The 288,358-nt window shown below is 44.7% G+C and overlaps 3 protein-coding genes and 1 long non-coding RNA gene across 12 annotated transcripts; 3 read left to right on the forward strand and 1 right to left on the reverse strand.

Annotated features, from left to right (window-relative positions):
- Nucleotides 1–14,232: 14,232 nt before the first annotated feature.
- LOC141272993 (uncharacterized) lies at nucleotides 14,233–61,411 on the reverse strand. Of its 4 annotated transcripts, none has more exons than XM_073684259.1 (8): nucleotides 61,297–61,337; nucleotides 55,998–56,133; nucleotides 54,052–54,240; nucleotides 53,841–53,964; nucleotides 52,893–52,981; nucleotides 52,660–52,809; nucleotides 52,481–52,589; nucleotides 14,233–15,778 (listed from the first exon to the last, which is right to left on the reverse strand). In XM_073684259.1, exons 1-8 carry the CDS (start codon nucleotides 61,320–61,322, stop codon nucleotides 14,712–14,714), a joined length of 1,890 nt encoding a protein of 629 aa, XP_073540360.1. In that variant the 5' UTR covers nucleotides 61,323–61,337; the 3' UTR covers nucleotides 14,233–14,711. The 4 variants fall into 4 exon arrangements, with proteins under 4 accessions (XP_073540360.1, XP_073540362.1, XP_073540363.1 ...); XM_073684261.1 differs by having other exon boundaries at nucleotides 14,235–15,778; nucleotides 61,328–61,411; XM_073684262.1 differs by lacking the exon at nucleotides 61,297–61,337 and adding an exon at nucleotides 58,864–60,027 and having other exon boundaries at nucleotides 14,235–15,778.
- LOC141272985 (uncharacterized) lies at nucleotides 61,360–89,666 on the forward strand. Of its 6 annotated transcripts, none has more exons than XM_073684244.1 (9): nucleotides 61,360–61,489; nucleotides 64,003–64,103; nucleotides 64,457–64,553; nucleotides 64,849–64,945; nucleotides 65,116–65,192; nucleotides 66,749–66,860; nucleotides 67,574–67,671; nucleotides 68,183–68,270; nucleotides 84,942–89,666. In XM_073684244.1, exons 4-9 carry the CDS (start codon nucleotides 64,915–64,917, stop codon nucleotides 86,876–86,878), a joined length of 2,343 nt encoding a protein of 780 aa, XP_073540345.1. In that variant the 5' UTR covers nucleotides 61,360–61,489; nucleotides 64,003–64,103; nucleotides 64,457–64,553; nucleotides 64,849–64,914; the 3' UTR covers nucleotides 86,879–89,666. The 6 variants fall into 6 exon arrangements, with proteins under 6 accessions (XP_073540345.1, XP_073540349.1, XP_073540344.1 ...); XM_073684248.1 differs by having other exon boundaries at nucleotides 65,119–65,192; XM_073684246.1 differs by having other exon boundaries at nucleotides 61,388–61,498.
- A 3,950-nt stretch (nucleotides 89,667–93,616) lies between these two features.
- Nucleotides 93,617–234,264, forward strand: LOC141271540 (uncharacterized). The gene is made up of 14 exons (XM_073681594.1): nucleotides 93,617–93,668; nucleotides 113,912–114,053; nucleotides 116,907–117,054; nucleotides 117,806–117,982; nucleotides 134,284–134,407; nucleotides 134,497–134,588; nucleotides 134,815–134,917; nucleotides 145,603–147,113; nucleotides 192,752–192,804; nucleotides 192,892–193,024; nucleotides 193,139–193,330; nucleotides 195,067–195,184; nucleotides 200,592–201,656; nucleotides 233,011–234,264. Exons 3-14 carry the CDS (start codon nucleotides 116,977–116,979, stop codon nucleotides 233,574–233,576), a joined length of 4,212 nt encoding a protein of 1,403 aa, XP_073537695.1. The 5' UTR covers nucleotides 93,617–93,668; nucleotides 113,912–114,053; nucleotides 116,907–116,976; the 3' UTR covers nucleotides 233,577–234,264.
- On the forward strand, nucleotides 222,805–227,735 carry LOC141273007 (uncharacterized). The gene is made up of 3 exons (XR_012322053.1): nucleotides 222,805–222,822; nucleotides 223,866–223,972; nucleotides 227,710–227,735. It is a non-coding gene; the product is annotated as an uncharacterized lncRNA (long non-coding RNA).
- Nucleotides 234,265–288,358: the final 54,094 nt, after the last annotated feature.

The raw sequence follows: 288,358 nt of genomic DNA on the forward strand, positions 1-288,358 counted from the left end.
ATGATGCACTTTTAAGGGGGAGGGGTCTTCTGCTGACACTTGTATAGGGGTAATGTCTCCCAATTCTGACAATATCCCCCATCCTGGTATATATGCCCCCCCCCTTCCTTTTATATGTGGTCCCCATCCCCATCCTGGTATGCATGGAACCCCTCATCCTTATCCTGGTATGCATGGAACCCCTCATCCCTGTCCTGGTATGCATGGCACCCCTCATCCCTATCCTGATATGCATGGCACCCCTCATCCCTGTCCTGATATGCATGGCACCCCTCATCCCGATCCTGATATGCATGGCACCCCTCATCCCTGTCCTGATATGCATGGCACCCCTCATCCCTGTCCTGATATGCATGGCACCCCTCATCCCTGTCCTGGTATGCATGGCACCCCTCATCCCTATCCTGATATGCATGGCACCCCTCATCCCTGTCCTGATATGCATGGCACCCCTCATCCCGATCCTGATATGCATGGCACCCCTCATCCCTGTCCTGGTATGCATGGCACCCCTCATCACTGTCTTTGTATGCATGGCACCCCTAATCCCCATCCTGGTATGCATGGCACCCCTAATCTCTATTCTGGTATGCATGGTCCCCCTCACCCCAATCATGCTGCCCATAAAAAAAACAAAAAAAAAAACACTCCTACTCACCTTTCTTCTCTCCTCCAGCGCTGCGTCCTTTCTGCCTGCACTGATCTCTCCATGTGAGCCGTGCATGGCGTCACTGCCATGCGCGGCTCACAAGGAGAGATCAGCTGCCGGAAGTCACTGCTCCCCACGCCGGGTCTGTGTGCGCGGGGAGCAATGACTTCACTCTCCTTCATAGCCGGCACACAGCGGAGCCGCGCTGCGGCTCCTGCTGCTGCCGGCTATCTCGTGTGCACGCTTAATAAAGGGCATGAACATTCACCCCCTCCCCACGCCCATGAGCGTGGAGAGAGGTTGAATATTCATGCCCTTTAACAGCGGGCACAGGCGATTCCGGCAGCAGCAAGAGCCACAGAGCGGCTACACTGTGTGCTGCTATTAAGGAGCATGAATATTCAGTGCTCCCCACGCCCAATGGGCGTGGGGAGAGGTGAATATTCATTTTATTTAGCAGGAGGGACAGTGTAGGCTGCAGCGGGCGGCTGCTGCCTCCTGTGCCTCGCTCCTCCACCGCTACCGCTCCCCCCACATACAGTACAGACCAAAAGTTTGGACACACCTTCTCATTTAAAGATTTTTCTATATTTTCATGACTATGAAAATTGTACATTCACACTGAAGGCATCAAAACTATGAATTAACACATGTGGAATTGTATACTTAACAAAAAAGTGTGAAACAACTGAAAATATGTCTTATATTCTAGGTTCTTCAAAGTAGCCACCTTTTGCTTTGATGACTGCTTTGCACACTCTTGGCATTCTCTTGATGAGCTTCAAGAGGTAGTCACCGGAAATGGTCTTCCAACAATCTTGAAGGAGTTCCCAGAGATGCTTAGCACTTGTTGGCCCTTTTGCCTTCACTCTGCGGTCCAGCTCACCCCAAACCATCTCGATTGGGTTCAGGTCTGGTGACTATGGAGGCCAGGTCATCTGGTGTAGCACCCCATCACTCTCCTTCTTGGTCAAATAGCCCTTACACAGCCTGGAGGTGTGTTTTATGTCATTGTCCTGTTGAAAAATAAATGATGGTCCAACTAAAAGCAAACCGGATGGAATAGCATGCCGCTGCAAGATGCTGTGGTAGCCATGCTGGTTCAGTATGCCTTCAATTTTGAATAAATCCCCAACAGTGTCACCAGCAAAGCACCCCCACACCATCACACCTCCTCCTCCATGCTTCACGGTGGGAACCAGGCATGTAGAGTCCATCCGTTCACCTTTTCTGCGTCGCACAAAGACACGGTGGTTGGAACCAAAGATCTCAAATTTGGACTCATCAGACCAAAGCACAGATTTCCACTGGTCTAATGTCCATTCCTTGTGTTCTTTAGCCCAAACAAGACTCTTCTGCTTGTTGCCTGTCCTTAGCAGTGGTTTCCTAGCAGCTATTTTACCATGAAGGCCTGCTGCACAAAGTCTCCTCTTAACAGTTGTTGAATAGATGTGTCTGCTGCTAGAACTCTGTGTGGCATTGACCTGGTCTCTAATCTGAGCTGCTGTTAACCTGCGATTTCTGAGGCTGGTGACTCAGATGAACTTATCCTCAGAAGCAGAGGTGACTCTTGGTCTTCCTTTCCTGGGGCGGTCCTCATGTGAGCCAATTTCTTTGTAGCGCTTGATGATTTTTGCAACTGCACTTGGGGACACTTTCAAAGTTTTCCCAATTTTCCGCACTGACTGACCTTCATTTCTTAAAGTAATGATGGCCACTCGTTTTTCTTTACTTAGAATTTGTATTATGGCAAGAAAAAAGCAGCTAACAGTCTATTCAGTAGGACTATCAGCTGTGTTTCCACCAGACTTCTGCACAACACAACTGATGGTCCCAACCCCATTTATAAGGCAAGAAATCCCACTTATTAAACCTGACAGGGCACACCTGTGAAGTGAAAACCATTTCTGGTGACTACCACATGAAGCTCATCAAGAGAATGCCAAGAGTGTGCAAAGCAGTCATCAAAGCAAAAGGTGGCTACTTTGAAGAACCTAGAATATAAGACATATTTTCAGTTGTTTCACACTTTTTTGTTAAGTATATAATTCCACATGTGTTAATTCATAGTTTTGATGCCTTCAGTGTGAATGTACAATTTTCATAGTCATGAAAATACATAAAAATCTTTAAATGAGGTGTGTCCAAACTTTTGGTCTGTACTGTATATATACTACCCCTCGCAACTTTCGGACTATAAGGCGCACCCCCCATTTTCCTCCAAAATTTTGGAGGAAAAAAGTGCATCTTATAGTATGAAAAATACGGTAATTTATGTTTTAAGGGGCGGGGGGGTAATCACCTTTTCACACAGGGCCCTGTAGGTTTGGATTTCTTTTTCCCTTAATAATAAAGACCTACATTTAAAAAACTGCATTTTGTATTTACTTATCTTTGTTATCTTTGTCTAATATTTAAATTTGTTTTGTGATCTGAAACATTTAAGTGTAACAAACATGTAAAAGAATAAGAAATCAGGAAGGGGGCGAACACTTTTTCACACCACTATATATTTTCATCTTCTACATTTTAAAAATTACAAAAAGGAAACAGGGCAGATGCAAAAGTTTGGGTACCCTGCATGGTTAGTACCTACTAGAACCCCTTTTGGAACTATCACAGCTTGTAAACACTTGTTGTTTCCAGCTTTTTGTATCCAATCTTTCAATTCTTGTTTGAGGGATTTTCATCTATTCTTCCTTGGAAAATTCTTCCAGTTCTGTGAGATTCCTGGGTCCTGCACTTCCCATAGGCCTCCGTATAGTATAATGCACTCCCCATAGACCTCTATACAGTATAATGCCATCCCCATAAAATAAATAAATATACAGTATATATACATACATACAATACTCACCTCTCCTTCTTGTTCCCTCTCTGCTCCGGTTTCTGCAGCGAGCTCCCGCACATCTCAGCACAGCCTGATGAAGGCTCTTGGAACAGAAACGCGTTGTTAAATCCTTTTGATATACTGGTAACTCTAAATTTTAAACGGGAGCGCTTCCGGATATATTCCTGTCAGCTGAACGAGTAATTGATTACAGCCCACTGTAAACTATAGACAGTTGTTCTATCGTTCGGCTGACAGCTATCTCGCTTGGCTCTCCCATGTAAATGAGCACTTATTCTGCCGAGCGCATCGGTGTTCTCTGTCAGAGACGCTGCTAGACATCTCTAGCATCAGCTTATCACTTGGAGAACAAAAGGATCTATAGTCCGAACAATCACCAGTCAGAGGCCCCCATACACATTAGACTGTCAGCAGAACCTGTTGATATTGGCGGGTTTGGCCAAATGTAGTCTGAAAAGTATTTTTTAGTGTGCAGCAGTGGCAAACATATCATTGGTGCAACCTGTATGGCCACATAGGGGACCGAGAGGTAAAGGGGACCCATTTCTATCTCCAAAGCCGATGCAATTTTGCATTTTAGGAGCTCTTGGGCTACAAAGGGCCCATATATTGTTCTTGCACTGGGGCTCTTTTCTGTCTGGGTCCACCAGTGGTGTGCAGTAATACACCAAATACTGCATGTGCAGTAATAAAACAAATGCCCAGGTTGTTATGTGAAATTAGAGAAAATTACAGCCTGAAAATTGCATTACAGGGAGGGAGGAGGTATAAGGAGGCGGTATAAACAAAACTACAATTCCCAGCATGTACGGGCTATGTGAAAGTGATATTACAGGGAGAGTATATACTAACTAGAACTACAACCGTCTCCCAGTATTCCCCAGGTTCAAACAGAGAGCAGTAACCACACAAGGAGAGGGTCTGTTTCACTTTCTTTCCCAGTCTCTGCACACAAGCTCTGCCCCCTTATGTCATGTGTTGGGGAAATCATGCCAGGTCCTTCTCCACTCATCTCCACTTCACTGACCAATGTGACTATCTCCTGTGCCAGGATGGAGTTTACAAGCTGCATAGGTGCTCAGCCATGCAGCTAGAAAGGCAGCTCTGATCTGTGATTACTAGTAGCACACTAGGGATGTACTTACTTCTTAGATGCGATTCTAGCTAGAGTACAGTATGTGTGGTATAGCAGCCATATAGATTTGTGTGCAGTAATAAAAATTGCTTAAAAAAAAACTCTGGTGGACGGTGTATGGGGGTATTACACTGACGAGCAAAAGGGTAACAATGTTTTGATCTTTTGACTTTCAGCCTCCATATCTCACCATCCACTACTGCTTTGAATGTGACTACCATCATTTTATAGACAATCATCTTGGGTATCTCATACACAAATTTGACTTGCAACTATTTAGCACTTGATTAGTAATGCAGATTCTTGTCATGTCACTGCATTGTTACTGTTTTTTTTAAATCTAAATTTTAATTTTATTATATCCACCTTTGGCTTTCAACACTGCCTGAATCCTTCTGGACATGCTCTCGATCAGATTCAAACATGTCTTGGCCGAAATCTGATCCCAGATCTCTTCTACTTGCTCCCAAATTTGGTGCATACTGGTTGACTCACTTGAGTATGTATACATTTTCTTCAGCTTAACTCAGAAGTGTTTGATTGGCTTGAGGCCTGGGGACCAATTCAACACCTCTACTTCATTGTTATTGTACCATTTCTTCGCCAATCTCGACGTATGCTTCGAGTCTTTGTACTGCTGAAACACGATGTAGTCCTTTTCATACCCATAGTACTCGAGTATACGAAGTAACTTGTGTTGTAGGACGCTCACATATAGGTCAGCATTAAGACCACCAACGATCCTGGTCAAGCATCCAACTGCATCTGTGCATCTGTGAAACAACACCATATTATCAGACTTCCTCCACCAAACTTCACAGTTCCTTCAATTTCTTGATCCATTAGCCCCTTTTTCCATTGTTTCTTCCAGATCGACCATACAGAGCCTATCCTACTGACTTTCATTTCATTTCTCCAAATCTCTCATTTCCAGTATCTACTGTTCACTTTTAATACTCTTTTGCAAACTCGAGACAACGCTTCTTATGACGATATTGAGGTCGATGCTTCTTCCCTTTTTTTCGAGCCACCATTCCAGACTTGTGTAATGTGCGTCACACGGTGTTTGCATTGATGATGCATACAAGCCACCTCCACTGCTGTGTTTGTCGCAGCAGAACTGATAGACCTTGTGAGGAGCCCATTTGTTGACTGATATTTTGGCTGAACATCCACCTTAGCTTTTGAATGGATGGATGGACTTCATTTTGTATTCTTCTAACTGTCATGGCACTCACATGATGCAGTTTGGCAATTTTCTTGGCGATGTGACCGCTGAGATGAGATCGATGAGCTGGTTGATGCTGTTTCTCTTTTCTTGGGAAATCTTCATGGCAGCTCCTGATTCGAACCAGTGACCTTTCACTTGAGAATCAACCTAATAACACACTGAGCTATTAAGGAATGTGAAAACAGGTTGTATTTTGTAGTATACAGGAAGAAAATAATGTTTCCACCACCAGGAGCAAAACAGTAACAATGCAGTAACATGACAAAAATCTGCATAACTAATCATATGCTAAATAGAAAAAGGAATTAGAGCTTACCACGCTTTGTGAGTTGGAAATCCATGGGAGGAAAACCGGTGGGTGCCATGAGTTCAGCTGGTGTGGCTCAGCCACAATGGAAAAGTGAAAAGAGCGGCACTTCCACAGGTAAAATAAAAGCATTATTTTATTTCTTTATACCATAAAACCCGATATACAAGGATAAAAATGTTTTATCCTTGTATGTCGGGTTTTATGGCATAAAGAAATAAAATAGTACTTTTATTTTACTTGTGGAAGTGCCGCTCTTTTCAATATGCTAAAATAGTTGCAAGTCACATTTATGCATGAAATAACCAAGATGATAGTCTATAAAATGATGGTAGTCTCACGTTCAGAGCAGTAGTGGAAGGTGAGATATGGAGCCTGAAAGTCAAAACATTATTACCCTTTAATTCGTCAGTGTAACTACTATCTGAAGGGTATGGGCACTTTCAATGGAATATTAGTTTACTAAAATACAACATGAAGGATAAGAGTTTGCAAAGGTGAAAATTTTTTAATCAATTGTTAAAGTGCTGTATAATAATGGATATTTCCATGAAACTAGATGATAACATTTCCATTGTCCGGTCTTCCTGATTGAGAAAACAGAAGGATGTTCCCGGAGCCTCCTGTCGTCATAGACGCATTGCCCCTCAGCTCTATTTATAACGGACAAAGAGGCACATTCACAGGTATAGTGCTGGGGGCTTTTCATCGCAGCGGGATCACTGGAGTTTGTTCAGAGCCTGAGACGAGAGAATTAGAAAGCAGGGACCCACACCCAAGACAGATGAAGGAAGCCACACACAACGCATATGCTGGAAGCCACAGAAAACAAAGATACTGGAACTCACACATAATAATAATAATCTTTTTATTTATACATGCAAAAAATGCTGGAAGCCACACACATCGATGCTGGAAGCTACAGAAAACAAAAATACTGAAACCCACACAACACTGATCCTGGATCCCACACAAAGGAGCAGACGGCCGTATTTCTCCTGCATTGCAATCGCCGGACTAGCCCGGCACTTCTCCTGACCTGAGCCTGACAGCTACATAGAAATACATCAATCTGTCATGCTCAGAAAAGGAGAGGTGCAGGGCCAGTCCGTGCACTGCGATGCGATCCTTGCATAAGAAATACGGCTGGCTGTCTACACCCTAACACTGATCCTGAAAACCACACACAATACTGATAGTGGAACACACAGATGCAAAAGACACTGGAACCCACATATACAAGACATTGGGACACACACATACAACGGACACTGGAATCCACACATACAGTAGTGTTCAAAACAATAGCAGTCCAGTACGACTAACCAGATTAATCACTGTTTTGATAGAAATTATATTACCGCATGTCAAACAATTTACCAGTTGGTGCAGTAGATTCTAAGAAAACCAGCAGACTCAGCATTCATGATCTGCATGTTTTTGAGCCTGTGCATTTGAATAATTGAAAGGGGATGTGTTCAAAATAATAGCAGTGTGGAGTTCAATTAGTGAGGTCAATCATTCTGTGAAGAAACAGGTATGAATCTGGTGGCCCTTATTTAAGGGTGAAGATTGCACATGTTGTACATGCATTTCTCCTTGAAAGCCTGAGAAATATGGGTTGTTCGAGACATTGTTTAGAAGAACAACGTACTTTAATTAAAAAGTTGATTGCAGAGGGTAAAACTTATAAAGAAGTGCAGACGACGAAAGGCTGTTCAGCTAAAATGATCTCCAATGCGTTAAAATGGAAAGCAAAACCAGAGAGACGTGGTAGAAAACGGAAGACTACCATTCGAAAGGATCTAAGAATAGCCAGAATGGCAAAGGCTCAGTCAATGATCAGCTCCAGGATTATCAAAGACAGTCTTACAGTAAGTTGGGTTGTGAGTACTGTGAAAGTTAGACGCCTGTGTGAAGCTAATCTCTTAGCAAGAAGTCCCCGCAAAGTCCCACTGTTAAAAAAAGACATGTACTGAAGCGGATACAATTTGTCAAAGAACACATCAACTGGCCTAAAAGGAAATGGAGAAACATTTTGTGGACTGATGAAAGTAAAATTGTTCTTTTTGGGTCTAAAGGCTGCAGACAGTTCGTTAAATGACCCCCAAACTCTGCATTCAAGCCACAGTACACCATGAAGACAGTGAAGCATGGTGGTGCAAGCATCATGATATTGGCATGTTTTTCTTACTATGGTGCTGAGCCTATTTAGCGCATACCAGGGATCATGTACCAGTTTGCATATATTAAAATACTTGAAGAAGTCATGTTGCCTTACGCTGAAGTGGATATGCCCTTGAAATGGGTGTTTCAACAAGACAACGACCCTAAACACACCAGTAAATGAGAAAAATCTTGGTTCCAGTCCAACAAAATTGAGGTTATGGAGTGGCCAGCCCAATCCCCGGACCTTAATCCGATAGAACACTTGTGGGGTGACATCAAAAATGCAGTTTCTGAAGCAAAGCCTACAAATGCCAAAAAATTGTGGGATGTAGTCAAAGCATCCTGGGCTGGAATAACAGTTGACAGGTGGCAGAAGTTGATTGACTCTATGCAACATCGATGTGAAGCAGTTCTAAAAAAAACTGTGGGTATACAACTAAATATTAGGTTAGTGATTCACAGGAATGCTAAATCCTCAAAACAGAGAGTACATATTGTGAGTTTGTAAAGACAAATGCAGACACTGATTTTTTATATTTTTTTTAAAAACATCCCCATGTTCATTTTTTTTTTTTTAACTTCTGTAAAGTAGTTAAAAATTATTTACATTTCTCTTCATGTTTTAAATTAGAAAACAGAGTGCAATGTTCCCAATGCATGGAAATAAAAACTAGTATAAAGATTTTGTGCTTAACTCATGTTTTTGGAGGTAAAGAGGTATAAGGAGGAGGTATAAGGAAAACTACAATTCCCAGCATGTTCGGGCTATGTGAAAGTGATATTACAGGGAGGGTAAATACTAACTAGAACTACAACTGTCTCCCAGTATTCCCCAGGTTCAAACAGAGAGCAGTAACCACACAAGGAGAGGGTCTGTTTCACTTTCTTTCCCAGTCTCTGCACACAAGCTCCGCCCCCTCAGGTTAAGTGACGGGGAAATCATGCCAGGTCCTTCTCCACTCATCTCCACTTCACTGACCAATGTGATGTTTTTGAACACTACTGTACCACTGATACTAGAACCCACACAAACGACAGACACTGGAACCCACACCAAACACACATACTGGAAGTCACAGGAAACAAAGATACTGGGAACCGACAAATAACACTGATCCTGTATCCCACACATAAGGCCCCACTATCCGTATTTGGTCAGTATTTTTTCTCAGGAATGGGAGCCAAAACAAGGCGAGGAACAATCAGAGAAAAGGTATAATAGAAATAAGTCACCAATTCTGCAGTTATCACCCTTTCCTGGTTTTGGTTCCCACTGAGAAAAAATACTGACCGAATACTAACCAAATACCGTGGGCTTACACTGATCCTGGAAACCACACACAATATTGGAACCCACACATACAACAGACACTGGAACCCACACATACAGCCATGGCTGAAAGTATTGGCACTCATGAAATTGTTCCAGAAAATGAAGTATTTCTCCAGAAAATTATTGCAATTACACGTTTTGTTGTACACGTTTCTTTCCTTTGTGTGTATTGGAACAACACAAAAATAAAAAGAGAAAAAAAAGGCAAATTGGACATACACTGTGTGCCGAATTATTAGGCAAGTTGTATTTTAGAGGATTATTTTTATTATTGATCATTAACTATGTTCTCAATCAATCCAAGCTTAATATTTTTGGAAGTTGGAGTGGGGTTTGTTTAGATTTGGCTATCTTAGGAGGATATCTGTTTGTGCAGGTAACTATTACTGTGCAGAATTATTAGGCAACTTAATAAAAACCAAATATAATCCCATCTCACTTGTTTATTTTCACCAGGTAAATCAATATCAGTGCACAAAATTTAGAAATAAGCATTTCTGACATGCAAAAACAAAAAAAAATTAGTGATCAATATAGCCACCTTTCTTTATGATGACACTCAACAGCCTTCCATCCATAGATTCTGTCAGTTGCTTGATCTGTTTTAGATCAACATTGTGTGCAGCAGCCACCACAGCCTCCCAGACACTGTTCCGAGAGGTGTACTGTTTTCCCTCCCTGTAGATCTCACATTTTATGATGGACCACAGGTTCTCTATGGGGTTCAGATCAGGTGAACAAGGGGGCCATGTCATTAATTTTTCTTCTTTTAGACCTTTACTGGCCAGCCACGCTGTGGAGTAGTTGGATGCATGTGATGGAGCATTGTCCTGCATGAAAATCATGTTTTTCTTGAAAGATACTGACTTCTTCCTGTACCACTGCTTGAAGAAGTTGTCTTACAGAAACTGGCAGTAGGTCTGGGAGATGAGCTTCACTCCATCCTCAACCCGAAAAGGTCCCACAAGTTCATCTTTGATGATACCAGCCCATACCAGTACCCCATCTCCACCTTGCTGGCGTCTGAGTCGGAGTGGAGCTCTCTGCCCTTTATTGATCCAGCCTCTGGCTCATCCATCTGGCCCATCAAGAGTCACGCTCATTTCATCAGTCCATAAAACCTTTGAAAAATCAGTCTTAAGATATTTCTTGACCCATTCTTGACATTTTATCTTATGTTTCTTATTCAAAAGTGGTCGTTTTTCAGCCTTCCTTACCTTGGCCATGTCCCTGAGTATCGCACACCTTGTGCTTTTTGATACTCCAGTAACGTTGCAGCTCTGAAATATGGCAAAACTGGGGGCGAATGGCATCTTGGCAGCTTCACGCTTGATTTTCCTCAATTCATGGGCAGTTATTTTGCGCCTTTTTTGGCCAACACGATTCTTGCGACCCTGTTGGCTATTTGCCATGAAACGCTTGATTGTTTGGTGATCACGCTTCAAAAGTTTGCAAATTTCAAGACTGCTGCATCCCTCTGCAAGACATCTCACAATTTTGGACTTTTCAGAGCCCGTCAAATCTCTCTTCTGACCCATTTTGCCAAAGGAAAGGAAGTTGCATAATAATTAAGCACACCTTATATAGGGTGTTGATGTCATTAGTCAACACCCCTCCTCATCACAGAGATGCACATCACCAGATTTACTTAATTGCTACTTGGCTCTCAAGCCTATGCAGCTTGGAGTAGGACAAAATGTATAAAAAGTATCAAAGTGATCAATGCTCCAGGGTCTCTATTTGAAGGGTGCCTTCTCCCAACAGCAATTTTAAGATCTCTCTACAGGTGTTCAATGGGATTTAGATCCAGCCTTATTGCTGGCCACTTCAGAACTCTCCAGCACTTTGTTTCCATCCATTTCTGGGTGTTTCTTGTAGTATGTTTGGGGTCATTGTGTTGCTGGAAGACCCATGACCTAGGACGCAAACCCAACTTTCAGATACTGGGCACTACATTGAGCCCCAAAATCCTTTAGTAATTTTCAGATTTCATGATGCCTTGCACAGTCAAGGCACCCAGTGCCAGAAGCAGCAAAACAACCCCAAAACATCTTTGAACCTCCACCATATTTGACAGTAGGTACTGTGTTCTTTTCTTTGCAATCCTCATTCTGTTTTCAGTAAACCGTAGAATGATGTGATTTACCAAAAATCTTTATCTTGGTCCCATCTGTCCACAAGACGTATTCCCAGAAGGATTGTAGCTTACATACATTTTGGCAAATTGCAGTCTAGCTTTTTTTATGTCTGTGTCAGCAGTGGGGTCCTCCACGGTCTCCTGCCATAGCGTTTCATTTTATTCAAATCTTGATGGATAGTTCGCACTGACACTGATGCACCCTGAGCCTACAGCAGGACAGCTTGAATTTCTTTGGAACTCGATTGGAGCTGCTTATCCACCATCTGGACTATCCTGCATTGCAACCTTTCATCAATTTTTCTCTGCTGTTCACGTTCAGGGACATTAGCCTACAGTGCCATGGATTGTAAACTTCTTGATTATGTTGCGCACTGTGGACAAAGAAACATCAAGATCTGTGGAGATGGACTTGTAACCTTGAGATTGTTGATATTGTTCAACAATTTGGGTTCTCAAGTCCTCAGACAGTTCTCTTCTCTTCTTTCTATTCTCCATGCTTAGTATGGCACACAAAATGCAAAGATTGAACCAACTTCTCCCCTTTTTATCTGGTGTAAGGTGTGATTATCATATTACCCACACCTGTTGCTTGCCACAGGTGAGTTTGAAGGAGCATCACATGCTTGAAACACAGTTGTTTACTTACAAATTTGGAAAGGTGTCAACAACTTTGTCTGGCCCATTTTTAGAGTTTTGTGTGAAAATATGTCCAATTTGCCGTTTTTTTCCTCTGTTGTGTTTGTGTTGTTCCAATACACACAAAGGAAATACCGTATTTGTTGGACTATAAGATGCACATAGGTTGTAGAGGAGGAAAATGGAAAAAATAAATTAAGCAAAAAAATGCAGTCATGATGCATTGTTATGGGGGGGGGGGTGGTCTGCTGCTGACAGTTATAGGGATAAAGTCCCCCAATTTTGTACCAATTTCCCCCATCCTGGTATATATGGCCCCTATCCCCATTCTCTTATACATGGTCCCCCATCCTGGTATACCATCCCCACCCCCACCTTGGCATACATGTACCCCCCCCATCCCCACCCTAGTACACATGGCACCTCATCCCCATCCTGGCATACATGGCCCTCCATCCTGCTATATATGGCCACCCATCTATGTATACATGTTCCCCCCCATCCAAGTATATATGGCCCTCTCACACCTAAAAAAAAAAAAAAGGGATTCTACTCACCTTCCCTCTACTCCAATGGCGTCCTGTTCTCATGCCAGCAGCTGGCATCAGCGTGTAAGCAGCGCATGACGTCACTGACATGTGCCCTCACACCCTGAGGTCAGCTGCTGGAATATTCACTGCTGGGATGGACTATGGGAGTGGAGAGCAGTGAATATTCATGCTCCTTAATAGCGGGCACACGTGATCGCCGAGCAGCTGCAGGAGAGGCGGCTGCAACTAACACTGTGCCTGCTATTAAGGAAAATTAATATTCACTGCTCCCCATGCCTAGTCCATCCCACCTCTCGGTGCTGGCTTCAGTGCATAGAGGTGGGTATGACTATGGGCGTGGGGAGCAGTGAATATTCCCTTTTTTTTATAACAGCGGGCACGTTGTTAGCTGCAGTAGGCGGCTCCTGCCTCCTGTGACCCGCTCCTTCGCCGCGGCCGTTGACCCCTACCATTCACATCCGGACTATAAGACGCACCGCCCACTTTCCTCCAAAATTTGAGGAAAAAAGTGCGTCTTATAGTCCGAAAAATACGGTAAACATGTTTATCACAAAATGTGTAATTGCAATGATTCTCTGGGAGAAATACTTAATTTCCTGGAACAATTTCAAAGGTGACAAAACTGTGTGTGGTTATAAGACCATGTTCAGTATTTGATCAGTATTTTAAATCAGTATTTGTAAGCCAAAATCAGGAGTGGAACAATCAGAAGAAAAGTCTAATAGAAACAATGCATCACTTCTGCATTTTTCAACCACTCCTGGTTTTGACTTGCAAATACCAATGTAAAGTACTGACCAAATACTGAACATTTGATCATGGTCCAACTGACATAATTTGCAGATTTCCTCGCAGTACTTCCGCTTCCATCTCACAGTCAGCCAGTATTGCAATACAGCAGAGCTGTGACAGCTACAGATGCTAATGTGTTTGTTATGTGACAAAGTTCAGTTCTACTGTTCTGTGTTAGTTACATGTCTCAAACTGGTAATGCCTCCTTTTATTAAAAATAATCTCTGGAGGCAGATTCTTATGCAGATCTGTGTCCAGCCCATATCCTTAACAGCTCATTTACATATAAGAAAAACATTAATTTTTCTAGAATAAAATACAACAGATCGCAGATATCAAGGTATAATTTTAATCAGCTTTATTTGCCCTATGTCCCCATATAGACGGCTTAGGTGGTTTCATCCAACAGAGTCCCCTTGAGGTCCTTACAGACCTGGTCATTAAAGGGTTACAACAAAAGTAATAAAGCTGCTGGAACAATGTTACATAGAGTGTTCTCTCAAAAAATGGTGGACATGAGCAATTGCTGTTCTGTGGATGTAATACTCCTGATATTGTTTTGACTTCTCCTCTGGATAAAATCTCTCTGTAAGTGAAATCAACTCTCTTCTATACTTTTTGAACTCCAAACATTAAGATATGTTTTATGAGCGCTCGGGAAATCAAACAGCATATCCATAATATAGTGTGCTAACCAGGATTTCTGCTTTATTAATGCACAGGTCAAGTTTAAATAGTGTCACAGACAAAGGAAACGTCATACCGCAGCCAATGGGAATTGAGCGGCGTGAACAGAAATGTGAAACTTTTCTGCCCAGCAATGTTAACCATTTGATTGCCATAGAACAAGAAAATTAGACAAGATGGATACACAGAGACAATATGGAGTCTGTTCTCTCCCATCTCCCACATTTAAGTCACGTATATGGCTTCTCTACTGTATGAACTTTGTGATGTTCAGCTAAACCTGCTTTCTGGGTAAAACATTTTCCACATTTTAAACATGCAAATGGCTTCCACCCTGTGTGACTTCTTTGATGCATAAAAAGTCCTGATCTTTTGGCAAAGCATTTCCCACATTCTAAACAGAATAATGGCTTCTCTCCTGTGTGGATTCTCTGATGTTCAACAAGACTGGATTTCTGGGTAAAACATCTCCCACATTCTAAGCACGAAAATGGCTTCTCTCCTGTGTGGATTCTCTGATGTTCAACAAGAGCAGATTTACAAATAAAACGTTTTCGGCATTCTGAACATGAAAATGGTCGCTCTCCTGTGTGGATTTTCCAATGTTTAACAAGATCTGATTTAGTGATGAAACATTTCCCACATTCTGAACATGAAAAGGGCCTTTCCCCTGTGTGAAATCTCTGATGCTGAATAAGAGAAGATTTCTGAGTAAAGCATTTCCCACATTCTTCACATGAAAACGGCTTTTCTCCCGTGTGAATTCTTTGATGCTGAAAAAGATCTGATTTACGGCCAAAATACTTCCCACATTCTGGACATAAAAATGGCCTCTCTGAGTTGTGTATTCTCTGATGTTGGATCAGATTTGCGTTCCGGGAGAAGGTTTTCCCACACAGTGAACATGAAAATCCTTCATGAATCTTTATATGACTACAAGGAGTACTGTTCTGAGTAAGGCATGTACGACACTCAGAAGATGAAAGTTTACTGATGCCCATGTGCATCCTCGGAAAATTAACAATTGGTGCTTTCTGTAAAAAACTTTCTCCCAACTCAAGTCTAGGAAATAATTCACACCTTCTGCTATATGTTTGGTCTGTAATTATGTCTGATCTATGAGAAGGATGTTCTTGGTTAGAAGGATGGGACAACAGATCTATTCTGTTGTGTCCTGGATGAATCATTTGTGTAACAGTCTTTTTTCCAGGAAAATATTGTGTGAGGTTCTTTACTTCAAATTCATTATCGGGTATACTGGAGATATTTCTCTTCAAATCTTTGTTGCAGTCACCGGCTAGGATTAAAAAAAATGTTCATTATTTTCTGCTTCCATGGAAATTAAATAAAATAATATATATAAAATTTCTACAGGATCTACAAACTAAGTCAACGAAAGAAAAGGAAAAAAAATTGAGACATGGGTTTCTGAATGTAGGAAGGTAACGAATAAAAAAAAAAAATACTTGGGGGCTGATTCATTGAAGGGAATCTGCCACCAAGCAATCTATCCCATGTGTGAACAGAATAATTAAGGGCAGAGACTGATTCTAGCGATGTGTCACTTACTGGGCTGCTGGCTGTCAATTTGATAGACGTAGTTACTTACCGGTAACGGGATTTCTCAGAGCCCATGACGGCACCACGGAGAGAGAGGATCCGCCCTTCAAAGACAGGAAACCTACAGATAAAAGGACGGTACATCTCTCCCGCATCAGTTGTTTACAGAGCTTGAGAGGACCACCAGGTTAGTAACACAAAATTTTACAATTTAAGAACTCGTCAGAGACACCAAGTGGCTACAACAGGTAACTAATAAGTGTGCGCACCCACACGTGAAGGGAGGGAATGTACGGGTGCCGTCATGGGCTCTGAGAAATCCCGTTACCAGTAAGTAACTACGTCTTTCTCCTTCCCCCATGACGGCACCACGGAGAGAATTACAGAGAAGTGACTCATTAGGGGGGGACCACAGCTTCCAGAACCCTTCTCCCGAAAGTGAGGTCCGAAGAAGAGGTTAAGTCTAGCCGGTAGTGATTAAAGAAGGTAGAGGGGGAAGACCAGGTTGCCGCTCTACATATCTGCTCTATCGTAGCACCAGCCTTCTCCGCCCAGGAGGCTGCCACCGCTCTTGTTGAGTGGGCCTTCAGTTTCTCCGGGGCTGCTTCCCCACGTGAGGAGTACGACAGTGAGATGGCCTTCCTTATCCATCTGGCCAGCGTGCCCTTAGAAGCTTTCTTCCCCTTACGAGGACCCTGAAAGCAAACAAAGAGAACTATCCTGCCTACACTCTTGTGTAGCCTCTAGATATCGGATTAGGCACCTTCTGACGTCTAGTGTATACAAGACCTTCTCTTTTGTGTTCCTAGGGTTAAGGCAGAAAGAAGGAAGGGTGATTTCCTGGGACCTGTGAAATCTTGATGCCACTTTTGGTAGATAGGCAGGGTCGGTTTTCAGAGTAACACTATCCTCCAAGATTTGTGTGAAGGGGAGGCCTGCCGATAGGGCCTGAATATCCCCTACGTGCGGATGTGAGAGCTACCAAGAGTGCTGTTTTTAGGGACAGAATTTTTAGGGATGCTTCCGACAGGGGTTCAAAAGGGGCCTCCGTTAAAGCTGAAAGGACCAAGTTTAAATCCCAGGGTGTAGTATTTCGGGATGGGATGGGTCGGGATCAAGCTGATGCTTTAATAAACCTAGATACCCATCTATCCCTAGCTAGGTCAAAATTATAGAGCGCTCCCAGGGCCGCAACTTGAACTTTTAAGGTACTTGTGGCCAGGCCATGCTCCAAACCCCTCTATAAAAATTCCAGGATAGTTGTCAATGGAACCTCCCCACCCAACTTGGAACCTGAGACTGAAAGGAATTTCTTCCAGGTTTTCCCGTACAGTTTGGTGGTCACAGGTTTTCTACTTTGAAGTAGTGTGGTGATGAGATTTGGGGAGAAACCTTTGTCTTTCAGAAGAGCCCTTTCAAATTCCAGGCTGTCAAGTGTAAGCTTGAAGCCCGAGGATGGAGAACCGGACCCTGAGAAAGAAGGTCCGGAAGCTCCGGAAGAACCCATGAATCGGAGATTGATAACCTCCTCAGCCATGAAAACCATGCCATCTTTGGCCAAAAGGGGGCTATCAAGATTACCCTCACTTCCTCTTCCCTGATTTTCCTCAGAACAGCTGGAGTCAGAGCGGTCGGAGGAAAAGCGTAAGCTAGAGGGTTATTCCATGGGATCATGAAGGCATCCACGGCTACGGGGTTCCCGTTGGGATCTAGGGAGCAAAAAGAGCGTGTTTTCTTATTCCGATTGTTGGCGAATAGATCTATGGAGGGCCGGCCCCAAATTTGTACTATCTGCCGAAAAACTGACTGACTTAATTCCCACTCGCCCTGCTTCAGCTGCGTCCGACTCAGAAAGTCTGCGGTGCGATTTTCTATCCCTTTTATGTGTAGAGCGGATAGGAATTGTAAGTTCTCATCGGCTAAGCGAAAGATGACCTCTGTCGTCTGCATTAGGGAATGGGACCGTGTACCCCTCTGGTGGTTCAGGTACGTCACTACTACTCTGTTGTCTGAAAAGACCTTCACGTGATGTCCTTGTAGTGTATGCATGAATTCCCGTACTGCCCGCTCTACTGCTAGGAGCTCCTTCATGTTTGATGACATTAGCTTTAGGCGTTCTGACCAGACCCCCTGAACTACAAGGTTGTTGAGGTGAGCCCCCCAGCCCCCGCATCTGTGGTCAGAATTTGAGGTGTCGGGATAGTCCAAGGAATCCCCCGGCCTCGATTGTCCATGTTCCCCCACCACTCTAGGGAAAGTGTGGTTTCTGCAGATAGCGTTAGCTGCCCTTCTAAATGCCCTTTTAGGGATTTTTCTGCCTCTAGAATTTCCCACTGTAGGGTCCTGGTGAGTATTTGAGCCCATTGGACGGCCGGGAAACAAGCTGTCAGGGAACCTAGAAGGGACATGGCTTTCCGTAGGGACATAGATGGGTGGGACTTTGCCCGTGACATCTGGCCTATGATTTTGTGAACTTTCTCTGCGGGGAGACGACACTCCTGTCTTTTTGAATCCAGCACGATGCCAAGGAATTCCTGTATCTGGCATGGTACTATTTTGGATTTTCCCAGATTCAAAAGCCATCCTAAGCGAGTCAAAGAATCCATGACACTTCCCAGATGGGATTTGCAGTCTAGGAAGGAGCTGCCTATCACCAGGAAGTCGTCTAGGTATGGGACGACCAGGGTATTCGGTTCCCTTAGATGAGCCTTTACCTCTGCAACAATCTTGGTGAAAACCCTTGGGGCTATGGCGATGCCGAATGGGAGGGCAGTATATTGATAGTGTCTGACCACTCCACCCATAGGAACTGCTACTCTGAGGAACTTCCGGTAGTCTTTGTGTATCGGGACGTGATAATAAGAGTCTTTTAAATCCAGGACGGCCATAAAACAATCAGGAAACAGCATTTTTACTGATGATTTTATTGTTTCCATTTTGAAGGCTTCCACCTTCAAAAGTTTGTTTAGCTTTTTTAGATTTACAATCGTCCTGTACGTCCCATCTGGCTTTTTCCTCAGGAACAACGGAGAATAGAATCCCTTGCCTTCCTCCTCCCCCGGGACTTTCTGAAGGACTGCCTTCCCTACCAGTCCCTGGATTTCCTGCTCCAAGGCCAGCTGCTCCTCGCTTGAGGACCTTTTGGGGGTCACGACAAAGTTTCGTTGAGGGAATGTGAGAGACTGGAGTTTCAGGCCCGATTGTATTAGGCTCAGAATCCATGAGCTGTTGGATATTAACTCCCAGGCCGGGAGAAAGCCTGAAAGCCTCCCCCCCACCCGGGGCAAATCTTTATTGGGAGGGCTTTCTGCTATCTTTGGGGGGTTTGTTAAATAGGAACCCTTTGGTCTTCCTTCTCCTGTCTTCCCACATATCCTGCTCTTTAGGGGGTTTTCTAAGGATAAACCTCTTACTCCGAAAAGGTTTCCTGTAAGCAGTGTTAGACAGGATAGGGAAACGCTTCTTATTGTCCCCGGCTTTCTCTAAGATGTCATCAAGAGCAGACCCAAATAGAAACTCTCCTTCGCAGGGGATGGAGCACAATCTTGATTTAGTCTGTAGATCCCTGGGCCAACATTTGGCCGCGTTAACAAGCCCTGTCGCCCTAGCACCTAATCTGATGTAATCCGCCGAGGCATCAGCAAGGAAGGCCGCAGCCCCTTTCATCACCGTGATAGTCTCAAGAATTGTGTCTCTAGAAGTTTTCTGCCTTAGTTGCGTTTCCAGCTGATCCAGCCAGACCAATAATGACCTGGCTGTACATGTGGCTGCTACCGCAGGTTTTAACCCCCCCCAGCGGCTTCCCAGGAACCCTTTAGAAAGGAGTCTGCTTTTTTATCCATGGGGTCTTTTAAGACGCCCATGTCCTCAAAAGGAAGGGAGTATTTCTTTGCGGCTTTGGCGACGTCCAATTTTGGCGCTTTCTCCCAAAAGGAACATGCAGGGTCCTCGAACGGGTACTTTCGTTTAGGAGAAAGGAAGCCCTTCCTCTCCGGTTTACTCCACTCCTTCTTAATTAAAGAGAGAACATGCTCATTTAGTGGAAAGGACCTTCTCTTTTTTTGATCTAGGCCGCTGAACATTATATCTTGGAAAGATTTTTTGGGCCGGGGATCTGCTAACCCCATGGTAGACTTGACTGCTTTAATGACGCTATCTGTTTCCTCGACAGGAAAGCAGCTCCGTCCTCCTCTATCTGTAGACAAGGAAGAGGAAGATGAAGAGATGGATGTGTCCGAATCTTCGCCATTTTCAGAACTGCTAGATCGGGACTCGGGGGATATGTTTTTTTTTTTTTTTTTTTAACCTTTTACCCCTCGGAGGGATTTAATGGTATTTTCGACTTGTGACTTAATTAGGTCTCTAAGTTCAGAAGCAAATTTCGGGGTTCCCTCGCATATGGTTTGCTCAATGCTGGAGCTGCAGAGTCTCTTATCCCAAGTAGTGGGTAGGGCTTCTGTGCAAAGTGCACAGGTCCTATTCTTTAATTTCCCCGTACTCTTTCTTCCCTAATAAGAGACAAAAAGAGAGAGAGAGCGAGGGCCCCTAGTTACAAAGTGGACTTTCATGAAGATCACTTACCAACCAGACGGAAGAGCGGGTACCGGTTCAGGAGGTGGAGCCATCTTTGTCAACGGAGTCCTCCTGGAAGATGCTGAGGTGGAGTCGATCGGCCGGAGCGCCCGCTTCCACTGCTACGGCCCTGGTGCCCCGTTCCAATATAGCGAAAAGTTAATTATTTATTTATAATATATATATATATATATATATATATATATATATATATATATATATATATATATATATATATATATTACACATATACACACACTCACACACAGGGTGGAAGGGGGAGATTTATCAAACATGGTGTAAAGTGAAACTGGCTCGGTTGCCCTTAGCAACCAATCAGATTTCACTTTTCATTCCTCACAGACTCTTTGGAAAATGAAAGGTGGAATCTGATTGGTTGCTAAGGGCAACTGAGCCAGTTTCACAGATCTAGTTTTCACAGATCTCCCCCAAATCTGTTCTTTTCAGATAATTGAGATAACACATAATGGCAAATAATTTAAATGCAGATCAAAAAAATATGGATTTTAACAGAGTATTGGAAATCTCAAAATGCTGAAACCGTTAGAGCAAATTGTGTTGAAACATTTGGTACTCAAGCCCCAAAGAGACAAACCATTTACCGCATTCGTGACAAATTCAATGCCACTGGCTCAATCCTTAATGCTCCAAAAACTGGTCGACCCAAAACAGTCTGTACAGAAGATAATAATTTTTGTTCAGAGTCTAAAAAAGTCCACCTCAAGAGCCTCTTTGGAATTGGGAATTTCACGAGCTTCTATCATGCGAATCCTGAAATCTATTGGGTGGAAAGCTTATCGTCCACGTCTAATTCATGGTTTATTGGAGGATGATCCAGACCGGCGGCTGCAATTTAGATTCCACATTTCATTTTCCAAAGAGCCTGTGAGGAATGAAAAGTGGAATCTGATTGGTTGCTAAGGGCAACTGAGCCAGTCTCACTTTACACCATGTTTGATAAATCTCCCCCTTTATAACCTTATTACACTTTCTGTCCACCTACTTTTAGGCCACCCTGTATATTATATATATATATATATATATATATTATATATATATATATATATATATATATATATATATATATTTATATATTTATTATATATATATATATATATATAATGTTATTCCTATTCCTGACAGCGTGCCAGAGCTTTAAGAAGCATCTTCTCGCGTCCTCTGCTGTCTTTTAAGGCACTGGGAGACTCTCCCATAGTGCCTGTGATGACCCAGCGCCCCCTCCTCCCCTCGGGGAGAACGCCGGCGCAGACTGGCTACCCAGTCATGCATTGCGGTGCCGCGTCATTCGCATGCGCGGTAGACCCGGAAGTTCAAAAAGAAAGCCGCCGGGCCGCGCTCCCACCTGCCGCAACCAGGGGGGGGGCAGCATAGCACCTCGGCGGGCCTCGACAGGCCCTGTCCTCTTCGTCTGGACCCCCCCGCACACCCTAGAGGCCCACTAACCCCAGCGGTGGCGCATTAGGGCACCGCACCACCCGAGGCAGGGAACCCCTGCTGCCTGGTTCAGACTGGCCGGGCCTGGCATCCCGCTAAGTCCATCTTCTGGCACCCTGCAGGTATGCCTCCTCAGGAACTGTAGGATCCCGTCAAGGACAGGAAACCAACTGATGCGGGAGAGTGGTACCACCCTTTTATCTGTAAGTTTCCTGTCCTTGAAGGGCGGATCCCCTCTCTCCGTGGTGCCGTCATGGGGGAAGGAGAAAAAAATCATTGTTTTATCTTCTGCAGATCTAGCAGTTCTCGGAATGCTGAGCTCTGTATAACCCCCGTGCACATCACTGACTGGCAGTTTCTGGCCATGTACAGCGTGCACAGAAATCAGCCAGAGATGGGGGTGGACTCAAGAATATGCTTGCCAACAGGTTTAGTAGTCCTCTAATGAAGATGTCCTACTGATAAAACAGTGATTTTCTCAAAACCACACATTGCTGGAATCAGGGTCTCTGACCTGGCGACTGAATTCTGGTATAAAATACCTTAAGAACTCTTAATATTTTTGCACAATCGCCACTTTTAGCATTTTCAGTCTCAGCCAGTTCTGTCAATGGGAATAGCGTGGATGGGATGCAGCGACACCTGCCCGTCGAATTCAAGAAAAGTTACACCACTTCAGTGGCATAGCCTACTCCAGAAATGTACTGTGGCCCCAGACTGGAGTAGATTCCACGTCCTGTGAGGATTCTCTGGTGCTGGTGGCGAGTTTGAGCGGTAATTTGACCACAAGCATGCAATATCCATACACCAGGCCACATTCAGACTAGACGTGAGCGGCCTTGCTCAATTTGCTTATATTGAGCGAGGCTGCACACATCTAGTTGGAATGTAGCTGGAAGTATGCATATTTCATACATGTGGTCACATGCCTGCTCGGTCTCCTCGCTGACACCGGAGAATCCTCACAGTGCATGCTGTGTGATATGTAAGGATTCACAAGACTGAAGTCACACAGAGTGACTCCAAACTTTTGTTATAAGCCTTGACAACCCATTTAATGAATTGGCTTCTTGGTCCTAAAAGCACAAAATGCCTTCTTTATTTTTGTGGTATTGATGTTAAAGGGGCAATCCCATAAATTAATTTAACTTTACATCATGCAAAACATAATTTTACATAGAGGTGGGAGGGAAAGAAAATATTCTATTTTTATACTAAACGGTTTTATTTATGCTTAAAAGGGTGTTCTCACATTGTCCCTTGAGCATCTCAGAGCTCTGCAGTTTCCTTCCTGACTGCTTGCTGGAGGTGGGACCCCTCCTTGAATTATAGTTTTTATCCAAGAGCTTGGTCTTATTACTACATATTACCAGTCTGGAATTGTTTGTTCTTATTAGAAATAGTTTGGAGTGAACTTAGTAATACTAGTGGGCATGCAAGTGAAGAGATATATATATAAGGCTGTGTGCCCACGATGCGTATTTCATGCGTTTTTGGTTCGGAAATTTCCGCATGATAAACGCATGGTAAGCCTTCTGCCATGGTCCCCTATGCAATTCCGCACTTTCAATGCCCATGCTGCGGATTTTTCCGCAGCGTTTATGCTGTGCTCAAAAATCCGCAGCATGTCCATTAATTTTGCGGAAGCGCAGCGTTTTCGCCGCCACTGCCTTGCATTAGAACGCGCCAATAACGCAAGACTGCATCTGTACTTGCGTAATTGGCGCGTTCTAATGTGCGGATGGTACCCGAGGGTAGAGGAGAGGAGAGTCTCCTCCACACCCAGGTACCATTAAAAAATCTGTACAAAAAGAATAAAATAAAAAATAAGTGTATATTTACCTTCTGGTGGCCCACGGTGTGCTCCTCCTTGCTTCCCGGCACTTCACAGTGGATTGAAGGACCTGCGCTGACGTCAGAGTCATGTGACGGGTCACGCGACGCTGATGTCGGCAGGTCTTTCAATTCACCGCTGCCGGCAGCCGGGACCGAGCGAAACAAGCCAGAGCGGGCCATTGGAGGGTAAGTATATATTTATTTTGTTATTTTTAACCACTCTCTCAGTCACACTATATAAATCCATGCTGTTTGCATGGATTTATATAGTGTGACCTAGTTGTCACAAGCACTTTTCAAGTGATGCTAATTGCTTGGAAAGGGCTTGTCAATCCGCATGCGGAAATGTCAGTGAATAACGCTCCATTTCCGCATGTCCCTGGCAGGAAAACGCATGTACAATCCGCATGCGTTTTTTTCTGCCAGGGAGATGCAGAAACGCTCAGGAAAAAATCCTGAGCATTTCTGCATCGTGGGCACATAGCCTAACCCCTATTTGTAGAAGACAGAAAGAGCAAACATGTGCAGTGAATCCCTTATGTTATTTGCATATAGAGATAACATTTAAACAAGAACACAGCTCAGGAAAGTGGGAGCAGTGGCAGAAGTGCTCTGGAGCTGCCAATGGTGGGGGCTGATTTTAAAGGACTGACAACAGCTAAGGAGCTGAAAGGGAGAGAGGTGAACAGCTAACTGCTGTATATAAATCTATGAGCTAGAAAGAGCTGACTGGTATGTTAAGAGTTAACTCCTCTCCTGGAATGTAATTACTGCCAAACTCCTTGGAAATAGTTATACACTATGTAAGATATCAACTCTCAATGCATGAGAATGGCAGAAGATAAAAAAGCAAGTCAAGTCAATTGTAAACTTGCTCATTTTCATGCTAATTAAATTTAATAATATGAGAATAACCCTTTAGCTGTTTCTTCACAACACTTATTTATTACCTATGAAGCAAGTAAGAGAAGTTGGACTTCCAAATATATTGTTAAAGGGAGTCTGTTACCCCAAAAATGGATTTTAAGTGGGCTATACCGTGTTGTAAGGGACTTAAGGCCCCTATAACAACCATACTAGCACTGTTACTGGTACAGTGCCTAAGAAAATAATTCAAATGCAAATTAGCAGGCATCAGTGTACTCTTGGAGTGGCCAAGAGTTTGGTGTACCATTATGTCTCATTTACATATTTTTGCTCCTTACCCAGCTTCAGTGCTTGCTTCCCACATCAGTGGCTGTAACAACGCCCTCTGCACTGACTGACAGCCAGCTGCTCATCATTACGGACGGCTGTCAGTCAGTGTCGGGGGCGCGGTTACAGCCACCACTCTCTAAGCACAGAGTCGTGACTTAAACCGTGGTGGCACTACCTATATGACTATAAGAGTGAGCCTGTTTCCTCCCAGCAGCGGGGCTCTCAATGTGGCGGCTGAACGTTGTGAGAATACTATTAACTAGTGTTGAGCGAGTACGTATCATTAACTCTTTCGGCGAACAAATATTATGAGAAAAAAAACAAAACAACAAAAGTGCACATATTTGGTATCCCCTCATCAGGAATGACCTGACCTATAAAACTGTCCCACTAGTTAACCCCTTTAGTGAACACGGTAAAAAAACAAAAAAAACAAGACAAAATAAAAAACGCTTTATCATCATACCGACAAACATAAAACGGAATAAAACACGATAAAAATGACAAATGTAAATAGAAATGGTACCGCTGAAAACTTCATCTTGTCCCGCAAAAAACAAGCCGCCATACAGCTCCATCATCAGAAAACCAAAAAATGATATCTCTCAGAATAAAGTGATGCAAAAAATGTTTTTTTTCTAGAAAATAGTTTTTATTGTGTAAAAGCGCCAAAACATAAAAAAACTATATAAATGTAGTATCCCTGTAAACGTACTGACCCGAAGAATAAAGCTACCTTATCAATTTTACCACAAGCGGAACGAGATAAAAAAAAAAAAAACAATCCCTGAATTGTTGTTTTTTGTTTATTCTGCCTCCCAAAAATCGAAATAGAAAGTGATCAAAAAATGTAATTTGCCCAAATATGGTACCATTAAAAATATCAAACCTGTCTTGCAAAAAACAAGACCTTACATAACTGTTGGCCAAAATATGGAAAAATGATTGCAAAAACTAGTCTTTGCAAAAAAAAAAAAAAAAAAAAAAGGGTCATAAAAACCCGATATGAATCTGGTATTGATGTAATTGCACCGACCCGAAGAATAAAGTCGTTTAATCACTTATACCACACGAGGAGCGGCGTAAAAAAAAAAATTTAGGGTTACAGTTAGGGTTGTATTAGGATTTTTTCAAAAGTAAAGAAAAAAATAAATAAATAATGATGACAATTTCAAGAACACTTCAAGAGATCTACAAAATACACATGCAAATATTGAAATACATACAGTACAGACCAAAAGTTTGGACACACCTTCTCATTTAAAGATTTTTCTGTATTTTCTTGACTGTGAAAATTGTACATTCACACTGAAGGCATCAAAACTATGAATTAACACATGTGGAATTATATACTTAACAAAAAAGTGTGAAACAACTGAAAATATGTCGTATATTCTAGCTTCTTCAAAGTAACCACCTTTTGCTTTGATGACTGCTTTGCACACTCTTGGCACCGGAAATGGTCTTCCAACAATCTTGAAGGAGTTCCCAGAGATGCTTAGCACTTGTTGGTCCTTTTGCCTTCACTCTGCAGTCCAGCTCACCACAAACCATCTCGATTGGGTTCAGGTCAGGTGACTGTGGAGGCCAGGTCATCTGGTGTAGCACCCCATCACTCTCCCTCTTGGTCAAATAACCCTTACACAGCCTGGAGGTGTGTTTGCGGTCATTGTCCTGTTGAAAAATAAATGATGGTCCAACTAAACGCAAACCGGATGGAATAGAGGGATTTTTGGTACTCACCGTAAAATCTCTTTCTTGGAGCCTTCATTGGGGGGCACAGGACCATGGGTGTATGCTGCTGTCGCTAGGAGGTTGACACTAGGCAAAAAATGGAAAATAGCTCCTCTTCCGCAGTATACACCCGCCTACAGGCACCAAGTTCACCAGTTAGTGGCTAGAGCCGTAGGAGAAGCATAACATAACCACTATGCAATGCCCAACGGGGCACAACCATGAAAACTAAATGAGATGCCCAACAGGGCCAACTGAGATGCCCAACAGGGCCAACTGGACATATGACCAAAAAACAGGGAGGGTGCTGTGTTCCCCAATGAAGGAGCCAAGAAAGAGATTTTAAGGTGAGTACCAAAAATCCCTCTTTCTCTATCGCTTCATTGGGGGACACAGGACCATGGGACGTCCCAAAGCAGTCCCCTGGGTGGGAGAAAAGAAAGTCAGAGACTAGGTCAGACTGCGGCAACTGCCGCCTGCAGGACCTTCCGTCCAAGACTGGCATCAGCCGAAGAATAAGTGTGGACCTTGTAAAACCTTGAAAAGGTGTGAAGAGAAGACCATGTTGCAGCATTACAGATTTGAGAGGCCGAAGCCGGATGGCGGGCCGCCCAAGAGGCCCCCACCGCCCTGGTGGAGTGAGCCCCTACTGCGGGAGGGGGAGGATTGCCCAAGATGCGATGTGCCTCCAAAATGGTCGAACGTATCCAATGGGCGATGGTTGACTTGGAAGCAGGAAGACCCTTGCGACGCCCCTCAGGGATGACAAAAAGGGCATCCGAGCGCCGAAGGGAGGCCGTTCTAGAAAGGTACATATGTAGAGCTCTGACCAGGTCCAGTTTGTGCAGGGACTTCTCCCGTGGATGCACTGGAGCAGGGCAAAAGGAAGGCAAAACGATGTGCTCATTAATGTGAAAAGCGGAAACCACCTTTGGCAAAAAGGAAGGCACCGGCCTAAGCACTGCTTTGTCTTGATGGAATACCAGAAAAGGCGACCGACAAGAGAGGGCTGCAAGTTCTGCGAACCTTCTAATAGAGGTAACAGCCACCAGAAAAGCCACCTTCCAGGAAAGTAGAGAGGCTGGAATGTCCTGAAAGGGTTCAAACGGAGGCTGTTGTAGGACACTTAGGACCATATTAAGGTCCCATGGTTCCACTGGAGGGCGATAGGGGGGCGCTAGATGGGCCACCCCTTGTAGAAACGTCCTGACCTGAGGACGGCTAGCTAAGTTACGTTGGAATAGAATGGACAAGGCCGAAACTTGGCCCTTGAGAGTGCTGAGAGAGAGTCCCGCCTCTAGGCCAGACTGAAGAAAAACCAAAATGACTGGCAAAGAAAAGGACATAGGAGTAAGCGGATCCTGTTCGCAGTGACGAAAAAAGGCTCTCCAAGTTCTGTGGTATATGAATGAGGTAGCGGGTTTTCTGGCGTTAATTAGGGCCTGAATGACATTGTCAGAAAAGCCCGCCGTCTTCAACACCGCGGCCTCAACGGCCATACCATTAAATTCGGAGAACGAGAACTCTGATGAAGAATAGGACCCTGAGAGAGGAGGTCAGGGCGGTCTGGTAGTCTCCAGGGGGAGTCGACAAGCAGATTTACCAGATCTGCGTCCCAATCTGGGGCTACTAGAACTGGTACTCCTTCTGTCTTGACCTTTTTGATGACTCGAGGGATCAAAGGTAGAGGTGGAAAGAGATAGGGCAGTTGGAACTGTGACCATGATCGCGGGACCGAGCTACAAAAGGACGGAACCTTGTGGTTTAACCGGGACGCCATGAGGTCGACGTCCGGCGTGCCCCACCGTAAGCAGATTTGGTGAAACACCTCGGGATGGAGAGACCATTCTCCTGAGGCGAGGCCCTGCCGACTGAGGAAGTCGGCCGCCCAATTGTCGACCCCTGGAATGTGGACTGCTGAGATTGCCGGGACCGTCTTCTCGGCCCAAAGTAGCACTCTTGTCACCACTTTTAAAACGAGCTTGCTGCGCGTTCCTCCCTGATGGTTTATGTATGCCACGGCCGTGGCATTGTCCGATTGTACAAGGACTGGGAACCCTGCCAGGATCTTCTGCCAGTGACGCAACGCCAGGTAAATCGCCCTTATCTCCAGAATGTTGATGGGAAGGGAGACTTCGTGGGGACTCCACCGGCCCTGGACCGTGTGTTGTGAAGGCCGAAGGGGAGGGCAGTGAACTGGTAATGCGCGTTCCTGAAGGAAAAGCGAAGGAACTTCTGATGTGAAGTGCAGATTGGTATGTGAAGGTATGCATCCTGAATGTCCACTGAACAAAGATATTCCTCGGTTTCCATCGAGGCTATTACCGACCTGAGGGACTCCATTTTGAACTGTCGGATGCGTACATGTCGGTTTAGCTGTTTGAGGTCCAGAATCGGACGCAGTGAGCCGCCTTTTTTTGGGACGAAGAAAAGATTTGAGTAAAAACCGGAAAACCTTTCCTGAAAGGGAACCGGGACTATGACTCCTGAGTGCAGAAGGGAGGTGATGGCTTGAAGAAACCGGGAAGCAGAGATGGTTGAGGGGGGCGGGACCTGAGAAAACGTGATCGTGGGCTGGAATCGAACTCTATTTTGTAGCCGGAAGTCACAATTTCTTTGACCCAGGCATATTCTATTGCCAAGAGCCAAGAATCTGTGAACAGAAGGAGACAGCCGCCCACCCTGGGAGAAGTCCCAGGTGGGAGTGACCCGTCATGCTGAGGAAAACCTGTTGGATCGAGATCGTGATTCAGAGGACTCGGAGGAGCGACTCTTTGGGCGCCAGTTAGGCGTGGGCCTAAAGGAGGGCTTACGACTGTACCGCTGTGCTGGAGTACAGTCCTGTTGAGAGGAGGGGTTCGGTTCAGCGAACTGACGAAAGGACCGGAACTGAAGGGGAAGTCTCCTAGGAAAAGGGCGTTTGGGTCTGGGCTGGGGGAGAGAGGTACTCTTACCCCCAGTAGCATCAGAGATTATCTGGTCTAGCTTGGATCCAAACAGCCTAGAACCTTGAAAAGGAAGATTAGTTAGAGATCTTTTGGAAGCTGGGTTGGCGCTCCAGGCTTTAAGCCAAAGAATTCTACATAAGGCAACGAGATTACTGGAAACCCGGGCTGAGCATGCAGCGGAGTCGAGGGACACCGTAAGTAGATATTTTCCAAGCGTAGCCGATTTGATCAGCTAAGTCGGCCAGATCGTCTGGGGAAGCCCCTGCTAGGATGCCCTGTCTGAGCTGTTTGGCCCATGCGGACACCGCTTTTGATACCCAAGTTGAGGTGAAGGAAGGGCAAAGGGAGGTGCCCGCAGCCTCAAAGGCTGACTTAGTGAGGGCCTCAACATGTCTATCCGTGGTATCCTTAAGGGAGGAACCGTCCGGAAGAGACAGTACCGTCTTGGCGGAAAGGCGAGAGACGGGAGGGTCCACAGATGGGGACTCCGTCCATTTGCTGACAAGGTCATGGTTAAAGGGGTATAGGACGTTTAACTGTTTCTTTCCTGTAAAGCGCTTTTCTGGATGCTCCCACTGCTTCTGAAAGACACCGTCAAATTCTGCATGGTTAGAAAAAGTGCGTGCAGGACGCTTAATCTTTTTGAAGGAAACTGAGTAGTCCCGGGAAGGGCTCTCGTCTTCTGTAACAAGCAGAGTCTGATTGACGGCCGTTATAAGGCTGTCTATCATGTCCTGGATCTTGAAATACTGGTCTGTGTCAGAACCAGAGTTAGATCCCGGGGCGACCTCCGGGGAAGAGGTATGAGACGCAGGGAGCATCTTGGAGTTTGGAGAGCTGGAGGATGAGCTTGCGTGAGTCCATTTCTGAGAACGTGCCGTCAGTCTGCCCCTGAGAGGAGGGGGCAGGGGTGCCTGCGAATCGTCTGTGGGGACGTTCGCAGCGCTGGTGGCCGTGGATAACATAGGCAAACGTTCTGGCAAGCGTTCTAAGACCTGCACCAGAGATTGAGAAACCTTGGTGAGGTCAGAGACAGACTGTGACATAGCAACAGCCCACTCCGGAGGGGAGGGGGTTACCACGTCCTGAGCGGCGGGGGGGATCTTGGGGTGCCAGCATGGTGGGGGGTTTGCAGGTCGAGCAGAAGGCCGTAGTGAGACCCACGGGCCACTTAGTACCGCAAAGTACACAGGCGTAGTATGTGATAATGTGAGAGGGACGGACTGAGAGCTCCCTGGGTTTGGGCATATGTGCCTGACCACGGATACTGCAGAGGAGGGCGCTGTGGGCAGAAAAGGGTGTGGGTCGGTGTCGGGACAGAGCCCACCAGATCCTGCAGAGAAGCGGTGCCGTGTCCCCCTGAAAGGCTCCGAAGGTGAGGCTGGAGCGGGTCACAGTAGGTGCCGACGGAGTAGGGAGCTGTGTGTGGCAGAGTGATGGCGTTGGTGTAGGGGGAGGAGCAGAGGACGCCGCGTTGATGACGGAGCACGTCGAGGCTCCGATAGGCGGATGGGAAGGGAGGCGTGGCTTGAAAGGCCCCCTGGATAGGTCCGCAGAGGGCTCGAGGGCGTGACGGAAGCATCACTATGCTCCTCGGCCCTGGTTGGTTAAATAGGAGAGGGCGTATAGCCGTCGGAGCGGTACCGCCTACCGGACACGTCCCCCCAACGGAGAAAAGCGCGGCAGATTTGCCTCGCATACCTAATGAAGAAGAAGGAGGAAGTACCGCCCCCCGGACACGCCCCCCGACGGAAAAAGGGAGGAAGTGGCCCAGGGAAGCGCTGTAAGCGCCATGTTTGGTGAGAGGGGGAGGGGGGGCAGATAACGCCGGGGGACTGGGATCTACACTGAAAGACAGGGAAGTATCTGTCTTAGCGGAATCGTCTGTTCCTTTCTCCTGTTGAGGATGGTCTCAAGATGCCTTCCTGGATAAGGGGGGATCCTGGCTTTTCCTCCTTCCCGCACTGTCCGGTCCTAGACAGTGCAGGAGACGGTGTAAACCCCAGAAGACTGGGGGAAGGTCACCCGCAGGGACCACCGTCTCCCTCCCAGGCCGCTCCGAGGAGGGGGCTGGGGTGGGGAACAGGCTAGGACTGGCCACCGAAATCACCCTGAGACACCCTAAGGTGACAGGGGATAAGTCCTGCCCAGCGGGTCCGAGAGTGAGCGATGTGGGGGTAGCCACATTGCTCTCTCGGTCGCATGTGGGTTAACAGGGGACGCAGTGTTCCCTGTTAGCCTTAAGAGCTGTATCTGAAAGAGAAAAAACAAGGATTAATAAACACAACAGGTTGGATCTGTGACGATCCAGGTCTACCTCCTACAGACACTAAGCTTAAACTGGTGAGCTTGGTGCCTGTAGGCGGGTGTATACTGCGGAGGAGCTATTTTCCTTTTTTTGCCTAGTGTCAACCTCCTAGCGACAGCAGCATACACCCATGGTCCCGTGTCCCCCAATGAAGCGATAGAGAAAGCATGCCGCTGCAAGATGCTGTGGTAGCCATGCTGGTTCAGTATGCCTTCAATTTTGAATAAATCCCCAACAGTGTCACCAGCAAAGCACCCCCACACCATCACACCTCCTCCTCCATGCTTTACGGTGGGAACCAGGCATGTAGAGTCCATCCGTTCACCTTTTCTGCGTCGCACAAAGACACGGCGGTTGGAACCAAAGATCTCAAATTTGGATTCATCAGACCAAAGCACAGATTTCCACTGGTCTAATGTCCATTCCTTGTGTTCTTTAGCCCAAACAAGTCTCTTCTGCTTGTTGCCTGTCCTTAGCAGTGGTTTCCTAGCAGCTATTTTACCATGAAGGCCTGCTGCACAAAGTCTCCTCTTAACAGTTGTTGAATAGATGTGTCTGCTGCTAGAACTCTGTGTGGCATTGACCTGGTCTCTAATCTGAGCTGCTGTTAACCTGCGATTTCTGAGGCTGGTGACTCGGATAAACTTATCCTCAGAAGCAGAGATGACTCTTGGTCTTCCTTTCCTTGGGCGGTCCTCATGTGAGCCAGTTTCTTTGTAGCGCTTGATGGTTTTGCAACTGCACTTTCAAAGTTTTCCCAATTTTTCGGACTGACTGACCTTCATTTCTTAAAGTAATGATGGCCACTCGTTTTTCTTTACTTAGCTGCTTTTTTCTTGCCATAATACAAATTCTAACAGTCTATTCACTAGGACTATCAGCTTTGTATCCACCAGACTTCTGCACAACACAACTGATGGTCCCAACCCCATTTATAAGGCAAGAAATCCCACTTACTAAACCTGACAGGGCACAACTGTGAAGTGAAAACCATTTCCGGTGACTACCTCTTGAAGCTCATCAAGAGAATGCCAAGAGTGTGCAAAGCAGTCATCAAAGCAAAAGGTGGCTACTTTGAAGAACCTAGAATATAAGACATATTTTCAGTTGTTTCACACTTTTTTGTTAAGTATATAATTCCACATGTGTTAATTCATAGTTTTGATGCTTTCAGTGTGAATGTACAATTTTCATAGTCATGAAAATACAGAAAAATCTTTAAATGAGAAGGTGTCCAAACTTTTGGTCTGTACTGTACATACATACACAAATATGTATATATACAGTGAAGGAAACAAGTATTTAATCCCTTGTTGTTTTTGTAAGTTTGCCCACTGACAAAGACATGAATAGTCAATTTTAAGGGTACATTGATTTTAACATTGAGAGATAGAATATTCCAAAAAAAACAAACAAGAAAATCACATTGTATAAATTAGATAATTACTTTTGCATTTTGCAGTGAGAAGTTATTTGCAGTGAGAAAGTATTTGATCCCCTACAAACCATTGAGTTCTGGCTCCTACAGACCAGTTAGAAGCTCCTAATCAACTCATTACCTGCATTAAAGACAGCTGTCCTATATAGTCACCTGTATAAAAGACTCCTGTCCACAGACTCAATTAATCAGTCAGACTCTAACCTCTACAACATGGGCAAGACCAAAGAGCTTTCTAAGGATGTCAGTGACAAGATCATAGACCTGCACAAAGCTGGAATGGGCTACAAAACCATAAGTAAGACGCTGGGTGAGAAGGAGACAACTATTGGTGCAACAGTAAGAAAATGGAAGAAATACAAAATGACTGTCAATCGACATCGATCTGGGGCACCATGCAAAATCTCACCTCGTGGGGTATCCTTGATCATGAGGAAGGTGAGAGATCAGCCTAAAACTATACGGGGGGAACTTGTTAATGATCTCAAGGCAGCTGGGACCACAGTCACCAAGAAAACCATTGGTAACATTATGCCTTAAAGGTTTTAAAACCTGCAGTGCCCACAAGGTCCCCCTGCTCAAGATGGCACATGTGCAGGCTCATCTGAAGTTTGTCAATGAACACCTAGATGATTCTGTGAGTTTTTGGGAGAAGGTGCTGTGGTCAGAGGAGACAAAAATTGAGCTCTTTGCCATTAACTCAACTCGCCATGTTTGGAGGAAGAAGAAGGATGAGCACAACCCTAAGAAAATCGTCCCAAACGTGAAGCATGGTGGGGGAAATATTATACTGTGGGGGTGCTTTTTTGCAAAGGGGACATGACGACTTAACCGTACTGAAGGGGAGATGGATGGGGTCAAGTATCGCGAGATTTTGGCCAACAACCTTCCTTCCCTCAGTAAGAGCATTGAAGATGGGTCGTGTCTGGGTCTTCCAGAAAGACAATGACCCAAAACATACAGCCAAGGCAACAAAGGAGTGGCTCAAAAAAGAAGCACAGTAAGGTCATGGGGTGGACTAGCCAGTCTCCAGACCTTAATCCCATAGAAAACGTATGGAGGGAGTTGAAGCTCCGAGTCGCCAACCGACAGCCTCAAAATCTGAATGATTTAGAGATGATCTGCAAAGAAGAGTGGACCAAAATTCCTCCTGACATGTGCGCAACCCTAATCATCAACTACAAAAAAACGTCTGACTGCTGTGCTTGCCAACAAGCTTTTTGCCACCAAGTATTAAGCGCTGTTTGCAGAGGAATCAAATACTTATTTCTCACTGCAAAATGCAAATACATTTATCTAATTTATACAATGTGATTTTCTTGTTTTTTTTTTTGGATATTCTATCTCTCAATGTTAAAATTAACCTACCCTTAAAATTATAGACTGTTCATGTCTTTGTCAGTGGGCAAACTTACAAAAGCAGCAAGGGATCAAATAATTATTTCCTTAACTGTAATTTATATATATAGATAGATAGATAGATAGATAGATAGATAGATAGATAGATAGAGGAGAGAGAAACCACACATTATATAAATGCATGTGCGGACTATGTTATATAGTGACCCATCGGAAAAATTTCATGAAAAAACAGACTGAAGAAGAAAAAACGACAAGGAGGTCAAATAATAATGGTGAAAAATATATTAAATATTTTATTGATCAAGAATTTAGGTGTACAAGGATAGGAAGAACAACCAGAAGAAAAAGCAAATGCACAATCCAAGCGGAAAACACATAAATAAATATGATTGTATATCAATGCACATTCGGATTATAAAGTGCTGCAGTGCTTGGATGCCTATAATCAACAGCTAGTGATAAATAAGATAGTTTGCTGCTCATATAGACAACTATATAATATTCGCATGAAATGTACCTGTATGTGAGCCAGCAGGGATTGCCACGAGGATGTTCCCATCCCGACGCGTGTTTCGGCGTCTGCCTTCATCACCCAAGCACTGCAGCACTTTATAATCCGAATGTGCATTTATATACAATCATATTCATTTATTTGGCATTTTTGCACTGCTACACTTTATAAGCTCAATTAGAGTTTACATATAAACACATTTACTTACCTGTGGGCAAATACCTGGATATTGAGTCAGTGCACTTTTTCACTTCCTCACAATCTTCCTTTATATATGATTTTCCACTGCAGTTTAGGAGATTATTGTGTTACCCACATGTTTGTAGTCTTCCATTAGTTTGCATACCTAGACGCTACTTACTGATTGATTTATTTCTATATATTTACGATGACTGATTTGAATTTGTAATATGTTTGCCGCTTGGATTGTGCGCTTGCTTTTTCTTCTGGTTGTTCCTCTTACCCTTGTTCTCCTAAATTCTTGATCAATAAAATATTTAATGCAAAAGCATTGCAGAGTATTAGATCAGTGATCAGGGCAGGAAAAGTTGATGTCCCAAGGTAAAAATGTAAAAAAATAAAACAAATCACAAAAAGAAAAAAAATAAAGAAAAATATCAATCCAATAAATACATTTATGTAAAAACAAAAATAAATAAATAAAAGTACACATATTTGGTATTGCAGTGTCCGGAACAACACGACCTATATAATGGTCACACTAGTTAACCCCTTCAGTGAAAACGATAAAAACAAATAAAAAATGTGGCAAAAAAACCTATGCTTTATCATCATACCGCTGAACAAAAAGTGGAATAAAATGCGAGCTAAAACACTAATGTAAATAAAAATGGTATTGCTGAAAACTTCATTTTGTCCCGCAACAGCTCCATCAAGGCAAAAATAAAAAAGTTATAGTTCTCAGAATGCGATGCAAAAACAATTATTTTTTCTATAAAATAGTTTTTATTGTGTAAAAGCGCCAAAACATAAAAAAATTATATAAATGTAGTATCGCTGTAAACATACTGACCAGAAGAATAAAGCTGCCTTATCAATCTTACCACAAGGCGAACGGCATAAAAAATCCCCCCAAAACAATTCCTGAATTGCTGTTTTTTGCTCATTCTGCCTCCCAAAAATTCAAATAGAAACGATCAAAAAATGTTTTGTGTTCAAAAATGATACCAATAAAAACGTCAACTGGTCCCGCAAACAACAAGCCCTTATATAACGGTCGGCAAAAATATAGAAAAATTATAGCTCTCAAAATATGGCGATGTAAAAAGTTTGTTTTGCGAAAAAAAGCGTCTTTTAGTGTGTACCGACCCGAAGAATAAAGTCGTTTAATTACTTATACCGCACGAGGAAAGGCGTAAAAAATAAATAAAACCAATTCTTCACCTGCTGTTGATTTGTTCATTCTGGCTCCCAAAGATCGAAGTACAGCTCGTCGCGCATTTATCCTGCGCTCTGTGCCGAGCACTTACACTGGGGTTTCCATGTAAATCTCTGAAAATACGCGATTCAGACAGAACCCCTGGAGGAAGATTCCCACAGATTAAATGTGATCCCAAAGGTTATGTAAAATGTTCCCAACAAAAAGCTTCAACTCAATCCACAAAAAAAGTCCCCATTCAGGTCCGTCATATGTCAATGGAAATATAGGGGGCTTCCAAGTTACTGGTAACACAAAGGCTCTGGAAAAGTGCTAGGGCTCTTCACCCACCAAAAGAAATCCAGCGAATTCTGTGCTCCCCAATCCAAATGCCCCCCTCCCATCTGAGCCTCAGAGCGTGCGTAAACCGTAGTTAGCGTCCACATGTTTAGCATTTCTGTAGTGATGAGAGCAGGATGCAGCCAGGCCCTTTAGTGTTGGCAGGGTAAACTGGGGCGCGCTTATATAGTGCTGGACAAGCCCACCTGATCTACTACTATGGGTGTCATCAATATGCTGTAAGCCAGACACTGTGCAGCACACGTATCTGTGTGACTAGTGTGCTATGCAAGTCCCATCTGTGTGCATATTTAATACTACACAGCAGCCCAAAGCATGAATTGGTAGACTAGTGAGTGGTTGTTTGTATCAGTATTTTGCACATGTGCTGCCCCCGCCTTTATCATGGGGGTCTGCTGCATCCTGCTAGTGCATTGGTAATCTGACCTGGTGTTGGTAAGGCTTTATCTTTTTCTGTGATGTTTTTTGAAATTTTGTCCCATGTTAGTCATTTTTAATGATGAGAGCCCACCTAATTTATGGGTGCATGTCTCCAGAAGCATAAACTGAGCACAATAAGGTACTGGGCACTACAATAGCAGATTTGCAAATTTCAATCAGCAACATTCACTGCCGCTTGTTTCTGTCAAACACCCATGGAGTCAAAATTGTCACTATACCTGTAGAGAAATTCCCAGAGGGGTGTAATTTCCAAAATGGGGTCACTTGAAGGGAGATTTTGCTCTTCTGGCACTTAGGGTCTCTGTATATGGAGCCCGCAAACTATTCTACAATAATTTGTTCTCTCAGAGTCAAATAGCGTTCCTTGCCTCCTGAGTCTCGCCATATGGATAAGCAGTACAGTACAGCCAGATATGGATAATTGCCATGTTCAGTAGAAATTGTGTGACAAATTTTGGTGCCATTTTTACCCATTTCCCCATGTAACAATGTAAAATCTGGGGCTAAAACAAAATTTGTGTGGAAAAAACGTTCTGCTGTTCTGGCACCTCAGGGGCTCTACCCTTGTGATATGGCACCCTCAGATCATTCCAGCAAAATGTACACTACAATTTGGCATTCCTTCCCTTCAGAGCTTTGCACTGTGTTTCTAAAGTTGTTTTCGACCACATGTGAAGTATTGGCGCACTCAGGAGAAATTACGTAACATTTTGTGGTCCATTTTCTCCTATTATCCCTTTTGAAAATTGAAAACTTGAGGCCAAAGTAACATTTCAGTGGAAAAAACACCAAGGTTACTTACCGTAGCCGGTTTTTCCTGAACCCATGACAGCACACCTTGAGAGAGGGATCCGCCCCACCAAGGACAGGAAACCGTCTGAAATAAAAGGGCGGTACCTCTCCCTCGCTTCAGTTGGATTACAGAGCATTGAGAGGACCTCCAGAAAAGGTTAGACACATAACCAACACCTACAATATTATATATATATATATATATATATATATATATATATATATATATATATATATATATATATATATATATATATATATATATATATATATATATATATATAATCACCCAAAATGTAAAGTGCTTCACCAGGGCGTGATAAAGACGGGGGGGGAAAACTACGGGTGCTTTCATGGGTTCAGGAAAAACCGGCTACCGGTAAGCAACCTTGGTGTTTTCCCCTCACCCATGACAGCACACCTTGAGAGAATTTTGGAGAATATGAGCACCCTAGGGAGGGACCACCGCCTGAAGGACCCTTCTCCCAAAGGTAAGGTCAGAGGAGGATAGATCCAACAGATAGTGCTTGTAGAAGGTGGATGGTGCAGGCCAAGTAGCAGCTTTACATGTCTGGTCAATCAAGACGTCTGCTCTCTCTGCCCAGGAGTTTGCGACAGCTCTGGTGGAATGAGCTTTAATACCGTCCGGTGCCGGAACACCTGTAGATGTATAAGCTAGACAAATGGCCTCCCTAAGCCACCTAGCAATAGTTCCCTTTGATACCCCGTGACCTTTCCTACTCCCCTGAAAGGCCAGAAACAAGGACTTGTCCTTCCTCCACTGACTAGTCATGTCTATGTACTGTAGTAATGCCCTTCTGACATCTAGATTGTGGAACCTAACCTCCCCGGGGTTTTTAGGGTTACTGCAGAAAGAGGGAAGTACAATCTCCTGATTACAGTGGAATCTGGATACAACTTTTGGAAGGTACGCCGGATCTGTACGCAGGACGACCCGGTCCTCATGAATTTGGGTGTATGGGGGATCAACAGAAAGGGCCTGCAGGTCACTCACCCTACGGGCAGACGTTAGGGCCACTAAGAGGATGGTTTTGAGGGTGAGGATCTTTGGAGAGATAACCTGCAGGGGTTCAAATGGGTCGCCAGAGAGTGCATTTAAAACCAAATTCAGGTCCCAGGGAGGAACTCTGAGAGCCCGAACTGGCTTAGCTCTGGAACAGGATTTAATGAATCTAGAGACCCATCTGTTCACTGCCAGGTTACAATTATAGAGCACCTGAACTTTAAGTGTTCCCGTAGCCCACCCTAGGTCACGTCCCTTTTGTAAAAACTCTAGGACTTCTCTAACTGGAGGTTTATCCGACAATGGGGAGTCTATAAAATCCAGGAATTTTCCCCAGATTCTGGAATAAATTTTAGTTGTTATGGGCTTTCTACTACCCAACAGGGTAGAAACTAGGCCTGGTGAAAACCCCCTATTGCTCAGTAACAACCTCTCAAATTCCAAGCAGCCAGATGGAAACCTTTGGCTTGTGCATGGAATATTGGCCCCTGGATGAGAAGGTCCGGCCTGTCCGGCAGGACCCAGGGATCTGAGACAGACATTAGGCGAAGCAGGGAGAACCAGGGTCTTTTGGGCCAAAAGGGGGCTATTAGAATTATCCTCACCCCCTCCTCCTGAATTTTCCTCACATCACTATCGGTGGAAACGCGTAGGCCTTCCTGAACTTCCAGGGAATGTGGAGAGCGTCTACAGCATAGGGATTCTCTGTTGGATTTAGTGAACAGAATCTCTCCACCTTCCTGTTCGCCCTGGTGGCGAACAAATCTATGTCCGGTGACCCCCATAGCTGGATAATCTGTTGGAAGACTATCGGGTTTAGAGCCCACTCTCCTTGTCTTAAAGTGTGGCGACTGAGGAAATCTGCTCTTGAATTTTCTACCCCCCGGATGAAAAGAGCACTGAGGGATGGGAGATGTTGTTCTGCTAGATGCAGGATCCTGTTTGCCACTACCATAAGGGAGCGAGATCTTGTTCCTCCCTGGTGATTTATATACGCCACTGTCGTCCGATTGTCAGACCTGATCTGGACATGGCGACCCTGTATGTGGGGAAGGAAGCCTATCAGGGATTTCTCCACTGCCAAAAGCTCTTTTAGGTTTGATGACGCTTCTTTTTCGTGACGTAGCCAGAGCCCCTGAACTGAGAGCTCTGCAAGATGACCCCCCTAGCAGGAGCCACTTGCATCTGTTGTAATTGTGTGGTTGACTGGTTTGGACCATTGTAAGCCTGCGGTCAGATTCTCCCTGTTTGTCCACCAGGAGAGGGAGTTTACTGTCTCCAAAGAAAGGGATAGTTTTCTTCCTAAATGTCCGTTGAAGGATTTCTGAGCCGACAGGACCTCCCACTGAAGAAGCCTCGTATTGCTCTGGGCCCATTTGACTGCCAGGAGACAGGAAGTCATGGAGCCTAGTAGGGACATTGCTTCTCTCAAGGACATCACGGGAGACCTTATGGCCCTTGAGACCAGGCTGATTATTTTGCAAACCTTGTCTTCCGGGAGGAAACAGGATTGGCGTTGGGAATCTAGGGTCAAGCCCAGAAAGATCTGAGTCCTTGAGGGGGATAGCTTTGATTTTTGAATATTTATTAACCACCCCAGGTGATGTAAAGCTGTCCTGACCTCTAAAAGTTGAGAGGAACAGTGGTCCTCCGATTTTCCTATGATCAGAAAGTCGTCCAGATAGGGAACAATCACCACGTTCTTGATTCGGAGAAAAGCTGTCACCTCCGCTATAACCTTTGTAAATACTCTCGGTGCTATCGAGAGTCCAAAAGGTAGGGCAGTGAATTGGAAATATCTCAATTGCCCTTGGATGAACAGGGCTACCCTTAGGTACTTCCGGTAGTCTGGATGGATTGGGACGTGATAGTAGGCATCTTTTAGGTCAATGACTGCAATGAAACAATTGTGGTTTAAGAGTTTCACTGCAGAGTTCACTGATTCCATCTTGAAAGTCTGGTTGATTATCAGCTGATTTAGACTTTTGAGGTTGATAATGGTCCTTAAGGACCCATTTGGTTTTTTTTAATCACAAACGGGGGGGGGGGGGAAATAAAATCCCCGTCCCCACTGTGAAACTGGAACTTCGTGAAGTACCTGCTTGTTGACTAAGTCTAATACCTCTGATTCTAGAGCCATCTGCTCCTCCATGGACTTCCTCCTGGAGGTGATCATGAAGGTTCGGTGAGGGACCTGACAGAAGCGTATCTTTAGGCCGTTCTTTATGATATCCAACACCCAGGGATTTGAAGTGATGGCTTCCCAAGCTGGGATAAAATGAGAAAGCCTTCCCCCGACCTCTAGCCTCGCGTGATTGGGGAGATTTTTTGGAACTGGAGGATGGTCCTTCAAACATGTAACCAGAGTCCTTTTTAGATCTGGGCTCCCATCTTTTCCTTTCTCTCGGAGGGTGACCCCGGTTAAATCTCTTCCTCTGAAAATAGGACCTTTATGTTTCCACTGTGAACTCTGGGAAACCTCTCTTTCTGTCGCCAGCCTTCTCCAAAAGCTCGTCCAGTTTTTGGCCAAACAAAAGTTTACCATCACAAGGAAGAGAACAAAGCTTATGCTTAGATTGTAGGTCTCCCGGGCAACCCTTGAGCCACAGGGCTCGTCTGGCAGCATTAGACAAATTTGCAGACCTGGCAGCGAGTTTAACTGAATCCGCTGAGGAGTCGGCCAAAAAAGCAGATACCGCTTGTAGCAAAGGCAGATTGGAGAGGATTTTATCCTTTAGCTGGTCTCCTAATTGCTGAAGCCACACCATAAGTGACCTAGCGACACAAGTGCCTGCTACCGCTGGCTTCAGGCCCCTTGCTGCTGCTTCCCAGGTGTGACGCAGGAAGGAATCTGCCTTCTTATCCAGAGCATCCTTTAGACTGCCTGAATCTTCCAGGGGTAGGGACGATCTTTTGGATGATCGGGCGACAGACCCGTCAACTTTAGGAATTTTGTCCTAGGACTCAGAGACACTATCCTCGAAGGGGTACCTCCTTTTAGAGGATGAGGGCAATACTCCTGATTTCTCCGGCTTCCTCCATTCCCGGTCTATAAGGGTCTGAATTTGGGGATTCACTGGAAAGGAGTGTCTCTTTTTTTCCTCCAGGCCTGCGAACATAATATCTTCCAGGGACCTGGCAACCTCCCTCAACCCCATGGTAGATCTGACCGCTCTGACCAACTTGTCAGTATCCTCAATAGGGAAACAGGGCCTACCACTGTCTAATGAAGAGGAGGATGCCGAATCACTGAGGCATAGATCCTCTGACTGGGAGGATAAATCATAGTCGGAGGAGATATCTTTAAGGGATCTTTTTTTCCCCTTTAGTAAGCCTTTCAGGGAATCCTGCACCTCTGAACGGATTACGGACCTCAAATTAGAAGCGAAATCCGGGGTGCTCTCCGCTATCGTTTGGTTAATACAGCTTGCACACAGCTGTTTCTGCCAATCTATGGAAAGGGGGGCCTGGCATAAGGCGCAAACCCTGTGCTTCTTTTTGGCGCTACTCTTCTTAGGTTCCTAAGGAATGAAGCACATAATAACTTTCCATTACTATTAAGTGACATTCACGAAGATCACTCACCCCTGAAGTCACAAAAGGGTACCGGATTTGGAGGCTGTGGCGGGACATAAGACGAATCCCTTCTGGATGGCCCTGAAGCGTCCGACACCTTACTCCTCCTGCTGCCGCTGCGGTGGCTGGAGCGGCCGTCCGTGTGCAAGGTGTCCGACTACTTCTTCTGCTGGCGTTGATGCGGTGGAGGGGTCAGCTGCTGCTGCTCCTGGCTGTCCTGGTCTGCCATAGCTGCTACACCCGAGCTGGAGTATAAGCAGCGCTTGTCAGGAGCTCCCAACCTTAAATAGGGCACATCTGCACCTCCTCCGGTCCATGTGTCCTCCCCCCTCCTGACACCCACCGGCCGATCTTTGAAAAAAAAAACGGCCGGCAAGCGTTTACAGGGCGCCGCCATCTTGGTTCCGGGTGCCGCCCCCGACGTCATCGGGCACGCCTCTCCCAGCGTGCACCACGCCGTGACGACAGGCGCGTCATACCCGGAAGACGCTGCTCCCGGCGTGCGACCAGCCAGGAGCCTGCGGCAGGGAGAGGACAGCGCAGCAGTCTGCGGGGAGCCGGAGCCCTCCTCACCGCCTGCGCCCGCTCGGACATGGCTCCAGGGAACCGTGGACGGTGCCCTCTCTTCCACACCGGAAAGGGCCCAGGTAAGAAGACACCTTTCTTCAGACAGGTTCCCATCAAGGACAGGAAACCAACTGAAGAAAGGGAGAGGTACCGCCCTTTTATTTCAGACGGTTTCCTGTCCCTGGTGGGGCGGATCCCTCTCTCAAGGTGTGCTGTCATGGGTGAGGGGAAAAATGGTAATTTTGCACAGTCTCAGCCCAAAGTTATACAATTCTGTGAATCGCTTGAGGTTTAACAATGCTTACTACACCGCTAGATGAATTCCTCAAGGCATGTAGCTTCAAAAATGGGGTCACTTGAGGGGGTTTCTGCTGTTTGGCATGTCAGGCGCATTCGCAATCTGTTCCAGCCAAAATTGCGCTCCAGAATTCAATTGGCGCTCCTTCCATTTTGGGTGCCCAAACAGTAGCTTTCCACCACATATGGGGTATCTGTGTACTCAGGAGAAATTGCACAACAAATTGTACGTTCTATTTTCTCCTGTTACCCTTGTGAAAATGCCAAATTTTGGGCTAAAGCATAATTTTTGTGGGAAAAAGTTCAATTTTCATTTTTTCCTTCCACATTGCTTAAATTCCTGTGAAGCACCTGAAGGGTTAATAAACTTCTGGAATGTGGTTTTGAACACTTTGAGGGGTGCAATTTTTAGAATGGTATCACTTTTGGGGATTTTCTGTCAAAAAGGACCCTCAAAGTCACTTCAAATGATGATGTGGTCCCTAAAAAATTGGTTTTGTAAATTGTGTTGGAAAAACAAGAAATTGCTGATCAACTGATCAACTTTTAGACCTCTAACAAAAAAAATTATGTATCAGAGCCTCTACTGATATGCCTGAACAGTGGAAACCTCCCACAAGTGACCCCATTTTGGAAACTACACCCCTCAAGGAACTTATCTAGATGTGTGTTGAGCACCTTGAACCCACAGGTGTTTCACATAATTTTATATTGTTGAGCCATGAAAATGAAAGAATACATTTCTCACAAAAATGTTGCTTTATCCCCAAATATTTCATTTTCACAAGGGTAACAGGAGAAAATAGAATGTACAATTTATTGTGCAATTTCTGCTGAGTACGTCGATACCCGATATGTGTGGGGAATCTACTGTTTGGGGACACGGCAGAACTCGGAAGGGAAGGAGCACCATTTGAGTTTTTGAACGCAAAATTGGCTGGAATCGAGAGTCATGTTGCGTTTGGAGAGCCCCTGATGTGCCTAAACAGTGGAAACCCCCCACAAGCGACCCCATTTTGGAATCTAGACCCTTCAAGTAATTCATCTAGGAGGTGTGGTGAGCACCTTGAACATTTACAAATTGCAAATATGCATTGTAGTTCCCCGTATGTTGTAGTACCCAGCTTATGCTTCTGCAGATATTGACCCCACAAATTAAGCGGGCTCTCATTGCTACAGAAATGCCAAACGTGCTCATAAGGGAGGGGGGCATTTGGATTTGGGATTGCAAAATTCACTGGATTTCTTTTGGGGGTGAAAAAACATTTTGCTTTTCCACAGCCTTTGTGTTACCAGTAACATGGAAGCCCCCTATATTTCCATTGACAGGTGATGAACCTAAGTGGGGACTTGTTTTTTTTGTGGATTGAGTTGAAGCTTTTATTAGGAACATTTTGAATCACATTAACCCTGCGCTCTACGCTGAGCACTTACATTGGGCTTCCATCTACAGTGGCGACCAAAAGTTTTGCTTTTTTTTTTTTTTTTTTTTTTTTTTTTTTAACGTGTGATCACTTCTGTCTGGTTGTTGTGATGCCATTTTCCTGGTTATTTTAGGAAACCGAAAGCAAATGGTTGCCAGCTATCAGCAAGAAAATTGTCTTTCACATTCTTTTATCCCTTTACTAGATGGTGGCCCGATTCTAACGCATCGCGTATCCCAAATAGGTATGCGGCCGACCGGGCGCAATCAGCAGAGCGGTATTTAACCCCTTACTTACCGGGGACGTATTAGTACGCATATTTGCGTACCCCCCGTTCAGTGAGGGCTGCTGCGCTGAGCCCTCACTGAACGGAGCACATGTCAGCTGATTCTTACAGCTGACATCTGCCCGCAACAGCCGCGGGTGGAATCGCGATCCACCCGCGGCTGTTAACCAGTTAAATGCTGCTGTCAATCTCCGACAGCAGCATTTAACGCGCGCTTCCGGGTAGCGCGTCATAAGCCCCGCCCACCGGCGACCCCGTCACGTGATCGCGGGTCGCCGATGGGCGTGCATGACAACCCAGGGTCTGCAGCAGACGCCTGTGGTTGTCATGATCTTGTCGCTATGAGCGCCACCTAGTGGTCGGCGCTCATAGCACAGGACCATTTCTGCTGCATGCAGGGGACCTGCTCGTCCCCTGTATGTAGCAGAGGCGATCGGATAGTTGCTGCTTCTAGTCTCCTATGGAGACTATAGAAGCATGCAAAAAGTAAAAAAAAAAAGTTTTTAAAAATATAAAAAAAAAATAAAAAAATATAAAAGTTTAAATCACCCCCCTTTCGCCCCATTCAAAATAAAATATATATAAAAAAAACCCACATACACATATTTGGTATCGCCGCGTTCAGAATCGCCCGATCTATCAATATAAAAAAAAAATTATTCCGATCGGTAAACGGCGTAGCGAGAAAAAAATTCTAAACGCCAGAATTACGTTTTTTGGTCGCCGCAAAATTGCAATAAAATGCAATAACGGGCGATCAAAACATCGGATCTACCCCAAATGTTAAATTTGGCGCCAAAATCGCTGATTGGTCAAGGCCGGCAACCGCGACCAATTAGCAAAGCGGTGTTAAAATTTGGCGCCTATATCGCAGATTGATCACAGCCGGCGATCGCGACTAATCAGCAGAGCGGGGTTTAAATTTGGCGCCAATAATGCTGATTGGTCGCGGCCGGCCACCACGACCGATCAGCGAAGCGGTGTTTAAATTTGGCGCCAATATCGCTGATTGGTCACGGCCGGTGGTTGCGACTAATCAGCAGAGCGAGGTTTAAATTTGGCGCCAATACTGCTCAATGGTCGCGGCCGGCGACCGCAACCAATCAGCAGAGCGTTGTTTAAATTTGGCGCCAATCTCGATGATTGGCCGCGGCTGGCAGCCGCGACCAATCAGCAGAGTGTTGTTTAAATTTGGCGCCAATCTCGCTGATTGGTAGCGGTCGCCGGCCACCGCGACCAATGAGCAGAGCGGCGTTTAAATTTGCCGCCCATCTCGCTGATTGGTCGCGGTCGGCCACCGCGACCAACCAGCAGAGCGGCGTTTAAATTTGCAGCCTATATCGCTGATTGGTCGCGGTCGCCGGCCGCGACCAATCAGCAGAGCGGCGTTTAAATTTGCCACCCATCTCACTCATTGGTCGCGGTGGCCGGCCGCTATTAATCAGCAGAGCGGCGTTTAAATTTGCCGGACATCTCGCTGATTGGTCGCGGTGGCCGGCCGCGACCAATCAGCAGAGCGGCGTTTAAATGTGCCGCCCATCTCGCTGATTGGTCGCGGCCGGCCGGCCACCGCGACCAATCAGCAGAGCGGCGTTTAAATTTGCCGCCCATCTCGCTGATTGGTCGCTGTGGCCGGCCGCGACCAATCAGCGTCGTATTAGTGTGGGCCCGGGAGCGGCGCTGCTTGTGCGGCTCCGTATTAGCGATGACCGGAGAGCGGCGCTGCCTGTGCGGCTCCTTCTGCTGCGAGAAGCCGGGAGATGAGCGGCTACTCGCAGCAGAAGCATCCCGACCGGCGGCGCCGCTCCCCGGTCCTCCGTTCACACTTGCTGTCGGGAGATCAGCGGGCCAAGCCGCTGATCTTCCGACGTTAGCCGCATGGAGGTCAGCGGCGCCGGTCGGGGTAGTTGTGCTGCTAGCGCCGCTCATCTCCCCGCTGCATCGCCGCTGACCTCCGTCCGGCAGATGAGCCGCTAACGGCCGCCATCTTTTTTCAGAAATCCCGCGGCGCTGATTGGCCACTGCCGGACCAATGAGCGACGCGGGATTTCCTGGACAGACAGACAGACAGGATAAGACAATTATATATATATAGATGTGTTCGATTTCAACATTTGCTGGGCCAAATGTTTTGCATATTTTGTCATGGGTAGCTGAATTTTGCCCCAAATTCTATTCTTTGTGTGTTTTTTTAGGTAAAACATGGCAAAGACAAAGCCAAAGTTATCACCAGATGTCAGGAAGTTTATTATTCTGAGAATTCAACTCTTCCCAGAGTCAAGTGTCACATATATTAATGAAAGAAAAAGATGGTTATGGAACAGCTGACAAACCTAGAAGTGGACACCCATGGAAAACTTCCTCCAGAGTTGATCACATTATTAAGAGAGTCAATCTCTGATGTCCATAAAAGTGCTGTACAGATTTCACATAATAATCTTTAATAATAATAATCTTTTTATTTATATATATATTTCACAGCGCTTTACAATTCAGACAATTTACATACATTATCATCGCTGTCCCCATTGGGGGCGCACAATCTAGATTCCCTATCAGTATGTCTATGGAGTGTGGGAGGTAACTGGAGAACCCGGAGGAAACCCACGCAAACACGGGGAGAACATACAAACTCCTTGCAGATGTTGTCCTTGGTGGGATTTGAATCCAAGACCTCAGTGCTGCAAGACTGCAATGCTAACCACTGAGCCACCGTGCTGCCCAATGAAATGAACGAAGAATATGGGTTCAAAGTGAGTTGCCAAAATGTGGTGCGACGGCTAAGAGCAGTAGGGTTGAATGCACGAGTTCCAGTCAAGAAGCCTTTCATCTCTGCAAAGAACCGAAAGGTCCAACTTGAGCTTGGCAAAGAACACAGCCAATGGAAAGAGACAGATTGATTCATCTGACCACAACACCTTAGACCAAAGTTCAATCTGTTTGGTAGTGATGGCCAGCACTATATATACCGCCCAATTGGAAAACGTAATGATGTAAGGTACCAAACACCTACAGTGAAACATGGTGGTGGCAATGTCATGGATTGGGGCTGCCTTTCCTCGTCTGCCATTGGCCCTCTGCATAGAATTGATGGAAATATGAATACTACCATGTACAAGGATATACTGGAGAATGTAATGCTGCCACATGGTAAAACCAAAGTAGGCAGGGGATGGAAATTCCAGCAAGACAATGATCCTAAGCACACATCCAATTTAGTCAAAAATTGGTTAGCAAAGAGAAATATTCACCTGTTGCTATGGCCAAGTCTATCACCTGATATAAACCATATAAAGCACCTTTGGGATGAGTTAGGGCGACGAGTCCGGGCCCGTGCCCATAGCAATAAAGATAAATTGTTTGCAGATTTGCTAATGGAATGGAGCAAGATCCCTCAAGATGTCTTGAATACCCTAGTGGCATCAATGCCCCGTCGGTGTGGTGCAATAATTAAAGCAAGAGGTTATGCTACAAAATACTAAGTTATGGCATTGTAAGCAGTGAATTACTCTCTATATTGTGATCAATAAATAGTATATGCAAAACTTTTGGCAGTCAGTTTTCTTTAATTAAATGACCATACCTATATTCAAAAGTATTTTATTTAAAATTAAGGTCTTGTATGATGATAACTTCATGGACTTTCAATTCATCACCAGGAAAATGGCATCACAACAACCAGACAGAAGTAATCACACTTTTTTAAAAAAAAAAGAAGCAAAACTTTTGGTCGCCACTGAATCTCCGAATGACGTGATTCAAATGAAACCTCTGAGGGATCCATTTACTGTAATGAGGCAGCAGACTTACTCTGGACTCCGTCTGGCCTCTGTTCAGAGATGTTCTTTTCAAAAATGCACAAAACTGTGGCTGACCATGCCTTTATGCACGCTTAAAAAGACGTACACCTCCGGATGATAGAAACACTGTGGATGCAGTCTAGCCTATCTGCCTCATTACAGGGAATCTTCTATCAGGGGTTCTGTCTGAATCACGTATTTCAGAGATTTACAGGGCACCCTGGTGTAAGCACTCAGCGCCGGATAAATGTGTGCCAATCCTTACTGAGCTATCATTTTTCCATATTTCTGTCTATACAGTCATGTGGGAGACAGGCGGGGGGGAGAGAGAGAAAATTAAGGAGAAGTCCTCCATGGCAGTGTTCCCCAACTCGTCCTCAAGGCCCATCAACAGGTCATGTTTTCAAGATTTCCTTACTATTACACAGGTGGAGGAATTATTGCCTGTGCAGGTGATGTAATTATCACCTGTGCAATTTCTAAGGAAATCCTGAAAACATGAACTGTTGGTGGGCCTTGAGGACTGGAGTTGGGGAACACAGCTCTATGGGACTTTAATTTTCAATACTCTGATAACTGGTATAATGCATAGCACCAGCATTGCAATGCATTATACCTGTCAGTGATGCACTGACAGAAGCCTCTTAGAACGTGCTCAGGGCACGGTCTAACAGGCTTGCTGTAGCTGGCAGACCGACCAATCTCGGGTTGCCATGGCAGTGATTGGGCCCTCGCAAAGACGTGCCCTTTCCCCCTCCTAAATGTTGTGATTGATATTGATTATGGTATTTAGGGGGTTAAATGGCGTGGGGCGGTGCGGGCACTAATCATGGCAGTGACAGCTGGGTCTCGGCTATTAAGTACACCAAACTCCTGGCGGTGATCACGCAGGCACTGTTACTGTGCCCGCACGATCACCATGACGTACGTTTATGTCATAGGTCGTGAAACCCTTTCAGACCATGATGTAGACTTTTATGTTAAAGATCGTGAAAGGGTTAAAATAAGATTGCTTATAAAATTTAAAGCATAGCTCTTCATTATTTGAGAAAAAAAAATGAATAAGGCTATTTTCACACCATGGTTTAGTTTGTTTCTTGGATGTATCCATCTGAATCAGGTAAAAATTGAATCAAAGAAAACGTTGTTTACACCGAATATAGCGAAAAAACAATTGTCACATGGATATCTGTAGGAAATACGTGTGCATATTCTTCGTTCAGACCCTTCTATTACAGAACAAAATCACTTAGTGTGCCGAATATCAGCAATCATCTAGTGTAGATACACCTCTATTCTTCCTGTCAAAACAACTGGCAGACACCAAGTCAATAAAGTCTGCTATACTGGATCTCTCTGCTGTATAAGTCATACCTATGAAGCCATTAGACTGAGTTTAAGGGTGCATTTAGACTACCCGACCTGCAGCCAAGTAAGAAATACAGATATAAAGTATAAAAATATTTATATAAGCCATTTTGTATTATAGCAAAGTGGAGTTTTCTGTAGACAAATGTTCCCTAATCACTAGGCCTTTGGTGAAGCTTTAAAAGGCCTTAGAAGTGATAATTAGGATGACATAAATGCTCCAGTGAGCTGTGTGATTAAATCAATACAGTTCTTTGATTACAAGGTGAAACATAGCTTCTCCAGGTTGGAGGTGGTAGTGGACACCTTGAGTACCAAAAGACAGGTGGGGGAAGAGGGAGAAAAGTAAGGAGAGGGAGAAGTCATCACAGGAGAGAGGGATACGGTAGGAAAGAAATCCCTGCGAAAGGATCGAGGTAACTTCATTCAACCCAAGTAACTATATCAATGGTTCTCCATGATTGGTAATCATTGGGTTTTGGGGTATTGTGATTGGTGATAACTGATTTGTTTTATCAATTTTATGGTGTTCATTTGATTTGGATCTGTAGATCTTACAACAGTTAAATGATCACTGGTTAGAGGTCGTTTAAAGAAGAACTCCCATCAAACTTTTTATCCTCTTAATATATTGCAGTCATCATATTATATAGCACTGTGTACTTACAATTGCTCACTTTGCTCTTCTACCCAGCTAATTCTTCTGTTTTCCATTAGGTCTATGACATCACATGATTAAAAACTGACTAGCTGAATCCTTCTAAGCTAGAATTAAAAAGGCTAATTTCTTTGCACAAGTCGTCAGTCATTTCAAAAGTCAATGGCCCTGGGGAGGAGCAGAGCTGCTGAGTCTGAAGTTGAAGAGGGGAATGATAAATGCAGGTACAACAGACTTCCTGTTTCTACATAGAGCAGAGAAAAGAAAAATGTACTGGGTAGAATGGCAAAATGAGCAATTGTAAGTACACAGTGCTATATAATATGCTGACTGCAATATATTAAGAGGAGAAAAATTTTGATGGGAGTACTTCTTATCTGTTTCAACAGGCTGACAAAACTTCCAAGTACACAGAGCGATTGTTAACACAATCGTTCTAAGCACATAGAATGCTATAGCTCTCCACAGCATATGTCCTGTTTACACAGGACAATGTGCTGTCGAGAATGAGGATTTTTAAAATGGGCTCTGTCAGCACAGAATGACTGGTCAAACCAAGTACAGGTGCACCTTTGGTGTGACCAAACATTTAAGTGCACCTTCCCATCTACTTGTTTTCCATCTACCTCCACCCACTTTTCTTGCTTGACTGACAGATCTGGCTTTTAATTGATCCAAAAAAGGGCTTAGATACACAAAAACCAAGTTGGAAAGAAGGTGCACTTAAATGTTTGGCCACACCAAGAGTGCACAGAGCACCTGTACTTGATTTGAACAGACATACTGTGCTAACAGACTTTCTTGCAGCAAGTTTAAAAATAATTTTACCCAAAGAACGAGTGTTTTCCTTGTTTATAGGGTGATTTGCAGCCTGTTTAGACAGATTGATCGGAAAAGGAGCATTTCTAGAAGCACACGTCCACATCAACAAGCCACCATAAAATGTATTTATCATCATGGTCTATCTCTGATAACACAATTAAGTTCAGATAGAAGACATTTGACTAGTGCCGCACAAAACTACTCTTATAAATTGTGAGAGATAATTGAGGTTAGCATTTTTAACATTTAGTGGTATTTACTCACCAGAAATAATAACTACATTAATTTCCTCATCCTTAATCTGATCACTGCTTAAACAAGCTTGTTCTTCATCATCTGAAGCATCAACTTTAATATTAATCAGATTTTCCATCTGAAAAAAAAAAAAATTATATATAGCCAATTTTTATTTACTGACTTTGAAAGAATTTCTCTGCCTCTACCTGATAAACTTGTGGATTATTCTCATCTTCTACCGGACAGTCCAGGGAATACAGAGGGCTGGGACATCTCTCTGGTGGATTTCTCTTACTTAAACAAGCTTGTCCTTCATCGTCTGATGCGTCAACTTTAATTTGAATCAGATCTTCAATCTGGACAACAAAAAATTATATACAGCCAATTTTTATTTTATTTACTGACTTTGAAAGAATGTATCTACCTCTACCTGACAAACCTGTGGATTATTGTCATCTTCTACCGGACAATCCTGTGGAAACAGAGGACTTGGACATCTCTCTGGTGGATTTCTCTTACTGGATTTATCTGTAGGAGATAGGCACACAGTGACCAAATACCCCAAATGTATTGATATTTTTACGACATTTGCAGTTGCATAAAATTTGTCTTACAATTGCACATATCTTAGGAACTGTAACTGCACTTGTCAATTTAGAAATGTGGGAGATTGGAAGAAGTAATCCAATGTTTAAACAATACAATAATGATAGAAAAGAAAGTATATATAAAAAGGGGAGCAGTTGCTAAATTTGGGAAACAATGGGAAGAGTGGATCAGATTTCCAGCAACAGTATCTAATGTATTGGCAATTGACAGGATATTTAACTTACTAATACTTTGATGAACCTGCTACACTCTTTTGCTTGAAGTATTGTATTAGCGCCTGTTTAACTAGCTGTGAGGTATGTTGTGTGCATTAAACAGTGTTTTGTTTTTTATAGGAGGGATGGTGGCTTAGAGGGGGGCTAGGTTTATGGGTTAAATTTACTTATGAACAATGATTTTTTTCTGTGTGCTCTTCTTTGCATGCAATGCATATATAATCTGCTATTTCTAAATGTTCTGTTAAATCTGTGATAAATGATTCAACAAAAGTTTCTTGATTAAAAAAAAAAGAAATGTGGGAGATCACGTTAACTGGAGTAAGTAAACATAGCGTCTATTTTTTTGGGTGTCAATCTTTACCTGCTCATAGCAAACATAAAATGATTTTTGCCTGAGAGGTGAAAATGTGCGTGCATTTTTCTTTATAAATTTGTCTCAAATCTCACCAACTACCCTACAATTTACTATCCTGGCCTTAATAAATTGGGCCCGTTGTGTATAAGTGATAAATCAAATGAAAAGTGCTGTCTCCATTCAATTAATGTAAGTCTCCTCCTACCTGGTAAAGGGGGAGGCTCATGGTCCTCCATCATGATGTCCTTGTACAGATCCTTGTGTCCGTCTATATACTCCCACTCCTCCATGGAGAAATGGACAGTGACATCCTGACACCTTATAGGAACCTGACACACAATGATACATCATCATCATCCAGACACATCATCCCTTGTGTTCCTGTATAATGTCCCAGTATTCCCAGCAGCGCTCACCTCTCCAGTCAGCAGCTCAATCATCTTGTTGGTGAGGTCCAGGATCTTCTGATCACTGTACTCATGTATAAGGGAGTGATGTGGAGGCTCCATGATGGGGCTGTGGCTCCTGCTCCTTCCTTCTGACACATGGAGGCATCTTCTGGTAATCACATGCTCACTAGATGTCTTTTTTACTGATCTATAATCCTAAATATGTAGACAGCATGTAAATATTTCTGTACACACGACCTAAACAAATGTTAGCAAGGTATAGTAAACACCTTCAAAATGTAGGACCCAGCAATGTCTAACATAGCAGCTGCCCTGTATTCTCAGGGGCATCCTTCCTGTAACAAATCTGGACATTCACTTTGCTTTATTCGAATACCTTGACACATAAGTTAAGGATGTGTTTCGGCCCATCTACAAGCCATCTGAGTTGTAGTACTGACATTTAATAGCAGAATACCGAATGACAGGTCTCCCAGGTAATGAAGTATGACATGCAAACATGGCAGGGATTAAAAATGTACTCCCATCTTCATAAATGGGTATTGTCAGATAGTGCTTGTAAATACAAGCCAATTTAGTGGTAATAAAAATTGTCAGTTTATCTGAGATATTAAATTAACACTTTGCTTTTCATTACAATTCATTGCCTTGGAAACCGACCACCGCTGCCAGGCAGCACAACATGAACAGCACTTACAAGTTCTTTTCTATTTAGCGTGGAAGTACTTCATTGAAGCCATGATTGCTGGGGGCAAAGTTACCTCCTAATACTTTCTAACTCAATGACTGTAAAGGGAATCTGTCAACAAGTTTTTACTACCCCTCTGATAGCAGCATGATGTAGGGGCAAAGACCCTTATTCCAGCGAGGTATCACTTACTGGGCTGCTTGCGGCAGTTTTGATACAATCTTTGTATTATCTGCTGCAGTTCTACCAGTTCAATGAATCTTGTGTTCTGTATAACCACACCACTGATTGGCAGCTTTCTGTGTACACTGTGCATAGGCAGAAAGCTACCAATCAGTGGAAAAAATGGGGGTATGAATATGGAGGACTACATGGCATCAGGTTTACTAGTCCTCTAGTGATAAAATTACCATTTTATCAGAAGATTATCAAAAGTATAGGAAGTATTTCAGTAAGTGACACATCATGGAATCAGAGGCTCTGTCTCTATATTATGGTGCTCTAACAATAGGTGGCAAAATCTGAAGACAGATTGCCTTTAAGGTTTACAGCAGTGGTGGTCGGTCATCTAGGCAACAAGCAGTAAAAAAAAATAAAAGTTTTAATATCTAAAGAAAGGCTGCACATTTTAATAAGCAGTAAATGACAAATGTGCCTGTATTTATAAACACTATCCAGCAATATCCATCTATTAACATATTTGATTGAATAGAGATTATGACCATATATCAATACACAACCCTAAAAATGGGATTTAAGGTGCAAAGATACAACCCCAGTGAGCTAAATGACCAGTTAGTAAAGTAAGGAATTAATAATTAGTTCATATAACAATACACTACACCACAAATACTATGAAGTGTCATACAAACCATGTAGCATGACCCCCACTATCACTAGCTTCCCCAGGTACTTACAGTACCCCCTGCTCACTCCTGCAATGCATCCTCTAAAGACTAGAAGCAGCAAACAAGTAGGCAGCCATCATTGCTAGTAGCGGCACACAGTGCAGTGTCACATATCACTGTTATTTGGTTTCTCTACTGGGCATGGTTGGTCATGACCGATTCTGAATGGAGCTTGATGTCGTCAGTCGCGGCTTTCAGCTCCATGCATTCAGCACCCTGTTGGTCTGGACTTATTTTACAGTTTTGGAGACAAAGCTTCACACAGACCTAGTATATGGACATGGAGAATCCATTTCTGTTATGTCGCTGTTTTATTAAAAGTGATGTCATATGACATAATTTCCAGATCCTCTCACCTCTCCAGTCAGCAGGTAGATGATCTCTAGGGTGAGGTTTAGGATCTTCTCTGCCACGTCCTTTCTGCCATTGTACATCCCACAGGGGTCAGTCATAGAAAGAACCATTGTTTCACAGAAGATGTCCTTACAGAGACTGCAACAGAAATGAAAATTATTCATAGACTCTAGTAAAAGGAATGCATTTGTAATGGGGGTTTCACAACTGTGACATTTAAGACATATCTACAGAATATGCTATAGGTGACTGATAGATTAAGTTCCCTTCCCATCTGTGTGGACAAAAGGTGTCTTTGGTGCTCGTTTTTTTCCTTAAGGCCAAGGCCCCACTATCAGTATTCGGTCAGTATTTTTTCTCAGGAGTGGGAGCCAAAACCAGATGAGGAACAATCAGAGAAAAGGTATAATAGAAACAAGTCACCAATTCTGCATTTATCACCCACTCCTGGTTTTGGCTCCCACTCCTGAGAAAAAATACTGACCAAATACTGATAGTGGGGCCGTGGCCTAAATCACATAATAGTGAAAGTTAAATACATGTGCAGCGACCTGTCTGTTCATTTTTGACATGGCTGCAGCCTTCGCATCACCAGGTGAACCAGTGTTCCTTCAAGATGAGACCCTCATCTATCATACATACGGTAAATAGCAGATCCTGTACATACGCCCTTTAAGAGTGGGAACAACCCTTCAAGCAAAAAAAACAAGACAGCGCTGTCTACAGGTTATATTCTGCAACAATATGATAAGGAGATTGCCTTTCAATGATTCTTTTTTTTTTCCTTTACTAAAATACTGACTAGGCAGTATGATGCAAAACTGTACTGCAAATTAGTTGGAAGCACGTAGAAGACAGTAGAACCCCAAGTGAACATCTATTTTTCTCCCCTTTTGCAAAATTGTGTTGTACACATACAGTTGTGCTCAAAAGTTTACATACCCCGGCAGAATTTTTCCTTTCTTGGCCTTGTTTCAGAGAATATGAATGATAACAAAAAAACTTGTTCTCAACTCATGGTTATTGGTTGGGGGAAGACATTTATTGTTAAACTACTGTGTTTTCTCTTTATAAATCTTAATGACAACCAAAAACATCCAAATGACCCTGATTAAAAGTTCACATACCCTGGTGATTTTGGCCTGATAACATGCACAGAATTTGACACAAATGGGTTTGAATGGCTACTAAAGGTAACATCCTCACCTGTGACCTGTTTGCTTGTAATCAATGTGTGTGCATAAAAGCTGAGTGAGTTTCTGGGATCCAGACAGACTCTTGCATCTTTCATCTAGCCACTGATGTTTCTGGATTGTGAATTATGGGGAAAGCAAAAGAATTGTCAACGGATCTACGGGAAAAGGTAGTTGAACTGTATAACACAGGAAAGGGATACAAAAAGATATCCAAGGAATTGATAATGCCAGTCAGCAGCGTTCAAACTGTGATTAACAAATGGAAAACCAGGGACTCTATAAAAACCAAACCACGGTCAGGTAGACCAACAAAAATTTCGGCCACAACTGCCAGGAAAATTGTTCGGGATGCAAAGAAAAACGCACAAATAACATCAGCTGAAATTCAGGACTCTCTGAAAACTAGCGGTGTGCTGTTTCAATATACACAATAAGGAGGCACTTGAAGAAAAATAGGCCGCACGGTCGAGTTGCCAGAAGAAAGCCATTACTGCGCAAATGCCACAAAGTATCTCGCATACAATACGTCAAACAGCACAGAGCCAAGCCTCAAAACTTCTGGAATAAGGTAATTTGGAGTGATGAGACCAAAATTTAACTTTTTGGTCACAACCATAAAAGTTACATTTGGAGAGAGGTCAACAAGGCCTATGATGAAAGGAACACCATTCCTACAGTAAAGCACGAAGGTGGATTGCTGATGTTTTGGGGATGTGTGACCTACAAAGGCACAGGAAACTTGGTAAAAGTTGAAGATGAATGCAGCACGTTATCAGCAAATACTGGAGGCAAATTTGCACTCATCAGCCCGGAAGCTGCGCATGGGACGTACTTGGACGTTCCAACATGACAACAATCCAAAACACAAGGCCAAGTCGACCTGTCATTGGCTACAGCAGAACAAAGTGAAGGTTCTGGAGTGGCCATCTCAGTCTCCTGATCTCAATATCATTGAGCCACTCTGGGGAGATCTCAAGCGCGTAGTTCATGCTAGACAGCCCAGGAATTTACAGGAACCGGAGGCTTTTTGCGAAGAATAGGCAGCTTTACCATCTGAGAAATTAAAGAACCTCATCCACAACTACCACAAAAGACTTCAAGCTGTCATTGATGTTAGAGGGGGCAATACACGGTGTTAAGAACTGGGGTATGTGAACTTTTGATCAGGGTCATTTGGATGGTTTTGGTTGTCATTAAGATTTAAAAAGAGAAAACACAGTAGTTTGACAGTAAATGGTTTCACCCAACCAATAACCATGAGTAGAGAAAAAGGTTTTTTGTTACCATTCATATTCTCTGAAACAAGGTCAAGAAAGCAAAAATTCTGCCACGGTATGTAAACTTTTGAGTACAACTGTATACTGGAAGAGACTGAGTAAACTCACAGGTCATCCTCCGCTGGAGTTTAACCCCTTCACTCCCGGGCCATTTTTCGTTTTTGGCTCCCCTTCTTTACAGAGCCATAACTTTATTATTTTCCGGTCAATATTGCCGTGTAAGGGCTTATTTTTTGCGGGACAAGTTATACTTTTGAACGACATTATTGGTTTTACCATATCATGTACTGGAAACCGGGAAAAAATGTCCAAGTGCGGTGAAATTGCAAAGAAAGTACAATTTCACAATTGTTTTTTCTTTTCTTTTAACACGTTCACTATATGGTTAAACTGACCTGCCATTATGATTCTCCAGGTCAATACGAGATCACAGATACCAAACATGTATAAGTTCTTTTTTATTTAAGTGATGAAAAAAAAATCCAAAGTTTGTTAAAAAAAAAAATGGCGCCACTTTCCGAGACCCGTAGTGTTTAAATTTTTTGGGATATTGGGCCGGGTGAGGAATTATTTTTTTGCGTGCTGAGCTGACCTTTTTAGTGATACCATTTTGAGCTAGATACGATGTTTGGATCGCCCGTTATTGCATTTTATTCCAATGTTGCGGCGACCAAAAAAGCACATTTCTGGAGTTTTGATCTTATTTCTCGTTACACCGTTTAACGATCAAAATAATTCAGATCAGATCAGCTGTCATGTGCCTGAAAAAGATGCGGGCTCCGTGCCAGAGCCTGCATCCAAGGGAGTGAGGCGACCTATGATAGATAGGTACGTCATAGGTCGTAAAGGGGTTAAATACACCTTCCCAACTGTTTGTTTTCCCTTAATCTGCACCTCCTCTTCTTCCTTGATTAACAGCTCTGGCTTCATTGAGCCAGAGCAGGGTGGAGATGGGTGGAAACCAAGCAGCTGGTAAAGTGCCGTTAAACAATTGGCCTCGCCATGATGCTCCGAGCGCCTGTACTTGGTTTGAACAGTCATTCTGAGCTGACAGTCGCTTGAAATGCTCTCTGCAGCTTAGTGCCAATCAAGTAAACCAGGCACAGCCATTATAAAATGTACAGGGCCTGTAAAACAATAAAGGGGGTGCTCACTGAAAAATTAACAGTCCTATAAAACCCCCTTTAAAAGCAATTTGTCATAAAAAAAATGAACTGTTATTTAAATCAAGTTTTTATGTTCAACATTTTTAGAATACTTTTTAGTGACATTTTTTAATCAATATTTTAAAATAAAAATCCTAAAATCTTTTCGTCATCTTTACCTCTGGCTATTAAGATTAATATTTGTCAGCTGCTTCTTGTTCTGTGTAAATCAATTTTTAGTAGTCTCATTATCATTACTGACATGACAGTGACAGCAGGGCTGTGGAGTCGGTGCCCACTGTGGTGGAGTCAAAATAAAATGGTCCGACTCCTAAAATGTTTAATAAATTGGGTACAGTAGTACAACGCAGTATGTGCAGTAAAGGTTTTCATAAGAATTTGGGAAAGTTATGAAATGTCCTATAAATGTCTGTTCTTTTCCTGATCTAAGGGTCTAGACTTTTAGCTGAGATGAATCTGTGCTGCACTTTATGTACATGCACAGTAGTGAGGCCGGGCTGTGGAGTCGGAGTCAGGGAAATTGAGGAGTCGGAGTCTTTGGCTTACCGACTCCACAGCCCTAAGTGACAGATAACATCTCTATATAAATGACAGCGGATACCCTATGCACTGTAGGTGATTATCACAGCTCATCTTCTCTCCCTCTCCTAAAGAAATCATTGAGTCACATCCTCCATACTGCAATCTAGACTGCATATCTCTAAATGTAGTCAACAGAAGAAGATCAGGCACATACCCATGCCATAATCATATACAAAAAAGATACAATAAGAAAAAAAAAGGATTAGAAACATATCTGTTTTAACTACTAAAAATTATTAAAAAAATGTTGCTACATTCCACTTTACGCTACGTCCACAAGTGAAGCAGAAAATTTATTGTGGATTCTATCAGGGCTGTGGAGTCGGTAAGCCAAACCTCCTCAATTTCCATGACACCGACTGCGACTCCCTCATACAAGGCTCATGTTTAAGTGACAAATTTACTGTAGCACAGATTCATCTCAGCTAAAAGTCTAGACCCTTAGATCAGGAATAGGACATTTCATAACTTTCCCAAATCCTTATGAAAAAATATTCCCTACAAACTGCATTGAACTATTGTACCCAATTTATTATATATTTTAGGAGTCTGAGTCGGTCCATTTTATACTGACTCCACAGCCCTGGATTCTATAGGGAATCTGCAGCTAAATCCTCAAGTATTAAAGGTGAATTTTGCTGTGGATTTGGTGAAGGTTTCATCCTATGCCTGCAAGGGAATCCATGCTGAAAATCTGCAGGAAATAGTGACAAGGCTGTGTATAGAAAATCCGCACCGCCTGTCAGTTGTTTGTCACATACATTTTTCTGCAGTGTGTGGACACTTGCACAATGCCAGCTACTTGGCTGGTCCTGTAATATGCAGCAGATTTCCCACCCACAAATCAGATCACCCACTCAGAACTTCTCCCCGGATGTAGGAGCCTAGAAGCCCCCTAGTCTTTGGGCATAAGCAAATTAAGCAAAAGGACACCCAGCCCTGCACTGCACTGCACTGCACTGCACTGCAGCAGCAGCAGCAGCAGCAGGAGGAGGAGGAGGTGGTGTCGGCCAGCGGCTCCCATAGCAGCTCCAGGACAGACGACAATGCAGGAAAAGACAAAAGGTAAAGTCCGCATACTACAAGCACCACTGCTCACCAACCATCTCACCCGGAAGTAATAACGCAGAGCTCTGCTGCTAGGGCGCTGCAGGACCTGGGAGTGTGACAACGTCACGTGACAAGTCACGTGTGTGGGAGGAGTCAGACTCCAGACTGTCCTGGTGCTGCATGAAGATTATACTTCACTGTATGAAAACATCTTCATGACCAGGTAATGGAGGTGTGTGCAGAGCAACAGCTGGAATAGGACAGGTATCCTGCTTACTGCTCACACATAGCGCTGCACCGCACACTATATACACGTACTGCTCTGCACCGCACACTATATACACGTACTGCTCTGCACCGCACACTATATACACGTACTGCTCTGCACCGCACACTATATACACGTACTGCTCTGCACCGCACGCTATATACACGTACTGCTCTGCACCGCACACTATATACACGTACTGCTCTGCACCGCACACTATATACACGTACTGCTCTGCACCGCACGCTATATACACGTACTGCTCTGCACCGCACACTATATACACGTACTGCTCTGCACCGCACACTATATACACGTACTGCTCTGCACCGCACGCTATATACACGTACTGCTCTGCACCGCACGCTATATACACGTACTGCTCTGCACCGCACACTATATACACGTACTGCTCTGCACCGCACACTATATACACGTACTGCTCTGCACCGCACGCTATATACACGTACTGCTCTGCACCGCACACTATATACACGTACTGCTCTGCACCGCACGCTATATACACGTACTGCTCTGCACCGCACACTATATACACGTACTGCTCTGCACCGCACACTATATACACGTACTGCTCTGCACCGCACACTATATACACGTACTGCTCTGCACCGCACGCTATATACACGTACTGCTCTGCACCGCACACTATATACACGTACTGCTCTGCACCGCACACTATATACACGTACTGCTCTGCACCGCACACTATATACACGTACTGCTCTGCACCGCACACTATATACACGTACTGCTCTGCACCGCACGCTATATACACGTACTGCTCTGCACCGCACGCTATATACACGTACTGCTCTGCACCGCACGCTATATACACGTACTGCTCTGCACCGCACGCTATATACACGTACTGCTCTGCACCGCACGCTATATACACGTACTGCTCTGCACCGCACGCTATATACACGTACTGCTCTGCACCGCACGCTATATACACGTACTGCTCTGCACCGCACGCTATATACACGTACTGCTCTGCACCGCACGCTATATACACGTACTGCTCTGCACCGCACGCTATATACACGTACTGCTCTGCACCGCACGCTATATACACGTACTGCTCTGCACCGCACGCTATATACACGTACTGCTCTGCACCGCACACTATATACACGTACTGCTCTGCACCGCACGCTATATACACGTACTGCTCTGCACCGCACGCTATATACACGTACTGCTCTGCACCGCACGCTATATACACGTACTGCTCTGCACCGCACGCTATATACACGTACTGCTCTGCACCGCACGCTATATACACGTACTGCTCTGCACCGCACGCTATATACACGTACTGCTCTGCACCGCACGCTATATACACGTACTGCTCTGCACCGCACGCTATATACACGTACTGCTCTGCACCGCACACTATATACACGTACTGCTCTGCACCGCACGCTATATACACGTACTGCTCTGCACCGCACGCTATATACACGTACTGCTCTGCACCGCACGCTATATACACGTACTGCTCTGCACCGCACGCTATATACACGTACTGCTCTGCACCGCACGCTATATACACGTACTGCTCTGCACCGCACGCTATATACACGTACTGCTCTGCACCGCACGCTATATACACGTACTGCTCTGCACCGCACGCTATATACACGTACTGCTCTGCACCGCACGCTATATACACGTACTGCTCTGCACCGCACGCTATATACACGTACTGCTCTGCACCGCACGCTATATACACGTACTGCTCTGCACCGCACGCTATATACACGTACTGCTCTGCACCGCACGCTATATACACGTACTGCTCTGCACCGCACGCTATATACACGTACTGCTCTGCACCGCACGCTATATACACGTACTGCTCTGCACCGCACGCTATATACACGTACTGCTCTGCACCGCACGCTATATACACGTACTGCTCTGCACCGCACGCTATATACACGTACAGCTCTGCACCGCACGCTATATACACGTACAGCTCTGCACCGCACGCTATATACACGTACAGCTCTGCACCGCACGCTATATACACGTACTGCTCTGCACCGCACGCTATATACACGTACTGCTCTGCACCGCACGCTATATACACGTACTGCTCTGCACCACACCATTGAGGCCTCCGCTGTGACCAGCTGGTGAGGTAGGCTGCCCCACGTATTAATGGTTCTTATGGTATAGAAGCCTTGTCTCCTCTGGAGATTGAACCTTCATTCCTCCATATGGAGGTCGTGTCCTCTTGTCTTGTGAGGGGGTTTTTACATGACACCGCTTTCGACCATATTTTTCTTTATGGGACATTTATGTACTTGTTGATCATGTTCCTGCTTAGACCTCTCTCCTCAAGACTAAGTGAATGTTATTCATTTAATCTTTCCTCATAACTAAGATCCTATATGGCACTAAACTGGGTTTGGTGACTCTTCTTTGTACCTTTTCTCCAGGTCTCCATCCTTTCTATGAACTGGTACCCAGAACTGAACCCCATGTTCCAGATGAAGCTGCACTGACGTTTTGTAAAGTGGTAGTATTATGCCCCCGTCCTGTGAGTCCTTGCCTCTCTTAACACCAATATCTTTCCGGCCTTAAAAGTCCCTGATTGACATTGCATGCTGTGATCTACATGTACACTCAGATCCTTCTCTACCAGTGACTCTCCTGGCTTTACTCTCTCTAGAACACATGGGCCCTGGTTCATCAAGACCGGCAATTTTCTCGCCGGGCATGGTGGAGCAAGACGTTCCTGATTCATGAAGAGATGCACGCTTCTTCATGAATCTGGAGTGTCTGACAAGTTTCTGAGCTTGCATCAAAGAATTGAACCCGACATATGACGAAAATATAAGTAGTGTGTCTGAAAGGGGTTAATATATACATCCTTCCATCGTATATCTACAGCTCCTAGCCAGACCTTTGTATCCACATGGAAACACAACAAACCACAAACTCTGTGTAGTCTGATCCCACAGCCATTCTTCCATCAACATTCTACTGGGTAATTTAATATATTTAGTGGATGTCGATATTACTTTAAATTTGATTGAACCAATAGTACATATTAACACAGATTTAAAAAAATTATATACTTTTTTTTTTAGCATTTTTTATTTAAATTGTGAGGTGAATTTTTTCTTCTAAATTTTCATATTTGTTTTTTCTTTGCAACATCTAGTATTACACTTATACGCATTAATCAGTTTTCTATTTTATTAATTTCTTTTTTTAAATACTGGATCCTAGGATCAGGAAAAGCATGATGATCTTCATTACCTCAATCTATTGTTTTGCAGGTATAAAGTACCCACAATTTCAGAGGGTCAATATCACATAACTACAAGACGCAGTGTTTAGTCATTATGGAGAACTACAAAATCCTCCCATCACCGGGTAAGAGGGGACTTATACGGATGTAAACACAGAAGTTTGAGGGTCACCTAAATATTATTATTTATTATTATAGCGCCATTTATTCCATGCACTTTACATGTGAAATACCCATCATTTGATCATCACATATAAACAGGGTGGGTATTCATTCACTGTGTGTATTTTTATAGAAGGATCCAACAAGAGAAATCTACCAGAGAAATGTCCTAGTCCTCTGTATTCATTGGATTATCCACAGTTTCATCAGGTAAGATCTCATCAATGCGATCGGATGTGCACATGATCTGTAAGGATCTATTCATTGAATTAATAAAATTATTATATGCTGGGTGAAGACCTCTTGGCAGGGGTCTGAGTCTCCGAGATTGTGACACGTGATGTGTAATTTGTCACACTGCATAGGTATTTGGCATATAACTATACTGGATAACTTTTTATAGGGACATCTATGACATGCTAAAGAGGACAAGGAAAATTGATGCATGTAGTGTGTCACCAAAATTTTTTCTCCTATATGTTGCTCATTTATGCACTTGCCAACCAATGCATTTTATTCACAAATAGAACATAAAACCCAATTCATCACCCCCCTAAATGAATAGACAGCACACGCCAGATCCATTGAAAGAATGCCAACCAAACACAGAGGCATCAGTCACTGTATATTATAATAAAAGAGGACACTGTATGTAATAAAGAATGACGCTATACATGTTAATGGTGGGCACTATACATAATCAAGGGGGATAGTGTATGGAGAGGCGTGCCTAGGAGTCTAGCACAGAGGGGTGTGAACCAAAATCTGAGTGGACCCCCAACCCATGTTTTACAACTTTAAACACCCGCCATGTAAATTAATACCATGTGTAACTAGACCACCGAGTATACCCTTAACAAGGTTTGTTTCACAAACTAGAATGACATCACCCATCATCAGTTTGCAGATCCTACACGGACAACAGTACTGATTTTTTTTTCTCTACTTGGCATTCATGACGATTTTTCTCGGCCATGACTCATCTTTGCAAAGTTTGCTAAACCATTGTCTACGGTTCCTCGCTTATATATCTTCTCTCTCCCTCTCTCCCTCTCTCTCCCCCTCTCCCCTGCAATGTGCCCCTACATAAAAGACAAATTAGCCTAACTGTGCACGCTGAACCTAATTTACCCCACATTGTACTCTCTCTGTGAATTAGTAACCTCTGTGCCTTCTAAATATGTACAATTAATCACTGTGACCTATGAATACATAGCTACCCACTGTGTTCTCTGACTATAAGTGTAGTCACTCTGTCCCATGTATATAAAGTTACTCGTTGTACTGGCAAGGGAGGGTCAAGAACTGTTAGACTCCCCTCCTCCCCGTAGGTACGTCCCTAATTATTTTTGTTACTTACGCTTAGGCTCTGTTTATGCCTGCTCCTGGTTTCCATTGTGTGACCGTTTGCGTTTTGATGCAGCACTGTTTGTTCCAATCAAAAATATGGGCATAAAACTGAAACCCATTATAATCAATGGAGCTCTTCTGCTTCAGATTGCATCCACTATATAAAGGATCCGTTTTCCACTTCCATTTCTCCGTTTTTAAAGTAAAACAGAACTCAAAACACAGGTGTGAACAGAGCCCTCCTGAGAAATCACAAAACAGTCAGAATTCCAAGGTCTCTCAATATCTACCACACAGAAATACAGCTTGCAGCTATTTTCACTTGCTTCGTGTCTAGTAGTTTCTTGAAACATTTCTGCCAGACTTCTGCAGTTTGTTCCAGAACTGTATATAATATGAGCTGCTTGTCATAACAGGGAGACGGTCTGATTGATATAAAAGTGGAAGTTCTAGATGGAGAGGAAGAAATGTGTGTGCTGAGGGATCAACAATGTAAGGAAGGAGAGATTCCTATAAAAATCAGTGCAGGTGAGTAATGATCACTAAATACAGTTATCCCATCATCAAAGCATCAGATATTAACAATGCTGTAGACTAACCCCTTAGTGACCACGCATCAAAGGGCTTTAATGACTCTTCTATGCTGGGCAGACTCCTGGGAATTGTGTGAGCTTACAGAAGCATTGGTGCTGCCCATGCATCTATTCACTGCATAGCGCTCACTGAGTGCTATGTAGTCATCAAAGGAAAAGACAGAATAAATCGCTTCTATCTTCTCTCCAGGGTTCCTAGATGTGCCTGATCCCTGGGGAATGGACATGCTCCTGTTAGACTGCAGGAGCTTTAACCCTGTGCTTTATAATTTACTGCATGTGCAGTATTAAATTACATGACCATGCACCATAAAATCATGGCTCTTGGTTGTTATTAGGTTAATCAATAGTGTACAATACCAATGATGAACGAGTGTCTTCCAGCATGCGTATGCCTTGTTGATCAATCTGTGTACAGGATAAAGAAAAGCTAGGTCAGACCTGATGTTTTCTGACACTTTTCTAGTTGGAAGGGTTGGAAATTCTAAGTAAAATGACTCGCACTACTCAATTTATATGTGTTAGAAAAAGTGGTGCAGGGGCTTGATTAAATGGCATTTGTTATGAACAATCTGTGTTTACTCCAGAAAAATGGATAAACGTGCCTCCATCCTCAGTATATTCAGTAAAGTTATATGTTTCATACAGGTGGATCCAATAACAGTAGTTCATTAGAGCGATGTCCCAGTCTTCTGTATTCCCAGGACTGTCAAGTGGAAAATCACAGTGTCATACACGATCATCAGGTAGATGGTGTTAAGGTCTCATGATGACACACCTTACTGACATGTAAGCTCCCTTTCGGCTAGTGGATAACTTTCCTATCTCTGGGGTCCGAGTTCTGTTGTCCCCACCGGTCCCGAGAACCAGGGGTCAGAAGAGACTCGACTGAATGGAGTGGAGGTCGATCATGTGCACTACCGCTCCATTTATTCTTAATGGGTTTGCCAGAGATTGCCGAGCACAGCACTTGGCTGATCTTTAGCGCTCCTATTAGAATTAATAGAGAGGCAGTATGCATGATTGACCTCTGCTCCATTCAGCCAGGGCTCTTCAGACCCCTGGTTCTCTGTTGGGGCCACGGTGGCCAGACTCCCCGCAATTGAAGTTATCCCCTATTCTGTGGAGAAGGGGTAACTTTTAAATTTGAAATCACCCCTTTAAATATGGTTTATGGAAAGATAATTGAAAATCGTACCAATGTCTTGAGAATTGTTTTTATTGTTTTGGGAATTATTTTTGCTTATATTGTAACAGGTTTGTATCAAAGTAGAAGTAAAGGATGAGGAAGAGGAGCTACCGGTGACTATGAATTCCAAAGAAACTCTAAATGATATCACAATTGGTGAGTAGTAACTTACAAGAGTGTGTGTGTGTTGCAAAGGGGGCGCTGTGCAGTGATCACTCTGAGTAACTTCTAGTTTAAAGGGAATCTGTCACACCATGGGGCATTTTTACCTATTAATATGGGCATACAGGTAATATAATGGTTAAACTAGTCTTACCTGTATGCCCATATCTGTGGTCTTGATGTGCAGAAATTGTCTTTTATTCTGTTATGCTAATGAATTCTTCCAGGCTCCGTGGCGTGAGGTGTCTGGAAGAAATCTCCGCCTCCTGTCTTCATTTGAATAGCACCCCCCTTCAGTAGCAGTGATTCACCTGCCTAGAAGAATGATGAGGCCACTGTCCATAGAAGGGAGGAATAGGTAGGTATAATCATGCGATTGCAGAGCGCGAGATTCGGGGGCCAGAAATGCACGTCACAGGCCAGTGTGACACTGATGGAAGGGGGGTGCTATTCAAATGAAGACCGGAGGCGGAGATTTCTTGGAGGCACCTCACGCCCTGGAGCCTGGAAGAAATCTTTAGCATAACAGAATTAAAGACGATTTCTGCACATCAATACTGCAGATATGAGGCATACAGGTAAGACTAGTTTAACCATTCTGTTACCTGTATGCCCATATTAAGAGGTAAAAATGTCCCAGGAGGTGAGGTGACAGATTCCCTTTACTTGATTGTGGGCTACTTAAATGGAACCTGACAGCAGATACATGCTGCACAATCCACAAGCATCGTGTTTCGGGCACTAGCTGCATGATTTCTCATGTATGTTTGACTCTGAGAGAAAAAAATAATAAGCCAATAAGTCAACTGGGGACCAAGTTGCATAGATGACAAATCAGACAGGCGGGTCCCCAGCGGCATCTCCCTGCCCGCTCCCCTATACGCGTATGCAGAGAGAAATCTGTCAGTCACTGACAGCGGGCAAGGAGGCGCCTGTCTTGACAAGTTTCCCACTAAGTGTCACAGGCAGTTGTTTAGGAATGCCAGCAAGGAGGACTGGCAGGAAAAGGATAGCCAAGAGGCCAATTCAAAACTAGCAAGTCCAAATTAAAGGCAGAATCGTAAAGCAGGTCGGTAGTCAGAAAAACAGCCCAAAGTCAGAAGCACAAATAAGCACTAGTAAAACAAGGGGATCCACTAACAACCAGCAGAGCAGTTGCTATAGCTGGCAACCAGGGACTGACTGCAGGAGGTTTAAATAGGGAGAGGTCCCACCACTGCCTTCAGCAGAACTATTAACTATTGAGATTCCAGAATAAGACACACGGGAAACTGACTGGAAAGGAACAAGCATAAATAACACCAGGTTTTAATACACAAGTGCTTATGTTGCCCGCGAGAACTGCGGTGCAAGTACTGCCTAGTGCCAAGAGCAGGGGTAGCTGGAACGATTTCTGCCATGGGTGTTACACTAGGGTGGTCCTTACTTTCGAAAGTGTGTTTTCTTCAGTAGGCACCCCTTGATTCTGTTTCTTTATGTTAACTAAAGATGCAGAAAATAATTCAACCAGATACACACAGATTTTAGGTTCCTACCTACCATCAAACTTTCTGGATTGGCAAACCATGGCCAAGTCCCATTTGCACCTCGTCTAAAAGATCTGCTTGCGGCAGGACGGTGTGAATTTTGCTGAATCTAGCCTGACATTAACACCAACCATCTCCAGCTTGCCCAGCCAATCAATCCTGTCCTCTGATGCTGCTCCTCCTCCCCCAGGTTGCCACAACAATAGAGCTCTGAGAGGATTAATGTGTCTTACTGAGAAGCACTGTCTGTTTTCTGTTTGCGTCAGTTCCTGTACACCACACTCTCTCTTTACAGGCATAGCTCCCAATCATCCCGTTTTCGGCAGGACTGTCCCGCTTTGAGGGCTCAGTCCCGCATCCCGTCACGGCTCAGCTGTTTTCCCGGTTTCTATACTTACCACTCTCTCCTACATCGCTCCGTAGCTCCTCCTCCTCAGGGGTGGGACCGATCATCTCTTCTTAGTGCATAAATTAATTTATATATTCTTCTCATCTCACTCCTGTTTGCGGTCTCACCCGGGACTCGAACTCACAATCACAGTATCAGACCATGCTTCCCAACGCTCACAGGCTGTGTGCTCTAATCACTGAGCTACAGCCCATAATGATAAAGATAGGAGATTTTTTTTTTTTTTTTTTATCTTGACTCTACATTGCAATGAATCCCGAAGCAGAGAGTATACATCTCCATAGAAATACAGTACATTGTACACTGCTCAAAAAAATAAAGGGAACACTTAAACAACAGAATATAACTCCAAGTAAATCAAACTTCTGTGAAATCAAACTGTCCTCTTAGGAAGCAACACTGGTTGACAATCAATTTCACATGCTGTTGTGCAAATGGAATAGACAATAGATGGAAATTATTGGCAATTATCAAGACACCCTCAATAAAGGAGTGGTTCTGCAGGTGGGGACCACAGACCACATCTCAGTACCAATGCTTTTTGGCTGATGTTTTGGTCACTTTTGAATGTTGGTTGTGCTTTCCCACTCGTGGTAGCATGAGACGGACTCTACAACCCACAGAAGTTGCTCAGGTAGTGCAGCTCATCCAGGATGGCACATCAATGCGAGCTGTGGCAAGAAGGTTTGCTGTGTCTGTCAGCGTAGTGTCCAGAGGCTGGAGGCGCTACCAGGAGCCAGGCCAGTACACCAAGAGACGTGGAGGGGGCCGTAGAAGGGCAACAACCTAGCAGCAGGACCGCTACCTCTGCCTTTGTGCAAGGAGGAACAGGAGGAGCACTGCCAGAGCCCTGCAAAATGACCTCCAGCAGGCCACAAATGTGCATGTGTCTGCACAAACGGTTAGAAACCGACTCCATGAGGGTGGTATGAGGGCCCGACGTCTACAGATGGGGGTTGTGCTCACAGCCCAACACCGTGCAGGACGCTTGGCATTTGCCGCAGAACACCAGGGTTGGCAAAGTCGCCACTGGCGCCCTGTGCTCTTCACAGATGAAAGCAGGGTCACACTGAGCACATGTGACAGAGTCTGGAGACGCCGTGGAGAGCGATCTGCTACCTGCAACATCCTTCAGCATGACCGGTTTGGCAGTGAGTCAGTAATGGTGTGGGGTGGCATTTCTTTGGAGGGCCGCACAGCCCTCCATGTGCTCTCCAGAGGTAGCCTGACTGCCATTATGTACCAAAGTGAGATCCTCAGACCCCTTGTGAGACCATATGCTGGTGCGGTTGGCCCTGGGTTCCTCCTAATGCATGACAATGCCAGAGCTCATGTGGCTGGAGTGTGTCAGCAGTTCCTGCAAGATGAAGGCATTGAAGCTATGGACTGGCCCGCCCGTTCCCCAGACCTGAATCCGATTGAGCACATCTGGGACATCATGTCTCGCTCCATCCACCAACGTCACGTTGCACCACAGACTGTCCAGGAGTAGGCGGATGCTTTAGTCCAGGTCTGGGAGGAGATCCCACAGGAGACCATCCGCAGCCTCATCAGGAGCATGCCCAGGCGTTGTAGGGTGGTCATACAGGCACGTGAAGGCCACACACAATACGGAGCCTCATTTTGACTTGTTTTAACCCCTTTGCAACCCATGCCGTATTAGTACGCACATTTACGTACCCCCCGTTCAGTGAGGGCTGCTGCGCTGAGCCCTCACTGAACCGAGCACATGTCAGCTGATTCTTACAGCGACATGTGTCCGCAACAGCCGCGGGTGGAATCACGATCCAGCCGCAGCTGTTAACATGTTAAATGCCGCTTCCGGGTAGCGCGTCATAAGCCCCGCCCATCGGCGACCCCGTCACGTGATCGCGTGTCACCTATGGGTGGGCATGACAACCCAGGGTCTGCAGCAGATGCCTGTGGTTGTCATGATCTGGTCGCTATGAGCGCCACCTAGTGGTCAGCACTCATAGCACAGGACCATTTCTGCTGCCTGCAGGGGATCTGCTCGTCCCCTGTATGTAGCAGAGCCGATCGGATAGTTGCTGCTTCTATAGTCTCCTATGGAGACTATAGAAGCAAGCAACAAGTGAAAAAAAAAACGTTTTTAAAAATATAAAAAAAATATAAAAGTTTAAATCACCCCCCTTTCGCCCCATTCAAAATAAAATATATAAAAAAAAAAACCTACATAGACATATTTGGTATCGCCGCGTTCAGAATCGCCCGATCTATCAATATAAAAAAAGAATTAATCTGATCGGTAAACGGCGTAACGAGAAAAAAATTCTAAACGCCAGAATTACGTTTTTTGGTCGCCGCAAAATTGCAATAAAATACAATAATGGGCGATCAAAACATCGGATCTACCCCAAAATGGTATCAATAAAAACGTCAGCCCGGTGCGCAAAAAATAAGCCCTCACCCAGCCCCAGATCCCAAAAAATGGAGACGCTACAGGTCTCGGAAAATGGCGCTATTTTTTTTTTTTTTTTGTACCAAATTTTGGAATTTTTTTTCACCACTTAAATATAAAAGAACCTATACATGTTTGGTGTCTACGAACTCGTAATGACCTGGAGAATAAGAATGGCAGGTCAGTTTTAGCATTCAGTGAACGTGGTAAAAAAAAATAAATAAAAAACTTTTTTTTGCAATTTTACCGCACTTGGAATTTTTTTCCCGTTTTCCCGTACACGATATGGTAAAACTAGTAATGGCGTTGAAAAGTACAACTCGTCCCGCAAAAAATAAGCCCTCACATGGCCATATTGACCAAAAAATAAAAACGCTATGGCTCTGGGAACATGGGGAGCAAAAAACGAAAAAGCAAAAATGGAAAAAGCTCTGGTCCTTAAGGGGTTAAAGACATTACATCAAAGTTGGATCAGCTTGTAGTGTGTTTTTCCACTTTAATTTTGGGGTGACTCCAAATCCAGGCCTCCATTGGTTAATAAATTTGATTTCCATTGATAATTTTTGTGTGATTTTGTTGTCAGCACATTCTGCTTTGTTCAGAACAAAGTATTCAATGAGAATATTTCATTCATTCAGATCTAGAATGTGTTATTTGAGTGTTCCCTTTTATTTTTTTGAGCAGTGTATATATAACAATGTATTTTTATGGTGGCTGTATACTGAAGTGAAGAAAATACTTATCTTGTTCCTATAATGCTATAAGCCCACGCTCCGTAATGGCAGCTTTTTGGACACAGTTCACCTGCGCTGCGTAAACTCGCCAGCGGTGCGGATTTACAAACTGCAGCATGTCAATTTCAGTTGCGGAGACACTGGTCTCCACTGTGAAATTTCCACAATAAAATGTCATTAGATGCGGAATCTCCACATGGTTCAGTGAACACATTCGGATTTACCTGCGTGATTGTAACGCAGCGTTTTGAACACAGCAAGAATACGCTGCGTCAAAAGCACTGCTGTTCCTGATCGTGGTAATGTAGCGTAAAAGTATTAAAAATAATAAGAAATTATTAATTTATTTTTTTTAGCGTCTACTCAGGTCTTGGGACTCACAAACCTTCACACATTACAGATAGCTGGGAGCTTTAGTGTGCTGAGCCACAAGCTCTTGTGGGGTAATGAGCAGAATTCCGTGTACTTGATCTGTACTGCAGAATCTGACTAGGCTGATAGGAATATTCTGCTGTGTACAATGTATGTATTTTTATTCTACAGGGAGAATCAGGGTATATGCGCACGATGCGTACCAGCCTGTGGGCCCGACGCTGCGGAATAGCTGCCGGTGGCTTCTGCTCAATATGCAAATGAGCGGCGCCATTTTTATTATTTTTTTTTCCCCTGCGGACTTACCTCATAGAGGTTAGGTCGACAGACCCGCAAGAGAAATTGACATGCTGCGGGTCTGGAAAGACGCGCCGCATGTCAGCTTCCGCAGGTGGTCCGCAGGTGCATGGAGACACATGGTAGATATGGGATTTCTACAAATCCCATCCAGTATGCTGTAACATCTGGCTTCTGCGGGTTTGACGCTGCATAAACACGCATTGGCTCTGAATCGTGTTCACATTACCTAAGAGATTTTTTTCATTTTATAAAGTTACTAAAAAAATAATAAAGAAAAACCCTTGATAATGAAAAAAAATGTTATTTTTAATGCATTTATTTTTAAATAATGAACATCAAAAATCAGCAAATGACATGGACATATTTGGTCCATGTAATCATAACGACCCGCACAACACAGCGATCAAATTATTTACAGGGATCGGTAAATGACGTAAAAAAAAAATGGCATAATTTATATTTTTCTCTATTAAACCCATAAAAATGTAATAAAACTGTGAGGCCGTGTTCACACGTAGCGTAAATGCTGAAAACAAAAAACACAGTATTTCTGCACTGTGTGAACACGGCCTTACAGACACAAAAAAACCGGATGTCGTATAGTGAAGGGCAATCTGTCACAAAGACCGGGATCGCCGAACGGTGTGCTGCCTCCCTGGCGCTCGAGTCCGGCACATCGCGGATCGGGTTGACAGGTTACTGGGTGGGGCTGGCGAAGACCCAGCGGTCATGGTCCACATTGGCACCAATGACAAAGTGAGTGGTAGATGGAGGGTCCTTAAAAATTATTTCAGGGATCTAGGTAGGAAGCTTAGGGCAAGGACCTCCAAGGTAGTTTTCTCAGAAATACTACCAATCCCGCGAGCCACACAGGAGCGCCAACGGGAGGTTAGGGAGGTGAATAAGTGGCTAAAGAGTTGGTGCAAGGCAGAAGGGTTTGGGTTCATGGAGAACTGGGCCGACTTCGCTGTCGGCTACAGGCTCTACCGTAGGGACGGGCTGCACCTCAATGGGGAGGGTGCAGCGGTGCTGGGGAAGAAGATGGCTAATAGGTTGGAGGAGTTTTTAAACTAGAGACGGGGGGGGGGGGAAACCAAGGAAATAGGTGGGATGTGAGGCAAGCAAGGGGGAAGGGGAGAAGTGAATATAATGAGGGTGGAGAGGGGGGTGGGGATAGTACAGTTAGATCGTTAGAGAAGAATAGGATGCTAAATAACCCCAAAGTTTTATCTTGCATGCTGACCAACGCAAGAAGCCTGACCAATAAGGCGGATGAGCTGCGGGCGCTTATATCGGAGGAGAGGTATGACATCGTAGGTATAACAGAGACTTGGCTAGACGATAGCTACGACTGGGCGGTAAATTTAACAGATTATAGTTTATTTAGAAGGGACCGGAAACAGGGGAAGGGCGGAGGAGTCTGCTTATATGTAAGGTCACGTCTAAAGCCCAGACTAAGGGAAGATATAGGAGAGGGAGAAGAGGGGGTCGAGTCCATGTGGGTAGAGATAGAGGGGGCAAAAAATAATAATAAAATATTACTGGGGGTCTGCTATAAGCCACCTAATATAACAGAGGAGAATGAGAAACTGCTATTAGGACAAATAGACAAAGTAGCAAAACATAATGAGGTGATTGTAATGGGGGACTTCAACTACCCGGATATTGACTGGGAAACAGAAACCTGTAGATCGCAGAAAGGAAAAAGGTTCTTGACAAATATCAAGGATAATTATCTCTCCCAACTAGTGCAGGAACCAACGAGAGGGAAGGCCGTGTTGGACTTAATATTGACTAATAGGCCTGATAGAATAACTGAGGTACAGATAGGGGGGCACCTAGGTAATAGCGACCATAATATTATCGACTTCAAAATGCCCTTCAGTAGGGTTATCAATAAGGGAACAACAAAAACATTAAACTTTAGGAGGGCGAAGTTTGATCAGCTGATAGAAAACCTTCAACTTATTGACTGGGACAAAGTTCTTAATCAAGGAAATACGAATAGTAAATGGAAAACCTTCAAAAGAATTCTGAATACTCAGTGCGAGAGGTATATACCATATGGGAATAAAAGGGCCAGAAATAAGAGGAAACCAATATGGTTGAATAAGAACGTAAAAGGGGCGTTAAATAGCAAAAAAGAGGCATTCAAGAGATTAAAACAGGAAAACAGTAAGGAGGCACTAATGTGTTACAAGGAAAAAACGAGAACCTGTAAAAAACAAATAAAAATAGCAAAGGAGGAAACAGAGAGACGTATTGCTAGGGAAAGTAGATCAAATCCCAAACTGTTCTTTACGTATATAAGTAGTAAAAGGATTAAATCGAATAATATTGGACCGATAAAAAGTGATGAAGGCAAAATCATAGAGAAAGATGAGGATAAAGCTAATCTATTAAATAAATTTTTTTCGTCAACTTTCACAAAGGAAAAAGAACTAACAGGCGAAATGAGAAGTGACAAACTTAATCCTCCACTAAGTATGACAAATCTAACCCAAGCTGGGGTACAGAAACGCCTCAGTAACATTAAAATAAACAAATCACCAGGACCTGATGGCATACACCCATGAGTACTAAGGGAACTAAGTAATGTGATAGACAGACCGTTATATCTTATATTTAAGGACTCTGTTGAGACTGGGTCTGTACCACTTGATTGGCGACAGGCGAATGTAGTGCCAATATTCAAAAAGGGAGCGAAAAGTGATGCCGGAAACTATCGGCCGGTGAGTCTGACGTCCGTTGTGGGCAAAATTTTTGAAGGCTTTATTAATGAGGCAATCATGGAGCATCTTGATGCTAATAATCTATTAACCCCGAACCAACATGGATTCATGAGGAATCGCTCCTGCCAAACAAACCTGATTGACTTCTACGAGGAGGTTAGCTCTCGAGTAGATCAGGGGGAACCAGTGGATGTCGTGTATCTCGACTTCTCAAAAGCGTTCGATAGCGTGCCACATAATAGGTTGGTATACAAAATGAGAATGATGGGGCTGGGGGAAAATGTCTGCAAGTGGGTAGCTAACTGGCTAAAGGATAGAAGGCAGAGGGTGGTTATAAATGGAATATACTCAGATTGGGTAAGCGTCACTAGTGGGGTACCACAGGGGTCCGTACTAGGCCCAATGTTATTTAATATCTTTATTAACGACATAGTCAACGGGATAAATAGTAAAATATCAATATTTGCAGATGACACAAAGTTATGTAAAACAATTAATACAAAAGAGAACAGTGCAGACCTACAGAGGGATTTGGATAAGCTGGGTAGGTGGAGCATTAAATGGCAAATGAGGTTTAACGAGGAGAAATGTAAGGTCATACATATGGGAAGGAAAAATGGAAGTCACCAGTACTCACTGAATGGGAAACCATTGGGGAATTCAGAGATGGAGAAGGACTTGGGCATCTTGATTGATAGCAAACTAAATTGGAGTGCCCAAAGTCAGGCCGCTGCTGTAAGGGCAAACAGGGTAATGGGATGTATCAGAAGAGGTATAGCTGCAAAGGATGAGAACATTGTTCTTCCACTGTACAAAGCACTGGTCAGACCACACTTGGAATACTGTGCTCAGTTATGGGCCCCAATATATAGAAAGGATATAAATGAGCTTGAAAAGGTACAAAGGAGGGCAACAAAATTAATAAGGGGAATGGAGGGACTGCAATACCCAGAGAGGTTGGCAAAACTAGGACTATTCAGCCTGGAAAAGAGAAGGTTGAGGGGGGACATAATAAATGTGTACAAATATGTTAGGGGACAGTATAGAGACCTTGCCCGGGATTTGTTCAAAAGGAGGGATATTACAGTAACAAGAGGGCATTCACTAAGAATGGAAGAGAAAAGGTTTCAGCACCAGCATAGGAAGGGGTTCTTTACGGTAAGAGCAGTGAGAATATGGAATTCACTGAGTGAGGAGACGGTAATGTCGGATTCACTAAACCAGTTCAAGCGGGGACTGGATGCTTTTCTAGATACCAGGCAGATTTCTGCATATACTTAAAAATAGAATAAAATAGTAGGTTGATACAGGGATTTATTCTGACTGCTGGTTTCAGAGTCGGGAGGGAATTTTTCCTCAGGTGAAGATTGGCTAAGTCATTTGGGGTTTTTGCCCTCCTCTGGATCAACTTTAGCAACTACAGAACTAACAGGTCGAACTTGATGGACGCAAGTCTTTATTCAGCTTTACTAACTATGTAACTATGTAACTACGTAAAGATGAGAAAGTTCTGGCGGCTCCGACTGTGAATGAGGGAACAAAAAATAATCCACAGATCCCAACTAGAGATGAGCAGGACGTACAGATGACGTTGTGCTACCCTGGGTGATCAGAAGCCGCCGGGGACGCTGAATGGTTAGAGATTCATGGCCTCCAGTCCAGCCGCCAGGTAGCACTGATCTGGACCCTGGAATGGAGTCCCTTGAATCGATCCGCTCATCTATAGTCCCAACTGTTCCAGATAAAACGGACAGTCCTGGATTTGGGTCTACACCCTGCAGTCTATGGAGTCTGCTGAATGTCCCTCATTACCAGCGCCCCTCTGACAACTCCTCTTGGTGGGGGAGAAAGAAATAGTAAATGATTGTGGATTGGGGTGTGGCCATTGGCTTGGACAAAATTTGCCGCGAGCACTACACACGCCGCATGATGTGTCCCTCTTTCTGTTTTTCAAAAGTTGGGAGGTATGTTCACAGAGGTTACAAAAATAAAACCTCAAATATAGCAGCTAGCACTGCAGTATGTCAAAGCCAAATTCTTTTCCCAAACTTGGAGTTTCTGCTCAGTTCCTGCTCCAAAAACTCAGCAATAAAATGTTGTGTGCATATACCGTAAGTCTTCTAACTGGACTTCCAGTGATTTGTTTACAGCACATCCCACAGATTCTCAGTTATAGATTGACCTGGTAAATGTAAGATCATCATTACCTTTAACTCTTTGTCTTGTTCCTCAAACAGTTTTGCAGTGTGCCAGAGCGCAATATTCTACTGAAAGAGGCCATTAAGAAATACCATTGCCATGAAGGCGTGTACTTGGTCTGCAGCAATGTTTAGGCAGATGGTACATGTCCATAAATGCCAAAAACCAAGATTTCCCAGCAGAACATTACCCAGGATATCACACTCACTATCCACCAGCTTGTCTTCTTCCCATAGTGTGTTATGTTTTCATCTATTCTCCAATAAAGATCAGACCACAGTTTTCTATTGCTCCGCGGTCTAGTGTAGGTGCTTCTGGCAGCATACAGGGGTTATCATGGACATTTCGACCAGTCTGCAGCTATACAAGCCCATACACAGCAAACTGTAACGTCACATATAATCTGATAACTTTACATAGCCATTAACTTTCTCAGCAATTAGTGCTGTATTAGCTCTTCTGCTGGATTAGACCAGATGAATTAGGTATCGCCCCCCCTGCTTGAAATCTGTCACTTCATCTGAACATAACATTAGGGGCCACATTAGAAAAAAAAATAAAAGCAAAAAATGTGGTTGTGATACACTGTTACAGGGGAGGGGGTCTGCTGCGGACACTGTTATAGGGGTAATGTCCCCCAATTCTGTATCTATATCCCCCATCCTGATATGTATATATGCCCCCTTCCTGGTATATATGGTTCCCCATCCTGGTATGCATGGCACCCCATAATGGTATGCATGGGACCCCCATCCTAGTATGTATCGCACCCCCACCCCTATCCTGGTATGCATGGTATCCCCATCTCCGTGCACACAAAAAAATAAACGATACTACTCGCCTTACTTCCCTCTGCTCCAGCTCTGCATCCTGTTTTGCTGCCAGCAGCTGATCTCAGCATGTGTGCCTTGCATGACATCACTGCCATGCGCCCTCAGGCGCTGAGATCAGCTGCCGGAATAGTCACTGCTCTCCACGCCCAGACTATGGACGTGGGAAGCAGTGACTAATTATTCTCCTTACTAGCGCGCACAGTGTCAGCCGAAGCCGCGGCTCCTGCAGCTGCCTGGTGATCACGTGTGCCTGCTATTAAAGAGAATGAATATTCACTACTCCCCACACCCATAGCTTCAGTGATGTGAAACCTGGAAGTTTTCTCCAGCATGTTATGTGCCGAGAGGGTTAATCAGCCATTAAGTTTTATGTGAACAGCTGTAGAGCGGGTGGGAGGCTGTTCACCATATCTCCACCCCAGGGTGTGGTCTGGGGTTTAAATACATGGACTGCTGAGGCATTCAGTGTAAGGGTCTACAATCAGGCCGCAAGGTTGAGACAGTTCAGCCCTGGAGACCGGGTATTGGTGTTGGTTCCTTCAGTCGAAAGTAAATTTCTGGCCAAGTGGCAAGGGCCACATGAGCTGGTCGAAAAGTTGAGCGACGTCAACTACAAGATCCACCAGCCAGGAAGAAGAAAGCCGTACCAGGTATACCATATCAACCTGCTTAAACCGTGGCTGGACAGGGAACCTGTGGAAGCTACGTGTCTGGGGGCCAATCCTGAAGCCAGGATCGAGGATGTCTCGGTGGCCGAGACACTGTCACCAGCCCAGAAGCAACAGTGCCGAGAAATGCTTCAGCGGAACCGGGACCTGTCTTCAGAGTTGCCAGGATGTACGCAGGTTGTGGAGCATGAGATCCTTACGGAACCGCATGTATGGGTGAACCTCAAGCCATATCGCATTCCCAAAGCATGCCACGAGGTAATCTTCAAGGAGGTAAAGAGAATGTTGAGCCATCGAGGAATCAAAGAGCGGCTGGTCCAGCCCCATTGTCCTGGTGCTGAAGCCTGATGGAGAATGGCGCTTTTGCAATGATTCCAGGAAGCTAAGTGAGGTTTCCAAATTTGACGCCTACCCGATGCCCTGCATGGATGAACTCATTGAGAGGCTAAGTCCAGCTAGATACATCACCACCCTGGACCTAACGAAAGGGTACTGGTAAATTCTCCAGGTGCCAAGGAGAAGATGACCTTCTCTACACCTGATGGGTGCTTTCCATATACCAGGATGCCGTTCGGTCTACAGGCAGCCCCAGCTACCTTCCAGGGGGCCATGGACCGGATCCGGGACTCTCACACAAAATACACCGCAGCTTATCTGGACGACATTGTGATCTTCAGCTCGGATTGGAGAAGTCGCCTGCAGAATGTCCAGGCAGTGTTAGATGCGCTCAGGAAGGTGGGGTTTACTATAAACCCAAAGAAGTGCGCCATAGGAAAAGAAGAGGCAAAATACTTGGGCTATGTAGTTGGAAGGGGCAAAATCAAGCCGCCAGTAAATAAGGTAGAGGCGATCCAGAATTGGCTGCAACCAGTCTCCAAGAAGCAGGTGCAGGCGTTCCTAGGAATTGAGGGGTATGCTTGGCGATTTATCCCGAATTTTGCCATGATAGCCGCACCCCTGACCGACCTACTGAAGGGCCCGAAGGAATTGAAGATTGCCCTGTGTAAGCAGCCAGTCTTGATAGCAGTGGACTTCAGTAAAGAGTTTGTGGTCCAGACGGACGCCTCAGAGGTCGGGTTGGAAGCTGTGATGTCCCAAGAAGTAAATGGGGAGGAACATCCCATCCTGTACTTGAGCAGAAAACTCTCTGTGAGAAAAACTACGCTATAGTGGAAAAAGAGTGCTGGCATTTAGGGCAGGACCAGCAATACTTTAATATTTTCCGGTGACATACGGGCTAATAGAACCTCTGCATGATCCATTCCTGCGTTTTTTCCACTCCAAGATGGCCACCCAAGACATATGAATGGGCCATGTCCAACACCCTCGGTCTATGGGGGCCCAGCACTATTAACTGTTCCACATGCTCCTCCTTCACTTTTGTAACCCGGTGCAATAACTCCCCACTCAACATAAAATAGGGAAATCTTGTGTCAGCCCCTGGCTCCTGTGCAATCCCATTTATGTCTGTGACATTGTTAAAGGCTTCCCTCAGAGTTAGGTTCCTATGTTGGGCGGTCCCAAAATTCTCTCTGGTCACCCCTAACTCTGGAATGTCAGACTCAGGGGCCACTACTTCCTCATCCCCCACCAGAACACAAAAGGGAAATCCATCTGACTTTGGGTGTGGTGATACCTCTTCAGGGTTAACTGGTTTCTTAACCGATCCAGCGAACCCCGAACCCTTCCCCACAGATCCCAAAAGAAACAAAAGTCCCGGCCTATAATAATGGGGTGCAACAAGTCCTGGACGACGCTGACCTCGTGGGATTCAATACCGTGGGCCGTTTCAATGTCCACTCTGGCCATAGAGTAGTCCATAGCATCACCATGAATGGATTGTACGACAACCTTTTTCCCTAGTAAATGTATGGAAACATGGAGGGAAAGAGGAGGAGAGTCAGCTCAGCGGAATGCATGCTGCTTGTATTTCTCGGATGAACTCAAAGATTTTTTTTATCTTGGACCTAATAAATTACTATGTTTTAACTTTACCCTACGCTGGAGAATTTCCCTTTTTTTTTAACCTTTTTCCCTGGGATCAGTTTGAGAGGGAGTGTGGTCCTCACAAGGGTCACCAGACTTCCGGAGTCTAGCAGTCTAGTTATCTGCCAACCGTTCACCTTCACAGGACATGCTTGTGGCCCCTCGCTGGGTGAACAGTTCACACTGCAGGCCGGAGACGCAAATTATGAACAGCGACGTCCTATGTTGCAGTCCATCTGCTCGGAGGTCAGAAGACAACAGGTGGCTATATGGCCTGGGCCGTGGCACCTCCAGCAAATGACATCACCCATAGGGACCTTGGGCATTACTTCCCCCGCCCCTTTGGACCTTGGACATCCCACCCCCTTTTGGGCCACCCACCCCCTATTGGGAGCAACAGTATGGAGTGGGCTGCCTTCCCAAGGAACCCTCCACCCCCTGGTATCTCTCGACCAGTCCGACCAGTTCATCTCCTTTTCGGGGATCACCCTGGGCAACCCAAGTCTGTATTGGCCTTGGCAAGGAATGCACAAACCGGTCCATCACCACTCGCTCTACCATCTGCGCAGGGCATAGAGGACTCTGCTAGAGGACTCCGGCTGCAGCCATTTTTGGACCAGGTGCAAAAGGTCAAACATTTGGGAGCGAGGGGGTTTGTCCTGGTGATACGCCCAGCGGTGGACCTGCTGTGCCCTGACAGACATCGTCACACCCAAGCGCACCAGAATTTTGGTTTTGAGTTTGCCGTACTCCTTAGCGTCCTGCAAGCTAAGTCATAGTAAGCTTTCTGGGGCTCCCCCATCAGGTATGGCGCCAGCATCTCTGCCCACTGGTCTGGCAGAAGTTTCTCCCTTTCGGCAACCCTTTCAAATACAAAGAACTTCCACATCATCCCCGGGGTCTTCTGCAAGGCCCGTCTTACCGCTTTCCGGACGTGGGAGTCATCAGCCGGACTTGGGGTTGGGGCGCTCGTCCTGCCCTGGATGGCAGTTGCCAAAAGCTGCATCTGTTGCCGCTGCTCCTGCTGGTGCTGCTGGATCTGCTGTAACAACAGCCTGTTGGTCTCCTGCTGGTGCTGCTGCGAGTGGACCAGGTGTTTCAGCAGGTCCTCCATTTTGTCCAGCGTCGCTTGCTGGCTTTTAGAGGACTTCACTAGGACATGCAGTCCTTCCTGTAGCAGTCACACATATCTGCTGGGAACGCTGCCCGCATTCTCCACCAATTGTGGGGTTTCTACTCACTTGGGTGCGTCGGGAGGCAAACAGGAGGCATGTTCCTTTAAATGTCCGTGTCGGTATATTACTTCATAAATCAAGGAAAAAGGAAAACAAACAGCCTTCTGTTCAGACAAACAAAGTAAAGCGTCCTTTATGCCAAGTCTCTGGTTAGCCAGTCCTGTGGGCACACAGGCTGGGTAGCGTCCAGTGGCTCTGTCTGGAGACAACAACACACAGGAGGCCTTCTCCCTCCAAACACAGACCATTTGCCAATTTTTTTATATTTTAACCACACTCAGGGGTGAGGTATGTGGGCAGCCAGACCCGCCCATCTCTCACAGCTGCCCGTAACCCGGCCCCAGGTGCATCACACAGTCCTCTTAGTGCTTAGGTGCACTGGAGCAACATTCTGGGTTACATCACAGAGGTCAGCCATCTCTGGCATACATACCTCCCATCGACTGTGTCCATTAGCTACCTTACAATACGTTCATTTTTTTTGCATTTTCTTATCGCTTTTTCAGGCAAATTCCTGATGGAATTCACCTGAAAAAGATGTTGTGCACACACGCTCAAGAAGTACTTGGGGTTGGTAATTTTGTATCACATAAAAGTTATGTTGTAACTGTTTACACATTGTTCTATAACAGGATACTAACTGTGATGTAACATACATGTACATCACACGTCGGGTACGGGTATATGGAGGGGCTTGGCTGTGTTATACTGCAACTGTGGGCTAGGAGACGGTTTAAACAATAAACTGAGATGGTATTCACCTTTCCCTGCTCTAGCAATGGCTCTCTGCCGCTGCTCTGGTCACTGTTTACAGGTTGTAGTAATGATGACACGAATACAGTGTACATCACTGCTGCAGCCAATCACTGAGCTCATCAGCTTGTGCCATCAACATTGATTGACTGCAGCAGTGATGTGCACTCTAGTCATGATGTTAGCACTCAGCCTGTATACAGAGACTGGGGCAACGGTGGAGAGCAGCCACCAGCACAGTGAAAGGAGAGTACCATTTCATTTTATTGTTTTAATCCTCTGCTAGCACATGGATGATAAAATGTTAAAACAAAAAAAAAAACACTTTAGGGTAAATGGTAACAATGCTGGGGTTCATTTAGACATCATAAAGGGAGCTCTTGCAGTATTGCCACTTTTATATATAACCCATGAAGATTATTAGAAATCATATTTTTTCATGTGTTTTAGTTTTGCCATTTTGCTAGGCAAAGTCTAAAAGTATTATTTTTATTTCTAGACCATGGAATTGAAAGAGAGATTGTGACACAAGATTCAGTGCAAAAAAACACCACCATCCAAACTATACATCATGGACTGAACAGCAGAGATCTGTCCCCTGGTCTTTGTAAACACCAAGAACCTTATCTTTATACATCAGATACTGTTACAGAAATTACAACTCATAGGGGAAGTAAATTTCCACATTCTAAAAGTGAGAACAGAACTCCTACTAGTGGAAAAACAGTTAAAAATTCTAAATTTTGGAAATGCTCTAAAAGGCAATCATTCATTTGTGCAAAGTGTGGAAAATGTTTTAAGCACAGGGTATTCCTCTTTACACATCAGAAAATCCACGCAGGAGAGAAGCTATTCCATTCAGAATATGGGAAATGTGTTCTACAGGATACTCCTATTAATCAGCAGAGGTCAAGCAAAGGCATCAACCACTTCCCATGCTCTGAATGCAGGAATTGTTATTCCCAAAAAGGGGTTCTTTTTAATTTGTTTATGATCCATAAAAGTTTAAAGCCATTTTCTTATTCTCACTGTCGAAGATGCTTTACCCGAAAGTCATATCTTCTCCAGCATCAGAGAATTCACTCAGGAGACAGGCCATTTTCTTGCTCCGAATGTGGAAAATGTTTTACCAAGAAATCAACTCTTGGTCAGCATCAGAGAATTCACAAAAGAGAAAAAATTGCTTCCTGTTCTGAATGTGGAAAATGTTTTTACAACAAATCAAATCTTGCTGACCATCAAAGGACTCATACAGGGGAGAAACCATTTTCATGTTTGCAATGTGACAAAAGTTTTGCCCACAAATCAAATCTTAGTAGACATGAGATAAGTCATACAGGTGAGAAACCGTTTTCTTGCTCTGAATGTGGAAAATCTTTTATCAAGAAATATCTTCTTGTTAAGCATCAGATCTGCCACACTGGAGAGGGGAAGTTTTCATGTTCAGAATGTGAAAAATATTTTTCCACCAAATCAAGCCTTGTTGAACATGAGAGAACTCACACAGGTGAGAAGCCATTTCCTTGTTCAGAATGCGGGAAATGTTTTTCCAACAAATCAAATCGTAATAGACATGAGAGAAGTCACATGGGAGAAAAGCCGTTTTCATGTTCAGAATGTTGGCAATGTTTTACCAAGAAATCAGGTCTTGTTCAGCATCAGAGAAGTCACACAGGAAGGAAGCCATACACATGTTCAGAATGTGAAAAATGTTTTTTCAACAAATTAAGCCTTGTTGAACATCAAAGAATTCACACAGGAGAGAAGCCATTTTCATGTTCTGAATGCAGGGAATGTTTTGCTAATAAATCTAAGCTAGTTATACATCAGAGAAGTCACACAGGAGAGACGCCGTTTCTATGTTTGAAATGTGGAAAATGTTTTACCAAAAAATCAAATCTTGATAAGCATCAGAAAATTCATACCGAACAAAAACTTTTTTCCTGTTTGGATTGTGCGCTGTATTTTACAAAAAAGAAAGAACTTGTTGATCATTCCAGAATTCACACGGGAGGGAAGCCATTTTCATGTTTGGAATGTGGGAAAAGCTTCACCCGGAAATCGGTTCTTGTTCATCATCAAAAAAGTCACATAGGAGAGAGACCGTTTACATGTTCAGAATGTAAGAAAAGCTTTACCCATAAATCATATCTTGTTCAGCATGAGAAAATTCACAAAGGAGAAAAGCCATTTTCTTGTTCAGAATGTAGAAAATGTTTTACTAAGAAATCAGGTCTTATGAGACATCAGGAAATTCACTCGGGAGAAAAGATGTTTGAATGTTTAGTGTGTGGAAAATGTTTAACTCAGAAATCTGGACTTGTGAGACATCAGAGAATTCACACAGGGGAAAAGCCATTTATGTGTTCGGAATGTGGAAAAAGTTTTACACAGAAATCAGGTCTGGTTGAACATTTGAAAATTCATACGATATAGAGTGAGGGCAGTATTTAACTCTAAGTTTGGATTTTACCAACTATTATTCAGAAAATATTTTTTTATTTGCAAATTTATTGCTTAAAGTACACCTTTATTTTAATGGGGGGTCCCCTGTTCAGAATTCTCATGTCTTGACCAGAGTAGAGAGCTGTTAGGCCGTATTCACACATTTGTATGTCACGGTCCAACTGCAGGTCTACTCACCCAAACTTGACAGCCATATATTTGCTGAGAATCACGATCCGTGCTCGGATCATGACACACGGATGTGTGAAAACGTAGTATATGATAGAGGAGGACCTGTTCTGTTCAGCTTTGCATAGACAACCCATGGATTTCAATAGGCAGTGTGTACTGATTAATTTCCCGTGTGGTGGTATTGTAAGGTAATTGAACATTTAAAGGGATGCTATCAGCACAGAATGACTGTTTAAACCCAGTACAGGTGCTCGGTGCTTCACGGCGGGACCAATCATTTAAATACATCTTTCCACCTACTTGTTTCCCCTCTCTTCTGTGATTGGCAGCTCTGGCTTCATAGGGCCAGAGAAGGGTGGAGATATCGTATTTTCCTGACTATAAGACACACCTAGGTTTTAGAGGAGAAAATAGAAAAAAATGTAAGCATAAAATGTGGTCATGATGCACTGTTATTGGAGGGGGGGGGGTCTGCTACTGACACTGCTATGGGGTAATCTCCCCCAATTCTGTACCATACCATCCTGGTATGTATGGCCCCTCATCCTTATATATATGGCCCCCAACCCTAACCTGGTATACATGGCCCCATGCCCATCCTGGTATACATGGCCCCATGCCCATCCTGGTATACATGGCCCCATGCCCATCCTGGTATACATGGCTCCCCCAACCTGGTATATATGCCCCCCCCCCAACCTGGTATACATGGTCCCCCTTCCTGGTATACATATCCCCCCATCCTGCAATACATGGCCCCCCCATCCTGGTATACATGTCTTCCCATTCCACCCTGGTATATGTGGCCCCCTTTCCTGGTATACATAGCTCCCCATCCTGGTATACATTGCACCTATCCCCACCCTGGTATACACGGCCCCCCATTCCCACCCTGGTATACATGGCCCCCCCATCCCTATCCTGATATACATAGCCCTCCATCCTGTTATATATGGCCCCCATCCTGGTATACATGGCCCTCCATCCTCATCCTGGTATATATGGCCCCCTCACGCAGCATGCATAAAAAAATAAAGGATTCTATTCACCTTCCCTCTGCTCCAGCAGCATCCTGTTCTGATGCCAGCACCTGACATCAGCGTGTAAGCAGTGCATGACGTCACAGAAATGCGCCCTCACATGGTGAGGTCAGCTGTCAGGACTATGGGCGTGGGGAGCAATGAATATTCATTATCCTTAATAGCGCGCACATATGATCGCCGAGCAGCTGCAGGAGCCACGGCTGCCGCTAACAGTGTGTCCACTACTAAGGAAAATGAATATTCACTACTCCCCAAGCCCATACTCCCACCCACCTCTGGGCGCCAGCTTCACTGCAAAGAGGTGGGCAGGACTATGGGTGTGGGGAGCAGTGAATATTCATTTTCTTTAACAGCCGGCACAGTGTTAGCTGCAGCCGCCGGCTCCTGCCTCCTGTGACCCGCTCCTCTGCCGCTGCGCCCCCCCTCCCCCGTCGTCCACAGCCGGACTATAAGGTACCGTACATCCGGATTATAAGACGCACTCACCTCTTTCCTCCAAAATTTTGGTAGAAAAAATCAGTGCTCTAATCGATTGCTTTCCAAAACGCGTTGGTTAATATTGGTCCTTTCCGAGATCCGTACCGGTACTCACCATGTGACCTGACGTCATGCAGGTCCTGTCTGAATTCAACACGAGCGTGTCAACTATTGGAGGATCTGCCAGGAGCGTTTGTCTCCAGCCGGGACAACGTTCTGCACCTCCTCCGCAGCTACTACTACTACTTGCATGTGGAACACTCATCTGCCAGTAGGAGCAAGCTAGTGCCCTCGTACCCTGCACATCCGGAACGCCACAGGACGCAAAGGAGAAATACGGGAACCATCTACAAGAGGTAAATGTCTACACTGGAATTTCCCAGCGGATCATTACCCATAAGGATATTAACTGTGATCCATGATCATCCATCATTCTAACTTTTAGACTATTTTACAGCGCTGCTGCATGCGATTACGTCTCTATACATCGCTACTCCCGCAACCTGAGGGATCCATGCACCATAACTAGTGCGACTTTTGAATCTGGGCTATCCAACATTTTATTTACCAAGTGATATCCCTCTTTTTCTACAGGGGATTTTCACAGTATGTGACACAGCTAACAAGTTATCTCCATTTATAATCACACATTGCCATTCTGTCCTGACGCCGGAACATAGCAATTCATCTACTTCTAGTTCTTATCAATTGACTAATAGTCCTACTAGTCTCTCTTTACCCACTTTGAATAAAACTTCCATTTTTGATTATTTCCCTGTCTCTGATTATTAGCCTATTAGCCCAGCACGAATACTCACTATTAAGTTTTAGTTACTTACCCTAGACAATTTGTGGTTGTTGTCGTATTTGCTGCAGGCCTAATAGCTATACCTACTAGCGCCCCTATCCTACTCTATTACTAGATACAAAAAATGCCCATAAAATCCTTTTGCCATTAAAATTAGAATATAACAAAGAACTGCCATGAGAAAATTCTTTGAACAGTGCTGCTCAATATGGATGTACTATAAAATACTGTATAATAAATATAAATATTTTGTAAAATATATCTTGTTTGTTTTTGATGAGGTCCACTGTATAAGGGATTTGAAAGGGGTGAAGAGGTTAATGTTGCTTCTGCAGTTACCTGCAGGCATCTTGGCAGGTATCGTACCTACCAATTGTCCCATGTGTTTCCACATTTTACTGCGCTATCATCACTGCCGCTGACCTCCCAATGTGGAATCGAGTGGTGCCAACCCTTTTAGAGTATATGAACACTTTCAGGGAATATATACATTTTTCTCTACTTAAATGCATATATTGTGGGCTAAAATGATTTTTACAAGAGTTGTATTTAAAATGTTCAACAGTTTAGCTTTTACAGCCTCTATGTATCAATGTAAATAGTAGAAACAGTTCTCTTGTCAGTGCAGCTTTCCTCACAAACTGAACAGCACTTCTGTCCACACAATGGCTGCTGATGGAGAAGCATGTAATCAGACCTATCCATCGGCCTCCTTTATTAGAAAAGGAAATTTCCCATGTGAGGTGTTAAACAATTGAAGGAGACTGATGGACAAATCTGGTCATATGCTTCTCCACCAGTAGCCATTGTATGGACGTAAGTGCTGGTTAGTGGCCTTGTAGGTATCTGACAGAAAATCGGGGACCTGCCTGCGGTCTAACATATGATATATATATTGGGTAAATGGCAGAGAAGCATTTGAACATTGTATGCGTTACAGTGTGGAACGCATGCTTCCTGTCATGCGCAACCATGCACTGATGGTCCTGTGCACTTCAACGTTGAGCGCATAGTGATGGACATGCGCGGTAAGCGCTCATGCTTTTGTGCGCTCCAGCGTCGAAGGCAAAAATGAAGACATGCGCAGTAATGACCGGTGTATATTTACTTCCGGTCACATGCAGCGCACACATTGAGACCTAGTGTCAGGCCTCCTGATGAGCCGATTAGTGAAACATGTTCAGGCAAAAGTCTGAACACGTGTCTGGATAAGTACTAAATTCCTTTTTAAAAAAGCCATAATATATCAGATATATCATGATACTAGGTGTATAAGTTGCAGCTGGGGACATACCGAGCCCAGCTAGGCACCGCTATTTTGTATCTATAAATACCCTGTGTATATAATTTTCAATTTCTGCACCTATTCTATTACCAGCTTAGGGCAATCAATGGATAACCGATGTGGAGCGTGGGGCTCCATCCCGCATATCTAGGGTGCCAACCTCCGCTGGTGGGTAGAGGTCAGATAAATAGGCACATAGTAGTACTTCTCCAAGAATATAGTTTATTTTTCATTAATACAATACCACACTTAACCATCTCGTCCACCTTGCTTTGTGTTAGTGTTTGTTTGGGTCACATCTGATCCTCTTACACAATAGAGTCTAATTGAATTTATCTAGGATTGAGTGTATCATTTTGGATATCTTTACATACATATATTAGGGCACACTAGGGATTCCAGGAACAGCCACTGAGGAGCAGAGACATCGTTGTCGAATATACTAGGGTGGGTGAGGAAATACCTGTGGTTCATTATCAATATATGTTTATAGTGTGTTGTTTTTGTTTGTATGCTCAATGCAGGATTCACTAAACCATCTCAGATAGATATCTGTCCAGCCTCTGATTGAAGACTTCCATTGAAGAACTCACCCCCTCTCGTGGCAGCCTGTTCCACTCATTGATCACCCTCACTGTCAAAAAGTTTTTTCTAATATCTAATCTGTATCTTCTCCCATTCAGTTTCATCCCATGGCTTCTTGTGTTTCCATGTGCAAATGTACAATTGAAACCAGAAGTTTACATACACTATATAAAAAGACACACATGCATGTTTTTCTCAATATCTGACATGAAATCAGAATAAACCTTTCCCATTTTAGGTCAATTAGGATTACCATCATTTTTAATATTTGCCAAATGCTAGAATAATGAGAGAATGTTTTAAGGCATTTTTATTACTTACTGCAAAGTCAAAAGTTTACATACATTTCATTAGTATTTGGTACCATTGCCCTTAAACTGAATGACTAGGGTCAAACGTTTGGGATATCCTTCCACAAGCTTCTCACTATAGTTGGTCGGAATTTGGGCCCATTCCTCCTGACAAAACTGGTGTAACTGATCCAGGTTTGTAAATCACCTTGCTCACACCTGCCTTTTCAGCTTTGCCCAGAAATTTTCAATAGAATTGAGATCAGGGCTTTGTGATGGCCACTCCAAAACATTGACTTTGTTATCCTGAAGCCACTTTGTTACCATTTTGGCAGTATGCTTCGGGTCATTGTCCATTTAGAAGACCCATTTCCGCCCAAGCTTTAACTTCCTGGCTGATGTCTTGAGATGTTGCTTCAGTATTGCCACATAATCTTTTCTCATGATGCCATCTATTTTGTAAAGTGCACAAGCCTCTCCTGCAGCAAAACAACCCCACAACATGATGCTGCCACCCCTGTGTTTCACAGTTGGGATGGTGTTTTTAGGCTTCCAAGCTTCTCCCTTTTTCCTCCAAATGTAACGATGGTCATTATGCTCAAAAAGTTCAATTTCAGTTTCATCAAATTAAGGACTTTGTTCCGGTGTGCATTTGCAAACATTAATCTGGCTTTTTTGTGTTTCTTTTGAAGTAGTGGCTTCTTCCTGGCAGAGTGGCCTTTCAGCCTATGTTGATACAGTACTCGTTTCACTGTGGATAGTGCCACAATCTTACCAGCTTCCTCCATCATCTTCACAATGTCTTTTGCTTTTGTCCATGGGTTGATATGCACATGTCGGACCAAAGCACGTTCATCTCTGAGACACAGAACCCGTCTCCTTCCTGAGCGGTATGATGGCTGGACATTCCCATCTTGTTTGTACTTGTGTATAATTGTTTGTACAGATGAACGAGGCACCTTCAGGTATCTTGAAATTGTACCCAAGGATGAGCAAGACTTGTGCAAGTCCACAATTCTCTTCCTGATATCTTGACTGATTTCTTTAGACTTTTTCATGATGCTACACAAAGAAGCAGTGTGTTTCAGGTGTGCATTAAAATATACCCAGGTGTGTCTCTAATTAACTCAGATGTTGCCAAAAAACTATCAGAAGCTTCCAAACACATGACATCATCATATGGGCAGCCCAAGATTGTTTAAAGGCATAGTAATCTTAGTGTATTTAAACTTTTGACTTTGTAGTAAGCAATAAAAATGCCTTAAAACATTCTCTCTCTCTCTCATTATTCTGGCATTTGGCAAATATTAAACATTATGGTAATACCAATTGACCTATAACGGGAAGGGTTATTCTGATTTCATGTCAGATATTGAGAAAAAACATACATATGTGTCTTTTTATATAGTGGATGTAAACTTCTGGTTTCAACTGTATATGTATGGGAGAAATTGAGAAGAGTTGTCTGGAGCAGGCTCATGTGTTTAGCCCTATCCATACCTGGCTGGTAACTATGATTTTTTGGAGGGGTAGATTTGATTGGAATCTGGACTTTAATTTCTATACAAGCCCCTGCTCTTGGACCAGTAAACGTTGCACCCTTCTTCCTGCAATGGAGCCATATAAAGGCAGCTAGCGAGCACCGATTACTGACTTGGCTGATGGGCCCAATTCTCCGACTGTGGGGGATCCCAGTGTCCAGGTGTAGCAAGATAGGGTAAACCTGTGGAGAAGTAACTAAAACAGGCTCAGGTGCTAAACCCCAAGTGCTCACCATGTTTTATCCAGTGTAACAGGTTGCTGTGTGACCCAAACAACCCCACAGTCAATGTAGTGACAACAATTCGGGTATCAAGGTAATCTCAGAACATCTAACAAGGAGCTAATAAGAACTATTGCCCTGCCATTACTTCATATTAGGCAGAGATTAAAAATGTCATCCCTGCCGTAAATGAGCCATCGGATCACAGCAGAACGGCTGTCCAGCACTGGCGATGTCTTGAATGTGGACATAAACTAAGGTAACGACTCATACTGTAACATTCAGTCACGTGATACACTGAAGCGGAAGTGACGCTACACGGGAGAGGATTACTTCCGGGTGAGTCAGTTGCTGCGCATTGCGAGTGAGCGTCAGTTGTGTGATTTTGCGTGGCGTTTCCTAGCAGAGATTCGTCGTTTTGCACCTATATAACGTCCTGTCCCTTTCTACTGTGTGCAGTGTACACTGCAGTCTTGCTGGACGGGGTTTAGCGGGGCCGTGCCTATAGGCTGCCCTCCAGCGTACGCTCCATAGCAAGAACATGTTTTTATGTATAGTATCCATACAGGAGGCGTTGTCATTGTCTCTTAGCCCCTGAAAATGTCCGTGCCCCCCCTGCTCCCCCTCCCACGTACGAGACCTCTCTGCTCTCTCTCCCACGTTCAGGACCCCTCTACTCCCCCTCCCATGTACAAGACCCTCTTCTCCCCCTCCCACGAACGAGACCCATCTGCCCCCCCTTCCACATATGAGACTCCTTTGCTCCCCCCTCCCACGTATGAGACCCCCCTCTGCTCCCCTTCCCATGTACAGGACCCCTCTGCAACCCTTCCCATGTACTGGACCCCTATGCTTTTCTTCCCACGTATGAGACACCTCGGCTCACAGTACAGGACCCCTCTGCTCCCCCTTTCAAGTACAGGACCCCTCTGCTCCCCCTCCCACATACAGTACAGACCAAAAGTTTGGACACACCTCATTTAAAGATTTTTCTGTATTTTCATGACTATGAAAATTGTACATTCACACTGAAGGCATCAAAACTATGAATTAACACATGTGGAATTATATACTTAACAAAAAAGTGTGAAATAACTGAAAATATGTCTTATATTCTAGGTTCTTCAAAGTAGCCACCTTTTGCTTTGATGACTGCTTTGCACACTCTTGGCATTCTCTCGATGAGCTTCAAGAGGTAGTCACCGGAAATGGTCTTCCAACAATTTTGAAGGAGTTCCCAGAGATGCTTAGCACTTGTTGGCCCTTTTGCCTTCACTCTGCGGTCCAGCTCACCCCAAACCATCTTGATTGGGTTCAGGTCTGGTGACTGTGGAGGCCAGGTCATCTGACGTAGCACCCCATCACTCTCCTTCTTGGTCAAATAGCCCTTAGACAGCCTGGAGGTGTGTTTGGGGTCATTGTCCTGTTGAAAAATAAATGATGGTCCAACTAAACGCAAACCGGATGGAATAGCATGCCGCTGCAAGATGCTGTGGTAGCCATGCTGGTTCAGTATGCCTTCAATTTCGAATAAATCCCCAACAGTGTCACCAGCAAAGCACCCCCACACCATCACACCTAGACCTCCATGCTTCACGGTGGGAACCAGGCATGTAGAGTCCATCCGTTCACCTTTTCTGCGTCGCACAAAGACACGGTGGTTGGAACCAAAGATCTCAAATTTGGACTTATCAGACCAAAGCACAGATTTCCACTGGTCTAATGTCCATTCCTTGTGTTCTTTAGCCCAAACAAGTCTCTTCTGCTTGTTGCCTGTCCTTAGCAGTGGTTTCCTAGCAGCTATTTTACCATGAAGGCCTGCTGCACAAAGTCTCCTCTTAACAGTTGTTGTAGAGATGTGTCTGCTGATAGAACTCTGTGTGGCATTGACCTGGTCTCTAATCTGAGCTGCTGTTAACCTGCGATTTCTGAGGCTGGTGACTCAGATAAACTTATCCTCAGAAGCAGAGGTGACTCTTGGTCTTCCTTTCCTGGGGCAGTCCTCATGTGAGCCAGTTTCTTTGTAGCACTTGATGGTTTTTGCAACTGCACTTGGGGACACTTTCAAAGTTTTGATGGGCACTCGTTTTTCTTTACTTAGCTGCTTTTTTCTTGCCATAATACAAATTCTAACAGTCTATTCAGTAGGACTATCAGCTGTGTATCCACCAGACTTCTGCACAACACAACTGATGGTACCAACCCCATTTATAAGGCAAGAATTCCCACTTATTAAACTTGCCAGGGCACACCTGTGAAGTGAAAACCATTTCCGGTGACTACTTCTTGAAGCTCATCAAGAGAATGCCAAGAGTGTGCAAATCAGTCATCAAAGCAAAAGGTGGCTACTTTGAAGAACCTAGAATATAAGACATATTTTCAGTTGTTTCACACTTTTTTGTTAAGTATATAATTCCACATGTGTTAATTCATAGTTTTGATGCCTTCAGTGTGAATGTACAATTTTCATAGTCAAGAAAATACAGAAAAATCTTTAAATGAGAAGGTGTGTCCAAACTTTTGGTCTGTACTGTACACTGCACAGTACCACTTGTCCTGTCTTGTATATATACACTGCACAGTACCACTTCTCCTGTCCTGTATATATACACTGCACAGTACCACTCCTGTCCTGTATATACACTGCACAGTACCACTTTTCCAGTCCTGTTGTCGGAGAGGCGTCAATATTGGTTTAGTATTTTCAATATTACTATGGCCAAATAAAAATAAATATTGGAAAATCTGTTTAAATGGATTATCCTAAGTAATCCCCTCTCCTCTGGATAGAGGATAACTGTCCAATCGCTGGACATCCGACTGTTGGGACCCCCATGATCCCGAGAATCGGAGCTTTGTAGAGCACCATGTAAGTGGAGCTGTGGCCGATCATACGCACTGTGGCGCCATTCACATGTGGCTCTTCAAATAACTCCTTTTAGGAGAGTGAGGGCCACGACAGTAAAGCAAAATTCACTGATCGGGGTAATGAGTGTTAGGGTACGTGCACACGATCAGTAATTGCTGCAGATTTCACGCAGCGGCCAGATGTTACAGCATAGTGCATGGGATTTGTAGAAATCCCATGTCCACTATGCGTGTCCGTGCACCTGCGGACCTCCCGTGGACACAGATATGTGGCACGTCTTTCCAGACCACAGCATGTGAATTTCTCTTGTGGAGTCGCTAGTCTCCGCAAGAGAAATTCTATCAGTGCAATGTATAGGATGCGATGAATCCACATGGTACAATGAACACATGCGGATTCACCTACGTGCAGCGCTTTGGACGCAGCATAAAGTATACTGCGTTCAAAGCGCTTCCAATACCGACCGTGTGCACATACCCTTATAGTATATGGGCTGGTGGGGTTTGTGTGGCAGGGCTGCTTTTTTGACCCAGTCTGACCCTGATGGCCAGGGATATGTTATTGGCATTTCAAAGCACATTTTAATGTCTGTTCTTGGTAATTACTTTATCATGTACTGCATACCACACTTATGTTAAGCACCTTATGTACATCATATTATGATATAGCACTACGCACTTTATTTACGTGTCATCTCTACTTGTGTTATGGTAAATATTTATACTTTGTTTTATTATTTAGACAATTCATATATGTTTGATAATTTTGTATTTTAGTATTAGCTTTATAAGTATTACTCATAAAAGCGATAACACAGGGCGTTGTCTCTGATATAGAGATGTCTTTGTGTTAAAGGGGTATTCCCATCTCCAAGATCATATCCCAATATATACTAGGTGTAATAATGATAATATTAGCAAATACCTCCAATTAGAAATGTGGTATAGTTTTTCTGATTCACTATGTCTCTTTCCTCATGTGCAGGGCACTGCTGAACCTTATGGATCCATGGTTACGACCACTAGCAACTAGCTAACTAACTGTCACTATATCAGTGGTCATAACCATGGATACCTAAGGTCCTGCAATGCCTGCACATGAGGAAAGAGACATAGCGAATCAGAAAAACTTTACTACATTTGTAATTGGAGGTATTTGCTAATATTATCATTATTACACCTACTACATATTGGGATAGGATCTTGGAGATGGGAATACCCCTTTAAGTTTCTTTGTTTCCGAAGGCATGGAAAGCTGGGTAGAACCAGTTTTCAAGGAATTTAACTGTTTCCATGATTTATGAACTTGTTATTCTTAACTTACATAGTTTCTACGTTAGGTAATGTAAAGCCTGTAAAGACATTCCCCTTTTCCTTATCTCTTTGCTTGTAATAAAGATACGTGACCTGGCTTCTGAGAGCAGACAAGTCTGGGACACAGACAGAATTGGTGTGTTTCTCTTGTCTCCGATCGAACAACTTCCTGATTTGATCAAAACTGGCAAACGCGTGAAACCCTTTGAGTTTCTCCTCAAACTTTCTATACAGGTTTCCACATCAGTACTGTTGATATGCATAATTTTATACATTCATGACATTTAATTGCAGTGCTTAATTACCCTAACATTATACTGCCAATATATTTACTGATACCCCAGTGTTTGTTTTCTTTTGAGCATTCTTTTTTGATTTTTTTACTCTTTTGTCATATTTTAATGTTATTCATAAACGTTATATCTTATTATATGTAGATTGTATGTCATGTTTATAGGCTTTAATGAATTCTTGGTGGACACCTAACATATGTTATTATTTATTATATTTGTTGACTAATACACTAACATGTTTGCGTCTCCAGGGCGAGATCTGGACTATGTAGCTCAGGAATGAGGACCTTTTTTCTGCCAAGGGATATTCGGATATTTATAATATCAGTCGCGGGCCATACAACATTATCACCTTAAATATTAGCCTGCTATATGTGGTCCAACAATTAACTCACCGCTAATGTGATGGCTGGAACTGTTTTTTTCTTTGGTGAGATGTGTGATGGGTGGTTTTGATGTTGCTACTCAGAACTGCTTTTCCAGGCTAGCGTCGGTCTGGAGCACAGTCGAGTCTTTGCAATAAATTTAGTAAAAAACAACAACAGGTCACAGCAGTAAGTTGTTCCGAACACAGGTGCACAGTGACGAGCAAAAGGGTAACAATTAACTTTTGACTTTCAGGGTCCATATCTCATCATCCACTACTGCTTCGAACGTGAGACAATCATCTTGACTATCTCATACATAAATTTCACTTGCAACTACACTGCTCAAAAAATAAAGGGAACACTAAAATACTACATCCTAGATATCACTGAATGAAATATTCCTGTTGGACATATTCATTCATTACATAGTGGAATGTATTGACAACAATAAAACATAAAAATTATCAATGTAAATCAAAATTAATATCCCATGGAGGTCTGGATTTGGAATGATATTCAAAATGAAAGTGTAAAATCAAATTACAGGCTGATCTAACTTCAGTGGAAATGCCTCAAGACAAGGAAATGATGCTCAGTAGTGTGTGTGGCCTCCACGTACCTGTATGACCTCCCTACAACGCTTGGGCATGCTTCTGATGAGGCAGCGGATGTTCTGAGGGATCTTCTCCCAGACCTGGATTAAAACATCAATCAACTTCTGGACAGACTGTGGTACAACATGGTGTTGGTGGATGGAATGAGACATGATGTCCCAGGTGTGCTCGATTAGATTCAGGTCTGGGGAATGGGCAGGCCAGTCCAAAGCATCAATGCCTTCATCATGCAGGAACTGCTGACACACTCCAGCCACATGAGGTCTAGCATTGTCATGCATCAGAAGGAACCCAGGGACCAGTGCATCTGCATATGGTCTCACAGTGGGTCTGAGGATCTCATCCCGGTACCTAATGACAGTCATGGTACCTCTGGCCAGCACATGGACGGCTGTGCGGCCCTCCAAAGAAATGCCACCCCTCACCATTACTGATCCACTGCCAATCTGGTCATGCTGGAGGATGTTGCAGGCAGCAAATGTTCTCCACGGAGTCTCCAGATTCTGTCACGTTTCACATGTGCTCAGTGTGAACCTGCTGTCATCCGTGAAGAGCATAGGGCACCAATGTGGAATCTGCCAATCTTGGTGTTCTCTGGCAAATGCCAATCACCCTGCATGGTGTTGGGCTGTAAGCTCAAAACACAACTTGTGGACGTCGGGCCCTCATACCACCCTCATGGAGTCTGTTTCTGACAGATTGAGCAGACACATGGATGTTAGTGGCCTGCTGGAAGTCATTTTGCAGGGCTCTGGCACTGCTCCTCCTGTTCTTCCTTGTTCAAAGGAGGATGTAGCAGTCCTGATGCTGGGTTGTTGCCCTCCTACAGCCCCCTCCACGTCTCCTGGTGTACCGGCCTGTCTCCTGGTACAGTATCTGCTCCATGCTCTGGACACTGTGCTGACAAACACAGCTACCCTTCTTGCCACAGCTGTCATTTATGTGCCATCCTGGATGAGCTGCACTACCTGAGCGACTTCTGTGGGTTGTAGATACCGCCTCATGCTACTGTACCTCTAGGAGTGAGAGCAGTGACAAAATGCAAAAGTGACCAAAACAGCCAAAAAGGATGAGAACAGAGAAATGGTCTGTGGTCATCACATGCAGGACCACTCCTTTATAGGGGGTATCTTGCTAATTGCCTATCATTTTTACTTGTTGTCTTTTCCATTTGAACAACAGCAGGAGAAATTGATTCAATCAGTGTTGCTTCATTACTTGACAGGTTGATTTCACAGAAGTGTGATTGACTTACATTGTGGAGTTACATTGTGTTGTGTAAGTGTTCCCTTTATTTTTTTGAGCAGTGTATTTAGCATATGATTAGTTATGCAGATTTTTGATAGGTCACTGCATTGTTACTATTTTGCTCCTGGTGGTGGAACAATCTTTTTCTTCCTGCACACTACAAAATACCTGTTCTCACAATCCCTAATACCTCAGTGTGTTATTACGTTGATTCCCAAGCGAAAGGTCACTGTTTGAATCAAGGAGCACGTATGAAGAAGATTTCCCAAGAAAAGAGAAACAGCATCATCCAGCAAATCGATAGGGGTCTCTCAGGCAAGAAACTTGCCAAACTGCATCATGTGAGTGCCATGACAGTTGGATGAATGCAAAATGAATTCCATCTATTCAAAAATCAGGAGGTAGATGTCTAGGCAAAATGTCGAAGTGAACAAGTCGGCTCATCATAAGATTTATCACTTCTGAAGCGACAAACATGGCAATATAGGTGGCTCGTATGCTTCGTAATAGTGAGATCATAGACAGACATGCAAGCACTATGCGACGCATGTTACACAAGTCTGTAATGGTGGCTCAAAAAAGGTGAAGAAACCTCGACTTCAATATTGTCATAAGAAGCGTCGGCTGGAGTTTGCAAAAAAGTACGACAAATGGACTGTAGAAGATTAGAAACAGGTGATTTGGAACGATAAGATGAAAGTTTATAAACTAGGCTCTGATGGGAACAAATGGGTCTGGAAGAAATAAGGGAAAACGGTGCTAATGGATCGAGAAATTAAAAGTTGGGTAGAGGAAGCCTGATGATATGGGCTTGTTTCACAGCCAAAGATGATGGATACTTGACCAAGATCGATGGTGGTCTCAATGCTGAGCTATATATTAGCGTCATACAACACAAGTTACTTCGTACACTCGAGTACTATGGGTATGAAAAGGACGACATAGTGTTCCAGCAGGACAACGACCCGAAGCTCAAGTCAAGATTGGTAAAGAAATGGTTCAATAACAATAAAGTAGAGGTGCAGGACTTGTCCCCGCAATTGTCAGACTTAAAACAAATCGAACACTTGTATGTAGAGTTGAAGAAAATGTATACATACCCAAGTGAGTCGACCAGTATGCATCAACTTTGGGAATGTGTAGAAGAGACCTGGGATCAGATTTCGGTCAAGACATGTTTGAATCTGATCGACAGCATGCCCAGAAGGATTCAGGCTGAAAGCCAAAGGTGAATTTACAAAATACTAACAAAATAATAAATTAAAATTTAGATTTTTAGGAGCAAAATAGTAATAATGCAGTGACATGACAAGAATTTGCATAACTAATCTTATGCTAAATAGTTGCAAGTCAAATTTGTGTATGAGATACCCAAGATGATTGTCTATAAAATGATGGTAATTTCACATTCGAAGCAATAGTGGATGGTGAGATATGAAGCCTGAAAGTCAAAAGTTCAAATTATTTTTACCCTTTTGCTCATCACTGTATATTACACTGCTTGTCTCCTCAAAGAATACACTGGACTGCTGTATATACATCAGATAGGATACACTGAGGCTACTGTATATACATTGCATAAAAAACACTGAGACAGTGCTGTGTATATACCGTATTTTTCGGACTATAAGACGCACCGGACCATAAGACGCACTTAGGTTTTAGAGGAGGAAAATAGAAAAAAATGTAAGCAAAAAATGTGGTCACGATGTACTGTTAAGGGGGAGCAGGTCTGCTGTTGACACTGATATAGGGGTAATGTCCCCCAATTCTGATAATATCCCCCATCCTGGTAGATATGTCCCCCCTTCCTATTATACGTGACCCCCATCCCCATCCTGGTATGTATGGCACCCCTCCATCCAGATATGCATGGCACCCCTCCATCCTGATATGCATAGCACCCCTCATCCTTATCCTGGTATGCATGGCACCCCTCATCCTTATCCTAGTATGCATGGCACCCCTCATGCCTATGCTGGTATGCATGGTACCCTTCATCCCTAACTTGGTATGCATAGCACCCCTCATCCCTATCCTGGTATTCATGGCCCCCTCATCCCTATCCTGGTATGCATGGCACCCCTCATCCTTATCTTGGTATGCATGGCACCCCTCATACCCATCCTGGTATGCATGGCACCCCTCGTGCCTATCCTGGTATGCATGGCACCCCTCATCCTTATCCTGGTATGCATGGCCCCCTCATCCTTATCCTGGTATGCATGGCACCCTCATCCTTATTCTGATATGCATGGCCCCCTCATCCTTATACTGGTATGTATGATCCCCCTCATCCTTATACTGGTATGTATGATCCCCCTCATCCTTATACTGGTATGTATGATCCCTCTCATCCTTATACTGGTATGTATGATCCCCCTCATCCTTATACTGGTATGTATGATCTCCCTCATCCTTATCCTGGTATGTATGGCCCCCTCATCCTTATCCTGGTATGTATGGCCCCCTCATCATTATCCTGGTATGTATGGCCCCATCATCCTTATCCTGGTATGTATGGCCCCCTCATCCTTATCCTGGTATGTATGATCCCCTCATCCTTATCCTGGTATGTATGGCCCCCTCATCCTTATCTTAGTATGCATGGTCCCCCTAATCCCTATCACTCTGCACATAAAAAAATAAACACTCCTACTCACCTCTCTTCTCTCTCCTCCAGTGCTGTGTCCTGTCTGCCCGCACTGATCTCTCCATATGAGCTGCGCATGGCGTCACTGCCATCCGCGGCTCACAAGGAGAGATCAGCTGCCTGAAGTCACTGCTCCCCACGCCGGGACTGTGTGCGTGGGGAGCAGTGACTTCATGCTCCTTAATAGCCGGCACACAGGCCTCAGAGTAAAAAGATCAGTAGAAAGGTCTTTGTACTGTCCCCTTATATACTTGTACATAGTAATAAGATCACCCCTAAGCCTTTGTTTTTCCAAACTAAATAACCCCAAGTGTATTAACCTGTCTTGGTATTGCAGACCCCCCAGTCCTCTAATAACCTTGGTCGGTCTTCTCTGCACCCGCTCTAGTTCAGCTATGTCTTTCTTATACACCAGAGACCAGAACTGTACACAGTATTCTAAGTGTGGTCACACTATTGACTTGTATAGAGGTAAAATTATGTTCTCCTCGTGAGAATCTATGCCTCTTTTAATGCATCCCATTATTTTATTTGCTTTTGCAGCAGGTGCCTGACACTGGCCACCAAACGTGAGCTTGTCGTCCACCAATACACCCAGGTCTTTTTCAGTTACAGTTTTGCCCAGTGTTTTACAATGAAGCATATAATTATACATTTTATTTCCTCTGCCCAAGTGCATTACCTTACATTTATCCCCATTAAAGCTCATTTGCCATTTATCAGCCCAAGCTTCTAGTTTACATAGATCCTCCTGTAATATAAAATTGTCCTCCTCTGTATTGATTAACCTGCAGAGTTTAGTGTCATCTGCAAATATTGAAATACTACTCTGTATGCCCCCTACAAGGTCATTAATAAATATATTAAAAAGAAGGGGGCCCAATACTGACCCCTGTGGTACCCCACTGTTAACTGAGACCCAGTCTGAGTGTGTTCCATTAATAACCACCCTTTGTTTCCTATCACTGAGCCAATTCTTAACCCCCATACATATATTTTCCTCTATCCCCATTGTTCTCATTTTATATATCAACCTTTTGTGTGGAACCGTATCAAAAGCTTTTCAAAAGTCCATATACACAACATCCACTGCATTTCCTTGGTCCAGTTCGGAACTTGCCTCCTCATAAAAGCTGATCAGATTAGTTTGACAGGAACGGTCCCTCGTAAACCCATATTGATATTGGGTCATGAGGTTATTCTTATTCAGATACTCTAGTATAACATCTCTTAGGAAACCTTCCAGGATTTTACCCACAGTAGAGGTTAAGCTTACCGGCCTATAATTTCCAAGTTCGGTTTTTGTCCCCTTTTTGAATATTGGCACCACATTTGCTATACGCCAGTCCTGTGGTACAGACCCTGTTATTATGGAATCTTTAAAGATTAAAAATAATGGTCTATCTATGACATTACTTAATTCCCGCAGTACTCGCGGGTGTACCCCATCCGGGCCCGGGGATTTGTCAACTTTAGTGATTTTTAGACACCGCCCTACTTCCTGCTGGGTTAAGCAAGTGACATTTAATGGAGAATTTTTGTCATCACTAATCATGTTTTCTGTCATGCGATTTTCTTGTGTAAATACTGTTGAAAAAAAATCATTTAGCATATTGGCTTTTTCCTCATCCTCGTCCACCATTTCACCCAGACTATTTTAAGGGGGCCAACACTATCATTTTTTAGTTTTTTACTATTTATGTAGTTAAAGAATATTTTGGTATTATTTTTGCTTTCTCTGGCAATGAGTCTCTCCTTGATTTTTTTTTTACAGAATTTATTTAATTTTCTGTATTTATTTAATGCCTCATCACTACCTACTTGCTTTAGTTCTCTATATGCTTTCTTTTTGTCACTCATGCTAATAAATGTCTCCCATTTGCTTTGTGTAGTTTTATGTCTCAGGATATCGTCCCAGTTTATTGCACTAAGATCATCTCAACCGTTGGAAATTTGCCTTCCTGAAGTTTAGTGTCCTTGTAACCCCTCTACTACACATCTTATTAAAGGATACATGAAAACGTATTATTTTGTGATCACTATTACCCAAGTGACCCCCAACTCGTATATTTGATATGCGGTCTGGCCTGTTGGTTAATATTAGGTCTAGCAGTGCCCCCTTTCTGGTTGGGCCCTGAACCAGTTATGAAAGGTAATTGTCTCTCATAGTTGTCAAAAACCTATTACCTTTGCTTCAACTACAGGTTTCTGTTCCCAAATGTATTTCAGGGTAGTTGAAATCCCCCATAATAATGACTTTTCCTTGAGTCTCTGCTTCATCTATTTGCTTTATGAGGATATTCTCCGCTGCTTCCATTATTTTTGGAGACTTATAACAAACCCCTATCAGTAATTTATTATTTTTTCCCCCTCCCCTTATCTCCACCCACAGGGACTCTACATTTTCATTAGATTCACATATATTCTCACGCAAGATGGGTTTTAAGGATGATTATACATATAAACACACACACCCCCTCGCTTGTTTGTACGGTCATTTCTGAACAGACTATAGGCCTGTAAATTAACTGCCCAGTCATGGCTCTCGTCCAGCCATGTCTCAGATATCCCCACCATGTCATAATTATTTTCCAACAAAATTAATTCTAATTCCTCCATTTTGTTGATGAGGCTTCTGGCATTAGTGTACATGCATTTTATGTAGCTCTCTGTACCTCTATTCCTTCTTACTATATTGACTGTTCTAACCCCACCCCCAATTTCTTTATTTGTGCCCAGGTCACTATCTGCACTATCTTCCCCACCTATAAAATGAATACCCTCCCCCCCAATCCCTAGTTTAAACACTCCTCCAACCTTCTAGCCTTTTTCTCCCCCAGCACATCTGCACCCTCCCCATTGAGGTGCAGCCTGTCCCTAGCGTAGAACCTGTAGCCAACTGAGAAGTTGGCCCAGTTCTCCAGCAACCCAAACCCCTCCTTCCTACACCAATTCCTGAGCCACTTATTTATCTCCCTAATCTCCCATTGCCTCGCTGGCTTGGTACGGGCAGTATTTCAGAGAATACCACCTTGGAGGTCCTTGCTTTAAGCTTGCAGCCTAATTCCCTGAAATCATCTTTAAGGACCTTCCACCTACCTCTAACTTTGTCATATGTGCCAATGTGCACCATGATCGCTGGTTCGTCACCAGCCGCTCCCAGTAATCTGTCAACCCGATCAGCGATGTGCCGGACTCGAGCACACCGTTCGACGATCCCTGTCTTTGTGACAGATTGCCCTATCTGTTCCCCTAATAATTGAGTCCCCCACTACCAGCACCTGCCTGGCCTGCCCTTCTCTCCTATTTCCCCCCTTACTGGAGCTGACACTCCTTTGGCTTTCAGAGGACATGCCTTGCTGCAGCAGTGCTACCCTTGTACCGACACCCCCCTCATCTGCCAACTTTGCAAACTTATTGGGGTGTGCCAGATCAGGACTAGCCTCCCTGGCACTCTTCCCTCTACCCCCCCCCTTCTAACTGTCACCCAGCTAGCTGCCTCACTGTCCTGCAGCTCCCTACTACCACCCTCCCCCACATGTACCCCAGTGAGCAGCTGCTCAGTGAGCAGCAGACTCCTTTCCATATTGTCAATGGATCTCAGTGTTGCCAGCTGCTCATTTAGATCCAGTACCTGGGCTTCCAAACGCACAACGTGCACACATCTCGCACAGCCGTATGCACCCACGACCAGCTGTTCAAGGATTGCATACATGTGGCAAGATATACACTGGATAGCATTGTCAATAATGGAGCTCATTTCCTAATGTGGATTGCACTAGACAGAAATGTTAAGTAAATAGAAATGTAAAGAATTAATAAAATACAGACAGCAATTCAGTCCAAATTCCTCCCTTCCAAACTCCCTGAATCCAAGTCACTGAAAAAGTATTCATGTCCTGTGAACTTTTCCACATTTTTTCATGTCACACCCAGAAACTTAAATGTATTTTATTGGGATTTTATTTGATATACCAACACGAAGTAGCAAGTATTTGTGAAGTGTTAAGGAATTAAGGAAATTACACATGGTTTTCTAATTATTTTAAAAATATAAATCTGAAAACTGTGACATGCATTTGTATTCAGCCTTCTGTAGTTTGGCATCCCTAGATATTATTCTCAGTTTAACTACAGCTGTTCTGTGAAGGTCTCAGAGGTTTGTTTGAGAACATTTGGGGTCTAGCAACATCATGAAAACCAAAGAACACACCTGACTGGTCAGGGATAAAGTTGTGGAAGAGAGTAAAGCAGGGTTAGGTTATAAAAAATAGCCCAAGATCTGAATATCTCATGGAGCACTGTTCAATCCATCATCCAAAAATGGAAGGAGTATGGCACAACTGCAAACCTACTAAGACATAGTTGTCCACCTAAACTGACATCCCATGCAAGGTGACCACTAATTAGAGAAGCAGACCAAAGTAGAACATTTTGGGCTAAATGCAAAATGCTAGGTGTAGCGGAAAACTTACACTGCATATCAACCTGAAAACACCATCCCCACAGTCAAACATGGTGGTAGCAGCATCATGCTGCGGGGATGCTTTTCTTCAGCAGGGACAGGGAAACTGGTCAGAGTTGATGGGAAGATGCATAAGACTTGAGACTGGGGCGTAGGTTCACCTTACAGCTGGACAATGACCCTAAACATACTGCCAGAGCTACAATGGAATGGATTAGATTAGAGCATATTCATGTGTTTGAATGGCCCAGTCACAGTAAAGACGTAAATCCTATTAAGAATCTGTGGCAAGACTTGAAAATTGCTGTTTATGGATACTCTCCATCCAATCTCACTGAGCTAGAGCTAGATTGTAAAGAAGAATAGGCTAAAAAATAAGCCTCTAGAGGTACAAAGCTGGTGAAGACAACCACAAAAAAAACTTGCAGCAGTAATTGCAGTGAAAGGTAATCTTACAAATTATTGACGCTGGCTGAATACAAATACACATCACAATTTTCAGATTTGTATTTTTAAAATAATTAGAAAACAATGTATCATTGCCTATACTCTTCACAAATACTTGCTACTTTGTGTTGGTTTATCGCATAAAATCCCAAACAAAAACATTTAAGTTTGCAGGTGTAATGTGGAAAAGTTCACAGGGTAAATTTCAGGGTACTGATAAGTATATGCTCGTATTATGGGTGTCTTAAGAGGTGTGAACATTTTTAAAGGACATGGCAAATGTCCCTAAAAGTTTTGGACCGTTCATAAATTTTGGTCCAGTTGTCCAGAAAAAAACTGAATACATAGGTTGGCAACCCTGCACTTATGCCAATGAGGCTGTTTAGTTCAAGTAAACCCTTGCTTGGTTCGGAAATGATGTTTTATACCCTGGCCTTATGCCTCTTTTACACGTTCATAATTCTGTGTGTGTATTATTCATTTTTTTTGTTGGTTTTTAACAGATCGCACATGGCACACTATAGTATATAGCTGGTTATATGCAAAAAAAAAGACATGTCTGAGTTTTGTCCTGTGTGCGGACCAAACTCACACATTTCAATGCATGAGTTCATGATGTGAAAGTGCAATACATAAATGCCATCCGCGTGCTATCCTTTTGAATCCTTATAGATTTGACAGTTCTGAATTACGGGTTATGATTTAGAACTTTCCAAAATAAATTATTGGTAAAGTATTTGAAAATTATTTTTATTTAAATCCAATAATCCTTTTGTTTGGTGTCGGATAAGGGCTTATGCATAAGAGCATATAAATAGAACGGACAGCAAACTGACCTGTGTTGTTCATTAGGGCTGTTCAGATGAACGTTTTTTTTTCTCAGTCCTACTGTCCGTGAGAAAAAAAGACAGCATACACTACTTTCTTCCCGGTCTCGGATGAGACTCACCCATTCAAGTCTATGTCTGTGTAAAAAAAAAAATTGGATCCCACACAGAACATCCAATGATCCAGAAACCACATCATCTCAAGAGTTATAACAAAATACATTTTATTGAAAATCTTTTAAAAATTACATAAATATTTAGCCAATAGCTAGTGCACTCTCCCGGACGAAGGACCCTGGCATCGCATTCCAGCTCTGGTAATATAATCCATTATGTACTTATTATGCATCTATGTATATCCTGTGGTTTCGTGTGCTTTATACCATGCCCTGATTAGGAGATTGTCTCCTTATAGGAGACAAACTGTATGTGTTATTCAGTGTCACTCTACTTCACTATTTATACAATTATACATCTTGGACTTTGTTATATGATCTTCGATCAATTGAGTGTCACTTTACCATACTATATAATCATGTTATTACACCATATGGTGACCTTTTTATGGATTGATTTATATACTTAAATGTTGACACTTTACCTCTGCGGGCTGTTGATGCCAACTATTGGCTAATTATTTATGTAATTTTTAAAAGTTTTTTAATAAAATTTATTTTATTATAACTCTTGAGATGATGTGGTTTCGCTACACCATTTTCCTGTATGTGAGCTGATATGATGGTTTATAACCATTTACTTTTGTCCTGAACTCTGAGTATTGTGCAATTTTTACTAAGACTATATATGAGATATACTTTGAAAAACCTACAAATTAACAGAAGCAAAAAAGCCGAGTAGATAAAAAACTTATAAATCTTTATTAACAAATTAAGTAAAAAAAACTGTAATATGGGGAAAAACACTAGTAGAAAATTTCAAAAACACATCATAACAAGCTGCACCATTAGAGGGAGCCCAAGCTCCATAATACAGTCATGGCCAAAAGTATTGAGAATGAGACAAATAGTAATTTTTCCAAAGTTTACTGCTTAATTTTTTGTAATGGCAATTTGCATATACTCCTGAATGTCAAAGAGTGATCAGCTTAACAGCAATTACTGTACTTGCAAAGTCAATATTTGCCCAGAAAATGAACTTTAACCCCCAAAACACATTTCAACATCATTGCAGTCCTGCCTTAAAAGGAGCAGCTAACATCGTTTTAGTGATTGATCCATTAACACAGGTGTGGGTGTTGATGAGGACAGGGCTGGCGATCAATCAGTCATGATTAAGTAAGAATGACATCACTGGACACTTTAAAAGGAGGCTGGTTCTTGGTATCATTGTTTCTCTTCAGTTAACCATGGTTATCTCTAAAGAAACACATGCAGCCATCATTGCACTGCAACAAAAATGGCCTAACAGGGAAGAGTATCGCAGCTACAAAGATTGCACCTCAGTCAGCAATCTATCGCATCATCAAGAACTTCAAGGAGAGAGCTTCCATTGTTGTCAAAAAGGCTCCAGGGCGCCCAAGAAAGACCAGCAAGCGCCAGGACCGTATCTTAAAACTGTTTCAGCTGCGGGATCGGACTACCAGCAGTGCCGAGCTTGCTCAGGAATGGCAGCAGGCTGGTGTGAGTGCTTCTGCACGCACTGTGAGGCGGAGACTCTTTGAGCAAGGGCTGGTTTCAAGGAGGGCAGCAAAGAAGCCACTTCTCTCCAGAAAAAACATCAGGGACCGACTGATATTCTGCAAAAGTTACAGGGAGTGGACTGCTGAGGACTGGGGCAAAGTCATTTTCTCTGATGAATCCCCTTTTCGATTGTTTGGGACATCTGGAAAACAGCTTATTCGGAGAAGAAGAGGTGAGCGCTACCACCAGTCTTGTCTCATGCCAACTGTAAAGCATCCTGAAACCATTCATGTGTGGGGTTGCTTCTCAGCCAAGGGAATCGGCTCACTCACAGTCTTGCCTAAAAACACAGCCATGAATAAAGAATGGTACCAGAATGTCCTCCAAGAGCAACGTCTCCCAACCGTCCAAGAGCAGTTTGGCGCCCAACAATGCCTTTTCCAGCATGATGGAGCACCTTGCCATAAAGCAAAGGTGATAACTAAATGGCTCATGGAACAAAACATAGAGATTTTGGGTCCATGGCCTGGAAACTCCCCAGATCTTAATCCCATTGAGAACTTGTGGTCAATCATCAAGAGACGGGTGGACAAACAAAAACCAACAAATTCTGGCAAAATGCAAGCATTGATTATGCAAGAATGGACTGCTATCAGTCAGGATTTGGTCCAAAAGTTGATTGAGAGCATGCCAGGGAGAATTACAGAGGTCTTGAAGAAGAAGGGGCAACACTGCAAATATTGACTTGCTGCATTAACTCATTCTAACTGTCAATATAACCTATTGGTACTCATAATATGATTGCAATTATATTTCTGTATGTGATATAAACATCAGACAAACACTAATAAAAACCAGAGGCCAGCAGATCATGTGAAAATATAATTTTGGTGTCATTCTCAAAACTTTTGGCCATGACTGTACACTGCTCAAAAAAATAAATAAAGGGAACCCTTAAACAACAGAATATAACTCCAAGTACATCAAACTTCTGTGAAATCAAACTGTCCACTTAGGAAGCAACACTGATTGACAATCAATTTCACATGCTGTTGTGCAAATGGAATAGACAATAGATGGAAATTATTGGCAATTATCAAGACACACTCAATAAAGGAGTGGTTCTGTAGGTGGGGACCACAGACCACATCTCAGTACCAATGCTTTCTGGCTGATGGTTTGGTCACTTTTGAATGTTGGTTGTGCTTTCACACTCGTGGTAGCATGAGACGGACTCTACAACCCACAGAAGTTGCTCAGGTAGTGCAGCTCATCCAAGATGGTGCATCAATGCGAGCTGTGGCAAGAAGGTTTGCTGTGTCTGTCAGCGTAGTGTCCAGAGGCTGGAGGCCCTACCAGGAGACAGGCCAGTACACCAGGAGACGTGGAGGGGGCCGTAGAAGGGCAACAACCCAGCAACAGGACCGCAACCTCCTCCTTTGTGCAAGGAGGAACAGGAGGAGCACTGCCAGAGCCCTGCAAAATGACCTCGTGTCTGCACAAACGGTTAGAAACCGACTCCATGAGGGTGGTATGAGGGCCCGACGTCCACAGATGGGGGTTGTGCTCACAGCCCAACACTGTGCAGCACGCTTGGCATTTGCCACAGAACACCAGGATTGGCAAAGTAGCCACTGGCGCCATGTGCTCTTCACAGATAAAAGCAGGTTCACATTGAGTACATGTGACAGACGTGACAGAGTCTGGAGACGCCGTGGAGAGCGATCTGCTGCCTGCAACATCCTTCAGCATGACCGGTTTAGCAGTGGGTCAGTAATGCGTGTGGGGTGGCATTTCTTTGGAAGGCCGCACAGCCCTCCATGTGCTCACCAGAGGTAGCCTGACTGCCATTAGGTACCGAGATGAGATCCTCAGACCCCTTGTGAGACCATATGCTGGTGCGGTTGGCCCTAGGTTCCTCCTAATGCAGGACAATGCCAGACCTCATGTGGCTGGAGTGTGTCAGCAGTTCCTGCAAGATGAAGGCATTGAAGCTATGGACTGGCCCTCCCGTTCCCCAGACCTGAATCCGGTTGAGCACATCTGGGACATCATGTCTCGCTCCATCCACCAACGTCACGTTGCACCACAGACTGTCCAGGAATTGGCGGATGCTTTAGTCCAGGTCTGGGAGGAGATCCCACAGGAGACCATCTGCAACCTCATCAGGAGCATGCCCAGGCGTTGCAGGGAGGTCATACAGGCACGTGGAGGCCACACACAATACTGAGCCTCATTTTGACTTGTTTTAAGTACATTACATCAAAGTTGGATCAGCCTATAGTGTGTTTTTCCACTTTAATTTTGGGGGTGACTCCAAATCCTGGCCTCCATTGGTTAATAAATTTGATTTGCATTGATGATTTTTGTGTGATTTTGTTGTCAGCACAAAAGCTTTGTGGCTTGTCAACATGTAGTTTGGCAAATTCCAGTCTGACTTTTTTGGCATTTTTTTTTCAACAATGGTGTTCTCCTTGGTCGTCTCCCATGAAGTCCACTTTGGATCAAACAATGACGGATGGTGCGATCTGACACTGATGTTCCTTGAGCTTGAAGTTCACCTTTAATCTCTTTAGAAGTTATCCTGGACTCTTTTCTTACTATTCGTATTATCCGTCTCTTTGATTTGTCATCAATTTTCCTCCTGCTGCCACGTCCAGGGAGGTTGGCTACAGTCCCATGGATCTTAAATTTCTAAATAATATGTTAAACTGTAGTCACAGGAACATCATGCTGCTTGGAGGTGGTCTTATAACCTTTACCTTTAACATGCTTTTCTATAATTTTCTTTCTAATCTCCTGAGACAACTCTTTCCTTTGCTTCCTCTGGTCCATGTTGAGTGTGGTACACACCATGTCACCAAACAACACAGTGAGTATCTGTAGCCCTATATACAGGCCCACTGACTGATTACAAGATTGTAGACACCTATGATGCTAATTAGTGAACACAACTTGATTCAACATGTCCCTTTTGTCACATTATTTTCAGGGGAACCATGATTTCTGTCCAGGCCTATTTCATGAGTTTAATTTTTTTTTTTAATTCTGTGGACGCAGGGTTGAAAAGCAATGGCTGACTTTCATTTGTTCATTTTCATAGATTTTTAATTTATTATTACTTTTGTCAGATTCAAGTTATTTCTGTGACCATTGTGGGTTTTTCTTTCATTAAATGAGGGCTACAAACAGTTTTGACCACGTTGTGTATATGTTCATAGCTTCATCTAAATTACTCCACGTCAGCACAAAATTTCATCATCCAACATATGGTAAGGAAAAAAGTATACATATATATAGTAAAGTGATAAGCTACTTAAATAAAGTGCAAATGCATATTATTCCTATAGTAGGCACTGGTTGACACAGAAATGAGAAAAGAGGATTTACACAGGACCTCAAATGGACAAGATGTTAAAAACTCAGTTTGGCCAGCATGACACACTTCACTCTTTTCACATTTGTTCTAGATAACTGAATGTCTTTTTTTTCCTATTATTTCAGCCTAATGAGTTTTGTTTTCAAGAAGGATTTATTGGGTGGTTTCATACACAGGATTTTTTGGCGTCTCACTGCAGTTACTGAGATGCCAAAAGTAGATTTCCAAGTCGTGGGAAATAATTAGGAAGGACTTATACTTCTCCTTCATGCAACCTGCACTTCTGGCTTTGGCTCAAAAGCTGACTTGCATCTTTAAAAAAAGAAGTAAAAAACTGCTATGTGTGATGACCACTATAAAAAAATTTTTTGGGAAGCTGGTAGCGGAAACCTTTCTTCCCTGATTCCTTTATTACATGAAAAGTTGACTCTGTTTCAGTCCATGAAATACCTGTTTCTCTCAACAGAGACCAAACAAAGTTGCCTACTACATCTTTGAATATTGATGAATCCCTTAAAATCTGTGAGCCACCAATAAAAATGTCATGTAGACAGCAAATTGATGAAGATTTTCCCCCATGTCTTTTGGGACATTGTGCATGGCTAGAGGTAAGTAGTTTCATATACTCCTTAGAATGGTTATTCAGTCATTTTATACTGATGGAAATCATAAAATGAATGGATCCTATTACACTATAGGACATGGTTGATGCAATAAAATAACTGCCATACATTAGTTTGGCATTGAACTTTGAGATTATTGTACAGTGCATTACATAACTTTGTAAAAGATTCTTTCTTTCTTGCCGGCAGAAATTGCGTACACTCTTCAACATTGATATGGCAACATAAAGATTGAAAAGTCATGGAATTTTGAAAATCATGAGATGGATAGACATTCTAATTGTATGCAAATGATGAAAGAATGGAAACAACATTTCAAAACATGTCGATTTATTCAATATTGCGTAAAAGCACCTGTTAGGCTTACCTGGTGAGGTGGCTTTACAAAGCCGTAGGGCAGGATGGACACACGGACCCAGGGCATTGGTGCAGATGGCTGGAAGGCACGTGAAGAAGCCAAGACTTGGAGACATTAGAGCCACAGGACCAAAAAGGCAGGAAAAGAGGAATACATCAAGTCTGTTCACAGTGTGCGGTCATCCTCTGCTTTCCTCAGTGTGATGCCTCAGAGTTCAATGACATTTTGTTAGCATAGTGCAATCAGTGGGTTAATCCAGGAGATGGCTATCAGAGGGTTAACAGGCAAAAACTGACTTTATGCATGATCATAGAAGCTATGCAAGATGGATGCTCATCATGAACAGATGGTGGAACATTTTCAACAGCAACTGATCTATAGAGTCTGAAGACTTAAACAAGTGTATGTATCTAACTGGGCTATAAGTGGCCTAGGGAGATAATGTCACAGATGTACATCGGGCAACTTGCAAAACCCGACATAGAACACAACAATGAACATAGAGCACAACTATTTGGGAAGGGCAAAAAGCACATACTAGGCGCGACAGATGCGTATCGGCGCCAAGAGCAGAAGTACACCCACTACCACACATTGGTATGTTATCAATGAGATGATTAATTATCTGAGGAATGTTCTGCTACAGTGAATGCACTTGGGCACACAAATCATCAAGATCCATTTCTGGCAGCTCCCTTTGCAGTTGCCGACCACTGACGTCCCAGATGTGGTCTGAAGGCACAGTAAGTCATGATTGCACGTTTAGGCCTTGCAGGCTTCTCACAGTAGCATGAGCAAGATGCGACCTGGCATTGTCATGTTGCAAAACGGCTTCTAGGACATTTCTGAGAAATGACCATACCGCTGGTTCCACAGTCAAATCAATGTAATATTGAGCTGATAGTATGCCTGAAATAAAGACTAGAGGGGTCTGGCTACTATATAGTATACCACCACACACCATAATCCTGGCAGTAGGACTTGTGTGATGCTCCCTCGTGTAGGCCTCTTCATGGCGTTGCCCACGTGGTCTCCAGACCAACCTCTGGCTCATCACTGAAGAATATAGACCTCCATTGCCATCTTGCTCTGGACCATGACAGCCTTGGAGAGTGGTGGCATGAGGTCAATGGAATACCTCTTGCTGGACATTTGGCTTGCAGCCCACTGTCGTACAAACGCCTTCTGATTGTTTGTGTACACTTTGTTTGACACCTTTTTCTTGATATGTTATGCCTAATTTTACTTGCAGTACAGAGTAAGTGAATCGTTGAACCATTGGTAAGGCCAGTTCTCCGAAGTGTCCCAGGAGCTGTTTTTTAGCACAACTCCAGGCCGCATGTTACTCATGGTATTGTGAGCAGCTTGCTAGAATGGTCTGCATTTTCTCCAGACTTGTCTCTCATCGAGTACACCTGGGAAATCATAGGTTGGTAACTACAAAGCCATCTGTCAGCAGTGGATTTTGATGATTTGCCCAAGTGCATTAAGCAAGACAGAACATTCCTCAGACAACCATTAATAACCTTATTGATAGCTCATGTGATGCTCATACATGATGTTAAATAACTCAAGATATTTTGAAATCTTTGATTCCATTTTTCATCATTTGGAGATCATTAACATGTCTATCCATCCTGTGATTTCCATAATTTCACAACTTTTCCTTCTTAGTGTTTTAATTTGTTGAGAAAAAATCTGGGAATTTAATTTTTTATTATAGGTGTTTGTTACCACTTACAGGGATTTTTACATCCATAAGGCCAAGCCTTTACAAAAGTACCCAGGTTAGAGATGAGTGGATTGCTTCGCCAACCACGGTCAAGGTCAGTTCTCTCTGGCCAATGGCAGGAGCAGTGGCATATCATAAGCCAAGCCTGGGGATTTCAAAAGGTCAGGAAATTGGCACAGCTCTTGCCAACAGCCAGGGAGCATGTATTGTGAAACAGTGTTGCGCTAAGCGATCTGCTCTTCTTTTTCTAAGAAAAGAAAATCGGAGGTAATTTAGAAGAGTAACACTGAGGAATTAAAATTTGAAGCAACTCCGCTGTTAAGATGCCCATACACATAAGATAAATATCAGCCAAACCAGCATTTTCTGCCAACACCAAACAACCATCTAATGTGTATGGTGTTTTTTTGACTCTCCCCTGACAGCAGATGTAAGGGAGCAGAAGGGGTGGGCATGTCGGATTTCAAAATGCTGATCCTTCTGTTATGATGGGATAAACTTCCAAGTGCCCACAGAGGTTCAGTTTATGGTCTATGGCTACAATTCTTTTAATCCACTTTTTTTCAGAATTCTAAAATATTTTCTCTTTTGTGCATAGCTCAAAGGTTCCTCCGGAGAGCTGGATTCCAAGCTAAATACATCACTTTACATTAGTTGTTTATTACCCATTGTCTGTAGATTTTAGGGTTCAGTGACATCAGTTACATATGCAATTTAATTTCCTTTCTGTTTTATTCATGCCAAACAGGATATCTATTACCCGTTGAGGTCTAATTTTACTTTACAAAATAGTCCTGCCCCTGATAGACCCACCAAGGATGGACATGACAAAAAAAATGATGACAGAGAAGATATTAAACCTCACCCTGGAGATCATCTACCTGCTGACTGGAGAGGTGAGGGATTCTTGGAATTATGTCACATGACTGAAGTTGTTGTTTTTTTTTCACACATTATAATAGCATGTCAAAGAAACTACAAGCTTTTTATTGGCCCATCCACAGCATCAATAGAAGAGCAATATTCTTCTATTCACTTCTGCCCCTTCGGTTCTGTAATCTGGGACCTGACCACTACTGATCAAAACTTCTGATATGTCACAATAGCATGTAAAACATTTACTCTTTAACTCTGTAATAATCCGATAGGCAATAAATGATGGCAGTTGTCCATCTCTCCTGGCCTCCAGTGTCTCCTCTGAAGACCCAGCTCTGGGCACTGTCGCACATGACATCTTGATGCTGACCAATATTTTGGGCATGAAGTGTGTGACTTTGCTCAGAGTCAAAGTGGAGCAAAGAAGGGTGAGTAAATGATAGGGGTTGGGACCGGGTTCTCAATATTGGGGTATAATATGGGGTCTGTATTATGGAGTCTGGAGGCTGGATATTGGGGTAAGCCAACTTTTTATACAAAGTTTAACAACAAGTTGTGTTGAGATTTGTTATTTTTGTAGACAATCTTCTATATTGTACTTATAGTGAGGAGAATATACATAGTTTAGGAAGCAATGTCCCAAAACATGTAACAACAAACCCTGGCCAAATTGTTTGCAACTGTGCCACAGAGGCATGATTATATAGGAAGGCATATTCTTGAAATGTACAGTATAAAACAATATTCAATTATGTCCCACTTTATATGCAGGATTGCAAAGTATTGAAGGAGAAATCTGGTGAATGTGTTATTCCTGGTGCATCTGTGGTTTGGAACAGAATGCAGAGTCCCATGATAAAGCCCTCACCTCACTCACTGATACATGAGGAAAATCAAAAGAAAATCCTGGACCTCACCAACAAGATAATGGAGCTGCTGACTGGAGAGGTGAGCGCTGCTGGGAATACAGGGACATTATACAGTAAAACAAGAGATGATGTGTCTGGATGATAGTTTTATAGTTTTAAAGGGAATCTATCACCACATTTGTAGTATCTGACTTACTAATATGTGCATACAGGTTATAGACTGGTGAGAAAAGTCATCCTTGTATGCCTCATATCAAATGCCTTATTGCTGATAAATCATCTTTTATTAGAAATTGTGTAGAGTAGCTGATCACCAAAAGAGGGTATCTTACATATGGGAACATATAATCCCTCTAAAAAATATTCTTTAAACAAGTTGCCACTACTTTTGCATTGATCAGCCAGGGTCCCGCACCCAGCATCCCCGCCGATCAGCAGTTATTGGTGGCGTCGGCCGCCGGCCGGAAGTGCTTACTTGCAGTGTGTGGCCGTCTAGTTGTAGTGGCCGCCACGGGGTAATGCACATCCGCCTCCCATTGAATCCAATGTTTGATCGGCCGGGGTCCCACACCCGGCATCCCCCCCGATCAGCTGTTACTGGTGCCGGCAGCGGCGGCCGCCGGCTGGAATTACTTACTTGAGGTGCTTGAATTCAATGGGAGGTGGATATGCAGTACCCCATGGTGGCTACTACAGCTAGACGGCCAAGCACCGCAAGTAAGTACTTCTGGCCAGCGGCCACCGCCGCCAGCACCTATAACAGCTGATCTGCGGGGTTGTCGGTTTCGGGACCCCAGCCAATCAAACATTGATGCCCTATCCTAAGGATAGAGCATCAACAGAAAAGTAGTGGACAACTTCTTTAAGTATTAAAAACATCAATATACCTGTGTAACATACATTATAAAAAGGTATAATTATTGTAAGGCAGCGCTAGTCATCATAATGGGGAATACTCGCTGCACCGGGTCAATTAAGGCACATAAGCAATGTCCTTCCGATAATTCACAATGCAGTTTATTATTTCGTCATAAACCACTAATCACACAGTCCATCTTAGTATACGCCCGGCATGTTTACACCTATCACCTCCGGGAGCTTCTCAAGTGGCAGACCGGCATATTACACACATCACACTCAGGAGCCTTTCCAGCGACAGATACGTCCACTTGGCTCCCGTTATAGCCCTCGGCTAGGCAACACATAAATGTCCATATAACGCAGCGTTTTACCTTTAGCGGGTTTGGCTGCTACAGTCCGTTTATTCCGCCACCACTGTGGCTTTGCGGCTTTCCCAGGTGGGGGTCTCTAGCCGTCTTCCCCTCGTAGGCTACTGGTATGTCTTCCACACTTGACATCCAGCCTGCGCCTTTCAGGGTTCTGCAACAAGCCGGCTCTCCCTCAAAAGCCACTGACATCCACGCACCGGATCCAGGCACGGCCTTCCAGGTTGCCAGGCTTCACTCTCGGCCTCGCTAGGCTTCACACGAACGGTGTTCCCACACACACGGGAACAGGCCTTATGCCTCTCTCACCGAACCACCTGTCTCAAATTACCAGGGTTTATATATCCTGTGCACACACACACACATACTGACAGGACCTTGCTGATGTCACAGTCATGTGATCAGTCAGCTGTGTGTATAGGTCCTGTGTGCTGTCCCAGTCAGATGTACAGACCTTTACTGTGCATACAGGACCTGTGCGATGTCACAGTCACGTGACCAGTCACCTGAGGGGGAAGGTATATGGTCAGGTAAAACACATCCTAGACCATTACCGTAATGCCAGCAAGTCGCTGCATTACATATCTCCCCCCCTCTGTTCAAACTTGTGGGGTTGAACACATAATATACACAATCACCTCATATCCCACAGCTCATACCGAGACCATGTACTTGTCAATTGCGCTGTTCAGCCCCTGGAATATTAGTCAGTGACATTAGCCCATTCCTTAGGGACCTACCATTTGTCACTGTCACTGACTTCGTCGGGTCACCTTTCCGGGTCGTAACCTTGTCAGAGCTCCCCCACTCCCAGCGGTCAGTCTTACAGCGGTGTGACTCACATGCCCTGGTATCTAAGGTCCGGTTCGACTCCGTACTGTCCCGTCCTCTATGGGGTCGTTTGTATGGGCTGCTCAAACCTGAGTTACTGGAGGTCTCACTACCTCTAAACCCACGCCCACTACTCTCAGGACATCTTGAAAGGTCCCTAACTCCAGCTGTAGCTGTTCTGTTATTTAGGGGGCCCTTTCTCTGTCGGGTCTCACTATTTCTAGACGGCTTCCATCTTCTGCTGCTCAGATGATGCTGTCTATCTACTCGCAGTCTAGCGAGATTCAATTGTTCTACCTCCTGCAGGTAGGTCACTCAGTACTCAATCAGCATGCGTATATATTCTAGGCTTTCTTCTGTTCCTACAGCGGAGAAGGACACCATGCCGTCGTCGTCTGGTATCCAGTCCTGATGATCACGTGGACTGCTTACTTTCACCACACCAGACTTCTTGACCATCATCTGCATGGCTCGACCGCTTCTCCCAATGAGCTTTCTCACCAGAACATGAGGCACCCGGATGACCTCTTCACGCATACTGTGAGCTTTCCTCATCAGCTCCAGTTGTCTAACGGCTTGTTCCGTCTTCAACCGGAGAAACCGCTTCGTGCGAATACATCGCCAATGCATATCACTTAGGATCGCCACCCTCTTCACTGTGACTTTGGTCATGGACAGAACCACCAACTGTTTAGCTTCGGAGGTCAAGTACACCTTACAGGCTCCCACAGCCTTCTTAAACTCTTCATGCACGGACTCACGGGTACATTCTTTCCTCAAATCCTCGGGTACATCTACGAGGCATTTGTACCAAGACGTTTCGGTCTCACCAGTAGTTTCCAGATGATCAACCAGCTCAGGGTTCAGGGACAACTGACTTTCAGCTTCTTCCCCATGTATGCTTAGCCTGAGCTGACTCACAGCTACAAATTCACGAATTCTCGTCTTGACCACTTCCACTTCATATTTATCTTCTGTTACCAGGCTCTTAGCTCTCCTCAGGTCCACCTTCTCATGGTATAAGGGAGTGAGTGCAATGTGTTTGCCCTTTTCCTTCTCCAAGGAGGCCTCGTTCCCCGAATGATACTTTGTCAGGCGACTTTTGAGCCCGGAAACCTCTTCCTCTAGTTCCGTCACTCGCCTCTCAGCGGCCCGTCTCTGAAGCTCTTCCTGCTTCAACTGCTCTTTTAACAGTAGAGTTCTCTCAGACCTCTCTTGCTTCAAATGGGCCTGAAGCAATTCCTTGAGCTCCCTGATCTTGGCTCTTACTTCCACCGAATCATCCAAGCTCGCATCACTCGAGGAGGTATCTGCTTCATACCTCCCATCACCAGCGGCCAACTCCTGGCGCTGGTCTGTGGCTTCTCCGATGGACTCCTCCATCTTTTTCCGCTCAGCTTCCATCTTGCTGACTGTTTCTTTAAGGCACGTCTCCGCCCTCTGGAGAGTTTCACAGGACATCTGTAGCTCCTTCACCTGAGCTTCCAGACCTAGGGTCTTTCCACTGAGATCATCATTCTCCTCACGGGTCTCTTGCAGAGTGGTCTCAACCATTTGGTGCACTTGCTCTGCACCCGCCTTATCCTCCTCTAGTTTTTCTTTTACCTTGAGGAGATCCTCATAGTCTCTCTTAAGTTGTTGCAGTTCCCTACCGAACTTTTCATCACACTCCTTCTTGGAGTCACACAGCTCCTGATTGAACTGTTCGCGCAATCGTTCTAGGTTTTGTTCACGCCCAGCAACTTCATGCTGCAGCGCCTCTTTGAGGGCATACAGCTCTAACTGTACCAGGGAGAAGCGATCTTTCACCTCGCATAACTCATCTTCACACACCGCTTTGTCAATCTGTAATTGAAAAACCTCCTCCTTGATTTTGCGGCGGTCCTCCTTAATTCCGTAGAACATTTCCTTCCAATGGTTAATTTCCGCGTTGCTTCCCTCCATGTCTCGCTGCCAGTTCCTCATAACCAGGTATATTTTCTGCTGCTCAGACTCCAGGTTCAGCTGGTCTGAGGACACGTTCCCCAGGTTTTCACATAACTGCTGCATGTCAATCTGACACTGTGGCCTGATAGGCTCCAGCTCTTGGTCATGACTGGCCGCCTCCCCTTTCAGGGCTGTCGGATCCTGATCCGTCAGTCTCAGTACCGTACCGAGGTTGCTACTGGCAACGTCATGTCCTCTTCTACCTCTAAAGGAGGATCCACACTTGAAGCATAGGCACACAGTACTATATTCTCTTTATTTTCATTTTCAGGGAGTACTACCGGAGCAACCTTTTTGTGGCCCTTGCGCCGTCGACGACGAGAGGGGGACTCTCTCCCCTCGTCTAGCCCCTCCTGACCGAACTCACTTTTTACTTTCATAGTGTCACAGTCAGCTACGGGGTCTGTGTCACTCCCCATGGTGTTGTGGACTAACAGGTCACCTCCCATTTTGATGTCACCCCCTTCTACTGGAGTTACCCCGTTATCAACGGTCACACTGTCATTTTTAGGAGGTACCAACCCACAACCAGTAACAATTTCCAGTTTTCTGCAGTCCACACTCTTGTGAAAATCCGCCCCTTTTTAGACTCCGCCCCCTTTTTAACAACCACACCGGCAGGGTAATTTTTACACAAAAAATCAGCAGTAGTCTTAGGACTCAGTTCACAACATCTCTTACCACCTCCCCGGGCACTCTGGGACAACACTGGCGCCCCCGGAGAGTCCATAGAATGGTCCACTGCCGCCATTCCATATGGTGTCCACAGCTCCTGTGGTTCCTGCACCATGTCCAGTAAAAGTTTCCCAAATACCTGCTCCGGTCCCAACCGGCCCTTCAATCGCTCAATAGCTCCAGACAGATCTGCTGTTTTGCTCACAGCCATCGCGGTACGCTGTTCACACTAGAACTTCACCGCTCTCCCGGGAAAAAATATTGGTGGCCCCGCCGAGCCACCGCAAACCAGGTTTGAGTGCGACGATAATCTTCGCAACCCCGCCGAGTTGCAGCCAGATGCTTTTAATTTCGTAAGCCGAGCCACAGCAAACCAGGTTTGAGTGCGACGCCAATCTTCGCAACCCCGCCGAGTTGCAGCAAACAACCGGATTTGAGTGCGACGACAATCTTCACAACCCCGCCGAGTTGCAGCAAGATGCTTTATCCACACTCGTCGTCCTGTGCCGTTGCCCCTAGCAACCGGTTGTCGTTGCCGCTAGCAACCGGGCTGCCGTTGCCCGCATTCTCGAACCATATGTAAGGCAGCGCTAGTCATCATAATGGGGAATACTCGCTGCGCCGGGTCAATTAAGGCACATAAGCAATGTCCTTCCGATAATTCACAATGCAGTTTATTATTTCGTCATAAACCGCTAATCACACAGTCCATCTTAGTATACGCCCGGCATGTTTACACCTATCACCTCCGGGAGCTTCTCAAGTGGCAGACCGGCATATTACACACATCACACTCAGGAGCCTTTCCAGCGACAGATACGTCCACTTGGCTCCCGTTATAGCCCTCGGCTAGGCAACACATAAATGTCCATATAACGCAGCGTTTTACCTTTAGCGGGTTTGGCTGCTACAGTCCGTTTATTCCGCCACCACTGTGGCTTTGCGGCTTTCCCAGGTGGGGGTCTCTAGCCGTCTTCCCCTCGTAGGCTACTGGTATGTCTTCCACACTTGACATCCAGCCTGCGCCTTTCAGGGTTCTGCACCAAGCCGGCTCTCCCTCAAAGGCCACTGACATCCACGCACCGGATCCAGGCTCGGCCTTCCAGGCTGCCAGGCTTCACTCTCGGCCTCACTAGGCCTCACACGAACGGTGTTCCCACACACACGGGAACAGGCCTTACGCCTCTCTCACCGAACCACCTGTCTCAAATTACCAGGGTTTATATATCCTGTGCACACACACACACACATACTGACAGGACCTTGCTGATGTCACAGTCATGTGATCAGTCAGCTGTGTGTATAGGTCCTGTGTGCTGTCCCAGTCAGATGTACAGACCTTTACTGTGCATACAGGACCTGTGCGATGTCACAGTCACGTGACCAGTCACCTGAGGGGGAAAGTATATGGTCAGGTAAAACACATCCTAGACCATTACCGTAATGCCAGCAAGTCGCTGCATTACATATACTGTCAATTGCAAAGGACCCTAAATTCGACTGATATTGGTCAACAATGTGATAAGGTCCCTTCTTAATGATATATGTACAATATTATAAACAAGACAACACCAGAGTCCTGGAAATCCCTAATAGAATACCTAAGCTGGTACTGCCTAGCTGCGGAGGTTGGCTCCCTAAAAGAAAACAAAATATGGTGCCCCCGCTCATTGGTGGCTTTCCCTACCTCACCCTGTTATGCCCTATTCTAATCAAAATGTCAAAAGAGGTAGGAGTAAAGGTTAGGTTATAGAGATGAAAAGAGACATATCTATTTTTAATAATTAAGATCCCTTAATAGTAAGATGGCTGACAATGATAGTAGAAATCTCAATATTGGGGTAATAGAAAACTTCTCTTTAGCTACTTTTGCCTCAACGCGTTTCCCTGTCCACTCGATTCATCAGGAGGCTTGATAAATGAATCTGTGATGATCTATAATCACAGGCTGATTCTGGTCTATTTCTTTTAGGGTGCCAACCTCCGCGGCTAGGCAGTACCAGTTTAGGTATTCTATTAGGGATTTGCAGGACTCTGGTGTTGTCTGGTTTATAATATTGTACGTACAGTAGTGTTCAAAATAATAGCAGTCCAATATGACTAACCAGATTAATCACTGTTTTTGGTATAAATTATATCACCACATGTCCAACAATTTACCAGTTGGTGCAGTAGATTCTAAGAACACCAACAGACTCAGCACTCATGATCTGCATGTTTTTGAGTCTGTGTATTTGAATAATTAATTGAAAGGGGGTGTGATCAAAATAATAGCAGTGTGGCGTTCAATTTGTGAGGTTAATCATTCTGTGAAGAAACAGGTGTGAATCAGGTGGCCCTTATTTAAGGGTGAAGCCAGCACATAGAATCATAGAATCATAGAATGGTAGAGTTGGAGGGGACCTCCTGGGTCATCTGGTCCAACCCCCTGCTCAAAGCAGGATTCACTAAATCATCTCAGACAGATATCTGTCCAGCCTTTGTTTGAAGACGTCCATTGAAGGGGAACTCACCACCTCTCGTGGCAGCCTGTTCCACTCATTGATCACCCTAACTGTCAAAAAGTTTTTTCTAATATCTAATCTGTGTCTCCTCCCATTCAGTTTCATCCCATTGCTTCTAGTCTTTCCTTGTGCAAATGAGAATAAAGCTGATCCCTCTACAGTGTGACAGCCCTTGAGATATTTGTACACAGCTATTAAGTCTCCTCTCAGTCTTCTTTTTTGCAAGCTAAACATTCCCAAATCCTGTAACCGTTCCTCATAGGACTTGGTTTGCAGACCGGTCACCATTCTGGTCGCTCTTCTCTGAACTTGCTCCAGTTTGTCGGTCTTTTTTAAAATGTGGTGCCCAAAACTGGACGCAGTATTCCAGATGAAGTCTGACCAAAGAGGAGTAAAGTCCGATAATGACTTCACGTGATCTAGTCTGTATGCTTCTGTTAATACATCCCAGAATTGTATTTGCCTTTTTTGCTGCTGCATCACACTGTTGGCTCCTGTTCAGTCTATGATCTATTAGTATACCTAAGTCTTTTTCACATGTACTGTTGCTTAGCTCTATTCCTCCCATTTTGCATATGCTTTTTTCATTTTTATTGCCCAGATGTAGTACTTTGGATTTTTCCCTGTTAAAAAACATTCTTTTAGTTACTCCCCACTGCTCCAGTTTATTTAGGTATTTTTGAATCCTCTCTCTCTCTCTTCTCTAGTGTTAGCTATCCCTCCTAGCTTTGTGTCATCAGCAAATTTAATCAGTTTACCCTCAATTCCTTTATCTAAATCATTGATAAAGATGTTGAACAATACAGGTCCCAGGACAGAGCCCTGTGGTACCCCACTTGAGACATTCATCCAACTGGATGTGAAGCCATTTACGACCACTCTTTGAGTCCGATCACTAAGCCAGTTATGAATCCACCTAACAGTTGCCTTGTCCATTCTATACTTGGTCATTTTTTCAATAAGGATGGTGTGAGATACTTTGTCAAATGCTTTGTCAAGATATATTATATCTACAGCATTTCCCTGATCCACCCAGTCAGTGATTCTGTCATAGAAGGAAATTAAGTTAGTCTGACATGACTTGTTAGTTACAAACCCATGCTGACTCTGGTTAATCACTTCATTCTTATCCAGATACTTACATACATGTTTAATAATTTGTTCAAAGATCTTTCCTGGTATACAAGTCAGACTCACCGGCCTATAGTTCCCTGGGTCCACCTTCTTCCCCTTTTTGAAGATAGGAACAGCATTTGCTCTTCTCCAGTCTTCTGGGACTTTTCCTGTTCTCCAAGAATTTTCAAAGATTATGGAGAGTGGTTCTAAAATTTCTTCTACTATCTCCTTCAGTACTCTGGGGTGTAATTCATCTGGACCTGGAGACTTGAACTCATTTATGTTAGCTAAATATTCCCTCACAATCTCTCTTTTTACAGATAACTTGGATTCTTCTATTCCTTTAATAGGACAGTGAAGATCAGTTGATGTTACATTTTCTTTCTGAGAGAAAACATGCAAAATAGGAATTAAAAAGTTTGGCCTTCTCAACATCCTTTCTTACCATTTGACCATTTTCATCCTGTAAAAATCCTATAGCATCTTTGACTTTTCTTAGAAATGCATGTTGTACATGCATTTCTCCTTGAAAGCCTGAGAAATATGGGTCGTTCGAGACATTGTTCAGAAGAACAGCGTTCTTTGATTAAAAAGTTGAAAGCAAAACCAGAGAGACATGGAAGAAAACGGAAGACTACTATTCGAAAGGATTTAAGAATAGCCAGAATGACAAAGGCTCAGCCAATGATCAGCTTCAGGATGATCAATGACAGTCTCAAATTACCTGCGAGTACTGCAACATTTAGAAGACGCCTGCATGAAGCTAATCTCTTACCAAGATGTCCCCGCAAAGTCACACTGTTTAAAAAAAAAAAAAGACATGTACTGAAGCAGATACAATTTGCCAAAGAACACATCAACTGGCCTAAAGAGAAATGGAGAAACATTGTGTGGACTGATAAAAGTAAAATTGTTCTTTTTGGGTCCAAAGGCCGCAGACAGTTCATCAGACAACCCCCAAACCACAGTACACTCTGAAGACAGTGAAGCATGGTGGGCCTATTTACCACATACCAGGGATCATGGACCAGTTTACATATATTAAAATACTTGAAGAGGTCAAGTTGCCTTACGCTGAAGAGGATATGCCTTTGAAATTTGTGTTTCAACGAGACTGCAACCCTAAACACACCAGTAAACAAGCAAAATCTTGGTTCCAGTCCAACAAAATTGAGGTTATGGAGTGGCCAGCCCAATCCCTGGACCTTAATCCGATGGAACACTTGTGGGGTGACCTAAAAAATGCCGTTTCTGAGGCAAAGCTAACAAATGGCAAAACATTGTGGGATGTAGTCAAAGCATCCTGGGCTGGAATAACAGTTGACAGGTGCCAGAATTTAGTTTACTCTATGCAACATAGATGTGAAGCAGTTCTAAAAACTGTGGGTATACAACTAAATATTAGGCTAGTGATTCACAGGAATACTAAATCCTCAAAAAAAAGTACATATTTCTCTTCATGTTTTGAATTAGAAAACAGTGTGCAATGTTCCCAGTGCATGGAAATAAAAACTAGTATAAAGATTTTGTGCTTAAGGCTGCGTGCCCACGTGGCGTATTACAAGCGTATATGCTGCGAAATTTCCGCAGCATAAACGCTTGTAAAACGCATGTATATCCGCACCCCATGGTCCCCAATGGCATTCCGCAATGTCAATGCCCATGCTGCGGATTTTTCCGCAGCATATATGCTGCGGTCAAAAATCCGCAGCATGTTCATTAATTTTGCGGAAGCGCAGCGGAATCTATGTGCGGATGGTACCCAAGTCTGGATGAGAGGAGACTCTCATCCAGACCTGGGTACCAAAGAACCTGTAAAAAAAAGAAAAAATAAAGTTTATACTTATCTTCTGATGTCTTCCCGGTGTTTTCCCGCCGTCGCGCTGTTGTGTGAAGGACCTGCCACGTCATTGAGTCATGTGACCCATCACATGACTCAATGACGTCACCGCAGGTCCTGCACACAACAGCGTGAGCCGCTCAAGACTCCGGACGGGGCAGAGAATGCATCGGAAGGTGAGTATAAACTTTATTTTTTTATTTTTTACCATTCTGATTCTTTTTTTTTAAACTATTACTTGGTCACACTATATAAATCCATGCCGGTTGCATGGATTTATATAGTGTGAACAAGTTGTCAAGCACTTTTCCAAGTGATGCTAAAATCACTTGGAGAAGTGCTTGATAACCCGCATGCGGAAATGCATGCAAAGACGCTGCAAAGACGCCTCACAAACGCTTCTACCTGGCGGGAAAACCGCATGTAAAATCCGCATGCGATTTTCCCGCCAGGGAGAAGCGTAAAAAATATGCTTCAGTTCCGCAACGTGGGCACATAGCCTAACTCATGTTTTTAACACACTGCTATTATTTTGAACACTACTGTATATCATTAAAAAGGGACCTAATCACATTGTTGACAAATATAAGTTGAATTTAGGGTCCATTACAATTGACAATATAATTATACCTTTTTATAATGTGTCAGAGAAATATTGAACATATTCTTTCTTTCTTTCCCTGAAGCCCCTCACCCCTCCTTTCCACCTTTTGTCCCAAGACAAGAGCCAGCAATCGACCACTTGTCATGGGAGAGCTGACAGTCCAGCATCTGGCTCCCTGCAAATTATCACCCACAGCCAAAATAGCTTACACAAACAAATGCCAGCCATGAAGTGTTACAACTTAATTAAAACGCTAGCATCTTTCTCCCTGGCAGACGCAGGGGGTAATTGGATGCAGGCTTGCAATAATTTACATGTAACTGTTAAAGCTTGCTTCCCGAGCTTCTAAAGGAAACCTCTAGTCTTGCCGGGACCAATACGAAATATGGAATAACTGAAGTTCCATAATTCTGATAATAATGGGACCTATATTTTTAGTGGCAGGGTCAGCCGGGGAGCGATATGCTCATTTTTCGTAGCCGAAAACCCCTCCGTGGAGCTGTATCGCAAAAGTACCAGAAGAGCAGACCGCAACAGCACAATGTGTGGTCTCTAAATGAAGGTAAAATCATAATAGAAATTATGGTACCACTTTTGGGCTTCTGGGATCAACTAGTGATAAGTTATCCCAAAAAACAGATTTTTAATACAAACATGAAGGGTGGAGCCGAGCCCACATGATGTCGGTACAGGGTGTGGGCAGATCTCTCCCTTCAGCATAAAATAGTTTGCTGAGGTTGGAGATTCATTCATTGCCAGAGGGGTATAAGGACTATAAGCAACGGATCCTGTTCGATAACAGTCTAATCAAATTGGGAGCTCCTCCTCCACCTATATTGAATCGTTTCAGCGATCGTATAGTAAGTTTCTTCCTTAATCCTTATTATTTTGTGCAAGTGCTTATGTATTTTAATGTCTTCTTTGTAAAATCCTTGTATATATTTTTCCAAAACACTGCCTCCCTTTTGGTTTAAATATAAAGTTTAATAGTTCTGTTTCTTTTGTCCTGTAATCGTTCCCTCCCCCAAAGCTGGACGGTGGTGGCAATGTATAATATTAATAATCGGGCTATCGTGAAGCTGATAGTGACCGTATGGAGGGCGTAAACATAAATTCAATGCGTTGGAATCCCGAGGTGTGACGCCATACTCACACTGGTCGCTTGCCGATACCTAAGGAGTGAGTAGTCTGGATCATGTGCTCGCAATTCCGGACGAAATCCGTGACATAGTGACGGCACAGTGAGATATTGTGTGATCTCCCTGGTGCCATCGCTGTGGAATTCCTGACATAATGTATGTTACACAGGTGTATTGGTGTTTTTAATACTTAAATAATAAAAAAATATTTTTTAGAGGGATTATATGTTCACATAGGTAAATCATCTTTTTTCACTTTATGTAAATGACCTCTTCCAGGCTATAGGGAGGATGCTGCCTGGAAGATAACTCTGCCTCCAGAGATTATTTTACATAAAGGGGGAGATACCAGTGTGATGTGTGATGGCCGCTCTCTGCTCTCCTGATCTCACTGCAGAGCTGTGTGTGATTATACCTGACATATCTGCAGGCTCCTCTCAGCTTCCATCTCACAGGCAAACAGCGTTTCAATATAGTTACAATACAGCAGTGCTCGGAGAGCTGCAAAAAATGTGTTTACAAGAAGACAAATTTAATTTCTCCTGTTCTATGTTAGTTAGTTGTCTCACACTGGTAACTCCTCCTTCATGTAAAATAAGTTCTGGAGGAAGAGTTATCTTCCAGACAGCATTCTCCCCATAGCCTGGAAGAGGTCATTTACATATAAGACTAATGTGGATTTCTCTGGATTAAGACATCAGATCACAAATATCAAGGTATCATTTTATTCAGCTTCCTATGACCTACGTGCCCATATAGATGGCTTAGGAGGGTTTATCCTACTGACAGATTCCCTTTAAGGTTGAGGGAAGGTGCAAGCCCATTGAGTTCAGCTTATAGCATAACATCTTGATCCAGAGGGAGGCAAAAATCCTATCGGGCAGATGCTAATTGCCCCAAATAAGGGAAAAATTATATTTCCCCATTTCATCAGACTAGTTCCCTGGATTTTTTCTTTAAATCCACCATCCACTATGAGAGACATGTGCCTTTTTAATTACTGGTAATTGTGATGGTCTTTACCAAAGGGGCGTGGTTCACAGATGCTCTGTGGGCGTGTCTTTAAGCTGCTCTGCATTATTACCCTGAGTGCCACGCCTCCTTGCTAAAATAAAACAAAAAAATATAAGAATTAGCACCAAATAAAAAGACCTGTATCTCTAAAACTGTATGGGGAATTAAGAAAAATTAAATAAAACCGCACACTCAGGGAAGCAGTGGGATTAAAATAAAACCTAAAAGCGGCCACTTTTCACCTAGTGACAGATCCTCTTTAACAACTTGAAGACATGGACAATTTTTATTTTTGCGCTTTCATTTTTTTAATCCCATTCCTTTTTTTATTTTTCAGTTAACATAGTGATATGAGGACTTGTTGTAGTTTTGATTGACACCGTTCATTTTACCATATAACGTACTGAGAAACAGGAAAAAATTGACGTGCGGTGAAATTGCAGAAAAAAACCCACAATTACGACATTGTTTTTCGGGTTTTGTTTTTACAGCGTTCATTGTGCGGTAAAAATAACTTGATAATATGATTCTCCAGGTCAGTACAATTATGGCGATCCCAAATGTGTATTTTTTTTTAGTCAAAGAAAAATTCAGAAACTTGTTTAAAAAAAAAATTGGTTTGTGTCGTAATTTTCTGAGACTCGTAATTATTTTATTTCTCTGTAGATTGAGCTGTGGAAGGGGTTGTTTTATGTTTTTAAGTTAACGGTTTCTATGGATATCATTTTTGGGTAGACAAGACATGTTGATCACTGCTTGCATTTTTTTGGCACAAAACTCAGTTACATTTGCCGTTACTTTATTTTTTGTTAAAGCGCTTCCTGTACTTGTTTAAATAATTTTTTAATATTTTTATACATCTGTCATTTGCTAGCACTGCAATACCTAATAGGTTTATTATTATTTTTTTTTTTTTTTTCATTTTTTAATTGGAGAAAAAGCGGTTGAGTCAAATTTTTTGTTTTTTCTTATTCTTTTAAAAACTTTATTTTTTTTTTATTTTTTTTTTTTGTAGTGTCCTGGGGAACTTGAACCTGCAATCATTTCATTATTTGTTCTATTTTCTGCAATACATCAGTATGGCCGATAGACACCTTAATGGACAACCGAGCAAGATTGCATGGTTTAAATGCTGCTGTTGGTGTTTTAACAGGTTAACAGCAGCGATTGGCACTAATGCCAATTGCTGCTGTTAGAAGTAGATGCTGGCAGTGTAACACAGCTGCCGGCCTCTGCATTGTGTGGAGCTGGACCAGTTTGTGTTCCCGCTCCATACACCCAGCAACTGCTCATAGTACATCATGGGCAAGGAGGGATTTAAAAATTCTCTTTATGTGATGATCACACATGGCTAAGACAGGTTGCAGCTTGATATATGTGATGGCGGCCATTTTTATCACATTTTATCATCAGGGCTGCGGTGGTGATTTCATCCAGTGACATGCACTTATTGTTGGATCAAGTTACCGGTTTTACACTGAGCAGAGCTGAGTCAGCGTTAAGAACATAGTAGCGTAATGATTTCACTACTGTGCTTCTGAACACTAGCGGTAACAGTGGTGAGCACAGGTTGGGCAGCCGGACATTGTAATACTAATGCCAGGCTACTGAACTATTCTTACTGCTGGAAGAAGTCATCACCACCACAGCAGTGCTCTCAACGCTTAGAGCAGGACTGAAGAGGTAACTTCTTCCAGCAGCCTGGCATTAGTACCAAAATGTAAAGCTACCTGACCTGTGCTCACCGCCGCTGCCCTTGTGCTCCTGTCACTGCTTGCCACTGAAAACTGGGTCATCGGTGACCGAGGAAAATTCTAATTTGCGCACAGTGCCTGGCTGCAATAAATGGTGACTTGTTCCCCCACAACTGTGAACTGCGCACCTCAGGTGGCGTGCCGCAGTACAAGAGATGCGGTCGGACACCAACTGGAATCTCCTATGGCTTGGGGCTGCCAAACTTGCGGTGTGTAAGTGTCGTGCTCAGACGGTTGCACACCAGCAAATAAAAATAGCAACCCCCCTGTGACTGCAGATTTTTTTTTTATAAAAAAAATATATGTTAAAACTGTACATTTCATTTTGTTAACAAAAATGATTATTTAATAATTCTAAATACAAAAATAAAAATTGTGACACATTCTTTTTAATGACCAGCCATTTATTTATTTATTTTCATTTTAGCCTCTCCTCTTTGCAGCCAACATCATTTTTAATAATTATAAATCCTACAAAGAAGGGTACCACACTTATATAAGTGTAAAATATATCATTTATTACATTCGTTTATAAACGTACATTCCATCATGTTAACAAGCATACATATATGTATACCAGGGAAATATCAAACACATTAGCGGACATGTAGGGGTATGGGTATCATAGAAAACAAGATCATGTAATCAGTAAGAATTCAATTGATGACTCTTCCCAAGGGACATAGTAATATTAAACATACATAAATATAGATACTCTCATTAAGGTGCATATGCATAAGTAAATATCTAAATGTGATTATGTATAAGATAAAAAAGCATTATCTGTAATATAATAAATAATTACCCCAATCAACACTAAAGATGACTGCGTTTCACACAATTCTTTTTCAAGGGGAATGTAGTATGAATGTTTGTTTTATGTGGGACAAATTGTATAACTTTTTACTGCCGCTTTGGGATACATATAATTACTATGGAATTTATATTCATTCTCTTTTTGCGGTGCAAAACAAGTTTTTTGTTGTTTTTTTTACGTTCATGTTTCACACTGAATAACCTGGTGAATGAATTTTCCATATATTACATTCATGTGGAAATAAAACAATTATTTCAGTATTTTTTGTAGTGGAGACCTTTTCTTTCTTTTTTTGCAGATGTATTATACTTATTTGGATTTTTTACATAAATTGTCCTCAAAAGATCATAAAAAATCATCTCGGGAAATTTTCTTTTTTTTTAATCTTTAACGGATCATTTTTTCACTAACTGGGAAAAGATCATCCTACTTTGCAAGCTTTCAGTGGCAGAACTAATCTGGCTCTGCAAGTACCCAGCAACTCTACTATGAGAGCAGAAACCCAGTGATTATGTGATCGCCAGGTCCTAAGGAAATAACAGCAATGCCAATAGTTCAGTTCATTGCATAGCGCTCACTGAGCAATAAGTAGCCAGCAAAGGAGACAACCGAAGCAGTAATAAACAGCTTCTTTTTTCTCCCCAGGGTTCACCACTGACAGCCAGGGACAGGATCTGCTCTTGCTAGACGGCACCATAAATTTACTGCACTTGGTCATTATCTGATCAATAAATATACTAAAACGAAGAGGGCCCAATACTGATCCCTGTCGTACACCAATGTTAAATGTATACCAATCAGAGTGTTTTGTATTGATAACCATCCTCTGTTTCCTATCACTGAGCTTTTTGTTAACTATCATTGTGTGTGTCAGGTTCCTATAAGGTGTCAGGATGTCACTGTCCATTTCTCCATGGAGGAGTGGAAGTATTTAGAAGGGCACAAGGATCTGTACAATGACATCATGATGGAGGACCAGCAGCCTCAAACATCAGCTGGTAAACTTTTATTGATGAAGGCCAGATCATCATCTGATTATCCTGCATACAAAATGTATTTCTTCACTGTGTATATATGTTTCCTGCAGATGAATCCAGTAACAAAACCACACCAGAGAGATGTCCCAGTTCTCTGCATTCCCAAGATTGTCTAGAGGAAAATGACTTACAAGATTTTCAGGTAAACTGAGCTCTCACAAAACAGCAAAACGATCCATCTGGTAGACTATCTACATTTCTATTGTATCTGTAGGTGTGTAATTTTATGTAATGAGGAAGAAGATAACTAAATGATGAATTTAGGTCAGTAGATGACCTAAAATAATTCTAGCATTTCATATTTGGTTGAATTTGTCTCATGAGGTTAAGTCCTCATTCTTATATTGGTAAATCATTTGTATATACAGGCTGAAGATTTCATTGATATTAAAGTTGAAGTTTTAGAGGACGATGAAGAGACATATGAGATGGGTGATCAGGAGGAGGGAATTCCTATAGATATAAGCCCAGGTGAGTAATAACTGCTAAATACAGAAAATAGATAATGCTTACCCTATATACTCTAGTATAAGCCAAGGCACCTAATTTTACAACAAAACACTGGGAAAACTTATTGACCTGAGTATAAGCCTAGGGTGAGAAATGCAGCAGCTACTGGTAAATTTGCCCATCCTGGTAAGCATTGCCCCATCATCCCAATCCTGGTATGCATGGCCCCCTCATCACCAATCTTGGTATGCATGGCCCCCTCATCACCAATCCTGGTATTCATGGCCCCCTCATCCCCAATCCTGGTATGCATGGCCCCCTCATCCCCAATCCTGGTATGCATGGCCCCCTCATCCCCAATCCTGGTATTCATGGCCCCGTCATCCCCAATCCTGGTATGCATGGCCCCCACCACTGCACACACAAAAAAAATAAACTCTCATACTCGCCTTCCTTCCCTCTGCTCCAGCGCTGCTGCGTCCTGTTCTGCCAGCAGCTGATCTCAGCATCTGAGCAGCGCATGATGTCACTGCCATGCGCCCACAGACGCTGAGGTGAGCTGTGTGGATATTCACTCCTTTGCACGCTCAGACTATGGGAATGGAGAGGAGTGAATATTAATTTTCTTTAATAGCGCGCAGCTCAGCTATCCTGTGTGCCCGCTACTAAAGAGAATTAATATTCACTCTTCTCCACGCCCATGGGAGTGGCGAAGAGTGAATATTCATACTCTCTAATAGCGAGCACACAGGATCACTGAGCCGCAGCAGGAAGCCTGCGACTGATACTGCGTGTGCTATTAAAGAAAATTAATATTCACTCCTCTCCACTCCCATGGGCATGGAGACGAGTGAATATTAATTTTCTTTAGCAGCGGGCACATGTGGTAGCTGCAACAGCCGGCTACTGCCTGTGTCCCGCTCCTCCGCCGCCACAACCCCCTCCTCCCTCCACAGCCGGAATGTAAGTATGTACTCGAGTATAAGCCGAGGGGGGCTTTTTCAGCATAAAAAATGTGCTGAAAAAGTCGGCTAATACTTGAGCATATACAGTATTTATAATGAATAAGGACATGTTGAACTTCTTTCTGCTGTGCAAATATACACTGTGGACTCCAAGTTCTTCCCATAGTATACATACAGTGAGAAGATTGTGTGCAGGCCCAGTAGCTGTTTCTACTTTCAAATTCGGTTCTTTAACACTTTAGTCAACACAATGAAAACTAATTGGAGAGCTGATGACATTTTAAGCCCCAGCATCCCAAGTTTTTTATTCACCATTTAATTTTAGGAGCCCAGGGCCTAGGGGTAGTGATGCCCTGTGATGAAGCTTGAGATAACTTAGGTATGTCATAGTAAAAAAGAGAGTAGAAGTAGCACTCACCAGTTATTCAAACGTCAAAGTCTTTAAGGCATAAAAAATTATTTGCAAGCAGGGATGTAGCACAGTGAACGGACGACGGCCGTGACTTCAGGACCCTTTGAATACACACCGCGCGAAACGGCCGTCATCCGTTCAAGAAAAAAGGACCTTTAATAGCTATGTAACCGAAATGTCACCACGCCACATGGGCTGTTAAAGGTCCTTTTTTCTTTTTTGCGTTTTTGAGTGCTGCCTCTTTTTTAATTTTTTATCTATGTATCTATCTAGCTATTCGTTCTATTTATCTAGCTATTCTATCTATCTAATATGGATCAATCTATCTACTTATTATCTATATCTAATATCTTTCTATCATCTATCTATATCTTTATGTAAGATTGCATTATTATTTTTGCCAATTAGCTTTAAGTTTGCATAGAGTATTATACTATGTAAAAAATTATGTTAAAAACGCTTAGCTTACGGATGCTAGGCGAGAAAAAAAAATCACACATACGCATGACGCTCGTACAACTTTTCGGGACGAACATCGGAGCGATTTATAATACGCTGATATGAGCGAACCCTTAAAATGAGACCATAATCGCAGCTGTAATTGTAACCTGAGATATCGCAGGTTAGGTCTCATGCAGACTAGCGTATAAATTGGGAGTGTTCTATTTGATTTTTTTATCCGATAGCACACAGACGGCACACTAACCCATTTTATTCAATAGGGCTGTTCAGATGAACAATTTTTTTCTTGGTCCGACTGTAAGAAAAAAAACAACGCAGCATGCACTACTCTCATTCAAGTCTATGGGTGCGTGAAAAAAATATATCCAATGTGGAGCCACAGTATGGAATCCAATTTTTACTCATAGATTTCTATTATGAACCAAGCCAACCAACTGTATTTGATCATGTACATTTTTTAATGCAATTGTATGAAAACAGATCGCACACGGACTTCACCAGATCTGATACGGACTAAACAAAATGGACACATGGATGGCACATGGGTGAAGATTTAAAAAAAAATAGTCCCAGTTGTATGGATAAAGCTTGGACAATTTTTCATATGCTCGTTTGCAGCCAGCCTAAAAGTAGGTTCACACGAGCGAGTGTATAAAAAATCATCCAGCGTTTCATCCAGAAAGTGGGATGATTTTTTTCTCCCTTGTCATCTGTGTGCTGTCCGTATGCATTCCGTTTTTTACAGCAGCTATTAATCATTTACACCACCATATACAGTTTCCTATGTTACAGAATTGCAATGTATCTGTAACAATCGGATGCTGTACTGTGGCTCCGTATGGCATCCAGATTTTTTTTTGTGTATGTAGTGTAGATTGTGTGCGGTGGATACCAGAGAAGACGGCGGTAGCTGAGTATATTAACCCCTTCCTGCCTGAGACGCCTCCTTCCTGCCTGTCAGATGCTGCTCTGATGCTCTGCAGTGCAGATGCATTGCAGAGCATCAGATCAGTGATCTGACAGTTTGAAGATGATGTCCCACCCTGGGGCAAGGTAAAAAAGTACTAAATCTTTTAATAAAAATTATAAAAATATTTTAAAAAGAAATCACAAAATAAAGAAAAAAAAAAAGAAAAAATATTAATCCAATACATTTTTTTATCTGTGTAAAAAAAAAAACAACAACAATAAAAGTACACATATTTGGTATCACCACTTCCGTAACGACCCGATCTATAAAACTGTCCTATTAGTTAAAACCGTCAGTGAACACCGTAAAAAACAAGGCAAAAAAACGATGCTTTATCATTATACCGCCAAACAAAAAAGTGGAATAAAACGCGATCAAAAAGACACCTGTAAATATGGTACCACTGAAAACGTCATCTTGTCCCCCAAAAAACAAGCCACCATACAGCTCCGTCAGCAGAAAAATAAAAAAGTTACAGCTCTCAGAATAAAGCGATGCCAAAATAATTATTTTCTTCTATAAAATAGTTTTTATTGTGTAAAAGCGCCAAAACATAAAAAATATATAAATGTGGTATCGTTGTAATCGCACCGACCCGAAGAATAAATCTGCCTTATCAATTTTACCACACGCGGAACGGCATAAAAAAATCCCCCCTTAAAAAATCCTGAATTGCTGGATTTTGTTCATTCTGCCTCCCAAAAAACGGAATAGAAAGCAATCAAAAAATGTCACGTGCCCGAAAATGGTACCAATAAATACATCAACTCGTCCCGCAAAAAACAAGATATAGAAAAATTATAGCTCTCAAAATATGGTGATGCAAAAATTGTTTTTACAATAAAAAGCGTCTTTTAGTGTGTGAAAGCAGCCAATCATAAAAACCCGATATAAATCTGGTATTGCTGTAATCGCACCGACCCGAAAAACAAAGTCATCTAATCACTTATACCACACGAGGAAGGGCGTAAAAAATATGTAAAAACAATTCTTAAAATGCTGTTGATTTTTATTCATTCTGCCTCCCAAAGATTGGAGTAAGGCTCGGCTCACATTTATCCTGTGCTCTGCGCTGAGCGCTTACACTGGGATTTCCGTGTAAATCTCTGAAATACGTGATTCAGATGGAACCCCCGGCGGAAGATTCCCTGTAATGAGGCAGATGGAGGCACTGTGGATGCTGTAGGACCTGTGATCCCACGGTGTCCTTCTTTTTATTAGGCGTGCATAAAAGTGCCGTTGGCCACAGTTCTGTACACTTCTGAAAAGAAGGACGACGCTGAACTGAGGCCTGACAGAGTCCAGACTAACTGCTGCCTCATTATAGTGAATGGATCCCTTGGGGATTTCATCTAAATCACATCACTCGGAGATTTAGATGGAAGCCCCGATATAAGTGCTCAACGTAGAGCGCAGGAAAAACATGATCCAAAATGTTATGTAAAATGTTCCCAATAAAAGCTTCAACTCCATTCACAAAAAAAAAGCCCCCACTCAGGTCCTTCATCTGTTAACAATAATATACGGGCTTCCACATTACTAGTAGCTCAAAGGCTCTGGAAAAACTAAATGGCTCCTCGCCCTCCAAAATAAATCAATCGAATTCTTCGCTCCCAAATCCAAATGTCCCCCTCCATTCTGCGTTCTAGTGTGTGTTTAAACAGCAGTTAACGCCACATGTTTGGCCAATCCTGTATCAATGAGAGCCTGCCTAATTTATGGGTGCATGTCTCCAGAAGAATGAGCTGGCCATAGTGTACTGGTCACTACAACGTACTGGTTACTACAGAGTACTGGTCACTACAACGGCAGTTTGCAGTCTTCACTTAGCAACATCCACTGAGCTTGTTTCTGGAAAACACCCATGAAGTGAAAATCGTCACTTCACCTATAGATCAATTCACAAAGGGGTATAATTTCCAAAATGGGGTCACTTGAGGGGGATTCTGCTTTTCTAGCATGTAGGGTCTCTGTATATGGAATCCGCAAACTATTCTAGGAAAGTCTGCGCTTCAGGAGGCAAAAAGCGATCCGTCCCTCCCGAGTCTCTCCGTGTGGCTAAGCAGTACTGTACAGCCACATATGGGGTATTTCTACATTCAGCAGAAATTGTGGGACAAATTTTGGTGCCATTTTTACCCATTTCCCAGTGTGAAAATGTAGAATCTGTGGCTAAAACAAAATTTTCATGGTAAAAATTTAATTATTTTTTCTTCACTGCCCAATGGTATAAAATTATGTGACACACCTGTTGTGTCCATATGATCCCTGCACCCCTAGATGAATTCCTTGAGAGGTGTAGTTTGTAAAATGAGGTCACTTATGGGGGGGTTCACCTGATCTGGCACCTCAGGGGCTCTACCAATGTGACATGGCACCTCAAACCAGTCCAACAAAATCTGATCTCCAATATGATGCTTCTTCCCTTCTGAGCTTTGCCCTATGCCTCAGAAGTAGTTTTTGACCTAATACGGGGTATCTGCATATTCATGAGAAATTGCACAACAAATATTGGGGTCCATTTTCTCCTGTTACCCTTTTGAAAATGCAAAATTTGTGGTAAAAAACATTCTTGAGGGAATTTTTTTTTTAATTTTCTCAGCTCAATGTTGTAAACTTTTGTGAAGCACTTGGGGGTTCAAAGTGCTCACCACACATCTAGATAAGTTCCCTGAGGTGTATAGTTTCCAAAATGGTGTCACTTGTGGGGGGTTTCTACTGTTTAGGCACATCAGGAGCTCTCCAAGCGCAACATAGCGTCCACTAATTATTCCAGCAAATTTTACATTCAAAAAGTCAAATGACGCTCCTTCCCTTCCGAGCCCTGCCGTGCGCCTAAAAAGTGTTTTTTCCCCACATATGGGGTATCGACTTACTCAGGAGAAATTGCACAACAAATGGTATGTGGCAATTTCTCATGTTACTCTTATGAAAATGCAAAATTGGGGGCTGAAAAAAGTTTTGTGGGAAAAACGTGAAAATTAGATTTTTACCGCTCAATATTATAAACTTCTGTGAAGCACATGGGGGTTCAAGATGCTCACCACCCATTTAGATAAGTTCCCTGAGGGGTCTAGTTTCCAAAATGGTGTCACTTGTGGGGGGTTTCCACTGTTTAGGCACATCAGCGGCTCCCCAAACGCAACATGGCGTCCACTAATTATTCAAAGAAATTTTACATTCAAAAGGTCAAATGGCTCTCATTCCGAAACCTGCCGTACGCCCACACAATCGTTTTCCCCCACATATTCCTGTGAAGTTAATAAGCTTCTTGAATGTGGTTTTGAGCACCTTAAGGGCTCCAGTTTTTAGAATGGTGTCACTTTTGGGTATTTTCTGTCATATAGACCACTCAAAGTGACTTTAAATGTGATCTGGTCCCTAAAAAAATGGTTTTGTAAATTTTGTTGGAAAAATGAGAAATCACTGGTCAACTTTTAACCCTTATAACTTCCTAACAAAAAAGAATGTTGGTTCCAAAATTGTGCTGATGTAAAGTAAACATGTGGGAAATGTTATTTATTAACTATTTTGTGTGACATATCTCTCTGATTTAAGGGCATAAAGATTAAAATTTTGAAGTTTGCACAATTTTTGCCAAATTTCCACCTTTTTCACAAATAAACGTAAGTCATATCAAATAAATTTTACCAGTATCATCAAGTACAATATGTCGTGAAAAAACATTCTCAGAATCACCGGAATCCATTGAAGCGTTCCAGAGTAATTACCTCATAAAGTGACACTGGTCAGAATTCAAAAAATTGGCCTGGTCAGGAAGGTGAAAACATGCTTCGGGGTGAAGGGGTTAACACATACACACACTACATACCATATACATATACACTAGTGATGATCGAGCATGCTCCTTGCTCAACATTTACGAGCATGCTCGGGCGAGCACCTATTATCTTCTGCGTGCTCGGGCGTTAAGTTTTCGTTCCTCCGTGAACATGATTTGCAACAGTTTGACCGCTTTAATACATGTGAGGAATGCTGGAAAAACAGGCATTCCTCACATGTATTAAAGCTGTCAAATCATGTTCACGGAGCGACGAAAACTTAACGCACGAGCATGCTCGTAAATCTCGAGCAAGGGGCATGCTCGATCATCACTAATATACACAGATTTAGTAAAAAAAAAAACTTCATGGGAGGGCTTCTTTAACCCCTTCATCCCAAGCCTGTTTTCACCTTCCTGACTAGGCCAAATTTTCCAAATCTAACCAGTGTCACTTTTCTGTGGTAATAACTCTGGAAAACCTCAATGTGCCACAGTGATTCTGAGATTGTCGTTTCATGACACATTGTACTTCATGTTAGTGGTAAATTTTGGGTGATATGAGTTATTTATATATAAAAATATCGAAAATTTGATATAAAAAGTGAACATTTTGCAATTTTCAAACAAACTTTGAATGTTTATGCCCATAAATTAGATAGTTATACCACACAAAATAGTTAATAAATAACCTTGCGCTATGGTACCGATCTGGATCTAGGTATCAATCTTATAAAACTGCTCTGGAGATATGTGGCACTGCTCCACTTTGAAGATAAGATGTATTTCCATGCAGTAAAGTTATTGAATTCAATGGTGGTAGGTGGAAATCATTAGTTCATAATAGATGTCCAGGAGCGCATGTTCTGCTCACCTTTATGTGTATAATGCCCCCCAGCAAGGGAGGTTTAATGAGTTGCTGTAGTTCTTATCCCACTAAGTCAGAGATGCAAATTCATAAAATTCTGTTTCAATCTATACATGGAGCAATCCCATGTGAGAGAACGTGTTGAAGATTAAAAATTAGAGTTATAGCCATAGTTCACACCACGCTATCTGTATTAGTAAAAAAAGCTCCAACATCGTGTTGCCAGAGTAAATCAGCTTGCCGGCTGGTCTGGTTGATCCAGGCTATCCACTAAGAAAACATCGTCCTATGTGGTAACAGGAGAAAATGGACCCCAAAATCTGTTGTGTGATTTCTCCTGAGTGGAGCGATACCTCATATGAGTTGGAATTACTGTTTGGTCACTCAGAAGGGAAAGAGCGCCAATTGAATTCTGGAGCTCTATTTTGGCTGGAATAGATTGCGGATACCATGACACATTTGAAGAGCCAGTGACATGCCAAAACTTCAGAAACCCCACAAGTGACCTCATTTTGGAAACAACACCTGTTGAGGAATACATCTAGGGGTGTAATGAGCATTTGTAACCCTCAGGCAATTCACAGCCTTGTATAACATTGGGCTGAGTCAATGGAAAATTACAATTTTTTTCCACTAAAATGTTGCTTTGGCCCCAAGCTTTCAATTTTCAAAAGAAAAACCAGTGGGGTACATACAGACCTGGGAGGGATTCTACAAAACATACCAAAAGGGGAGAACCCCCCAGTAAATAACCCTCACTAACACGACCTAAAACTTAACTTTTATGAAATATACATGAATGAGGGTGTAGAAATAAACCTATTAAAATTGCTTTGCCCCCAGTTTGCTAGTTTGACACTTTATATTGAGAAAAACTTGCTGCTATTCCTAAATCAATGGCATCCCTTGTGCCATAGTTTATAAGCAAAACAGGGCAAACTATTAAAATAAGTTCCCCTTTATTTTAATTAACACTGACAGAAGCCTCTGGCTTGGTCTAAGCAGACCATAGTCAGTGACAGACCCGGAGGTCATCATGACAACTATTGGGTGCCTATCGGGTGCTGCGATCGATATTGATCCCAGCATTTAGGCTGTTAAACTGCCAGGGCTTGGCTATCGTGTAAGCCAAGCTCCTGGCAGCGATCGTGCGGGCACGGCTCCTGTGCTGTGCACAATCGCCATGACGTACCTATACATCTTCAGGAACCCCTACCTAACCATCTGACCATGACATACAGTACAGACCAAAAGTTTGGACACACCTTCTCATTTAAAGATTTTTCTGTATTTTCATGACTATGAAAATTGTACATTCACACTGAAGGCATCAAAACTATGAATTAACACATGTGGAATTATATACTTAACAAAAAAGTGTGAAACAACTGAAAATATGTCTTATATTCTAGGTTCTTCAAAGTAGCCACCTTTTGCTTTGATGACTGCTTTGCACACTCTTGGCATTCTCTTGATGAGCTTCAAGAGGTAGTCACCGGAAATGGTCTTCCAACAATCTTGAAGGAGTTCCCAGAGATGCTTAGCACTTGTTGGCCCTTTTGCCTTCACTCTGCCGTCCAGCTCACCCCAAACCATCTCGATTGGGTTCAGGTCTGGTGACTGTGGAGGCCAGGTCATTTGGCATAGCACCCCATCACTCTCCTTCTTGGTCAAATAGCCCTTACACAGCCTGGAGGTGTGTTGGGGGTCATTGTCCTGTTGAAAAATAAATGATGGTCCAACTAAACGCAAACCGGATGGAATAGCATGCCGCTGCAAGATGCTGTGGTAGCCATGCTGGTTCAGTATGCCTTCAATTTTGAATAAATCCTCAACAGTGTCACCAGCAAAGCACCCCCACACCATCACACCTCCTCGTCCATGCTTCACGGTGGGAACCAGGCATGTAGAGTCCATCCGTTCACCTTTTCTGTGTCGCACAAAGACACGGTGGTTGGAACCAAAGATCTCAAATTTGGACTCATCAGACCAAAGCACAGATGTCCACTGGTCTAATGTCCATTTCTTGTGTTCTTTAGCCCAAACAAGTCTCTTCTGCTTGTTGTCTATCCTTAGCGGTGGTTTCCTATCAGCTATTTTACGATGAAGGCCTGCTGCACAAAGTCTCCTCTTAACAGTTGTTGTAGAGATGTGTCTGCTGCTAGAACTCTGTGTGGCATTGACCTGGTCTCTAATCTGAGCTGCTGTTAACCTGCGATTTCTGAGGCTGGTGACTCGGATAAACTTATTCTCAGAAGCAGAGGTGACTCTTGGTCTTCCTTTCCTGAGGCAGTCCTCATGTGAGCCAGTTTCTTTGTAGCGCTTGATGGTTTTTGCAACTGCACTTGGGGACACTTTCATAGTTTTCTCAATTTTTCGGACTGACTGACCTTCATTTCTTAAAGTAATGATGGCCACTCGTTTTTCTTTACTTAGCTGCTTTTTTCTTGCCATAATATAAATTCTAACAGTCTATTCAGTAGGACTATCAGCTGTATATCCACCAGACTTCTGCAAAACACAACTGATGGTCCCAACCCCATTTATAAGGCAAGAAATCCCACTTATTAAACCTGACAGGGCACACCTGTGAAGTGAAAACCATTTCCGGTGACTACCTCTTGAAGCTCATCAAGAGAATGCCAAGAGTGTGCAAAGAAGTCATCAAAGGAAAAGGTGGCTACTTTGAAGAACCTAGAATATCAGACATATTTTTAGTTGTTTCACACTTTTTTGTTAAGTATATAATTCCACATGTGTTAATTCATAGTTTTGATGCCTTCAGTGTGAATGTACAATTTTCATAGTCATGAAAAAACAGAAAAATCTTTAAATGAGAAGGTGTGTCCAAACTTTTGGTCTGTACTGTATAGGTGTGTCAAAGGTCCTGAAGGGATTAAAAGACTGCAGAAATTGCACTAACCAACAAAATAAGGTTTATGTCATTTATCCCATACAGGGAACATTGTAAAAACTAAACTTAAAATTACCTGCTTTCATTTTCAATTTCTCACCAAAAAATAGTTTTTTTATACATTATTCATGCAAAAATGGTCTAAAAAAAGTTATTACTTCTCAAATTCCGAAAAAAAATAAGGGAGCCATGAAGGCTAAAAACTGGGGGTTTTTTTTCGTTGTTTTATTATAAATGGTCCTTTTATAGATGAATGTTCTGAAATATCATATAAAGACAAATATAAATATCTGAAACAATAATAAAAATATTACTTTTTTCTAATGCTCATCAGGTGGCTACAACAAAGGAAACCTTCCATTTCCAGATTATGAATTGGGAGAAAACCCTCTTACACAAAATATTTATCCAGGATATCACAGCAGCGATCTGCAATCTTATGCCTCTTGCCAAGATCAACTTTCTCCTCATATATTGGATAGAAATGCAGAACATAGAGACTGTGAATTATTTTCTTCTTCAGAGTGTGGGAGATGTTTTACTCAGGAAGTCAGTCTTCTTAATCATAAGAGGACACACACAGACACCAATAAACCTCCATCTTTCGAATGTATGAAATGTCCTACCCAGAATGGTGTTTTTTGTAACCATATGATGATTACAAAAGGCTTGAGGAAGTTTTCATGTTCACTGTGTGGGAAGTTTTTCACCCGGAAGTCATATCTTGTCCATCATCAGAGAATTCACACAGGAGTTAGGCCTTTTCCATGTTCTGAATGTGGGAAATGTTTTACTCAGAAATCAGTTCTAGTTCAGCATCGGAGAATTCACACAGGAGAGAAACCATTTTCATGTTCCGAATGTGGAAAATGTTTTACCATCAAATCAAGTCTTATTGAGCATCAGAAAATTCACACAGGAGAAAAGCCATTTTTATGTTTAGATTGTGGGAAATGTTTCTACAAGAAATCAGATCTTGTTAAACATCAGAGGTTTCACACAGGGGAGAAGCCTTTTCCTTGTTTGGAATGTGGGAAGTGTTTTGCCAATAAGTCAAATCTTATTGCACATGAGAGGAGTCACACTGGGGAAAGGCCATTTCCATGTTCATTTTGTGGTAAATGTTTTACCAAGAAATCAATTCTTGTTAAACATCAGAGGTTACATACAGAAGGAAGGCAATTTTCTTGTTCAGAATGTGGGACAACCTTTACAAAAAAAGCAGATTTTGTTAAACATGAGAGAACTCATACAGGGGAGAAGCTGTTTACATGTTCAGAATGTGGGAAATGTTTCACCCGAAAATCTGTTCTCATTCAACATCAGAAAATTCACACAGGTGAGAGGCCGTTTTCATGTTCAGAATGTGGAAAAAGTTTTACTCAAAAATCGGATCTTAGTGATCATCAGAGAATACATACAGGGGAGAAGCCATTTTCTTGTTTGGAATGTGGGAAATGTTTTACTAAGAAATCAAGTTTAGCTCAACACCAGAAAATTCACACAGGAGAGAAGCCATTTTCATGTCCAGATTGCGGTAATTGTTTTAGCCAGAAATCCTATCTTATTAGACATCAGAGAACTCACACAGGGGAAAAACCATTCTCATGTTCGGAATGTGGGAGAGGATTTACTCAGAAAGCAGGTCTCATTGCACATCTAAAAGTTCACACAGGGAAGAAGACCTTTACATGTTCAGATTTTGATAAATGCTTTACCCAGGAACCAGGTCAGGATGAACATCATATAATTCAAATAGAGAAAAAAACATTTCTAGACAACACAATGGATGAGGAAAGTGAAGATCCAATGTTTTTTCCTTTGACATTCACCAGTGCAGACTCTTGAGGTCTCTTGTAATTTAGTTCAGTAGTTCATTTTTTTCTGTAAGATAATATCTCTTCTCTTTTCCCTTTGTAATGTATTTAAAAATGTTTTGAATGGACAATAGATGATGTTTGCTTATGTAATTATGTCATGTTTAAGTTAAAACTTACAATATACATAACTATGATGTGATTGTTCATTTTTATATATGAATATGGTTAGCACACTGAACATGGAATTGTTGACATGACTTGTGCTGTACTATACGTTGTATGATATCTACTTACAATGTAAAACAGCTATTGAGGAAGGCCAAGGATAAATCTACAAGGTAATAGTAATTATGTTTTATGTGGATTTATTTTAACATTTTCATTTTGGTGTGGTCATCGATGTTTGAAGTAATATTTTGATGGAATCTGTAGGCTATGAACCTTTTTAAAGGAGTTGTCCAGGTTAGGCTTGAAAGTCTGCAGACGCTCTATGTGACTGCACACTTGTGAATCCTCACACAACGCACATTGCATGTTGTCCTGTCAGGATTCTCTTGACCACATTCCGATTAGACTGCGTGGCCTCACCCAATACAAGTGAATTGAGTGAGGCAGCCATCTAGTTGGAATGTGGCCTATAAGAATATCAAACATGCTTGTGGTCGTATGAGCGCCCGGTCTCGCTGAAGAAGTTTTAGTCCGAGTTCAGATGTCCCTGAAACACTGTCCATGTAAAGACTGTCATGATTGAACCAGCCATGGTTCTCCTGACCTGAACTCCAAAGTCTTATAGGCATATGTGAGGCTGAGTTCAGGTCAGGAGACCTCTGTACAGTCTGGACATCATGGTATGTACTCGGACTGTGATTTACAGACGTGAACTTGCCCTTTGTTGCAAAATTCTTAATTGTAAAAATTGTAATGATTAATGCTTACTCAGCTCTACATTAGATCTTGGAACTGACCATCTTCATAGTTATGTAATTATCTCCCTATATCATTCAATTGTCCATTATTCAGAATAGTTGAAAGGACTCCCCACCTATCACAAGAACAGAGTTTGTGATTGCGTGTTCCTGCCCACTAAGATCGGGATTGGAGCAGCAGGATCGTGCATAACTGCTGCCACTCCACCTAATTTCAATATGCCTTACTGAGATAGCTGAGAAAAAAAAACTAAAAAACCCAAAACTTCAAATCCATCCAGCAATATAAATTACAGATGTCCAGGTTGGTGATCTGTACTGTCTGCATCTTTTTCTTTGCTTCCACAGCTGAAGCTAAATTTGGTCTTCTGCTTTGCCCCATCCACTTTAAGGTTTCATGTACTGTGTGGTTTAGAGAGCCCCTTCTTCAGATGACTGTTTGTGTCATGTACCTGTTATCTTGTTCTGGTCCATCGACCAGACATTTACCGCTGACCTTTACAGATTTTAATTTTTTAGATGGAAATGTAATATGGATACATTTTGTAATAGGGTAAATTATTAGCGATGAGTGAATCTATTTACTGCTAATTGAAATTGTGTTGAATTTTTATGGATTTGTTGACCATCAAAAGTTATACATTTGCAATTGGATTCACGTAAATCACCAACAATGGCTGCTGCTGTTGCACACATTGCAGTAGATTGTATCAGCAAAAGAATGCTCACGTGAACTCAGGTGTGACCAGGCAGGCTTCCTTTAATGCCTTACAACTATCGCATTACGTGGTATAGCACAGCCAATCACAAGGAACTATCATAGCCTGTATGAAAGCACAGACAGGGAATGAATTTGCAGAATCTGGATAGGATGTCACAGCTTAGAAATGGAAATAGGGAGGTAGGGAAAGCTATGAAACAAACTTTACAGATAGTCAATGACAGCATACCAGTAAAAGGTCAGTTACCATAAACTTGCCAATATCCATATATCTTGAGGTCACTTTGACATTACTAAGGTTGTTTGTATTTGCATTACAGAGCTTGAAAGGGATTGCATACAGTTGTAAAAGACTTCAGAGTGTTATGTATTTTCAGGTATGTAAATTGTCTCTTCAGAGAGGAAGAGGTCTTGAACTCTAGTGCCATCTATTAGAAGTAGCCAGGGTCGGACTGGGACTTAAATTCAGCCCTGGCATTTGCGAGCTCACAGGCCCACTTGCTATGAAGTGAATATGATATATGTTCGTTGATTTTTGGGGTTCGCTCGAGTTATATATCACATTTACAGAATGCAAACTGCTGTGAAATTTAAAGGGAACCTGTCAGGTCACATAACTCTATTTACCTGCAGATATAGGGTTATTCTGCAGGTTAATATGAAGGTGCCCAGCAGCTGTACTGAAAGTGCGGCACCTGGGACAAAATAAATTGCATTCCTCCCAGGAACCACCGGTTTCACTCATGCAGGTGTGCCTGAAGGAGAGGCCCACAGCTGGCACCAGCCCATCTGGCATTTGCCAGAATTTCCAGATGGCCAGTCCGGCCCTGGAAGTAGCAATCCTACAAATCATTATTGACCCTTTCTCGAGCCTTGCAATGTGACTTAGGATGAAAGCCAAACTAGAATCCCAATTTGCAGACATGGTGTTTCAGGGTATTGCCCCTCATCACTGCAAAGTATGAGAGCTGATTTGGCTAGATGAGAGGCTAAGACTGGGATGAGGCAAAGATTCATGTCTTTTGGGGGCAAATGGATCACTTAATTGATTCACTTAATCAATAAATTGGTTCACCACAAATCAAATTTTTTTTGAGACTTCTCCAAAACTTGTGAAATCGAATTTTAAAAGATTTGCTCATCTCTGTTAAAGGAGTTGTCCACTGCTCGGATAACCCCTTTTCAATCACAGCAGTAAACCAGCATGGGCTTGCACAAAGGGAACTGGCCCTAGGAGAAGAAAAGCAAATCCAACGTCTTGCCAGGACAGGTGAGTGACAACACTTCAGTCATACTTGTCACCAGGGCCACAGTTTGCATGTCTCCTTTCCAAGCTCTTCTTACATCAGCACTCTGCTGTCTCCAGTATTACATCAGAAAGACAGGATGGACAGCAGTATGAGCAATCTCCTCTTACCTCAGCACTCCTGGTATCTCAAGTATTAGATCAGAAAGACAGTATGGACAGCAGTTTGAGCAGCCTTTTCTTTCCTCAGCACCTCTGGTATCTCAAGTATTTCATCATACAGACAGGGTGGACAACAGTATGAGCAGCCTCTTCTTAGCTCAGTACTCCTGGTATCTCTGGTATCTCCAGTATTACATCAGATAGGGTGGACAGCAGTGTGAGCTGCTTCTTCTTACCTCAGCACCCCAGGTATTTCCAGTATTAGGATAGCAGTGTGAGCAGCCTGTTCTTAGCTCAGTACCCCTGGTAACTCTACTATTAGATCATATAGACATGGTGGACAGCAGTGTGAGCAGCTTGTTCTTAGCTCAGCTCTCTTGGTATCTCCAGTATTACATCAGATAGACATAGTGGACAGCGGTGTGAGCAGCCTCTTCTTACCTCAGTACCCCAGGCATTTCCAGTATTAGATCATATAGACATGGTGGACAGCAGTGTGCACAGCTTGTTCTTGGCTCAGCTCTCCTGGTAACTCCAGTATTACATTAGATAGACATGGTGGACAGCAGTGTGAGCAGCCTCTTCTTACCTCAGCACCCCAGGCGTTTCCAGTATTAGATCATATAGACATAGTGGACAGCAGTGTGAGCAGTCTCTTCTTACCTCAGCACCCCTGGTAACTCTACTATTAGATCATGGTGGACTGCAGTGTGAGCAACTTGTTCTTAGCTCAGCTCACCTGGTATCTCCAGTATTACATCAGATAGACATGGTGGACAGCAGTGTGAGAAGCCTCTTCTTACCTCAGCACCCAAGGCATTTCCAGTATTAGATCATATACACATGCTGGACAGCAGTGTGAGCAGCCTCTTCTTACCTCAGTACCCCAGGCATTTCCAGTATTAGATCATATAGACATGGTGGACAGCAGTGTGCACAGCTTGTTCTTGGCTCAGCTCTCCTGGTAACTCCAGTATTACATTAGATAGACATGGTGGACAGCAGTGTGAGCAGCCTCTTCTTACCTCAGCACCCCAGGCGTTTCCAGTATTAGATCATATAGACATAGTGGACCTCAGAACCCCTGGTATCTCTAGTATTAGATCAGCTAGGGTGGGCAGTAGTGTGAGTAGCCCCTTCAAACCTCAGCACTCCTGGTAACTCCAGTATTAGATCAGAAAGTCAGAGGGACAGCAGTGTGAGCTGCCTCTTTTTTTACATCAGCATCCATGGTATCTACAGTATCAGATCAGAATATCCACTGGAAACAGATCTTACTGCACATGAAGGGAGGGAGAGAGCTTCTACTGCAGTTGAAGAGAGCTTCTACTGCACAAGAAGAAAGTTGGAGAGCTTCTACGGCACATCATCACAGGCACCTGTCCTAACAATCTAAGACAAGAGTCTCTTAGTGTGGCGAGACAGAAGGCATTTTAATTCTAAAGTGATTACCTTGCTAGACCTAACAATTGTGATCTGCTAATTAAAGGTATTTAGGAATATATTTTATGACATTTCCATTTTTTCTTTGTTCCCTGCTTTAATTTATGTAATATATTTATTCACAGCGCTTATTTTTACTAGATGTATTCAAACAGAGCATTCCAGACCCTGTACTAGCATTTATGTATTGTTACTTTTACATAATTGTTTGATTTGATGTTTGCTGTGTATGACTTTTGTCAGTATATTTGACGCTGACTAAACTGACATGCACAGTCCAAGAAATTTCCCAGTTCACACTACAATTTGAATGGGGTTTAGTCTATCCCTGTAAGATTAGCAGGCTGAGGTCATTAGGGTAGTCATCAGTTGGTTGCTGGCATGTCAGAATAAAGCCAGGATGCAACACTATGAAAGCACAGTAAGACCAGCAAAGTAGAGGAAAAGGTGTAATAGGAAGACGAGCCAAGGCCAACACTGGGAATCTGTCACAATGCTGTTGTCTGACAAGCCAGGACCAGGGGCTCCAACCTAGTCCCTAACATTAGGGGAGCCCTATTTATCCCTGTTCCCCAGCTTACGTCAGATGGGGAAGATGCTGGGGCCACGTACCTTGCTGTTCTCCTGAATCAGCCCTTATCTGTCCCCTCCCCCACCCAGGAAAGTGGGGAGGAATAATGTATGTAAATACATCAACCAGACAAAAAAGGAAGGACCTAAAGGGAACTCTCCTTAAACGCCTCTACCGAACACTGAATCCTCCACTTCTTCACCAGGCAGTACAAGACTTAACACTGGCAATACAGATTGCCAGAGCAGAGACTATATATGAGAAGGGAGTGGCTGATACTGCTCAGCTGAGAATTTACAAGAAGGAAGCTACAGAGACTCAAAGCTGAGCTAACTCCTGCACTGCTGAAATAAACTAGCACCATTTAATAAGAGGGAGAAGTGCTTCTACTCGATGCAGGAGTACGTAAACTCAGACATTGCGGTCTTCTGGCTCCTCTCTGTTGAGGTAAATCCGTGAGAGTTTCTAAGAGGTACCTCCAGAACCTCAGGATGTGCCGTATGAAAGGACTGGACCAACCTAACCGCATGGACATCAGATGATGGTACCCACATTCTCTTTTCAGGACCGTAACCCTTCCAGTGTACCAGATACCTGAAGAGACCGACGAACCAAGCGAGAATCAACGATCTTAGCAATCTGAAACTCCAAATTCCCATCAACCATGACCGGAGATGGAGGCAGTGGTGATGGTTCAGAAGATGCGATGTATTTTTTGAGCAACGACCAGTGAAACACATTATGAATCCAAAAAGTAGGTGGTAAAGCAAGGCGAAATGCTACATGATTGATGACTGCCACAATCTTGTAAGGACCGATGAACCTGGGAGCCAGTTTCCAAGAGGAAACCTTCAACTTAATGTTCCATGAGAACAAACATACCAAGTCATCAACACACAGATCCAGACCCACACTCTTATATTTGGACCCATCTTCTTCAAATTATTAAGAACCCCTTGCCACACAGACATAATACATGATGAAAATCGTTCCTCTTCAAGTATTCCTGAGGCACAGAGGTGTAGCTAGGGTTTTGATTCAGGGGGGGCAAAACGTCTGAGTGGGCCCCTAACCATGTACGGTAACCCTGATTACAGCTATGGTGGCGCACCCAGATAGTGTATGTAGGAAAACCTCAACAGATGACCGCACTATTACTAAAAATAATCTGTATAGAAAGACCAGCACTAATACTACTGCCATATGGTGACATATATTGATAGATGCCAGTCCTGCAGAACATATAAGAGATCACAGCACAGTTATATACACTGTGTGCAGAATTATTAGGCAAATGAGTATTTTGATCACATGATACTTTTTATACTTGTTGTCCTACTCCAAGCTGCATAAGCTTGAGAGCCAGCTACCAATTAAGTAAATCTGGTGATGTGAATCTCTGTAATGAGGAGGGGTGTTGACTAATGAAATTAACACCCTATATAAGGTGTGCTTAATTATTAGGCAACTTCCTTTCCTTTGGCAAAATGGGTCAGAAGAGAGATTTGACGGGCTCTGAAAAGTCCAAAATTGTGAGATGTCTTGCAGAGGGATGCAGCGGTCTTGAAATTTGCAAACTTTTGAAGCGTGATCACCAAACAATCAAGCGTTTCATGGCAATTAGCCAACAGGGTCGCAAGAAGCGTGTTGGCCAAAAAAGGCGCAAAATAACCCCATGAATTGAGGAAAATCAAGCATGAAGCTGCCAAGATGCCATTCGCCACCAGTTTTGCCATATTTCAGAGCTGCAACATTACTGGAGTATAAAAAAGCACAAGGTGTGCGATACTCAGGGACATAGCCAAGGTAAGGAAGGCTGAAAAACGACCACCTTTGAAAAAGAAACATAAGATAAAATGTCAAGAATGGGCAAAGAAATATCTTAAGACTGATTTTTCAAAGGTTTTATGGACTGATGAAATGAGAGTGACTCTTGATGGGCCACATGGATGGGCCAGAGGCTGGATCAGTAAAGGGCAGAGAGCTCCACTCCGACTCAGACGTCAGCAAGGTGGAGGTGGGGTACTAGTATGGGCTGGTATCATCAAAGATGAACTTGTGGGACCTTTTCGGGTAGAGGATTGAGTGAAGCTCAACTCCCAGACCTACTGCCAGTTCCTGGAAAACAACTTCCTCAAGCAGTGGTACAGGAAGAAGTCGGTATCGTTCATGAAAAAGATGATTTTCATGCAGGACAATGCTCCATCACATGCATCCAACTACTCCACAGCGTGGCTGGCCAGTAAAGGTCTAAAAGAAGAAAAAATAATGACATGGCCCCCTTGTTCACCTGATCTGAACCCCATAGATAACCTGTGGTCCATCATAAAATGTGAGATCTACAGGGAGGGAAAACAGTACACCTCTCAGAACAGTGTCTGGGAGGCTGTGGTGGCTGCTGCACGCAATGTTGATCGAAAACAGATCAAGCAACTGACAGAATCTATGGATGGAAGGCTGTTGAGTGTCATCATAAAGAAAGGTGGCTATATTGATCACTATTTTTTTTGTTTTTGCATGTCAGAAATGTTTATTTCTAAATTTTATGCAATGATATTGGTTTACCTGGTGAAAATAACAAGTGAGATGGGATTATATTTGGTTTTTATTAAGTTGCCTAATAATTATGCACAGTAATAGTTACCTGCACAAACAGATATCCTTCTAAGATAGCCAAATCTAAAAAAAAAAAACCACTCCAACTTCCAAAAATATTAAGCTTGGATATTTGAGTCTTTTGGGTTGATTGAGAAAATAGTTGTTGATCAATAATAAAAATAATCCTCTAAAACACAACTTGCCTAATAATTCTGCACACAGTGTATAGTAACTTACAGCTGATGTTCTTTCTGATTAAATTGTTCACTTTTCCCGTCTTTTCCATCTGTCCCAGACCAACACGACGACTTCTCCAGCCAAGACTCAGAGTCTCAGGTCTGCAGAGATCACAACAAAGACACATTTGTCTCCTTACATTTCAGGCACCGTCCACATCTATTCCCAACCTGCACAAACGCCTCATGCTGCTGATACCCAATACTGAGCCGCTGATGCCGTGTCCCTATTAGTGCACCTGCTGTGTGCCCTCTAGATGGTAAAACAAAGAACAGGGGTCTCAAACTCGGCTAAGTATATGGGCCGCACATAGTAAAAATGTGAATTTGAAGGGCCTCATTCTTTGCAGGATGATATGAAATTTTTAATGATACCATATTGTTTATTCTATACAACTTTTGGATCATTCTTTTAACATTTTTGGCTTTTTTATTTTATTTTTTTACATGACATTCATTTTATGGGCTATGGTACAGTTTTATAGTTTTTACAAGTATATAGTTTTACAGTTTTTATTTCCTTTTTGTGTCCCCTAATTGGCCACATACAGTGATTTTTTTTCTTACAATTTGCACCATATAGTAATTCTGACCAACTTCTTATAGTAATGTCCCCATCTTGTAGTAGTTTCCCCATCTCGTGGTAATGTCCCCATCCTTGTCCGCATCTTGTAGTAATGTCCCCCATTTTGGTCCTCATCTTGTAGTAATGTGCCCATCTTGGTCCCCATCGTGTAGTAATGTGCCCATCCCGGTCCCCATCTTGTAGTAATGTGCCCATCCCAGTCCCCATTTTGTAGTAATGTGCCCATCCTGGTCCCCATCTTGTAGTAATGTGCCCATCCTGGTCCCCATTTTGTAGTAATGTGCCCATCCTGGTCCCCATCTTATAGTAATGTGCACATCCTGGTCTCCATATTGTAATAATGTGTCCATCCTGGTCCCCATCTTGTAGTAATGTCCTCCATCTTGGTCCCCATGTTGTAGTAATGTCCTCCATCTTGGTCCACATCTTGTAGTAATGTGCCCATCCCGGTCCCCATCTTGTAGTAATGTGCCCATCCAGGTCCCTATCTTGTAGTAATGTCCTCCATCTTGGTCCCCATCTTGTATTAATGTCATCCTTCTTGGTCCCCAGCTTGTAGTAATGTGCCCATCCCGGTCCCCAGTTTGTAGTAATGTGTCCATCCCGGTCCCCAGCTTGTAGTAATGTGCCCATCCTGGTACCCCCCTTGTAGTAATGTGCCCATCCCGGTCCCTAGCTTGTATTAATGTGCCCATCCCGGTCCCCAGCTTGCAGTAATGTGCCCATCCCGGTCCCCAGCTTGTAGTAATGTGCCCATCCCGGTCCCCAGCCTGTAGGAATGTGCCCATCCCGGTCTCCAGCTTGTAGTAATGCGCCCATCCCTGTCCCCAGTTTGTAGTAATGCGCCCATTCCGGTCCCCAGCTTGTAGTAATGCGCCCATCCCGGTCCCCAGCTTGTAGTAATGCGCCCATCCCGGTCCCCAGCTTGTAGTAATGCGCCCATCCCGGTCCCCAGCTTGTAGTAATGCACCCATCCCGGTCCCCAGCTTGTAGTAATGGCTTATGGTGGTCCCTAACTTGTACAACATTCAACTGAAAAGAATCACTGACTTTGGTGGCCCTCAGGACCAGGCCGTAATCATTATGGGGGCTCCAGTGCCTGCGGGCCGCATTAAGCAGCCTCAGGGGCCGCATGCAGCCCTCGGGCCACGTGTTTGAGACCCCTGCTCTAGAATATAGTAATGCCATGTGCAAGTGCCCTAGAAAACAGTGCCCTTATTGTGCCCCATATAAAGTAATAGTGCCCTCTGTGTGCCCCTTTGACAGTCACAATAACCTGAGTTACCCTATAACAATAAGTGCCCACTTAACATTTAATAATGTCCTGAGTCTCCCCCCATGTACCGCTCCCCTCTACTCAATATGATGCTCTCTTATACACAGTATAATTACCCCTCACTGTACAGTACCCCCCACACAGTATACTAACCCCTTAGTAGCCCCGAAACTGATGGCTCCAACACTGTATGATGACCCCCACACTATACAAAGACCCCACATTATCTCCCACACTGTATGATGGCCCCCACACTGTGCAAAGACCCCACATTATTTCCCACACTGTATGATGGCCCCCACACTGTGCAAAGACCCCACATTATCTCCCACACTGTATGATGGCCCCCACACTGTGCAAAGACCCCACATTATTTCCACACTGTATGATGGCCCCCACACTGTCCAAAAGACCCCACATTGTCTCCCACAATGTATGATGGCCCCCATACTGTGCAAAGACCCCACATTATCTCCCAAACTGTATGACCCTAACTGTAATACCCACACTGTATAAATAGCCTACATATAGCATAATGCACCAGATAGTTCTCAATATAGTATAATGCACCCCCCATAGGCAGAGTCTATAGCATAATCCCCCCAACAGGCAGAGTCTGTAGTATAATCCCCCCCATAGGCAGAGTCTGTAGTATAAACTCCTCATAGGCAGAGTCTGTAGTATAATCCCCCCATAGGCAAAGTCTGTAGTATAATCCCCCGATAGGCAAAGTCTGTAGCATAATCCCCCCCCCATAGGCAAAGTCTGTAGCATAATCCCCCGATAGGCAAAGTCTGTAGCATAACAGCCCCCCCCCCCAATAGGCAAAGTCTGTAGCATATCCCCCCCCCCAGGCAGAGTCTGTAGTATAACCCGCCACACACACACACACAATAGGCAGAGTCTGTAGCATAACCCCCCCCCTCATAGGCAGAGTCTGTAATATAATCCCCCCATAGGCAAAGTCTGTAGCATAAACTCCTACACCCAATAGGCACAGTCTGTAGTATAATACCCCACCCATAGGCAGAGTCTGTAGTATAATCCCCCCACACCCAATAGGCAGAGTCTGTAGTATAATCCCCCCATAGGCAAAGTCTATATTATAATCCCCCCACCCAATAGGTAGAGTCTGTAGCATAATCCCCCGCCATAGGCAGAGTCTGTAGTATAATCCCCCCCACACCCAATAGGCATAGTCTGTAGTATTATCCCCCCATAGGCAGAGTCTGTAGTATAATCCCCCCCAAAGGCAAAGTCTATAGTATAATCCCCCCACCCAATAGGTAGAGTCTGTAGCATAATCCCCCCCCCCATAGGCAGAGTCTGTAGTATAATGCCCCCACACCCAATAGGCAGAGTCTGTAGTATAATCCCCCCCCCCCATAGGCAGAGTCTGTAGTATAATCCCCCCCATAGGCAGAGTCTGTAGTATACCCCCCCATAGGAAAACATAAATAAACACAATGCTCGCCTCTCCACCTCGTTCTCCCACTGCTCTGAGCAGCCACAAAGCTTCAGCACAGCTAGCCGGGTGCCAAGTGATGACGTCAGTGATGTCAGACGCCGAGGGGGACTGATGAGAGAGGGAGCGTCGCGCTCCCTCTCTCATCACTGAGGTTGCGGTGATGGGCGGGGGTGCCTGATGCTGGCACCGGGGGCCCCCCTCCTTCTCAAGGACCCCATAGCGGCCACCGGGTAGTGCAGGGACATCGAGTCTCCTGCTCTTCCCCAGGGTGTAACTGTATGGGCGTGCTGTGCACGCCGATACAGTTACACTAGCGTAGCTCCGGGTGGGCTCCCTGAGAGTGCGGGGCCTGGGGCCACCGCCCCCTCTGCCTTCGGTAGCTACGCTACTGCTGAGGAGCAATTCCTATTAAATGAGCTGAACTGAGGATGAAAACCATAGGCCCCGAAGAACGAGGACTTACCAGTAGACTCATGACAACGGTTATTTACCGCAAATTTAGCTAGGAGTAAATAAGTAACCAAATCCTCCTGATTTTCGGACATGAAAAAACTAAGATACAGTAAGTCTCAAGATTTTGTTTAACCCGTTCAGTTTGCCCATTAGACGGTGGATGAAAAGCTGAGAAAAATGACAGATGGATCTCGGAGTGCAAACGTTTTCCAAAACTTGAATCCCATGTAATCTTATGATTTCCTTGATGAAAATTTGCGCTAAGGTATTGGCGTTGGATAAGGCAGATAACGCAATAAAATGAGACATCTTGCTGAACCTGTCCATCACTACCAAAATAACTGCAGATACTGGGAAATCAGTAATGAAATCTACTGATAAATAAGTCTAAGGTCTACTGGGAATCGCCAATGGTCGGAGAGACCCAGACAGACGAGTATGAGGGGGTCTTAAAACGTGCACATACACTACAGTCAGCGACATACCCCCAAACATCCTGATGCTCCCCAGACCACCAAAAACACTGGGTAAGGAGATCTGTGGTGGCTTTACTTCCAGGGTGTCCGGCTAAGACCGAATCATGATGTTCACTTATAATTTTAAGACATAGATTCACAGGTGCGAACAGTTTACATGAAGGACAGGCAGCAAGGGCGTCCCACTGAGACTTTATAACCTCTTTCTTAGGCTATGTGCCCACGATGCAGAATTGAAGCAGAAAAATTGAGCAGTGGGCAGCAACCAACAGAATGGTTTTTAACAGGGAAAAATGCAAAGTACTACATCTGGGCAATAAAAATGAAAAAAGCATATACAGAATGGGAGGAATAGAGCTAAGCAACAGTACATGTGAAAAAGACTTAGGTATACTAATAGATCATAGACTGAACATGAGTCAACAGTGTGATGCCGCAGCAAAAAAGGCAAATACAATTCTGGGATGTATTAACAGAAGCATACAGTCTAGATCACGGGAAGTCATTATCGGTCTTTACTCCTCTTTGGTCAGACCTCATCTGGAATACTGTGTACAGTTTTGGGCACCACATTTTAAAAAAGACATAGACAAACTGGAGCAAGTTCAGAGAAGAGCGACCAGAATGGTGACTGGTCTGCAAACCATGTCCTATGAGGAACGGTTGCAGGATTTGGGAATGTTTAGCTTGCAAAAAAGAAGACTGAGAGGAGACTTAATAGCTGTCTACAAATATGTCAAGGGCTGTCACATTGTAGAAGGATCATCTTTATTCTCATTTGCACAAGGAAAGACTAGAAGCAATGGGATGAAACTAAATGGGAGGAGACACAGATTAGATATTAGAAAAAACTTTTTGACAGTTAGGGTGATTAATGAGTGGAACAGGCTGCCACGAGAGGTGGTGAGTTCCCCTTCAATGGACGTCTTCAAACAGAGGCTGGACAGACATCTGTCTGAGATGATTTAGTGAATCCTGCTTTGAGCAGGGGGTTGGACCAGATGACCCAGGAGGTCCCTTCCAACTCTACCATTCTATGATTCTATGATTTCTGCAGCATTTCTGCATCTCCCTGGCAGAAAAAACGCATGCGGATTGTACATGCGTTTTTCCTGCCAGGGACATGCGGATGTGAAGCGTTCTTCACTGACATTCCGCATGCGGGTGTCAAGCGCTTTCCAAGCAATTTTAGCATCACTTGGAAAGTGCTTGACAACTAGGTCACACTATATAAATCCATGCAAAGGGCATGGATTTATATAGTGTGACCCGGGAGAATGGTTAAAAATAAACCTATACTTACCTTCTGATGGCCCCCGAATCTTGCTGCGCTCGTTCCTGGCTGCTGGCAGATCGCGGTACGCTGTACTGAAAGACCTGCCGTCACATGACTGTGACGTCAGCGCAGATCCTTCAGTCCTGCGCGATCTGTCGGCAAGCACAGGGAAGGAGTCCGGGGGCCTTCGGAAGGTGAATATAATCTTTATTTTTTATTTTATTCTTTTTTTTACAGCTTTAAATGGTACCTGGGTGTGGAGGAGAGTCTCCTGTCCTCCACACCCGGGTACCATCCGCACATTAGAACGCGCCAATTATGCAAGTACAGATGCAATCTTGCAGAATTGGTGCATTCTAATGCAAGTCAATGGCAGCGAAAACACAGCGGTTCCGCAAAATTAATGGACATGCTGCGGATTTTTGAGCGCAGCATAAACGCTGCAGAAAAATCCGCAGCATGGGCATTGAAAGTGCGGAATTGCATTGGAAATTCCGCAGCGTAAACGCTTGAAAAACGCATCGTGAGCACACAGCCTTAAGGTCAGAATTTATAGCAGAAATAACTATTCCTTTCTGTAGCATAGATAACGGTTCACAATTATCTCCTCCCCCAGGAAAACAATGGAACAAGGCATCCACCTTAACACACTTATCCTCCGGCCTATACGTCACGTTAAAGTTGAATCTGGCAAAGAATAGAGACCACCTTTGCTGCTTAGGCGTCAGACGCTTAGCAGATTCTAAATACAGTAGATTCTTATGATCAGTGATTACCATGATTGAATGTAATGCCGCTTCCAGAAAATGACGACATTCTTCAAAAGCCCACTTAATTGCCAAGAGTTCCCTGCTACCAATATCATAATTTTCTCAGCAGAGGATAGTTTCTTAGAAAAATATGCACACAGGCACCATTTACTAGGAGACGCACCCTGCAACAAAACAGCCTCCATCCCCACTTCAGAAGCATCAACTTCAACAATAAATGGCTGAGTGACGTCAGGATGTATTAGGATTGGCACAGACACAAAACATTTTTTCAAGATATTAAAAGCCTCCCGGGACGGACTGGACCAATTGGAAAAGTGATAACCATGAGTAAGGCGTAGCAGAAACGTGTTGGTTAGGGGCCACTGGAAAAAACGCATGTCTCTGATTTTAAGGATTATGAATAAACATTGACATTTTATATTTACCCATTTGGATCCTTCGCTGGAGATTTCTTTTTCTGTAATTGGAAAAGTCCGTCCCTTTTCTAGTCATATCCGTCAAAGGTTTGGCCACGACTGAAAAACCTTTGATGAACTTTCGGTAGTAGTTAGCAAAACCCAGGAACTTTTTAAGGCTTTTAGGTCCTCAGGATGATCCCAATCCAGTACCACCCGGACTTTCGCTGGATCCATTCGAAAGCCGGTGGACAATAAAAAAGAACCCAGAAAAGGGATCTCCTGAACCGAAAACATGCATTTCTCCGGTTTGACAAATAATTTATTATCCCTGAGTATCCGAAAGACTTGCCTGACATGAGACTGATGTTACTCGATGTCAGGTGAATAAATTAAAATGTCATCAAGGTAGATCACAACAGACCTGCCTGCCAGGTGACTAAATATGTCATTAACAAAGTGGGAGCATTTGTCAACCCAAACGGCATTACAACGTTCGCATAGTGTCCTTCAGGGGTACTGAAGGCTGTCTTCCACTCACCCCCCTCATTGATGCGAATGAGATCATAAGCCCCCCTGAGGTCTCGTTCAGAAAACCATTTGGCTCCCATAATCTAATTAAAGAGGTCCGAGATGAGAGGGAGAGGATGTGGATCCCGGAGCATGATCTGATTAAGTTTGCGAAAGTCTAAGCAAGGGCGTAACCCCCCATCTTTTTTCTTGACAAAGAAAAACCCTGCAGCAATGGGAGATGAAGAAGGTCTAATATGACACTTTGCCAGACTTTCAGCGATATAGACCTTCACGGTCTGCCTCTCTGGACCAGAGATGTTGTATAACCTGTTTTTGGCAACTTAGCCCACAAAATAAGGGTAACGGCTCAATCATAGGTAAGATGTGGAGGAAGTTCCTGACACCCCTGTTCTGAAAACACATCCCCGAAGTCAGACAGGTATTCAGGCAGAGATTGGGTATCTACTCTGGCCAGCCAGGTGCCCAAGCAGTGGTCCTGGCAATACTCCATTTAAAGGGGTTGTCCACTACTTTATATCCCCCCCCCCCCCCATGTATCCCCCTGGCACCCTTAAGACTTTTTGTAAATACCTTCTGTTGCTGTTAATGTCTGTGAGCGGCGCTATCACTGGTCACTCACACGCATCACGTGACCCCCAGCTGCAGCCGGCTCTGACATTCGCTGATGTCACGACAAGTGCTGGCAGCAGCCGGGGGTCTTTATCTTCCTGGTTCCACGGTGGATGCCAGGCTGTGGGTGGGGTTACCCCCCGCGTCACACCCGGCATCCACCGCATGCTCTGCCTCTCCTCATTCATTGGGAAGGCGCGTGGTGGATGCTGGGTGTGACGTGGGGGATAACCCCGCCCACAACCCAGCAGCCACCGCGGGGACCACAGCGCTGAGTCACGCCTCACTTGTCATGACGTCAGCACGGGGTCACGTGATGCCTGTGAGCGGCCACCGATAGCGCCACCGATAGCTCACAGGCATTATCAGGAACAGAAGGTGTATACAATAAGTCTTAGGGGGCCCAGGGGTAACATTGGGGGGGGGGGAATAAAGTACTGGACAACCCCTTTAACCATCTCCTGAATCTGTCAGTCTACCACAGGGTTGTGTAGCATAAGCCAGGGTAATCCTAGAACCACAGGAGAGGGCAGGCCCTCTAGCACATAACAGTCAATAAGTTTGGAGTGCATGGCCCCAACCTGTAGATGCATCATCTGAACGACTGGAGTAAAATACCCCTGGCTCAAGGGGGCAGAGTGAATAGCAATAACGGGTATTGGTTTAGATAATACTCGTGGTTTGTGGCCCTTGGCTTTGACAAACCTGGCGTTGATCAAATTAAACCCCGCCCCACTGTCCAGAAAGGCAGAAATGACCACCTTCTCTTTGCCGAGATGGATCGCGGCCGGTAGAAAAAATTGAGATCTACCCAAGGAGGAGATAAGTACACCCAGGTTGGCAACCTCCCCGCAACCCGGACTCCTTAGTTTTCCAGCGGCTTTTTACAGGAGATTATGGAAGGACACTGTGACGAAACAGCTTCTTATCTCAATCAGCAAGACATCTAGATTTGTTAAGCCAAGAGTAATACACTATTAACTTTGTGTTGACCTTTGAAGGTATGTGTTTCTTTGGCTGGTTAAGAAGGTCAGTGACTCAGTGTTTGGGAACAATGATGTTTGTTACTATGCTAATTGCATATTGTAATAAACCAGCTAGTTTATTTACAAAAACAGGGGGATTAGCTCAAACAATGAGACCTGAGTGAGCCCTGCAACTTTACCTCTGACCTGTGACTGATGACCTTAGCCACCTATGTAAATATAAAAAGAGTTTTCTATCCTGCTGCAAGAAGAATCAAGGACAAGCAGAAAATAAGAGAGCCACTCTTCAGAACAGCAGCTTGGTAGCATGCCTCGATCCAGAGAGACACAGATTTGGATTCTACATGATTCCGGCCTAAGGATATACGGCCCTGACTAGAAGGATAGAGATCTGCCCCATTGACTATCAGAGAACGCATGGATACATTTGGGTAGACCAGGTTGGGACGATGAAGTCACCTGGCCCCATGGATATGTTGTTTGGGGTTGCCAGGTGGGACCCTCGGTCGTCTGGAACCCATGGAGACATTCGGAGAAGCCAGATTGAGACCAGCCGGTCATCTGGCCCCATGGAAACTCTTGGAGAGGCCAGGGTGGGACCCTCGGGTCTCCTGGCCTTGTACCTCAATGGTCTATCAGCTTCCTAAGCTTGCCGCTACCTCTTCTCTGTGGGGGCCTGCCAAAAGTGGGGGGCCACTGGTTGAGGTAGTTGGCCCTGGAATTCCCAAGGTCGTAGCTGTTCTATTCCCAGGCGGGCCAGCGGAAGGGTGAGACTGTGTAATTTTGCGCCATCTTGGGTATTTGCTGGGACTGTTCTATGTGTTTATTGTCCATTTGGTGGTTCAATAAAGTATTGCCACACTGTTTTACCCTCACCCTGTGTTGTCTGAGTGGTATTATGCCCACAAAAGACCCTGGGTCTTCACAGACATGTAGCCACAAAATGACCCCTTCCCCCTTCCACCACAGATAAAGCATACTCCCCCTTTAAGCCACCCCACCCAACTGCATGGGTTCCATGGTAGACTCAGTCCGAGATTCCTTTGACTCTGGGCCCCACGCAAATAGGAGTGTCTCCATATGTGTCTGACAAAGATGGCGGTCCACCCGGATGGCCAGAGACATGGCCTCCTCCAAGGAGACCGGGGACTCATGCAGGGCAAAAGCATCCTTTACTCTTACCAGTAACCCCTGAATTAACTGGCTACGGAGTGTGGGGTCATTCCACTTAGTGTCTGTGGATCACCTCCGAAACTCAGAGCAATACTCCTCTCCCGGCCGGTCTCCCTTCCGAAGCTGACATAGTGAGGACTCAGCCAGGGAGATGTGGTCGGGGTCATCGTATATGTTACCTAACACATGAAAAAATTCCTCAACCGTTCATAGCGACTGAATGTTGTCCAGAAGAGAAAAAGCTCAGGCTTGGGGGTCACTCTGGAGGAGCAAAATAACCATCCCCACGCGTTGCTTCTCAGTACCAGAGGAGTGAGGCCACAACTTGAAGTATAGTTTACAGGCTTCTCTGAAGACAACAAACTTATCATGCCCCCCAGAGAACCTATCAGGCATAGCGACCTTGGGCTTCACCAGGGGTTGTTTGGGAGTCACAGTCCCCAAACTGGACATGTTCGGTTGCTGCAAAACAGCAAAGCGAATATTTGCCACCTCTAGATTGAGCTGCTGCAGTTGCCCAGCCAGACCAGTAATAGGATCCATAATGGATCAAAAAATAGTATGGGCCAGTGTTACTGTAACAAAGCTTTTGTCTGACGCAATGCTGTTGTCTGACAACCCGGGACCAGGGGCTCCTACCATGTCCCTAACACTAGGGACGCCCTAGTTATCCCTGTTCCCCAGGTTACTTCAGATGGCGAAGATGCTGGGGCCACGTACCTTGTTGTTCTCCTGAATCAGCACTTGTCTGTCCCCTCCCCCACCCAGGGAAGTGGGGAGGAATAGTGTATGTAAATACATCAACCAGACAAAAAAGGAAGGATGTATAGCGATAAAATAAAATACAAAACACACAAAATATGCACTCACTGACAACAAAGGGAGACACCGAAGGGATGAGGAAGGTAAACAAAAATAGAAGAGGATGGGACTATGCACAAAACCAAAACACCAAGCAATAGTTACAGAACTCTCCTTAAACGCCTCTACCGAACACTGAATCCTCCACTCCTTCACCAGGCAGTACAAGACTTAACACTGGCAATGCAGATTGCCAGAGCAGAGACTATATAGTAAAAGGGAGTGGCTGATACTGCTCAGCTGAGAACTTCCAAGAAGAAAACTACAGAGACTCAAAGCTGAACAGATTAACTACTGCACTACTGAAAGAAACTAGCATCATTTAATAAGAGGAAGAAGTGCTTCTACTCAATGCAGGAGTACGTAAACTCAGACGCTGCAGTCTTCTGGCTCCTCTCTGTCACGGAAAACCTGTGATGGAATCCTAATTACAAGTACAAGGTAGAAGCGGGAAGCTATAGATTAAATTGTTAGACTCAGGTCAAAACACAGAACTAGTCAAAAAGAATATACCTGATAGAGGACCTTTTCACCAAATTTTTCATTTTGAACACACAATGTAATAATGAATGTAGAGCGAAATTATTGCTTTTTTATTTTGCCTTTATGTTGTGGAAATAGCAATCCATGTATTTGACACCTAATGAGTTAACATCCACTTGGACATTTAAAAAAAAGTTATCAGAAAGGTTTTTACTGGTAACATGTACGTCTTCCACCAGTATTATGCCGACCAATCACAAGCAGACAGCTACACTCAAAAGAAGAACACAGGTTTCTCAGTGTGTGAGATGTAATCACATTTATGTCTGCTGTGCTCAAGCAATTTGTACTAGTTCTGCAGCGAGAGCAGGCTGTCATTACATCTCACACAGAAGCAGCTTGTTTTGAGCTACTCCTGTATGATACCCTGCTCCAATCTCACTGCAGAATGAGCACACCAGCAACAATAAGTGTGCTTACTGACGTATATTAGGGCAGGCAGTGTGGGGGAAGTGGCACTACAGCAGAAGTGACTGTGCTATCAAACGAGAAGAGCTGATAGAAGTATTGTGACACAGTTAAACTTAGCTGTGCTGCCGCTCCCTCACAGGAACATTATCTGTAATATGTTAGTCATCTGTGCTTTTTAATCATGCAGGAGGTTAGACAAGGAGATCAGAGCTGTATCCTTACATCTCACACACTGAGAAATCTGTTCTAAGCTATATTGGGACATATTCTTTTCTGCTGTGTTGCAGCCTGCTTATGATTGGTCAGCACCATACAAAGAGAAGTACAAGTCCCCAGTGAAAACTCTCTGATATAACCCAGTTGGATTTAAAAAAAAAAAAAAAAGGTAAATCATTGGGTGCTAAGGACATTGTTCATTAATATCTCAGTAATGATAAGGCAGAAAAAAAGTTTATTTGACTATGCAGCCACTATTACATCCTGTGTCCATTTCAATTTCAACATGAAAAAATTGGTGAAAGATAGAGGACCTTAATCCCTTCACACTTGGCATAACATTATGTCATGGAGCGGGTGTTTGAAGCATGCTCAAGAGCTGAGCCTGATCCATACACAGGAGATGCCAACTAACAACAGCTTCTGGGGCTAGTTCCGATAACTACTTTTAACCTCTTAAATGCTGCTGTCAATCACTGACAGTGGTATTTAAAAAAGACCAATCACAAATTGTGATCCTTTAAACTGTATATTCCTGCACATTGTAGCAGGAATGTAGATGTGAAGAATATTCAAGATATAATCCCATGTCAATCATTGTGCCCTGTTTGGTGGGGGATTATAGAGGTCTACAATGTACAGCTGTAACCGGACACTTTTGCAGCTAAACAAGAAGGGAGGGGGCTGAGGGACAGTAAGTGACAAAACCCCCACCTTCTGCTGTGGAGCTGCCACAGGAAGGCCCCCTGTGGACCCCAGCCATGCAGCATGTTCTTTGTGTCAGATAAGTATAATTCAATACCGAGTTATGGGAATACGATACATCCCAGCAATACACCAAATAGATTTTTGGAATCACACGAACAGGAGGAATGTCACCATGGCTTCCAGCACAGTCTAGCGCGTAGGGATGGGGAGATACCTGGCACAGCCTTTCGGTAACCCCTAGGGCCACTGTGTTTGGTCTCCCCGTGTAGCAGGGGCCCGGCTGTATCTGATGACACCAGAACCATCTCCCTAGTACTGTTCATTAAGGAAGTATAGCCCATTTTAGTTTTTGGAGTTTTTAGCTGAGAGGCCAGGGGTGGAGATTTAGGTCCAGCCAGGGGGCCGAAGGGGGAGTGACCCAGAGGGGTTAAGAGCTCCTGCAATCCTAGCTTAGTGTATTTTTCCCTGGGAGGTCGCGACGACACATCATGTGGGAGAAATCCTGCAACAAGGGGGACCACAAGCCTCCCATGTGGCAGCCCCTCCACTGCAAGCCAGGCCTTCCATCTAACTGGTAACTGACTCTCAATAACTGCTTATATTTTTTGAACCACTACTATAGTGTTTGCATCTCTGACCGTTATGTATGTATAACTCTTATGTATATAGTGTATTGTCTAGTGTGCCCTTAAGGCGATTAAATATATAATTTAACATTGGGCTGCTCTTTTATCTCGATCCACGAACTCTTACGTCCGTTGTCCGGTCCAATGAACATGCTAATCCACCGGTCCTAACGGGAATTATATCTAATAGAAACTGGTGGCAGCTCTACCAGGCCAACAAGGTTCTGCTTCACTCGGGCTAGTGAAGGGACCTCTCAGCCTGTCAGGGGTGTGAGCGAGTGTGGTGCCATGTCAGCAACTGAGTGGGCCACCTCTTCTCACTCCCGGTGCCTTCCTGTACCCGTGTGGACAGGGGGTGTTTGTGTAGCACTGTACCATTCTGACCTTACGCATCCTCGAGGGGGTGTGGATTGTCACGTTGGTGCAAAGGTCAGATCAATATCACGTGATCTGTCTGATGTAATTGTGACATCAGGCGCGTGGATTCATCAAAGTTGTGCCAGCAGTGGGATTCTGCGGGGTCTCTCTGGTGCCATTCTTCACAAATGGTGGCAGCGGTGGGATCGAGATAATAGTGTATGGGAGTGTGGAACGCATACTCACAGACACTAAAGACTGCCAGTAGTAGCTTTTGCTGCTGGGGTCTAAAGATCAGCTCAGCACTAGATAGTCCGAGTGCAAGTACAGTAAGGTCTGTGGGTGCATCAGGTTGCAGTTTGGTGTCAGTAACCATAGAGTGCAAGGATTGCCAGTGGCACCAGGGGCGGAGCCAAGGAGATGGCGAATTCTCCGGATGGTGAGGCAGAGGTAGAAGACAATGTCGCTCTTGAAGGGGAGTTCCGCCCAGGCTCCCCAGAGAGAGTCGCCAGTGGTCGGTCCCGCAGTGGGCCACCCACCACCTGACCATCTGTCTCGTCTATTCTGGCCACGTCCAGTCAGGGGTTTCAGGCGGTATTAAAGACTGATGACAGCCTGAAAGCTCTTAAGGAGCAGGCGGCACAGCCTCCCTCGGACTCAGACCTCGAGCGGGTGGTCTAGGACCATGGATGGCTGTACCGGGTAACGCTCCAGCGAGGTTCACCGGAGGCGTGGCCCAGGGACCGACAGTGGTGCCCTATCCGTTCAGGGCATAGTTGTTGCGGATGGCGCACGAGATTCCGATGGCCGGGCATCTAGGGATCACTAAGACCAAGGCCAGGCTAGCCCAGGATTTCTACTGGCCAAGAATGGGGGCCGAGGTGACTGCCTACTGCCTGTCGTGTGACACCTGTCAGAGGGTGGGGAAGGCAGGGCGGTGCCCCAAGCCCCACTAGTAACTCTGCCCATCATTCAGGAGTGTAGCTGTAGATTTGGTAGGCCCGATGACCACTCCCAGCAGCTCCGGGAAACTCTTCATACTGACAGTAGTAGACTATGCCACCCGGTAGCGGTAGCCTTGTCGTCCATTCGGGCCGACAAGGTGACCACCACCTTACTAGAGATTTTCTCCCGAGTGGGTTTTCCCCAGGAAATGCTCACCGTCCGGGAGACCCAGTTCATATCGCAGCTGATGGACTCCCTCTGTAAGCAAATACAGATGCAACATCCGGTTGACCAGCCCGTACCACCCACAGACAAACGGCCTGTGTGAACGGTTCAATGACTCCCTGAAGCAGATGCTTAAGATGTTAGTCAACTCCCACGGGCGTGACTGGGAGCGGTACCTCCCACACCTGCTATTTGCCTACCTGGAGGTTCCACAGGCCTCAACAGGGTTCTCCCCCTTTCAGCTCCTGTACGGCCGGCATGCGCGGGGCCCCATGGCTCTGGTGAAGGAGGTCTGGGAAGGGGACTTAGCTACCCCTGGAGTGTCGGTCATCGAATATGTTGTGCGCTTCCGTGACAAAATGCAGGCCTTGGATCAGTTGGTGTACAATAATATGACGCGAGCCCAGACCGACCAGAAGCGATGGTACGACCAGAATGTTTGTGAGAGGACCTACTAGGTGTGTGTCAAAAGGTTTGGGTACTGGTCCCTGTGCCCCAGGAAAATCTTCAGGCGGCCTGGAAAGGCCCGTACCTCGTGCACAAGCAGCTCAATGCCGTAACGTACCTGGTCACCCTGGACCATGCCTGGGGAAGGCGGAAGACCCATCATGAGCGGGAGGCCTGCCCCCTCCCCGTGGGCAACCTGTTAGAGGAGGGAGAGGCAGAGACCCTCCTGGACATGCTCACCCAGGCTAGGGCGGGTGGGACCATCGAGGACTTGGAGGTTTGCCACCAGCTGTTGTCGGACCAACAGTCCCAGCTGTGGGCAACCCTACACCCCTTCTGGGATTTGTTCAGCAACAAGCCTGGAAGGACAGAGTCGGCCGTCCATCATGTGGACACCGGGGATCACCCCCAAATCCGGCGTTCAGGATATCGGGTCTCCCTGGAGGTACAGCAGCACGTGCGCCAGGAGATTGACGAGATGCTGAAGCTGTAGGTCATCCAACCATATAGCAGCGCTTGGGCCTCGCCTGTGGTCCTCGTCCCAAAGAAGGACCGGACAACTTGGTTCTGTGTGGATTACAGGGGGCTCAATGCTGTCACGTTCACCGATGCTTGATTAGTTGGCTGGGGCCAAGAACCTGACCATCATGGATCTGAGCTGGGGATACTGGCAGATTCCCCTGACCCCCGAGGCATGGGAACGCTCTGCCTTTATCACCCCACTCGGACAGTACAAGTCCACAGTGATGCCATTCGGCATGAAGAATTCCCCTGCCACTTTTCAGCAGATAGTCAACACGCTGCTCAAGGGACTCGAAGGGTACGCGGCCGCGTACCTGGATGACATTGCCATCTTCAGTCCCACCTGAGAGGTTCACCTGGAGTATCTGGCGCAGGTGCTCGGGTGGATCCAATGGGCAGGCATGACCATTAAGCCGGGAAAAGTGCCAGTTGGGTATGAGTGAGGTCCACTACCTGGGACACCGGGTAGGTGGGGGAGCTCTAAAGCCAGAGCCCGGGAAAGTGGATGCCAGAGCCCGGGAAAGTGGATGCCATCGCATCCTGGCCCACCCCCAGGACCAAGAAACAGGTGATGTCCTTCCTGGGCACCGCCGGGTACTATAGGAGGTTCGTTCCTCACTATTGTAGCCTTGGTGACGGACCTCACCAAGAAGCTGCCCTCCACAGTCGATTGAAGAAACGACTGTGAGACGGCCTTCCGGGCACTGAAGAACGCCCTTTCTAGCTCCTTGATACTACAGGCAGCCGACTTCACGTGGCCGTTTGTAGTGCAGACTGACGCCAGCTCGGGCCCCCTGACGAAGGCAGCCGTGCCGAAACTCGCGTCGGGGCGAGCACTAGTGATGAGCACGTTTCTAACCACTGTGGTTTTAAGTATGCTTTCATGACTTGTGTTATACTTGTTAAGCAGCCGTTTAGAACCCTTTCCATCCATGTTAATTTTCCAGTTCGCATTCAAGGTGTCATGTTAGTATCTATTTGCTGTCCTGGGTACTTGCTACTTGTATTAAAATTCTCAACGGGCAGGAGCCATGATTGATTACATTTTCAATAGACTACTCATGACTTACCTTGTGGGCATTCTTATTTTAGTTGAATGTTCCATTACTTCTATATTGAGTATATTCTGTTCTTGGCAGCTTACCTTTCTAATTGACCGATGTGTTTTTTGCTCTTCATTGGTGCTCCTCCAATGTTTTATTATTGTTTGTCTCAGTATGTGATTCATATTATCAATTTATCTTCATCAATAAAATTTTGCAGCTTTATGATTTAGGACGTTTTTCAAAGTTTTTTTGCTCTCCGTGTTTTTCTATGTACTGAACTTTGCTTCGTTAGTCCTCATTACATTGGTCTACATGTCCTTTATTAGGGTATTACCAATTAGGTATAGAAATATCTTTTTCCCTATTTTCCCAGTGTTTGTACTATATAGTAAGGGACTGTGCTATATATAATGAGTACACTATATACTAAGGGACTGTGCTATACATAATAAGTGAGTACACTATATACTAAGGGACTGTGCTATACATAAAATGGCTACATTCCTGCATCTGTGTGCAGTGTCGGTGTGCTGCCATGTTTTACAGATGCATTGAGCATGTCCTATTCTGATCCTCAAAATCGGATCAAAACAGGTCATTCTCTGACCCTCACAGATCTCATTCTTAGATCCGTGATTTTTATGGATGTGTGAATGGATCTATAAAACTCTACAAGTCCGTGGACCATCCGATAAAAAAATCTGGCAGCACACGGACATTTCACACAAATGTGAGAATGCAGCCTAAGGGATTTTACATGTAACATTTTCACTCCATGTCACACAGTGCAGATACAGAATAATATTTACATCGAGGCACTTACCGCCGACGTCTCATCTGATAAGAGTCGGTTTCTGCTGTTTCTTCTCCATCTGGTCAGACCTTCATGTCCACATCTCCCAGCCACGACTCGTCTTGTCACGATGATCTCCAGCCTAGAAAAGAACAAGGTCACAAATATTGTATATATACATGTGTCTCCCCCACACTGCACCCCTGACTACAGATATGTACCCCCAATAAATATACCATTAGCCACTTAGTAATCAATATAAAGTGATAAGCAGCACTGTGCCCCCTATTAATTATAATCTCCACCTGCCAAAAATATTAATTATTCAGTCTCTGTGACTCTCCCCAATTAACTGTAAGGCTATGTGCACATGGAAAATATACATGCACCCCCATAATTGCTCTCTCCCAACACCCCCATCATTGCTCTGTCCCAGCACCTCCAACATTGCTCTCTCCCAACACCCACGTCATTGCTGTCCCAGCATCTCCCGTCATTGCTCTCTCCCAGCATCTCCATCGTTGCTCTCTCCCAGCAGCCCCGTCATTGCTCTCTCCCAGCACCCCCGTCTTTGCTCTCTTCTTGCAACCCTGTCATTGCTCTCTCCGAGCACCCCCATTATTGCTCTGTCCCAGCACCTCCATCATTCAATAAAGTATTTTATTGAGATAAAATGACACACGGTTTTAAGAATTTTTTTTATTGTGCTCTCAATCCCCGACGCCCTCATCTCCTGAAAAAAAAAACAACCATATCCCTCACCTGTCCTCCATCATGAAGTAATCCAGATTGTCCCACGGCGATCCTGGTCACTTCTACAGCAGCCACATCAATCACTGATGGGACTGCTGTAGAAGTCAGCAATGTACACTGACAGGAGTGTAATCACTCCTGTCAGTGTACATGGCTCTGCTGCAGGCTGAGCTCAGGTGAGTTCATCAGTTGAAGATCAGATGATCAGCCCCGGTGACCTCATACTGCATCATTGGTACTTGGGAACATTCCTGAGAAAGTTTGCACGCAGCACCGGTGACATAAACTGAGGTCCCAGAGCTCTCAGCTGATCTTCAGCTGATGAACTCGAGTGACCTCAGCCGGCACCGCAGTGATGTACACTGCCAGGATGATCGCAATGCCGGGAGACATCAGGAGGATGGCGGGACACCGGACAGGTGAGGATAAAGGTGTCTTTATTTTAATATTGATCTTTACTTTTTTTTTTTTTCACCACACACAGACGCCGGCTAAGGAGACTACTACTCCCCTCAGCTGCACCGCTTTCGCTGTTATCAGCGGTAGCGGCGGTCGGATGATAGTAGTCTTCTTCCCCGCCCGGGTACCATTCTTTGAGCGTTTTTGCGCTGCAGAAACTACAAAGAATGGACATGCTGCGTATTTCAACGCAATTTGTAATCCTGAGCGGAAATGTTCGCATCATGTGCACAGCACATCAGGATTGCCAATACATTAGCTGGTAGACTGATTACCTAGCGTTTTTGGTGCATTTTCAGGCAGAAAAAACGCTGCGAAAACGCATCAAAAACTCTCAGTGTGCACTTAACCTAAATTCGCACAGATTATGGATGAGATTAAAGCACCACTCCAGTGTTTTTTTTATTTCAGCGCTGAAGTAGTGTTTCAAATCTAGGGTCCCTGCATTTACCAGCTGCCGTCTTCACCTTTTAGCGCCGCCGTTTTGTTCCTGCGGCACCATCTTGTGATTACTTCTGACTTCCGGGCATTCAGAAGTTGCAAAGGTCACCAGCTCTCAATGTAAGTCTATGAAGACCAGAACAAGGCTCTCAGACTTACATTGAAAAGTTGTCCTACAAACATTGGAGCGATCCGGCAGGTCACAAACTGCTGGAGACTAATGGGAGCAGTGCTGATAGAAGATGAAGACAGCGGCGGGTAAGACTAGGGGCAGGGACCGTAGGTTAGAAGCACCTCTCCAGCGGTAAAATAAAATAAATGCTGAAGAGGCATTTAAAGGGAACCTGTCACCAGTTTTTTAGTGTGAACAAATGGCACCTTTTACAGCTCCTGCATTCTACAAAATTGTTTATAGTCTCTTGACTCTTCCTGCATATCGCTAAAAATACAGCATGAGAGCAATTCAAAATGTAAGTAAATTCGGACGGTCTGAGTCCGATGGGCGTCATCCCTGCGGCATCTGTCCTTCCTCTCTGCTGCTAATCACTGTCCTCCGACTGATTGATGTGGATGACGTGTCCTGCGAAATCTTGCCAGCGATTGCATGCGCACTTTGCTGTCCTCTGACTGGTTCCAGTACATACGAGTCGGAATGACGTGTCTTCTCGCATGCACAGATGTTTTATGCCCTCACAGCAAAGTGCACCTGCGTGAGCCAGTGAGGATACTGCACAGGCGGAAGATTTCGTTTTGCAGGATGCATCATCCACATCAATCAACGCCGATGGGGAGGACAGCGATTAGCAGCAGAGAGGAGGGACAGACGTCTCAGCCCATTGGACTGTCTGGATTGACATACAGCGAGGGAGCAATGCAAAAGGCATTATTAGGGGTTTACAGGGGGAGTCAGGCGACAATAGACAACTTTGTGGAATGCAGCATAGGCACTGAGGAAGGTGGTGGTAAGGCTGTGTGCCCACGTAGCATTTTTCAAGCGTATATGCTGCGGAATTTCCGCAGCGTAAACGCTTGAAAAACGCATGTAGATCCGCACCCCATGGTCCCCAATGGCATTCCGCAATGTCAATGCCCATGCTGCGGATTTTTCCGCAGCGTATATGCTGCAGTCAAAAATCCGCAGCATGTTCATTAATTTTGCGGAAGCGCTGCGGAATCAATGTGCGGATGGTACCCAAGTCTGGATGAGAGGAGACTCTCATCCAGACCTGGGTACCAAAGAACCTGTAAAAAAAAGAATAAAATAAAGTTTATACTTATCTTCTGATGTTTTCCCTCCGTCGCGCTGTTGTCTGAAGGACCTGCCACGTCATTGAGTCATGTGACCCACCACATGACTCAATGACGTCACCGTAGGTCCTGCACACAACAGCGTGAGCCGCTCAAGCCTCCGGACGGGGCAGAGAATGCATCAGAAGGTGAGTATAAAGTTTATTTTTTTATTTTTTACCATTCTGAACAAGTTGTCAAGCACTTTTCCAAGTGATGCTTGGAGAAGTGCTTGATAACCCGCATGCGGAAATGCATGCAAAGACGCCTCACAAACGCTTCTACCTGGCGGGAAAACCGCATGTAATATCCGCATGCGATTTTCCCGCCAGGGAGAAGCGTAAAAAATATGCTTCAGGTCCGCAACGTGGGCACATAGCCTAATAGTTCACACACTAAAAAACTGATGACAGGTTTCCTATAATGGTGGGGAACGTTCTGAACTGGTTCTTAGTGGCATGCGCTTTACCATGACAAAGCCTGGCGTTATACCAGGGGTGTGTAGACTTTTAGCCACTGTAGCTGTATGGGACAGAAGCAGACTGTCTACACTAATATCACTCCGCTGGCACATATGGGTTTTGAGTGCAGTCCACAAAGGTCAGGGTGGGGGTGAGGTTTGTCTTGTGGCTCAGCTCCCTCCACCTCGGAGGGCACTTTGTTGTGCCCGCCACACCACACACGGAAAGCCCGTCTTGAGCACCCGGGCGGTACACGTGCCACCCAGAACTCATTCTCTACAAGGGCCCCAGGGCTGACACCAGACGGGCCACGCTCCTGCTCCTCATGAGATACAACACCGTGAAGGCGACCACAGCACAATGGCTGCCTCCTCGTCACACAAGCACTCGGGGTTACCATGGCGTAGCCAATCTCGTACAGAGCGAGTCACGTGAGCGGCAATAGATGGCAATAACCGGAAGTATAGTGTGGAGAAGAAAATGTTTCCGGGGCAAAGGAAAAGCGGCGGCTCCGTGGACGTAAGACTCGTATTCAGCGTCATGTCCAGTACGTGATATCTCCCTCACCTTGTGCTACGTGTACCCCGAGCATGAATGGCGCTACCACCGCAGGACAGATACAGCAGCCATAGGAATGATTAGGGTAGTGGCCACCAGTGCTAGGGAAGTCCGGCCATATGTCAGCCATCACCTGGCAACAAGTACATCCCAGCTGTACCCGTGTACAGGGCGTCCTCCTCTTTACTGTATTCCAGATGCCCCATACAGTCTCCCTGTATATAGGATGTCCACACTGTGCACCTGCTGTATATACAGCATACCCTCTGGTGCCCCCTACAGTCTCCCTGTATATAGGATGTCCACACTGTGCACCTGCTGTATATACAGCATACCCTCTGGTGCCCCCTACAGTCTCCCTGTATATAGGATGTCCACACTGTGCACCTGCTGTATATACAGCATATCCTCTGGTGCCCCCTACAGTCTCCCTGTATATAGGATGTCCACACTGTGCACCTACTGTATATACAGCATACCCTCTGGTGCCCCCTACAGTCTCCCTGTATATAGCATGTCCACACTGTGCACCTACTGTATATACAGCATACCCTCTGGTGCCCCCTACAGTCTCCCTGTATATAGGATGTCCACACTGTGCACCTACTGTATATACAGCATACCCTCTGGTGCCCCCTACAGTCTCCCTGTATATAGGATGTCCACACTGTGCACCTGCTGTATATACAGCATACCCTCTGGTGCCCCCTACAGTCTCCCTGTATATAGGATGTCCACACTGTGCACCTGCTGTATATACAGCATACCCTCTGGTGCCCCCTACAGTCTCCCTGTATATAGGATGTCCACACTGTGCACCTACTGTATATACAGCATACCCTCTGGTGCCCCCTACAGTCTCCCTGTATATAGCATGTCCACACTGTGCACCTACTGTATATACAGCATACCCTCTGGTGCCCCCTACAGTCTCCCTGTATATAGGATGTCCACACTGTGCACCTGCTGTATATACAGCATATCCTCTGGTGCCCCCTACAGTCTCCCTGTATATAGGATGTCCACACTGTGCACCTGCTGTATATACAGCATACCCTCTGGTGCCCCCTACAGTCTCCCTGTATATAGGATGTCCACACTGTGCACCTGCTGTATATACAGCATACCCTCTGGTGCCCCTACAGTCTCCCTGTATATAGGATGTCCACACTGTGTACCTACTGTATATACAGCATATCCTCTGGTGCCCCCTACAGTCTCCCTGTATATAGCATGTCCACACTGTGCACCTGCTGTATATACAGCATATCCTCTGGTGCCCCCTACAGTCTCCCTGTATATAGGATGTCCACACTGTGCACCTGCTGTATATACAGCATACCCTCTGGTGCCCCCTACAGTCTCCCTGTATATAGCATGTCCACACTGTGCACCTGCTGTATATACAGCATACCCTCTGGTGCCCCCTACAGTCTCCCTGTATATAGGATGTCCACACTGTGCACCTGCTGTATATACAGCATATCCTCTGGTGCCCCCTACAGTCTCCCTGTATATAGGATGTCCACACTGTGCACCTGCTGTATATACAGCATACCCTCTGGTGCCCCTACAGTCTCCCTGTATATAGGATGTCCACACTGTGTACCTACTGTATATACAGCATATCCTCTGGTGCCCCCTACAGTCTCCCTGTATATAGCATGTCCACACTGTGCACCTACTGTATATACAGCATACCCTCTGGTGCCCCCTACAGTCTCCCTGTATATAGGATGTCCACACTGTGCACCTGCTGTATATACAGCATACCCTCTGGTGCCCCCTACAGTCTCCCTGTATATAGGATGTCCACACTGTGCACCTGCTGTATATACAGCATACCCTCTGGTGCCCCCTACAGTCTCCCTGTTTATAGGATGTCCACACTGTGCACCTGCTGTATATACAGCATACCCTCTGGTGCCCCCTACAGTCTCCCTGTATATAGGATGTCCACACTGTGCACCTGCTGTATATACAGCATACCCTCTGGTGCCCCCTACAGTCTCCCTGTATATAGGATGTCCCTTCTGTGCACCAACTCTATATACAACATACCCTCTGGTGCCCCCTACAGTCTCCCTGTATATAGCATGTCCACACTGTGCACCTGCTGTATATACAGCATACCCTCTGGTGCCCCCTACAGTCTCCCTGTATATAGCATGTCCACACTGTGCACCTACTGTATATACAGCATACCCTCTGGTGCCCCCTACAGTCTCCCTGTATATAGGATGTCCCTTCTGTGCACCTACTGTGTATACAGCATGCCCTCTGGTGCCCCCTACAGTTTCCCTGTATATAGGATGTCCCTTCTGTGCACCAACTCTATATACAGCATACCCTCTGGTGCCCCCTACAGTCTCCCTGTATATAGCATGTCCACACTGTGCACCTGCTGTATATACAGCATACCCTCTGGTGCCCCCTACAGTCTGCCTGTATATAGGATGTCCACACTGTGCACCTGCTGTATATACAGCATGCCCTCTGGTGCCCCCTACAGTCTCCCTGTATATAGGATGTCCCTTCTGTACACCAACTCTATATACAGCATACCCTCTGGTGCCCCCTACAGTCTCCCTGTATATAGCATGTCCACACTGTGCACCTGCTGTATATACAGCATACCCTCTGGTGCCCCCTACAGTCTCCCTGTATATAGGATGTCCACACTGTGCACCTGCTGTATATACAGCATACCCTCTGGTGCCCCCTACAGTCTCTCTGTATATAGCATGTCCACACTGTGCACCTACTGTATATACAGCATACCCTCTGGTGCCCCCTACAGTCTCCCTGTATATAGCATGTCCATACTGTGCACCTGCTGTATATACAGCATACCCTCTGGTGCCCCCTACAGTCTCCCTGTATATAGGATGTCCACACTGTGCACCTACTGTATATACAGCATGCCCTCTGGTGCCCCCTACAGTCTCCCTGTATATAGGATGTCCACACTGTGCACCTGCTGAATATACAGCATACCCTCTGGTGCCCCCTACAGTCTCCCTGTATATAGCATGTCCACACTGTGCACCTGCTGTATATACAGCATACCCTCTGGTGCCCCCTACAGTCTCCCTGTATATAGCATGTCCACACTGTGCACCTGCTGAATATACAGCATACCCTCTGGTGCCCCCTACAGTCTCCCTGTATATAGCATGTCCACACTGTGCACCTACTGTATATACAGCATACCCTCTGGTGCCCCCTACAGTCTCCCTGTATATAGGATGTCCCTTCTGTGCACCTACTGTGTATACAGCATGCCCTCTGGTGCCCCCTACAGTTTCCCTGTATATAGGATGTCCCTTCTGTGCACATACTCTATATGCATCATACCCTTTGATGTCCCCTGCAGTCTCCCTGTATATAGCATGTCCACACTGTGCACCTGCTGTATATACAGCATACCCTCTGGTGCCCCCTACAGTCTGCCTGTATATAGGATGTCCACACTGTGCACCTGCTGTATATACAGCATGCCCTCTGGTGCCCCCTACAGTCTCCCTGTATATAGGATGTCCCTTCTGTACACCAACTCTATATACAGCATACCCTCTGGTGCCCCCTACAGTCTCCCTGTATATAGCATGTCCACACTGTGCACCTGCTGTATATACAGCATACCCTCTGGTGCCCCCTACAGTCTCCCTGTATATAGGATGTCCACACTGTGCACCTGCTGTATATACAGCATACCCTCTGGTGCCCCCTACAGTCTCCCTGTATATAGCATGTCCACACTGTGCACCTGCTGTATATACAGCATACCCTCTGGTGCCCCCTACAGTCTCCCTGTATATAGGATGTCCACACTGTGCACCTGCTGTATATACAGCATATCCTCTGGTGCCCCCTACAGTCTCCCTGTATATAGGATGTCCACACTGTGCACCTGCTGTATATACAGCATACCCTCTGGTGCCCCCTACAGTCTCCCTGTATATAGGATGTCCACACTGTGCACCTGCTGTATATACAGCATACCCTCTGGTGCCCCTACAGTCTCCCTGTATATAGGATGTCCACACTGTGTACCTACTGTATATACAGCATATCCTCTGGTGCCCCCTACAGTCTCCCTGTATATAGCATGTCCACACTGTGCACCTGCTGTATATACAGCATATCCTCTGGTGCCCCCTACAGTCTCCCTGTATATAGGATGTCCACACTGTGCACTTGCTGTATATACAGCATACCCTCTGGTGCCCCTACAGTCTCCCTGTATATAGGATGTCCACACTGTGTACCTACTGTATATACAGCATATCCTCTGGTGCCCCCTACAGTCTCCCTGTATATAGCATGTCCACACTGTGCACCTACTGTATATACAGCATACCCTCTGGTGCCCCCTACAGTCTCCCTGTATATAGGATGTCCACACTGTGCACCTGCTGTATATACAGCATACCCTCTGGTGCCCCCTACAGTCTCCCTGTATATAGGATGTCCACACTGTGCACCTGCTGTATATACAGCATACCCTCTGGTGCCCCCTACAGTCTCCCTGTTTATAGGATGTCCACACTGTGCACCTGCTGTATATACAGCATACCCTCTGGTGCCCCCTACAGTCTCCCTGTATATAGGATGTCCACACTGTGCACCTGCTGTATATACAGCATACCCTCTGGTGCCCCCTACAGTCTCCCTGTATATAGGATGTCCCTTCTGTGCACCAACTCTATATACAACATACCCTCTGGTGCCCCCTACAGTCTCCCTGTATATAGCATGTCCACACTGTGCACCTACTGTATATACAGCATACCCTCTGGTGCCCCCTACAGTCTCCCTGTATATAGGATGTCCCTTCTGTGCACCTACTGTGTATACAGCATGCCCTCTGGTGCCCCCTACAGTTTCCCTGTATATAGGATGTCCCTTCTGTGCACCAACTCTATATACAGCATACCCTCTGGTGCCCCCTACAGTCTCCCTGTATATAGCATGTCCACACTGTGCACCTGCTGTATATACAGCATACCCTCTGGTGCCCCCTACAGTCTGCCTGTATATAGGATGTCCACACTGTGCACCTGCTGTATATACAGCATGCCCTCTGGTGCCCCCTACAGTCTCCCTGTATATAGGATGTCCCTTCTGTACACCAACTCTATATACAGCATACCCTCTGGTGCCCCCTACAGTCTCCCTGTATATAGCATGTCCACACTGTGCACCTGCTGTATATACAGCATACCCTCTGGTGCCCCCTACAGTCTCCCTGTATATAGGATGTCCACACTGTGCACCTGCTGTATATACAGCATACCCTCTGGTGCCCCCTACAGTCTCTCTGTATATAGCATGTCCACACTGTGCACCTACTGTATATACAGCATACCCTCTGGTGCCCCCTACAGTCTCCCTGTATATAGCATGTCCATACTGTGCACCTGCTGTATATACAGCATACCCTCTGGTGCCCCCTACAGTCTCCCTGTATATAGGATGTCCACACTGTGCACCTACTGTATATACAGCATGCCCTCTGGTGCCCCCTACAGTCTCCCTGTATATAGGATGTCCACACTGTGCACCTGCTGAATATACAGCATACCCTCTGGTGCCCCCTACAGTCTCCCTGTATATAGCATGTCCACACTGTGCACCTGCTGTATATACAGCATACCCTCTGGTGCCCCCTACAGTCTCCCTGTATATAGCATGTCCACACTGTGCACCTGCTGAATATACAGCATACCCTCTGGTGCCCCCTACAGTCTCCCTGTATATAGCATGTCCACACTGTGCACCTACTGTATATACAGCATACCCTCTGGTGCCCCCTACAGTCTCCCTGTATATAGGATGTCCCTTCTGTGCACCTACTGTGTATACAGCATGCCCTCTGGTGCCCCCTACAGTTTCCCTGTATATAGGATGTCCCTTCTGTGCACATACTCTATATGCATCATACCCTTTGATGTCCCCTGCAGTCTCCCTGTATATAGCATGTCCACACTGTGCACCTGCTGTATATACAGCATACCCTCTGGTGCCCCCTACAGTCTGCCTGTATATAGGATGTCCACACTGTGCACCTGCTGTATATACAGCATACCCTCTGGTGCCCCCTACAGTCTCCCTGTATATAGCATGTCCACACTGTGCACCTACTGTATATACAGCATGCCCTCTGGTGCCCCCTACAGTCTCCCTGTATATAGGATGTCCACACTGTGCACCTACTGTATATACAGCATACCCTCTGGTGCCCCCTACAGTCTCCCTGTATATAGCATGTCCACACTGTGCACCTGCTGTATATACAGCATACCCTCTGGTGCCCCCTACAGTCTCCCTGTATATAGGATGTCCACACTGTGCACCTGCTGTATATACAGCATATCCTCTGGTGCCCCCTACAGTCTCCCTGTATATAGGATGTCCACACTGTGCACCTGCTGTATATACAGCATACCCTCTGGTGCCCCCTACAGTCTCCCTGTATATAGGATGTCCACACTGTGCACCTGCTGTATATACAGCATACCCTCTGGTGCCCCTACAGTCTCCCTGTATATAGGATGTCCACACTGTGTACCTACTGTATATACAGCATATCCTCTGGTGCCCCCTACAGTCTCCCTGTATATAGCATGTCCACACTGTGCACCTACTGTATATACAGCATACCCTCTGGTGCCCCCTACAGTCTCCCTGTATATAGGATGTCCACACTGTGCACCTGCTGTATATACAGCATACCCTCTGGTGCCCCCTACAGTCTCCCTGTATATAGGATGTCCACACTGTGCACCTGCTGTATATACAGCATACCCTCTGGTGCCCCCTACAGTCTCCCTGTTTATAGGATGTCCACACTGTGCACCTGCTGTATATACAGCATACCCTCTGGTGCCCCCTACAGTCTCCCTGTATATAGGATGTCCACACTGTGCACCTGCTGTATATACAGCATACCCTCTGGTGCCCCCTACAGTCTCCCTGTATATAGGATGTCCCTTCTGTGCACCAACTCTATATACAACATACCCTCTGGTGCCCCCTACAGTCTCCCTGTATATAGCATGTCCACACTGTGCACCTGCTGTATATACAGCATACCCTCTGGTGCCCCCTACAGTCTCCCTGTATATAGCATGTCCACACTGTGCACCTACTGTATATACAGCATACCCTCTGGTGCCCCCTACAGTCTCCCTGTATATAGGATGTCCCTTCTGTGCACCTACTGTGTATACAGCATGCCCTCTGGTGCCCCCTACAGTTTCCCTGTATATAGGATGTCCCTTCTGTGCACCAACTCTATATACAGCATACCCTCTGGTGCCCCCTACAGTCTCCCTGTATATAGCATGTCCACACTGTGCACCTGCTGTATATACAGCATACCCTCTGGTGCCCCCTACAGTCTGCCTGTATATAGGATGTCCACACTGTGCACCTGCTGTATATACAGCATGCCCTCTGGTGCCCCCTACAGTCTCCCTGTATATAGGATGTCCCTTCTGTACACCAACTCTATATACAGCATACCCTCTGGTGCCCCCTACAGTCTCCCTGTATATAGCATGTCCACACTGTGCACCTGCTGTATATACAGCATACCCTCTGGTGCCCCCTACAGTCTCCCTGTATATAGGATGTCCACACTGTGCACCTGCTGTATATACAGCATACCCTCTGGTGCCCCCTACAGTCTCTCTGTATATAGCATGTCCACACTGTGCACCTACTGTATATACAGCATACCCTCTGGTGCCCCCTACAGTCTCCCTGTATATAGCATGTCCATACTGTGCACCTGCTGTATATACAGCATACCCTCTGGTGCCCCCTACAGTCTCCCTGTATATAGGATGTCCACACTGTGCACCTACTGTATATACAGCATGCCCTCTGGTGCCCCCTACAGTCTCCCTGTATATAGGATGTCCACACTGTGCACCTGCTGAATATACAGCATACCCTCTGGTGCCCCCTACAGTCTCCCTGTATATAGCATGTCCACACTGTGCACCTGCTGTATATACAGCATACCCTCTGGTGCCCCCTACAGTCTCCCTGTATATAGCATGTCCACACTGTGCACCTGCTGAATATACAGCATACCCTCTGGTGCCCCCTACAGTCTCCCTGTATATAGCATGTCCACACTGTGCACCTACTGTATATACAGCATACCCTCTGGTGCCCCCTACAGTCTCCCTGTATATAGGATGTCCCTTCTGTGCACCTACTGTGTATACAGCATGCCCTCTGGTGCCCCCTACAGTTTCCCTGTATATAGGATGTCCCTTCTGTGCACATACTCTATATGCATCATACCCTTTGATGTCCCCTGCAGTCTCCCTGTATATAGCATGTCCACACTGTGCACCTGCTGTATATACAGCATACCCTCTGGTGCCCCCTACAGTCTGCCTGTATATAGGATGTCCACACTGTGCACCTGCTGTATATACAGCATGCCCTCTGGTGCCCCCTACAGTCTCCCTGTATATAGGATGTCCCTTCTGTACACCAACTCTATATACAGCATACCCTCTGGTGCCCCCTACAGTCTCCCTGTATATAGCATGTCCACACTGTGCACCTGCTGTATATACAGCATACCCTCTGGTGCCCCCTACAGTCTCCCTGTATATAGGATGTCCACACTGTGCACCTGCTGTATATACAGCATACCCTCTGGTGCCCCCTACAGTCTCTCTGTATATAGCATGTCCACACTGTGCACCTACTGTATATACAGCATACCCTCTGGTGCCCCCTACAGTCTCCCTGTATATAGCATGTCCATACTGTGCACCTGCTGTATATACAGCATACCCTCTGGTGCCCCCCACAGTCTCCCTGTATATAGGATGTCCACACTGTGCACCTACTGTATATACAGCATGCCCTCTGGTGCCCCCTACAGTCTCCCTGTATATAGGATGTCCACACTGTGCACCTGCTGAATATACAGCATACCCTCTGGTGCCCCCTACAGTCTCCCTGTATATAGCATGTCCACACTGTGCACCTACTGTATATACAGCATACCCTCTGGTGCCCCCTACAGTCTCCCTGTATATAGGATGTCCACACTGTGCACCTGCTGTATATACAGCATACCCTCTGGTGCCCCCTACAGTCTCCCTGTATATAGCATGTCCACACTGTGCACCTACTGTATATACAGCATGCCCTCTGGTGCCCCCTACAGTCTCCCTGTATATAGGATGTCCACACTGTGCACCTGCTGTATATACAGCATACCCTCTGGTGCTCCCTACAGTCTCCCTGTATATAGGATGTCCCTTCTGTGCACATACTCTATATGCATCATACCCTTTGATGTCCCCTGCAGACTCCCTGTATATAGGATGTCCTTTTTGTGCATCTTATCTATATACAGAATGCCCACTGATGTCCCCTGCAGTCTCCTTGTATATAGGATGGCCCCACTATACACCTACTGTATATACAGCCTCCGTTACTGGGTCTGAAACTAGCAAATCCCCACAGCGCACAGTGCGTGCACTGAAGGAATTCAAAAGTCTGCGGTCACACAGAGTGACTGCAGACTTATCGGTTTTGGCCGGACAACCCCTTAAAGGTCTATGGGACTGTGGCAACCCTACCTGAACGTGGCTGCAAGAGTTAAATTGATGACAAATTGAAGAGACAGTTAATATGAATGGTAACAAAAGGGCTTAGAACAACTTACAAAGAGGATAAAGGTGAACTCCAAGGTCACATCTAAAAACATCCAAGAATGGCTAAGAGCAAATCATTGGCCTATTCTGAAGTGTTCTTCTGTGATCCCTTATCTAAATCCTATTGAACATCTGTGGGAGGAGCTGAAACATGCCGTCTGGAGAAGGCACCTGAGACAACTGGAGCAGTTTGCTCATAAGAAGTGGGCTAAAATACATATGGGCAGGTGCAGAAGTCTCATTGACAGTTACAGAAATTGATTGTTTGCAGTGGTTGTCTTAAAAGGTTGTGCAACACAATATTAAGCTACGGGAACCATAATTTTTGATCTGTCCAGTTTCATTCGTTGTTTTTTTTCTTTTTCTGTTGAACCACAATTAAAAAGCAATGTATGATTTTCATTAGTTAATATTCAGGAAATCTAAAATGAAAATTACATTTGTCAGTTTCAAGTTATTTCAGTGACCAGTGTGGGTTTTTCCTACTTTAACAGAAGGACACCAACATTTTGTCCATGTGTGTAAGACACAACATACAGTGAATAAGCTAACAGTGACAGATTTGTACAGAGGGGAAGAGGACTCTGCCCTTATGGGGGAATGAGGTGGTAGGGTGGGGTTGGTACTGTTCTAGTGGTAGTGAGACGGCAATGAGGTTATTGCAGGTTGTAGGCTTTCCTGAAGAAAGAAGTTTTCAGTTTGCGTCTGTAGATTTCAATTGTGGGAAACAATTGGATGTGTTGAGGCACTGATGGGAGATGTATGGAGGAGGCCAATTGTGGACAGCCTTTTAAGTCGTTGTTAGTAATTAACTGGATTCGCTGGGGAATTGGAAGCAAGTAAAGCGATGGCAGAGTGGAGAGGTGGATGTATCAGGAAGCAGAGTTAGGCTGGGTGCCCACGTAGCGTTTTTCAAGCGTTTATGCTGCGGAATTTCCGCAGCGGAAACGCTTGTGAAACGCTAGGTAATCCGCACCCCATTGTCCCCAAGGGGATTCCGCATGTTCTATGCACATGCTGCGGATTTTTCCGCAGCGTTTATGCTGCGTACAAAATTCCGCAGCATGTCATTAAATTTTGCGGAAGCGCAGCGGAACTCCCGCCATTGACTTGCATTGAGACGCACAGAAACCGCGACTGTACATTTTTACAAGCGGCTTCTATGCGTCTCAATGTGCGGATGGTACCCAGTTCTGGAGGAGAGGAGACTCTCATCCAGACCTGGGTACCATTGTACCTGTAAAAAAAAGAATAAAATAACAAATAAAGTTTATACTCACCTGTCCGGCGTCTTCTCTCTGAATGCCAGCAGCGCTGAAGGACCTTCGGTGACGTCACAGTCATGTGACCGCAGGCCCTTCACCGCTCTGTCTCGCGATATGCCGGCAGCCGGGAACCAGACAGGAACGAGCGCTGCTGCACACACCGGGGCCTCGGGGGTGAGTATAGCTTTATTTGTTTTAATTTTTACGGTTCACACTGTATAAATCCATGCTCTTTGCATGGATTTATGAATCCATGCTCTTTGCATGGATTTATGTAGTGTGACCTAGTTGTCAAGCACTTTCCAAGTGATGCTATCGCCTGGAAAGTGCTTGTCAATCTGCATGCGGAAACGCATGTGAATCCGCATGTATTCTGCAGGAAAAACGCATGCACAATCTGCATGCGTTTTTTTCTGCCAGGGAGATGCAGAAATGCTGCAGAAATTTTCTGCTTCATTTCTGCATCGTGGGCACATAGCCTTAGGCTGTGTGCCCACGATGCGTTTTTTAAGCGTTTCCACAGCGGCAGAAACACTTAAAAAATGCATAGTAGAAGGTCTGCCATGTCCCCCAATGATAATCCGCATGTGCTGTGCACATGCTGCGGAAATTTCCGCTGAGGATTATCATTGCGGAAAAAAATGCAGCACTACCAATTATTTTGCGGAAGCGCTGCGTTTTCGCCGCCATTGACTTGCATTAGAACGCATGTATTCCGCATCACTGCATCTGTACATGCGGATTCCATGCGTTTCAATGTGCGGATGGTACCCGGGTCTGGAGAAGAGGAGACTCTCCTCCGGACCCGGGTACCATAGAACCTGTAAAAAAAGAATAAAATAAAGAGGCAAGGACACCAGGGGCCATCAGAAGTTAAGTATATATTCATTTTTTACCATTCTTTCGGTCACACTATACAAATCCATGCCGTTTGCATGGATTCATATAGTGTGACCTAGTTGTCAAGCACTTTCCAAGTGATGCTAAAATCGCTTGTCAACCCGCATGCGGAAATGCATGTGAAGAACGCTTCACTTCTGCATGTCCCTGGCAGGAAAACGCATGTACAATCCGCATGTACAATCCGTATGTACAATCCGCATGCGTTTTTTCTGCCAGGGAGATGCAGAAACGCTCAGGAAAAAATCCGGAGCATTTCTGCATCGTGGGCACATAGCCTTAAAGACGTTCTGGAGAGGTGCTAATGTTAGTTAGGAGGTGATAGAGAAGTATATTGCAGTAGTACAGGCAGGAGATGATGAGAGCATGTACTAACATTTTTGCAGGTTCGGGGTTGATGAAAGGATGAATTCTGGAAATATTTGTGAGTTGGAGGCAGTAGGCGGTGGTGAGTGCTTGGATGCCTGATTTCAAGGACACAGAGTCAAGGGTTACGCCGAGTTAGCGTACTTGTGAGACAGGGGAAAGTGTGGTGTCATTTATAGTGATAAATCAGGTAGGGGGCTTGAGTAAAATGGAGGAAAGTTGATGAGTTTGTTTTTGCCTACATTGAGTCTTAGAAAGCGTGATAAGGCTATGTGCCCACGATGCAGAAATGCTCTGGATTTTTCCTGAGCGTTTCTGCATCTCCCTGGCAAAAAAAAAACACATGCGGATTGTACATGCGGATTGTACATGTTGATTGTACATGCGGATTGTACATGCGTTTTCCTGCCAGGGACATGCGGATGTGAAGCTTTCTTCACATGCATTTCCGCATGCGGGTTGACAAGCGCTTTCCAAGCGATTTTAGCATCACCTGGAAAGTGCTTGACAACTTGGTCACACTATATAAATCCATGCAACCGGCATGGATTTATATAGTGTGACCGTAAAAGAATGGTAAAAAATAAATATTTACTTAACTTCTGATGGCCCCCGGTGTCCTTGTCTCGGCTTGCCGGCAGCTCGCGGTACACTAAAGGACCTGCCGACGTCAGCGGTCGCATGACCCGTCACATGACTAAATGATATCAGCGCAGGTCCTTTAATCTACCGCGAGCTGACGGCAAGCTGAGACAAGGACACCGGGGGCCATCAGAAGGTAAGTATGATATTTATTTTTTATTTTATTCTTTTTTTACAGGTTCTATGGTACCTGGGTCCGGAGGAGAGTCTCCTGTCCTCCACACCCGGGTACCATCCGCACATTGAAACGCATGGTATCCGCATCTGCAAATGCAGTGATGCGGATTCCATGCGTTCCAATGCAAGTCAATGGCGGCGAAAACGCTGCATTTACGCAAAATAATTGGTAGTACTGCGGATTTTTCCGCAATGATAATCCGCAGCGGAAATTTCCGCAGCATGTGCACAGTTCATGCGGATTATCATTGGGGAACATGGCAGACCTTCTACCAAGCGTTTTTAAGCGTTTCTGCAGCCGAATTGCCGCTGCAGAAACGCTTAAAAACCGCATAGTGGGCACACAGCCTTAGAAGGAGGATATGGCTGATGGACACTCTGGGATTCTGGACCGCAGAGAGGTGACGCCTGGTTAGTGATAGATTTGAGTATCATCAACATATAGGTGGTTATGGGAGCCATGGGACTTTTTGAGTTGTCCTAGGCCAAAGGTATAGATGGAGAAGAGTAGGGGTCCCCGGACAAAGCCTTGAAGGACACCAACAGAGAGAGGGCGGGATGAGTGGGTGCTATGGGAATCAAAGATACTAATTTTGCAGTTAGTAAGGTGTGAAGAGATCTAGGAGAGGGCAAGGTATTGATGCCAATGGAAGAGAGGATCTGTAGTAGTAGCCAGTCGTCAACTGTGTCAAAGGCAGAGGACAGGCCAAGAAGTAGGAGTCTGTAGGTTTGTCAGTAACTCATTAGTAATTTTGGTTAGGGCAGTTTCAGTGGAGTGGTGGGAACAGAAGCCAGATTATAGGTTGTTGAAGAGCAAGTTGGATGAGAGGTGAGAGGAAAGTTCAATGTGGACATGCTGTTCAAAGAGTTTGGAGTCGAACAGGTGTAACGGTATGGGGCGATAGCTTGACATGTAGGTTGGGTTAAGGGATGATTTCTGCAGGACATGTGTGATTGTTGCATGCTTGTAAACAGAAGGGAAGGCATCTTCAGGATTGGTGTGATTGTTGAATGCTTGTAAACAAGGGAAGGCATCTTCAGGATTGGTGTGATTGTTGAATGCTTGTAAACAGAAGGGAAGGTATCTTCAGGATTGGTGTGATTGTTGCATGCTTGTAAACAGAAGGGAAGGCATCTTCAGGATTGGTGTGATTGTTGAATGCTTGTAAACAGAAGGGAAGGCATCTTCAGGATTGGTGTGATTATTGCATGCTTGTAAACAGAAGGGAAGGCATCTTCAGGATTGGTGTGATTGTTGAATGCTTGTAAACAGAAGGGAAGGCATCTTCAGGATTGGTGTGATTGTTGAATGCTTGTAAACAGAAGGGAAGGCATCTTCAGGATTGGTGTGATTGTTGCATGCTTGTAAACAGAAGGGAAGGCATCTTCAGGATTGGTGTGATTATTGCATGCTTGTAAACAGAAGGGAAGGCATCTTCAGGATTGGTGTGATTGTTGAATGCTTGTAAACAGAAGGGAAGGCATCTTCAGGATTGGTGTGATTATTGCATGCTTGTAAACAGAAGGGAAGGCATCTTCAGGATTGGTGTGATTGTTGAATGCTTGTAAACAGAAGGGAAGGCATCTTCAGGATTGGTGTGATTGTTGAATGCTTGTAAACAGAAGGGAAGGCATCTTCAGGATTGGTGTGATTGTTGCATGCTTGTAAACAGAAGGGAAGGCATCTTCAGGATTGGTGTGATTGTTGAATGCTTGTAAACAGAAGGGAAGGCATCTTCAGGATTGGTGTGATTATTGCATGCTTGTAAACAGAAGGGAAGGCATCTTCAGGATTGGTGTGATTGTTGAATGCTTGTAAACAGAAGGGAAGGCATCTTCAGGATTGGTGTGATTGTTGAATGCTTGTAAACAGAAGGGAAGGCATCTTCAGGATTGGTGTGATTGTTGAATGCTTGTAAACAGAAGGGAAGGCATCTTCAGGATTGGTGTGATTGTTGCATGCTTGTAAACAGAAGGGAAGGCATCTTCAGGATTGGTGTGATTATTGCATGCTTGTAAACAGAAGGGAAGGCATCTTCAGGATTGGTGTGATTGTTGCATGCTTGTAAACAGAAGGGAAGGCATCTTCAGGATTGGTGTGATTATTGCATGCTTGTAAACAGAAGGGAAGGCATCTTCAGGATTGGTGTGATTGTTGCATGCTTGTAAACAGAAGGGAAGGCATCTTCAGGATTGGTGTGATTGTTGAATGCTTGTAAACAGAAGGGAAGGCATCTTCAGGATTGGTGTGATTGTTGCATGCTTGTAAACAGAAGGGAAGGCATCTTCAGGATTGGTGTGATTGTTGCATGCTTAGAGGACTAGAGGACTACACAGCCTTGTCTATTAGCATAGGCAGACAATAGGTTGTATGTAATTGTGATCAGTGCAGTTTCAGTGAAGTGGTGGTGATGGAAACCACATTGTAGGTTGCAAATAAGTGTGTTGAATAGGAGGTTGTAGGAAAGCTCAATACTGTTTGAGGAGTTTTGAAGCAAATGTGGGGTAGTGATAAGGATACTCCACTTCTTTCTTGCTAAAAAATAAAAAGTCTTATAGTCCAAAAAATACGGTAAATATTTTTTTCCCTGATTTCGGCTAAAGTTCAACCTCCTAAATACTGGAAATGTGAAAGATACAGCCTGTTCCATCTGCACAACAGAGAGTGCTTGTCTGTCCACAATTAGCGTGGTATGGATTCTGCTTGATGGCCATATATTAAATAACTGTTAAAAAAAAAAAGTTATACCAAAGCATACAAGACATGTGTTGGTCAATTACATACTCTAGAGGTATACATCTGGCTCACAGAGGTCTGTAGATACATCTGCCATGTACGTTAAGAAACATAATGTTAAAATTGGTGCAAAGAAAAAAGTGAAATAGTAGAAACCAGATTAAGCTTTGACATTTCACAGGATCTCCAGGAAATAAAAGAATGAATATAATTGGTTATTGTGACGTACTATTCACTGTTCCTTGGCACAAGGTTCTCCATTATTTTTTATTTTTAATATCTTACTTCTAAATTATTTTAATTTTATGCAGGGAAAACTGAAAAGGAAAAAGGAAACCTTTTCCCTGCCCGTAAAGTCTACAAAGTATGAGTCATGAACCTTCTATATAACTATTATATATTAACTCATTTTTCTTTTTGTCTCTGTTTTAGAAACTCTTCCAAGCTGAAGTCTTTCTAACCTCCCCCATGAGCCAGTGGCCCTCTCGTTGAGTAAACCACATAGGATGGAGAAGGGCAGAAACACGATTTCAGGAAAGATATTAAACTTTGCCCTAGAGATTATCTATCTGCTAACTGGAGAGGTTAGTTTGTTCACTCTGTGCCTATAGAACAGGATAATGTAGACATGACTGGGGAGGAGAGTTGTTCTTGTGATGCACATGGTCATATTACTAATCATCTTTACCTACCTACAGGATTACAAAGTGGTAAAGAAGACATCTAGGGAGTGTGTGAACCACAGTTGCTGTCATTTTGTGTCAGAAGGATGGTGCAAGAGTCAGAGCCCCATCTTGGAGCTTCCAGTTCACTCACTGATACCTGAGAGACACAATGGTCAGAAGATCCTGGACCTCACCAACAAGATGATTGAGCTGCTGACTGGAGAGGTGAGATCTGCTGGGAATACTGGGACATCATACAGTAAGGCTATGTGTCCACGATGCAGAAAATTTCCGCTTCATTTCTGCATGTCCTTGCCCGGAAAAACGCGTGCGGAATTTGACACACGTTTTTTAAGCGTTTTGCACATGCCGAATTGCCTTTGCGTTTTCTAATGCATTGTAGAAGGCAATTCCGCATGTGTAAACGCACAAATAATGAACATGCTGCGGAATTTTCCGCACATCAAAAACGCTGCGGAAAATTCCGCAGCATAGGCATTGAAATTGCGGATTTACATTGGGGACCATGGGAGAAGGATTACCAAGCGTTTCCGCTGCAAAAATTCCGCAGCAAAAACGCTTGAAAAACTCATCGTGGGCATGGACCCTAACACAAGGGATGATGTGTCTGGATGATGACTGCATCATTGTGTGTCAGGCTCGAGCGAGCAACATGCGGCCTGGTGTTGTAATTTAGAAAAATGGCTTCTGGGACACTTTGGAGAAATGGCCGTACTCCTGGTTCCACCTACAAATCAATTTAAAGACTTCAGTGAGTTGTGATCACAAAGTTTACAGAAAGATATATCTGACTGTTGATTAAAGTAATCAGACAAACTTAATCATGACCTATCCTCAGGATAGATAACTCAGATCGGTGTGTGGACGAAACCTTGTACCCCTAGCAATCTGTTTTTACCAGCTCCGGCAAGATGTCATGGTGCTTTCACATTGTGTTTTGAGGCACCCGTTCAGCAGTGGCCCTGTTGGGGCATAAATCTGAACTCCCACCCCCTCCCCCTCCCATGCAAAGCGAGACTCGAACATATAGAATCTCATCTTCTATCCAAGTGAATAGGTGCTAATATGCAGTATCAGGGAGTGGCCACAAAACCGTGTACGGCGCTGTGTTGTTTCAGTCCTGTACGTTATTTACATCTGGCTGCTTCCAATGCTGATCTCAGACGATTGTGTCTCTGCCACGTGTCAGACCCCTACAGATCTGGTACTGATGACCGATCCTATGGACAGGTCATTAATATGGTAGTCCTGGATGATCCTTTAACATCAGGTTAATTACACAGGATAACACTTTATTATATTCCCAATGGCACATAAAACATTTTTTGTTATAATGCCTAGAAGTCTGTTTTAAGTCTTGGGCAAGTTCCTATGGTCTATAGGTGATATCTCCTTCTGATTTCTGTCTGTTATTATAGTGCCCTTGGATGAATCCAAAACCATAATCGACATCAATATTTATTTCCTACCTGGCTAGAGTATTGGTAGTTAATTGTATAAAGACAAAAAAAATGCTTTCGAATACAGTAGCTGCTATAAATTCAAAAGGTGACATGGTGCCATCAATCTCCCTCTGTAGTGGGGCCTCAGACTTTGGCCCTGTATTTTGTCATATGTATTCTACACACAATAACTTTTTTTTAGCTAAGCCTGCATTATGCAAAGTTTAGGAATCTCTTCTAAACACTACCAAGTACTCATATTGGTGATTTATCTATCCATACACCTGTAGAAATTCCAGCGTGAGTACATTGAGCATAAGCAGCAACTGATTTTTTCCACCGAAAACAGTAAAGGGCCATATATTGAAAAATTAAAACTAAAAGCATTAGATAATTTTATTCATTTCTTTTTCTTTCTTTTTTAACTTTTTTGGCGTTGTAAAATGTTTCTGCTGGATATTTTCAACTTTGTATGATGGTATGTTAAATCTTTAACAGGAAGAAGATCTAATTGATATTAAAGTTAAAGTTATAGAAGATGATGAAGAAGAAGAGGCATTTGTGATGGGGAATCAGCAGTGTAAGGAAGAGGAAATTCCAGTGGAGATCAGCCCTGGTGAGTAAGAAAAGTACAAAAATTACAAAAACCTGTTGCCTACTCTCCTGTCTGTACAGTCATGGCCAAAAGTATTGAGAATGAGACAAATAGTAATTTTTCCAAAGTTTACTGCTTCATTTTTTGTAATGGCAATTTGCATATACTCCTGAATGTCAAAGAGTGATCAGCTTAACAGCAATTACTGTACTTGCAAAGTCAATATTTGCCCAGAAAATGAACTTTAACCCCCAAAACACATTTCAACATCATTGCAGTCCTGCCTTAAAAGGAGCAGCTAACATCTTTTTAGTGATTGATCCATTAACACAGGTGTGGGTGTTGATGAGGACAGGGCTGGCGATCAATCAGTCATGATTAAGTAAGAATGACATCACTGGACACTTTAAAAGGAGGCTGGTTCTTGGTATCATTGTTTCTCTTCAGTTAACCATGGTTATCTCTAAAGAAACACGTGCAGCCATCATTGCACTGCACAAAAATGGCCTAACAGGGAAGAGTATCGCAGCTACAAAGATTGCACCTCAGTCAACAATCTATCGCATCATCAAGAACTTCAAGGAGAGAGCTTCCATTGTTGTCAAAAAGGCTCCAGGGCGCCCAATAAAGACCAGCAAGCGCCAGGACCGTATCTTAAAACTGTTTCAGCTGCGGGATCGGACTACCAGCAGTGCCGAGCTTGCTCTGGAATGGCAGCAGGCTGGTGTGAGTGCTTCTGCACGCACTGTGAGGCGGAGACTCTTTGAGCAAGGGCTGGTTTCAAGGTGGGCAGCAAAGAAGCCACTTCTCTCCAGAAAAAACATCAGGGACCGACTGATATTCTGCAAAAGTTACAGGGAGTGGACTGCTGAGGACTGGGGCAAAGTAATTTTCTCTGATGAATCCCCTTTTCGATTGTTTGGGACATCTGGAAAACAGCTTATTCGGAGAAGAAGAGGTGAGCGCTACCACCAGTCTTGTCTCATGCCAACTGTAAAGCATCCTGAAACCATTCATGTGTGGGGTTGCTTCTCAGCCAAGGGAATCGGCTCACTCACAGTCTTGCCTAAAAACACAGCCATGAATAAAGAATGGTACCAGAATGTCCTCCAAGAGCAACTTCTCCCAACCGTCCAAGAGCAGTTTGGCGCCCAACAATGCCTTTTCCAGCATGATGGAGCACCTTGCCATAAAGCAAAGGTGATAACTAAATGGCTCATGGAACAAAACATAGAGATTTTGGGTCCATGGCCTGAAAACTCCCCAGATCTTAATCCCATTGAGAACTTGTGGTCAATCATCAAGAGACGGGTGGACAAACAAAAACCAACAAATTCTGGCAAAATGCAAGCATTGATTATGCAAGAATGGACTGCTATCAGTCAGGATTTGGTCCAAAAGTTGATTGAGAGCATGCCAAGGAGAATTACAGAGGTCTTGAAGAAGAAGGGGCAACACTGCAAATATTGACTTGCTGCATTAACTCATTCTAACTGTCAATATAACCTATTGGTACTCATAATATGATTGCAATTATATTTCTGTATGTGATATAGACATCAGACAAACAGTAATAAAAACCAGAGGCCAGCAGATCATGTGAAAATATAATTTTGGTGTCATTCTCAAAACTTTTGGCCATGACTGTACAATCTAATAAAGAGACCGCAGAGTCAAATATGGTTTGAGTTTCTAATTTTCTTCACTCCTTGTCAAGTACATTAATCTCTGTACAAGACTTCTGTTTCTCAGAAAAAGTTCAGTTTTCCTCCAGTCAATCGCACATCAGATTCATTGTGGTTGAAGAAGAAAGAATTGTGTTGAATACATATCACAAAGCATTCAGGCAGATCTGGAGATAAAGCTGTGGCGCAATACATTGCACTGGAATATTAGACACTCATCTACTATTTATGCTCTTTAATTTCTTTTTGCCCCATGACGTACTGTTATGTCATAGAGCATACATGTCAAACTTTGGCCCATGAGCCAAATCTGGCCCCCTGGGTGATTTATATTTGGCCCGCGTCACCAGAACCACCACCTCTATGTGGGGCCATTATTCTGTATGGAGGACTTTGTGGGGCCCATTATACTGTATGGAAAGCAATGTGGGGCCCATTATACTTTATGGAGGACTTTGCGGGGCCATTATTCTGTATGGAGCACTATGTGGGGCCCATTATTCTGTATGGAGGACTTTGTGGGGCCTATTATACTGTATGGAGGACTATGTGGGGTCCATTATACTGTTTGAACGACTATGTGGGGCCCATCATTCTGTATGGAGGACTATGTGGGGCCCATCCTGTTTGGAGGACTGTGTGGTGCCCATTATTCTGTATGGAGGACTATGTGGGGCCCATTATACTGTATGGAGGACTATGTGGGGCCCATTATTCTGTATGGAGGACTTTGTGGGGCCTATTATACTGTATGGAGGACTATGTGGGGTCCATTATACTGTTTGAACGACTATGTGGGGCCTATCATTCTGTATGGAGGATTATGTGGGGCCCATCATTCTCTATGGAGGACTATGTGGGGCTCATTATACTGTATACTGGTTAGGCTGCGACTTTGTCCAAGTTTTTCATTTTGGCCCTCTGTGTGTTTGAGTTTGACATCCCTGTCATAGACCGAATGCGGATGTTTGGAACGGCTTTATTTAAATAGTGTGATCCTGCTCATCGTCCTCACCACCACACAACGTGATGACGGGGGTGCTGATGAGTTGCCACTGCAGCCAGGGGCCTGCTGAAGGCCTCCATGCCTTCTATGAAAGCTACTCCTTTGAAACCTAACCTGTGGCTGGGCATCATTGGAGACTGAGACTTGAAATAGTATGTGTAAAAAGGACAAGCGATCAAACAATTGCAGGTTTAAGTCAGCAATGGGACTAAAAATGTGGAAAAAAGTTTTTAAAATATTAGAAAAATGAAAAACATAATTCACTTTTTCCCCAGTTAAAAAGAAAAAAAATAGAAATAAAAAATAAAGCCTATTTGGTATTGCCACATCTAATCTATCTCAATAAAAAATAATTTACCCTCTACAGGAAATGTAAAAATTGGATTGCCAAAATTTGCTGGGTTTTTTGGTCACTGTACAACCAAGAAAAATGCAATAAAAACATAGTATGTGCCTCAGAATGGTACCCATTTAATTTACCGCATGGTGTGCAAAAGACAAGAACTTGTATAGCTCAATTGACAGGAAAAAAAAGAGTTATGTCTCGGAAAATGACGACACAAATCAATTTTCTTTTTTCCCAAAATTCAGAATTTTTCTAAGCCACTGAAAGAGCAAAAAAACCCTATACATGTTTGGTATTGCCATAATTGTACTGACCTGGAACATCATTATGCCATTCTTGTGCGTGTACTGGACAATTAATGTCGTAAAAACGAAACCCAAAACCAGGGGCGGACACAGACTGTAGTGGGCCCCTGTGCAAGAATTTTTTGGGCCCCCCCCCCCCTGCCCTTCATAGGGTGCATGAAGGCCCCCCCCCCTCCCCATGCATCTCTCATCCCCCCGTGCATCTCTGATTCCCCCCACTCCTAGTTAATTAATTGTATTTAAAAAAAATAAAACTTGTTATACTTACCCCCAGGGCCGGCTCCAGGTTTTTCTGGGCCCCGGGCGACAGAGTTTCAGTGGGCCCCTTTAACACATACCACGATTCATGATGCACAGATACCACAGAGAAATATATACTTATAGTACAAGGCCAAAGATTTCACTTCTTACATTACATGAGCGATATCTATTGTAAATTCTACAATAGCTCAGAAACAGGCGAATCCTCACAGCACACAGTGCAGACCGGACAGTATAGTCCTCCATACAGTATTATGGGCACCATATAATGCTCCATACAGGATACTGACCCCCTTATAATGCTCCATACAGGATACTGGTCCCCATATAATGCTCCATACAGGATACTGGTCCCCATATAACGCTCCATACAGGATACTGGTCCCCATATAACGCTCCATACAGGATACTGGTCCCCATATAACACTGCATACAGAATACTGGCCCCCATAAATTGCTCCATACAGAATACTGACCCCCATATAACGCTCCATACAGAATACTGACCCCCATATAACGCTCCATACAGAATACTGTCCCCCATATAACGCTCCATACAGAATACTGACCCCCATATAACGCTCCATACAGAATATAGGCCCCCATGTAACGCTCCATGCAGACTGTTCCCCCCCTTATAATGCCCCATGCAGGATGACACCCCCCTTTTAATGCCCTATGCAGGTTGTCACCTCTACCCCCCATAAAATGCCCCATGCAGGATGTCACCTCTCCCCCCCCCCCATATAATGCCCCATGCAGGATGTCACACACACACACACACCCCCCACCATATAATGCCCCATGCCCCCATACATGAAAAAAATAAAAAATCCAATACTCACCTCACTTCTTACCTGCTGCTGGCGCTGCTCCGGACTCCAGCGTTGTGCGCGTCTTCCCGCTCTGCACTGTGACAGGTCAGGAGAGAGCGCACGCGGTGTAAAGACATCACCGCGCCCTCTGACCTGAGATGTCACAGTCAGAGGACGCGGAAGACGCTGCGGAGGCACGGGGAGGGGTAAGTATTGTGCCGGCGCCATCACATGACCGGAGATGTCCCTGCGCTCAGCATGGGGCCGGGGACCCATGCTGAGCACAGGGACATCTCCGGTCATGTGACGGCGGGGGGTGATGTGACGGCGGGGGGTCCTGCGGGGGGGCCCCATGAGGAGACGCACAAGAGGGGGGTCCCAACGGGGCTCCGACCGGCTGGGCCCCATGCTGGAGTCAGGGCAGTCATGCCCTGATGGCGGCCCTGCTGGAGGGGCCCCCTCTCCCTCGGGGGCCCCCGTTCAATGAACCGGCTGCACGGGCGGTAGGTCCGCCCCTGCCCAAAACACTATGATAGAATTGCATTTTTTTACCATCGCACCAAACTTAAATGTTTTTTTCTGTTTACATAGTTACATAGGTTGAAAAAAGACTTAGGTCCATCAAGTTCTACCTTTCTCCACCAATTATACATTTTTTGTCACTAAATTAACTATGTTATGTGTACTGAGGAAATCCAGCCCTTCTTTAAAAGCTGTTATAGTGTCTGCCATTACTACCTCAGTTTCTCAGTACATCATATGGTAATGTGAATGAAGTCCTTTAAAAGTACAACTCGTCCGGCAAAAAACTTGCCTTCTTACTACTATGACTGTGCCCTAAAGGGTTAATAATGTTTTTCTACTATTTGCATGTTTTAGAAAACAACATCATAATTACTTTATGCAAAGTGTACAGGAAAAAGGAAATCTCTTATTTTAATGCTTCAATAATAATAATCATATATTTCAGGACATTTTTAATTAATTTTCTTTCAATTTTTTACTCTCAGCCGATGATCAAAGCAAGACCTTTGAGGGACATGATAGAGGTATCATACAAAGTTTTTCAAGGAAGAATCCCATTGCTGAAAATTTATGTTCAGGTTCAGGACTCCACGTTGCCGATCTGTCATTTAATTCCGCCAATGACGAGGGATGTTCTGATAAATCGCATATTGTTCAACAAAATGCAGATCTGAATTCTGAATCGGAGGAATGTTCTACAGAGGAATCAGAGCATTTAAGTCAGGAAAGAACATGTGGAGTGGAAAACACATTTCTTTGTCCTGAATGTGGACAATGTTTTGCCCAACAGGCAAGTTTCATTTTACACCTAAAATTACATGAAAAATCTTGTACCGGACTGGAAAGCACTTCGGTTAAAAAGCTCTTCTCATGCTTACTGTGTCTAAAGAGTTTTACCAAGAAATCTCTTCTCATTGAACATCAGAGAACTCACACTGGGGAGAAGCCATTTCCTTGTTCACAATGTGGGAAATGTTTTACCAAGAAGTCAAATCTTGTTAAACATTGGAGAATTCACACGGGGGAAAAGCCATTTTTGTGTTCTGTATGTGGGAGATGTTTTACAAACAAATCTGATCTTGTGAAACATTACAGAATTCACACAGGGGAGAAGCCATATTCCTGTTCATCTTGTGGAAAGTGTTTTACCCAAAAATCAGGACTTATTGAACATCAGAAAATTCACACAGGGGAGAAGCCATTTTCATGTTCAGAATGTGGAAAATGCTTTACCCATAAATCAGGTCTTATTGACCATCAGCGGAGCCACTCGGGGGAAAGGCCTTTTGAATGTACTGAATGTGGGAAATGTTTTACTCGGAAATCATTTCTTTTTAAACATAAAAGAGGACACTTGGGGGAGAAACCTTATCCCTGTTCAGATTGTGGGAAATGTTTTGCTAAGAAGTCTAATCTTGTTCAGCATCAAAGAATTCACACAGGGGAGAAACCATTTTCATGTTTGGAGTGTGGGAGATGTTTTACACAGAAATCAGCTCTTGTTGAACATGAGAGAATTCATAAAGGGGATAAACCATTTATATGTTCAGATTGTGGGAAATGTTTTACCCAGAAATCATATCTCTTTAGACATCAGAGAACTCATACAGGAAGTAAGCAGTTCTTATGATCACAATATATGAGACATTTAAATCAAAATTTTGATTGCATAAGTTAATCACAAAAATTAAGTCACTCAATTTCTTAAATATTCAGATCACCAGACATCCATTTAGTCAAAAGTAGCTGTTGAACGTGAATTCTATCAAAACAGCTTGGCTCAGTGAGCAAAGTATTCTTCCATTCTTCTATAGGTGTTCTTCACTGAGTTCTTCTCTCTTGTACATGAGAGGACATTATTAGGCTTTGTTCATACGTCCGTTCAGACATTCCGTTTGTCTATTGCCTTTTAGGAGTAGACAAATGGAACAAGTGATGCTTTGTATCAGTTATGCAAACGGAAGCACAGAGATCCCATTGATTATTATGGGGTTCGTTTGGTGTACATTCTTTAACCCCTTCATGCCACTGCCATTTTCTGTTATTTATTTTTATTTTTTCCTCCGCTTCTTCCAAGATCCCTAGCTTTTTTATATTTCTGTCCACATAACCGTATGAGGGCTTGTTTTTGTGGGACGAGTTGTACTTTTGAGTGACACCATTTATTTTATCATGTGATGCACTGGAAAGCTTTAAAAAAAATTCCAAGTGCAATTTCACAATTGTTTTTTTTTTTGAGTTTTTCATTTACCATGTTAACTATATGGTAAAACTGACCTGGCAATATGACTCTCCAAGTCAGTAAGATTATGCAGATACCAAACATGCATAGTTTTTGTTGTTTTTTTTTATTTAAGTGGTGGAAAAAAATTGGAGATTTGTAACAAAATAAAAATAAATTAGCTTTTGTCGCCATTTTCCGAGATTCATAATGCTTTCAATTTTCGGAATATGGGGCTGTGTGAGGGCTAATTTTTTTGTGCCCTGATCTGATGTTTTTACTGTTACTATTTTGGGGTGATGTTTTGATCGCCTCTTACTGCATTTTATTTTTGAAATGTTGCGGTGGACAAAAAAAATTAATTCTGGTGTTTCGATTTTTTTTTTTCTTCTCATTACACTGTTTATCAATCATATTAATTTATTTAATATTTTGATAGAGCGGACTTTTACGAACACAGTGATACCAAATACGTGTATTTTTATATATTTTTACATTTTTATTGGAGCGATTTGAACGTTTGTGTTGTTTTTCTTCATATTTTTAAAAACTTTTTTCTTAATTTAACCCCTTTACCACCTTGGACATATGAGCACGTCCAAGGTGGTATCCCTGCACTCCATACGGGCTCTGGCGCTGAGCCTGCATGTTACTGGCCACGTGACGGCTGATCTGTACAGCTGTCATGTGCCTCTAGCAGCCGCAGGTGGAATCGTGATCCACCTGCGGCTGTTAACTACTTAAATGCCGCTATCAATCTCTGACAGCGGTGTTTAATATCGCCGCACCAGAAGAGCGTCACTAGTCCCACCCATTCTATAGAGTAACCTCAGCACTCAAAAGTTCGTTAAAGTAACATTTTTAATGCAGTCCACAAATTAACAAAACGTTTCAGTCAAACAGACCTTCATCAGTACACTGTTGGACATAAATAAAAGAAAATAACGTAAGAAACCATAAAGAAAATCTAAATTAAATAGAACATGGACAATCAATAATGAGGCCACAGGGCAGAACAGGACTATTTAACATGTATCAGTTCTGGTGTCAACCTGTGAATGATAATGTAGCATCCTTCTAATGACGCTCATAAATACAATGGGTCAAAAAACAGAGATTAGGTATCACCTACCAGACTGCTTGTGGAGCTAAAGCATAGATGCAGAGGAGGAAGACTCGGTGTCTCAAACAGCATAGATCTATATGGGGAGCAGAAATGTAAGGCTGAGTTCACATGTAATGTGACTGTATATCCAAGCAGTAGTGTAGGAATAGTATACCTTAGGTACAGTATGTATCTGGAGCTGGCAGGGAACGTGGTATCCACCGCTAGTTCCTGAGACGCGTGGATACCACGTTCCCTGCATTAAAAATCTTACTTTAATGAACTTTTGAGTGCCAAGGCTACTCTATAGCATAGTGGGCATAAAAGAGGACAAACTTATGGTGTGGCACCCATGCTCCCCTGACCTCAACCCCATTGAGAACCTCTGGAGCATCATCAAAAGGAGTGTCTATGATGGCGGGAGGCAGTTCACATCTAAGCAACAGCTCTGGGAGGGTATTCTGTCCTCATGCAAAACAATTAAAGCAGAAACCATCCAAAACCTGACAAATTCAATGGACGAGAGAGTTCAGAAGCTCCTTTCGAACAAGGGATCCTATGTGCAAATGTAACATCACCTAGAATAAAGTTTTGAGTTGAAAACTGTTTGATTTCAGTTTGTAATAACCTGCTAATGCTTATAATTTCAAAAATGACCATTTTTTTGTTCTTTATTAAAATGAAAAGGTTGAAAACTCTGCTGTGCATAATAATTTGGAACATGCATTTTGAGTGCAGTTTGAGTTTTTTATTTTTTAAAAAATATACTGTTATCATAGGCAGTTTGTACAAAAACCTTTCAATTGTACTCTAATAGTTATTTGACTGGAAAATTACAATGACTGCAATTCATATAGGTAATTTGGGGAAATCTGAGAAAATATTATTTGCATAATAATTTGGAACACAGTGTATTTGACTTTTTGAATGTAAAATTTGCTTGAATAATTAGCGGACGCCATGTTGCGTTTGGAGAGCCCCTGATGTGCCTAAACAGTGGAAACCCCCCCACAAGTGACACCATTTTGTAAACTAGACCCCCCCCAGGGAACTTATCTAGATGTGTGGTGAGCACCCTGAACCCCCAGGTGCTTCACAGAAGTTTATAACATTGAGCCATAAAAATACATTTTTCACATTTTTCCAGCAAAAAATGTTTTTCAGCCTCCAATTTTGCATTTTCATAAGGGTAACCGGAGAAATTGCACCATGCAATTTATTGTGCAATTTCTCCTGAGTACGCCGATACCCCATATGTGGGGGAAAACCACTGTTTGGGCGCACGGCAGAGTTCGGATGGGAAGGAGCGCCATTTGACTTTTTGAATGTAAAATTTGCTTGAATAATTAGCGTACGCCATGTTGCGTTTGGGGAGCCCCTGATGTTCCTAAACAGTGGAAACCCCCCCAAGTGACTCCATTTTGGAAACTACAACCCTCAAGGATTTTATCAAGGGGTATAGTGAACATTTTGAACCCAGAGGTACGACGCAGAATTTGATAATATTAGGTCATCATATTGAATAAGTTGTCATTAGTCTTGAGTGCAAGTGCTCGCTACTTGAGTTTGCATCGGTTACTCGGGTTTGCACCAAGTATCGTGGGTGCTCAAGTGACATGCTCGAGTCCCCGCCCGCATGTTTCACAGTTATTAAACACCCCAAAAAAATATGCAGGGATTGCTCATGTATGGCGGGCAATCCCCGCAAGTTTTTTTTGGCTGTATAACAGCTGCAAAACATATGGGGCGGAGACTCGAGCATGTCACTCGAGCACCCGCTATACTCGGTGCATACCCGAGCACCTGATGCAAGCTCAAGTAACGAGCACTTGTGCTCAACTTTAGTCGCCATATCATCGTCATTTTCTTTTTCTTTACTTCTGAAAAAATCCCAACCCTAACCCTAGCTCAACCCTAGCCCAACCCTAACCCTAGCTCAACCCTAACCCTAGCTCAACCCTAACCCTAGCTCAACCCTAACCCTAGCTCAACCCTAACCCTAGCTCAACCCTAACCCTAGCCCAACCCTAACCCTAGAGTTTATTTTTTACGCCGTTCCTCGTGCGGCATAAGTGATTAGACGACTTTATTCTTCGGGTCGGTGCGATTACAGCGATACCAAATTCATATCGGGTTTTTATGATTGACAGCTGTCACACACTAAAAAACCCTTTTTTTTGCAAAGACTACTTTTTGCATGGCCATATTTTGAGAGCTATAATTTTTCATATTTCGGCTGACAGTCATGTGACGGCTTGTTTTTTTGCGGGACAAGTTGATGTTTTTATTGGTACCATTTTCGGGCACGTGACATTTTTTGATCGCTTTCTACTCCGATTTTTGGGAGGCAGAATAAACAAAAACCAACAATTCAGGAATTGTGTTTTTTTCTGCCGTTTGTGTGGTAAAATTGATAAGGCAGCTTTATTCTTCGGGTCAGTACGTTTACAGTGGTACCACATTTATATCTTTTTTTTATGTTTTACACAATAAAAACTATTTTATAGAAAAAAGAATTGTTTTTGCATCGTTTTATTCTGAGAGCTATAACTTTTTTATTTTTCGGCCGTTGGAGCTGTATGGCGGCTTGTTTTTTGCGGGACAAGTTGACATTTTCAGCGGTACCATTTTTATTTACATTAGTTTTTTTTATCACGTTTTATTCAATTTTTTGTTTGGCTGTATGATGATAAAGCATCGTTTTTTGGTTTTTTTTTGTGGTTTTTTTTACCGTCTTCACTAAAGGGGTTAACTAGTGGCACAGTTTTACAGGTCAGGTCATTCCGGACGCGGCAAAACCAAATATGTGTACTTTTATTGTTTTTTGGGGGTTTTTTTCATCATTTTTCTATCTTTTTTTTTTTTTTTTATATTTTTTACATTTTTTTTTCACTTTCTGACACTTTTTGATCTTTTACACTATGTCCCACTATGGGACTTTCACTTTTTGCAGCCTGATCGGCTGTGTAGCACAGGAATGCAGCACCATCCCTGTGCTATACAGGCTGTCGGCGCTGCACAGGGAGAAGTTACTTTGGTTGCGCACTGCGCATGGCCAAAGTAACTTCCTGCCTCCTGGTGACCCGAGTGTTGTCATGATTACATCGGGTCATCATGACAACATCCGGGACCGGACTCAGACGCCTGCAGGACACCAGCAGAGAAGGTAAGTATCGCGCTTACCTCCTCTTGTTCCCGCAATGCTGCGATCGATTTCGATCGCAGCATTTCGGGGGTTAATGTGCAGGGAGCGGTGCGGGACTGCTCCCTGCACATAACTGATTGTGACAGCTGACACCCGGCGGCAATCTCACCCGCACCGCTTGTGGGCGGGCGAAATCGCCAAGGCGTACTAATTCATATCTGGTCCATAAGGCCCAGGGTGCAGATACGTATTAGTACACCTTGGGCTGGAAAGGGGTTAAGAGCTACTCAGCTGTGGGCAGATTAAATTAGCCATAATCTACTGGGAAAGAGGCAGACTCAGCGTTCGAGCCTGCATCAAAGTCAGAGACTGGGTTAAAATGGAAAGAAAAGCCCTGCCTTGAGCATTTTATTTCATTCTAAAAAACCAAACAGATCCCATAATACTCAGTGGGGCCCCTTTGCTTCAGTTTGAATAATTGATCACTTATTCTGTTTGTCTCTAAAATGCAATGTTCTAATGGACATGATAGATGAGCCTTATCAGTTAATTTTCATCCCTCAGCGCAGTTAACTATATAAAAAAAAAAAACGCCAATACGTCCTGTGTCTAGCTTTGAGTGAAACACTAACGTCAAATTAACAGCGCTGCAGCCAATCTGTGAACTGAGCAGCTCTGAATATGGCATTCCATCTGCACTGGCAAAGCTGCTGAACACACTGATTGGCTGCTGTACTGTTGACATGGCATCAGCGCCTCAGCCAATACCAGACACCAGGAGCAATGGCAGGGACTCACCGGTGGACCTAGGGATGGTGAGTACAGCATGGATTGTTTTTTTTAATGCCAAACTGCTCCCAGGGAGGAGAATTAGCTGAAAGGGGACAACCCCTTTACCAGTGTTTCAGCTGTTGTATTATTGTGTGCAGCAAGATAACCTTTATTTTAGTTTTCTTAATAAACAGAGGAATGACAGAAGTTGTTTTGTGGTCATTCTGTGATAAAATTCAAAACTAGAGACAGATGGTTTGTTCTGATGAAGAAGTCTGTGAACTTCGAAACTCATTGATAATAAATCAGCAATTCTCTGCACATCGCCTCCTGGATTCCTTCTTCACCTCCTTTAGAAACCATCATTGGTGTGATTGGAAGCGCAAACAAAGGTTCATCCTCCCGTTAATTAGCTTCTTAGAATACACGCTTGGATCTGCAGAAGCGGTTGTTTTGAGCTTTTATGGTCTTGTGGTCCCACAACCCTGCCAGGTGAGCACATCCCTGTACTTCTTAGTCTTCCATCATCTATTTGGGTAGGACTCTATATTGCGCTATTGTTTTCCAGTGTGGGCGCAACGGGCCCACCAGAGTTGATGTGTGAGGCCGGATTAGAGATGGAAAGAACGAGCTCGGAGAATCTATAACAAGTAGTGTCCAACATAAGATTCCACTTTAATTAAGTGCGGGAGGGGTTTATATACCCCCTTGTTTAGAAAGGGCTTTATTCCAACAAGCAAGAACTGGTTTGTGGGATTCAGAGATAGTTGTGTCTAAGTGTCTGCTTTGATCCAGAATCTAAGGGACTTGGAATGTGTAGAGAGAAGGTTTCTGTGCAAAAGTTCTGCGTGATAGATTTTAGAGGATAAAATGGGAGCTGAGAAGACAAAATGGATTTCCCACACCAGCTTTCATATTGAAACATAGGGGACACGCATTCACTTAGTAAATATTGGGCGATGCTTTGCAGGAATTGGCAGAGTGAGTGCTACTGTTGCATGTTAATAGACAATATAGGGGTGAAGTCCTGATATAGCAACAAAGAAAGAAGTGGATGAAACTTACTCATCTGATGGAGCTGTGGAATGTAGGCAGAACTCTGATGAGAGTAGTATTCCACATGTACACTGCTGTTCCACCCATTGAACAGATAAGAGGCTCAGAAATTACGAGAAAAAGCCTGATGAAGAAATCAGACTGATTTTGAAATGCATTGCTCTTTGAACAAGTGATTTTTTTTTTGTTTTATATTCCTTTATGCTTGTACTCATTTTGACAGCGCCCACTGTAATGTTTTTTTTCTCCTTTTTTCTATTGTCTGCTGCACATGTAAAATTATTAGACAGAATTATGGCAGTGCACTTAATGGGTTAATAATTTTCGAGAGAGGTGGAGTGTGTCAGAATGGAGCTTGTCCATAACCCTTTAAACAGTATGGGCCATTAGTCAAAGGTGTCTTGGTCTATTATTATTCCTACTTTTCAATGTGAGGCTAGGACTATCTAGTAGTTGTTGGATATTGTACTCTAGTTGTGTTGTGGCACAGAAATGAAGACAAATGTGCATCCTAAATATAATGTTATATTGTCTTCGAGACCTCAGACATTACATAGCATGGAATGGACACTAAACATATCTAAATACTATCAAGGAGAATTTATCATTCCCTTTATGCCAGAAAAGTACCATAAAAAAAGTTACACATTTTTGTGCAAGCCACATTTTCTATGAGGCATAGTAGCAAAGGGTTGTGACCAATTGCAGGATAACTGATTTTCCATAATTTACTCTATAATACTGGTTACATTTTATTTTTTATATACCTGGAGTAGATTTCATTTACCGGACAGCCCAAAATGCACATGACGCGCCCCCTGGGCCAGTGCTGTTTGGGGGATACCCGGAGCCGGATCAGATGGGGGTTGTAGTCTCCGAGTGGCGGTGACCCGGTCCGTGCCCAGGGTGTCAAGCTCAGTGTGTGGCAGTCTTTACAGATGTTATTAGTTCTTAGTGTCGACTACGCCACCCATTGATTTGCGGTCAATACGGCCGCCGCTGCAGCAGGGTCCGCTGAGGCTGGTGGTATGTGTGCAGCTTCGGGTAGTATAACCCCCAACGGGAGGGGTATAGCCTCAGGGGGTCAGGTGTAGAGGATGGTGGTAGTGGTGGTGCAGTGTGGATGATAAGAAGACTCAGAGTCGGGCTGTGCAGTTCAGGGTTTTTACTTACTGCTGTTCTGTTGGTCACTCTGGCCTTGAGTGACCGCCCGAGCCGTGCTGCGTCCACCAGGTCCTGGACTCGGCCAACCCCCAAGCAATTCTGGAGCGTGGTCCTGAGCTCCCTTTCTGACTGTCCTCTCTACTGGCCTTTCTCACCAGGGGTCCACCTATATCCGGCTCCCTCGGGCCTCCTGGCGGGTGCACCTCTCCGGGGTTCCCTGACCCTATGCCTGGTGTGCCTTCTTAGTGGACTTAGTGAGGGGCTGCTCTACATGTAATGCCGCAGCCTCCGGTTCTTAGCTGAGGGTTGTTTCTCTCCTCCACTAATTTGGGATCCGGTTCCCTTGCGTGCCAACCCTTCACCCTTCTGGTTGTATACTGGGTTCTTGGGGTTCCTTCTTCTCCCCCTCTGGGTCCTTCTCTCCTCCTCTCTCTCTTCTCTCTGCAGGCGCTCTTGGACCTCTCTCAGGACTGACTGACTCTCTACAGAAGACTGACCCTGATCTAAGATGGTTCCCACCTTATATACTCCCTCTATGTGTGAGCTCAGGTGACCAGCACCCAATGAGCTCCTAGCATTACCCAGACTGCTCCCCCTATCTGCCCCTACACTACTGGGATGTTCCACCCCCCTCCCACTCCAGCCAGGGACAGACACTGTCGTACCTGCACATATACCTAGTGGGAGTACCATCGGTCTGTCCCTCGGAAATGGGATGTATGTAGTGTATGCAGCTAACTGAGCTCAGTTCCACACTCCATCCTTACCCGGGAGTGGAATATCACACCTCTGGGTTGAGGTGCAATACCCCTGTAGCAGCCGAATCCTCAGGGTGCTACACACACACACCTTTTTTATTAAATATGTTATTCCGGCAGGCTTTTTGTTAAAGCCTAGCATATGAAAGCCAGTCGAGATAAACTTTCCCCCAGGTTTGTAACATTGTGAGTAAAGTCTGTGGATGTTGTTACTAGATGCTGTAAATCTACAAATGTGAACATGGTCTGGGATGGGAAAGAGGACAAAATAATAAGCACTCGGTCAACTTAATTGAAGATATATATTTTATTTTCTCAAAGAAGTTTGAATTAAATCCCAAAAAGTGCTGAAAATGGAGGGAAAAACATGACATGAACATCATCCAGCCTGTCCGTTTTATAATATACTATTAAAGCGCACCTGTCAGCAGGATTGTGCTCAGTAAACTACATGCACTGTCAGGTGGGCGCCGTTGCACTGATTAATATGATACCTGGGTTGATGAAATCCATCCTGTGGTTCTTGTGTAATCTTTACCTTCAGTTTGGAGATAATGATATGCCCGTGCTTCGGAGGGGCGCTCTATCTGGTGCTCTGCTTACATATTCATCTATATGCTCTTATGACAGCTCACTGATCGTTCACTGACCTGCCTCCTATTTTACCTAACCCCACATTACTAGATGCATTATGTAAAATAGGAGGCAGGTCAGTGAAGGAAAGTGACAGTGACCCACCCCCGGCGCCTGCGCAAAAGAAACCTGCGGTGCAGACAGAGCATAGGTGAGCTCTATGTGAGTGGCTCTTTGCGCATGCCCGGAAGTCAGGGAGCACAGTGCACGTCACTGGGCCTGTCACAGGGCCCTGTGACGTGCAGGGGAGGGGGGGGGGGTATGCTAATTAAGCAGAGAGGCGGGGATTTAGGGGAATAATAAGCAGATAGGCGGGGAATTGTTTGGCGTCCCCCCGGATGCCAAGCCTGTGGAAAAAAGAATTGATTAAATTGCTTTTCTCTGCAATTAAACCTCTATGGGCCATACAGGTATCTATAGATTTACTTTTCTATACCCTGTATGGTCAAAGTAGGGGTCTGATATCGCCCATGGGGGTGACAGATTCCTTTTAACTGCAAGAAGCTTTTTCACAGACATTGTTTCCTTCCTCTGTAGTCTACTCCAGGGCCGGTATAGCCCACTGTTTTGCCATACTACATCACAGCCTAGCTTGTTGCCACAGTAAAGTTCAGCAAGTTTCTATACACCAGCTCAGCGGCTCCACGTCATATCATTATGGACGCCCTGGATCCACCGCTCGTGACCCTTACTAGTCCCACAGTCTCTGTCCTCTTTAAGTCCGTATCCTCGGCATTTAGCAAGCTCAGGGTTTCTGGTGACTCGTCGTCCTATCCAATGACCCCTTTGAGGTGGAAGGCCACTTTGTCTGTTCTGTCAGTTCCCATATCCTTCTATCTGTGGATCACCCTTTGGCACCACTGCACACTCTTTGCTTTCCAACTTCTCACTTACTCTATTAAGGAAGTAATCTCCTTCCCTGGCGCCATCCCTTCCCACTTTGGGCTATTCCCAAACATTAACTGTATCATGACTCTCCCCATCTCTGCCAGCTACCTGTGGCCACATGTATTTTATACATTATTTTTCATCTTTTTATTGCACATTTTTCCATTTTTTTTTGCAGGATGCAGCCAGGCCCTTTAGTGTTGGTTGGGTGAATTGGGGTGTCTGTCCTTGTGGGGTGCACTTATATAGTGCTGGGCAGCCCACCTCATCAAATAATATGGGCGTCAAGATCAGGGGACTCCTTTTATGTCCAAGGTGACAAGGGAGATATGTAAGCTGCTCCGAATTAAACAGTTACCACACACAGACCGATGGGTTGGTGGAGAGATTTAATAAGACACTTTAATCTATGCTAAAAAAAAGTGGTTTCCAAGGACGGGAGGGATTGGGATATGCTACTGCCCTATTTGATGTTCCCTGTCCGCGAGGTGCCACAGGCTTCTCACCCTTTGAGCTATTGTACGGCAGGCATCCTAGGGGTCTGCTAGACGTAGCCAAGGAGAAGTGGGAACAGGAGCCTACCCCACATAGGAGTATAATAGAACATGTGGCAAATATGCAGGATCGGATTGCAGCGATCATGCCTATAGTAAAGGAACACCTCCTGGTTGCTCAGGCAGCGCAGAGCCGAGCATATAATAGAAAGGCCACAGTTAGGTCCTTTAAAGAAGGGGATTGGGTATTGGTATTAGTGCCCACTGCAGAGAGTAAGCTCTTGGCCAAGTGGCAAGGGCCATATGAAGTACGGGAAAAGGTTGGGGAGGTAAATTACAGAGTGTACCAACCCGGGAAGAGGAAACCCGAACAGTTATATCACGTAATTCGGCTTAAAGCCTGGAAAGACCGGGAATGTATGGTTACGAATGCGACTCTGGACGTTTCATCTGTGGACCCTCCAACGCTGGCCCTGAAGGAGGCCGCAGGAGAGGTAAAGATAAGTGACGCTCCCACTAAGCAGCCGCAGCGAGAGGCTCGGAGATTAGTGCAGCAGAATACGGACGTATTCTCCGAACTACCTGGCTGCACATCCGTTATCCAACATGACAATGTCACCGAGCCCCGGGCGAGGGTGTGGATGAAACCGTACCGTGTGCCAGAGGCCCAGAGGCAAGCCATCGCGGCTGAAGTAAAACAAATGCTCCAGTTAGGAGTCATCGAGGAATCCAGGAGTGAGTGGGCTAGCCCCATTTTGCTCATTCCGAAGCCAGACGGATCATTACGATTTTGTAATGACTTCCGTAAATTGAATGAGGTGTCAAAATTTTACCTTTATCCAATGTCTCGGGTAGACAAGCTGATCGAGAGACTGGGGCAGGCCCAGTACTTCACCACACTCGATCCGACCAAGGGTTACTGGCAGGTGCCACTGACAGAATCAGCGAAAGAAAAGACCGCCTTTGTAACACCAGAGGGCCTCTATCACTATGTCGTCTTGCCTTTTGGATTGCATGGGGCCCCGGCCACCTTCAAGAGGTTGGTGGACATGGTGTTAGAGCCTCATCAGAAGTACGCGTCGGCATATTTAGATGATATCATCATCTTTAGTACCAACTGGCATACCCACCTGTCCCAGGTACAAGGGGTGCTGGATTCACTCAGAGTCGCGGGGTTAACAGCGAACCCAAAAAAATGCGTGATAGGTCTCGAGGAAGCCCGATACTTAGGGTATGTGATTGGCGGGGTTATCAAACCCCAAGTAAACAAGATTGAGGCCATTCAAAACTGGCCCAGGCCTATGACTACCGCATCATTGGGCACTACCGCCGGTTTATACCTAATTTTGCTGGGCCCCCCTGACCGATCTCCTAAAGGGGAAGAAGTCTGTCATGGTTCGGTGGAACCCTCAGGCGGAGGAAGCGTTCCAGTACATGAAGTTGGCATTGTGCGGACAAGCCGGTCCTCACCAGCCCCAACTTTAAGAAAGGCTTCATCGTGCAAACGGATGCCTCTGAGGTAGGCCTAGGAGCGGTACTGTCGCAAGAGGTGAATGGAGAGGAACATCTGGTCACCTACTTAAGTAGGAAACTTACCTCCGTCAGAGAAAAATTATAGCGTAGTGGAGAAGGAGTGCTTGGCTATTAAATGGGCCTTGGAGTCCCTACGCTATTATCTGCTCGGGCGACAGTTTTGCTTGGTGACGGACCATTCACCCTTGGTATGGATGAGAAATGCCAAGGAGAGGAATGCTCGAGTCACCAGATGGTTCCTATCATTGCAAAATTTTAGTTTCTCAGTGGAACATCGAGCTGGGAAGTAGCAGGGAAATGCGGATGCCCTGTCCCGGGTACCCTGTATGGTGACCAGTGTTCAACTCCACACAGAGGGGGGGATATGTGAGGCAGTGAGAGGGATCATATGCGAGGGACAGTATGTATCCCCCAGGATGCGCATAGAAGCATTTTGAACCCACTGGAGTGCATTGCTATCACAGACACAGCTGTAATTGCAGTGCAGCGTAAAAGTAAAGTTTGAACTTAGTCAAGCTATTTGTCTAAGTTGGATTTAAGAAATCTGACCTGGTGTTGGTAAAGCTGTACATTTTTTCTGTGATGTTTCTTAAATTTTAGTCCTTCTGTGAGCCACTTTTTAATTTAGTGTGGGGACTCGCAAGTATGAGGACCCTTGAAGTTGGTTGCGAGCTTGCATATTTTGGCCAAAATATAGACCAATACAGCATGTATTTTTTACATTATTTTTCATCTTTTTATTGCACATTTTTCCATTTTTATGCAGGATGCACCCAGGCCTTTTAGTGTTGGTTGGGTAAATTGGGGTGTCTGTCCTTGTGGGGTGCAGTTATTGTGGGCCGCCCACCTCATCTAATAATATGGGCGTCAAGCTGTAAGCCAGACACTGTGCATCACATGTACCTGTGTGACTGGCGTCCTATGCAAGCCTCATCTATGCATTTTTAGTACTAATAACCACCCCCTCCATGAATTGGTAGGTTTGTGAGTGGTTGCTGCATTACTATTTTGCACCTGTGCTGGCCCCACCTTTACCATGGGAGCCTACTGCATCCTGCTAGTGCAAATCTGACCTGGTGTTGGTAAGGCTGTATCTTTTTCTGTGATTTTTTATTTATTTATTTATTTCTGTGAGGGGTCTTCCTAAAAACAGTGCAGACATTAAACCATAGAGTATCCCTATAAAAAAGTGCTAGCTGAAGAATGCCCCCAGAAAACAATGCCTGCTGGAGACTACACCATTACACAATAAATACACAAAGGACGCCATCAAATATACAAAAATGGACAGATAGCATGTCAAATGACAGACATCTGTCCATAAGCATGCTGAAAAGACATGATAAAGGAGGAGAACAACTCAGCATATAATGCGAAAATTTAATTTATTAGTGAAATACACACATAAAATGTAGGTAAAAAGAGAAGAAACCAAGAGGTGACTAGATGGTAGCTTTCAAGCCAGGCACATTAGTAACAGTGAGGTCGTAATAGACCCATGGATCAACAAGATTGCACATTTGCCCAAGATGATAATAAAAAAGGTTATAAATATTCAATGCAATAAATAACTATGGACAAAGACACAAAAAATCAGCCCAAATACATATAAGCCCACTAGATACTGGCTAAGCAGGGGCGAAAGGGGCACCAGTGCTATGTCATGGGAGAATCTGTGTCAGGATCTAAGTGCTCAAACAGCGTAATTCCATGAGTTAATTACCTGGCAAGAAAGCACAGCCCAAAAGGAGGGGAGAAGAGGATGGTCAGAAGAGCCCAACGCGCGTTTCGTGGTGTTTCCAACCGCTTTCTCAAGGGCAAGTGATGTCATTATAGTGCCCTATAATGCGTGTTATATATGTATTAGACATCCAGTTAATTGGCCCCGAGTATCATCGGCTGCAGAGCGGGGCACGCACCCGGAAGTGGCCAGCAATGCCGGGGGCGTGCCCCGTCGGTCACATGACGTGGGGCCAGTGCCATTACGGCGCATGCGTGCGGGTCAGAGAGCGCGCCGCGTGCGCCCCAGCCGTCAAGCGACCACCGCGCATGTGCGGGTCCCAAGGAACCCGCGCAGGCGCACGCCCCCAGCATAGCTGGCCACTTCCGGGTGCGTGCCCCGCTCTGCAGCCGATGATACTCGGGGCCAATTAACTGGATGTTAAATGCATACTCCTACTCTCTAAATATTACATACATGTATGCATACCCCTGCTATTTGTTACATGAATGTCCATCTCTGCTGTCCACACGTTACATACATGCACACCTATGCTGTCTACATATTACTTACATGCACACCTTTGCTGCCTCCACGTTACATGCATGCACACTGTGAGGCAGTGAGAGGAATCATATGTGAGGGACGGTATGTATCCCCTCCCCCAGGATGCGCATAGAAACATTTTGAACCCGCTGGAGTGCATTGCTATCACAGACACAGCTGTGATTGCAGTGCAGAGTAAAAGTAAAGTTTGAACTTAGTCAAGCTATTTTTCTAAGTTGGATTTTAGAAAACCCAGCATGGGCTTTTATTCTTGGAGTGGACTACAGGATGGCAATGGGGCGGTCCACTCCCTCCAGCCCGGGTCTTACAAGTGGCTCCTGGCCACAGAGTCCTTTTAAAAACCTGCAGTAATGCTGCTAGGAGCATAGCAGGAAGCTCTGCAAGCTTGTGTGAAGCTGAACACAGGCCTGTGAAGGCAACGTATCTGACGCACCCTAAGTGACACGGCGCGGCTGTCTCCTACAGCAACAGGTTTACATGGACTGTGTTGATATCCCAGCTGCGATCTGGAGGACAGCCTTTGCTTTTCAGTTGTGAATTTTGCCAAATAAAGCCGTTTAAGTTGGACTTTCCTTGGATCACTGCCTCATTACTGCAGTGTGAACACTGCAGCACTACAACACCTTTGCTGCCTCCACGTTACATACATGCACACCAGCTGTCTACACATTACATCTATGCACACCTCTGCAGCCCACACATTACTTCCATGCACACCTCTGCTGCCCACACATTACTTCCATGCACACCTCTGCTGCCCACACATTACATGCACACACACCTCTGCTGTCCACACATTACTTGCATGCACACCTGCTGCCCACACATTACATGCACGCACACCTCTGCTGCCCAATCTTTACCTGCATGCACACCTCTGCAGCCCACACATTACATGCACACACACCTCTGCTGCCCACACATTACACCCATGCACACCTCTGCTGCCCACACATTACATGCACACACACCTCTGCTGTCCACACATTACTTGCATGCACACCTGCTGCCCACACATTACATGCACGCACACCTCTGCTGCCCACACTTTAGCTGCATGCACACCTCTGCTGCCCACACATTGCATGTACACACACCTCTGCTGCCCACACATTACTTGCATGCACACCTCTGCTGCCCACACATTACATGCACACACACCTCTGCTGCCCACACATTACTTGCACGCACACCTCTGCTGTCCACCCATTACTTGCATGCACACCTGCTGCCCACACATTACATGCACGCACACCTCTGCTGCCCACACTTGCATGCACACCTCTGCTGCCCACACATTACTTGCATGCACACCTCTGCTGCCCACACATTACATACACACACACCTCTGCTGCCCACACATTACTTGCATGCACACCTCTGCTGCCCACACATTACATGCACACACACCTCTGCTGCCCACACATTACTTGCACGCACACCTCTGCTGTCCACCCATTACTTGCATGCACACCTGCTGCCCACACATTACATGCACGCACACCTCTGCTGCCCACACTTGCATGCACACCTCTGCTGTCCACACATTACTTGCATGCACACCTGCTGCCCACACATTACATGCACGCACACCTCTGCTGCCCACACATTACATGCACACACACCTCTGCTGCCCACACATTACATGCACGCACACCTCTGCTGCCCACACATTACATGCACACACACCTCTGCTGCCCACACATTACTTGCATGCACACCTCTGCTGCCCACACATTACATACACACACACCTCTGCTGTCCACACATTACTTGCATGCACACCTCTGCTGTCCACACATTACTTGCATGCACACCTCTGCTGCCCACACTTTACTTGCACACACACCTCGGCTGTCCACACATTACTTGCACGCACACCTCTGCTGTACACACATTACTTGCATGCACACCTCTGCTGTCCACACATTACTTGCATGCACACCTCTGCTGTCCACACATTACTTGCATGCACACCTCGGCTGCCCACACATTACATTCATGCACACCTCTGCTGCCCACACATTACTTGCATGCACACCTGTTGTCCACACATTACTTGCATGCACACCTGTTGTCCACACATTACATTCATGCACACCTCGGCTGCCCACACATTACATTCATGCACACCTCTGCTGCCCACACATTACATTCATGCACACCTGTTGTCCACACATTACTTGCATGCACACCTGTTGTCCACACATTACATTCATGCACACCTCTGCTGTCCACACATTACTTGCATGCACACCTCTGCTGCCCACACATTACATGCACACACACCTCTGCTGCCCACACATTACTTGCACGCACACCTCTGCTGTCCACCCATTACTTGCATGCACACCTGCTGCCCACACATTACATGCACGCACACCTCTGCTGCCCACACTTGCATGCACACCTCTGCTGCCCACACATTACTTGCATGCACACCTCTGCTGCCCACACATTACATACACACACACCTCTGCTGCCCACACATTACTTGCATGCACACCTCTGCTGCCCACACATTACATGCACACACACCTCTGCTGCCCACACATTACTTGCACGCACACCTCTGCTGTCCACCCATTACTTGCATGCACACCTGCTGCCCACACATTACATGCACGCACACCTCTGCTGCCCACACTTGCATGCACACCTCTGCTGTCCACACATTACTTGCATGCACACCTGCTGCCCACACATTACATGCACGCACACCTCTGCTGCCCACACATTACATGCACACACACCTCTGCTGCCCACACATTACATGCACGCACACCTCTGCTGCCCACACATTACATGCACACACACCTCTGCTGCCCACACATTACTTGCATGCACACCTCTGCTGCCCACACATTACATACACACACACCTCTGCTGTCCACACATTACTTGCATGCACACCTCTGCTGTCCACACATTACTTGCATGCACACCTCTGCTGCCCACACTTTACTTGCACACACACCTCGGCTGTCCACACATTACTTGCACGCACACCGCTGCTGTACACACATTACTTGCATGCACACCTCTGCTGTCCACACATTACTTGCATGCACACCTCTGCTGTCCACACATTACTTGCATGCACACCTCGGCTGCCCACACATTACATTCATGCACACCTCTGCTGCCCACACATTACTTGCATGCACACCTGTTGTCCACACATTACTTGCATGCACACCTGTTGTCCACACATTACATTCATGCACACCTCGGCTGCCCACACATTACATTCATGCACACCTCTGCTGCCCACACATTACATTCATGCACACCTGTTGTCCACACATTACTTGCATGCACACCTGTTGTCCACACATTACATTCATGCACACCTCTGCTGTCCACACATTACTTGCATGCACACCTGCTGCCCACACATTACATGCACGCACACCTCTGCTGCCCACACCTTACCTGCATGCACACCTCTGCAGCCCACACATTACATGCACACACACCTCTGCTGCCCACACATTACTTCCATGCACACCTCTGCTGCCCACACATTACATGCACACACACCTCTGCTGTCCACACATTACTTGCATGCACACCTGCTGTCCACACATTACATGCACACACACCTCTGCTGCCCACACATTACTTGCATGCACACCTCTGCTGCCCACACATTACATGCACACACACCTCTGCTGCCCACACATTACTTGCACGCACACCTCTGCTGTCCACCCATTACTTGCATGCACACCTGCTGCCCACACATTGCATGCACGCACACCTCTGCTGCCCACACTTGCATGCACACCTCTGCTGTCCACACATTACTTGCATGCACACCTGCTGCCCACACATTACATGCACGCACACCTCTGCTGCCCACACATTACATGCACACACACCTCTGCTGCCCACACATTACATGCACACACACCTCTGCTGCCCACACATTACTTGCATGCACACCTCTGCTGCCCACACATTACATACACACACACCTCTGCTGCCCACACATTACTTGCATGCACACCTCTGCTGCCCACACATTACATGCACACACACCTCTGCTGCCCACACATTACTTGCACGCACACCTCTGCTGTCCACCCATTACTTGCATGCACACCTGCTGCCCACACATTACATGCACGCACACCTCTGCTGCCCACACTTGCATGCACACCTCTGCTGTCCACACATTACTTGCATGCACACCTGCTGCCCACACATTACATGCACGCACACCTCTGCTGCCCACACATTACATGCACGCACACCTCTGCTGCCCACACATTACATGCACACACACCTCTGCTGCCCACACATTACATGCACGCACACCTCTGCTGCCCACACATTACATGCACACACACCTCTGCTGCCCACACATTACTTGCATGCACACCTCTGCTGCCCACACATTACATACACACACACCTCTGCTGTCCACACATTACTTGCATGCACACCTCTGCTGTCCACACATTACTTGCATGCACACCTCTGCTGCCCACACTTTACTTGCACACACACCTCGGCTGTCCACACATTACTTGCACGCACACCTCTGCTGTACACACATTACTTGCATGCACACCTCTGCTGTCCACACATTACTTGCATGCACACCTCTGCTGTCCACACATTACTTGCATGCACACCTCGGCTGCCCACACATTACATTCATGCACACCTCTGCTGCCCACACATTACTTGCATGCACACCTGTTGTCCACACATTACTTGCATGCACACCTGTTGTCCACACATTACATTCATGCACACCTCGGCTGCCCACACATTACATTCATGCACACCTCTGCTGCCCACACATTACATTCATGCACACCTGTTGTCCACACATTACTTGCATGCACACCTGTTGTCCACACATTACATTCATGCACACCTCTGCTGTCCACACATTACTTGCATGCACACCTGCTGCCCACACATTACATGCACGCACACCTCTGCTGCCCACACCTTACCTGCATGCACACCTCTGCAGCCCACACATTACATGCACACACACCTCTGCTGCCCACACATTACTTGCATGCACACCTGCTGCCCACACATTACATGCACACACACCTCTGCTGCCCACACATTACTTGCATGCACACCTCTGCTGCCCACACATTACATGCACACACACCTCTGCTGCCCACACATTACTTGCACGCACACCTCTGCTGTCCACCCATTACTTGCATGCACACCTGCTGCCCACACATTGCATGCACGCACACCTCTGCTGTCCACACATTACTTGCATGCACACCTGCTGCCCACACATTACATGCACGCACACCTCTGCTGCCCACACATTACATGCACACACACCTCTGCTGCCCACACATTACATGCACACACACCTCTGCTGCCCACACATTACTTGCATGCACACCTCTGCTGCCCACACATTACATACACACACACCTCTGCTGCCCACACATTACTTGCATGCACACCTCTGCTGCCCACACATTACATGCACACACACCTCTGCTGCCCACACATTACTTGCACGCACACCTCTGCTGTCCACCCATTACTTGCATGCACACCTGCTGCCCACACATTACATGCACGCACACCTCTGCTGCCCACACTTGCATGCACACCTCTGCTGTCCACACATTACTTGCATGCACACCTGCTGCCCACACATTACATGCACGCACACCTCTGCTGCCCACACATTACATGCACGCACACCTCTGCTGCCCACACATTACATGCACGCACACCTCTGCTGCCCACACATTACATGCACACACACCTCTGCTGCCCACACATTACATGCACGCACACCTCTGCTGCCCACACATTACATGCACACACACCTCTGCTGCCCACACATTACATGCACGCACACCTCTGCTGCCCACACATTACATACACACACACCTCTGCTGTCCACACATTACTTGCATGCACACCTCTGCTGTCCACACATTACTTGCATGCACACCTCTGCTGCCCACACTTTACTTGCACACACACCTCGGCTGTCCACACATTACTTGCACGCACACCTCTGCTGTACACACATTACTTGCATGCACACCTCTGCTGTCCACACATTACTTGCATGCACACCTCGGCTGCCCACACATTACATTCATGCACACCTCTGCTGCCCACACATTACTTGCATGCACACCTGTTGTCCACACATTACTTGCATGCACACCTGTTGTCCACACATTACATTCATGCACACCTCGGCTGCCCACACATTACATTCATGCACACCTCTGCTGCCCACACATTACATTCATGCACACCTGTTGTCCACACATTACTTGCATGCACACCTGTTGTCCACACATTACTTGCATGCACACCTGTTGTCTACACATTACATTCATGCACACCTTTGCTGCTTATATAATGCACAGGTTCCTGTGCTGTCTTATCTGTAGCCATGCAGCTGGGCTATGCACACACAAGAGTTCACACCTCTTCTCTCCAATGTCTCCATGCACTAATATTACATTCACTTCAGGATACTGAAAGCCTGGTGCCTGACTCCTCCTACACATGTGACTAGTCACATGGCCAGGATGACATCATCACTGGTGTCTCCAGAAGAGGAAATGACAGTACTGAGGTCAGATGTGACAGATCACTGCAGGGGATGCATGGCAGCAGAGGCGGAGAGTGTAGGGTAAGTGTTAGTGTTCTCCTCCTTGCACCTTTAGCTGTCTTCTTATAGCTCCTGCTGCATTGGTGAGTAGAATGGTGTTGGCTATAAATGGAGCCTCTCCAGTGTCCTCTAACAACACATCCTCTCCCCACCATCAGCATGTCTATAGCCACTAACATTCCCTGTCTAACTGTAGGAAGGACCACCTCTCAGAGCTTTGGCACCAACTGAGCAGATCACTTCTAAGCTGATGGCATGGAGTCCGGATCACAGACTGATTGTGATGGGACATGCTGAGATTTAAAGATCCAGAAGTTACATTGGTCCTCTGTATACAGTTGCAGTCTGCAGGACTTTAGATGTGCACTCATTTGTACAAGTTTTAACCAGCCCCACGCCAGTAAGTATGTGACCATATGTGAAATAATCATCCAGCCTAATTGTGCAGCTGCACTCCTGTGTCATTTAACTATAGTGATCAGGCTATGTTCACACATTGCGTTTTGCTGCTTTTTTTCTGCAGCCAGTCCTGATCTCTTTCCAGGAAGGTTTATTCAGGAATTTGTTTGCTTGTTTTTTTTGGTGCGTTTTTGCTGCATTTTTTTTCACTGTCCTTTGTCTCTTTTATGCATGTACATAAAGTTCAGTAAAAAGAAATAAATCTCATCAGGTTTTGGCACAAAAAAACGCTGTAAAAACTGACACCAGCGTTTTTTCACCACCCATTATTTCCAAGGTGAAAAATGCTGAAAGAAGTGACATGCTCTATTCTGCAAAAAAACATGCAAGGCACAAAATCCTGATATGTGCATAAGATTTCAGGAATCTCATAGGCTTTGCTGGTACTGTAAAACACAACAGAAAATTTGCATAAAAAAAACTCTGAAAAAATGCAATGTGTGAACATAGCCTTACAGGGGGTCAGAAGGATACTGTGGGACTATATATAGTATCCTGGCTACATAATACTAATGATCATAATATTAAGTGATGTTTTTCTACATTATGTCTCTTGACTCCATAGCATATTATTACAGAATCTCATGGTCTTGTTCCTCCTAAAGTCAGGAGTCTTCTCATTTACCCAGGAAGGATGGACAAGCAAGGGAACCACATAACTGAGAAGATATTAAACCTCACCTTGGAGATACTTTACCTGCTAACCGGAGAGGTGAGGGATTCTGGGAACAATGCCACTTGACTTCACTCTTATCTCTATTAAAGGGTATTTCCCAGCCTTTAAAGGATAGGTGGTAACTTTCAAATCAGAGAAGGGAGTCTGACCTCTGGGACCCACACCTATCCCAAGAATCCTGTTAAAATTGCCTAGCACTGTATTAAGCTATCTCTGGCAGTCCCATAGAGAATAAATGTATCAGTATCGCACATGTGCGACCACCACTGCACTAAGCCCCCTCATCTGCAAATTATCCTTTGGATTGGTGATAACTTAAAATGAAATCGGTCAGCAGGTTTTCGCTGTGGATTCTGATAGCAGCATAAAGTAGAGACAGAGACCCTGATTCCAGCGATCTATCATTTGTTGGACTGCTTGGTGCCGTTTTGATAGAATCCCTGTTTTGTCTGCTCCAGATGTAGCAGTGCTAAGTCTTCTGGGCTGTGTATAACTCTTCCCACACCCCTAACTGTCAGCTACCTGTGTACACTGTGAATGGTGAGTAAGCTGCCAATCAGTGGTGTGGGCTGGGATAAACAGATTAGCCTGACTAGTCTGCATGTGACACGTAGTCCTCTAGTGATAATTTTCTGCTGCTAAAACACTGATTGCATTGAAACTACAGCACACAGCCTAATAAGTGACATATACGTGTAATCAAGCTCTCGGCTCCTACATTATGCTTTTCTCAGAAAAAATAGCAAAAACCTGCTGACAGACTCCCTTTAAATGTTGGAATGTAACCTTTTATCAGTATAGGGACATACCAGAGTCTTCTTTAATACACAGGATTACACAGTAGTGAAGACATCTAGAGAGTGTGTGCTCCCCGGCAGGTGTGTGTCTGATGGATGGAGTAGGACTCTGAGCCCCATCCTGGAGTATCCACCTCATCCCCTGGAACCTGATCAGAAGATCCTAGATCTTACTTGTAAGATGATTGAGCTGCTGACTGGAGAGGTGAGCGCTGCTGGGAATACTGGGACATTATACAGGAACACAAGGGATGATGTGTCTGGATGATGACTGTATCATTGTGTGTCAGGTTCCTATAAGGTGTCAGGATGTCACTGTCCATTTCTCCATGGAGGAGTGGGAGTATGTAGAAGGACACAAGGATCTGTACAAGGACGCCATGATGGAGGACCACCAGCCCATCATATCACCAGGCAAGAGCAGACTTTAGTTGTTTAGGGGCACTGAACAAGATAACTCACTGCAAGATAATCGTGAATAGAGCGTTGTTAAAAACACTGGTTTCACTTCTTGCCTTGTAAACAGGCTGCCGATCTCTTGATGAACGAGCAAACCGCTCATTCATCAGGTGAAATGATGTTTTGTGCAGCACAACAGATCGGCGGTGCATTGTTCCGTGTTAACAGGACTCGCACTCCCGGGAACCATGGCAGCCTATGTGTGCTGAGTAATCTAGTATAGATGTATTACAGATTGCTCAGTGCACATCGCTTAGTTTGGTCTGCCTGTGTAAAGAGCTGTTTAAAAGGAACCTGCCACGTGAAAAAAATGTTATTAACCTTCAGGTTAATAGCGTCCTGAACCTGCCCGGCGCTCACACTTAGAGCCCCCCCCCCGCCAGGAGGAAATTAACTTTATTCCTTCCAGCCGCAATCGGGTTTCGGTCACGGGGATGGCGCGGATTTAGTCACCGCTCTGGGTATTGAGAACAGCGGCTGTAACTGCACCCCTGGCACTGACTGACAGCCGGCCCTAATGCTGAGTGAGCTGTCAGTCAGTGTCGGGGGTGTGGTTATAGCCGCCACTATGTATTTTATACACAAAGCAGAGATTGAACCTGTGCTGACACCACCCCGTGACTAAAACCTGACCGCTTTTGGGAGGAATAAAGTTAATTTCATCCTGGTAGTGGGGCTCCAAGTGCGGGCGCCGGGCAGGTTCAGAATGCTGTTAACCTGCAGATCAACCTCATATTTTCAGGTTAATGGCGTTTTTTTCACGTGGCAAGTTCCCTTTAAACGACTGTCAATTGGTAAAACTTTACTGATTGGCTGTCATATCGTGCTTCTGATCGGTCAGTGTAAACAGATCTTTATTAGAATGCAGATAACCATATTGTATATGTGTATATAAGTAATACACAAGTGCTTCTCACTAAATTAGAATATCATCAAACAGTTAATTTATTTCAGTTCTTCAATGCAAAAAGTGAAACTCATATATTATATAGAGTCATTACAAACAGAGTGATCTATTTCAAGTGTTTATTTCTGTTAATGTTGATGATTATGGCTTACAGCCAATGAAAACACAAAAGTCATTATCTCAGTAAATTAGAATACTTTATAACAACAGCTTGAAAAATGTTTTTAAAATCCGAAATGTTGGCCTACTGAAATGTATGTTCAGTAAATGCACTCAATACTTGGTCGGGGCTCCTTTTGCATCAATTACTGCATCAATGCGGCGTGGCATGGTGGCGATCAGCCTGTGGCACTGCTGAGGTGTTATGGAAGCCCAGGTTGCTGTGATAGCAGCCTTCAGCTCGTCTGCATTGTTGGGTCTGGTGTCTCTCATCTTCCTCTTGACAATGCCCCATAGATTCTCTATGGGGTTAAGGTCAGACGAGTTTGCTGGCCAATCAAGCACAGTGATACTGTTGTTTGTAAACCAGGTATTGGTACTTTTGGCAGTGTGAACAGGTGCCAAGTCCTGCTGGAGAATGACATTTCCATCCCTAAAAAGCTTGGCGGCAGAGGGAAGCATAAAGTGCTCTAAAATGTCCTGGTAGACGGCTGCGCTGAGTTTGGTCTTGATAAAACCAAGTGGACCTCCACCAGCAGATGACATGGCTCCCCAAACCATCACTGATTGTGGAAACTTCACACTAGACCTCAAGCAGCTTGGATTGTGGCCTCTCCACTCTTCCTCCAGACTCTGGGACCTTGATTTCCAAATGAAATGCAAAATTTACTTTCATCTGAAAACAACACCTTGGACCACTGAGCATCAGTCCAGGTCTTTTTCTCCTTGGTCCAGGTAAGATGCTTCTGGCGTTGTCTATCGGTCATGAGTGGCTTGACACAAGGAATGCGACACTTGTAGCCCATGTCCTGGATACGTCTGTGTGTGGTGGCTCTTGAAGCAATGACTCCAGCAGCAGTCCACTCCTTGTAAATCTCCCCCAAATTTTTGAATGGCCTTTTGTTAACAATCCTTTCAAGGCTGTAGTTATCCTGGTTGCTTGTGCACCTTTTTCTACCACACTTTTTCCTTCCACTCAGCTTTCCATTAATATACTTGGATACAGCACTCTGTGAACAGCCAGCTGCTTTAGCAATGACCTTTTGTGGCTTACCCTCCTTGTGGAGTGTGGCAATGACTGCCTTCTGGACATATGTCAAGTTAGCAGTCTTCCCCATGATTGTGGAGCCTACTGAAACAGACTAAGGGACCTTTTTAAACGCATCGGAAGCCTTTGCAGGTGTTTTTTGTTAATTATTGTAATTTATTGAGATAATGACTTTTGTGTTTTCATTGGCTGTAAGCCATAATCATCAACATTAACAGAAATAAACACTTGAAATAGATCACTCTGTTTGTAATGACTCTATACAATATATGAGTTTCACCTTTTATATTGAAGAACTGAAATAAATTAACTTTTTGATGACATTCTAATTTATTGAGAAGCACTTGTATTTACACACACTGTTTATTATCACTGTATTTGATGTATTTCTCTCTCCCAACAGAAGAATCCAGTATCAAAAATCCAGAGAGATTTCCGAGTCCTTTGTTTTCCCAAGATTGTGAAGCAGAAAATCATAGTGTCCTAGAGAATCATCAGGTAGAGGACATAAGGAAATATGCTATGGAACTCTTGATTAATCCCCTTCAAATTTTGAAAATTCAGGCTTAATGGGGTAGTCCCATCTACAAGATCCTATACCAATATGTAGTAGGTGTAATAATAATAATAATATTAGCAAATACCTCCAATTAGAAATATAGTATAGTATTTTTGATTCGCTATGTCTCTTTCCTCATGTGCAGGCATTGCAGGACCTTAGGTATCCATGGTTACATCCACTGATAAAGTGACAGTTAACTGCTAGTGGTCGTAACCGTGGATACCTAAGGTCCTGCAATGCCTGCACATGAGGAAAGAGACATAGCGAATCAAAAATACTATACTATATTTCTAATTGGAGGTATTTGCTAATATTATTATTATTACATCTACAACATATTGGGATAGGATCTTGGAGATGGGAATACCCCTTTAAAGAGGACCTATTGCCACTCCTGACATGCCTCTTTACATAAATACTTGTATTTCCTATAAAATAACAATTTTGAAGTATCTTTTCTTATAAATCTGTAATATACTGTTCCTCTGCTATTTCTCCTAGAAAAGGTATAAATAAATTGACAAATGGGTGTACCCGTTCTTTTTATTAAATATTCATCCTCATTACACTGATGACCCTATTTTGTAATTGCGACTCTAATGTTTCATTTTCCCTGTGGTAGATTCATCTTCTTTGTCAAATAATCATTCACGGACACTGATGATTCAGTTGTGAAATATTTTTAATTTCAAGTCCACATCACAAATTCTCTACATGGTAAATAAATGCAGAGATTTCAAGTATTCACCGCAACCTGCCCAATAAAAAGTTCACAAATGGCAAAAATTGCAAATGAAGCGCTGCACAGAGTAGATAGACATGGAATGATTATTTGACAACGAAGAAGCCACCACAGGGAAAATGAAACATTAGAGTTCGGATTACAGTCAAGGATCATCAGTGTAACGAGGATCCTAAATAGAAAACCCCACAATTCCCTGATAGGCAGGCTTGGAATGGCCCACGGGGGACCGGAAAATTCCCTAGTGGGACTCTGTGCAGAAATTGGCACAATACAATTGATTCACTATGTACAGACAATGATAACATCTCTTAATTAACTCAACAAACTGCCCAATGTATTATGCATGGTGGTAATGTAATATTTTTAAGTAGCTGATCAGTGGGCCCCAGACTCAATGATACTGATAGCCCTTGTCAGCCCATTCTGACAATTCTGTTAGGGTATATGAAAATAGGTTTTCTAAATAAGACAAGCCCTATAAAACCCAAGGAAAATGTCAACCGATATGAATTAGCCTGCATTTTATTACAATGGATCTTTATGGCTGCTAGCCAATTTTCGTTAGCTGACTCCTCATTTGTACGTTTCTCTTCTTCTTGATAATCAGGACAAAGATCCTACTGAAATTAAAGCTGAAGTCATGCATGAAGAAGAAAAGACATATGAAAATGGTAATCACTTGTTAAAAGAAGAGGAGATCCCTACAAATATCCATCCAGGTGAGTAGTAGCCATTAAATCCAAAGAAGCGTGACCTGATGGGGCAACTGTCCTCTCCCCTGTTGACTCCTATGAATTGCACTGAGCTTTTCCAGAAGAAGCCTTTACTTGTCTTACTTGGGTAATCTAATAACAAATACAGTATAGCTGTGTAAAAAATATAAAAACTCTTATGAAGCTCCAATGTAGTGATTGTGAATTCTCTGTCAAGACTAATTATAAATTATATGAAAATGCTGGATGAATCCATGAATGTTTACATAAAGTAGAGATCTTCCTTTATGTCTTTATATATCTGAGATCTTCCATACTACTATATTAATAGTGATACTGTTAAGGAAGTTTATATAGAGGCCCAGTTTATTTTATTTTTTTATTATTATTTATTTACTGGTTTTAGAAGCGGAATCATTTATTGAACAAGTATATTCTCTTAGATGCAGAAAATTTACATTTTGCATTTTAAAGAGGCTGTCCACTACTAGGACAACCCATTCTCGATCTGAATGTTGGCCCCCGTGAAAATAAAAAAAGTTTATACTCGCCTCCCTTGCCGGCGCAGGTCCAGTGGTGTCGGCACTCTCATTCCTGGGGCTCATGTGTGTTTTTTATGACACGTGAGCCCTGCGCCCAATCAGCGTTGGCATCACTGTCCGTGTCTTCATACATATTAGTTATCAGGAGGACATGAGCGGCCAACCTCAGCCCTCACTTGCTCTTGATTACGCTTTTTTTTGTATATTTGCGTCACAAAAAATATATATTTTCAAATTTATATAGTATACTGTGTAATATATATGTATATCTATTTATTAATCTTTATGTGTGAACATATATACAGTGGGGAATATTACGATTTGATACACTGCTGATGTTGCAAGTTTTCCCACCTACAAAGAATGGAGAGGTCTGTAATTTTTATCATAGATACACTTCACCTGTGAGAGAGAATCTAAAAATAATCCAGAAAATCACATTGTATGATTTTTACATAATTAATTTGCATTTTATTGCATGAAATAAGTATTGGATACAATAGAAAAACAGAACTTAATATTTGGTACAGAACCCTTTGTTTGCAATTACAGAGGTCAGACGTTTCCTGTAGTTCTTGACCAAGTTTGCACACACTGCAGCAGGGATTTTGGCCCACTCCTCCTCCATACAGATCTTCTCCAGATGTTTCAGGTTTCGGGGCTGTCGCTGGGCAACATTGAGTTTCAGCTCCCTCCAAAAATTTTCTATTGGGTTCAGGTCTGGAGACTGGCTAGGCCACTCCAGGACCTTGAAATGCTTCCAACGAAGCCACTACTTGGTTGCCCTGACTGTGTGTTACGGATCATTGTCATGCTGGATGACCCAGCCATGACCCATCTTCAATTATCTTACTGTGGGAAGGAGGTTGTTGGCTAAAATCTCACGATACATGACCCCATCCATCCATCCTTCCTTCAATACAGTGCAGTCGTCCTGTCCCCTTTTCAGAAAATTACCCCCAAAATATGTTTCTCCCACTATGCTTCACAGTTGGGGTGTTGTTCTTGGGATTCTACTCATCCTTCTTCTTCCTCCAAACATGGCGAGTGGAGTTGATGCCAGAAAATTCTATTTTGGTCTCATTTGACCACATGGCCTTCTCTCATACCTCCTCTGGATCATCCAGATGGTCATTGGCAAACTTCAAATGGGCCTGGACATGTGCTTGTGTGAGCAGGGGGACCTTGAGTGTCATGCAGGATTTTAATCCATGACTGCGTAGTGTTACTAACGGTAATGTTTGAGACTGTGGTCCTAGCTCTCTTCAGGTCACTGACCAGGTCCTCCCATGAAGTTCTGGGCTGATTCCTGATGTTTCTCAGAATCATCCTTACACCATGAGGCAAGATCGTGCATGGAGCCCCACACCGAGAAAGATTGACTGTCATATTGTGTTTCTTCCATTTTCTAATAATTGTGCCAACAGTTGTTGCCTTCTCACCAAGCTGCTTGCCTATTGTCCTGTAGCCCATCCCAGCCTTGTGCAGGTCTACAATTTTATCCCTGGTGTCCTTAGACAGCTCTTTGGTCTTGGCCATAGTGGAGAAGTTGGAGTGTGATTGAGTATGTGGACAGGTCTCTTTTATACAGGTAATGAGTTCAAACAGGTGCAATTAATACAGGTAATGAGTGCAGTAATAGGGCTTCTTAAAGAAAAAAACTTAACAGGTCTGTGAGAGACAGAATTTTTGCTGGTTGGTAGGTGATCAAATATTTGTTTCATGCAATAAAATGCAAGTTAATTATTTAAATATCATGCAATGTAATTTTCGTTTTTTTTATTTTTAGATTCTGTCTTTCACAGTTGAAGTGTACCTATCATAAAAATTACAGACCTCTCCATTCTTTGTAGGTGGGAAGACTTGCAAAATTGGCAGTGTATCAGATACTTATTTTCCCCACTGTGTGTGTATACATAATAGGTAGGTATGTATATGTATGTATGTGTATATATATAATATAAATATATATATATACTTATATTTTAAAAAGTAATTTATATGTACCCCAAACAGCACTAAATAAAAATTATGGCTGCTGAAAAGAGGAGAAGCAAATAACAAATAAAAGTGGCTTAAGGCCTATTTAGGCCTGGTCACTTATAGATTAATTTGTTTAAGTAGGACAGGTCATTACATTCAGTGAGGTAGGACTTGTCAGAAACCCAAGTTTTTTTCTTGATGTGATAGGATCATCTGTCCTATGACAGAAAATCTCTCAGCCTTTATGAGTTAACAATCATGGTTCATTCAGCTAATCTGAATAAACTATGTCCTCCATGCTTGTTGACCATTAAAGGGGTTGTCCTGTGAAAACAAATGGTCTTCTATCCACAGAATAGGGGATTAATTAGAGGTTGGCATGTTTTTGAACACTATTGTGTTCGATTGTTAGAACGGGGAATCTTTATCCCTGTTATAAAATTGAGTGCTAGTACGGAGTGCAACCCCCTGGGAAATAAATGGGACAGCGGTTGAGCATGCACACTGGCAAAGTTCCCCATTCTGCCAATCCGTGCGGGCTTCAGCAGTCGGACCCCCACCAATCAATAAATTATCACTCACTCTATATATGGGTGAAAACTTGTTTTCACCAGACAACACCTTTAAGTCTGTACAGGTCTGTTATTTTGTGTGTTTTATGACACAAGTTTTAAAAAAGAAAATACCTTTTTATTTCCAGCAGATGACTGCAACACTATCTCGAAGAGTCATTATAATGGTATCTCAAAAGATTCTATAATAGAACATCCTACTACCCAAAATACATATTCAGGACTTTACTTTCCTGACCTGTCGTGGGATTTCTCGAATCATGAGGAAGGTCCAGAACATATTCTTCAGCAGAGTTTATCTTCTGAATCTGTGGAATGCTTTGCTGAAGAATCTGATCAGTTTTGCCATGAAAGAATGGGAAATGTGGATAATCTGTTTCCTTGTCCTGAATGTGGACAATGTTTTTCTCACAATGCAAATCTCCTTGTACATTTAAGAATTCATAAAGAAAGTCTCGAAGGACAGAAAAACACATCTCTAAAAAGACTCTTTTCATGCTTACAATGTGGAAAGTGTTTTACTAGGAAATCCGTTCTTAATGAACATCTAAGAACTCACACAGGGGAGAAACCTCATTCTTGCTCACAGTGTGGGAAATGTTTTACCAAGAAGTCAAGTCTGCTTAAGCATGAGATAATTCACACAGGGGAGAAGCTATTTTCGTGCTTGGAATGTGGAAAGTGTTTTATGTTCAAAGATCATCTTGAGCGTCATCAGAGAATTCACACAGGAGAGAGGCCTTATCCATGTTCAGAATGTGGAAAACGTTTTATCCAGAAATCAGGTCTTAGTAAACATCAAAAAATTCACACAGGTGAAAAACCATTTTCATGTTCAGAATGTGGGAAATGCTTTGCTGAGAAATCAGGTCTTGTTAGACATCAACGAACTCACACAGGAGAGAAACCATACTCCTGTTCAGAATGTGGGAAATGCTTTGCACAGAAATCAGAACTTGTTGAACATCACAGAAATCACACGGGGGAGAAGCCATTTTTGTGTTTGGAATGTGGTCAGTGTTTCAGCAGGAAATCGGTTCTTGCTAATCATCAAAGAATTCACACAGGGACAATCAATATTGAAAAATCATCCAAGCTCCAAGAAAATCTTCTCTGTCTAATGAATTATATGGACTCGTCAGACAAAAGGTGATGCAGTGGAATTCTCCATCATCGTGAACAAATGTTCAAGCTATTGTATAATTGTGTGTCTGCCAAGAACTACTTCTGTGCTGGTGTTTGTCATTAGCTATAAAGATTCTGCTCAAGTCTTATTCTCATTTTTGATCATGCTACACCTATTTTAATTAAAATTATATAAATATGAATGGCTTTAGTCTGGTTGAGATATGTTGCCCTGAATCTCTCTCCCACTCCTTTTTCCCAGTCACCTATTGAGTGTTTATCGAACAACCTCATCATGGAGTACACTATGCAGCAGTACTGAGCGGTATTGCTGTTAATTTAGCATTAGGGCGAAATAGTAGAAACAGAGTAATTCATGCAAATGCTGAACACTCACACTGTGATGGGGTCACCATTCTTTGTAGGGGGATTGAGGTAGGGGGGTACAGTAGGGTCATACCATGCGTGTGGAGGAATGCGCTGTGGAGTTATCATACTATGTTTGGGGGCACTTTTGTTTGCATCATACCTTTTTTCATGGGACAGCCCGTTTAAGTTTGTTTCTATATGAAAAGCTATATTTGATCAAGAAAAACGTCCTCAATTGTAGACATTCTTTTAATAAAGAAACAAAGTTGGCACGCAACTTTGTCCAAGCTTTTACTTTTGGCCCTCTGTATATTTGAGTTTGATATCCCTGGTTTACATTGATTTGGACTGGAAAGAGTAGTTACAACAAATATGTTTAACCACTTTGCGGCCTGTGGCGTATTAGTACGCACCAGGCTGTCACCCCCTGTTCAGCGCGGGCTCCGGCGCTGAGCCCGCACTGAACCGGGCACATGTCAGCTGATTATTACAGCTGACATGTGCCCGCAACAGCCGCGGGTGGAATCGCGATGCACCTGCGGCTGTTAACATGTTAAATGCCGCTGTCAATCTCTGACAGCGGCATTTAACTTTGCCGCGCCAGAAGCGCATCACTTACCCTGCCCATTGGTGACCCCGTCACGTGATCGTGGGTCACTGATGGGTGGGCAGCAGACCCCAGTGGTTGTCATGTGCTGATCGCTATGAGCGCCACCTAGTGGTCGGCGCTCATAGCACAGGAGCATTTCTGCCACATAGAGGTGATCTGCTCATCACCTCTATGTAGCAGAGGTGATTGGACAGTTGCTGCTTCTAGTCTCCTATAGAGACTATAGAAGCAAGCAAAAAGTGAAAAAAAAAATGTTTTTAAAAAATATAAAAGTTTAAATCACCCGCCTTTTGCCCCATTCAAAATAAAATAATTAAAAAAAACAAAACACATACACATATTTGATATCGCCGTGTTCAGAATCACCCGATCTATCAATATAAAAAAAGAATTTAATCCGATCGGTAAACGGCGTGATGAGAAAAAAATTCTAAACGCCAGAATTACGTTTTTTGGTCGCCGCAACATTGCCATAAAATGCAATAACGGGCGATCAAAACATCGGATCTACCCCAAAATGATATCAATAAAAACTTCAGCTCGGCGCGCAAAAAATAAGCCCTCACCCGGACCCAGATCCCGAAAAATGGAGAAGCTACAGGTCTTAGAAAATGGCGCCATTTATTTATTTTTTTTATTTTTTTTTTATTTTTTTTTTTAGCAAACTTTGGATTTTTTTTTCACCACTTAAATAAAAAAGAACCTATACATGTTTGGTGTCTATGAACTCATAATGACCTGGAGAATAATAATGTCAGGTCAGTTTTAGCATTCAGTGAACGTGGTAAAAAAAAAAAACATCTGTGGTAATGCACTTTTTTTGCAATTTCACCGCACTTGGATTTTTTTTTCTTTTTTTCCCGTACATGATATGGTAAAACCAGTAATGTCGTTTAAAAGTACAACTCGTCCCACAAAAAATAAGCCCTCACATGGCCATATTGACCAAAAAATAAAAACGCTATGATTCTGGGAACAAGGGGAGCTAAAAACGAAAATGCAAAAACGGAAAATCCCAAGGTTCAGAAGGGGTTAAGTACATACTGACCTTTATGGTAGATCACTAGTTTTAAAGAGGACATATGAGTCCACTAGACATGTCTGATTTAGTAAGTATTGTATTCCCCATAAAATATCAATTCTGAACCATCTTTTGTCAGACCTCGTGTTGTTGTCTATTTGTTTATAAATCTGTCAGGAGAGTTGACAAGTTCTTTTTATGTCTAGTGCTTCAGATCTGTTTAGTACCTATTTATGCCTATACATTTTTCCTTACAAATTTGCTTGGATTACCAGTACATATGTCTAATAGGGATGAGATGAAAGAGAAAAAGTATAAAACCAGTATTGAAACACTATTGAATGATCACTTCCAAGGGACATATAGGGATAGTAAACAGTTTCCCACGTATGCTCATCACTGCTCATCACTGCCAGTGTCCTGCTCCAGCAATAAATGTTTGAAAAAGTAAAAAATGTTCTGTGTGTGACAGCACAGTGATATATAGCACATGCGAATGGGCGTGATGTAGAAGTAAATAAATGTAGTAATTTACTTCATTGTGTTTATATAAAATATGCATCGTTCTATTCCGTGATGAATATTTAAATCTAGGACTTTTAATAAAACATCACAGGATACTTTGTTTTCATTTTCCATACCAGTCATTCTATAAGTGAAATGATCAAAAGGATATTAAACTTCACCATAGAGATGATCTATTTGTCATGTGGCACCACTCTCATTTAGGAACTTATATTTCTTGGTGTTTCTTTCCATATTCAGGGTTACCGTCACAAAATAGCACTGTACCTACTTGAGTTACAGCTCCTAGCAGACGATTCTCATTTCCCATGCATAATCCTTCAGCTTTTTCCAGTGTTAGGACTCCCTCTGGTGGCCAAGATGAGGCACTGAATGTATCTCTGTGTGTGGTACAACTGCTGGAGTCAGGATGGGTCCATAATAAGACATATATTAGACCTTATATTCTTATTCCATCACTCTTGTATTTGTACCTGAGGTTATAAATTTGTGTATGTGACATTGGCTTGTGAACTTAACCTGTGCCTGTTAATCGTGTTTGGACCAGAGCTGGTGCCCCTGAGCTAGGCCTCGTTTAAGTTTTTTTGGGATCTCAATTTAGCATATTTTGTCTACCTATATCTAGCCACATCAAGAAATTAATTGGAGGGCCATGGACTCTAATTACTTGTCTAAGGTTATACCGCCCTGCCGTTTTTTGTGGCGAGTACCAGTGGCCTGTTTGACTCGATACTTCCAGCACTAGTTAATATGGATCTAATTTGTCCTGCCAGGTTTGTGACTCTAGCCAAAAAAATAGATGCCGCTGTGTTCTCAAAAGCAAAGACTTGTTACCGCATCTCAACAGATGAGTCAAAAAAGTAGTCAGTAACAGCTCATCTACACATGTCTACACATTTTATTGGCTCTTCTAAATACTTTGAAAGCTACACTTGTGGCCTAGTACCTTGCATTATCTAAAGTTGCAGGGAGTTTCTCAATCAGTGTTTGATGTGCTTTCAAATTCTGCCTGGAAATCTGACCTCCAAGAAAGTCCTTTATAAACTCAGATATTCAGACAAACCTTGACCTGGACTTCACCTCCGTGGGTCATCCAGCCACTCCTAAATAATTGCTCAGTCTTCATAGAAACATTCTGTAAGTTCTTTCATGACCAGGGCAGGTTGTCCTCGGCATTTGCTACTTGACTTTGCTTTCAACAAGATTACATGTCCACCCATTTCCAGACATTGACCTCAGAATTAAGATTGAATATTGAAGCCCTGATGGTAACGTTTTTCAAAGTCTTTTGTATGCAGTTGATTTTTGCTTCTAAGGAAGATCCTGTTCACTGGATGACCTAATTTCAATGTGTAACAAAATGGATATCACTTTCCGAGAATGCATGCTGGTGAAATAAGAAATTTGCAGTGTGGGGATTCGCTCTGTTAGGCAGTGGCACGTGCAGCTTTTCAGTCCAGGCTCTGTTTTATTCACACTGGTGGCAGAAAAAAACACAGTCTTACATCAGACGGGAAAACAAAGCAAAAGTCCAGTTTGTTTAAATAATGTAGATTAGAGCCCGGACTTGCCAGTCCATTTAGGCCTGATGTTGCTACAAAACATCCCTCAGCTTTTCCCAAACACACACACACACACACACACACACACACACACACACACACACACACACACACACACACACACACACACACACAGGAAATTTTGCTGTCTATTTATGCTGTACTAAGTTCCTCGACTGTGCAATCCGGACGCTGCCCCAAAAACCCGGACCAGCAGAGAAGATCCAGGCCAGGGCTTGACCTCCTTCCCTGCTGTTCACCAGTGCGAGAGGCACTTTCTGGAAGGAATATATCTCCCTTCCAGCACCATACCTCTCACAGCTGATTCAGTTAAAAGTTGGCCCTAAGATCCCAAATATCCTGTGATGCCTCCAGAAGAACATGTGTAGTTAAGATTCTCAAAGTTCATTTCTGAGAAATGGGAACATCGGGTTCAAGGAATCATTGCTTCTATTGTTTATTTCCCAGATATCGAATACCATCCAGTCAGGAAACTCAAGATGCAAGAGAGTAAATCAGAGTCTATCGTCGGTTCCCTTTGCTACTCTTCAACCATAGAAAAATGTACCATCATGCTGCCAATTATCGCTTAATAATTGGCAAATCCAAGAAATTGAGTAGCTTTTAACTGTTGGTTATGACCTGTCTTGGATAGCCTGAAATTTAGCATGGTCCATCTAAAGCCTAGTACCAGACATAATGTAACCCAAGAATGGAATGTAGGCTTCCTCGTGGAGGCATGTATCAGGTGTGCACAAGAGGTCTTTCGCAGACTATTTTGACACTGAGATGCTCTTAATGACTCTGTAGTCCAGGGAGGAGATGATGTTATCAAGGTACACAATGACAAATTTAGGGATTTCCCACAATGTTTATTTGCTAACATTTTATATAAAGCAAGTATATTGCTTAAACGAAAAGGCAGGGAATTGTATGTTCTACTCCAGTTGTACCATGTATCTCTTGTTAATCCCACAGGAGTAATAACAGATTTTCTTGATTCTGGGGTAATTTGAAATTTTATTGTCCTCTGTAGGATCAGAACTGGGCTTCCCCATAGAAACACTACGTTCCATCTTCTCTTTGGTTGGTGTCAATTGGAATCAAATGTTGAGTGGAGCTATTACATTACATTCATGCGCTTTACCATGTGTGTGGGAGTACTGCATCTCAAAATTATACCATTCTTTATGGTCTGTGGTCATCAATCCCATTATTCTGGTGTTATCTTGGTTACATAAACATGCTCCAATTTTGACATCAAGGATTCCATTCCCTGTACACCGCCTTAGGTGGTATCTTTAACATCAAAGGACAAAAAAATGCCACATTATGGAGAGTGAGACTATGCCATAGAATTGTATTCTCAAACTTGTACTCATCCTATTTTCTTATCTGAAACAGACTGAACTAGACTCCTCCGGACTTAATCATGAAGAACACTTATTGTTAACTCAATTTAAAAAACACCATCATTGCTGGTAAAGCTCAGGTCACCACCAGTGCCTTGGCTGGTACTGAGAAACAAGATCACATACAAGTGAACCCAGAGAGAGCACCAGTGCCTAAGTAAAAAAAATGCTGGCTCAGTATACTGTGTTTTTGGATTATATGCAGGGCTGTGGAGTCGGTAAGCCAAACCACCGACTAGAACACCTCAATTTCCCTGACTTCCGACTCAGACTTCACAGCACGACCTCATTACTGAGCATGTACATAAAGTGTAGCACAGATTTATCTGAACTAAAAGTCTAGACCCTTAGATCAGGAATAGAACAAACATTTATAGGACATTTCATAACTTTCCCAAATGCTAATGAAAACATTTACAGCACATACTGCATTGTACTACTGTACCCAATTTATTATATATTTTCGGAGTCTGTCCATTTTATACAGACTCCACCAAAATAGACTCCGACTCCATAGCCCTGCTTATATGCCGCACTTTTCCCCCCCAAATTTGAGAGGAAAATGTGAGTGCGTCTTATAGTCCGAATGTAGCTTACCGGGGGAGGCGGCTGCAGTGGAGCTGGGTCTCATCAGGCAGGGTCGCTGCTGCAAGAAGCCAGTGGCGGCAGGAGGGGTGGGACGATGCTGCGGACCTCGGGCTGGGAGGAGGGGGTGTCCCTGCGCTATGAGGCTGCGGGCCCTGGGCTGTCAGAAAATATCGACATTGAGCGGAGTTCCTGTACTTTCTCATTGATTTTCCCTGCTGCGGGCTTCAGGAAAATGGCCGCCGGAGGCAGTGCATGCGCAGATTGAGATCTCGGTTCCCGAGATTGAGATCTCCTGTGACCCCCGCTCCACCATAGCAGACCCCCCCCCGGTAAGTTACCATAAAATTGGACTATAAGATGCACCACCTTTTATTAAAAAAAATGTTTTCCTCCCCAAGATCTGGGGTGCATCTTATAGTCCACAAAATACGGTAATACACGCCTCACACCTTATAAACGCCGTACAACAGTTATTCCTTTCAGTTGCCTATAGTCCATCATATAGAAAAAACGGCACATAAAAATATCTTCATAATATTTATATTAGACAAATCCTTTGTATTTAACACTTTCAAATTTAATTCGTTATAATCACCACTGTGAATAATGTATATTCAGACTGCATTGTGGGCTTACCAAGCTGCAGTTAGATCCTTGGGGCGGGCTGTCCATGTGCATTCATGAGCTACGATAAGGCAAACAGGAGGGCAGAGATCACCCTTTGTCATCTTCAAAAACAGTATCAATTCTTCTAATTACACACAGTTTTTTTAACGAACACAGCAGGGAGGTAGTTCGAGACATATTGGAGAACTAACCACAGGTCTTCTGTGAATGTAGGCTTAAGGCCCCATCACACTTAGCGACGCTGCAACGATCCCGACAATGATACGACCTGTCAGGGATCGTTGCTGCGTCGCTATGTGGTCGCTGGTGAGCTGTCAAATAGGCAGGCTCACCAACGATCAGGGGAGCAGCGACATCGTGGAAAGAATCTTTCCACGATGTCCTGCTCCTGGTTACCAGCCTGCTGAAGCAGGAGCAGGCTGGTAACCATGATAAACATCGGGTTACTAGGGGCACACGCGCACTTAGTAACCCGTTGTTTATCATGGTTACCACTCTGCTGCAGTGAGCGGGAGGTTACCGCTCACTTTAGCAGGCTCGTAACCATGATAAACAGCGGGTTACTAAGTGCGCGTGTGCCCCTAGTAACCCGATGTTTATCATGGTTACCAGCCTGATCGCTGCTCCCGCTGGTCACACACAGCGATGTGTGCTGACCAGCGGGAGGGCAACGACCAAAAAATGGTCCAGGACTCTTTGCAGCGATCAGCGACCTCACAGCAGGGGCCTGATCGTTGCAAAGTGTCACACATAGCGACATCGCTGGTGAGGTCGCTGTTGCGTCACCAAAACCGTGACACAACAGCGATCTCGCTAGCGATCTCGCTATGTGAGACGGGGGCTTTAAACAAAACCTTCTGACTCTTCATGTAATCTCAGACAGACTTGATGTTGAGATCCAAATACTTAACTTCATTGGCTGAAATGTAGCCTCAAATATACAAGGATACTCCACCATGCTTCACTGTTCCCTGTAGACACTCATTAATGATTGCTACCAAGCCCTTTAGCCCAAATATTTAACATTTTTGACTCATCATCGCAAAACAACTGCTTCCATTTTTCAGCATCCCAGTTGTGGCTTTTTGGATGCAATGCTTCCATGAAGACCACTTCTGGCCAGGCTTCTCCAAACAGTAGATGGGTGTAACTGGGTCTCCCTAGTTGATGCCATTTCTGAGCTGATGACACTGCTGGACATCTGATTTTGAAGTATCTTCTATCCGGTGCAATAGGAGAGACCTTTCTGATACTTATAGCTTGTGATGAAAGCCGGCCGGTGGGTGCAGCTCTCTGGCGCCCCCTTACCTCTCAGGTCAGTCAAGGTACTGCACCTAGAGAAAGTAGTGCCAGGTAGCTGCAACCAGCGCAGGGAACACGGTAGTGTGTTATCCCTTCAACGTCACTACACAGCACAACTCGCTAGCGCCCTCTTAGCCTCAGGTCAGTCAAGGAACTGCACCTAGGATAAGCGGTCGCCAGAGAGACTGTCCTGTAACCTACTGGGTATCGGGGCCCTCTGTAGTGAGGGCGGTATATATATCTTCCTTGGCCGCGCCAGGAATATATATATCTGAACCTCCGACCGTCACTACTAGCCTTCCCCAATCCCCAGTTGGTATGCTGCCACCAGTCCCTATTTTAGATATACGCCCAGTCCGTGAATGGGCCTATATCGGGTCAGGAACCAACCCTGGGTAGCGTTTTTGGCTTGAGCCGAGCTCACACGGACGTGCGTTCGTTATGCAGAATAAAAGGCAGGCCCACAATTACTTGAGGTAATTGATTATAATAATACACTAGATACACGATATACAACTAAATATACACAGGTATAAGGTCAGGCTAAACTATACAACAATGGAATACAACACACAGAATCACCACAGCATATCAGTTACCGGTTTCTTGATTTTCTTGTGACGCAGGGAGAGGATTCTGCGGTCGCAGGCACGGTTCTTTGTTACAGGCTGAGGCCTACCACCGCATGGTCAAACTGCTCCTCCCCTTGGTGGCCTCAGCTGGTGCTCAGATGTTCAGCACACCACTCTTGGGTCAAAAACTGACTTGTCTCTTGTCTGTCCTGCTATCTTACCTGCCCCGTCCCGCCCACTGCTGGTGAGGTCAGCTGGCTCAGTCTCCACCCTCAGGTCTAACTTCGATCAGAAGCCCAAATTCTATGGAACCCAATAACTTCTTCTGGGATGGTCTCATGATACCCCCAGGGGTTCCCATGGATTCGGGCCGCCGTAACCGACCTTTTGATATCAATTATGATACCATACGGTCCTCAGGAATGGCTCCGCGCTATATCTTGGCTTCCAGAGCACGTACAAACGTCTACCGCGGAGGCTTGTGTGCGCAATGGCTCCGGGACGCCGTGATATTTTTTTATTGGCCCATCCCACGCAACATGCGTGTACTATTCATGTTTCTATATCTTATGCCTCCATGCTTGTGACAGACAAAGAAACTAGTCCTATGGGACAAATGGTCAGGTACAGATAGACGAAGCACCCCCCCCTGCTGGCTGTGTTTCCTCTCGAAGTCTTTGAAGCTCCTAGCATTCAAGTGTTAAGTAGGCTTCTTATCTTACAGGAGCCTGGATGGGGGGAAACTATCTAGTTGACGTTTTAACAGAAGGTCCCAAGGGTGGGGGCTGCTGAAGTGTGGCCATCCCTGGATATGATTTATCATTACCAAGATGGCGGCTACAGGTTCATCACACCTCCCCCTATACGAGGGCGCGAGGGGGTAGCACATTCCTGTGTTCCCCCGTGCGTCCTTCTGCACCCTCCCCTTGCCGGGATAACCCGTCAGCGTTACCGTGGTCACGGCCTCTTCTGTGGCGAATGGAGAAGTGGTACTGCTGGAGAGCGAGGCTCCAGCGTAGCAACCTGCCATTCGACCCAGAGACCGTGTGTAACCAGCTGAGGGGGTTGTGGTCCGTCTCCACGGTGAAATGGCTCCCGTACAAGTAGGGCTGCAGACGCTGCAGGGCCCATACAATTGCCAGGCATTCTTTTTCCACCGTGGAGTAAGCCACCTCCCGGGGCAGTAGCTTCCTGCTCAGGTACAAGACAGGATGTTCCTGGCCTGTCGTGTTGACCTGACTTAGCACAGCACCGAGGCCAAAGTCACTGGCGTCGGTCTGTACCACAAACGGCCGGTCGAAGTCGGCAGCTTGCAGTACAGGGGAGCTACTTAGGGCGGCCTTGAGTGCCCCGAAAGCTGTCTCGCAGGCGACTGTCCAGTCGACTGCGACGGGCAGCTTCTTCTTGGTGAGGTCCGTCAGGGGCTTGGCCAGGGTGCTATAGTGTGGGACGAACCTCCTATAGTACCCGGCGGTCCCCAAGAAGGACATCACCTGCTTTTTGGTCCTAGGAGTGGGCCAGGATGCGATGGCATCCACTTTCCCCGGTTCTGGCTTCAGAACCCCCCCGCCTACCCGGTGACCCAGGTAGAGGACCTCACTCATGCCCAGCTGGCACTTTTCCGGCTTGATGGTCAAGCCTGCCCGGTGGATCCAACCGAGCACCTGCCGCAGGTGCTCTAGGTGATCCTCCCAAGTGGGACTGAAGACTGCAATATCGTCCAAGTACGCAGCCGCGTACCCTTCAAGTCCCTCAAGCAGCGTATTGACCATCCGCTGAAAAGTGGCAGGGGCATTCTTCATGCCGAATGGCATCACTGTGGACTCGTACAGTCCAAAAGGGGTGATAAAGGCAGAGCGTTCCCTTGCCGCGGGGGTCAGAGGAATCTGCCAGTACCCCCGGCTCAGATCCATGATGGTCAGGTACTTAGCCCCGGCCATCCGATCGAGCAGGTCATCGATGCGTGGTATGGGGAACGCATCGGTGGCCGTTACAGCGTTGAGCCCCCGGTAGTCCACGCAGAACCGTGTAGTTCGGTCCTTCTTTGGTACGAGGACTACAGGCGAGGCCCACGCGCTGCTGGATGCCTGGATCACCCCCAGCTTCAGCATCTCGTCTATCTCTTGGCGCATGTTTCCCTGCACCTCGAAAGAGACCCGATATGCTGAACGCCGGATCGGCGGGTGATCGCCAGTGTCCACGTCGTGGACAGCCATCTCAGTCCTTCCGGGCAGGCTGCTGAACAGCCCCCGGAAGGGGTGCAGGGTGGTCCCCAGCTGGGACCGTTGGTCCTCCGTGAGCTGGTGGCCAACCCCCACATCCTCGATGGACCCACCCGCCTTGGCTTGGGTGAGCAGATCCAGGAGGGTTTCTACCTCTCCTTCCTCGGGAAGGTTGCACACTGGGTGGGCAGTCGCTTCCCGCTCATGATGAGCCTTCATCATGTTCACGTGGAAGGCCTTCCTCCTTCCACGGGCGTGATCCAGGGTGACCAGATAGGTGACGGCATTGAGTTTCTGGTGCACGAAGTAGGGACCTTCCCAGGCTGCCTGAAGCTTGTTCTGTGGTACGGGGACCAGTACCCACACCTTTTGACCCACCTGGTAGGTCCTCTCACAAGCATTCTGGTCGTACCACCGCTTCTGGTCGGCCTGGGCCTGGGCCATATTGTCCTGCACCAGCTTTGCCAAGGCCATCATCCTGTCCCGGTGGCGCACGACATACTCGATGACCGACACCTCGGGGGTGGCCAAATCCCCTTCCCATGCTTCCTTCACCAGAGCCAGGGGGCCCCGTACCCGTCGCCCGTACAGGAGCTCAAAGGGGGAGAACCCCGTTGAGGCCTGCGGAACCTCCCGGTAAGCAAATAGGAGGTGTGGGAGGTAACGCTCCCAGTCTCTCCCGTGGGAGTCGACCAACATCTTAAGCATCTGCTTTAAGGTGCCATTGAACCGCTCACACAGGCCATTAGTCTGTGGGTGATACGGGCTGGCCACCAGATGTTGCACCTGCATTTGCTTACAGAGGGACTCCATCAGCCGCGACATGAACTGGGTCCCTCGGTCGGTGAGCATTTCTTGGGGGAAACCCACTCTGGAGAAGATCTCCAGTAAGGCGGTAGCCACCTTGTCGGCCCGAATGGACGACAAAGCTACCGCTTCCGGGTACCGGGTGGCATAGTCCACTACCGTGAGTATGAAGCATTTCCCGGAGTGGCTGGGAGTGGACAGAGGTCCAATAAGATCCACAGCGACCCTCGAGAAAGGCTCTTCGATGATTGGCAGAGTTACCAGTGGGGCTTTGGGGAGCGGCCCCGCCTTCCCCACCCTCTGACAGGTGTCACACGAACGGCAGTAGGCACCCACCGCGGCTCCCATCCCAGGCCAGTAGAAATGCTGAGCTATCCTGGCCTTGGTTTTAGCGATCCCTAGGTGTCCGGCCATCGGAATCTCGTGTGCGATCCGCAACAATTCCGCCCTGAACGGATAGGGTACCACTAACTGTCGGTCCCTGGGCCACGCCTCCGGTGAACCCTGCTGGACCGTTACCCGGTACAGCCGTCCCTGGTCCCAGACCACACGCTCGCAGTCTGACTCCATGGGAGGCTGTGCCGCCTGTTCCTTGAGAGCTTTCAGGCTGTCGTCTGCTTCCAACGCAGCCTGAAATTCCTGACTTGATGTGGCCAGAATCGACGAAACTGCCACATCCTCCGTCAGCCCCTCCGGGCATGTCACCTGGCCGCTGTCTGACCCGGCAGACACTTGGTCAGAAGTGGGGAAGCCGTCGGACCTCTGCAAGGCTCCTTGGGCTCCGACGCTCCCACTCCTGGTGACAGCGGCTATGACCGCTGTGACCGTGGGTAGTGCCTGCTTCCCCTCTGTTTCTGACCAAGCCGCCCGATCAGGCAGGCTTCCTAGGCCTTTGGACATCTCGGATGTGGGGAACTCCTGCCCTGGGGTCTTACCTGGCGGCTCCTCTCTTGGGACACCCCCACCTCCCATGGCCTGTTCCTCCCCCTGCAGTGGGCCTATACTCAGCAGCCTGGATACCCCTGGGAGCCCTACACTGCCGGTAGCTGCCCCCCTCTCCATCCCTGAGCTTCCCTCTACAGAATCCTGCCCGCCCCCTCCCTCACCGGAGGACAAGAGGTCACGGCACGCCGGCTGAGCACCTCTGCGGGCATCCCCACACTCCCCACCTGCTTTCACTAACCCTGTTTGTGTTGTGTCTGTGCAGGTGTTACCCTCAGGTTTCACTCCCTCCTCCTCAGCAGGACACACACTACATACAACATGGTTGGCATTAGCAGCAGACAAATCAATACACTCTTGGGGGGCCGAACTTGGGGGTTCAGAGGGTACATACTGCGATACTAGACGCCCCAAGTCGGTCCCTAATAAAACATTTGCGGGAATATTTGGCGTTACTCCCACCTCCCGCATCCCCCTTCCGGCACCCCAGTCCAAATACACCATGGCAACGGGAAGTGCCGGCTCCACGCCTCCAACCCCGGAGACGGAAAGAGTCTTTCCTGGTACCAAGTCCTGGGGGGACACCACCTCAGGCCGTACCAGTGTTCGTTCAGCGCCCGTGTCCCGCAGTCCCATGACCGCAGAACGGCCTATGGTGACGGGTTGGATGTTGTCCAGGGACCTACCACCACCCCCTCCCACACACAAAACATTGGGCGCTCTCTGGGACTGGGATGGGGTCTTTTGGCGCTGGGGACACTCAGCCCTAAAGTGTCCTGGTTTGTTGCATAGATGACAACGTCTTACGTCTGGTCCTTGCCTGGAGAGGGCAACAGGGGGATACACCCCTTGTGTTCTAGGGGCCGGGGAAACAGGGGCATGACTGGGCTTACCCCCTCTCCAGGTGCTGCTGGCAGACTTCTTCAGCTCAGGCGCCCTGTTATTGGCATACTCGTCTGCCAGGGCGGCTGTAGCAGAAGCCCCTGTTGGTTTTCGGTCACGGAGGAACTGTCGGAGGTCCTCTGGGCAGTTCCACAAGAACTGCTCCGTGACGAACAGTTCCTGGACCTCCTGGCGGGTAGTAAGCGCTAGACCCGAGGTCCAGTGCTCTGCGGCTCTCAACAGCGCCCGCATATGATCGGTCCAGGTGTCCTTGGGGCCACGCAGCAGGCTCCGGAACTTCTGGCGGTACGACTCGGGAGTGAGGTTGTACTGCCGGATCAGGGCCCGCTTGATGCAGTCGTAGTTCTGTACCTCCCCGGCAGGTAAGTCCCCCAAGGCATCCAGGGACTTACCCCTCAAACGGGGGGTCAGGTATCTGGCCCACTGATCCCGGGCCAGATGGTGCTGAAGACAGGTCCGTTCAAATGCCACCAGAAAGGAGTCCAGGTCCCCATCCTTCTCCAGTAGAGGGAAGTCCTCAGCTCGGACTTTGGACGACTTGGTCTCCTGATGGGTTGGTTGCTCTAGCGGAAGCCCCCGCTGGGCCAGGTCCAGTTGGTGCTGGCGCTCCGCAGCTCGCTCTGCACGCTCCGCAACCTCCCGGCGCTCTGCAGCTTCACGCTCCGCAGCCTCCCGGCGCTCTGCAGCTTCACGCTCCGCAGCCCGCTCCGCAGCCCGCTCCGCAGCCCGCTCTGCACGCTCCTCCTCCGCTGCCTTCTCTGATGCTGCCAGGAGGGTTTTGTAGACGGCATCGCCATGAGACTGGAGACTTGCCATAGCCGCTTGTAAAAGGGCTTGTGATCTGGACAGGCTGGGCTGGGTAGGTGGTGGGCAGCCCACTGCGGGACCGTATACTGGGGACTGGCTCCCTGAGGTGCCCGGGCTGGACTCCTCCTCGCCATGAGTAACAATGTCCTCCCCTCCTGCCACACGGACCGTAGCATTAGCCTCTTGCAGGGTCTTGCTCCTGGTGCCGTCTGCCATCTTGGTAACCGACACCGCTGCAACCCTGAGTTTGCACACACCTTGTTATACTTTTAGCCTGACCGTCTAACGTTGGGCTGACCTTAAGACTCCAGCAGTGGAAGTTACCACTGGCAGTCTTTAGTGCCTGGGAGTAGGGGTCCCACAACACTATTATTCTGCAATCCCACCGCTCTGCCACCAATGTGATGAAAGCCGGCCGGTGGGTGCAGCTCTCTGGCGCCCCCTTACCTCTCAGGTCAGTCAAGGTACTGCACCTAGAGAAAGTAGTGCCAGGTAGCTGCAACCAGCGCAGGGAACACGGTAGTGTGTTATCCCTTCAACGTCACTACACAGCACAACTCGCTAGCGCCCTCTTAGCCTCAGGTCAGTCAAGGAACTGCACCTAGGATAAGCGGTCGCCAGAGAGACTGTCCTGTAACCTACTGGGTATCGGGGCCCTCTGTAGTGAGGGCGGTATATATATCTTCCTTGGCCGCGCCAGGAATATATATATCTGAACCTCCGACCGTCACTACTAGCCTTCCCCAATCCCCAGTTGGTATGCTGCCACCAGTCCCTATTTTAGATATACGCCCAGTCCGTGAATGGGCCTATATCGGGTCAGGAACCAACCCTGGGTAGCGTTTTTGGCTTGAGCCGAGCTCACACGGACGTGCGTTCGTTATGCAGAATAAAAGGCAGGCCCACAATTACTTGAGGTAATTGATTATAATAATACACTAGATACACGATATACAACTAAATATACACAGGTATAAGGTCAGGCTAAACTATACAACAATGGAATACAACACACAGAATCACCACAGCATATCAGTTACCGGTTTCTTGATTTTCTTGTGACGCAGGGAGAGGATTCTGCGGTCGCAGGCACGGTTCTTTGTTACAGGCTGAGGCCTACCACCGCATGGTCAAACTGCTCCTCCCCTTGGTGGCCTCAGCTGGTGCTCAGATGTTCAGCACACCACTCTTGGGTCAAAAACTGACTTGTCTCTTGTCTGTCCTGCTATCTTACCTGCCCCGTCCCGCCCACTGCTGGTGAGGTCAGCTGGCTCAGTCTCCACCCTCAGGTCTAACTTCGATCAGAAGCCCAAATTCTATGGAACCCAATAACTTCTTCTGGGATGGTCTCATGATACCCCCAGGGGTTCCCATGGATTCGGGCCGCCGTAACCGACCTTTTGATATCAATTATGATACCATACGGTCCTCAGGAATGGCTCCGCGCTATATCTTGGCTTCCAGAGCACGTACAAACGTCTACCGCGGAGGCTTGTGTGCGCAATGGCTCCGGGACGCCGTGATATTTTTTTATTGGCCCATCCCACGCAACATGCGTGTACTATTCATGTTTCTATATCTTATGCCTCCATGCTTGTGACAGACAAAGAAACTAGTCCTATGGGACAAATGGTCAGGTACAGATAGACGAAGCACCCCCCCCTGCTGGCTGTGTTTCCTCTCGAAGTCTTTGAAGCTCCTAGCATTCAAGTGTTAAGTAGGCTTCTTATCTTACAGGAGCCTGGATGGGGGGAAACTATCTAGTTGACGTTTTAACAGAAGGTCCCAAGGGTGGGGGCTGCTGAAGTGTGGCCATCCCTGGATATGATTTATCATTACCAAGATGGCGGCTACAGGTTCATCACATAGCTCATTTGTGTCTTTTTGCTCTGCTCAGTCTAGCCATGGTGTATGACCAGTGACATAAAACTGCCTTCCACAAACTCACCTTTGTAGCAGTTTTGCTTATCACCCAGTGTTAAGCCTCCTACATAGCTTTTTCTGTTTAAGTTAATGACTGTGCTTCAGTCTACGTATGTAAATGATGATTATTACCACCTGTTTGGTATAATTGGTTACTCATACACCTGACTGTAATCCTACAAAATTCCTGACTTTGTGCAAGTGGACATACTGTACATGAATTGATTCTTGCTGTTTTGAAGTTGATATGGTTTACATTTCACTTTTGTTCATTCAGTCTGTATTTTAATTGATAAAGATATTTTCTGAAACCTGTCTTAGGCTGCGTTCACACATTGCGTATTTTCGCGCGCTTTTTTGCGCGCGCTTTTTGAGAATACGCAATGTGCTTTGTGTCTGCCAGCAAAGTGAATGGGAAATTCACTTTGCCGTTCAGACACTATGTAATTTTACGCAGCGGGAAAGCGCAGCTGCGTAAAGAATTGGCATGTCAATTCTTTACGCAGCTGCGTCCTGCGCTTTCTCTGTATTGTGCCCATTATAAGCGATGGAATTACGCCGCGATGTTCACACAGTGCGTAATTCCATCGCTTTTTTACGGAGGCGCAGGATGGATACTCATCTACCCGATGTCAGGGGAGAGGCGTCCGACCGGTCCGCTCCAATCCCGCGCTTCCAGCATCTGCCGGTGAGCCGATCAGCTGTTAGCTAACCGGCCGGTCAGCTGATTACAAGCCGGTCAGCTGACATTCTGCTGATCGCTTCACGGCAGATGCTGCAAGCGCGGGACGGAGCAGACGCGTCTCTCATCCATCGGGTAGGTGAGTATCCATAGTCTGTACATACACTGCTAGGGACACACACACGACACATAGACACACAGGGCACTTGGACACAGACAGTACACACACGACACACAGACACAGACAGTACACATGTCACCCTTCATTTTCACTCTGCGTTTTTTGCTGCGCTTTTTTACGCAGTGTGTGAATGGAGGTGCTTTTTTTACCGGCTTAAAAAACGCAGGTAAAAAAAGCAGGAAAATACGCAGCGTAAAAAAACGCAGGGAAATACGCAATGTGTGAACGCAGCCTTACATTGCGCATTTTTTTCAAACCTTCCTAAAACTCTTGCACAGTATTGTACCTCTAAACATAATCTTTATACATTGCTTTCGCTGCACATTACTGAGAGATAAGTGTTTTGTTGAGTGGATGAGCCTGCTGTGAGTTTCCCAATACCTCTGCCATTGATATTGTTATCCATCAATCAAAAGCAAAGAGGTTGGGTTAGTGAGATAACCTCCAATTTTAACCCCTTCAACCCCCAAACCTGTTTTCACCTTCATGATCAGGCCAAATTTTACAATTTTGACCCGCGTCACTTTATGAGATAATAACTCTGAAACACTTCAGTGGATCGCAATGATTCTGAGATTGTATTTTCGCGACATATTGTACTTCATGGCAGTGGTAAAATTTGTTCGATATGACTTGCGTTTATTTGTGAAAAAATGGAAATTTGGCAAAATTTTGAAAATTTTGCAATTTTCAAACTTTTAGTTTATATGCCCTTAACAACCTAAAGGACCGAGCCACTTAATAGGTTAATGACCAGGCGTTATTTTTTAAATCTGACCACTGTCACTTTATGAGGTAATTACTCTGGAACGCTTCAACGGATCCCGCTGATTCTGAGATAATTTTTTCGTGACATATTGTACTTCATGATTAGTGTTGAGCCACCCCCGTAGTGTTCGAGTTCGGTTCGGTTCGTCGAACACCCGTGTGTTCGCCGAACTGTTCGTCGAACTGTTCGTCGAACACCTTCGAACACCGTTAAAACCAATGGCAGGCAAACAAAAACACATAGAAACACATAGAAAACACCTTCAAAGGTGTCCAAAAGCTGACAAACTGCTCAGAAGACATAACTAACACATGGAAAAGTGACAAGTACATATAGTCATGCGAAAATAAAAGAGGTGGAGGAGTAAAAGGAGGGGGAGACACAGATATAGGCATGTCATGCCCTTCTAAAATCCAAAAAGTGAGAAGCCGACACGGCCAGTCCGCTCCTGCCCGTGCCACCTCGGTGTCGCCGGGTTTGTGCCAGAGCCGCGGTGAACCCTGACGGCCAGCCCCCCTCTCCCAATACTGGTGCCTGTCCGCTGGTGGGTCGAGCGAGCCCCCCTGTGGTGGAGGCAGCTCTAAGCTTTTTAATTTAAATTGTCTCTCTAATTTGAATGAATACACTTTAAATCCATTTACAAGGATCTATTGGAGGGCAAGTCTCATGCCAGCAGCCGCGGTAATTCCAGCTCCAGTAGCGTCCACTAAAGCTGCTGCAGTTAAAAAGCTTTTATAAGGATCGAGCTCGGCATCCTACTGCCAGTCCCAGCCCCTATGCCTTGGGGTGCCTCCTGATGCTCTTCACTAAGTATCCCATGGTCCCGAAGCATTTCCTTTGAAAAAATTAAGTGTCTAAACTACAGGGGGTGCAGCTTGCTTAACAGCCGGGATAATCCGCTGACTAGCAGACACTGCTACTAGGCACAAAGTATTTCCTGGGCTAGATGCAGTTAAAAATTTGTAATTAGATACTCTCGTTGGATGCTGAGAAAGCATTCCATAGAGTCTCCTGGCACGCCATATATGATTCTCTTAAAAAGCTTGGGGTAGGGGTCTAGGGGACCCTTTTATAGCCAAAATCACGGCCCTGTATCGCAATACGTCACCTAGGCTGAAGATAAATGGAACTGTAGCACCCTGAGGGCTCGGTTGCTACAGACGTATTGCACCTCACCCAGAGGTGTGATATCTCACTCTCAGGTAAGGATGGAGTGTGGATCAGGACCCGACACCTGCATGCATTACACCACATTGCCGTGGGGCAGGGCGACCAATATGCCCCTGAGATGGGCACGACAGTCCCTGTCCCTGGCTGGAGTGGGGGGAGGGAACACTGAGGAAGGGGAACCCTGTAGTGCAGGAGCAGGGAGGAAGCAGTTCCTGGGTGCATTGAGAAGGGAGTATAAAAGGTGGGCACCATCTTAGTTCAGTGCAGAGAAGTCTGAGCAGAAGTGGCAGGGAGCAGGGGCTCTGCATGAGCTCTGCTCCGGAGGCGGGCCTAGTAACAGAGGCCCAGGCCTGGAAGAGGGAGAAGGAAGGAAGAGGAGCGGAGAAGGCTCCAGGAACGAGGAATGAAGGGATCCCAGGGGTGCGGACGGGCGAGTCGCCACCGCACGCCCGAATCCACCTGCGTGGAGGGGTCAGGCCAAAGGGGGAGACCGGTCCCCGAACTAGTGGAGGCAGGAAACAACCCTCAGCTAGAAACCAGAGGCTCTGACATTTTATGTGGCGCAGCCCCTCGCTACACCCGCTAGGAAGGCACCACATAGGGTCAGGGAAACTGGCGCCAAGTTTACCAAGAGGAGGCCCGAGGCAGCCGGACAGAAGTGTTGGTAAGAAAGGCCAGACAAAGGACACACAAAGGGGGTCCTGTGAAGTGCTCCAAAGTTATCTGGGAGTTGTCTGAGCCCCTCACCTGGTGAGCACAGTACGACGTGGGCAGCCGTTACCTGCAGACGTGGTCTGGATAATAAGAACTGTGAGTAAAGGCCCTGAACTGCATCACTGACTCCGTGTCGTTACTGCTGCTGCCCTGCACCATCACCCCCATCCTCCGCATACACTGCCCTGAGGCTATACTCCTCCCGTGGGGAGTTATGCTACGCTCTGCTGCACCCACAACACCAGCCTCAGCGGTCTGCCCTGTAGCGGCGGTTCACTCTGACCGCAATCCACGGGTGGCGTAGTCGGACATTTAAACATCAAAACCACATAAATAGTTCCGCCACTGGTTTGACCGCCCTGAGCCACGGAACCGGGTCGCCGCCACGAAGACTACAACCACCAGCATCCACCAAAAAGGGTCCGGCCCCGGGTGTCCCAAGGCCCAGGGGGTGCGTCAGAACATTTTCATCACCTTTCACAATCACCAATGGGACAAGGCAGTGATGTCCTCTGTCCCCTCTCTTATACATCCTAGTGACGGAGCACCTGCTCTCATCAATTCGCCATAACCCCAATATTAGGTGGATTGAGGTGGGAGGCACCGAGTACAAGTGCTCTCTATTTGCTGATGATGTCCTAGTATATATCACTCAATCACATATATCCATCCATGCTGTTATGGCTGAAATAGATCACTTTGTTACATGGTAAAATTTTAAAATCAATGCAGCGAAGTCTGAGGCCCTCGATGTCTCCCTCCCCAAATCCATATAGGATTCCATCCAGTCCAACTTTCCCTTTGCCTGTCCCTCACAGGGTATCAAATACTTAGGAATTCCTATTCATAGAGACCTCTCCCATCTATGTTATCTTAATTTTGGGCCCTTTATTGAACAACTCCATACAGACCACGGTTGGCAAGTTAGAACTGTAAGATTCACTACGTGAACCACTGGTGTTTTGTGGAAAAGCACATGTACACTGCGTTCCAAATTATTATGCAAAAAGTGTTTAGGAGTGATAAGGGAAGAATTTGTTTGTTTGTCAGTTAAACTCATTGATGGTGATGTGTGTCAGGGCTCTTTATATCACTGTAAGCAATTTCAGACACCTGTGCTAATTAGTTTGGCAGGTGTGTCCAATGAAAGGCAAGACTACTTAAGAAGGCTCTCTCACATTATTAAGCAGCCTACATTTTCTGCCAAAATGGGAAAGAAAAAGGATGTGTCGGCTGCTGAGAAGCAACAAATTGTGGAGTGTTTAGGTCAAGGCATGACTACAATCAACATTGTGCGATGATCAGGATGAAGTGTCTTGGCAATCAAGAAGTATGTAGCTGATTCACAGTACACACGTGTGCGTGCTGATAAGGGCAAATTGAGGACTCTTTCCTACAGGCAATTACGTCAGGTTCAAAGAGCAGCGGCAAAAAAGCCTTGTCATAGCAGCAGACAAGTTTTTGAAGCTGCTTGTGCCTCCAACGTCCCCCGAACAACAAGATGCAGGGTCCTTCAGAGGTTTGCAGCTGTGCATGCGCCATCCTGTCGACCTCCTCTATCCACTTCACACAAGCAGAAACGGCTCCAGTGGGCCAAACATTACATGAAGACTGATTTCAAAACTGTTTTGTTCACGGATGAGTGCCGTGCAGCGCTCGATGGTCCAGATGGATGGAGTGGAGGATGGCTGGTTGATGGACACCCCACGCAAACACGGCTACAGCGCCAACAAGGAGGAGGTGGAGTAATGTTTTGGGCTGGAATCATGGGGAGAGAGATTGTCGGCCCCTTTAGGATCCCTGAAGGCGCTAAAGATGAACTCCATAATGTATGTGGATTTTCTCAAACAGCACTTCCTGCCATGGTTCAAGAAGAAGAACCGTGTATTTCACAGCAAGATCATTTTTCTGCATGATAATGCACCATCTCATGCTGCACATAAAACATCTGCATCTCTGGCTGATATGGGCATAAAAGGGGACAAACTTATGGTGTGACCCCCATGCTCCCCTGACCTCTACCCCATTCAGAACCTTTGGAGCATCATTAAAAGGAGTGTCTATGATGGCGGGAGGCAGTTCACATCTAAGCAACAGCTCTGGGAGGGTATTCTGTCCTCATGCAAAACAATTGAAGCAGAAACCATCCAAAACCTGACAAATTCAATGGACGAGAGAGTTCAGAAGCTCCTTTCGAACAAGGGGTCCTATGTGAAAATGTAACATCACCTAGAATAAAGTTTTGAGTTGAAAACCGTTTGATTTCAGTTTCTAACAACCTGCTAATGCTTATAATTTCAAAAATGACCATTTTTTTGGTCTTTATTAAAATGAAAAGGTTGATCGAAAAGTTTGGGGGATCTAAGAGTGTGGCAACCCAGTAGTCATGATTACTTCGAATTCTGACAATATGAGGGTCATGCTGCAGGTAGTGCAGCAAGAAGGCACTTATGTGCCTTGCGCATCTCGGAGCCCCAAAATTATTTTCCGGGCTAGATGCAGCTAAAAATTATTTTTAATTTTAAATCTGGTGAAGCTTTAGTATAGATGGCCTAATAGGATCAGTGCTGCACACTGCTACAAAGCCCAAATTATTTTCCAGTCAAGATACAGATAAACATGATTAGTAATTTGAAAGCTTAAAACGGTTGGTAGGGTGATTTTAACCAATCATCAAGCTTTTACTCTCCCCAGGATGACACAGGGGTAGAAAAGTCGTTTCGGATCCATGATTTGTTCATCTTTATGAACGTGAGTCTGTCTACATTATCAGTGGAGAGCTGCGTGCGCTTATCTGTCAGCACACCACCAGCAGCGCTGAACACACGTTCAGACAGAACGCTGGCTGCGGGGCATGACAAGATCTCCAAGGCGTAAGTGGCTAGCTCCGGCCATTTATCCAGATTGGAAGCCCAAAAAGAGCAAGGGTCCAGTGACACAGTCGTGGCTTCAATGTTTACTTGGAGATACTCCTGTACCATCGTCTCTAGGCGTTGACTATGTGTCAGACTTCTTGTCTCCTGTGGCCTTGCAAAGGATGGGCTAAAAAAGTGGTGAAATGATTCCGCAAAATTGATGTTACCAGCAGATACTGTGGTTCTGTTACGGTTTGAGTGCTGAACACTTGACGGTCCCACGGTTGGCAAGTTGGAACTGTGAGATTCACTACGTGCACCACTGGTATTTTGTGGAAAAGCACATGTAAGATTCTGCAACAGTCTCTGCTGATACTCCTGCATGCGTGCATCCCTTTCTATGGCAGGAATAATTTCTGCAAATTTACTTTTGTACCGGGGATCTAACAGTGTGGCAACCCAGTAGTCAGGATTATTTCTAATTCTCACAATTCGAGGGTCATGTTGCAGGTAGTGCAGCAAGAAGGCACTCATGTGTGTTGCGCATCCAGGAGCACCAAGTCCCTGTTGTGTTGGTGGCGAGGTAACAATCATGCTTCCTTCCTCTGTCCTCTCCCCCCAACCTCGCACAACAGAAATGTGATCAAGGTCTCCCTCATCTGATGAGTCTTCCATCAGTTCGTCCTCCACTTCTTCCTGGGCTCCTGCACCTTCCTCACTAGTTTGGCTGCTACCATGCGCCCTGGTAAAACCATCTCCCCCACCCTCACATGCCTGCCGCCTTGGTGCTGCCGACCGTCTGGACCTTGCAGATGTTAGCCCTTCCGCATACAACTCCTCCTCCTCTACTTCCTCCACCTCCTCTTGTGCCACCACCTGACTCCGAATTCTGTTTAACATGTGCTCCAGCATGTAAATCACCGGAATAGTCATGCTGATAATGGCATCGTCAGCACTAAACATCTTCGTCGCCATTTCAAAACTGTGCAGAAGGGTGCATAGGTCCCTGATCTGAGACCACTCCTCCAGCGTGATTTGCCCCACCTCTGAATCTCGTTGGCCCAGGCTATACGTCAGAACGTATTGCACCAGGGCTTGTCGGTGCTGCCACAGTCGCTGCAACATGTGCAGAGTTGAATTCCACCGGGTAGGCACATCGCATTTTAGCCGGTGAAGTGGCAGGCCCAACGACTTCTGTAGAGATGTAAGTCGCTGAGCTGCGGGATGCGAACGGCGGAAGTGAGCACACAGCGACCGTGCCCTCTGCAGAAGGCCATCTAGTCTGGGATAGTGGGCTAAAAATTGCTGGACAACCAGGTTCAACACGTGAGCCATACAAGGCACGTGTGTGACATTGCCCCGGCGAAGGGCCGCACCCAGGTTTGCAGCATTGTCGCACACGGCCTTCCCTGGTTTCAGGTCCAATGGAGACAACCATTCATGAAATTGGTTCTCCAGAGCTGACCACAACTCCTCAGCTGTGTGACTCACATTTCCCAGACATTTCAATGTAAAAACCGCCTGATGACGTTGAGCCCTACTGCCAGCATAGTAAGGAGGTGTGCAGGATCCCTTCTGCGCAGTTAGAAAGCTTGTGGCATGACCAGACAGGCTTTGGGTGCAGGTGGAAGACCGAGAGGAGGTTGAGGAGGCAGAAGCAGTGGAGGAACTTTGACATAAAGAGGATTGACGCACAACTCGTGGGGACGGCAAGACTTGGACAGCAGCCCCTTGTCCTGCTGTCACCATAGTTACCCAGTGCCCAGTCAGCGACATGTAACGCCCCTGTCCATGCCTACTCGTCCAAGTGTCTGTGGTGAAATGCACCCTGTCACACACAGAGTTTCTCAAAGAAGCGGTGATGTTATGTGCGACATGCTGGTGGAGCGCAGGCACACCTTTCTTTGAGAAGTAGTGCCGACTGGGCATCTGGTACTGGGGCACTGCGACGGACATAAGGTCTCGAAAATCCTCTGTGTCCACCAGGCGGAAAGGCAGCATTTCTGTAGCCAAGAGCTTGCAGATGGTGAAATTCAACCTCTTAGCTTTCTCATGGCTAGGAGGAAATGGTCTTTTACTTGTCCACATCTGAGGGACCGAGGGCTGGCTATTGTGCTTAGACGGGGTTGATAAGGGTGTCCCCGGCAAACTGCCGGTCTGTGAGGAAGATGCAGGCGGACATGTTAGGTTGCCTTCATCCAAAGGTGGTGCTATCGATGTCGGACAGCGCTCAACACCAGCTGGTGTTACCACCTCCAAAGAAAATGATGACCTGCCAATCACGCTGGCTGTTGCGGGTAAAGAGGTGGCAGGTCTGCGCCCCAAAACAGGTGTGACTGCTGTCCCCCCAGTCACAGAGGATGAAGAGGCCGCGGATGCACAAGATATGGCAGACGGTGGTTGGCCCGGCCGGCTAGGCCGCATTGTAGCACACTGAGCTTCCCACTGCAACTTATGCTTCATGTCCATGTGCCGGTTCATGCATGAAGTACTCAAACTATGTATTTTTTGGCCTCTACTTAGCTTTTGCTGACAAATGTTACAGATAACACGAGTTGGGTCATCTTTATCGATCTGAAAAAATGCCCAGGCTATGCAAGGCTTAGCACCCATGCGACCTGAAGAGCCACCACGACTTGTGGTGAGAGGCAGAGTTGTGTTTGAGGATGCAGTTGTTGACGTGCTTCCAGTACTACGTCTCTGTCCAGGAAGGCGCAACCTGACCTCGTCGTCACTAGCATCTTCCTCCACCTCCTCTGCTGACCTCATCTCTTGGCTGACTGTGGGTTGACAGTAAGTGGGATCTCCGACCTCATCATCATCACCCTGTGCGTTATCACACCCGTCGTCCTCAGAGCCAACCTGTTCCTGCCCTGACAAAAAACTAAAGTTGTCGCTCCAATCAGGTATTTGAGTCTTATCATCGTCTTCCTCATTGTCTCCACCAACAGGAGTTACAGTTTGGGAATGAGGGTCTACATTATGGTCAGAACCTTCTGCGTCTGGTCCTGGATCCGACTCATAAAGATTCTGGGCATCAGTGCAGATCATTTCCTCGTCTGGATTCACAGAAGCGCTGGAGTCGACCTCTGATTCCCAGGCTATAGTATGAGTAAACAGCTCTGCAGACTCAACCATCTGTTCTACCTCATACTCAGACGGGCAGCTGGAGATTTGGGAGCTGTGAGGAAGCAAGTGCGATTTGGGTGACACCTTTGAGGACTGGAGTATTTGTGATGTTGAAGTTGATGTGGAGGAGAGCCCACTTAAAGGAGCACTTGATATCCGTTGAAGCACCTGCTGTTTTTGTGCCTCATCTGGAATTTGTAGCGATTGGCGTGGCCGTAAGAAAGGGATCTTATCACATTGTCCGCTAAAAGAAGTAGACATTTTAGTTTGGCTGGAAGATGGTCTTTCTTCTGCAGATGTTACTGTTGCTTTAACACCTACCCCACGGACACAACCTTTTTTCCCCTTCCCAACATGCCTATTCCCCTTTCCACCAGCAGCAGGCCTTTTTCCACTCATTTTGGTGGTTAACTAATTCACAACTCTGGAGTTGTTTGCACAAAAAAACAATGGATGGTAACCGAGCAGAGCTGAGTGGCCAAACTGTGGTATTAGGCCAAAACTATTGGCTGGGTTAGATGCAGAAAAAAATTATTTTGAATTTGCAACCTGATGGAGGTCAGTATAGATGGATTAATAGAACAAGACCCACACACAGCTAGAAGCCCAATATTTTTTCAGAGGTAGATGCAGGAAAAAAATATATTCAGTTTGCAACCTGATGGAGGTCAGTATAGATGGACTAATACAACAAGTCCCACACACAGCTAGAAGCCCAATATTTTTTCAGAGGTACTGTAGATGCAGATAAAAATTAGTTTTAATTTGCAACCTGATGGAGGTCAGTATAGATGGACTAATAGAGAAAGTCCGACACACTACTAGAAGGCCAAATATTTTTTCAGAGCTAGATGCAGAAAAAAATTATATTCAGTTTGCAACCTGATGGAGGTCAGTATAGATGGACTAATAGAGAAAGTCCGAAACACTACTAGAAGGCCAAATATTTTTTCAGAGCTAGATGCAGAAAAAAATTATATTCAGTTTGCAACCTGATGGAGGTCAGTATAGATGGATTAATAGAACAAGACCCACACACAGCTAGAAGCCCAATATTTTTTCAGAGGTAGATGCAGGAAAAAAATATATTCAGTTTGCAACCTGATGGAGGTCAGTATAGATGGACTAATACAACAAGTCCCACACACAGGTAGAAGCCCAAATATTTTTTCAGAGGTACTGTAGATGCAGATAAAAATTAGTTTTAATTTGCAACCTGATGGAGGTCAGTATAGATGGACTAATAGAATGATGCTATGCCCAAAAGATTTTACTTCACTAGGTGCAGTAAAAAAATTGGTATTCTATACACAGGTGGTATATCTTGCAACACAGATAGGCTACTCCACTGACTAACACACTCTGCAATAGGCCATAAAGGATTAGCTTTGCTAGATTCAGCCAAATGCTGTGAAAAAAACTTGCACAGCACTGGCACAGACCTGCCTGGCAAAAACTGATAGGAACTGATGTAACCTAGTCCTGAAAAGGACTCCAATTACAATTAGTCTTTACTCCCACAACCTATCTATTTAAGAGCACAGACCTCCCTGATAAAAGTCGTAGGAAATGCTGTAACCTAGTCCTTAAAAGGACTGCAATCACAACTATTCCCTACTCCCAAGCTATCTGTAGATTTGTGCGAAAATTGGCTTGAAATTAACAAGGTATAGCGCACACAGCAACAGCGGTGCCGTCTAACACGCAGCTGCAGCAGTGAGAAAATGGTGGCGACGGGGAAAATGGCTTGGTCTTATAGGGCAAGGACATGTGACATACACTGCCAATGACACATGCCCTTGCTTGTGTGAAAAAAAGCACTTCGCTCCGTGTGTGCGCTGCTGATAGGCTGACAGATTGCACCTCCCCACTGCAAATGCGGGAAAGAGAAAAAAAAATGGAGATCTTCATTGTTCCTGCAGAGATCCATCCCCTGCCCCTCCCCCCACCCCGCTGTACACTCAAACTGCGTATTAACATTAATTTTCATCATTACTGAGAAAAAATCCAGTTATGATTTTGGTGCACGAACAGTTATCGAACATAACCTCGAACAGCCGAATTTTTCTCAAATTGTTCGTGTTCGCCGAACGGCTCGAACACCGCCCAAAACAGCTCGAATTTGAGATTGGCGAACAGTTCGAGTAGAACAACGCTCATCTCTATTCATGATAGTCAGGGGCGTACATAGGAATCATGGGGCCCCATAGCAAAAAAAAATGTAAAAATTTAAATAATTGACGGGGTCACAGAAGAGCAGATCTCACAACCTTCCAGCCTTTACATAGTAATTTTCCTTCTGCTGACGTCCTAGATCCCTTTTTCATTGCCCATAAAGTGTGGTGCCAACAAAAGTGCCCCCCAAACACGGTATGATACCCCCATGGTGAATTCCTCCACATGCGCAGTATAATGACCCTACTGTACCCCACCTCAACTCCCAGGGTAAAGTATGATGACACCAACACAGTATGATCCCCCAACTGCCCCACACCTCTCCACACTCCACAGAGTATAATGCACTCGCTGTGGTCCTCCACACAGTATAAGACTCTCGCCATGGTCCTCCACACAGTATAAGGCTCTCGCCATGGTCCTCCACACAGTATAATACACTCCCCATGGTCCTCCACGCAGTATAATGCACTCCCTCGTGGTCCTCCACGCAGTATAATGCACTCCCTCGTGGTCCTCCACGCAGTACAATGCACTCCCCGTGGTCCTCCGTACGGTATAATGCACTCCCACATGGTCCTCCACACAGTACAATGCACTCCCTGTGGTCCTCCACACAGTATAATGCACTCCCACATGGTCCTCCACAAAGTACAATGCACTCCCCCATGGTCCTCCACACAGTACAATGCGTCAGACGCAGAGGACGAATGATGGGAGAGGGAGTGTTATATGATGGTTCCTCCTCCAGGTTTTCGTGGGCCCCGGGCGAAAGAATCTCAGTGGGCCCCTTTAACACATCCAACCATTCATGATGCACAGATACAGCAGAGAAATTATAGATATAGATATAGTACAGTGCCCAAAATGTCACTGACTTCTTACATTTCATGAGTGATATCTATTGTAAATTCTACAATATCTCAGAAACCGGTGAATCCTCACAGCGCACCGTGCAGACTGGACAGTAAAGTCCTCCATACAGTGTTATGGTACCACTAAGTCCTCCATACAATATTATGGGCACCACATAGTCCTCCATACAGTATCATGAGCCCCATATAATGCTCCATACAAAATACTGGATCCCATATAATGCACCATAGAGAATAGTGCCTGGTCCCCATGTAATGCCCCATGCAGGCTGGGCCCCATGTAATGCCATATGGAGGCTGGACCCCATGTAATGCACCATGCCTCCTGGGCCCCACACAGAGCCCCCACAAGCCCGCTGCATCCCCCCCCCGGGACCCCCACAAGCCCGCTGCAACCCCCCCGGGGCCCCCACAAGCTTGCAGCACCCCCCCCAGAGCCCCCAGAAGCCTGCTGCATCCCCCCCGGGGCCCCCACAAGTCTGCTGCATCCCCCCGGGGCCCCCACAAGCCTGCAGCACCCCCCCAGAGCCCCCACAAGCCCGCAGCATCCCCCCCAGAGCACCCACAAGCCCACAGCATCCCCCCAAGGGCCCCCACAAGCCCACAGCATCCCCCCCAGGGCTCCACAAGCCCGCAGAATCTCCCCAGGGCCCCACAAACCCACAGCATCCCCCCCAGAGCACCCACAAGCCTGCAGCATCCCCCCCCAGAGCACCCACAAGCCCGCAGCAATCCCCCCAAGGGCCCCCACAAGCCCACAGCATCCCCCCCAGGGCCGCACAAGCCCGCAGCATCCCCCCGGGGCCCCACAAGCTCTCAGCATCCCCCCCAGAGCACCCACAAGCCCACAGCATCCCCCCCAAGGGCCCCCACAAGCCCACAGCATCCCCCCCAGGGCCCCCACAAGTCCACAGCATCCCCCCCAGGGCCCCCACAAGTCCACAGCATCCCCCCCCAGGGCCCCACAAGCCCACAGCATCCCCCCCAGGGCCCTACAAGCCCGCAGCATCCCCCCCAGAGCACCCACAAGCCCGCAGCATCCCCCCAGGGCCCCACAAGCTCGCAGCATCCCCCCCAGAGCCCCCACAAGCCCGCAGCATCCCCTTAAGGCCCCCATAAGCACGCATTATCCCTGCATTATTTCCCAGAGCCCCCTAAGATCGCCACAAGCATTAATTAACCCCACCAGACTGCCCTCCAGCATTAATGCCCCCAAATCCCTCACTCCCAAGTATCAAGCCCCCTCACCCCAAAAACAACAAGAAGAAAAGACATCAGACCAGCAATTAATAGAACAATCTCCTGTTTCTCAGCTTAGGATACTGACCTCCTCCTGCAGCTTCACCGGCAGCTCTGTCTCTGCATGAGACTCTGGCATCTGGTGCTGAACTAGAACACGCCCCCGGAAATTACATCATACCTGGAAGGAGCCCATACATTCTAGCGTCTAGGACACGGGAAGAGGTAAGTATTGTGCTGGCTCAGGGCCCCGTCACTTGCCTGAGTGCAGGAGGGGACCCGATGCCGGGGTACACAGTGCAGGCGACTGCTATGGGGACCCTCCAGCTCACTTGCCCCATAGCAGTCGTGTGGCCTGCCGCCATTGGCGGGATGCCACTGATGATAGTGGTAAATTTTATTCAATATGACTTGCGTTTATTTGTGGAAAAATCTGAAATTTGGCGAAAATTTTGCAATTTTCAAAGTTAGAATTGTTATGCCCTTAAGTCAGAGAGATATTTCACACAAAATAGTTAATAAATAACATTTCCCACATGTCTACTTTACATCAGCACAATTTTGGAAACAACATTTTTTTTTGTTAGGAAGTTATAAGGGTTAAAAGTTGACCAGCGATTTCAAATTTTTCCAACAAAATTTGCAAAACCATTTTTTTTAGGGACCACATCATATTTGAAGTGACTTTGAGGGGCCTTTATGACAGAAAATACCAAAAAGTGCCCTGATTCTAATTTTTTTTTTATTATTTTCACAAGGGTAACAGATAAAAATGGACCCCAAAATGTATTGTGCAATTTCTCCTGAGCACGCCGATACCCAATATGTGGCTTAAAACCACTGTTTGGGCTCATGGCAGGGCTCTGAATGGATGGAGCGCCATTTCACTTTTTTAATTCAAAATTTGGATTAATTGGCGGACGCCATGTCGCATTTGGAGAGCCCCTGTTGTGCCTAAACAGTGGAAACCCCCCACAAGTGACCTCGTTTTGGAAACTAGACCCCTCAATAAACTTATCTAGATGTGTGGTGAGCAATTTGAACCCACAGGTGCTTCACAGAAGTTTATAACGTATAGCCGTAAAAATAAAAAATCACATTTTTTCCACAAAAATGAACTTTTAGGCCCATTTTTTTTTATTTTCACAAGGATAACAGGAGAAGATTGACTGAAAAAGTTGTGCAATTTCTCCTGAGTAAGCTGATACCCCATATGTGGGGAAAAAACACTGAGCGCACGACAAGGCTCGGAACAAAAGGAGCACCGTTTGACTTTTTGAACGCAAAATTGTCTGGAATTGAGAGTGGACGCCATGTTGCATTTGGAGAGCCCCTGAGGTGTCAAAACACCGGAAACCCCGCACAAGTGACAGCATTTTGGAGACTATACCCCTCAATGAACTTATCTAAATGTGTGGTGAGCACTTTCAACCCCCAGTTCCTTTTATAACGTAGAGCCATGAAAATAAAAAAAATAAAAAATTTTCTACAAAAAATTTATTTAGCCCCAAAATTTCTTATTTTTACAAGGGTAACAGGAGAAAATTGACCTCTCATTTTGTTGTGCAATTTCTTCTGAGCACACCAATACCCTACATGTAATTGGGAACTACTTTTTAGGCACAGTGCAAAGGTCAGAAGGGAAGGAGCACTATATTATAGTGCAGATTTTACTGTTATGGTTTGAGGGTGCCATGACCCACTAGGAGATCCCCTGAGGTGCCATAACAGCAGAATTCCCCAAAAGTGACCCAATTTTACATACTACAATTCTCAATGAACTCCTCTATCAATACCCCATATGTGGCTGTACAGTACTGCTTAGCCACACGGGGAGAATCGGGAGGGACGGAGTGCTATTTGCCTCCTGGAGCGCAGATTTTCCTATAACAGTTTGCAGACTCAATATACAGAGCCCCTAAATGCTAGAAGAGCAGAATCCTCCCTCAAGTGACCCCATTTTGGAAATTATACCTTTGCCAAACATGTGGATGCTAAATGTGGTTTAGGCACACACTGGAGCTCAGAAGGGTGGGGGGGCATTAGAATTTCGGAGTGCAGAATTTGCTGAATTTCTTTTGGGGGCGAGGAGTCATTTCACTTTTCCAGAGCCTTTGTGCTACCAGTAACGTGGAAGCCCCCTATATTTACATTGACAGATGATGGACCTGAGTGGTTTTTTTTTGTGGATTGAGTTTTTATTGGGAACATTTTACATAACATTTGGGATCACATTTATCCAGCGCTGTTCGCTGAACAATTGCTTTGGGGTTTACATCTAAATCTCTGAGTGACGTGATTCAAGTGACACCCCCCCAGGGGATCCAATCACTATAATGAGACAGCAGAGTTACTCTGGACTCTGTCTGGCCTCTGTTCAGCGTTGTCCTTATTTTCAGAGGTGCACAAAACTGCGACTGATCACGCTTTTATGCACACATAAAAAGACGGACACCTCCGAATCACAGGTCAGACAGCGTCCACAGTGCCCCCATCTCCATATAGGGAATTTTCCTTCGGGCTTGTTTTTTGCGGGACGAGTTGACATTTTTATTTGTACCATTTTCGGGCACATGACATTTTTTGATCGCTTTCTATTCCAATTTTTGGGGAGGGAGAATGAACAAAAACCGGCAATTCAGGAATTTTATTTATTTATTTTTTTTATTTATGTCGTTCCGCGTGTGGTAAAATTGATAAGGCAGGTTTATTCTTTGGGTCAGTACGATTACAGTGATACTACATTTATAGCGTTTTTTTATGTTTTGGCGCTTTTACACATTAAAATCTTTTATAGAAAAATTTTTTTTTTTTGCATCGCTTTATTCTGAAAGCTATAACTTTTTTATTTTTCCACTGATGGAGCTTTATGGCGGCTTGTTTTTTTGCGGGACAAGATGACAATTTCAGCGGTACCAATTTTATTTAGATTCTTTTTTTATCGCGTTTTATTCCACTTTTTCCCAGCGGTATCATGATAAAGCATCGTTTGCCTCGTTTTTTGTTTATTTTTTACGGCGTTCAACTGAAGGGGTTAACTAATGTGACACTTTTATAGGTTGGGTTGTTCCAGATGCGACGATACCAAATATGTGTACTTTTTTTTATTATTTCATTTTTTTTTTACATAAAAATTTGTATTTATTAGTATAATATTTTTATTATTATTTTGTAATTTTTTTTACAATTTTTTAAACTTTTTTATTTAGTCCCTTTATGGGACTTTTCCCTTTGATCACAGATATAATGCGTTGCAATGCACTAGATTGCAGTGAATTATACCTAGAGTGAAAGCTCCTGAGACCATGCTGTGAGCATGGTCTCAGCAGCTTTTCGTAGCGTGGTAACATAGTAACATAGTTTTTAAGGTTGAAGGAAGACTAAGTCCATCTAGTTCAACCCATAGCCTAACATGTTGGTCACCATGGAAACGATTGGGCCCCGCGATTACATCGCGGGGGCGCCGATCTGAAGGCATAGGGAGCTCCGGTCCCTCTGGCTGCCTCCCGAACGCTGCGATCGTGCTCGATCGCAGCATTCAGGGGGTTAACAGCCAGGGGCGATGATGATATTTAGTGCCGGAGCTCAGCCACCAGCAACACTGACCTCCGGCACTGATCAGGCAGGAGGTGCTGATATTACAGCATCTTCTGCGCGATCATGCTGAGATCGGTCAGTCAAATTGACGGCATGGGTCCCCACACCGCTTCCCGTGCCGATCAGCTGTCTGTAACAGCTGTCGGCACGAAACTGTCATTGTGTGTTTACAATCAGTGACAGTTTAAATGCATGACGGGGATAACTCGTCATGGTGCACGAACTAACACCCGGCCATGACGGGTTATCCCCGTCATTGGACGTTATGGGGTTAAATCAAAGAGTTATATCACACAAAATAGTTAATAAATAACATTTCCCACATGTCTACTTTACATCAGTGAAGAAAAGAAAAATCCAGCTTCCACGATATAAAATCATAATACTTTATTCAATCCTTTAAAAGAAGGGAACTCAGGTACGACCAGATGATGGAGAGGTGTGGGTGAAGAAAAAATGTGCGAGACCACTGGATGCTTTTCGAGCACACTACATGCTCTTAGACTCAGTATAGTGATCTGGGAGAAACACACGGTTTTTAACAATCATTAGCAAATTACAGTTTTGTGAAAAACAAGTGGATGGGACCTATTACCCTTAGTTAAAACACACAGTAAGAAAAACCATTATATGTTAAACACAAACAGTATTAACATATTAATCATAGAAAATACCTGACAATGGAATAATAGAACCATAGAATATGAATAAACTTGTTTCGAATGAAAATAAACATTAGTAAAATAACCAATTACATTGCAGATGGGAATGAGTAAATCGCACTGGTATGCTGTGAGTTAGCTCTCCAGAAAACGCTCGATATGAATGATACAAATATCGTCATGAAATCAACACTTCAAAAAAGAATCAGATTAAATATATAAGGGGACTATAGCATAATTAATTGATGAAAATTAATAGATAATGTTAGCCAATTCCAGAAATCATTATATCAGCACTATAATCAATAATTGATTGCTATCATGGGCAATGCAATCACAAAATAAAAATGTCAAAAAGCGCAAAAGCGGTACCGTAGTGAGATGTATTCATGAATTAATAATGCAACATGAACTCTTTTCTTAAATTGAGTCCAGCAGGGGCACAGGTGTTTAATAGATATGTCCACAAAGCTTCCCGATCTCGTAACTGCTGTTCTCTCTTTCCATCCTTGGCATGCCTCGGTACTTGTTCAATAGCATATGCGGCACAACCAGTAATAAGTCTATTGTGTTGAAAGACAAAATGTCTAGACAGATTGGACATATTATGATTAGAGGATTGTGCTATGTCATAGAAATGTTCTCTGACTCTTGTTTTGAATTTTCCAGTGGTACATCCCACATATTTCAGATCCCAAAATTGGCATTCCAATATACTGTATAAACAACAAAATCAGAGTTACAGTTCAAAAAACGTATAATGATATATATTCTTTTGGAATCAGACCCACAAAAAGTAGATGTGTTGTGAGAAATAGCACAATGTCCAAAACAAAACCTTGGACGGTTATTGTTATTTAAATAACCATGTAGAACTCTCCCATTGTTCTTGGAATTCTACTGTAGTTTAAAAATCCTTTGGAACTCTCCCACTGTTCCTGGAAGTCTATTGTAGTTTAAAAATCCTGTAGAACTCTTCCATTGTTTTCAGAATGTTATTGTTAGTTAAATAACCCTGTAGAACTCTCCAATTGTTCTCTGAATTCTACTGTAGTTTAAAAAACCTTTAGAACTCTTTCATTGTCCTTGGAATTCTACTGAAGTTTCAAAATCCTGTAGAACTCTTCCATTGTTCTCAGAAGGGTATTGTTATTTAAATAACCTTGTAGAAGCCTCGCTTTAGTTCTCGGAATTCTACTGTAGTTTATAAATACTGTAAAACTCTTCCATTGTTCTCGGAAACCTATTGTTATTTAAATAACCATGTAGAACTCTCCCATTGTTCTCGGAATTCTACTGTAGTTTAAAAATCCTGTACAACGCCCACATTGTTCTCGGAATTCTAATATGATTTAACCCCTTTATGACCTGGGGCATACTAGTACTCTCCAGGTCATCACCCCTGGTTCAGCGCGGGCTCCGGCGCTGAGCCCGCACTGGATCGGGCACATGTCACCTGATTTATACAGCTGACATGTGCCCGCAACAGCCGTGGGTGGAATCATATCCACCCGCGGCTGTTAACCAGTTAAATGCCGCTGTCAATCTCTGACAGCGGCATTTAACATCGCCGCACTGGCAGCGCAGGTCACATGATCGCAGGTCACTGATGGATTGGTATGACAATCCGGCGTCTGCAGCAGACCCCTGTGGTTGTCATGTCCTGTGCTCATATCAAGTCAGCATTTCTGCTGCATACAGGTGATCTACTTGTCGCCTGTATGCAGCAGAGGCGATCTGACAAGTGCTGCTTCTAGTAATAATAATAATATAAAAGTTTAAATCACGTCCCTTTCGCCCCATTCAAAATAAAATAATAATAAAAAAAAACATATACACTTATTTGGTATCGCTGCATTCAGAATCGCCGAAACTCACCTGCGGCTGCAGTGCAGGAATGAAGGTGAGCATTATCTGGTCAGGCTATCTGGCTAAGGCAGATTGGTAAAACCCGACAGGGCCTTCATTTCTTGGAGGAGGTTACAGTAGGGCAGTGGGGCGGTCTCCTCCCTCCAACCCGGGTTTTCCAGTGGCTCTTGCCACAGGTCCTTTACAAACCCTGCACTAAGGATTAGTGTTGTTCTGTGTTGGAACCTGCTAGGAGCATAGCAGGAAAGCTCAGTGGGACTCTGTGCAGCTGAACCCCCGTCTGAGAAGACTCTGCACCTGTCAGGCTCTGCACGGCCCAGCGCGGCCGTTGCCCATGGCAACCGTTGTTTATGGACTCATATTAACCCAGCTGCTAACCGGAGGACTTTCTGTTTCCCCATGAGTTGCTGAATAAAAGCTGTTTATGTTGGACTTGCTTGGGTCACTGCCTCAGTTACTGCATGGTGTGAATACTGCCGCCTTACAGCTTGGTGGAGAATGCGGGCAGTGTGACTGAGGCGTACCCCCACCGGCAGCTGCATGACCACAATCCGGCCGGCCACCTTTCAGCCTAAACCTGTGGACAAAATGGAGGAGCTATTAAGGCAATTGGTCCACACGCAAATCAATGAGCTGATCATGAAGCAGCTCACAGCTCTGCGGGATACGCCGATGGCACCAGCTCCGGAACGTCGAGAGGCCCGGGACAAGGTTCGCTCCGCATTGAAGAAGATGGGACTGACGTGGAAGCCTTCCTGACCATTTATGAGTGCACAGCAGAGCGGGAAAACCTACCAGCTGGCCAGTGGGCAGAAGTGGTGGCTTCGTTTTTGGTCGGCAATGCCCAGGCGGCCTACTTCGACCTCAGTCTGGAGAACGCCCACGACTACCAGAGGCTCAAAGGTGAGATCCTTGCCCGACTGGGGGTCAATACGTACGTGAGGGCTCAGCGCATGTTTTCACGGGCCTATGTGGAGACCCGACCCGCCCGGTCTCAGGCTTATGACCTTTTGCAGCTGGTCAAGAGGTGTCTCCAGCCTGAGTCTTTGACTCCAGCCCAGATGGTGGAGAGGGTGGTGGTCGACCGGCTGGTGAGGACTCTGCTGGCCGCTATCCAACGTTGGGTGGGGTAAGGGGACCCCGGCACCGTCGACCAGGTGGTCAGCCTGATCGAGCGCTACTTGGCTACTCAGGACTTTATCCGAGACTCTGCCCCCTCGCGGCTGTCACGCCGATCCCTGCCAACCCAGGAGCCAGGAAAGGGGTCGCGTCCCTCTGCTGAGGACAGTCAGCGCCATACCCATGCTGAAGGGGTACCTCGGAGTGAGAGTGGCAGGAGACCGGTTCCCTCCCAAACGGTCACAAGACCGAACAGTACCTTCACCATTAGGTGCTGGCGGTGTCAGGGGCCGGGACATGTGGTTGCTAACTGCCCCCTGACTATGGAACCCATGGACTACGGTACCCATTGAGAACTGCAGGGTCTCAATGTACGCCCAGACCATCTGCACTGCGAGTGCCGACCCCTCGGACAGTGAACCTCAACTGTGCCAGGTACTGGTTAATGGGTACCCCACGGAGGCCCTCCTAGACTCAGGGAGCCTAGTGACTTACGTCGCTGCTGGCAGGAGACAACCCCAGTAGACGGACAGTTGGGGTTGTGTGTATCCATGGGGAACTCCGAGAGTACCCAACCGCAGAGGTAGTTTTGTCCATGCCATGTGGCGACATAAAACATGTGGTGGGAGTGGTAAAAACTCTTACCTATGGGACTGTGTTGGGAAGAGACTTGCCCCTGTTCTGGACTCTGTGGAAAAACAAAATCCACTCTCCCCCTGTAAAATTTGTTACTGGCACTTTATCCAACGAATCCGAGTCAGGGGTACCTGCCGTAGGGGTGTCCAACCTAGGGACAGAGTGTGACCCCAATAGGTCTCCCCTAGAGGTGCTGGCAGGAGAGGTCAGGGAAACACCATCGATCCCCGAGCTGGAAGTGTCCAGGGGCACGTTTGGGACAGCTCAGCTACAGGATCCCACTCTGACTCGGGCGCGGGAAAGGGTGTTAGAGGTAAATGGCGTAGCTCAACAGCCTGGTGCAGATACTGTATTTCCATGCATGGTAGTCAACGGTGGGCCCATTGTAAAATCTGCTTGTGGCCACCAACATATACTGGTGGTCGTCGACTATGCCACCCGGTACCCGGAGGCTATACCGCTACGCCACACCTCGGCAAAACTGATTGCACGGGAGCTGTTTGCCATGTTCTGTCGCCTTGGACTACCTATGGAGATCCTGATGACGGATCAAGGGACCCCTTTTATGTCCAAGGTGACAAGGGAACTGTGCAAACTGCTAAAAATTAAACAATTGCGCACCTCTGTGTACCACCCTCAAACCGACGGGCTAGTAGAACAGTTCAATAAAACCCTCAAGTCCATGTTAAAAAAGGTGGTTTCTAAGGACGGTAGGGATTGGGACATGTTGCTACCCTATTTGATGTTTGCCGTCCGTGAGGTATCCCAGGCTTCCACAGGGTTCTCTCCCTTTGAGTTATTGTACCGCAGACACCCTATGGGTCTGTTGGACGTAGCCAAAGAAACGTGGGAACAAGAACCGACTCCGCATAGGAGTATAATTGAACATGTGGCTAGTATGCAGGACTGGATTGCGGCGGTCATGCCCATCGTGAAAGAACATCTGTTAGATGCCCAGGCAGCCTAGAGGCGCACATATAATAAAAGAGCCACGGTCAGGTCTTTTAACAAGGGCAATCGGGTGCTAGTTCTGGTACCCACAGCCGAGAGGAAGCTCATGTTTAATTGGCAAGGGCCATATGAGGTTCGAGAAAAGGTGGGGGATGTAAATTACTGGGTGTATCAGCCCGGATGGAGGAAACCTGAGCAGCTTTATCATGTAAACCTGCTAAAACCTTGGATAGATCGAGAGTGTTTAGTTACAGACGTCACTTTGGGCTTGCCGCCAGAGAGCTCTCTAACTTCAGCCAGGGATGCGTCCGCGGGAGAGGTCAGGATAAGTAATGCTCTCACTAAACAGCAGCGACAGGAGGCTCGCTCGCTGGTGCAGCAGAATACCGACGTGTTCTCAGAGCTACAGGGTAGGACTACAGTTCTCCAACATGACATTGTCACCGAACCTGGGGTAAGGGTGCGAATGAGACCGTACCGGGTACCCGAAGCCCGGAGGCAAGCCATCACAGCTGAGGTAAAACAAATGCTCCAATTAGGCGTCATCGAGGAATCACGAAGTGAGTGTGTTAGCCCCATCGTACTGATTCTGAAACCAGACGGATCGTTACGCTTCTGTAACGATTTCCGGAAATTAAATGAAGTGTCATAATTTGACCTATATCCAATGTCCAGGGTAGATGAGCTGATTGAGAGACTGGGGCAGGCCCAGTACTTTACCACGCTCGATCTCACCAAGGGTTACTGGCAGGTACCTCTCACGAAATCGGCGAAGGAAAAGACCACCTTCATAACTCCGGAGGGTCTATATCACTATGTGGTCTTACCTTTTGGGTTACATGGAGCCCCGGCTACATTCCAGAGGCTGATGGACATAGTGCTCAAGCCTCATCAGGAGTACGCATCCGCGTATCTAGATGATATTATCATCTTTAGCACCGACTGGCATATGCATCTATCCCAGGTACAAGCAGTGCTGAATTCTCTCAGAGCCGCAGGGTTAATGGCAAACCCAAAAAAATGTGCGATAGGGTTAGAGGAAGCCCGATATTTGGGGTATGTGATTGGCCGAGGAGTTATCAAGCCCCAAATCAATAAAGTTGAGGCCATAAAAAACTGGCCTAAATCGTCAAGTACAAAGCAGGTGAGGGCGTTCCTTGGCATCCTTGGGTATTACCGCCGGTTTATACCTAATTTTGCTGGGAGAACCGCGGCCCTGACCGATCTCTTGAAAGGAAAAAAAATCGGTAATGGTTCGGTGGAACCCTCAGGCAGAAGAAGCCTTTCAGTCCATGAAGTTGGCCCTGTGTGGACAGCTGGTCCTCATCAGCCCCAACTTCAAGGAAACCTTCATTGTACAGACAGATGCCTCGGAGGTAGGCCTAGGGGCGGTATTGTCACAAAAAGTAAATGGTGAAGAGCACCCGGTCACCTACTTGAGTAGAAAACTTGTCCTGGCAGAGAAAAACTATAGCTTGGTAGAGAAGGAGTGTATGGCTATTAAATGGGCCTTGGAATCGCTACGTTATTATTTACTCGGGCGTCACTTCCACTTGGTGATGGACCACTCACCCTTGGTATGGATGAGGAATGCCAAGGAGAGGAATGCGCGAGTCACCAGGTGGTTCCTGTCACTGCAAAATTTCAGTTTCTCTGTAGAACATCGCCCTGGAAAGTCGCAGGCAAACGCGGATGCCCTGTCTTGGGCACCTTGTATGGTGTCAAATGCTCAACCCCACAAGTTTGAACAGAGGGGGGCAATATGTGAGGCAGTGACTGGGATCGTATACGAGGGACGTTATATATCCCTCAGGATGTGTACAGAGACCTATTAAATCCATTGGAGGGCAGTGCAGTCACAAACTCACCTGCGGCTGCAATGCAGGAATGAAGGTGAGCATTACCTGGTCAGGCTGTCTGGCTAAGCCAGATTAGAAAAAACCCGGCGGGGCCTTCATTTCTTGGAGGAGGTTACAGGAAGGCAGTGGGGCGGCCTCCTCCCTCCAACCCGGGTTTTCCAGTGGCTCTTGCCACAGGTCCTTTAAAAACCCTGCACTAAGGATTAGTGTTGTTCTATGTTGGAACCTGCTAGGAGCATAACTGGAAAGCTCAGCGGGACTCTGTGTAGCTGAACCCCCGCCTGGGAAGGCTCTGCACCTGTCAGGCTCTGTGCGACCCGGTGCGGCCGTTGCCCACGGCAACCATTGTTTATGGACTCATATTAACCTGACTGCGAACCGGAGGACTTTCTGTTTACCTGTGAGTTGCTGAATAAAAGCTGTTTATGTTGGACTTGCTTGGGTCACTGCCTCAGTTACTGTACGGTGTGAACACCGCCGCCTTACACCACTTAAATAAAAAAGAACCTATACATGTTTGGTGTCTACAAACTCGTAATGACCTGGAGAATAATAATGGCAGGTCAATTTTGGCATTGCATTCAGTGAACGTGGTAAAAAAAAAAAAAAAAAAACAACTGTGGAATTGCATTTTTTGCAATTTGACCGCACTTGGATTTTTTTTTCCCGTTTTCCAGTACACGATATGGTAAAACCAGTGATGTCGTTCAAAAGTACAACTTGTCCCGCAAAAAGTAACCCCTCAAATGGCCATATTGACTGAAAAATAAAAAAGTTATGGCTTTGGGAAGAAGGGGAGCAAAAAATGAAATCGCAAAAACGAAAAATTGCAAGGTCATTAAGGGGTTAAAATTCCTGTAAAACCCTCCCATTTTTCTCGAAATTCTGCTGTAGTTTAAAAATTCTAGAGGACTCTCCCATTATTCTCAGCATGTTATTGTTATTTAAATAGCCCTGTAAAGCTCTCCCATTGTTCTCGATATTCTGCTGGTGTTTAAAAATCCTGTCCATTGTTTTCGGAATTCCATTGTTATTTAAATAAGCCTGTTCAACTTTCCCATTTTTCTTGGAATTCTACTGTAGTTTAAAAATCCTTTGGAACTCTCCCATTGTTCTTGGAATTCTACTGTAGTTTAAAAATCCTGTAGAACTCTTCCATTGTTTTCAGAATGTTATTGTCATTTAAATAACCCTGTAGGACAGTCATATTGTTCTCACAATGTTATTGTTATTTAAATTACCCTGTAGAACTCTCCTATAGTTCTCGGAATTCTATTGTTATTTAAATAACCCTGTAGAACTCTCCCATTGTCCTCGGATTTCTACTGTACTTTAAAAATCCTGTACAACTCTTCCATTGTTCTCGTAATGTTATTGTATTTAAATAACCTTGCAGAACTCTCACATTGTTCTCGGAATGTTGTTATTATTTAAATAACCCTGTAGAACTCTCCCATTATTCTCGGATTTAAAAATCCTAGAGAACTCTCCCTTTGTTCTCGGAATTCTACTGCAGTTTAAAAATCCTGTAGATCTCTCCCATTGTTCTCGGAATGTTATTGTTATTTAAATAACCCTGTAGAACTCTCACATTGTTCTCTGAATGTTATTGTTATTTACCGTATTTTTCGGACTATAAGACGCACCGGACCATAAGACGCACCTAGGTTTTAGAGGAGGAAAATAGAAAAAAAATGTAAGCAAAAAATGTGGTCACGATGCACTGTTAAGGGGGAGGGGGTCTGCTGCTGACACTGGTATAGGGGTAATGTCCCCCAATTCTGATAATATCCCCCATCCTGATATATATGTCCCCCTTCCTATTATACGTGGCCCCCATCCCCATCCTGGTATCCATGGCACCCCTCCATCCTGATATGCATGGCCCCCCTCATCCTTATCCTGGTATGCATGGCACCCCTCATCCATATCCTGGTATGCATGGCACCCCTCATCCCTATCCTGGTATGCATGGCACAGCAATCCCCATCCTGGCATACATAGCCCCCTCATCCTTATCCTGGTATGCATGGCCCCCTCATCCTTATCCTGGTATGTATGGCCCCCTCAGCCATATACTGGTATGTATGATCCCCCTCATCCTTATGCTGGTGTGCATGGCACGCCTCATCCTTATCCTGGTATGCATGGCCCCCTCATCTGTATACTGGTATGTATGGCCCCCTCATCCTTATCCTGGTATGCATGGTCCCCCTAATCCCCATCACACTGCCCATAAAAAAAAATAAACACTCCTACTCGCCTTTCTTCTCTCTCTTCCAGTGCTGCATCGTGTCTGCCCACACTGATCTCGCCATGTGAGCCGCACATGGCATCACTGCCATGCGCGGCTCACAAGGAGAGATCAGGTGCTGGAAGTCACTGCTCCCCATGCCGGGACTGTGTGCGCGGCGAGCAGTGACTTCATGCTCCTTAATAGCCGGCACACAGGCGGCACCTTCTGCTGCTGCCGGGCGATCGCGTATGCCCGCTACTAAAGGGCATGAATATTCACCCCCTCCCACGCCCATGGGAGCAGTGAATATTCATTTTCTTTAGCAGCGGGGACAGTGTAGGATGCAGCAGGCGGCTGCTGCCTTCTGTGCCCCCCTCCTCTGCCGCTACCTCTCCCCCCACACAGTGTATATATATATATATATATATATATATATCCCCCAACATTCGGACAATAAGACGCACCGCCCATTTTCCTCCAAAATTTTGGAAATGGAGCGTTATTCACTGACATTTCCGCATGCGGATTGACAAGCGCTTTCCAAGCGATTAGCATCACTTGGAAAGTGCTTGTGACAACTAGGTCACACTATATAAATCCATGCAAACTGCATGGATTTATATAGTGTGACCCGAGAGAGTGGTTAAAAATAAAAAAGTAAATATATACTTACCCTCCGATGGCCCGCGCTGGCTTGCCTCGCTCGGTGCCCGCAGCAGTGGATTGAAAGACCTGCCGACGTCAGCGTCGCGTGACCCGTCACATGACTCTGACGTCAGCGCAGGTCCTTCAATCCACTGCAAAGTGCCGGGAAGCAAGGAGGAGCGCAGCGCCGGCCGCCGGAAGGTAAATAAACATAAATTTTTTATTTTATTCTTTTTTTACAGATTTTTTAATGGTACCTGGGTGTGGATGAGACTCTCCTCTCATCTACACCCGGGTACCATCCGCACATTAGAACGCACCAATTACGCAAGTACAGATGCAGTCTTGCGGAATTGGTGCGTTCCAATGCAAGTCAATGGCGGCGAAAACGCAGCATTTCCGCAAAATAATTGGTAGTGCTGCGTTTTTTTCCGCAATGATAATCCGCAGCGGAAATTTCCGCAGCATGTGCACAGCACATGTGGATTATCATTGGGGAACATTGCTGCCCTTCTACCATGCGTTTTTAATGCGTTTCTGCAGCATTTCCGCAGCTGCAAAAACGCTGCAGAAACGCATTAAAAACGCATCGTGGGCACACAGCCTAAATTAAATGACCCTGTAGAATTCTCCCATTCAAGTTATTGTTATTTAAACAACCCTGCAGAACTCTCCCATTGCTCTTGCAATTCTACTGTAGTTTAAAAATCCTGTAGAATTCTCCCATTGTTCTCAGAATGTTATGATTTAAATAACCCTGTAGAACTCTCCAATTGTTTTCAGAAATCTACTGTAGTTTACAAATCCTGTAGAACTCTTTCATTGTTCTCAGAATTTTATTGTTATTTAAATAACACTGTAGAACTCCCCCATTGTTCTCTTAATTCTACTGTAGTTTAAAAATCCTGAAGAATTCTCACATTATTCTCAAAATTTTAATGTAGTTTAAAAATTCTGTAGAGTTCTCCCATTATTCTCGGTATTCTAGTGTCGTTTAAAAATACTGTAGACCTCTCCCATTGTTCTCATCAAGTTATTATTTTTTAAATAACCCTGTAGAACTCTCCCATTTTTCTCGGAATCTTATTTTTATTTAAATAACCCTGTAGAACTTTCGTATTGTTCTCGGAATTCTACTGTAGTTTAAAAATCCTGTAAAACTCTCGCAGTGCTCTTAGAATTATATTGTTATTTAAATAACCCTGTAGAACTCTCCCATTGTTATCGAAATTTTACTGTAGTTTACAAATCCTATTAAACTCTCCCATTATTCTCAGAATTCTACTGTTTAAAAATCATGTAGAACTCTCCATTGTTTTCGGAATTCTATTGTTATTTAAATAACGCTGTAGAACTCTCCCACTTTTCTTAGAATTCTACTGCAGTTTAAAAATCTTGTAGAGCTCCCATTGTTCTCAGAATTCTATTGTAATTTAAAAGCCCTGTACAACTCTTCGATTGTTCTCGGAATGTTATTGTTACTTAAATGACTCTGTAGAACTCTCCCATTGTCCTTAGAATCATACTGTTGTTTAAAATTCCTGTTGATCTCTCCCATTGTTCTCAGAATTCTACTGTAGTTTAAAAATCCTGTACAACTCTTTCATTGTTCTCAGAATGTTATTGTTATATAAATAACCCTCTAGAACTTTCCCATTATTCTCTGAATTCTGCTGTGATTTAAAAATCTTATAAAACTCTCCCATTGTTCTCAGAATTCTACTGTAGTAGTTTAAAATTCCTGTTGATCTCTACCATTGTTCTCGAATTCTACTGTAGTTTAAAAATCCTGTACAACTCTTTCATTGTTCTTGGAATTTTATTGTTATTGAAATAACACTGTAGAACTATCCCATTGTTCTCATCCAGTTATTATTATTTAAATAACCCTGTAGAACTCTCCCATTGTTATCGAAATTTTACTGTAGTTTACAAATCCTATAAAACTCTCCCATTGTTCTCGGAATTCTACTGTTTAAAAATCCTGTAGAACTCTCCATTGTTTTCGGAATTCTATTATTATTTAAATAACCCTGTAGAACTCTCCCGCTTTTCTTAGAATTCTACTGTAGATTAAAAATTCTGTAGAGCTCCCATTGTTCTCAGAATTCTCCTGTAGTTTAAAATTCCTGTTGGATCTCTACCATTGTTCTCGGAATTCTACTGTACAACTCTTTCATTGTTCTCGAAATGTTATTGTTATTTAAATAAGCCTGTAGAACTCTCCCATTGTTTTCAAAATTCTACTGTTGTTTAAAAATCCTGTAGAACTCTCCCATTGTTCTCGGAATTCTACTGTAGGTTAAAAATCCTGTACAACTCTTTCATTGTTCTCGGAATGTTATTGTTATTTAAATAACACTGTAGAACTCTCCCATTGTTCTCTTAATTCTACTGTAGTTTAAAATTCCTGTAGAGTTCTCCCATTATTCTCAGAATTCTAGTGTCGTTTAAAATCCTGTAGACCTCTCCATTGTTTTCGGAATTCTATTATTATTTAAATAACCCTGTAGAACTCTCCCACTTTTCTTAGAATTCTACTGTAGATTAAAAATTCTGTAGAGCTCCCATTGCTCTCAGAATTCTCCTGTAGTTTAAAATTCCTGTTGGATCTCTACCATTGTTCTCGGAATTCTACTGTACAACTCTTTCATTGTTCTCGAAATGTTGTTGTTATTTAAATAAGCCTGTAGAACTCTCCCATTGTTTTCAAAATTCTACTGTTGTTTAAAAATCCTGTAGAACTCTCCCATTGTTCTCGGAATTCTACTGTAGGTTAAAAATCCTGTACAACTCTTTCATTGTTCTCGGAATGTTATTGTTATTTAAATAACACTGTAGAACTCTCCCATTGTTCTCTTAATTCTACTGTAGTTTAAAATTCCTGTAGAGTTCTCCCATTATTCTCAGAATTCTAGTGTCGTTTAAAATCCTGTAGACCTCTCCCATTGTTCTCATCAAGTTAATATTATTTACATAACCCTGTAGACCTCTCCCATTGTAATCAAAATTCTACTGTAGTTTACAAATCCTGTAAGACTTTCCCATTGTTCTTGGAATTATACTGTAGTTTAAAAATCCTGTAGAATTCTTCCATTGTTCTCGGAATGTTATTTTTATTTAAATAACCCTGTAGAACTTTCCCATTGTTCTCAGAATTCTACTGTAGTTTAAAAATCCTGTACAGCTCCCATTGTTCTTGGAGTTCTACTGTAATTGAAAAATCCTGTAGAGCTCTCCATTGTTCTCGGAATGTTATTGTTCTTTAAATAACCCTGTAGAACTCTCCCATTGTCCTTGGAATCATACTGATGTTTAAAAATTCTGGAGAACTCTTCCATTGTTCTTGTAATGTTATTGTTATTTAAATAACCCTGTAGAATTCTCTCATTGTTCTCGGAATGTTATTGTTATTTAAATAACCCTCTAGAACTCTCCTATTATTCTCTGAATTCTACTGTGATTTAAAAATCCTATAAAACTCTTCCATTGTTCTCGGAATTCTACTGTAGTTTAAAAATCCTGTAGGACTTTCCCATTGTTCTCGGAATTCTACTGTAGTTTAAAAATCTATAAGGCATTGGACGAGGCCTACTTCACAGCATGGGCTGAATTCTCTGCTGAACAGTTTGAATCAATCAACAATCAAATGGATTCAAGCAAAAACATTCACCAACTCCTACGGCAATAGAGTTTTTAATATCACACAAACGATTATGTGTACTTCTAGGGCTGTCATGCATATTACAACTTGTCTTTGCAACAAGATATACGTGGGTCTAACTACACGCCAGCTCGAAGTTAGAGTACATGAGCACGTAAATGGTGTTAATACTGCTAAAGAGAATAATGACATGTCCATACTCAGAAGACAGAGAAGCGGGATGGTGACGCTAATTATGCCGTCATCGCCGCTCACCATCTCAACCTTCCCAATATCTGCAATGTAGAGTTCCAACGTGTTGGGACATTGCACACCAGTCAGTGAGCTGGAAGCTGCAAACGCTTCTAATGCACGGCAAGGGCGGCGGAAGCTGTAGCTGACTTTCTAAAATGGGCACACACGCGGCGTACTTTGACAAGTAGATCCGGAAGGTCCGGGTAGGTTTTGAGAAACCGCTGAACCACGAGGTTAAGCACATGGGCCAGGTATGGTACGTATGTGAGCTCGCCTCGCCTCAGAGCCGCCACCAGGTTCCAGCCATTGTCACACAAGACCATGCCTAGCTGTCGGGTAAGCTGGGTCACCAACAGATCTGCCTGCTCTTTCAGAGCTGTCCACAACTCTTCAGTGTTGTGCGGTTTGTCACCTAAGCATATTAGCTTCAGCACAGCCTGTTGCCGCTTGGCCGAGGCAGTGCTGCAGTGCTTCCAGCTTGTGACTGATGTGGTCATTTCGGAGATAGAAGCGGAAGAGGAGGTGCAGGAGCTGTAGAATGTAGGGGTAACCCTCATTGACCCAGGGCCCACAGTCCTCGGCGTTGGGAGGATGTGTTCCGTCCCAAGGTCCAACTGGGTCCTGGCATCCACTATATTAACCCAGAGTGCCGTCAGCGAGATGTACCGTCCCTGCCCACATGCACTTGTCCACGTGTCCATGGTTAGGTGGACTTTCCCAGTAACTGCGTTGTTGAGGGCACGGCTAATGTTGTGGGACATGTGCTCGTGTCATGCAGGGACGGCACACCGGGAGAAATAGTGGCCGCTGGGGTCCGAGTACCAAGGGACGGCCGCTACCATCAGGCTTCAGAAAGTTTCCATCTCCATGAGCCTAAAAGGCAACATTTCGAGCCCAAGCATTCTCAAAATGTGTGAATTTAATAGTGTGGCTTGTGGGGCATTGGCTGCGTATTTGCGCTTGCGTTCCAAGGACTGGGGTAGGGACAACTGAACGCTGCACTGGGGCAAGGACGTGGACGTGCTTGCTGATGGTGCTAGTTGAGAGTGTGCAATAGCAGGTGCAGGGTGGGAGGCATCTTCACATGCGCCATGGACAAGGGGATTGGTGTGCACGCACAGAGGAAGAAGTAATGGTGTTACTCACAGACACTGTTTCTGGACCCTGGGGTTCGGCTTACTTAGTCGGGTGCTTTGCTGCCATGTGCCTGATCATGCTGGTGGTGGTCAGGCTGCTAGTTTTGCTACCCCTGCTGATGCTGGCATGGTAGGTGGTGCAAATGGCCTTTTTGGGGTTATCTGCAGAGTCTTTAAAAACAACCAGACTCGGGAAGACCTAACAGTTGTACTGGCAACTTCCATCGTGTTGGCGTTACGGGGAACGCTTTCCCGCCTCGTGTTTGTGGCCACCACACTGCTTCTTCCTGCCTATTGTGGTGCCTCGCCTCCCTCCCTCTGTGTGCTGCTGTCCTCACTCTGCATGTGCCCCTGTCAGGTTGGGTCAGTTACTTTACGAACCACCACCTCATCTTCCACTTCCGCGCCCTGGTCCTCCTCCTGACTTTCTAGCAATTGTGTCTCATCATCATCATCCACTTCTTGTGATAATAATTGCACTTTCCCACCGTTGCCTTCGTGTGACCGTTGCTGCATAAATATTTGGGCATCGCTACACGCGTTCTCCTCTAGACTCGCTTTAAGCGGGCCGGGCGAGAGGCACAAATCTACAAATGGAAAAGTGAAAACAATAATACATGGAGGCAATAGCAACTCAAAATAACACCAACATTTTGTACACAAATCAACTGTACTATAATGAGTATGTGGCTGCAGGTAAGGGACTAAATCTTGGTCAATCGCCAATAACCTTCACAAAAAAACAGAAAAACAACGATCTAAAAGACCACGTGTATTTAAAAAAATCAATTTTTATTAGAAAAATACCTCGAAAACATGTGCATGCTACACATCGACCACACAGAACACATCCATCTAAAAATGTAGTCCCCGGTGTACCAACATAGTGACTCCTCACTAAATGGTCACGTAGATTTTTCCCCCTTCGAATGGTAATGCCGGGCTCATTAGGGGTATAAATCTGATAATGAAAGGGTCTGCTTTTTAAATATGCCATGACTTGGCTAGCACCCCCCGTAGATGTGAAAATTGAGAGTTATAGTTGGTTATAAATTTAACCTGGTCTACAAATTCTAACAGTCTATTCAGTAGGACTATCAGCTGTGTATCCACCTGACTTCTGCACAACACAACTGATGGTCCCAAGCCCATTTATAAGGCAAGAAATCCCACTTATTAAACCTGACAGGGCACACCTGTGAAGTGAAAACCATTTCCGGTGACTACCTCTTGAAGCTCATCAAGAGAATGGCAAGAGAGTGCAAAGCAGTCATCAAAGCAAAAGGTGGCTACTTTGAAGAACCTAGAATATAAGACATATTTTCAGTTGTTTCACACTTTTTTGTTAAGTATATAATTCCACATGTGCTAATTCATAGTTTTGATGTCTTCAGTGTGAATGCACAATTTTCATAGTCATGAAAATACAGAAAAATCTTTAAATGAAAAGGTGTATCGAAACTTTTGGTCTGTACTGTATATATATGTTGTGGAATACCTATACTAACTATAAACAAGCAAATCTCTCCCTGACTCAGCAGCAGCTCTCCCTACTCTGCCTGTTTCCGGGGTAGACTGTGACCAGCATAGCGGCACCAGGTCTTGTATAGACCTGATGACTCTGTGCAGCCAGCCAATCACTGTAATGCCAACAACCAACATGGTTACAGCATTACAGTGCATGGCAAGCAATTCCTGCATGTTCATTTGCTCTCTAAAGAGCGCCAAACATGCAGGGCGGGGACCCGAGCTCCCGCCCGAGCAACCCGGAAATACTCGCCGAGCTTTTCCAGCACAATGATGCTTGGGCGAGTACCGAGTAGTGGCGAGCACATTCGCTCATCACTAATAATTATTAGATGTCCAACTGTATTTTTATATATGGCGTTTCTCCTTTTTTCTTCTCTTTTTTTATGGTTTTATTGTGTGTATATATATATATATATATATATATATATTTTGGAACGCAGTTATATGTGATAAGTCTGACAGAGAACCACAGTTATAAATAGCAGGCCTGTAGTTTACTAATACTATTCTTCCCAAAGACCTCGTGTGAATAGCTTCACCGACACACTGCAACAAAATGGAAATGGAAGCTACAAATGGCTGATTTTGGAATGCAGTTATATGTGATACGTCTGACAGAGAACCACGGTTTTAAATAGCAGGCCTGTAGTTTATTAATGCTATTCTTCACAGAGACCTCGTGTGAACAGCTTGACTGACACACTGCAACAAAATGGAAATATATATATATTATTCTTTTTAACACACAGTTATCATTTGGGTTGATATATCTTAACATCTAAGGTAGTGAACATGGTTTTCATTACTCAATGCTCCATTATATGACACAGACAGCCGACAACCGAGTTTGAGTTATTATATAAATAACCCTGTAGAACTCTCCCATTGTTGTCGGTATTCTGCTGTAGTTTAAAAATCCTGTTGAACTCTCCCATTGCTCTCAGAATGTTACTGTTGTTTAAAAATCCTGTAGAACTCTCCCATTGTCCTCAGAATGTTATTGTCTTTTAAATATCCCTGTAGAACTCTCCCATTATTCTCGGAATTCTACTGTTTTAAAAATCGTATAGAACTCTCCCATTATTCTTGGAATTTTAGTGTAGTTGAGAAATCCTGTATGAGAAAACCTTGGCACTCAATATGGTTACTTTGAAAAAAAAAAAAATTAATTGCAGTCCAGGAAAACAACAAATGTTTCGGCCAACATGGCCTTCATCAGTGCAATCTAAATAAACGAAAATTTAAAAATGAACCAAATAGAACAAAATAAAGTATATACAAAAGATGTAATTCAAGTGTCTAATTCATTGCAAGACCATCAAACAATGCAGTAGATGTGATATAGATAAAAAATCCATGTATAATAGCAAGAGAATACCCGACCGCTGGGGAGATCAGAGATGGAGGGGGGAAGAGACGCTGTATCTCTATAGTGAGGGTCCCTGGGACCTGTATAAGGCATGATGAAATAGCCTATTAAAATAGATAATGCCAGGCCTAGTATGGAAGGGGTTAAGAAAGGCTGCGTACCTGTGTCACCCAAAGTAGGAGAATGTTGTGTGGCTGGAACGCGGTGTCCACCGCTTGTTCTTATGTCTGCCATGGTGAGTGTGATAATGGGCTCATTTAAATATGTGAGGGGCGGGTCCCGCCATATGGGTAGTAGCCACTCATGTGGAACCAGAGTAGGTAGGCGGGAGTGACTTGTAGCATGCGGGACTGGGTCCCCTTCGTGCACAGCCCATCGCCGCCAACGTGTTGGCTAGAAGAGGAGGGCATTTCTCCATGAAGTCACCGGAAGTGACGTATCGTGGTCCCGGTCCGCCTACAGGAACAGCGTGATGCGGTGCAGGTGACGTAGTTGTGCGTTCCAAAGCTCGGAGGCATTCGTTTCACTGACAGGAACAATGCTTTCCACGGGCAAGAAATACAAATAAGAATGAGCGCACAGGTGAAAAAAGTGGTAGGACGACCAAAGGTGATCATGAAAAAAGACATCCCGTATATAAGGACCATCTGTAACATAGAAAGCATGTGTCAGTACAATTACATGTGAGATGACAAATCATTAAGGTAAATCACTGGTATACTGTATAATGCTGGCACGTGTAGAGAAATTATAGATATGCACCTATTAACCAATGTCAAAACATAAGATCAAGTTAATGCAAGATACATTAGGTGGAGCTTATGAATAGATGCTTACTCGATTCGTAGTCTCAAAACAGGATTCCAAATTCCTGGTGCCTGTCATACGGTGATGACAGAGACCACGGTCCGGTATAGGAGATAGCTGTACATGATGCTATCACATAAAGGACAAAAGATCATAGTCCTTGTTAATCCTTTTGGTGATAAGGATTGGAGCTCATGGATCCATTATGCCTCCTGGTGTTTTAGGAGACGTATGCGATCTCCCCACCGGCGTGGTGGAAGAACCTGTTCTAGGACCTGATATTTTAATTGGGAGATGTTGTGCCCTGCTGTTCCGAAATGTTGTGGAATGGATAGTAGTAGATTTTTACAACGGATTGTCGATTTGTGTTTTGAGATCCTATCTTTCACAGGTTTAGTCTCTCCCACATATATCAGACCGCATGGACATCTGATAAGATATACGACAAAAGTCGTATCACAGGTGAAATAATTCTTAATGTAATGCTTTTTGCCATTCTGTGCATGGTGGACTATGTTACCTCTTAGGACCTTGTTACATTGTCTACACTAACTCAAAATAGCCCGTCATATCTACTCGATACCGGTGCCTTCTTGACCGTCCTAGCTGGGATCAGACCAGTCCCTCTGGAGGCCACTCTAGTCTCTTTTGATATTAAGAATCTGAACACATCCATACCCAACGATCAAGGCATCAGTGCAGTACAGCAGTTACTAGTACAGTACATTCATAAACGGAGCCAAGAATCACAGATCTCTGCATTGAACTCCTCACTCTAGTGCTCTCTCCAAACTACTTCCTATTTCAGTACACCTATTATCTGCAGATTAAGGACACCGCCATGGGATCCAATGTGGCCCCCGCTTATGTTAACTGCTACATGGCCGCATTTGAAAGCCAAGTCATCTATTCGAACCTGCTTTACCAGAGGCATTCTATTGTGTGGAAAAGGTTCTTTGATTACATTTTCTGCATATGGGGGGACCCACGGAATCACTGGAGGAGTTCTTTTTGATCCTTAACTCTTAATGGCCAGGCCTACGTTTCTCTATGACTAAGGACGATCATCGGGTTAGTTTTATCGATACCATGGTCATCAAGGATGAACAAGGCCTCCTCACCACAGACCTCTACTCCAAACCCACAGACCGGAATGGTCTATTACACTTTTCCAGTAATCATCCCAGGGCCATGAAATGCTCCATACTAAAATCACAGTTTAACCCCTTTGCAGCCTGGGGCGTAATAGTACGCACCAGGCTGTCACCCCCTGTTCAACGCGAACTCCGGCGCTGAGCCCGCACTGAACCGGGCACATGTCAGCTAATTTATACAGCTGACATGTGCCTGCAACAGCCGCGGGTGGAATCGCGATCCACCTGCGGCTGTTAACATGTTAAATGCTGCTGTCAATCTCTGACAGCGGCATTTAACAGCGTCACGCCGGAAGTGCGTCACTTACCCCGCCCATCAGTGACCCCGTCAAGTGATCGCGGGCCACTGATGGGTGGGCTTGACAACCCTGGGTCTGCAGCAGACCCCAGTGGTTGTCAAGTACTGATCGCTATGAGCGCCACCTAGTGGTCGGCGCTCATAGCACAGGAGCATTTCTGCTACATAGAGGCGATCTGCTCATCACCTCTATGTAGCAGAGGCAATCGGACAGTTGCTGCTTCTAGTCTCCTATGGAGACTATAGAAGCAAGCAAAAAGTGTAAAAAAAAATATTTAAAAAAATATAAAAGTTTAAATCACCCCCCTTTTGCCCCATTCAAAATAAAATAATAATAAAAAAAACCACATACACATATTTGGTAGCGCTGCGTTCAGAATCGCCCAATCTATCAATATAAAAAAGAATTAATCCGATCGGTAAACGGCGTAACGAGAAAAATGGTCGCCGGAACATTGCAATAAAATGCAATAACGGGCGATCAAAACATAGTATCTACCCCAAAATGGTATCAATAAAAACTTCAGCTCGGCGCGCAATAAATAAGCCCTACCCGGCCCCAGATCCCGAAAAATGGAAACGCTACGGGTCTTGGAAAATGGCGCCATTTTTTTTTTGTTGTTGTTTAGCAAACTTTGGATTTTTTTTTTCACCACTTAAATAAAAAAGAACCTATACACGTTTGGTATCTACGAACTCGTAATGACCTTGAGAATAAGAATGGCAGGTCAGTTTTAGGATTCAGTGAATATGGTAAAAAAAACTAAAAAAAAACATCTGTGGTATTGCACTTTTTTGCAATTTCAGCGCACTTGGAATTTTTTTCCCGTTTTCCCGTACACTATATGGTAAAACCAGTAAAGTCTTCAAAAGTACAACTCGTCCCACAAAAAATAAGCCCTCACACGGCCATATTGACCAAAAAATAAAAACGCCATGGCTCTGGGAACAAGGGGAGCAAAAAAAAGAAAATGGAAAAACGGAAAATCCCAGGGTCCTTAAGGGGTTAAGAGAGTCAGTAGGATTGTCACCAGTGAGCCTCTTCGGCAATTAAGGACACTAG

The sequence above is a fragment of the Phyllobates terribilis genome, unplaced genomic scaffold, assembly GCF_046119375.1.
Source record: "Phyllobates terribilis strain yellow unplaced genomic scaffold, ASM4611937v1 Scaffold_5__5_contigs__length_657084704, whole genome shotgun sequence".
Lineage (NCBI taxonomy): Eukaryota > Metazoa > Chordata > Amphibia > Anura > Dendrobatidae > Phyllobates > Phyllobates terribilis.

Coding starts and splice junctions, on each gene's coding strand:
- LOC141272993 (XM_073684259.1), bottom strand. CDS start 61,322: ATGGTTGGTGAGCAGTGGTGCTTGTA. Junction 54,241..55,997: donor TCTACCTGCTGACTGGAGAG/GTGAGAGGATCT, acceptor CTACATATTTAG/GATTATAGATCAGTAAAAAA. Junction 52,982..53,840: donor TGAGCCTCCCCCTTTACCAG/GTAGGAGGAGAC, acceptor TATCTCCTACAG/ATAAATCCAGTAAGAGAAAT.
- LOC141272985 (XM_073684244.1), top strand. CDS start 64,915: ATGGAGAACTACAAAATCCTCCCATCACCGG. Junction 65,193..66,748: donor ATTATCCACAGTTTCATCAG/GTAAGATCTCAT, acceptor TTGTCATAACAG/GGAGACGGTCTGATTGATAT. Junction 68,271..84,941: donor TCTAAATGATATCACAATTG/GTGAGTAGTAAC, acceptor TTTTATTTCTAG/ACCATGGAATTGAAAGAGAG.
- LOC141271540 (XM_073681594.1), top strand. CDS start 116,977: ATGGACATGACAAAAAAAATGATGACAGAGAAGATATTAAACCTCACC. Junction 147,114..192,751: donor CATTCACCAGTGCAGACTCT/TGAGGTCTCTTG, acceptor AATTTTATGCAG/GGAAAACTGAAAAGGAAAAA. Junction 192,805..192,891: donor CTGCCCGTAAAGTCTACAAA/GTATGAGTCATG, acceptor TCCAAGCTGAAG/TCTTTCTAACCTCCCCCATG.